Source organism: Schistocerca nitens, chromosome 11, assembly GCF_023898315.1.
Source record: "Schistocerca nitens isolate TAMUIC-IGC-003100 chromosome 11, iqSchNite1.1, whole genome shotgun sequence".
NCBI lineage: Eukaryota > Metazoa > Arthropoda > Insecta > Orthoptera > Acrididae > Schistocerca > Schistocerca nitens.
The window spans coordinates 10,568,277-10,788,701 of NC_064624.1; the positions used below are offsets into that span (position 1 = coordinate 10,568,277).

The window sequence follows — 220,425 nt, forward strand, 5'->3', positions numbered from 1 at the left end:
CAAAGTCTCATGCTAGCTCACAATATTTAAAGCCACCCCAACCAAAATCGTAAAATATATAATATTAAAAATAAAAATATACACTTATACCGTGATAAGTTGTCCCGGTTTTTACATGTGGAACGGTTATCTAGTGTGTCGACGCAGTTGCATGCGTCACATTTGTCACATTGTTTCACCTTTATCTGGGCGAGTTTTTGATTTGTCAGTACCGTCCCGTTGACTACTGGGTACCAGCTAGCTTTCACATTCTGTGGTAGGTTTTGGGCAGGTGAAATTTGTAAACTTTTTTTTTTCCGATCCGGTTCCCGGCAGGCGATGCTCTCAGCGCCCTGTAAGTGTTGTTTGCCGCGGTAGTGGCCCCACAGCTGTCGCCTGTGTAGCGCTGCTGTAGCTGCCGGCTCTGTTGGCGGGTCCTGCGGTACCGCCCGCCTGCCTTCTCCTCCTCTCCTGCTGGCCTCCTCCTTAGCAGCGGCGCCGCACATTTCGCTGTGACCTCCACCGGGCGCTGCCTTCCCCCTCCGACCGCTAGCGAGCACCTGTGCTGCGGCCCTCTCCACATTTCTCTGCGCCACGGGACGCAGTACGCGGCTCCCGCTATTGCTCTGGCTGCCTCCGTGCGTATGCTCGGGGTCTGCGCCGCATCGATGGCTTTCGATACGGTCGTTGTGTTGGTGAGGCCTTCTCTTTGGCGGAGGGTTCGTCTCCTTCTCGTGGGGCCTCGTATTGTACGCAGCACGGTTCTGCAACTGTCTGTAGCCATCCTCAGAGGGCGAGGCTGTATGGGGATGCCCAGCACTTCGTGGCCCTCCGCTACACAGCACTGGCTTGATGCTCGTATTTGCTTATTCCCAGTTGGTAGCACACCCGTTGGCAGAAGACTCGTTCCAAGGTGTTTAGTGTTTGCTCTACGGTTGTTACGTCTTCTCTCTGTGTGACGGAGATTCCCCGTGTCATCTGCGTAGACTGTTTGGTCTGACACCGAGCAGCCTGCGATGCTGTTGGCGATCTTCCTCGATACCGGCTCCAGTGTTACTCGTCAGTTCAGTGCTACATACTGTGTCTCCCAGTCTGGATTTGGAGTTATTTAGTAGTTTTTCGACAATTTTAGTCCGAAACCTAGTCTGGTTAATGTGTCCATCAACTGATTGTGCTCGATCCTATCGAAAGCCACATGACGGTCTACTGTGTCTCCGGTGGTCGGTGCACGTGCTGTCACGCCTCTACACGTGGTCGTGGCGTCAGACATGCCTCCACCTGGCACAGCACACGTCTGCCACGGGCTTGTCGCTTTCACCGCGTCAGTTTTTATGTTGTCTGCAGTGCACTTTGTTACTACCCTATAGTCCGCATTAACAAGGGTGACCGGACGGTCGCCTTCAGTGCGACGGGCGCCTTTGTGTTTTGGAACCGGTGTGAGCGTCCCGTCCACGAGCGCGGCTGGTGTTTCTGCACCGCTGAGGATCTCTTTGAGGACCTCCGTCACTTTGCCCCCCCCTTACGTCCCAGTACGCGCTGGGAGACTCCGTCGGGATGCCGTCGGCGCTGCCCTTCAGTACTTCTCCGACGTCATCTGCGTAGACGGTCTCCGTCAGTTTTGCTCTGCCTGCCTGCGTTGACACCGCGTTGAGCTGCAAAACGTTTGATACTGAGTGCGCTTTCATTTCCTCTTTTCGAAACAGTTCATTGAAATGTTTCTGAATGTGGGTTTAGAGCTCTGTCTTTGTTTTGAGAGATCGCCCCTCGCCATCGCACAGTTCCTCCACGGTCTGGCTCTCCCTGTTGAGGAGGTGCAGCGTGCCGGGCTCGCCCTCCACTTCGCCTCACCTTCTCCTTCTCCTTGATCTGTAGCAGTTTCGCTTTGATACTCCTCACTCTCGGCTAGAGTGATGGGTCGTCTGGCGGCGCATTCAGGGCCACCTTCGCCTGTCACAAATGTGTCAGAAATATATAATATAAATCCATGTTAGTGCCTTGGCCATCGAGCTAATCCCGATGCGCGTGCCCCTGACACTGGGCAGGCCAGGATGTTATTCGCTGCAGGTTCCTAATACTAATTTCCTAATCTAATTTCTACTAACTAATTCTAACCTTAGTCCATTCCGGTGCATCGTCTAGTCCATGATATTATTCCCCACTCCTCCTTGTCCCGCACGTGGCGGATTCCAGACTGCAAGAAAGTCGGCCTATCCAAGCGCAGGCGGTATAGGAGTAGGGCGCGTGTTTGGTATTAGAATTTCTCTAGTTTTATTGTAATTTGTGTTAATTAATTTATTTCCTTCATGTATTCCTTTAGCACTTTTCGTGATACCTCGTCTGCTAGTTTATTTAGAGTTTGAAAAGTGTCTCGTTGTCTTATGAGGTGGTATGTGCCACGGTCAGGGAGTTGGTCACGTAGTGTGGAAGCAACATCATTGAAGAGGGGGCACTCGTAAATCCCGTGATCGGGAGTGCCCTCCGGTTCACCACATCCACACGCGGCTGTGGCCCTTTTCCCGAACCGACATAAGTATGTCGGGTAAGACCCGTGTCCAGTGAGAAAATGGATTAGTCCTCTGGTGGGTTCAAAGTATTTCGTTTTTAATCGTTCTCTAATGTTTGGAATAAGTTCATATGTCCTACGCCCTGTTTCATCCGTCTCCCATAGTTCTTGCCATAGTTGTTCACCCCTTTGCCGAATTTCACCCTTTTCCCTAGCGCCAGTGCCTAAAATCTCTTCTATCTTCGTTACATTTCCTTTCTTAACCCAGAACCACGCGGCCTGCTCCCTAATTTTGATGTTCAAGGGGTAGAGCCCCATTATGACCAATAGGGCTCCCCCTGGTGATGTTCTATAAGCCCCCACAGATCTGAGTATCATGTTCCCTTGAACCCTTGTCACTGTCACGGCGGGCACAACCCTCGTGAGCCTCTGTGCCCAGTCTCCCGAGCCGTAACCCACCATTGATGTTAATATGCTATTATGGTATAGTTTTATGAGATGAGTAGGGAGATGAAATCTTTTATGTCTGATGGATGTAATATTGTTCAATGTTTGAAGGGCTTTCCGAGTTACGGTTTCAATGTGTTTCCCGAAGTTCCACTTCTCATCAGTGATGGTTCCCAGGTATCGTGTGTCACGTCGCCGAAGAACCGGCGAGCGCTCGATTCGTACAGTCGGGTTTCGGATTAGTTGCCCCTTTAACAGCAAGTAGGTAGACTTGGTTGGTCATATCGTCATTTTAGTGTTTTGGCAAAAAAAATGGTTCAAATGGCTCTGAGCACTATGGGACTCAACTGCTGAGGTCATTAGTCCCCTAGAACTTAGAACTAGTTAAACCTAACTAACCTAAGGACATCACAAACATCCATGCCCGAGGCAGGATTCGAACCTGCGACCGTAGCGGTCTTGCGGTTCCAGACTGCAGCGCCTTTAACCGCACGGCCACTTCGGCCGGCCCAGTGTTTTGGCACCATAGCTCTAGTTTGTTTAGGGCACTTTCTATCTTGGGTTCTATGTCTTCGCGGCCACGGCTGCCGACCAACAGGAGGAGTTCATCTGCATAGGCTATCACCTCTAGCACTTCTTCACTTTGTTGTCAGGTGTCTAATAATGGCTCCATGTGGATGTCGCAAAACAGGGGCCCTAACACGGAACCCTGGGGACAGCCCTCTGTTATAGTTTTTCTACTCTGCCGCTAGGGGAAGATAGCCAGACCTCCCGCTCCTCGCAATAGCTCCTCAGGCAACCATGTAGCGGCCCTGGACACTCCTTCTCCCACAAGCAGGAGAAGACCGAAGGCGACCACAGGCTGTCGAAGGAGCCACTGATGTCAACCGTGATGCCCACCACGTACTTGTGCGGGGTCGAGCCGCAGACCTCGGCCGCCAGGGCGATTGCATCAGATGCCGATCGCCCAGGCCTGAAGCCGAACTGCCTGCTGCTCATCCCATGCAGCACTCGGTGTGTGGCCAGTCTGTCAGCTAGTAGCTTTTCTAGTATTTTCCCGAGTATGTTAAGCAAGCAAAGTGGTCTGTAGGATTTTGAGTTTGTTGGGTATTTTTCTGGTCCTTTTCGAATAATAACTACGTTTGCCGTCTTCCACACGTTTGGAAATTTTCGTTGTCTAAGACGCTCATCGTAGAGGTGAGTGAGTGGCGCAGTTAGCTGGGCAGCTAGAAACTGCACCACCTCGGCTACAATGCCGTCTGGCCCGAGAGCTTTACCCCTTCTAAGTGACTTTATGTGGGCAACCACCTCTTCCTCTGACAAAGGGTAGACTGCCGTGTTGTTGTTGTATTCATTGAGGCTATCAAAATGGTTCAAATGGCTCTGAGCACTATGGGACTTAACATCTATGGTCATCAGTCCCCTAGAACTTAGAACTACTTAAACCTAACTAACCTAAGGACAGCACACAACACCCAGCCATCACGAGGCAGAGAAAATCCCTGACCCCGCCGGGAATCGAACCAGGGAACCCGGGCGTGGGAAGCGAGAACGCTACCGCACGACCACGAGCTGCGGGCTGAGGCTATCAGGTGTTAGTTGTCGTTGTTGTTGTTGTTCGGGTTCCCCCATCCGCGCTATCATCAGGCAGCAGGGACCGGAGGAGGACCTCGGCAGTCTCCTTCCAGGATTCCGTCATTCTGTCCGTGTGCCTGACTGTTGATAATTCCAGTGCAGAGCGGATCTTCTCTCTTACTAATTTGTACGGTGTGCCCCAGGGGTCCAATGCCAAGTGACTCTGGACGAAGTTTTCCCAGCTTTGTATTCTGACAGCTTGGGGTTCCTTCTCGAATCGGAGTTTAGCCTCCCGATATTGCAGCAGCCATCTTTGCCGTTCTGGCCAGTCGACAGTGGGCTGGTAGTGTCTTCTCACCCTTCTGACAGACCGGCGCATATCCTCGAGTTCAGGCGACCACGGTGATGGGGAGGCTGCCATGGCCTTCCTCCTGCTGGGTACGGCAGCTTTCACCGCGCTAGTTGTTGCACTGATGAGTTCCTCTGCTCTGTCATTTATGTCTATGTGCAGGTCTGCGTCACCTTCTGCCATGACGCACTCCCTCGCTAGGCGTTCCCAATCAGCCCTTTTATAATTGAATTGCGTTTCCCACCCCATGGCCCAGCGGGACACTCTGTCTCCTATGATGAATGTAATTAAATTGTGGTCGCTAGTGGTGGCGTTTTCTTCGACTTTCCACTGTTGCGCAACGGGGCGGGGGCGGGGGCTGGCCGGCCTCCTCCTCCGCCCCCAGCTGTGGCGGCAGCTACTGTCCTCCACTGGGAGATCTGCGTTAGAGTTCGTGATCGCGCCCGCGTACGTGTTTTGCGTCGATAGCTGTACCGGGAGCTTTCCTCGGCATTTCTTCCTTGTATCATCCGAGGCGTCGCAAGTAGGACACGTCTGGGGTTTTCCTGTGTGCGACGCGAATCCTGTGTACGCACAAACGTTGATAAACGACGGAATGTGTTTCCTTAGGTCCATTTTACGGTGCGAATACCGCACGCTCCCGACGACTCGCCTCTGGTCATCCCGAATACATGTCGGTATAGTCTGCAGCTTTTTACAGTTTCTTCGTCAGGGACCTCCAACGGAATATTGCATGTTTGTATATTCCTGATCCCGTTACCAGAATTCTCAATCGTGACGTCACTCCTTGTTCCGTCCGTACGCCTGAATTTCCAGATGCCACTCTTTAGGTTCACTAATCTTTCCATTTCCGGGCTATTTCCGATTTTTGCGAACGATGTGTTGAAAATAAAAACGCTGTTGTAGAGCGCGAAAGTCGTCTCCTGGTACTGCCACATCGACAATGAGCCAATTGTGCATTTCAAAGGAGTTCGGTCTTTCGAAATTCTTTCCGAAGTCACAGTGAATAGCGTCCCTTCCGTTTGTCGCCACGTTTTCCAAAATCGTCGGCTCGGTAAGCCAGAGGCAGCCGGCACTCGCCGAGGCAGCGCCGCGCGTGTCCAGGGCTCAGCCAGCCCGCTGCCGGCCGCTCCCCCCGCCGCGTGCCTGGCGCCCGGGCCCTCCCTCCGCCGCGGTGCGTCCCTCGAGGGCGGCGCGGCCCTCTGGTGGGGGGCTGGGCCACGGCCGGCCGCGCCGCCGCTCTGCACTGCCGGCTACAGTCGGGCCGATCCCTGAGTGAGTCGTCCATTTGAACGACTCTAAGTAAACAATCGTAAGAATCGAATCGTGATACGGACGAATCGTCGCTCAAAAGAATCGTAACAACGATTGCGTGTTTCCGAGTCGTGACCATTCCAAGTTCCAACGATTCGTCGATTCTTAGTACGCTATGCTTCGAAGGCAGCTTCCGAATCGTGCCGAATGATTACCACCGCCAGACGGCAGTCGAGTGGAGGATGCGTGTGAACAAAGGAAGCTCGGAACGAACAGACGAAGGTCGTGGTCCGTAAGATTACTCGCGAAAACCAAGCTGACACTCGGCGGTGGCTGACGGGAACGGGCGTAAAGGCGTTCCCCATTTACTGTCGCTACCATCAGCCACCGCGCCCACGTCAGCTTAGTTTGTGCGAGTGACACACGAACTAGTGGAGACAGAAACGATATACAGCGAGTTCACAGCTCCCAATACACACGATGAAAATCAAGAAATCCAAGTATGATGAATAAATATGTACCTCTTATTTGTTGCAGATGCAATGCAAAACACACACACACACCTTCTCTACACACGACCAATAGCACTTGGATTATGCATTATATTTCGCGTATCTCGAAAACGGCCCTAACGATTTGGATGAAATTTTGTATTTAGACTGGTATTTGCTTTTTGAGTTCACCTACATCGTTCCAATCTTTCGTAAAAAGTCAGTTTTACAATATATATATATATATATATATATATATATATATATATATATATATATATATATATATATATATATATATATATATCCTACATAGTTCCATTCGTAAAAACGCAATTTAATATTATAAAAACGCTATTTCACATGTTTTTATAACGCCATCTCGTAAAACTTTGTTAGTACATATTGAATGCAGTTACGGTTTTGGTTTTTATGGTTATCTGTATATAGGTGTCTTTCGTTAGAGCACCCCACTTTACACAAAAGAATTTTTTAAATAAAAACGCGACTTTCGTGTTTCTTGGGGACAGCTTTAACATTTTGGATAAAATTTTCTATGTAGATACGGATTTTGATTTTTAAGTTTATCTATATTGGTGTTTCCTGAAAAAACTCGATTTTACACAATAAGTATTTTATAACGCAATTTCGTAAATCTTTGTTACTGTTGGATGTTACACTTGAGGTGTATCAAAATTTTGTGAGATGGCGGTATAGCATTATCCGAATACGAACACGTTGGACTTACCGTACAACCAATAGTAACAATCATCCTAGATACGTTTTAGGTTAGACATGGTTTCTTCTCATCGCTGGTATCTCGGAAAAGAAAATTTATATTTAGTTAACTGTTTGCTTTCAACTTTATTTGAATAAGTAGCTTCTCCCAAAAAATACGATTTTGCACAAAGAAACAGAGCTAATCACGGTCTTCCACACATTATGGTAATAACAAGAGTAATATGCACATTACAGCATTAGATTACTGATTACTTGCATAACTTTATCGAAGTTTCTTGTCTAAACACAGTTCAAAGCAGGTATTGTCACAAACATTACACGTACAAATCGAGAATCAGACTTGTAACGTCATATGCATGTTTACTCACAAATAAACTATTTCTGGCATATCTTATCATGACACAGTTGGATTCTAACCCCACTGACAATTTCAGACACCTCCTGTCATCTCTCAGTAAGATGTAGAACTTTTTGCATTCCATAAGAATCGTGCCATCGTAGACTAGAATGAATCGTGAGCGAATCGATTCGCAATGTGAGATTGAATCGTAGGAGTCGGGTCGGGGGGGGGGGGGGGGCGGGGGGATGGGCGCCGGTGCTGCCGATGGGGGGGGAGGGGGCGGGCTCCGTGCACCTCCGCCCCACACCGCCCGACTGCCGCTCGGGTCGTGTTCCAGGAAATGGCGTCAGCGTCAAGGCGCGGCGGGCTCTGCGTCGCGGTTTGACCATGTCGAACCGCTTCCGCTGCCGCGTGACGCGCTCCAGGTGCGCGCAGCCAATCACAGAACGCGCTGAGCGTGACGTCAGGTACGGAACCCCGGGCCACACGAACTTTCGCCGCCAAGGAAACTATTCGGTAGAAAAATTTGATTCTTGGGCATGTTACAGCCTGATATCTTCTCTCGATAAAGGACCGAATTTCTTTGCGTTATTCGTCTTGGTTACTTGCTGTATCGCATTTACGTAAACCTTTACACGAAATTTGAATGAGTGTGCAGAGGTAAAAACGCATTGCGTGGACTTTGCGTACAGTTCATTTTAGGTAATACATTATTGCGTATGAAATTTAGTCAACATATCGAAATTGTTTTTAAAGGTGAGAGCAGATCGATAGCTATCACCGTTCCCGAGATATTGAATGATATGTCGGCGGACGGGCTGTGCCGTGACCGCGGACGGGCTGGGCCGTGACCGCGCGCGGGTTGCTCGCGGCGCGACCGATACTTCGTCCTGCTCGTCGTAAACCGTGTGGTTGTATCAACCGCAAATTTCGTAAACGGTTCAAGAAATCGAAACGTGTTTTTTTTTTTTTGCAAACGATAACTTGTGAAAAGTCATGTATATCGTCGCATGATAAATATCCTAAATCTGTTTATCTACCGAGATATGAAAGTAACTACAGTTTTTCAGAAGGGATAGATGAATTGTTTTAAACAGCATTTAATAGCATGTGGAATGAGAAGTTAAACCGAAACTAATTTGCTGGTATGTCATAAAATGTAATTTACTAAATATCTACAGCTATTGATTATTTCCTTTGGTAAGTAACAAACTTTTTTTTCTTTATCCAGTGAACTTTACTGATTCAACGCGCGTTTCGCCTTTTACTTTAAGGCATCTTCGGTGGAATCTAGAATGATTCAGTTTTGTTTTGATATGTGATACTTGCAGATTATAAAACAGTTCACATCTTTTTTTACGTGAATGACTGATTACTTACAGTGAATCGAGTTTTTGGCGGACATATACGTTTCGCCTCACCTGGTCACATGCTGGAGGTTGAACTAAAACTTGATTATGGAACATAAGCACATTTTCATGTTCGCTGTTTTTTCTTCTGTCACTAGCTGTAGACGTTTTACCGAAAACTCTGATTTGAAGTCGTAACTACAGTGTGTTCACCTCATGTCCCTTCCTGTCTGGTTTGTTTATGTACATGTTGCCAATCTGCAGAATTATATGCTGAAAACTAATGTTTGTTTATTTTTGTTCTCTTTATATCTGTATATATGTGTGGCTAGCCAGTGATAATTATAGAAAGTTGAAAGTAAATCCAGTAGTTGTCAGACAGTGGTTGAAAGATTTGGTGTTCAGCTTATTTCAGTTTTGGTTTAAATGTTTTGTGGAGGAGTGCATGGAAGAGTAAATTCACAGCTTACAGTAATAGATAAAATAGTAGAATAGCATTTCAACAGATGATTATTATCAGAATACTATCACCCAACCCCTTTGTCCTCACTCTTTGACGCCCCATAATACGTCCTGTCAACTAAGCCCTATTGTTGTCAAGGTTGTGCCATAATTTCCTCTTCCTCCTCTATTTAATTCCGTACTTCTTCTTTAGTCACACGATCCTCGTATCTAATCTTCAGCATTCTTATTGATCACCACGTTTTGAAAGCGTCCATTGTCTTCTTGACAGAACTGTTCATCGTCCACATTTCACTTTCATACAAGGCTGCACTCCACACAAATACCTTTGTAAAATAGTATCCAACAATTAGAATTTATATTCGATGTGAACAAATTATCTTTTTCAGAACGCTTTTCTTGCTATTGACAGTCTTCAGTCAGGTTTGCGTCTGCACCAGGAAATACCTTACAATTTAAAATCTGGTTTTGAAAACTCTGTTCCAAATTTATATTATTCTTTCGTGATTCTTAAGCAAGGTGCTGGCGATGATTACATTATGCTCTGTGGGAAATTCTATCAGGTGGCTTCCACTTTCATCCCTTCCACCTAGCCTTTGTGTTCTTACTGTTTTCGTGTACCTGCTACCGTATCACATTTTAAATTTTTGTCTCGCTTAACTATCTGAATAATCTCTTTTATCGTACATTGTTTCAATGTGTTAGGGGATAGTGAACAATTATGAACGGTAGTCATGAAATCTCTTTTTGTTGAAATGAGAAAACATGAATAATGAAATATGTGAAAGAGTACATTGTACAGAAAATGAAAAATTGGTATGTCTTCATGTAGGTGTAAGATATTGTTATTCAAACACACCGGTCGTTTCGGTGGGTCCCAGCCCGTACCTCAGTGGCTGTCCGCTATTGGCTACCGCTAGCGTCTGCCGCTTCCAGGTGGGAACGCCAATTCCGCGAGCCGCCGCGTCAACGCGGAAAACGCTTGCCGCTGCCGTTGGTGGGAACCGGCCTTTATGTCGGCGCCTGCCCGAGAAACAGCTGCGAGTGCGGCCTGGCCAAAGCGGCGTGCGCGACGCGCCGTCAGCTGGGAGGGCAGCACTGAGCCGCGGCCAGGGACGCCGGACACTCGAGGCTCGCCGGAAGCACACACCTTTAACTTAACTTTGTTTACAGGTCTGGAATTGACACTGCTACAAAACAGTATGCCCCGACGTATTTCAGAACACATCTGTCGATTCGTACTGTTTCGTTATTTTCAAAAACTTCCTGACAATCTTCCTTCGCACATTCTACTTCAATCTGAGTTTGTTACCGTAATTTCGTATCTTACAAGGAAATGGTCAGACTTGTCATGCCGAAACGTGTATTGCTTTTTTTAGCACTGTTATTTAACTGTGCAAAAGGTCCGTATGCAAAATTGTAGCTGCTGACATGAACTGGAAGTCACCTAAAAAAAATCAGGAACATGACTGTGTTTCCCGCTTGGCGCTTGCAGAGACGGCTGGCCACCCCTGGAAATGGCGAGTCGCGAGCGTTGTGCGCGTGGTCGGGGAGTGCGGCAGTCTTATGGCGGCGATCACTGAAGAGGAATATCGCTGCACGGTTCTGGTGGAAAGGGGAAACGAATATTCGTTTCTGTGGCATGCACGTCCTTTCAATTTCTGGTACGTATTTCGAAACATACCGTCCTGTACATGTTCATCTATACCCCTCAAGCCACATTCAATCTCCCCTCACAGCTGATGGCGAACCCTGTAAATGTTTTGCTGCTTGCCACGGAGATATACCACAGACGCCAAATGAAGAAATAAACAACAAAATGGCTCTGAGCACTATGGGACTTAACATCTGAGGTCATCAGTCCCCTAGAACTTAGAACTACTTAAACCTAACTAAGTTAAGGACATCACACACATCCATGCCCGAGGCGGGATTCGATCCTGCGACCGTAGCGGTCGCGCGGTTCCGGACTGTAGCGCCTAGAACCGCTCGGCCACAACGGCCGGCGAAGCAATCGACAGAAAACACGCGTGAGGACTATGTGTTGTGCGACGTGGTTGTTAAACTTCTAGACGACCATGTAAATGGCGCAGACATGTGGCTAGAAACAAGCGAAACACTCGATATCGCAGACTGTGAATCTACAGACGGCGGAGACACCGACGAAAGTTGCTCTCGTGAAGACTCTTCGAGTGATAGTGCCACGTACCATCATCAATTATCTCCGAAAGTAACACCAGCAACTGCAATTACCTTATCAGAAAAAGAAAAAGCGGTGACGTATTGGTTGAACGAAAGTGGTAAGAAACGCCTACTTGTCAGTACTGTTCAAAATAAGTATCGCTTTGTCCGTTCTGAACGTGAATTGTATAGATGGAAAAAGGAAGTCGCTGGACGACGTAAGAGTCGACTGGAAATTGCGACAGAGATAAACGCGCGACTTGTTGAGCTACTTACCGAAGTCAGGCAACAGTCATTTAGTGTCAGCGATACAACTTTGCGTGATTGGGCGTTAGAGATTGCCAACGCGATAGGCGCTAAAGCATTTACAGCTTCTCAGAGTTGGATTACTCGCTTCAAAATATCACGTAAATTTGTGGCAAGAAAAATGACAAAATCTGTAACGAGAAACAGGTCGGAAAGTGAAGTGACGCAAATCGAAGTGATAGAAGCTTTTCTTACGAATGCAAAAAATAAGATCGCTAGTTTTAATGAATCGTACGTGTACAGTGCAGATCAGTCAGGTTTTCAAAAAGAAATGCGTGCGAAAAGAACACTGTCATTCAAAGGGGAAAAACATATTGAGGCGACTGCGGAGTCCACGACTGCACTCACCCATTCATACACTATAATGCCCATAATTAGTCTGTATGTGTGTCTTCAAGAACCAACTGGACGTTTTGGGCCGCGTGTCAGAAGAACAATGTTCTACGCAAACAATCTTGTGGTAGAGGCATCCAAGTTTGGAAAAATGGGAAATGAAAACGTTACACTTTTCATGCGTCATGCTTTTCTTCTGTTCTGCGGGAACAAATCTCTTCTCCTTCTAGATTCGTGGTCAGGTCATAAAAGGTCTGATTCATTAAAAGCTGTATTTCGAGCCCATCCTGACAAAGAAGTAGAGATACTTCAGATTCCACCCGGCAAAACGAACGTAATTCAACCTTTGGACAGAGAATTTTTCCGTCAGTGGAAGGCATTTTACAGAAAACTAACAGAGAAAATTATTGTGTGCAGATCACTGCAATTTCCTGTCTATCACCGTGACAATATTCTCAAGCTGCAATCAGTAGTACATTATCAATTTTCCTCCCCACGGTTTCAGAATTTGATTAAATATGCGTGGCACTCCTCGAAATGTACTGATACTAGGCCTGATACATTTGTAACACCAGCCCAGTTTTGTCTACGGACATCTGACAACGTCTGTGATTCGCAGGGCTGTCATATGTCGTCTTTGCTTGTATGTTCTCCGTGCACAAAAAACCTATGTTTTGAACAATGTGTCAACATTTCGCATTTTTGCGGTAATTACAAGAAGTAAAATTTGGACGTGTTCTTAACCGTATATTTATTTGTGTCTATTTCATAGCTATTTGGAAAGAATGTTGTAGATAACATATGAGCCATATTTGTCAACGAATGTTTAATTATCATACGATCGCTTCACACCACGCTTGAACAAACACGTGAAGATTTAACTACTGAGTTACATAACATTGAATCGAAATGTCAAAAAGTCTGTAATGACGTAAAAACTCAAATTTGTGAGCATTTTCAACCTATTTTTTCGCGGCATGAAAATGCGTTACAGAATCACGAAGCAGCCATAAAAGAACTGCAAACCATTGTTCATGAAAATCATGAGACCTTGCAAGCTAAATTTGACTTAGTTGCATCTACCGATTCGGTTACGCAACTTGCAAATACTCAGGAAAACTTAAAGGACACAGTAGATACTCTGAAACTTGGTTCAGAAAAACACACTGAGGAAATAAGTACACTATCGGAGAAAGTAGCCGAACTTTCGTATCAGTTCACTAACTTATCTACGAAGGTAGATGATAATCTGAATGACACAAAACCGGTAGTCTTTAATGACACAGAAGAGAGCGAACAAATTAGGAAACTGAAACAAAATCTGAATCAAATTAACACGCAACACCAAAGAGAAATCCGCGAAGTACAAGATCAGCTGACACAGGTAATACAAGAATTACGTATTTCAGAGGACACTCGCGCCCCAATACGGGAAGAGGGACTTAGAAATACGGAACACCCACAAGATAATAACACAGGATACTTCGGAAATTATGAAAGAAATTGGCAAGGTGCACCGAATTTTGAAATGGAACCGCCGAAACGACGTAACAATGACCGATATGCGACTCGCCGACATGATGACTTTGACTATAAGCTGTTCATTACTACACGTAAATTCAAAACATTTAAGAATTCTGGCAACGACATTCATCCACAAGCATGGCTCCATCAATTCTCTCGTTGTTTTCCTCCCAACTGGTCGTTAGAACACAGATTAGAATTTATGTGTGGCTACTTAGAGAATGAACCAGCTGTAAGAATGCGATCGGTCATTCACGATTGTCACAGTGAAGGAGATTTTTATCATGCCTTCCTCTCAGCATATTGGTCTCAAGCCACACAAGACCGAGTAAAACATAGCATCATAATGATGAAACATTTCGAACAATCTCAATTCTCCAGTCTTGTGAAATATTTTGAAGACATGTTGCACAAGAATCAGTACCTGTCAAACCCATACAGCCCCTCAGAACTCATCCGCATTTGCTTAATCAAATTACCTGAACATTTACGACATATTATTTTGGCAGGACGTTGCAAAGACGACATTGAAGCTTTTCAGGGACTGTTACAAGAACTGGAAATTGACACTGACAATCGCGGAACGCAGGAGCACAACAATTACAGATCACATCCGTCGCAATTCCGCGATGAAAGAAATAATAAATGGACACGACAAGGCTATTCTTACAACGCAAAGCGTGAACAAAACAGACACCACCCATATGACAACCACTGGCAGAGTAACAATAGTTACAGAGAAAGAGCGCAGTTCCGTAGTAACGAATATGACAGAGATAACCATAGAAACAGACAATATGGTAGCCAGAACTATTATTATCAAGGGAGACAGAATAACTTCAGACGCAACAGTTCAGAGCGCAGGTACGATTCAGGAAGAAACTCTCCACCACATGACCGACAAGAAAGAAACTATGTAAACTACCGACATAACGACAGACCTGAATTGCATCAGAACTGGCGGGATTATAACAGAGCTGGGCCCTCTCGGCAAGGCGAATTTGTAGAAGTTAGGTCTCCGAATCCCATTAACGACGCGCGCCAACACAGAAACAGACAATGACCCGCACCGCAGGCAGACACCTGCGCCGGCTGGCTCCGAGAAAAATAACATAGACGCTAACCTTAAGAAAAATTCCAGTATTCTTTAACGACGTATACCGCATGATAATTGCATTGTTCAAACTCTGAGTACTATGAATAGTAAAGGTTTACACCATATTTCACACGTAAAACCGTTTATTGAGAGATAATGTGCTATTTTAACTTGAGATTTTAATACAACATTTTGGTTTACTTGAAAATACATTCTGGATTTAAAGTACTTTCTGTGAGATACCAGGTGACACAGTGGTTAGTTTATTTGACAGCTACACGATTTTATCACGATTCTACTAATGAGTGACAATTTACAATGTTGCTTTTGCGGTGTATCTGTTTTATATCTGCACAGCTTTCTGAATTCTTCTGGAAAGAAAAACATGTTTTAGTAGTAACTCTTGTGGTATAGCAACAATGAGACAGCCTTTTTCGTGGCACAACAATACGTTACAGTACAGTACTTTCTTCATCACAACAATAAGTGTAATAACTACGATATCTATAAGCAAAGCATTTCACTTTTGTTTATCATCAGGTAAGTACATTGACTTCTGCAGAACTGAGCTTTCGGAGGACGATAACTACGACACTTCCACAGAATTATCTTACAGATAAACCATTTATTTTTCAAGATTTTTGAATTACAAAGAAAGTTTTCCGTGATACATTTCATTCCATTGCTGTAATCTGTAACACCTGAGGGTATAATTACATTAATCCTCAGGGGGGTACACGCCTACTTCGTGTACCATGTGTTTGGCAAGCACAAGGAGCCCTAGCTAATATGGTATTTGCTTATACAACTTTACACATCGGTACCATATTTCTCCAACACAGAATTACACAGCTATCTGATTATTTACCTGAGAGAGACAAACATTTATTTTACTACATCAGTGACAGACGTTTACGTAATTTCACAGTTGAATAACTTCACACTTATGAAACTGTATTTTGTCTGTACTTTGTAAACTGTTCATATTTTTTCAGAACCATTGTGATACTACGTGAGCTTTGAATGATGTATTTGGTATGGGATCATGATTTTTGAAGTACGTTTGAGGTAGATAACACTTGTGAAATGAGCAGAGAATTTTTCTAGGTTTTGAAATTATTGGAGGAAGCTACGACGATTTTGAGATTTGACTGAGGTGTTATGATGTTATTTTTACGACGACGATGTGTATTATGCTGCTGAGGTATGTTTGTGGTCAAGAAGCTGATGCTATATGAGTTATTTGATTATGCTACGTATTTATTAACAGGAAATATTGAAGAAGCGTCGACGAATTTGTATATGTGTAATAAGGTAAGGAGTAATGAATAGTGATTAGGGCACTCTGATTTGTGGAAAAGGATGTTGGAAACCAAGAATCGTACTTTAAGAGTTATGAAATGTGTGTAAATGCGTGAATGTATCACAATGACGGCGAAAATTTCTTGGACACTGTTATATTCATAGGATTTTGTTTCTACAGATTTGCAACGCTAATTCTTGACCTGTGAAATATTTTTATGTGAGACTGTCGTAGCGGAAACTGCTGTCGTAAATATTTCGGTAAGAAAGTTCAGTGACCACCTGCACGTAATGCGTCGTGGGCACGCAGCTGGGCGACGGCCGCCCGAAAAAAAAAAAAAAAGCCATTAGCCTTCCAGCGGCACAGGTAGAAAAAAAAAGGGGGGGAGGCCATTATCCTCGCTATTGACGTTCCTTTAAAGAAAGCATCGCAACATTTCACGGCTATTGTCGTGCTAATTGAGAGAAATGCCATATGGCTTGCTTTATGTATTTATTAACTCATTTTGTTTAATATCTAGTTTCTAGCTACAATGCAGCATTGGTTAAAATAAAATTTTATAGATGTACTAATATAAATATTTTCTGTCTACAGATCGAGTAAATAATAATTTTTGTCAAAAAAAAAAAAAGGAGTGAATGGTAATATTTTTTTTTACAATAAGTTGTTGTGGTGCACCACTTTAATTACTTAGACATTAAGATGTGATTATACATTTCCCTTATCTGCATTGTTATCTTTAGTGTACTATTTTTTCTGCTTGAGCTATGTCATGTTTAGGTATAAGTTGCTGCTGTTTGCCAGGCATAGTGTTATTGAATTTGACTTTGTATTATTCTGTTAAGCCAGTTTTACTAATGATTTATTTTATTCTTTGCTGCACATTGCCTTAGATTAGTTGTAATATTACAATTGCTTTGCTAATTTCTTAATGCTGCTTGCTTCGCAAATCTGCGTTTTTTTTTCATTGCTGTTTATATTAATTGTTTTATGTGATGCTGCATTGCCTCGTCCCTTGGTATATATATCTGAGCTCAGTAGATTTAAGTTAGCTTAAGAGGGGGTAGACTATATAAGAAACTAACTATGATGAATTGGAAGAAATGCATTGAGAAGATATAAGAAACAGATAGGGCGAAAATGAGTATTGTACAATGAGCCATAATTATTTTGAAAGAAATATGGTTAGAATACAGAAAAGAGGTACAGATAGGACTTTTTGGGAATAATGATGAACGAAGGGAGATCTCAAAGAACAAAAAAGGTTTTGTTCGCAAAATACTGCAGTACCAAAAGTTACACTGAAAACGAACCCTGTCCTTTCCATTGTGTTATCCCCCTATGTGTTTGTGTACCCTTGTATATTTGTTTTCTTCCTGTCTCTGTGTAGTTTCATAGAATTTTTTCTTCTTCTAATACTAAGCTACATTCACTATGATGAGGAATACTGTCATCCTCAAATATAATTGGCATTAATAATATGCTATTTACTTTGTAAATATGTTTAGACATTATTTATTATATTTGGTGTTAATGCTTAGGTGTGAAGTTGATGTTTCGAAAGTTATTCTGATCTTTTATGTATGTACTCATGTCATAATTCCTGTAACACTGATGTATATGTTATTTTGATTCTTTTGTAAAGCCTGTGTTACAAATGTTATCTGTATTGGTATGTTCTTTAATGATGTATTTTGTATCTTTGTAATTGTATTCTTATGTTATAAAATTGTAATTGACAGCAGTTCATCAAATTAATTAACTTGTAAGTTACATTTCACTGCACACGTTTCTGTTGGTCATAGTATATGGACAATATGTGAGACGTAGGGACTGTTAGTGTTTGCTCGTGTGTTAATAATTCAGCAAGGGACTGGATAACAGCATTGCTGGTTCTGAGGACAATTCCAAAAACTTTGTGAGTGCACAAGTGGTGGTTATGGACTTGCTACATTGTCCACAAGACTCTTCAATGGTGATTGTGCACCTGCACAGTCGCAGCAGATGGCTGCTGGCAATTTCTGCAAGGACTGCAGTGGGTCTGCGCCTCTGGTGGCCCACCAATACCGTAATCTCTACCAGGACTACAGTGGGTCTGCTCTGTGATGACCTACCAAACGATACTCTTCAAAACTTCGACTGACTCCGCTGTGGGTTTGCTCTGTTGTGGCCCATTACCTGTCAGCATGTCAAGAGTCAGCACTGTCTTTCCGTTGGAAGGACAACGATACTTCTTCAAGACTCCATGAAAAAACACTTCTTCCGTGTGCATTTTCTTTTACTGCTCAGACTTTGAGAAAAACACTGCAATGTGATGAATGATCAGGACTGTCTTTATGGACTGTGAGAAAATTTTAGCTTTTGACCAACATTGTATCAATAAGTGTGTGCATTTGATTTCTTTGTTATTGTAATTGTGGAAAAATTTTTTTAGCAAATATGTATTGGCCAGTGCCCAACAAAATTTGTAAAATTTTTTGTGGGGAGCATGGGGGCTATGTAAGTAGGCTGTTTAGGTTTTTTTATTGGTAACGCCACCTCAGTATGAAAATCACCGGCTGTGCCGTGTGCAGTCTGTGGCTGCTTTGCATTGTTGTAATACTCGCCATTGTAGTGTTAGGCAGCTGGCTGTGAACAGCGCGTAGCGTTGGGCAGTTGGAGGTGAGCCGCCAGCAGTGGTGGATGTGGGGAGAGAGATGGCGGAGTTTTGAAATTTGTCATGAACTGCTACATTTATATATGATGATATCAAGGTAAATACATTGTTTGTTCTCTATTAATATCTTTCATTTGCTAACTATCCCTATCAGTAGTTAGTGCCTTCCATAGTTTGAATCTTTTATTTAGCTGGCAGTAGTGGCGCTTGCTGTATTGCAGTAGTGGGAGAAACGAAGATTATTGTGAGGTAAGTGATTTAGTGATTTGTGAAAGGTATAGTTTAATGTTAGTCAGGGCCATTCTTTTGTAGGGAATTCTGAAAGTCAGATTGCGTTGCGCTAAAAATATTGTGCGTCAGTTTAAGCACAGTCGTGAGTAAAATTGTTAAAAGGGGATGTTTCAACTGGGCATAAAGAGTCGTGAATTATCAAATTTTCCGTCAGTTAGCAAATCTGAATGTGAAAATTGTTGTGCTCTGCCTGGAATCCAGTCAAGACCGTTATCTGCCTGTTAACAAACCACGAATATAATTTCAGGTAACAGAGTCTGCACGTGATTCATACAAAGTGCCATGACAAAGTTTTGTGACAGAGACTCGAATCGAGCACGTAAGCAGATTGTTAGTTGAGTAAAATTAGATGTTCCATGTCGATTTTTTTCATCAGTAGCCAGGTGCCTGATTTTATTTTTTTTTTTTGCTTGACCGGGAATCGAACCCGGCACCTACCGCTCTGTTTTCCATCTACGAATTGTTTGCGCACCGGTAGTGAGATGTGTGCATGTTTGACTAGAAGTAACGGCACTCATCGTTACGGTTGACAACACATTAAATATTAAAATTATTTATAACTAATAGTTCGGTGTGCATTATGCTTGGGCTTGAAACAAAACCATGAATATTTTTGTGCTGGAATAGTATTCGAACAGACATTATGTGCCTGTCGTAGAGACCTAGAGGAATTCGCAGTCTTCAGGAAAACAATGAAATGATCGAACTATATCGTTCTGTGTAGGTCAGATACCACGAAAGAGGAGATCCGAAATCGAGTCCCAGTCCATCACCAAATTTTTCAGTGTCTGAAGTCCAAAAAAGAAATACGAGCCCTGTCACTTTCAATGGTCATTGGCTCATTAAATGAAATAATGATGCCGGTGTGAGGAAGCTCACTGGCGATAGTGTTTCTGCTTTCCGCGACTTCCGCCTCTGCTACGGCCCATCCTAAACTGGCTCCGGCCTTGTTGGTAGCGAACGTGTATGACGTTTACAATGCGGATTCTGGACTACGCTGCAACCTGACGTTCTTCACTTGGCACTGCTAGAGGTGAAGGAGATCTGTTCGTACGTTTAAAATACATGCTAGATTTCCTTTACTGTGGTCACAAATTTTTTGTCATCAGACTACCGGTTTCGGTCTATAATGACCATCTTCAGATTTGATTTATAAAAACATGAGTACGTTTTTATAAAGCATATCTGAAGATGGTCATTATAGACCGAAACTGGTAGTCTGGTGACAAAAATTGTGACCATAGACGTAAAATACAGAAAATTTATTCTGAATTTGGGTCACAGTTTCATTCGCGACCATGAGTTAGAAAGTAGGATCTAGCTAGCACATCACTGCCGCTTACGTTTGCTAGGGACATGGTTGTGACTTAACGTAGGATGCGCTTATCTTACAAATTAGTCACGGGCCAAGAAATTCAGTCTCTATTAAGGGGTTAATATCAGCAGGATTCTAAGACGGAAATTATGCTAATCTCATGTCAGCGGGATTCAAATACGCTTTTAGCCGCTATAGCCTGGATTCGAAGCCATTTTGAAATTTTCACTATTTCAAGAAATTCCTCAGCTCGAGAAATGACATTGGAGAGCATGAAGTTACCAAATACTTCCATTATTACTGCCATTGGCATTATTATCTTCATTCTGCTACAAGCGTGCTTGAAGAAAGCGTTTAACGCTTCTGGTCATTTTTAGAACCTGTTGCACCAAAACAGGAAAATTATTTACTTCGGTGCTAAAGTTTGCAGCGTTCTGTGGCAACTGGACCATGTAACCGCCCTTCTAAATTGTTAAAAACTTAGTCAGCCAGTGTCGTAATTTTGAAATGATAGTTAGTATCAACGTCGCGTAACAAATATTTCGTGTGAAGCGCCCTTGCGAGAGAGGCACAGGTCAATTGTGGAAACTAAGCCACTCAATACCAAAAGTAACGTTATTAAGGAATACACCCGACTGACCACAAAGTAAGAGGGCACGAATCTTCGGAAGTGAGTGGTTCAAAATAAGATTTAATACTGTAAAGGAAACGGGTTATAAGTATAGTTACTTCAATACACACTGAGTTGTATGCGAACGTACGATCGGGATAGAAGCACGTACGTTCTAAGTACTATCATTCCCCGTAGCCTGGGTAAAAAGAATTGTGGTTAAAATGGATTTATTCATCAGAGAAAGAAAATAATCGGACTTCGTAATAAAATGAAAAGAAATATTGCAGGTTCTAAATGCCGCGGTAAATATGACCTAGATACTGAAACTGACATTGGCGGCCACGAAGGTTAAGAGAGGAACACATTCACGTACCTCTATTGTTGAGCACCGCCGTCGTGAAGTTCGTTGTCTCCATCGAAATCCTCCATAAAAAATTAAAATAATAATCTTCCAGAGTTACAGCAGCTGGGATCCATGGTATGGCAAATGAGAAAATCGTATTGTTTCAGAAGTTGCTTTCATTATTGAGGACAATTTCACTTGAAATTATAGGGTACTTGGTTTATACGTCTTATCACCGGGGCATGAGAACAACGAACGGTAAATGTTACTAAAACTAATAAACGAAGAGCGTAAATCTTCTTTTGCCCGTCAGTGTTAAATACTTTTCAAATGAATCTTTGGTGTGAGAGTCGAATAATTATCTACACAGCTATCAATAAGAAAAAAATTATTAATACGTTTGTTTGATTGGCCATCTTCCGGAGCAGATGGATAACCTATAGTAACAAAAATAAAGTTCCTTTACAAGCATAACAAGTAGCTATTTCGTTCTTCCCATGTCTAGCAAATACTTTCCATGCTCATATGGGCCATTTCCATTTATTCGGAGATAACATTAAAACTATATTAACTGATGAAGACGCTACGTCGCTACAAAAATTGCGTTGCATTACTTCATTCACTTGCGCCTAGTAACGACGCTCGTAACATGCTAAAAGCGGTGACAAAGGCTACTTTCAAAGTCAGGGGATGTTGATATTTTTGCGGTATCACTCTAACTGTTGTATCCACATCTGAAATGTAGAAAAATATTTCACCGTTGCAAAACACACATCTGACTCAGAGGAAATTCTAACAGTGTGGAACTCCAGTTTCAGCAAAGTGATATTGTTGTTGTTGTTGTGGTCTTCAGTCCTGAGACTGGTTTGAGGCAGCTCTCCATGCTGCTCTATCCTGTGCAAGCTGCTTCATCTCGCAGTACTTTCTGCAACCTACATCCTTCTGAATCTGCTTAGTGTATTCATCTCTTGATCTCCCTCTACGATTTTTACCCTCCACGCTGCCCTCCAATGCTAAATTGGTGATCCCTTGATGCCTCGGAACATGTCCTACCAACCGATCCCTTCTTCTTGTCAAGTTGTGCCACAAACTCCTCTTCTCCCCAATTCTATTCAATACCTCCTCATTAGTTATGTGATCTACCCATTTAATCTTCAGCATTCTCCTGTAGCACCACATTTCGAAAACCTCAATTCTCTTCTTGTCTAAACTATTAATCGTCCACGTTTCACTTCCATACATGGCCACACTCCATACAAATACTTTCAGAAACAACTTCCTGACACTTAAATCTATACTCGATGTTAACAAATTTCTCTTCGTCGGGAACGCTTTCCTTGCCATTGCCAGTCTACATTTTATATCCTCTCTAGTTCGACCATCATCAGATTTTTGCTCCCCAAATAGCAAAACTCCTTTACTATTTTAAGCGTCACGTGATAGCTCTAACTATACTGCATCAGTAATTTCGTGTGCAAGCAATGTATACGAATCACAGAATTTAAAAGTGCCTTGACTTAAACTGGTTCTGCGTCATTTCAGGGCCCAGGTATTGCAACGTCATACTGACACCAACAATTTGCTCGCACTGCCAACTTCATTGTTCGTTTCACTTGATTTTGCGATCACTGAAATAAAACTCACATGATTTCCCAACATGAAAAGTTTCATTTCTTTCATCCTTTCCTTCTGGGAGAATAGTTTTATGGTCAATAAACTTCTTCCCTTCCGCCCAGGGAGATGAAGCAAAATGCGGCCAGTAATTGCTTCACAAACCACTATCTAGTGTGGTTTAGAATATTTCTTTTAACATTGTCGTAGGCGAAGGAATTTAATTTAATCTTAGAACCTCTCAAGCAGCAACGTCCACTAATTTACCAAATAAGAACAGCTGATTGTCTGGGTGGGAAAAGGTTTAAAAATAAAGCCTGCACAGTCTAGACCAGATCGATCTTCTCGTCTGATAGCTCTGCATTAAAGTTTCCTAGGAGGTATCACACGCTACTGTCCTGTAGGAGTGGAAATTGTTAGTTGAAACCGAATTTAAGATCTGAGTGTATTATCCTGCTAAAAATACAAAACGATTAATAAACGGAGGCTGAGTTCATTCTAAAACTGAGATTTATTTACAATAGGAAAGCCAGGGAAGAGACTTTGTCCTTGCCTTCGTCCAACGAGCATTGATAGCCATATACACGAATGTTTACACCACTGCGAGTACTTTGAACTTTACGATTGACTTTGTCCTCCTAAACTAACAATTATTTGCTTACAACGAATTAAAATTTGTAGAAGCGGCAGGATTCGCTCCCTATAACAAGAGATTACAAACCCACCGCTTTATCTACTCCACTATCCTAACACGCGTATTTTTTTTCCGGCAGCATATATCTGTTAATGTCAAATCATTCTCAAGGTAACATCCCTCACCAGAAAATCACACACCAGCAATTGAGCACTTCTGTCGATACACAATAACTTCCAACAATTAGTGTTGCCAACTTAGTGGATTTTCCACTAAAATTGGTGGTTTCTACCCACCTTTTAGTGGCGAAATATTGGTTCTAGTGGCTAGTGGATTTTATAGTGGTTTACTAAAATCCAGTTTCAGTTACTGAATATGGGCTCTCTCAACCACTAAGGTATTTAGAAGACGAAGAAATGTGTATGCATAACATTTATAGTAAGTCTGATTGAAGAAATAAATAACAGGTTACCAGAAAATTTGACTTTGATCAAAAAAAATTCCAGAATAAGTGTTGACCAAGCACTTAATCACAACAAACAAAATCTAATTGATATAATATATAATACTGATATAATATATAATATGATATAATGGCTCAGTCCAATGAAAGCGTAGAATTTATAGCAAGAGTGGATGATCAGTGGCGACAAGGTATTGCATTTCAAAGATGCTCAAGGGGAATCCAGATTTGAGGAATTAGCGACTTTTACAATTACTTTCGTAATACTCCCTCATTCAGATGCCGATGTCTCAAGGCTATTTAGCAGTATGAATGTAATAAAAATCAAGAAGAGGAATAGAATGAAGTTAAATCTTTCAACTGCTATTATTAAGAATACGCTGTGGTCTGAGGTTCGAAGGCAAATGCTGCACCGAATACGAAATTCCCATAAACGTTGCAAAACAAATCGCTACCAAAGAATCGTATATATCTGAAACCGACGACGATGATGATGGAGACAAAAATGATTCATCTGAAGAAACGAATTCATTTAAATAATTAGCTGTTGTTACAGAACTTTTTGTATGTTCCTGCCCTTTGACTTGATGATTTATTTATTGTATGTTCATATAATGATTGTGAATATTTTATTACTTAATAATAAAGGAAACTAACTGCTAATATACTTATTGTTTTCTTTCATAATAATTTTAAAAAAATTAATGTAAATTGTAGCGATTATGAGAGTAGAGGCATTTTTGTTAGTGGTTTTCCGGCGGTTTTTGCGCTTGAAACTCGTGGGGAGCTCACATTAACTGTTGGCAACAACTCGATTGGTGTGTGAAGCGCTGTTAACAGCCTTCTGCGGTGCAGTACGCGAGGTAACACGGTTCACTAACGAACGACAGCCGGAGCCACGTTACCTACATCACAACGTGAATCTAAATTTTTCCCTTAATCTCTGAAAACGGTGTCAGTATTGTTCAAGGGGATTTAGGGCTTGTAGCCAGTCGTCGTAAACTTCATTACACGATATTTCGGCTGACAACTGCCAGCCATCTTCAGGTGAGCCGAACAAGGGCTGACGAAGACTTTTTTTTTTTTGCCCTTTATTGTATTTCAATTCCCCATCGGGGTGGGCGGGCAGCAGCATATGCGCTGCTCTTCAGCCGAAAGACATAGAACAAACAATAGAAGACATTTAAAAATATACAAAGGAGAAAACATGGTGAACATAGATGTGGAAAAGGGGGAACATTATGGAAGACAATAGACGAAAATCGGGCGACTGTAAAATGGAGATAAAAACCGTAAAATAGTAGCACACACAAGAAACCACACACTGGGACAGTTAAAAGCGCACAAGGCACAGTATGAGCGGAGCATAAAAGTATCGATGGACGGCGTAAACCATAACACTAAGTACAAGGCCAGCACACAAAATCACACCTCTCGACGCACAGGAGAAACAGCACTAAACACAACACTGACGTGGCACACAGACGACGACCAAAACGGAGCCTGGCCCCATCGAAGCAGAAGAGAGTTTGATGTCCTGGGGGAGCACGATGGGGGCGGGCCTCGATTGTCCGCCACATTCTCAGGATCTGAACACATGGGCCTCCTTTTTGTGGAGCTGTATTAAAGACAAAGTGTGCAGCAGTAATCGCAAAACTGTTGCTGAGCTGAGAACAGCCATACAGGAAGTTATCGACAACGTCGATGTTCCGATACTTTAGCGGGCCATGGAGCATTTCGGTATTCGTCTGTGCCTCATCATCGCCAATGATTTATATTTTCTGTTTATATTTTGTAATTTCTCCTCGGCATTCCAAGAAAATGATGTCTCCTTTGTGCTTTCATCGACATTGTCGGCGTGCCTGACTATAAATACAGAGAATACAAACTAATTTGATGCTTTTTCTCGATGAAAAAAGTTAAATACTATCTGCTTGATGCCTTCGCCGGCACCGACGTCATGAACCACGTGACAAAAAAATAGTTCATGTTTGTCTCAGTCTTCTTGATCAATGCTCGTAAAATAATTTAAAATCAATTTTCCTCTTCTTCGGGGGAAAACAAAACTTCATTCGTCAAAAACAAAAATCTCCCCCTAACAACCTAAATCCGAATACCTGTAGTGATGTTTACATGTTGCATAAAGTGTGTGCACTCCGTTGTTTATAACTATTTTATGTCTTTTCTTCGTATAGTGCAATAATTGTCACCCAGTACATCGACCAAGTAGAACAAAATCCGACAACAAAAATGTCCACGACAGATAAAGGTGTGGCCGAGCTGCCGCCACAGTTTTCCGAACCGGTGTCAACAAGTGTTTGCGGCGTTCTGCGACAACTGGGCCGTCTGTCTTCCGGTCATTACTTCTGTGAAATACTAGAGAACGTAACGCTTCCTTCTGTTCGTCAGAGTTTCTGGGGGCAGAATAATCTACCAAGATGACCGTTCTCCTGTCGACACAGGGAACTTTGTGAAACACTGGTTTCAAATGAACGGAGACGTTGAGATGTTGGACTGTCCTCCCAACGGTGTCGACTTCAGCCCCATAGAGAACGTATCACCAGATATGGAGAAAATTATGAGGTGTGGATGAACAGCACCGACAACCAAGCCAGCACTGTCCGAAAGCAGTTCGTGACGCATTGGAAGTGTTGTCACAGAATAACACTTTCATCCGGAAACTTGTTGCCTTTCGAAAAAAAAAAAAAAAAAGGTTCAAATGGCTCTGAGCACTATGGGACTTATCTTCTGAGGTCATCAGGTAGCTATAAGTTAGAACTACTTAAACCTAACTAACCTAAGGACATCACACACAGCCATGCCCTAGGCAGGATTCGAATCTGCGACCGTAGCGGTCGCGCGGTTCCAGACTGAAGCGCCTACAATCGCTCGGCCACATCGGCCGGCTGCCTCTATTCCCTGGCGGCTGAATGTAGTTGTAGTGAAGGACGGATATTGGACAAGACACTGAATTATTGCGTTGTTTGTGACAAATGAAGTTCTGTTTTCCATCGAAGAAGAGGAAAATGGATTTTAAATTATTTTACGATCATTGATCAAGAAGACTGAGACAAACATGAACTATTTTTTTGTCACGTGGTTCACGAGGTCAGTGCCGACGAAGACATCAAATAGATATTATTTAATTTTTTTCATCGAGAAAAAGCATCAAATTAATTTGTATTCTCTGTATTTATAGTCAGGCACGACGCGAATGCCGATGAAAGCTCAAAGGAGACATCATTTTCTTGGAATGCCGAGGAGAAATTACAAAACGTAAACAGAAGTGGTGCAAGACCGAGATGTAAACGTAAAGTCGAGAGTTTAAGTCCACAGCATCCTCAGTTATTTACTTATGAATGCTTTAAAAATATGAATGCTTTATTAATTCTCGTTGCCCTCCTAAACTAATAATTCGTATTTCGAAATAAAATTCACGAAAGTAACATGAGTCGAACCCCCTGCCTGCAGATTAGAAACTGACCACCTTTACCACTACGCCATTGTACCAATCACATTGGCTGCACTTCCGGAATTGTATGATATGATTTGAGAGGTCACAGCTGTTCCATGAAAAAGGAGTGATACAGGGTTCAAATGGTTGAAATGGCTCTTAAGCACTATGGGACTTAACATCTGAGGTCATCAGTCCCCTAGAACTTAGAACTACTTAAACCTAACTAACCTAAGGACATTACACACATCCATGCCCGAGGCAGGATTCGGAACTGCGACCGACGCAGCAGCGCGGTTCCGGACAGAAGCGCCTAGAACCGCTCGGCCACAACGGCCCTCAGTGATACAGAGGAGAGACAAAATAATGTGAACACCTGTACGGATTGAACCTCCATTTGCCTCTAATACATCTGCGATTCGAATACTGACATATAGTGACTGTAAGGTGTCCAGTGGAATGTTATGGCGCTCTTCGATCAGAACCTCTTCTGACTCCCGTACTGCCGAGGGAGGCGCAAATCTGCTCCGGAGTCTGCGCTCCAATAGCGCCCACAGGAGTGCGGTAATGTTCAAATCCTGGGACTTTGTTGGCCAGGGAAGACGCTGCAGTTCAGTTGCATGTTCCTCACACCACGACTGTACTATCCTGGCTGTGTGAATGGGTGCGTTATCGTCCTGAAATGTGGCATCATTGTCGGGGAACAACATTTGAATCATGGGTGGGACCGGTTCATGTAAAATGTTGACATAATCGTTGGCTGAAACACGGCATTTGAGAGTAATGATGGGACCGGTAGAATACCATCGTATGGCTGCCCACGCACTTCTACCTCCATGCTTAACCGTTGGAATCAAGCAACCAGGACTGTAGGCCTATTTTGCCGTTCTCCAGACGTAAACACGGCCCGATGTTGGAAATAACGAAAATGTTGACTCGTCGGTCCATATTACGCGTTTCCACTGATCAACCGTCCAGGATTTATGCCTCTTTACGTTGGTTGTCGTCACTAATGGTTTCGGTATAGCAACTCGTCCACCAGCATTCCCTTTATGGAGTTCTCGGCGGACAGTGTCGATAGATACGTGGTCTGGAAGATGGCTATTGGGCTCTACAGTCACTTTTAGCCGGCTTAGCTTTGCGTTGTCTTGACAATTCTTGTTAGCGTATAACGATCTCCGTTATTTAGTTTTGATTTGCGCCCACTATTACGTTTACACTATGATGTCTTCCCATGTTTTGTGTTGGCTGCCATGACGGTTGAAACAATTGCTCTTGAAACATTCAATAAGTTGGCTGTCTTCTTTGCTGATGCTCCAGGTAATCGGGCCCCTCTCTGGAACTCTGCTAGCTCTTTCATCCCACGTCGACCACGGTCTCTGAACGCAAATACGAAGGGTGCTCGACCTGCACCGGTGCCCGGTCCGTGCTGAACACGCACAGTCCAGCGCTACGCGTGCCTTACCTGCGTTGTAGACCATGAAACACAACCATGCCATTAATACCACTCCGCACATTATTTTGCCTACACATGCATATCAAGAAAAAACAGCACAGTGCGTCTTCGACGCAAATGCAGACAGTCCATCTGACTTTGAATTCCACGGAGTCACGAAGAACACCAGCTAATTTAAAGTGACACTGTAGATATTCTGCTACGTTTCATTAGGTCTGCTTGTTTCGGAGATGCCGTGTGTGGGAGAGCGATAACTTAATAACTGCTAACGCAATTGTCATAAAATTTCGACACAGCAATGGCAAAGTTACTCGTGTGGCAACTGCTCTTGAGACAATAGCCTGCGAATCTTTGAAACATAAATTCTATCACCATGGTTGAAACGTATCAGGAAGTGCTGTTGAACTGTGTTGCTGTTATTGTGGTCTTCAGCCCAAAGACTGGTTCGATGCAGCTCTCCTGTGCAAGACTCTTCATCTCCGAGTAACTACTGCACCCTACATCCCTCTGAATCTGCTTACTGTATAGATCTCTTGTTCTCCCTCTACGATTTTTAACCAACACGCTTCCCTCCAGAACTAAGTTGTTGATCCCCTGATGTGTCAGAATGTGCCCTATCAACCGATCCCTTCTTTTAGTCAGCTTTTACCAGAAATTTCTCTTCTCCCCAATTCTATTCAGTACCTCCTCATTAGTTATGTGATCTACCAATCTAATCTTCAGCATTCTTCTGTAGCAGCACATTTCATAAGCTTCTATTCTCTTCTTGTCGAAACTGTTCATCGTCCGTGTTTCACTTCCATACATGGCTACACTCCATACAAATACTTTCAGGAAGGACTTCCTGACACTTGAATCTATACTCGATGTTAACAAACTTCTCCTCTTCAGAAACGCTTTCCTTGACATTGCCAGTCTACATTTTATATCCTCTCTACTTCGACCATCATCAGTTATTTTGCTCTCCAAATAGGAAAACTCCTTTACTATTTTAACTGTCTCATTTCCACACTGTAGCAGCTAGAACCGCTCGGCCACTTTGGCCAGCAGTAGCCGTCCAAAACTGTTTACAGATGATGCTGTCATTTACCGTGTTGTAAAGTCATCAGATGACCAAAATTGCAAAACGATTTAGATAAGATATCTGTATGGTATGAAAAGTGGCAATGACCCTGAATAAAGAAAAGTGTGAAGTTATTCACATGAGTACTAAGAGAAACCCGCTAAATTTCGATTACGCGGTAAGTCACACAAACCTGAAGGCTGTCAGTTCAGCTAAATACTTAGAGATTACAATTACAAATAACCTAAATTGGAACGATCACATAGATAATGTTGTGGGTAGAGCAAACGAAAGACTGCGATTCATTGGCAGAACACTTGGAAGGTGCAACAGGTCTACTAAAGAGACTGCTTACACCACGCTAGTCCGCCCTATTCTGGAGTATTGCTGTGCGGTGTGGGATCCGCATGAGGTGGGGCTGACGGATGACATCGAAATAGTTCAAAGAAGGGCAGCTCGTTTTGTGTTATCGCGAAATAGGGCAGATAGTGCCACAGACATGACACGTGAATTGGAGCGGCAATCATTAAAACGTTGCGACGGGATCTTCTCATGAAATTTCAATCACCAGTTTTCTCCTCCCATTGCGAAAACGTTCTGTTGGCACCCACTTACATAGGGAGAAATGATCATCACGATAAACTAAGAGAAATCAAGGCTCGCACAGAAAAATTTAAGTGCTTGTTTTCTCCCGCGCTCCGTTCCAGACTGAAACGGTAGAGAGACAGCTTGAAGGTGGTTCATTGAACCCTCTGCCAGGCACTTTATTCTGAATATCTGAGTAATGACGTACGCTGCTAAATCATAACGCCAAACCACCGCTGATTATACGCCATATTGAATTGACTATGAACTATTCAAGTTTCGTCGAAGAACGATAGGAAATAAACAATTACCGCTGTTCTTTATTGCGAAAAAGCGGTTCGTGAGAATGATAGAAGAACCTTTCCTTGCTATCGCCTGAATTAGCAGGCTTATTGCTTGTTTGGTTTAATTAATTAATAGAATATGAAGTAATTGGTATAAAGAATGCTTTTTCCAAACTTTCTATAAAAGAAAGTCTGCTATCACGACATTGCTTTTGTAGAGTTACTTTATTTATGACTGAACGTTTCTAAAACTGAAGACACTCGTCCGTGCTTTGCACTTATCAAAGATTTGCTCAACAGTATGTGAATAGCATCAAATCCACTAACACGTCACCGAATACACAATACAGTCCCACTATATGCCATTTAATCCCTGAAAAATTATCCACGCTCGTATCTTTAAGAAGCCAACGGCTTAATTTCTGTCGCACCCGTAATCGAGCCAATAAAGGAGTGTTTATGGCCTACCACCCCACCGTTGTTGCTTGTCTGTCATCAATGACAGCCCCACGCAAGCGCAGCTGCTCTCCTTCGTTACGTGCAGGCCATCGGCTACTTCGTTGTCCGTGTTGAAAGGGAATGCCTGAAATCATGTCTCCACAGCACACTCTTGACTCTATGGATCGCGGAATGTTGATTTCCCTAATGATTTCCGATGCGGAAATTCCATTCCACGTTCAATGTCAGTTAATTCCCATTCTGCGGCAATAATGACGTCGGAAATATTTGCGCATAAGTCACCTGACTACACACGAGAGCTCCGCCGATGCACTTCACTTTTATACATCGTGCATGCGATACGACCGCCATCTGTATTTGTGTATACTGCTTGTCACCTCAGTGTATTTTATTGTTGAATTCGTTCGCAGTACTGACAAGGGAACCTCCCCATCGCACCCCCCTCAGATTTACTTATAAGGTGGCACAGTGGATAGGCCTTGGAACACTGAACACAGGTCAGTCGAGAAAACAGGAAGAAGTTGTATGGAACTATGAAAAAAATAAGTACACTTGGCGAATGGGTAAAAAGATTCTTCTACCTTGCCCTATTTAGCTTTTCTTGTGGATGTGATAATCACTCCCAAAAAGTGATGAGAACATAAGAGTTTGTCACATAAACTACAAGAAATGAATGCAAGTTTCACAGTCGCTCAGTTTTCCCTGTGCTCTGTCAAAACATATGTTTTTAATGTTTTCAAATTTTTCCGTGTGTAGACCGTCAAATCCTGCATATGTCCAAGCAAATCTGAACATGTCCTGGAATTTTGGATTTTGGATTTTGTGTGAGTGCCTCAACTTTGATAATTGTCTGAAAATAAAAAATTAAAATTCTTAGTCTAGGGAAGACTTGAACCAAGGACCTTTCGTTCCGCAGCGGCTCACGCTAACCACGGGACCACGGCGCTCCTGGGCTCACATCGTCCTTGATACTGCATATCTTGCTCATGGACTACTCAGTTTGTATATTTTGCTTATTTTTTTCCTAGTTCAACACAACTTCTTCCTGTTTTCTCGAGTGATATGTGTTCAGTTTTTCAAGGCCTATCTACTGTGCCAACTTATAACAAAATCTGAGGGGGGTGCGATGGGGAGGTTCCCTTGTGAGCGCACAGCCGTTTCGCAGTTGTCTGCGAGTCCCGGTTGGGCCGCGTGGCGGCAGTACTGCAGCGCTGGCTGTTCTACGTCGCAGTTCGTTGCAGGCGGGTCTACTTGCAGCATATTGAAGTTGCGTGGTGAATCGGGGAAGTACTTCTGAGGACATACAGCGGTAAGTTAGCTCCGTATGTGTGTCATTTTTCTCACGCGTTTGTGTCTCGCTCAGTTCAGTAATTTGCGAATTAACGGACTAGACAACAAATGCTTTGATACAGATAACTTTCTGCGACAGCGTAGTTACTTACTAGCCTGATATTTAGTTCGATGATTCTTTGTAACGAAACTCACTGTGTGCTTTTGTTGGAAGTATTATTGTCAAACTTGCATTTGTTCCTTTTAATTCTAGGTTAAGTTTATGAGGAACTACGTGCTTGATGTTGCAGTATGCCATTGGAAAATACATTGACATTTTTAAAACGGTAGCGTAACCACACTGACAGTAATTTCATGTCATAAGAAACTGGGAAAAATGTTGGACTCTTGAAAGCTCTTTAACTATTATTTTTTACAGTGAGATGTGTTGTTCTTCAAAGATTATGCAGCGATGTACTACCTAGACTGGTTTAACCGCCTGTCAAAATGCGTAACGCATTTACGTTTGTAGCTTTTAACTCTGCTTATGGACTCTTCGTTGAGGTAAAAACGTAGTTGGTAAGTGATAAACATGTGCTGCTTCGCTCACCCAGTTTGCCGTCGACGGATAAAAAATCGTCAAGAGTAAGTTTTTGTCAAAACACTGTAGGGCGTCTGTTACTGTCGCCTGTTTTCGAAGGACGTTAGGTTCAGTGGACGTCATACGACTGTTCGGCCCAAGTCTGTATGTAGTAAGTAGCTTTTAGTTTGCCATGAGGCCTACACCGTTTAGTAGGGTAGAGCAGTGAATGCTTTATTAGTTTGTTGCACATGCGAGTTTGCACTAGAAATGTTGTGCTTTCCACTATAATCCATCATAAGACTAAACAAAACAAACGCGATGATTGGTCAGAAGCCGGCAGCACACGTACACTGGTCTCGTTACGCTCTTGGAAGTAGGTCCTCCCACTTACGTATTAACTGTATTATTACTAAGTTGCGTTAAGTGAAACTAAGACATTCAAATGTATTAACAGCTACAGACGTTTCTCTCAATCGCGCTTTAGCGACGTAGTTTTTATTTCAAAAACTGTGTACAGTCACTGCCCCTGCACTGTTGTGCTCTGATTGTCGCGCTGATAATGCGCAGTATGAAAATGGCCGAGGTTGCTTTCTGTTCCGTGGTGAATCACGCGTGAGCAATACGGTTAAAAAGTGCCGACACATAGGCTGTTCTCAATGTTTTCCATAAATTTACGGAGATGATCGGCCTTGAAGTTTTCCCGGCGACTGTGTGTAGTACAGTTGATTTATGAACCCATATCATACGTGTAGCGCACTCGGTAGCGTAACGGAATGAATTCACATGCTGATTAGAAAACTCATCATAATTTCTTATGAATAATGCACGTCGTCTTGTTTCTAATAACGTATTGGACGAGAAATTCCTGTGTTCGTTTCAAATAGAAATACAAATTCTTAATTATTGGTGTTTTATGAAAGACTTCATAAGTTGCTTAAATTAAGCAAACATAACTATTTTTTCAAGGCAAAACTGAAAAACCAAATCCTCTTTACTTGGACTATGTGCATAGTTTTATACCGCTTTAATTTTTTAAGGCAAAACTGAAAAACCAAATCCTCTTTACTTGGACTATCTGCGTTTTATACCGGAGAGGTAGAGAAGTATCGTAGAAACATGAAACAACAATAATTTTCATAGCATCGAGCACATCATACAAATGCATTTTTTTGATTTGCTACTGTACCATTACAATGTGAACCCAACAGAACTGATCTGGAGCCAAGTTAAGAGATTTGGCCCGAGAAGTAACATGACTGTTTTCTGCCAGACGATGTACTAGAACTAACGCACGCAGCTTTTTCACACGCCACTGCCGAACGCTGGCGGGAAATAGAACGGCTCGTCATAAAAGAAGAGAAAGTGCGGCGCCTGGTTGGCTTCGAGGATTGTGTTGATAGGCTCGTTATCAACGTAGCAGGTACACTTCCAGAACTGAAATGTATTTCTCGGTTTCGGATATGGAAAGAGCTGAGAGATTACCAGACGACTAATTAATACCTTCATTGGCTTCAGTATTCAACAGTACGGTGAAATCCTTGCAGTATGCTTTTGCATTACACACAGTTCGCTCAGAAAAATTACCTCATATTTTCATCACTTGTTGGTAATTTGAAGACTATGTCAGGTGCGAACGAGTGCATTTCATGCTTTCCGTCTGGTCACCTAAGAAGCGCGCGGTAGTGCTGGAGATCCTCCGAATATTATTTCGTCCTCATTAAAAATTAAATTACGTTCGAAGCCATATTGCTTCTTTGCTCGTCTCTTTTTACGTCTGAACTGCAACTGCTCTCAGCATTGCAGGTTAGTTGGACCGCTGGTTGGGCAGTGGTGTCCAAGTATAATGCGCCAGTAAAGCTGTTGTCCCGCATTATCACTCATTCTATGTGCGTGCAACACAGCGTAAAACGTGTCCTTAGATTAGATTAGTACTTGTTCCATACATCATGAGTACGACACTTCGTAATGATGTGGAACGTGTCAGGTTAATAAAAGGCGTCTATACAAGATATTACATTATACAAACTATTACATGACACTATTTTTAATTTTTTCTTTTTTTTGTGGCGGCTTGGGAAAGTATCCACTTACTATATCCAAAAATTCATCTAATGATTAGAAGGAGTTGCCGTTCAGAAATTCTTTTAATTTCCTTTTAACTACTATATGGCTATCTGTCAGACTTTTGATGCTATTAGGTAAGTGACCAAAGACTTTTGTGGCAGCATGATTTAGCCCCATCTGAGCCAAAGTTAGATTTAACCTTGAGTAGTGAAGATCATCCTTTCTCCTCGTGTTGCAGCCATTTACACTGCCATTACTTTTGAATTCGTTCGGATTGTTAATAACAAATTTCGTAAGTGAATACATTGTGAGGCTATAGTGAAGATCAGTAGCTCTTTAAATAAGTGTCTGCAGGATGATCTTGGATGATCTCCAGCAATTATTCTCATTACACACTTTTGTGCTGTGAACACTCTTTTACTCAATGATGAGTTACCCGAGAATATGATGCCATACGAAAGCAGAGAGTGAAAATAGGCGTGGTAAGCCAATTTACTGAGATGTATATCGCCAAAATTTGCAATGACCCTAATAGCATAAGTAGCTGAACTCAAACGTTTCAGCAGATCTTCAGTGTGTTTCTTCCAGTTCAACCCCTCATCAGTACATACACCTAGAAATTTTGAATATTCTACTGTAGCTACCGATTTCTGATCGAAGTCTATATTAATTGTGTCATTCCATTTACTGTGTGGAACTGTACATACTGTGTTCTGTCAAAGTTTAATGAGGGCCTATTTGCAGAGAACCACTTAATGATTTTCTGAAAAACATCGTTTACAATTTCATCAGTTAATTATTGTCTGTTGGGTTTGATAGCTATACTTGTATCATTGGCAAAAGGTACCAGCTTTGCATCTTCGTGAATATAGAACGGCAAGTCATTAATATATATTAAGAACAGCAGAGGACCCAAGACCGAACCTTGCGGCACCCCCTTCTCGATTGTTCCCCAGTTTGAGAAATCACCACTTTTTTGCATAATCGAACTCGACTGTACTGGTCACAGCTTGGCTTCCGCTCCACGTGAAACGAAATGCAATGAGATTGAAGCAAACGCGGAAGAATACATGGCGTAATGTTTACATCAGGTTTATTCTTATGGTGAGCAGATTATAGTGTATATTTTCTACTTACGATCTTCAGCTGTTAATTGTATAGGGTGGCGAAGACAGAAATAGTTCTTGTAAGTGTAAAGGAAAGGCAGTGAAATTACAGGAACAAAAAGCTGAAATGGAGTTACCAATTATTTACAACGAAAAATATAGTAAAAATTAATTTGTAGTAGGTGCTGTGAATCCTTGCAAGCGTCTAAGCGTCTTCAGATACACCTGGTGTAAAGTCCGGGTATGGTGACGGCAACTTCACAGCCGACGTTGTCTTTCAGTTCCTCTATTGTGTGTGGATTTGTTTCATAGACCTTGCTCTTCAGTTGTCCCCACAGAAAAAAATCGTACGTTGTTAGGTCCGGCGAACGTGGTGGCCATTAATGTTTGCTAACAGTTCGTTCCTCTGTGAAGACATCGCCGACTCGTTGCAGGGGTACTTTAGACGGTGGCACGTCGTCCCATCTTGCTGGAAGACGCAGTATTGCCGCCCGTATTCAGTGAGTCGAGCTCAAAATGTATCAAAAATTAACATGTATGCAAACGTGTTTGAGGGTATTGTCAAAAAATATCGGTCCGGTGATGCGCGTTCCTGTTAACAACGCACCAAACGGCGAGTTCTTCAACGTGGAGTCGCTGCCGACATAGAATGGACAGTAGGCTCGTCCGTCGCCCGGTGCCTCGTGTGCTGTAAATTCACGCTCATTACTCAAGATTAAATAGAAAGGGTCAAACAACCCACAGTTGGTGTTATTCACAAGCCACGTACAGTAATCTAAAGTGCCTTTCATAAGTTTGGGACAAGAAGAATAGATTTTATTTACTTCGAGAAGTAACAGATAAACAATTAAACGTATTATGTTTGTTATTCCAACAAAAAAATGGCTCAAATGGCTCTGAGCACTATGGGACTCAACTGCTGAGGTCATCAGTCCCCTAGAACTTAGAACTACTTAAACCTAACTAACCTAAGGACATCACACATCCATGCCGGAGGCAGGATTCGAACCTGCGACCGTAGGAGTCGCGCGGTTCCGGACTGAGCGCCTAGAACCGCATGACCACCGCGGCCGACGTTATTCCAACAGATAGAATGATATTCACAGAGCAATAAATTGGACATTTTACTTCATTTAATAACTTACAAAATACAAATAATTATGTGAAATAACTTAGATTTCAATTCGCAAATGTTTTGGGACAAAGTGCAGAAATAAACCAAAAACTAGGAAATAATGAGGAATTAGTACTTTGTACTTCTACAGCGATGTTGTACCACTTGTCAGCCGTTTTGACATACTTTGTACAAGCTTGTGTAAGTACGAAATACTTAGATTTTTCCCATTCTTCTTGTAGTCGTCTCCTGAGTTTTTGTTTACACTGTATGGGGACTTATCGAATATGTCTTTCTAACGCATCCCATAAATTCTCAATGCAGTTCATGTCCGGATTTTGTGGAAGGGATTGACAACTTTTGGACAGTTGTACAGGAGCCACAAAATGGCGGGGGGGGGGGGGGGGCTGACTTTGCGACTGTCTTGTTCTTGGGTGTTCGAATGCTGAGCAGTAAGCGACCAAATGACAACCACCTACAAGGTACTTCTGCGAGAGTAAAGAGTAAAATCTCCAAAATAATTATATTTTATTTTGTTCTTAATGTATTATTAACATTTTACAGTTCATTTCAAAATTGCTGTTCCCATACCTTTCTTTCTTTTTTTTAACTCCTGAAACTCTGCGACCACGTCAGTCGAGCTACACTTTGAACAGTAAATCCAGCAATGAAAATGGGAAACCATAATCACACATTGTCACTGCATGTGCAGGAAACACACCCTGCTCTTCTTCAATGGATACAGCCTGTCCACACACTGTTGCACGATGTTTCCCATGCAATTTGTTCATGAGGATATTTGTTAGTTGCTGCATGAATTGAGACTTTCTTGTCATGAATTTCGTTAATGGCATTCGCGAACAAATCCTAAGTGTAGCTGGCACAGGAACAACCACCTTCGACTTTTTATACGTCCGTGGGATCTTCTGCAACAGTCTCATCGGCAACAAATCAGTATTATGAATACCGATACAGAATATTATTGGGCAGTCACCCAGAGCCTTAATGAAAACCTGGCACAAAGTCAGCCTTGCAGCTTTCAGTTTTTAACAACTTTGGCCGATGTGCTAAAATCGCCACTGAGAGAACATTGATATTGACATCAGACTGATGGATAATGTAGCAAAAATTCTACGAGCTTTGTCCGGAAAATATGTATAAAAGTTGAATGATAACTTTATTTTACAATTATTCAGGTATTACAATATGGTCTCCTTCAAAGTACTCGCCCTGAGACGCGATACATTTCCGCGAACGCCGTTTCCACTGTTGATAACATTGCTGAAAGTCTTCAGTTGTGATGTTATTCAGTTGCCGTGTCGTTTCCGCCTTGTTGGCTTCCACATCTCCCAAGTTTTGCATTTAGGGAACATGAAGAAGTCACACGGGGCTAAATCGGGTGAATAAGGCGGGTGGTCTGTCACGGTCATTGAGCTTCGGGCCGAAAACTCGCGCACAACGAGCGACGTGTGAGCGGGCGCATTGTCGTGATGAAGGATCCACCTGCCCTCTTTTGCCAACTCCAGTCGAACTCGGGCCACACGAGACGTGTCAGAACTTCAACGTAAAAATTTCCGTTCACTCTCTGGCCGGGAGGGACAAATTCCTTGTGAACAATGCCCCTAGAATCAAAGAAAACAATCAACATTGTCTTCACATTGGACCTTGATTTTCGCGACTTTTTTGTTCTCGGTTCTCCTGCTAGTTTCCATTCCTTGCTTTGAGACTTGAGCTCCACATCGAATTCGTAAAACCAGGACTCGTCTCCAGTGATGACTCGCTTGAGAAAGTCCCCTCGTTCCTCTGCTTCCAACCAATCCTCACTCTCTTTGCTTTCTAATCTAGCGTCAAGAGCTTCGGTACGATTTTCGCACACAATTTCTTCATTTCAAGCTTTTGTGTCAGGATTTCGTGAACGATTGTTTTGGGGATTGACAGCAATCATTCTGACTGGCAATCTGCGGTCTTTAAGAACACAAGCGCGAATTCGTTCAACATTTGCATCGGAACTCGATGTCGACGGGCGTCCTGGGCGAGGGTCACCGTTCTTCTCGGCCATCCCGGAACCTTTTTAACCTCTTGTTCACGGTTGGTTCCTTCAGAGAGTTGTCTGCGTAAACCGAACACTCGAAAATCTCACGGCCATTCTTGCCTAGATTTGCAAGAAACTTGATGTCGACGCGCTGTTCCTCAATCAGAGAGAGAGCTCCATGCCGACGGCAGGTGAAAAAAGTTGACTGTCAACAAGCTGCCGCACACTCCCACCTTCACGCAGAGTGCTCTGACTCTGAGCGTCGATGGGATTGATTACAGCAGTAGTCAACTTGTAACATAAAGACATTATTCAACTTTTATACGTATTTTCCGGACAAACCTCGTATAATAAGCAGAGTTTGCTGATATTCTTCCTTCCGTGAGACACGACAGAAAGTTTCCGACAAACAGGCTTCCAGTGCGAAGCGCTCGGCCTGTTGCAGACGGTTTGATGGGACGACTGCAGATGGCAGCACTGACCAGCGAACTTTTAGGCATTACACTTGGCTTGGTGGGGACATTCCCGAATTGTAGGACGCATTTGCTCGAATGAAGCCCGGCCGGCACGGATTCGCCTGTATGGCGGATTACGCTATTCTGATTGCAAGTTCTGTTAACATTTTTGGGCGGGCTAAGCCCCAACCAAAAGCCTGTGAAGAGCTTCGCCACTGAGGGCTTTAAAGCTCTAGGCAGGCGGGCTGCGAAATCCCGGCTGCGACAGCCGAAATGTTACCTTTCGCCCCATAGGGAACGAAGATCGGTGTTATTCAGACTCATTTCACTAAAATTATTTTCCTGCAGTTTTATTTGCTCGTTACAACTTGACATGCATAGATGTTGGAGTATACGGACAATGCAGTGGAATCATGCGTTTTTAAGCAATCAGTTTTCCGTCCTATAGTGAGTAACATCGGCGCTCCGACATATCGTGTAGCCAAGCATTTGCTTCTCTGATGAGTCCACAAGTAGGTCGGTGTGTACATCGTATCACGAACTCAGCTGATTTTTTACGTCGTTTGGAGGGACTGCAGTTGAATGAGTGATATTTTAGTGAGTTTCGATGTGGTCTCTCTCTTCACTCGTGTTCCTCTGTCTGATTCGTTGCGGTTAATTGAGGCCAGGTTTGGTGCTGAATTAACTAATCTCTTTCGGCATGTGTTGACATCCACTTACTTTTTATCCAATGACCAGTATTACTAGCAGACACATGGAGTTGTGATGGGTAGTCCGTTGTCTCCAGCGATCGCAAATTTGTTTATGGAAGACTTCGAGGAAGGTGCATTGGAGTCGGCGCCTTTGAAACCCGCCTGTTCCTTTAGATATGTTAACGATACTTTTGTTGTTTGGCCTCATGGCAGGGAGAATTTGAATGCCTTTCTAGAACATCTGAACTCCATCCAGCCGAACATTCGTTTTACGATGGAGCTGGAAGAGGATGGTTGCCTTCCCTTTCTTGACGTGTTGGTTAGGAGGAAGGATGATGGATCATTGGGGCATGCAGTCTACAGGAAACGTACTCACACCGACTTGTACTTACAGGCTAATAGTTGTCACCATCCGGCTCAGTGTGAAGTGGTACTTCGTACCTTGGTACATAGGGCACATGTATTTTCTGACGCTGAGACTTTGCCTGCTGAGCTGTCCCATCTTGAAGTTACATTTCGTCAAAATGGCTATAGTGATAGACAGATTGAACGTGCGTTGCGCTATCGACCAACTGTACATCGAGTAATTGATGACAATTCTGACACCTAAGTCTACTGCCTTTTTGCCTTTTTGTAGGAAACACGTCCAACAAGATCGGTCGTATTTTACGGAAATACGATGTGAAATGTATGTTCCGACCTCCATCTAAAATTAGAGCACTTTTGAGTTCCGTTAAGGATGATCTTGGACTGCGTAAGGCGGGTGTATATCGTATTCCTTGTAGCTGCGGCTTGGCATATTTTGGTCAAACTATCAGGACCGTCGAGGACCGATGTACTGAGCATAAACGGCACACACGATTACAGCAGCCAAGTAGATCTGCGATTGCCGAACATTGCTTGGATACTGGTCACCCCATGTTATACAATAACACCGAGATATTGGCATGCACGTCCAGCTATTGGGACAGTGTCATTAGGGAGGCAGTTGAGATTAAATTAGCGAGCAACCTCGTTAACAGGGATGGAGGTTTCTGTTTAAACTCTGTTTGGAATCCTGCTCTCTCCCTTGTCAAAAAACAGAGGGACAGAGTCAATGCTACCTCACCTCCGAATTCATAGTCCCACTATCGATAGCTCTGATAGCATCTTTGGTGGCACTAGTGTTCAGTGTGTGTGTTATCTTCGCTGCATCAGTCCGAGAACCGAGGTTTTAAATTTGCATGTACGCCGCCTGTCCGTTGCAGTTGCCTTGAAAATGGCGGAGTGTTCTACCGCCGAAATATCGGCGATCGCTGAAGGTGTTACGTTTCTGATATCCCGGAAGTTATTTGGAAATTAAAAACCCATCAATAAAAGTATACGGAGAAAAGCCTCATATCAGACAGTGGAGTGCCATTGTTGTACATCATTGTTTGAGGCATTTATCGTAACGTAAGGAAAAGAAAGGAGCGGTTGAGCCCAAACAAAGCAGCAACTGCCCTCAGAAAGACCTGCGCGGATCCACAAATGATAGTTATGCATCTGGGGGGTGAGTGAAGTGGTGCTACAGTACTACACGATAGCGCGCGCGCCCGCATTCTGCTAGACTGACAAACGCTATACAGGAGTTATATTGGAAAGTCACTCCGCACCCACCTTGTTCAGCTGATCTTGCATCCTCAGATTTGCACCTTTCCCGCTCTCTATCGAACAACCTCCAAGGAACTTTCTTTCCGCATCAGAATGTTCTCCGGACATGCTTCGACGAGTTCGTCGCCTCAGAACCACGTCCTTTCTACACAGCTGCCAAACCGAAAAGTTACCCCAGCGTTGGCAGTTGCAAATAGTGAAAGAGAATATGTTATCGGTGACTAAAGTCTGTTATGTATACCTGTTCTGACGGAAAACGCTACGAACTTACGCATGAACCCAATAGAATGCACGCTTGCTACACTGGAAAATAAGCTGAAAATTTATTATGGCCCAATGGACATTCGAGAGGAAGTTCTGGAAAACTACTGCAGATAGACGTCTGGGACATGTTTTATTAGATTCACCACACCAGTAAAAAGAAAATAAATGGAAATCGTGCTTTACTTTAACGTCGTACAGTTCTGCGATGGCTTTGTTGCAACAAGCTGCGACGTAGTCGCGAAAAAAGTGATCCGTATATGTAATCAGTTTCCTTTCATTTACTTCAATGGTCACAGACTGTTTGACAACAGATCACCGGTTTCGGTCTTTAATGACCATCATCAGATCTGCAGCGAATGGGAAAAGCATAAATACACTCGCAAACTGTATACAGCTTAAGAACAAACACATAGACCATAATGAAAAGTAGTACTGACAAAATTTACATTTGTGCGCTTTAAATATGAAGAGGCACACCTGTTTCGTGAAAACAAAGTCCTAACGTACTGCAGCCATAGTAGCATCGTCAAATGTTAAATGCGGAATCAGCACCAGCATCGCCAAATACATACAGATAACATCACATGCACGAGTCGTGTTGTCGGTAGTACTACTGTTTAAAACAAGCTGCCGTACAGGAGCCACAAGATGTTTGTGTTGTAAGTTGACCAGATGTCGCTAATGTTGGCATACGTTAGTTTTCAATAATTAATTGAAACAGCGAAAATAAAGGGGATACAACAGTTGAAGTCTATACGCTTATAACGTATAAAAGGGATTACAGTAATAAAAAGCAATAAAAGGAAGAACACGACAAAAGTAATATTGTTAAAAAGACGAAGAGTTAAAAAAAACAGTGGTTGACATGTGCTCTAGTGCCAATATTCTAGATAATGACATAAATATTAAACACCGTTGATAGTCTACCCGGTAATATTAAACAACCATAAAACAAATCGCTAAAGGAGCCACAAATGAAAGGAAACATAGTGCTGCACGTAATCAGCCCTGCCTGTTAGCGCTAACGCCAGAATTCCGCACAGCCGGGAAACAGTTGAAGGAACGTGACCGGCAGAGGGCCCCTCCTACCGTTGCAGGAGAAGAATGATAAAATTCCGTATCAGTGGATGATCCACATTAAGTAATTAATGTAGTCTATGAAATGAACAGAGAAGGAACGAGAACATACTAGAGTCATGCGTTAAATGTATGGAAACGAAGAAAATATGTGATGCACGCAATACCAGGTGAACTTACGAACACACTATATATAACAGAGGCGTGCAGTGATTAGGGTCAAACATTGTCAGATGAACCAAAGTAGGCATGGGGCACAAAGTCATTTTGCCATTTAAGCAGTTTCGTTGGTTCTCTATTTTCTGTTTTATAAATTTCAAGCTCCTCTAACAAATTAAGAGCACTGCCTTTTTCCACTCGGTAAAGAATACGCATGCAACTCTCAATGTTTCAGATAAATGCTGTCCCAAAGCCGTTTTCTTTCGTGGCTGGCTGCTTAAAGGGCACAAATGTCAATTTTGTCAGTACTAATTTTCATTATGGTCTATGTGTTTGTTCTTAAGCTGTATACAGTTTGCTAGTGTATTCATGCTTTTCCCATTTGATGATGGTCATTAAAGACCCAAACCGGTAATCTGTTATCAAACAATCTGTGACCATTGACGTAAATTAAAGGGAACTTTGTAGCAACGTAGCTAAATTTCAGGCAAACTCTTTTATTAGCTGTAGCTCCGTAACTAAACATTTGCCGTCGTATGTTTATATGAACTAATTTATTTAGTTTTACTTTTAGAGTAACATATTAAAATATTTGCATATCTTCGCGAATTACCCTGTATATCAGGTGTGGGCCAAGTCTTGCATACTTCAAGTACACGAGTAGGTTCAGCCACGACACACAGAAGCAGGGACATTATTGTGTCAGCAGTATTGCACCAGTCCTGCAGTGTGTTCGTTGCTCGTTTCGTATGGAATTGTTATTTGTATAGCACTGATCGATTTTCCCATTTTCTATGTTGTTGTTGTTTGGGTCTTGAGTTCTGATACTGGGTTGATGCAGCTCTCCATGCTACCCTATCCTGTGCAAGCTTCCTCATCTTCCAGTACTTACTTCAACCTACATCCTTCTGAATCTGCTTAGTGTATCCATCTCTTAGTCTCCCTCTACGATTTTTACCCTCCACGCTGCCCTCCAATACTAAATTAGTGATCCCTCGATGTCTCAGAACATGTCCTACTAACCGATCCATTCTTCTGGTCAAGTTGTGCCACAAACTCCTCTTCTCCCCCATTCTGTTCAATACCTCCTCTTTAGTTATGTGATCTACCCATCTAATCTTCAGCATTCTTCTGTAGCACCACATTTCGAAAGCTTCTATTCTCTTCTTGTCCAAACTATTCATCGTCCACGTTTCACTTCCATACATGGCTACACTCCATACAAATACTTTCAGAAATGACTTCCTCACGTTGAAATCTATACTCGATGTTAACAAATTTTTCTTCTTCAGAAACGCTTTCCTTGCCATTGCCAGTCTACATTTTATATCGTCTCTACTTCGACCACCGTCAGTTATTTTGCTCCCCAAATAACAAAACTCCTTTACTACTTTGTGTCTCATTTCTTAATGTAATTCCCTCAGCATCACCAGACTTAATTCGACTACATTCCATTATCCTCGTTTTCCTTTTGTTGGTGTTCATCTTATATCCTCCTTTCAAGACACTGTCCATCCCGTTCATCTGCTCTTCCAAGTCCTTTGCTGTCTCTGACAGAATTACAATGACATCGGCGATCCTCAAAGTTTTAATTTCTTCTCCATGGATTTTAATGCCTAATCCGAACTTTTCTTTTGTTTCCTTTACAGCTTGCTCAATATACAGATTGAATAACATCAGCGAGAGGCTACAACCCTGTCTCACTCCCTTCCCAACCACTGCTTCCCTTTCATGCCCCTCGACTCTTATAACTGGCATCTGGTTTCTGTACAAATTGTAAATAGCCTTTCGCTCCCTGTATTTTACCCCTGCCACCTTCAGAATTTGAAAGAGAGTATTCCAGTCAACATTGTCAAAAGATTTCTCTAAATCTGCAAATGCTAGAAACGTAGGTTTGCCTTTCCTTAATCTTTCTTCTAAGGTAAGTCGTAGGGTCAGTATTGCCTCACGTGTTCCAACATTTCTACGGAATCCAAACTGATCTTCCCCGAGGTCGGCTTCGGCCTGTTTTTCCATTCGTCTGTAAAGAATTCGTGTGAGTATTTTGCAGCCGTGACTTATTAAACTGATAGTTCGGTAATTTTCACATCTGTCAACACCTGATTTCTTCGGGATTCGCAATATTTCCAACCAGTACAAATGTTCCAAATAAAAATTACTCCTTTGTCAAAAAGATTTACTGAAAAATGAAAACTTTTAAGACTGCTGCTATGGATAATTGATAGTTCGGTTTTTACTCAGTTATTAGTAAAATATTAGGAAGTAGCTGTTATATGCGAGACCAAACAAATGCGGTAGAATACCCGTTATTCGGAACCAAAATACCGATATCGGTTTCTACATGTCGGTTTTTCCCATTCCAACTGGCTCTCCGTGACAGCTCGTATTCTACAGTCACACGGATACTCAGCAAGCCACGGTACGGTGGAAGGCGGAGAGAGAATCCGCACGCAATTCTGCAATCACGTCATCAACACAGATTTTCTGTGAACGTTTGGGCAGGGATTGTTGGTGATGTCTTGATTGGGCCCCATGTTCTTCCACCTGCGCTCAATGGAGCACGTTATCACGATAGGTGGCAATAGGTTTGATGCTACGACGGGAGAGAGTATTCAACGGCTAGAAAAACAGTGTTTTCTTTGCGAAAAAATGGTTCAAATGGCTCTGAGCACTATGTGACTTAACTTCTGAGGTCGTCAGTCCCCTAGAACTTATAACTACTTAAACCTAACTAACCTAAGGACATCACGCACATCCATGCCCGAGGCAGGATTCGAACCTGCGACCGTAGCAGTCGCGCGGTTCCGGACTGCAGCGCCTAGAACCGCACGGCCACCAAGGTCGGCCTTTGTGAAAAAATTAAGCGGTCTGGCTCAGAGGCGTCTGTCCTCTGTCTTGTCCGTCCATTTGTTTTCTGATCCAGGAAGTGCAGTGGTGGACGAAAGTTTTTAATGGAATGCAACAGCAGCAGCAAGAACGAACTTTTGTGCAAAGTGCACGTATTGCGAGCTGAGGACAGTAGTTTTGTAGTAATCTTCGAAAAACTTGGGCCTCACAAAACCATTAGCACAAATATGTTTAGCTCGATCTCAACGGAAATGCCTACAGATACTTTTGTATGGCGTATATCGGCGATTTCAGTGATGGCTCCAGTGATGAATCGTCAGTTAGAGCTGCAAATTGAAAATTTTCGGGAGGCAGTGAGTATTCTCGCTCGTATCAAGGCCGGCCATCGGAGCTAATACGTCACTGGTGGCGTCCAAGTGCTGGCAGGGGCGGATCCAGGATCTCGTTCAGGTTGTGGGGGGGGGGGGGGGGTGGCAAATTCTAATCTCCTTTTACGCCCACGTTTTGAAAATCTTGTAATTACTTTTTCTACATCTACAGGAATCTGGTAATGAATATGCGTAAGTGCAAGACCAAGGAGGCGGATTTAATTCATCGATGTTGTTAAATAAGCAGATTTTTCCTCCTACTTAGGCAGTTTCCTTGGCTATTGGCAAACACCAGTTTGTTTCTTCAAGATTTGACTTCCGAAATAAGCAAACAGTTTAGAACAAAGCCACAGCTCTAAGTTCTAACACCGTTATGAAATTCATGCTTTTTTCAGGTTGCGATAGAAGCATACGCTTAGTACCTCAGAATAAATTATATTGATGAGGAAAACGCATCTCCGTCAGTCTTTGGCAGAGTTGCCTTCTGCACTTTGGAGAAAGAGAAATGAATCTGAGTTTTCTAGATTTCAGTGTCTGTTTGAATCTGCTGACCGTAACATTTATATTCTTACCGTATGAGAGAATGGATTGTGAATGAATCCACAGACGTTATTTTCGTGTACGTTATTACCTTTGGCTAATTATTGTTTGTTCACATTCCGCATCAAAAGTGAGAAGAAAGCCAAAACGTGGGAGAAGCGCATCCAGATCGAAAACGTGCATTTGCAGAATAAAAGGGACTGTGGTAAGGTTCTCACTATTTGCAACTAATGAGAATATTTTCAAGTATTCCTTCGGTGTTCATCGCTTAATTATCAACACCATCTCTTTGCAAACTGCCACTAGAAACAAAATCTTACATACGCACTGCGGGGAAAGTGTTAAAAAAGGGACACAGATCGCTCATGCGTCAGCGAATATTATCATTTTATTCGTAAGTATAGTTGTTTCTTCTGTAGTTTATTCGCTAAATGGAAGAGGTTTCAAGGTCGCTTTTTGAATTGTTACATCAAACTGCATGCCATTGTTTACATCTTCGACTTCAAGTAAAACATATTAGATAGGCCGACGTAATCAGCCCCTAAAGCAGTCGGAAAAAAAAGATCGGTCATGCACCAGAGTGTGGGGGGGCAATCGCCCCCATTGCCCCCCCCTCCCCCTACCCCCCTTGGATCCGCCCCTGAGTGCTCGTGCGCACGCCATCGCTCGCAAGCGAAATGCCTTTCAGAGGTGACGCGATACACCAATGATGTTCCACATGTTACACAAATTAATTTTATACGTTTCTTAATATTTTCTCGCGGAAGTTTGTGCAAGGTGCAACAGAACACAAGTTCATCAGCAACGAAACTTTTCTTTACATACACGCAATAGTTTCACATCTCTTTTTTTGTCTCGGAATACTTTTATGTTTTCGATAAAATATTTATCACATCCATCAGTGAACTGTCAGAATGCTCATACACTTTTTCAGTCCAAGTATATTTGTGGTTCTGTTTCTTCAACAAGCTAAAGCAAAAAATTATTTTTCTACAAAATTTGTTGCAACACTAGTTCCTATTTTTTCGTAGGAGCTGGCAAGAATTTTCTTTTGGAAAGTAATCCATCATATTCAAGACTAGATTAGAGATGTCTAATATTTTTTTTTTCTAAATTTTTACTGACTTTTGAAATTATCACTAATCGGCAATGCTCTGAGACGGTGCCTCTTTTCGTGTCAGCCGCTACAGTCATTTCCGTTCCTGTTCCGCTCGCAAACAGAGCGAAGGAGAAACGACTGCCTGTAACAGCACGTGCGAGCCGTAATTTCTTCCACCTCATGTTCGAGAGTCTTACGAAATCAACGTTGGCGGCGGTAGAATCATTTCGCAGTCGGCCACTAATGACATACGTGCTTACCCGTGCACAGTCGTGAATTTGTTCTCCAACCATTCCAGTTTATCCTGTTAGCTCTTTCTGTAAATCTTTTTTTTTTTTTTTTTTTTTTTTTGTTAGATGTCTACATTCCTTTTCGCGTGCTTCATTTGCTGCATCTTTTTATTTTCTCCCTTTGTCAGTGAAATTCAGTGTCTTCTGTGTTTGCCAAGGGTTTCTACCAGGCCTTGTCTTCTTACATATTTGATGTTGTTCTGCCATCACTATTTCATCTCCAACTCTACCCATTCACTTCCTATCGTATTCTCCTCTGTCAGTTATTGTCTGTTGTTTTCTTTGAAACCCTCAACAATCTGTGGTTCTTTTCATTTATTCAGGTCCCAACTCCATAAGTTCCTATCTTTCTGCAGTTCCTTCAGATTTAGTCTGCATTTCATGACCAATAAATTATGATCAGAGTTCGCATCTGGCCCTGGAAATGTTTTGCAGTTTAAAACGTGGTTAGAAATTTGTCTTAACGTTACGTAATATATCTGAAACCTTCCAGTGGATCCAGGTCTCTCCTTCCACGTTTTTTAAACAAAGTATCACCAATGATTAAATTATGGATCGCGGAAAATCCTACTAGACAGCTTCCTCTTTTATTCCTTTCCCCGCATCCGTATACATCTACTATTTTTCTTCTGTCCCTCGTCGCAATGAAATTTTTGTCTCGCTCACTGTCTCAGTTTCTTTTATCTCGTTTTACATTCTTTGAAACTTTCATCTCGTGTGGAGCTAGTTGGCGTACAAAGTTCGATAGGTGCTGTATTTGTATCTATAACGTGTCCACTATGCTGTACGCAATAGCTTAACCGTGTTCCTGTTTTCTTATACATTGTCATATCTACTCCTGTATTAACATCTATTTCATCTTATATTTTGTGTTCATTCGCTAGCCAGGTGTAATTAGACAGTACTGATCTACATCTACATCCATACTCTGCAATCCACCTGACGGCGTGTGGCGCAGGGTACTTTGAGTACCTCTATCGGTTCTGCCTTCTGTTTCAGTCTCGTATTGTTCGTGGAAAGAAAGATTGATTTTATTCTCATGGTCTCTTCGCGAGATATACATAGGAGGGAGCAATATATTGCTTGACTCCTCGGTGAAGGTATGTTCTCGAAACTTCAACAAAAGCCCTATCGAGCTACTGAGCGTCTCTCCTGCAGAGTCTTCCACTGGAGTTTATCTATCATCTCCGTAACGCTTTCGCGATTACTAAATGATTCTGTAACGAAGCGCGCTGCTCTCCGTTGGATCTTCTCTCTCTCTCTTCTATCAACCCTGTCTGGTACGGATCCCACCCTGGTGAGCAGTGTTCAAGCAGTGGGCGAACAAGTGTACTGTAACCTACTTCCTTTGTTTTCGGATTGCATTTCCTTAGGATTCCTCCAATGAATCTGTCTCGCATCTGCTTTACCGACGATCAACTTTATATGATCATTGCATTTTAAATCACTCCTAATGCCTACTCCCAGATAATTTATGGAATTAACTGCTTCCAGTTGCTGACCTGCTATATTGTAGCTAAATGATAAAGTATCTTTCTTTCTATGTATTCGGAGCACATTAACTTGTCTACATTGAGATTCAATTGCCATTCCCTGCACCATGCGTCAATTCTTTGCAGATCCTCCTGCATTTCAGTACAATTTTCCATTGTTACAACCTCTCGATGTACTACAGCATCATCCGCAAAAAGCCTCAGTGAACTTCCGATGTGATCCACAAGGTCATTTATGTATATTGTGAATGGCAACGGTCCTACGACACTACCCTGCGGCACACCCGAAATCACTTCGGAAGACTTCTCTCCATTGAGAATGACATGCTGCGTTCTGTTATCTAGGAACTCTTCAATCCAATCATACAATTGGTGTGATAGTCCATATGCTCTTACTTTGTTCATTAAACGACTGTGGGGAACTGTATCGACCGCCTTGCGGAAGTCAAGAAACACGGCATCTACCTGTGAACCCGTGTGTATGCCCCTCTGAGTCTCGTGGACGAATAGCGCGAGCTGGGTTTCACACGATCGTCTTTTTCGAAACCCATGCTGATTCCTACAGAGTAGATTTCTAGTCTCCAGAAAAGTCATTATACTGAATTTGTTCAAATCGTTCTAAGCACTATGGTACTTAACATTTGAGGTCATCAGTCCCCTAGACTAATTAAACCTAACACTAACCTAAGAACATCACACACATCCATGACCGAGGCAGGATTCGAACCTGCGACCGTAGCAGGAGCGCGATTCCGGACTGAAGCGCCTAGAACCGCTCGGCCACAGCGGCCGGCCCTGAATTTGTTACGAAAATGTTTGTGTCAGTGCTAGTCGTCGCTACTTGCCAAAATTGAGTGCTCTCTAAACAAAAACACTGTGGCACATGTCCGCCTTTTGTAGTAGCACTTCGAGCCACTGCTATAAAGCTCCGTCTAACACGGGAATAGTCCGCCTCCAGTAGCTGAGTGGAAGCCGGCACCGTAGCTCAGCGTGTTCGATCAGAGAGCTGGTTGGGCTCTGTAATAAAAAAAAACTGAGCGGAAGGATCAACAAACGAACTTAAACGGATGTTCTGTGACGTCTGCAACGACCAAACACAACGGTCAACAACGGACAAAATGAAAGAAAAAAAAAGTGGTCAGCGCGACAGAATGTCATTCCTAAGGGCCCGGGTTCGATTCGCGGCTGGGTCGGAGATTCCCTCCGCTCAGGGACTGGGTGTTGTGTTGTCCTAATCATCATCATTTCATCCCCGTAGACGCACAAGTCGCCGAAGTGGCGTCAAATCGGAAGACTTGCACCCGGCGAACGGTCTACCCGATGGGAGGCCCTAGTCACACGATATTTACATTTTTATTTACCACGGGAATAGCGAAACCTGTATTTCGTTTACGAGTGCTAGTTAGTATCCAGTACGACGACAACACTGTAGCTGCAGTTGGCAGACAAGAATTTATCGTAGCCTTTAATATTCGACATGCGCAGCAGGTTGCTATATCACGAAAATAAAATTTAGCCAAGAGTAGAGCCGATGAAATTCCGTCTTGCAGGTAAGATCACAAAACAGTGTACGAAAAATGCGTTTATTCAAGTTTCCTAGATTATCCCTTTCTTGTCTTAAATATTTCAAATGAGCAGGATAAGTAAGTAATTCAGACGAATATTTAGTAAGTTATCTATGAAACTTCCTGGCAGATTAAAACTGAGTGCCGGACCGAGACTCGAACTCGGGACCTTTGCCTTTCGCGGGCAAGAGCTCTACCAACTGAGCTACACGAGCACGACTTACGCCCCGTCCTTACAGCTTTACTTCTGCCAGTACCTCGTCTCCTACCTTCCAAACTTTACAGAAGCTCTCCTGCCAAGTCATCTATGGTTTTATTCGCATAGAATGCTTTCTCGCAAAGAAACTGTAAGCTCTGATACTGAAGTAAAGCGCAGCAAAATCTGTAGAAGTGGGATTCATGAAGCGGCGTTCGTGATAGTCCGGAATCTAACTCGACCAATAGTCAAAGTTACGGAGAACGTTTAAAATGATTCGAAATAAAACGATACATTTGCACTTTGCAGGACACAGTTGTTTCTGTGTTTGCCATGAAAATGTTAAACGTTTACTGGCCAGAGATTTGTTTGAAGAACGTAAAGATACGAACTTCGGCGTGAAACTGAACCGTACCGTTAACTATCATCTTTCCTCACCTTTCGTTTTTCACATGTAGTTGGCATTATCATTGGCCTTTATAATGTCTGTGGTTCGATGTAGTGATTACCCTTTCATTTTTTTAATACGACATACTGCCACCTGATACTGCACTTATGTGTTTAAGATCTTATGTCAAAATCATAGAGTAAATGTCTCTGGAGTGAGCATTGCGTTCTGCGCATGTTGTCAACATTAAACCAGGATTGTCACGTGTTTTCGGGACTTCGCTGTGCGTGTATGCTTACCTCAGAGTTTGAAGTTTATAATATCAAGAGTTTTTGTTGTGTTTTCACCGTCTGTTTATAGTGTAATAGCGATGGTGAATTACTGTTGTTGCTACGGATGCAAAGAATAATATGTGAAAGGGGGAATAGTAACTTTTCATGGGTACTATCTTTAAAGCCGGCCGGAGTGGCCGTGCGGTTGTAGGCGCTACAGTCTGGAGCCGAGCGACCGCTCCGGTCGCAGGTTCGAATCCTGCCTCGGGCGCGGATGTGTGTGATGTCCTTAGGTTAGTTAGGTTTAATTAGTTCTAAGTTCTAGGCGACTGATGATCTCAGAAGTTAAGTCGCATAGTGCTCAGAGCCATTTGAACCATTTTGAACTATCTTTAAAAATTTCGAGACGCATTATAATTAAGGCTTGATTCTGTAGACCTATTTTTCTACGATTTTATGACTATATAATAGATATTACGGTTCGTACAAAAGCTTACAAACAATCGCTTCCTCTCGTAAATTTACTAGTGGAACAGGAAAGGGAATGGTTAGTTGTTTCAGCAAATACTACCCTCCATGCATTTATCAGTGACTTGTCGATTATGTATATAGATTTGAAAGACGGGAGACGGATAAATTCAATAGAGTGAGAGTCTGTAATTGTCTTCGTATAATATGTGTGTCCAAACCTTTTTGTTTACTATAGTTACAGTAGGAGACCATGTTAAGTGTGTCTAGGACATGGAGAATGATTATGTGTGATTTATATTTTAGTTTCCCGAAGGATGAACAACGAGTAAAGATGCGGTTCCAGAAAATAGGAGGAGTAATTTTGTCCCCATAAAATATTCTAAAGTATGTTCAAAACACTTTGAAGAGGAATGTTTAGAAAGAGAAAAATTTGGACGTGTGTGGCAGAAGGTAGATGCTACACCATTTTTAATTTTCCACGGTACCTACTACCAATTTCAGCATTCAGCTTAAATACATTTTCTGCACAAATTAAAAAAAACACAATAGTGTAGCTAATCAAAGTACACATTCATGTTCTTTGGTGTATTTTGCCTTCAATTGATTTTCTTCACCATTTGATTAAGGAGCGTAAAATATTAGTAAACATGTCCCCAAACTCTTTCATTTGTGTCACTTCCCACTTCCCTTAATGGTGTTCTATGGGTTGACTGTTACATGACCAACTGTATTTGCTTTACAGTACATTTATTCTCGGATCGCCTTTTTCCCCCCTTCTTACTCAGCCTGCTACTTATTTAATAAACTGGGAGCAAGTACGTAAAATGCGTTAAATAAACACTTCAAAGTGGCACCAGTAAGAAAAATTGTGCTTTAGGACGCAAAAACGAGAAAATAAATAGCAGAAATAGAAGGAAAAAAAGGACGAATTAGCAAGGATATAATCGCTAATGTGAGGCAAATTCGGCGTTTTTCGGACACTTGCAAAAGTACTGGAGTACTGTCAAGTCGCTTTGCAAGACTATCACTGCAAAAAGTAGGTCAGGCTCTGTAATACTATAAAGTGCCGTATCATACCGGAAACTACCAGAAATCGAGTGCACCTGAACTGTGACACCTATCGCAAAGAAGCAGAATGTGCAATATCACTTGCCCTTAAAAGTTACGTAGCTGGTTTATTCCCGGTATCAAACGGATACTGTTAAAATGTCTGCGCAACATATATAAATAATCCACGACACGTACGAATAGAATCCGTCTGTACTAGGGATGTAGTGACATTCTAAATATACAGGGCGCTATACGGACAAACACACGACGTCCCGAGAACACGTGACCAGGCCGGCAATGCATCTTGACAACACGAAATCTGTTCTGAGCATCTGAATGCTCACTCTAGAGATATTTAGTCTATGGTCAAAATATGGCACTGTAATGCAGCGTCTGTAACTGAATTTTAATTTTGTGCTTAAAGAGAGAACTTGTGATAATGTCCATGAAGCTGAACTTTTGTATGTAATTAATATCTTGACCATACCAGAATACAAACAAGCAGTTTGTCTGTTGGTGGATATTACAGTGTGAAAAAAAAAAAAGAAAAGAAACTGTCGTCTCCAGTTGGCAACAGTGTAAGCTGTCTGAATGCTGAATGTGTGAAGTAGAATTCCATTCCATTCGCAGGTATCATAACACAGACATGGGCACAGACCAACACTCGCCGATAAACGGCCGTTGTTGATGAAACTACAGAGCTTCAGAGGTAATTCACAGCTCTTCAGGTAGATGACACTTTGGCTGCAAATCAAGATGCTGTAAGTTATTCCAGGTGGGCGCAATTATCAAGAATTCGTGAAACCGATGGACTTAGCTGATGGACTTCTGAGACATAGCCGCATTTTTAGAGTAATGCTCTGTGTTCTCACAGTACTCCACAGCAATGTGGAACGTGTGTGTGTGTGTTTTCACCGTTGTGAAGAAAAATAGAACAGAGTTCAGGTCATCGATGTCCAATGAATCTCTGGAAAACATTCAATTTATCAAAGACAGGAATATCCACACAAAGGAAAGTGTAAAAGGCGTTGTTCAAGTTTGAGGAGAGGAACATTAGCAATTTTTCCTCGCGTGTTGGAGCAGAAGTTTGTTTCAGGAAGGGCTGGTCACATTTGGAAGAATATGCTATTCTTTTAGGGGCATGTGTTTCTGTTTTAATGTCTAGGAGTTCTGGTCCCTGTTATGACAAAACTTTTCTCAAGACTTTTGCAGGAAGCTAAAAAGGCCACAACTATGACTGGGCTGTAATTGGCAGTGCTTATTACATAATTTCTTGTCTGTTGCGTTGAACAAGTTTTATTGTCTAAAGCCTTTTGGAATCATCACAAAACTGCGTACTTTATCGAGGAAGCCCTGTTATGTATGCTTCAAACCAATATTCATCGTGCCTGCTGCTGTATGCTAGGATTTCTTCGTAATTGTTAAGTTCATCTACAAATCGTCGGCCTATGACGTGAGTAGATGTGATACCATAGAGAAAAACGTGTGCTTGAGTTTTACTGATAGCCCTTTTCAAAAGTTGGAAGCTGTAGTGGGCATTACACCCCAAACGGGCTTGTGACTATGTTGTCACAGTCGCAACGATTGGCAGCCTCCAAATATTCCGCTTCACGCAATGTCGTGCGGAGCTTATCTAATACAAGCTGATCTCTGTGATTATGGTAACTACTCTGAAGAGCCGAAGAAACTGGTGCGCCTGCCTAATACCGTGTAGGCACCCCACGAGCGCGCAGAAGTGCCGCAACACGACGTGGCACGGACTCGACTAACTTGTGAAGCAATACTGGACGGAACTGACACCATGAATCCTGTAGGACTGTCCATAAATCCGTAAGATTACGAGGAGTAGCGATATCTTCTGAACAACACGTTGCAAGGCATCCCGGACATGCTCAATAATCTTCATGTCTGGGGAGTTTGGTAGCCAGCGGAAGTGTTTAAACTCGGAAGAGTGTACCTGGATCCACTCTGTAACAATTCTGGAATTGTGTGGTGTCGCATTGTCCTGCTGGAATTGGCCAAGTCCGTCGGAATGCACAATGGACACGAACAGATGCAGGTGATCAGACAGGACGCTTACACACGTGTCACTTGTCAGAATCTTATCTAGACGTATCAATGAGAGGATCCAATACCGCTCCAACTGGACACGCCCCACGCCATTGCAGAGCTTCCACCAGCTGTAACGGCCGGCCGGAGTCGCCGTGCCGTTCTAGGCGCTGCAGTCTGGAACCGCGAGACCGCTACGGTCGCAGGTTCGAATCCTGCCTCGGGCACGGATGTGTGTGATGTCCTTAGGTTAGTTAGGTTTCATTAGTTCTAAGTTCTAGGCGACTGATGACCTCAGAAGTTAAGTCGCATAGTGCTGAACCATTTGAGCCAGCCACTGCTAAGTTGCAGAGTTCATGGATTCATGAGATTGTCTGCATACCCGTACACGTTCATCCGCTCGATACAATTTGAAACGAGACTCTTCTGACCAGGCAACATGTTTCCAGTCATCAGTAGTCAAGTGTCGGTGCTGACGGGCCTAGGCGAGGGATACAGCTTTGTGTCGTGCAGGCATCGAGGGTACAAGAGTGGGCCTTCGGCTCCGAAAACCCGTATCGATGATGTTTCGTTGAATGGTAGGCACGCTGACACGTGTTGATGGCCCAGCATTGAAATCTGCAGCAGTTTGCGGAAGGGCAGCACTTCTGTCACGTTGAACGATTCTCTTCAATGGTCGATGGTCCCTTTCTTGCAGGATCTTTTTCCAGCCTCAGCAATGTCGGAGATTTCATGTTATACCGGATTCCCGATATTCAAGACATACTCGTGAAATGGTCATACTGGAAAATCTGTACCTCATCGCTACCTCGGAGATGCTGTGTCCCATCGCTCGTGCGCCGACTATAATACCAGGTTCAGAATCACTTAACTCTTGATAACCTCCACTGTAGCAGCAGTAACAGATCTAACAACTGCGCCAGACACTTGTTGTCTTGTATAGGGGTTGCCGACCGCAGCGCCGTGTTGTGCATTATTGTTGTTTGAATATGCGTGTCCATACAAGTTTCTTTGGCGCTTCAGTGTGCGCACGTGACACTGAATCGCGTCTTGTGGGGAAAAGTGTTTGGTTAGTGCTGTATATAAAACTTGTGTATTTCGTTAGCATCGTTAGTGTGTGTGTGTGTGTGTGTGTGTGTGTTGTTGTTGCTGTTTTGGTGTGGTGGTTATCATGTATGATGAAATAAGAAATAAAAGGGCCAGACACACGATTCTGGATCCAATCACATAAAGAAAGAAAGCCGGAGAAGGAAATGGAAGTGAACTGACCAATTGCTGTGGCAGTTTGGCAACGGCGAACGGTTCAGGCGTGACGCTGAGCGCTCTGATTGGAGGAAACCACCTCAAACGCGTGAATTGTCAACTATCAAGTAATCTTAATCGGACTTTAAACTTCTGCCACTTGAGCCGGCGTAGACGAAAACTGTTTACCGTATGGGCACTAAACCTCGGAGGTATGATTTTCAGACTGTGTGCTGCAGGATCAGCAGCCTTAGTATCTTGACTTGCCGTTAGGTGCCGGTACTTGTCCTGCGACGTTTAGTTTGACGTTATGCTAGCGGATTTCATGAACTTTTAGCGGGCAAAATTCTGGTTTTAGCGGGGAAAAAATTTTTAGCGACTTCTGGCCACTTATCATCTGTAGCTGAAAAAAGCACTGATTTTTAACAATAAAACAACGTACCTTGTTGCTATTCCACTTGTAGTAGTACAGTTAACCTAATTACTCCGAAATTCATAACATTGTCATGGTCATCGTTTTTACATGTGGCTAGGTGAAACGAACTGACAGTCTTGTTTACAAGCAACAGAATTACTATTCTCCAGTGGACACCTGTTTTTGTTGAACTGTGAGTTTTTAGTTCAGCGTTCGCATGGGAGTTAAAGACAAAACGACGATTCCTCAACAATACTTGTGAAATGTTTTGTTACCATTTTTTAAGAAATATAATCCTTTTACATTCATAATGTCGGTTTTTACGCGAAGTAAGTGTGGTGTCACCGCCAGACACCACACTTGCTAGGTGGTAGCCTTTAAATCGGCCGCGGTCCGTTAGTATACGTCGGACCCGCGTGTCGCCACTGTCAGTGATAGCAGACCGAGCGCCGCCACACGGCAGGTCTAGAGACTTCCTAGCACTCGCCCCAGTTGTTCAACCGACTTTGCTAGCGATGGTTCACTAACAAAATACGCTCTCATTTGCCGAGACGATAGTTAGCATAGCCTTCAGCTACGTCATTTGCTACGACCTAGCAAGGCGCCATTATCAGTTACCATTGATATTGATTCATTTACCGTCAAGAGCGACGTTCTTCATTAACGGATTAAAGTTAAGTATTCCACCAGATACGTCCGTTTTTCTAAATTCTAATTTCCTTGTCCTGTTCCAGACCTCACGCAAGCCTGCGTGAGCTAAAACGCGTGCCTTTCGGCCTTCTCTAGTAACACGGTGTTGGCTCTCCTGCCAACCAAAACAGTAAGCATCTATATTTTATGACTTTTGCGTAATCCAGACAGATACCGAATGATATCGTAGCATATTAGAAAACTTTGACTACAGAGAAAAATCCTGTAGGTAATTGGATATTAACGTTCTGTCGTCTTAAAATTTTTAGTCTTTCATCGAGTTTTACTTTTAAGGATCTACATACATCCTAACTTTCAACTCGTAGAAATAACTCCGCAAGGATTGTGAAATAGTACAGTTTTAAAACTGAGGTTTTCGTCGGTTTGCCTCAACTGTAGTCGCAAAGCAATACTTCTCAGGATATACGTGGACGTCATGACTTCTGTTTTCTGCACAAAGCACAAAAGCTGATCTGACACACAAACCCATCAAGAAGGAGGACCTTCATGGATCTAGAATCGGTCCAGATTTACATTAATAAAAGACAAGCAAATTGTAGAACTTAATCTGTACCAGTATTAACTTTAATCTACCTACAGTTGTATTGATCAGTATTATTTAGGCCTACACTAGCTATTTTTAACTGAGAAAATTAAAAGTAAAGTTGCTGCATTGAAGGAAGATGCTGCCTCCACGGTTATGGAAAATAGTTTCTGACTGTCGCCTACGGGCAACTTGATATTTACTTGATTACACGTGTTTTTATCAGACAAAATAGTTGCTACCACGTCTAACTTACTATTTGACATACAGCTTCACAACAAATTCTCGTATGTGCCACATAACTGACAGAATTTTTTATTCCTTTTATCTACATCTTCACATAATTTCTAGAGAGTGTGGCTAATTAAGCAATTTTTTTCGTTTGAATTGGTAGGAATTCCCTAATTGTTATTTCATATTAGATGAGAGCTTGTTTGATACAATAACTACGTAGCGGAATGCATAACTCCACCCTGACCACAGGGAAAAAAGCAAAAGTGTACATTGTATCTCTTGTATTGTGACTGGTACATCACAGTTCACCTGAAGCTTGTTTTTGTTGGCTGGAAGAAAAGCCATTAAGGAGTACATATATTGGGAGTGTGTGAAGAGTTCCAAGGGTCTTGAAAAGCATTCTGCACAGTTTATTGTTACCTGCTTCACACAATCTCACTGTTCACTTCTGAAAAAAAAAAAGCCACTTGATTCATTTGAAGTACCATGCCTCAGAGAATAGGTCATTACTAGGTAAACGTCTCTTTAACAGGAGCATTGTCAGTTTCATAGGAATGCATTAACTTCTTTAGGGTTTGCAATAGGCTGTGTGTTAGAGAATCAAGACTGCTTCCGTTTTTGGTAAGTTGTCAGGGACAAATGGTTTCTGGTTACTGAAACTTCACCTTTTGTAGCCTGGTGCCAAAAAGGTCAACAGATTCCTTAAGACAGCAATGAAACCAACAGAAAAATGAAAGAACTCATGGTGACAATACAAGCACTTAATTTATAAATATTGGTGTCACAGAAAGCCAGCATTTATGCAAAACGTATATCCTGGTACTCTGGAAATTTATTACTGTATCACTTAATACAGATCTTTATTTAATCCAATTTTTGCTGCTGTTGAAATACCGTATTAGGGGCTCTTAAGGAAAAATAGTTCAGTGCTCTTAAAAATTATAACACAGTGGTAACTGATATTCTCAATTTCACACTAAAACAAATGTAAAGTATTAATTTCTCGCTTGTCAGTAACAAAGCTTAAAAAAAAATAATGTTCGGAGAGTGGCACTCAGCATCATTAATTAATTTCACACACCTCGGTTTAGCTCGAATGACTTCTCGGCGCTTCAGTCTGGAACCGCGTGACTGCTACGGTCGAAGGTTCGAATCCTGCCTCGGGCGTGGATGTGTGTGATGTCCTAAGGTTAGCTAGGTTTAAGTAGTTCTAGGATACTGATGACCTCAGATGTTAAGTCCCATAGTCCTCAGAGCCATTTGAACCCTTTTTGAACTTGACTTCAGCAGCTGTAGGTGCCCTGACATATGTACATAACTCTGTTTCCAAAACAAATGTAAAATCACTGACTGTTGTTGTTGTGGTCTTCAGTCCTCATACTGGTTTGATGCAGCTCTCAATGCTACTCTATCCTGTGCAAGCTGCTTCATCTCCCAGTACCTACTGCAACCTACACACTTCTGAATCTGCTTAATGTATTCATCTCTTGGTCTCCCTATACGATCTTTACCCTCCGCGCTGCCCTCCAATGCTAAATTTGTGATCCCTTGATACCTCAGAACATGCCCTACGAACCGGTCCCTTCTTCTTGTCAAGTTGTGCCACAAACTCCTCTTCTCCCTTATTCTATTCAATACCTCCTCATTAGTTACGTGATCTACCCATCTAATCTTCAGCATTCTTCTGTAGCACCACATATCGAAAGCTTCTATTCTGTCCTTGTCAAAACTATTTATCGTCCATGTTTCACTTCCATACATGGCTACACTCGATACAAATACTTTCAGAAACGACTACCTGGCACTTAAATCTATACTCGATGTTAACGCTTTCCTTGCCATCGCCAGTCTATATATTATATCCTCTCTACTTCGACCATCATCAGTTATTTTGCTCCCCAAATAGCAAAACTCCTTTACTACTTTAAGCGTCTCATTTCCTAATCTCACTCCCTCAGCATCACCCGTCTGAATTCAACTACATTCCATTATACTCGTTTTGCTTTTCTTGATGATGTTCATCTTATACCCTTCTTTCAAGACACTGTCCATTCCGTTCAACTGCTCTTCCAAGTCCTTTGCTGTCTCTGACAGAATTACAATGTCATCGGTGAACCTCAAAGTTTTTATTTCTTCTCCATGGAATTTAATACCTACTCCGAATTTTTCTTTTGTGCCTTTACTGCTTGCTCAATATACAGACTGAATGACATCGGGGAGAGGCTACAACCCTGTCTCACTCCCTTCCCAACTACTTCCCTTTCATGCCCCTCGACTCTTACAACTGCCATCTGGTTTCTCTACAAATTGTAAATAGCCTTTCGCTGCCTGTTTTTTAACCCTGCCACCTTCAGAATTTGAAAGAGAGTATTCCAGTCAACATTGTCAAATCTTTCTCCAAGTCTACAAATGCTAGAAACATAGGTTTGCCTTTCCTTAATCTTTCTTCTAAGATAAGGCGTAAGGTCAGTATTGCCTCACGTGTTCCAACATTTCTAAGGAATCCAAACTGATCTTCCCCGAGGTCTGCTTCTACCAGTTTTTCCATTCGTCTATAAAGAATTCGCGTTAGTGTTTTGCAGCTGTGACTTATTAAACTGATAGTTCGGTAATTTTCACATCTGTCATCACCTGCTTTCTTTGGGATTGGAATTATTATATTCTTCTTGAAGTCTGAGGGTATTTCGCCTCTCTCATACATCTTGCTCACCAGATGGTAGAGTTTTGTCATGACTGGCTCTCCCAAAGCCGTCAGTAGTTCCAATGGAATGTTGTCTACTCCCGGGGCCTTGTTTGAACTCAGGTCTTTCAGTGCTCTGTCAAACTCTTCACGCAGTATCATATCTCCCATTTCATCTTCATCTACATCCTCTTTCATTTCCATAATATTGTCCTCAAGTACATCGCCCTTGTATAGACCCTCTATATACTCCTTCCACCTTTCTGCTTTCCCTTCTTTGCTTAGAACTGCTTCATTTACTGCATTTTGATATTTTCTCCTTTCATCAATTAAATTCAATATTTCTTCCGTTACCCAAGGATTTCTATTAGCCCTCGTCTTTTTACCTACTTGATCGTCTGCCGCCTTCACCACTTCATCCCTCAGAGCTACCCATTCTTCTTCTACTGTATTTCTTTCCCCCATTCCTGTCAATTGTTCCCGTATGCTCTCCCCGAAACTCTCTACAACCTGTGGTTCTTTCAGTTTATCCAGGTCCCATCTCCTTAAATTCCCAACTTTTTGCAGTTTATTCAGTGTTAATCTACAGATTGTGGTCAGAGTCCACACCTGGAAATGTCTTACAATTTAAAGCCTGGTTCCTAAATCTCTGTCTTACTAAGTAAAATTGTTTTTGTGTGAAAACTTCTAATGAGAGGATTTATTTTAAAATACTCAGTGAGTATGATTTTTTTAGTTGACGAATGTGATTATAAGGAGAGGACTTTGTTTGAAACATGTTTATTCAGCTGGAGGAAAAGAAAAACATGATTCGTTTTGTCCCACAAAACTGAGATAATTAATTTCTTCAGAGGGTTTTCCACGTTAAAAATTGACATTTGTCTAATACTTTCTCGCCCACTTTGCACATTTAAACGTGATCGTTGGGTATCATAGACGAACTATTTTGGTTTTCAAGTTACCAGAATTAGAAACTTTAGAACATGATGAAATTTGCCGAAACTGGCATCCAGTTTTTTGTTCAGTTTCCTAGCCAAATACAAAGTGTAAGAAGCTGGATGAGGTATGTAATCACAGTCCTTATTTGTTACGGTGGCAGAGCAGTTACCGTTAGTGCATGTACCAGTTTAAATATGTACCAAAAATCTCTTGGAAACAGGTTCAGACTGCTGGATTTATAACACTACCGTCTGCTACTACTGCACCATAACCTCAATGCCAGAAACAGGTTGCAACATAAAACTATTTTGTAAAAGCAATTATGGTACAAAGCAACAGAGCAGTGTTACCCTCTGAGAGGAATTTTGTTATGTTGACCGTGTTGTTCCTAACGGAGGTGGCTTATCGAAAATGAAAGTCAGAATTACGTAAATATTGGAATAGTAACAAACAAGATTTTGCCTAGCTATATTGTTTAATGAATAACGAAACCGGTCGCCAGCCTAATTAGGCATGAGAATGATTAACATTCTCGTTCAAGAAAATATTTATTAGTAATTATAACAGACAAACACAACCTAGACTTGGCCACACGCGAGTGCACTGAACTCTGACACACATATGTTTTAAGATTGAAGCTAACAACTGGAGCAGCACTAGCTATTTGCAAAATTATAACATGTACAGAAAAACAGTCACTTTCAGGACTTATACAAACTGAATGGTCTTTATACTGATAATATGCACACTAAAGAGACAAACACTTAGTACTCATGAACATATAATTTCCTACTATGCAGTTTTCCACTTTTTCTACTTCGAAACACAATGTTAATAAAATTTCAAGAACTGACTCACCTTTCAGAATTTACTGTAGGTATCAATTTGATCATTAGCTAAGCAAAACTTTAGAAGCCTCAGTTTCAAGAACTTTAACAGTTGGCTACAGTACTTTAAATAGCAGTTTTAATAGGAAAATTATATTCAGCAAGCATCATTAACTCGAACTCACTCTCTTACCACATTGACTTTAACTTTACTCTGTCCAATAGGCATTAATTAGCAAACTGAGTTTTAACGTACTTTCAGTAAGGACACTCGGTAATCACTTTAGTTCAAACGGAGAGGACCCTGAGAGGTGTTATGACGAGGAGAAAAATCAAGGTAGGTACATAAATTCAGATACACATTACCTTATATTTCAGCACAATAACACATCCATTAAGCTGATCCTTCACTGTACATCCTTATAGTATTACGTTGCAATGATTGCGCAATGTGGTGGCATCTGCATGTTGGTAGGTGGAATTATAGGCAGAATTGCTGGACTCTGTCATTTCTTGGTGGCGATGATAGATACAAATTCCAGCTATTTATTCATCCATCCGAGGCCTTGGAAAGAAGCAGGAAAAGCCTCTCTCTGAATCAGCACAATATGCACCTTTATAATGGCAGTGCACGGACTTGCAGCTCGTCTCCGACTGCTGGCTCGTCTCCGCCTGACTATCAGTTCCACCTTTTCCACCTAAGCCAACCACAATTCGCGCGCTACATATTTCCGTTCCCGAGGGGAACCACACTACCTCTTACACACAAAATTACTAAGATTCCTAAGTGAGGATCAGCAGTTTACATAACAGCAAACAAACGCATTGAATAACACACAACATTTGCACATATTAACATGTCTACAAAAAATTATTTACACAAAATTACAATTATATACAGTAAGTTTTGTTCCCTCCAAATGGGACAAAGCACTTAAACGAGAGATATGCTACACAGCATACAATCAAATCATGACATCAAAGTTTTAACAAAGAAAGGAGTATACAGTTTTATGTTACCTATTCAAACAAACACATTTACAGAAGCTCAATGATGTAACATTAAATAAAATGAAGGCAAAACAAAATCAGTACAGCATTAGAGCTGTGGTGTTACAGATTGATATTCTTCTCCTCCACGACTTAGCAGCACTGGAGAACGCTTCCAGCAGATACTGAGTTTGTGTGCAAATGCGAAAGTCCATCGAAGTGCAAATCTGCTTCTCATTGCGTCATACACAACATGTAAAACCAGTTCTTGTTGAGTGAACCAGTAAAGTTCCCTCGGGAGGTTCATTCAATGTAAACTGCCAATCTTTTGCTTGCTTCAAATACCGGCATCACTGTACGGAGGCAAAAATGACAAAATACAAACGCTTATTCTACGTAAACGCCGGACATAATGGATATACACGGATGTCATTTCTTATAAAATCCTAACAAAACATTGCACGCGTTTGGTTGAGGACGCGTCAGAAACGCAGTGCTGCCAGCCAAACTGATATTTTGTCTTCTACACCTGTGAAATCTGTGAACTAAAAGACTCACAGTGCAACTGAAACAGTTATTCATTGGAGAATGGAATTCTGTTGCATGTAAACAGAACTGTGGACACGTTTGACCTGACCAGATGTAAACACAAAACTATCGCTTTAATAGTGTGAATTTCAGAGCAATCGTGTTAACTGTACTACTACATGTGTCATAGCAATTATGCAAATTGTTTAATTGTTAAAATCAGGGCTTGCTTTCAGATATACATGAGAAAAACTTTAGCTGTCAATTCCACTCCACACAGCGCGTAATAAACTCGGCTTACTCCTTCGAATCACGTGACTTACAAGGGGAGGCAGTGCAGTAGGCTGTCAGCTGATGAGTCTGTAGTTTTGCGATGACGTACAAGGTACGTTCTTGTAAGAGAAGTATACTTTGTCATGGATGAACAAATTATTCTGGCAATATTTGCGTCGCTGACGCCAATGTAACTTTCTACGACTCGCAGAATCAGCAATGGCGCCTGCCAACAACGCTTTATAACACAAAAGGGGCTAGTCACCAGATAGGTACGTCCTCATAAGAGCTCTCAGAAAAAGAGAGTTCACATTGAATTAACGCAGGTAATGAAATGAAATGATCGAATGGCATTGTTGGCCGGGAGGCTCCATTCGGAGCAGTTTGGCCGCCATATTGGGAGTCCTCTTTAGTTGACGACACTTCGGCGACTTGGCGAGTAAATGATTATGAAAATGGTGGACACACAACACCCAGTCCCCTGCCGAGAATCGAATCCGGGCCCCCTGCGACGTAGGCGGTAACGCCACCGCTACGCTACGCAGGCGGAGGGTCGTAGGACCGTTGCTATTCACAATATACATAAATGACCTTGTGGATGACATCGGAAGTTCACTGAGGCTTTTTGCGGATGATGCTGTGGTGTATCGAGAGGTTGTAACAATGGAAAATTGTACTGAAATGCAGGAGGATCTGCAGCGAATTGACGCATGGTGCAGGGAATGGCAACTGAATCTTAATGTAGACAAGTGTAATGTGCTGCGAATACACAGAAAGATAGATCCCTTATCATTTAGCTACAAAATAGCAGGTCAGCAACTGCAAGCAGTTAATTCCATAAATTATCTGGGAGTACGCATTAGGAGTGATTTAAAATGGAATGATCATATAAAGTTGATCGTCGGTAAAGCAGATGCCAGACATATTCATTGGAAGAATCCTAAGGAAATGCAATCCGAAAACAAAGGAAATAGGTTACAGTACACTTGTTCGCCCACTGCTTGAATACTGCTCAGCAGTGTGGGATCCGTACCAGATAGGGTTGATACAAGACATAGAGAAGATCCAACGGAGAGCAGCGCGCTTCGTTACAGGATCATTTAGTAATCGCGAAAGCGTTATGGAGATGATAGATAAACTCCAGTGAAAGACTCTGCAGGAGAGACGCTCAGTAGCTCGGTACGGGCTTTTGTCAAAGTTTCGAGAACATACCTTCACTGAAGAGTCAAGCAGTATATTGCTCCCTCCTACGTATATCTCGCGAAGAGACCGTGAGGATAAAATCAGAGAGATTAGAGCCCACACAGAAGCATACCGACAATCCTTCTTTCCACGAACAATACGAGACTGGAATAGAAGGGAGAACCGATAGAGGTACTCAGGGTACCCTCCGCCACACACCGTCAGGTGGCTTGCGGAGTATGGATGTAGATGTAGATGTATGTCTTGAGTCATATTTCTCATGGGTATTAACTGTTACAGTCGCTATTTGCTCAGCGCAACTAAGTAAGTCCTTATTTACAAGATAAATAATTTATGATCACAATACTTGATTCGCAAGACAATAAAATTTACAATGACGATAACCGGTATACTACAGTATCCATTGCTTTATGCTATGCTATGGTGGTGGTGCTTAGCTCTTTTTGATAGTTATTTCTGATTAAAGGTCTTTTGCGGAGTCTGCATATCATATGTCTAATGGCTGCGAGTTCTCGAGAATGTAGGTAGTCACATTTCTTGTGTATTGCTGTTTCTTTTCAAAACATCATTGCAACTGTGATAGTTTTAGATTTTTGATTTTTTAAGTTCAAGATTGTGTATAGTTTCTTTAAAGAGAACTAAATGTTTTGAAGTATCTTTATCTGTTTGTTTAGTCTGTGCACTGTCACAGTATCAGGCATGCTACTGATGTTTCTGCACGAGCAATTTTCCTACACTTGCACATGGTGGGGAGCACATGATGTGCTCCATCTGTATTGTGCCAGTGATGAGACCAGCACGTCTTGGCTTACACTATGTGCACCCGAATTTAAAGTGAAGTGAGCATAACCGGCCAGTGTGGCCGATTGGTTGTAGGCGCTTCAGTCTGCAACCACGTGACCGCTGTGGTCCCAGGTTCGAATCCTGCCTCGGGCATGGATGTTTGTGATGTCCTTAGGTTGGTTAGGTTTAAGTAGTCCTAAGTTGTAGGGGACTGATGACCTCAGATGTTAAGTCCCGTATTTTTCAGAGCCATTTGAACCATTTGAAGCGAGCATACCTCTGATTATAATGCTTGTACTGACATTTCGCTGAAGCCGGCACACGTAAGGTACACTACGTGATCAAAAGTATCCGGACACACGACTGAAAATGACTTCCAAGTTTGTGAAGCCCTCCATCAGTAATGCTGGAATTCAGGTGTAGGTCCGTCCTTAGCCTGAGTGACAGCTTCCACCCCAGCAGGCATACGTTCGATCAGGTGCTGGAAGGTTTCTTTGGGAATGGCAGCCCATTCTTGATGGAGTGCTGCACTGAGGAGAGGTATCGATGTCGGTTGGTGAGGCCTGGCACGAAGTCGGCGTTCCAAAACATCCTAAAGGTCTTATATAGGATTCAGGTCAGGACTCTGTGCAGATCAGTCGATTACGGGGATCTTATTGTTGTGTAACCACTCCGCAACAGGCCGTGCATTATGAACAGGTGCTCGATCGTGTTGAAAGATGCAATCGCCATCCCCGAATTGCTCTTCGACAGTGGGAAGCAAGAAGGTGCTTAAAACATCATTGTAGGTCTGTGCTGTGGTAGTGCCACGCAAAACAACAAGAGGTGCAAGCCCCATCCATGAAAAACAAGACCACACTGTAACACCATTGTCTCCGAATTTTACTGTTGGCACTACACACGCTGGCAGATGACGTTCACCGGGCATTCGCCATACCCGCACCCTAGCAACGGATCGCCACATTGTGTACCGTGATTCGTGACTCCATACAACGTTTTTCCACTGTTCAATCGTCCAATGTTTGCGCTCCTTACACCAAGCGAGGCGTCGTTTGGCATTTACCGGCGTGAAGTGTGGCTTGTGAGCAGCCACTCGACCATAAAATCAAAGTTATTTCACCTCTGGCCAAACTTTCATAGTACATCTACATCTACATCTACATCCATACTCCGCAAGCCACCTGACGGTGTGTGGCGGAGGGTACCTTCAGTACCTCTATCGGTTCTCCCTTCTATTCCAGTCTCGTATTGTTCGTGGAAAGAAGGATTGTCGGTATGCCTCTGTGTGGGCTCTAATCTCTCTGATTTTATCCTCACGGTCTCTTCGCGAGATATACGTAGGAGGGAGCAATATACTGCTTGACTCTTCAGTGAAGGTATGTTCTCGAAACTTTGACAAAAGCCCGTACCGAGCTACTGAGCGTCTCTCCTGCAGAGTCTTCCACTGGAGTTTATCTATCATCTCCGTAACGCTTTCGCGATTACTAAATGATCCTGTAACGAAGCGCGCTGCTCTCCGTTGGATCTTCTCTCTGTCTTGTATCAACCCTATCTGGTACGGATCCCACACTGCTGAGCAGTATTCAAGCAGTGGGCGAACAAGCGTACTGTAACCTACTTCCTTTGTTTTCGGATTGCATTTCCTTAGGATTCTTCCAATGAATCTCAGTCTGGCATCTGCTTTACCGACGATCAACATTATATGATCATTCCATTTTAAATCACTCCTAATGCGTACTCCCAGATAATTTATGGTATTAACTGCTTCCAGTTGCTGACCTGCTATTTTGTAGCTAAATGATAAAGGATCTATCTTTCTGTGTATTCGCAGCACATTACACTTGTCTACATTGAGATTCAATTGTCATTCCCTGCACCATGCGTCAATTCGCTGCAGATCCTCCTGCATTTCAGTACAATTTTCCATTGTTACAACCTCTCGATACACCACAGCATCATCCGCAAAAAGCCTCAGTGAACTTCCGATGTCATCCACCAGGTCATTTATGTATATTGTGAACAGCAACGGGCCTATGACACTCCCCTGCGGCACACCTGAAATCACTCTTACTTCGGAAGACTTCTCTCCATTGAGAATAACATGCTGCGTCCTGTTATCTAGGAACTCCTCAATCCAATCACACAGGTCTGATAGTCCATATGCTCTTACTTTGTTCATTAAACGACTGTGGGGAACTATCGAACGCCTTGCGGAAGTCAAGAAACACAGCATCTACCTGTGAACCCGTGTCTCGTGGACGAATAGCGCGAGCTGGGTTTCACATGATCGTCTTTTTCGAAACCCATGCTGATTCCTACAGAGTAGATTTCTAGTCTCCAGAAAAGTCATTATACTCGAACATAATACGTGTTCCAAAATTCTACAACTGATCGACGTTAGAGATATAGGTCTATAGTTCTGCACATCTGTTCGACGTCCCTTCTTGAAAACGGGGATGACCTGTGCTCTTTTCCAATCCTTTGGAACGCTACGCTCTTCTAGAGACCTACGGTACACCGCTGCAAGAAGGGGGGCAAGTTCCTTCGCGTACTCTGTGTAAAATTGAACTGGTATCCCATCAGGTCCAGAGGCCTTTCCTCTTTTGAGCGATTTTAATTGTTTCTCTATCCCTCTGTCGTCTATTTCGATATCTACCATTTTGTCATCTGTGCGACAATCTAGAGAAGGAACTACAGTGCAATCTTCCTCTGTGAAACAACTTTGGAAAAAGACATTTAGTATTTCGGCCTTTAGTCTGTCATCCTCTGTTTCAGTACCATTTTGGTCACAGAGTGTCTGGACATTTTGTTTTGATCCACCTACCGCTTTGACATAAGACCAAAATTTCTTAGGATTTTCTGCCAAGTCAGTACATAGAACTGTACTTTCGAATTCATTGAACGCCTCTCGCATAACCCTCCTCACACTACATTTCGCTTCGCTTAATTTTTGTTTGTCTGCAAGGTTTTGGCTATGTTTATGTTTGCTGTGAAGTTCCCTTTGCTTCCGCAGCAGTTTTCTAACTCGGTTGTTGTACCACGGTGGCTCTTTTCCATCTCTTACGATCTTGCTTGGCACATACTCATCTAACGCATAATGTACGACGGTTTTGAACTTTGTCCACTGATCCTCAACACTATCTGTACTTGAGACAAAACTTTTGTGTTGAGCCAACAGGTACTCTGAAATCTGCTTTTTGTCACTTTTTCTAAACAGAAAAATCTTCCTACCCTTTTTAATGTTCCTATTTACGGCTGAAATCATCGATGCCGTAACCGCTTTATGATCGCTGATTCCCTGTTCTGCGTTAACTGTTTCAAATAGTTCGGGTCTGTTTGTCACCAGAAGGTCTAATATGTTATCGCCACGAGTCGGTTCTCTGTTTAACTGCTCAAGGTAGTTTTCAGACAAAGCACTTAAAAAAATTTCACTGGATTCTTTGTCCCTGCCACCCGTTATGAACGTTTGAGTCTCCCAGTCTATATCCGGCAAATTAAAATCTCCACCCAGAACTATAACGTGGTGGGGAAATCTACTCGAAATATTTTCCAAATTAGCCTTCAGGTGCTCAGCCACAACAGCTGCTGAGCCAGGGGGCCTATGGAGACATCCAATTACCATGTCTGAGCCTGCTTTAACCGTGACCTTCACCCAAATCATTTCACATTTCGGATCTCCGTCAATTTCCTTCGATACTATTGCACTTCTTATCGCTATAAACACGCCTCCCCCTTCACTGTTCAGCCTGTCTCTGCGGTATACATTCCAATCCGAGTTTAGGATTTCATTACTGTTTACGTCTGGTTTCAGCCAACTTTCTGTCCCTAGTACTATATGGGCGTTGTGACCGTTTATTAATGAGAGTAGTTCTGGGACCTTTCTATAGACGCTCCTGCAGTTTACTATTAGCAAATTAATATTGTTATTCCCTGTTGCATTTTGCCTACTCCTACCTTGTCGAGTCTCAGGAGGCGTCTTGTCGGGCCTAGGGAGGGGATTCTCTAACCTAAAAAACCCCCATGTGCACTCCACACGTACTCCGCTACCCTTGCAGCCGCTTCCGGCGTGTAGTGCACGCCTGACCTATTCAGGGGGACCCTACATTTCTCCACCCGATAGCGGAGGTCGAGAAATTTGCACCCCAGATCTCCGCAGAATCGTCTGAGCCTCTGGTTTAAGCCTTCCACTCGGCTCCAAACCAGAGGACCGCGATCGGTTCTGGGAACGATACTACAAATAGTTAGCTCTGATTCCACCCCGCTAGCGAGGCTTTCCGCCTTCACCAACTCCGCCAACCGCCTGTACGAACTGAGGATGACCTCTGAACCCAGACGGCAGGAGTCATTGGTGCCGACATGAGCAACAATTTGCAGTCGGGTGCACCCAGTGCTCTCTATCGCCGCCGGTAGGGCCTCCTCCACATCTCGGATGAGACCCCCCGGCAAGCAGACAAACACTGGCCTTCTTTCCCGACCTTCCCGCTATTTCCCTAAGGGGCTCCATCACCCGCCTAACGTTGGAGCTCCCAATAACTAATAAACCCCTCCCCCCGTGTGCCTGCTCGGACCTTGCTGAAGGAGCGGCCACATGTCCACTCATAGGCTGAGCGGGCGATGCCACACGGCCAGCCTCCACATTGACCCTCCGCCTCGTGCGCCGCGAACCTGCAGTGGACCCTGATGCAGTTTGGAATTCCTGTGTGATTATCCGGATAGACGTCTGCCTATTACACATTACGACATTCTACGACTGTCAGCGGTCTCTGTCAGTCAACAGACGAGGTCGGCCTGTACGCTTTTGTGCTGTACGTGTCCCTTCACGTTTCCACTTCACTATCACATTGGAAACAGTGAACCTAGGGATGTTTAGGAGTGTGGAAATCTCGCGCACAGACGTGTCACACAAGTGACACCTGAACACCTAGCCACATTCGAAGTCCGTGAGTCCGTAGAGCGCCCCATTCTGCTCTCTTACAATGCCTAGTGACTACTGAGGTCGCCGATATGGAGTACCCGGCAGTAGGTGGCAGCACAATGCACCTAATATGAAAAACGTACGTTTTTGGGGGTGACCTGTTACTTTTGATCACATCCTGTATATTCCGCTCGCTGATATCCTTAAGGGGCTACTGCACTTCAACTTACATTGCATGCACTAATATTTACCTGATGGTAGCGGAAATACATAATCCTATCATTGTTTGCACAATACAGGGCGAGTCAAAAGTACTTGGACACCTCCATAAGTTGGAAGATTGAAGGGAAGATTTAAATGTGATGATGTTAACATAGGTTTGACGTGGGGCCGCAATGTTTGGAGTGAATGTCATTCATGGCCGCCATCTTGAAATTCGCCATTTTGGATTCAAGTCTATATTTTTTTTTAAATGGGAAGGGGGGTGTGTGACACTTCAAATAACACTCGTTTCAGCTCTGGAATTTAGTGGTGTAATTTGTTTTTGTCTACCTTGAACAGTTTAGAGGTTATTAATGTTGAAAGTTGGGAAAGTACCTTCATACCGAATGCTACAACACATGGTCGACGTGTTGTCCATCCCGTGCAATGCACAACTGTAATCGCCGCAACCACATTAATAATTCCTAAACTGTACAAGATAGGCAAAAACAAATTACACCACTCAATTCCAGAGCTCAAGCGAGTGTTACTTGATGTGTCATACACCCCTCTTACTCACTTAAAAAAATGACTTGAATCCAAAATGGCGGATTTCAAGATGGCGGCCATGTATGACATTCACTCCAAAAGTTGCGGCCCCACGTCAAACCAATGTTCCCATCATCACATTTCAATTTTCCCTTTAATCTTCCAACTTATGAATGTGTCCAAGGGTTGGGTTGGGTTGTTTTGGGGGAAGGAGACCAGACAGCGAGGTCATTGGTCTCATCGGGTTAGGGAAGGACGGGGAAGGAAGTCGGCCGTGCCCTTTCAGAGAAACCATCCCGGCAATTGCCTGGAGCGATTTAGGGAAATCACGGAAAACCTAGATCAGGATGGCCGCACGCAGATCGAACCGTCGTCCTCCTGAATGCGAAAGGTGTCCAAAGACTTTTGACTCGCCCTGTATTATGAAAACGGAAGTTGGCACTCACCATATAGTGGAGATGCTGAGTTGCAGATAGGCATGCCAAAAAGTGTCACAAATAAAGCTGTCGTGAAAACTAGATGACACACGAGCATGCACACACACACTCGTGCAAACACAACTTTCACATCTGGCTGCAGTCTCGGGTAACTGAAGCCAAACTGTGAGCAGCAGTACCAGAACATGATTGAAGTGGCGACTGAGTGGGGGTGACGAGGTGGCTGGGTCTGGGAGGGGGGGACAGTAGGGTAGTGACGACTGAGTGGGGGTGAGGAGTTGGCTGGGTCAGGGAGGGGCCGGCCGGAGTGGCCGAGCGGTTAAAGGCGCTACAGTCTGGAACCGCACGACCGCTACAGTCGCAGGTTCGAATCCTGCCTCGGGCATGGATGTGTGTGATGTCCTTAGGTTAGTTAGGTTTAAGTAGTTCTAAGTTCTAGGGGACTTATGACCACAGCAGTTGAGTCCCATAGTGCTCAGAGCCATTTGGTCAGGGAGGGGGGGACAGTAGGGTAGTGACGATTGAGTGGGGGGTGATGAGGTGGCTGGATCATGGAGGGGGGGATAGTAGGGTAGTGATGACTGAGTGGGGGGTGTGGAGGTAGCTGGGAGGGGGGATAGCAGGGTAGTGACAACTGAGTGGGGGTGAGGTGGCTGGGCCAGGGAGGGGGGGGGTATAATAGGGTAGTGACGATGAGTTGGGGGCGAGGAGGTGGCTGGGTCAGGGAGGGGGGGGATAGTAGGATAGTGACGACTGAGTGCTGAGATTGTCACCCAGGTCATTGATATAGATCAGGAACAGCAGAGGTCCCAGGACGCTTCCCTGGGGAACACCTGATATCACTTCAGTTTTACTCGACGATTTGCCGTCTATTACTACGAACTGCGACCTTCCTGACAGGAAATCACGAACCCAGTCGCACAACTGTCCAGTCGCGGGCCGGATGCGAGGGATGTCCGGCCAGCTAACGTGAGCAGGTTTCGGCCCGCGGGCCGTAGTTTGGAGACCCCTGCTGTACAGCATCACTGAGAAAATTCCACCGCTGATATGCTGCGTATTTTTCAGGCTCGACCTGAATGGCGGATACGAAGCGTGAGGAAGGCAGCTTTGCAAGTGACATGCTGGCGCTGATGGAGTCCGGGGATGGCGCTGACGTGACGCTGGTGGTCGGCGACTCGGAGTTGGCGGCCCACAGTCTGATTCTGGCAGCGAGGAGCCCAGTCTTTGCCGCGATGTTGCGGAGTGACATGCGCGAAGCCCTCAGCCGGCGCGTGGAGATAACCGACATGCAGGAAGCTGTGGTGCGCCAGATGGTGCTGTTCATGTACACGGAGACAGTGCCACAGCAGGGGAGCATGGCGGCCGAGCTGTTGGAGGCCGCCGAGAAGTACAACCTGCCGCTGCTGAGGAAGAGGTGCGAGGAGCAGCTGGCGCGGGACATCACCGTGGACAACGCCGCCGCCACCGCCGCCCTCGCCGTTCTCCACCGCTGTCCGGGACTGAAGACCACCGCCGTGGAGTTTGTGGCCGGCCACCCTGCGGTCATGGCCACCACTGGCTGGACGCAGCTGCTGAGGGGGAACGCAGACGTCGCAGCGGAGATCTGCGGCCAGTTGGCGAAGCTTCTGCCGCCAGCTCCACTGGAAAACAGGTTGGGATAACGTGTGTGTGTGTGTGTGTGTGTGTGTGTGTGTGTGTGTGTGTGTGTGTGTGTGTGTGTGTGTTTGAAAGCTCCCCATACTACAATGAATTGGTCTCAGTACAACGCCAAACAGGTCTTCAGAAACTGTGATTGCATGCTTCATGTAGAAAGGTCCCAATCTACAGGGTGGTTGGGTTGGGTTGGGTTGTTTGGGGGAACAGGCCAAACAGCGAGGTCATCGGATTAGGGAAGGATGGGGAAGTAAGTCGGCCGTACCCGTTCAAAGGAACCATCCCGGCATTTGCCTGGAGAGATTTAAGGGAAATCACGGCAAACCTAAATCAGGATGTCCGGACGCGGGATTGAACCGTCGTCCTCCTACAGGGTGGCGCACGAAATGTGTTATCAATTGTTTCTTTCACAATTTACGACACACATTAGATATCCCGCTGGGATCTCTACAGCAGTACCAGCAGAGCTTGGAAAAAGAAATGAGTTCCTTGTTTATACAGGGTGTTGCAAAAAGGTACAGCCAAACTTTCAGGAAACATTCCTCACACACAAATAAAGAAAAGATGTTATGTGGACATGTGTCCGGAAACGCTTAAGTTCCATGTTAGAGCTCATTTTAGTTTGGTCAGTATGTACTGTACTTCCTCGATTCACCGCCAGTTGGCCCAATTGAAGGAAGGTAATGTTGACTTCGGTGCTTGTGTTGACACGCGACTCATTGCTCTACAGTACTAGCATCAAGCAGATCAGTACGTAGCATCAACAGGTTAGTGTTCATCACGAACGTGGTTTTGCAGTCAGTGCAATGTTTACAAATGCGGAGTTGGCAGATGCCCATTTGATGTATGGATTAGCACGGGGCAACAGCCGTGGCGTGGTACGCTTGTATCGAGACAGATTTCCAGAACGAAGGTGTCCCGACAGGAAGACGTTCGAAGCAATTGATCGGCGTCTTAGGGAGCACGGAACATACCAGCCTGTGACTCGCGACTGGGGAAGACCTAGAACGACGAGGACACCTGCAATGGACGAGGCAATTCTTCGTGCAGTTGACGATAACCCTAATGTCACCGTCAGAGAAGTTGCTGCTGTACAAGGTAACGTTGACCACGTCACTGTACGGAGAGTGCTACGGGAGAACCAGTTGTTTCCGTACCATGTACAGCGTGTGCAGTCACTATCAGCAGCTGATTGGCCTCTACGGGTACACTTCTGCGAATGGTTCGTCCAACAATGTGTGAATTCTCATTTCAGTGCAAATGTTCTCTTTACGGATGAGGCTTCATTCCAACGTGATCAAATTGTAAATTTTCACAATCGACATGTGTTGGCTGACGAGAATCCGCACGCAATTGTGCAATCACGTCATCAACACAGATTTTCTGTGAACGTTTGGGCAGGCATTGTTGGTCATGTCTCGATTGGGCCCCATGTTCTTCCACCTACGCTCAATGGAGCACGTTATCACGATTTCATACGGGATACTCTACCTGTGCTGCTAGAACATGTGCCTTTACAAGTACGACACAACATGTGGTTCATGCACGATGGAGCTCCTGCACATTTCAATCGAAGTGTTCGTACGCTTCTCAACAACAGATTCGGTGACCGATGGATTGGTAGAGGCGGACCAATTCCGTGGCCTCCACGCTCTCCTGACCTCAACCCTCTCGACTTTCATTTATGGGGGCATTTGAAAGCTCTTGTCTACGCAACCGCGGTACCAAATGTAGAGACTCTTCGTGCTCGTATTGTGGACGGCTGTGATACAATACGCCATTCTCCAGGGCTGCATCAGCGCATCAGGGATTCCGTGCGATGGAGGGTGGATGCACGTATCCTCACTAACGGAGGACATTTTGAACATTTCCTGTAACAAAGTGTTTGAAGTCACGCTGGTACGTTCTATTGCCGTGTGTTTCCATTCCATGATTAATGTGATTTGAAGAGAAGTATTAAAATGAGCTCGAACATGGAAAGTAAGTGTATCTGGACACATGTCCACATATTTTCTTTCTTTGTGTGTGAGGAATGTTTACTGAAAGTTTGGCCGTACCTTTTTGTAAAACCCTGTATAAATGATATGCCCTCTAGTATTATGGGTAACTCTAAAATATTTCTGTTTGCTGATGACACTAGCTTGGTAGTAATGGATGTTGTGTGCAACACTGACTCGGTTTCAAATAGTGCAGTACATGACCTCAGTTCATGGCTTGTAGAAAATAAACTAACGTTAGATCACAGTAAGACTCAGTTTTTAACAGTTTCTAACACACAACTCAACAAAACTTAACGTTTTAAACTCACAGAGCGGGCATATGATTAGTGAAACTGAACAGTTCAAATTTCTAGGTCTTCAGATAGATAGTAAGCTGTCGTGGAAAGTCCACGTTCAGGATCATGTTCAAAAACTTAATACTGCCATTTTTACTATTCGAACGGTATCAAAAGTGAGTGATAGTTCGACACGTAAATTAGTCTACTTTGCTTATTTTCATTCACTTATGTCGTATGGTATTATGTTTTGGGGTAACTGTTCCCATTCTAGAAGGATATTTTTGGCTCAGAAACGGGCGGTTCGGGCAATAAGTGGTGTGAGTTCACGAACCTCTTGTCGACCTCTGTTCACGAGTCTGGGTATTTTGACACTGGCCTCTCAATATGTATATTCCTCATTGTCATTTCTTGTTACCAATATTAGTTTATTCCCAAAAATAAGCAGCTTTCATTCGGTTAATACTCTGCAGAAATCAAACCTCCATCGGGATCGGACCTCCCTAACTCTTGTGCAAAAAGGTATGCAGTATACTGCTGCATCCGTTTTCAATAAGCTGCCACTCGAATTCAAAAATCTTAGCAGTAATCCACGCGCTTTCAAATCGAAACTGAAGAGTTTCCTCATGGGTCACTCCTTCTATTCTGTCGAGGAGTTCCTTGAAAAATTAAGCTGATTCTTTTGTATTGCTGATAGCGTTTACTTAAACGCATGGAAAGACTTTTTGTCAGGTTCATGAACATTTATTTTTATGTGTTATTACTTTTATGTTGTAAGTTCATGTACTGACACGTTCCATGACCTTGAAAATTTGGTCCTACGGAACGTGACGTGTAAATAATTAAAAAAAATGACGTGTAATTCACGATACTGCCGCTAGGAGACTAGTAAGCAGCAATGGCTGACAATGGAAGACTTACGACACAGCAACGATCGGCAATTGTGTTACTTTTTCGTAAAATGAAAAGCCCTGTTGTGACTCAGAGGCGTTTTCGACAACAGTTTAACACACGATGGGTCCCTTGCAAGAAGACGATCCACAGTTTGTACGATAAATTTGTACAGGATGGAACAGTATTGGAAGCGAAGAGACCTCGGCCTAAGCCGGTTTGTTCGCCGGACAATATTGAAGTGGTACGAGTTGCTGAACAGACAAGTCCCGGGAAATCGTGTAGAAAGGCAGCAGTGGGAATATCCAGACGCTCCGTTCAACGCATCCTTAAAAGTGACCTCCGTATGTACCCGTACAAGATGACCTGTGCACAGAAGCTCACTGAAGAACACGAGCAGCAGAGACTACTGTTTGCTCAGTGGGCGGAGGATAGGGAAGAAACTCTCAACAACGTTTGGTTTTCAGACGAGGCGCATTTTCATTTAGGCGGTGTGGTTAAAAAACAAAATGTACGATTTTGGGGCACTGAAAACCCACAAGTGCTTCATGAACGACAGCATTATGCTCCGAGGATTACAGTGTGGGCAGCAATTTCCAGTCACGGACCCTTTTTCTTTGAAGAAACTGTGAACAGCGAGCGTTATTTGAGCATGTTCCGCAATAGCTCCATTCCACAGCTTCTTGCTACTGCCTTGCCCTTCAACACGCTGTGGTTCGTGCAAGATGGAGCAAGGCCACATACTGCAAACTCTGTGTTGGAGTTTTTACACGAGCACTTCGACGTGCGGATCATCCACTCAGGTTTCCAGGTCGTTTCAGTGACGGAAAAAATTGGCCCCCCAATACCCCAGACCTCAATGAAATGCTTCAAATGGCTCTGAGCACTATGGGACTCAACTTCTGAGGTCATTAGTCCCCTAGAACTTAGAATTAGTTAAACTTAACTAACCTAACGACATCACACACATCCATGCCCGAGGCAGGATTCGAACCTGCGACCGTAACGGTCTCGCGGTTCCAGACTGTAGCGCCTAGAACCGCACGGCCACTTCCGCCGGCAGACCTCAATCGATGTGAGTTTTTTCTTTGGGGGTACCTAAAGGAAAAAAATTTCCCGAAACGTCCACATGATTTAATAGAGCTCAGAAGACTTATTCTTCAAGCTTGCAGTGAAATTACGGAAGACATGTGCCGTAGGGTAATCACTAACTTCAGTGTTCGTTTGAAGCAAGTTAGGAAACGAAATGGTGGACATATTCAGCATGTGCTGAGTTTGAACAAATCTCCATGGACGGCTCTTCACTGTAGTATATGTTCCTTTCAAATTGTATTGACAATAAAGTTTGTATTCAAAAACCAAATGGTAACACATTTCGTGCGCCACCCTGTATGTGGCAATGTGGAACTGACTAGTGTACAACCTCGTCAATTAATTTTGCTCACCTGACTAGCCATCAGGAACAGCTACTGTACACCCTTATGTGAGGGGTAGTCACTGAGCTCTAATAATCGCCTCTAAAGAGAAAAATTATGTAATTAATTTTTTGGTTGTTTGCACGTGTGCGCGCGCACTCCCCTGACTTAAGCCCTCGCGAGTTCAGATCGATTTCTAAACTGAAGGAAACACTTCACAGCATCCGCTTCAGAACTGCTACAAATTCGTCCGGAAATAGACCGCGCCGCTCGAACTGTCAACACAACTGGCACTGCTAAGAGTATCCTACGACTTCCACATAGCTGGCAACGGGTTATACACAATGCTGGTGACTACTTTGAAGGTCGATAAAACCTTGAAAACGTATCAGTTTTGTGCGAGGTGCAAATAAATAGTTGCCACTATTAAAGTTCCAACCCTCGTACATTAACTCGCATTCTGATTCTCCACGAACCTTTCCTTCCAGTACCAGTCAGCCATCGAGCTGTCAGTTGTCACCAAGCCCATCATTTTAGTTCATCATCTGGGGCTGTCCTTCATTGACAAAAATGGGAGTCATCTGTGCATGACCTCTGAACATCATAACCGCTTGAAGTGGTGATAGGTCAACCGAATGGTTTTAAAAAGGGATTGGCCAGTCAGTTGTTCTTCGTACAGAAGGTTTTCCATTTGAATGAAGCAACCAAATAAAACTTATCTCTGTGCCCACATCAGCTATAGGAATGCTTATCACCCATTTCTGGGTTTGAGTGGTTTCATTTAATGTCAAACAATCAATTGACACAAGCGTTTGAGTAGACACATTCACGTAACAGGTTTGAGTATTTTCACTTGTGTAGTTCTTTAGCCTTTTTGGTTGTTCATGAGCTATTACTGGCTGCCAACTTTCTTAGACACAAATAACGTATCTTCTTTGGTTGCCCTTTTCTTGGAATAACGTATCCTATTTCAAAGAGAAAATAAAAAATATATATTTCTAAAAACGAAGTATTATCCAAATTTATATATTTATTTAATTTTTCTTACTTCTGGTATTAAATATCAATACTTGGTAGGTTTTAAAAGTTTAATACCTGGGGCTACATTTTAAATTAATGTTTAAACAAATGAAACATTTTTTATCTATAGTAATTGAATTTCTGCCGCCCCCCTCCCTCCCTCCCTCCCACCCTCCCTCCCACCTCTCTCTCTCTCTCTCTCTCTCTCTCTCTCTCTCTCTCTCTCTCTCTCTCTCTCTCTCTCTCTCTCTCCTGATTTTCACCCGTCACAGATAATTCTCTTTCGGTAAATTCTGGGATGACATAATTTGTTTAATTGCGCTTTTCAAGCTTAGTCACTTGCTGGAAGCACTTTTTCGCAAGAAATATTTGTCGTTATTTGTTAATTTTCTTTGAAGTTCTTTAATTGATACAGTTTTAGGATATGAATCACGTTTGCAGTACTGTATACCATACTGAATTTATTTTGAGGATTCTTTATTATCCAATCATATGCTTTCTTCTGTTCACATGCTACTGAGCAATACAGCATTCTGATCCAGTCGCAAAGTTCACGATTAAGTAAACGCTTATTTCTAAACATCGACAAAAAACTGAACAAATTGCTACTTATTTCCCCCCATTAAAAAGTAAATATAAAAAAGACAATAGCAGTGACAGGAGTTAAAGCAGATTACAGCCGATTACAATAGTTTAACAGTGCCAAAACGAGCGAAACTTTCTGCTCAAAGTGAATGTGGCAAGGGTCAGGTGATTCCAGTTGTCTCTTCCAGTCAATAGTACCTCTTCATGGCTGTGAAATGTTATACCTGCTACTTTTCAGGGAGTGTAAAATGCAGGCATGTTGTGTGCCTGGGTATAATATAACTTTCAGCACATTATATTTGTCTTCCATATGTATATAGCTAAATAATTTCGTGCTAGATACAAATGAATTTTAATAAATGGACATTATCACACCTTTTCAACAAACAGAATGCCATCGGTCACGAAAATATGGCGATATTCTTTCCTTCTTCCTGTATCCCAAATGCCACTTTTATGCTCAAATTTCTACTGCCAGGAATACATCAGCTTAATTAGTTATGTGTTAACTGCAGCTGGAAGAACTTAGTCCGCAGCACTATATTAATCAGTTGTAAATCATGACAAGACCGGTTTCTCCCACAAGAATGAATAGATAGTTTAGTGAACTAAAATACTAAAGTGTGGTTGTTTGAGTTGAAACGAACGAATCAGTCTATATTTGGTAGCTCGCATAAACTGGTTTCACGTAAAATAATGAATGAATAAGTGAACCAATACGTAAAACAACTAAATGAGTCGATTGTCTTCCAGCAACCAACTGAATCGACAGTCTTCATTCGGTTGTTCCTATCACTAGTTTCTAGCTGCATCAAACGAGTCTACAGTCCGAAGACGACGACGATAACAAGTGTATGTCACAACTGTAAACATGATTTGAAATCACTGGACTGAAGAAATAGAATTTTTTCGCTAGTCATGCCATGCAAGTACTTACACTGGAATCTTGGGGGGGGGGGGGGGGGGGGAGACACGATTTTATAAAACATATTTCTGCCGAAGTTGATAGAAGACACAGCTGTAGTTCACAATGTTACGAAATACGTTACATACACTCGAAAACATTTGAAAATTCTGTAAAATATATTTTTTACCGGGTAAATATGAAATAAAATTAGGGAGTAATTGTTTCTGAATGAGGATACCCGTGCTACAAATTTGCAGGAAGCGTAAGTTAGAATTGGCGATATGGTACAAATTCTTCACCGATTAACAATTGTTCAAAAACTCGCGATATCACAGTATGCACAAAGCTGGACACAATCAGTGAAGGATTATGGGAAAACTAGAAGAACCATAAAATACTGTAAGGCAGAATTTCAAATTGAACTTATCTGACGCATGCAGTCTCACTAAAAGTGAAATTCGGTTATCTGCTAGTGTGTGTATATAAATGTGGGAAATACAGACTTTTTACTCACAAAGAGAGGCCACGATATTGCGATCACAGCTTTACTTCAAACATCGTACACCTTTAGTATGTCTGTAAAACATGTATCTGTGTGTAGGACTGACACTAACGTGCTAAAAATGATCGCTGTAGCGTCGGTATATCACGGACAAAAACGAGAATCATAGGAAAACAACAAGGCACGTTTTATGTGGGGTAAGGGGTTAGTGTTGGAGCCTCATATGACAAATGTGTATGAAGTGAGTGTTGACTTAATTTGTAGTCTAGATTTTTTGTCACTGGTCACATTATTTAATTTTTGACATTTGAGAGATAATAATTTTTAAAAAAACCACGTGTATTTGCATGAAGTTTTAGTGAATTTCATGTTATTTGACTACTTACTATTTTAATGAAATTAAGTTATTATTTATAACTATCCACAAGTAAACGAAGAAATGCATAGAATTCTGCTGAAAATATATGCCTATCGTGATTTTCAAAATCCCTTATACACGCAATGTGGTAAGGTACCCGGGACTACTCTGCACTTTTTTGATGCTTCGAGCTGCAGACACACAGCCAGACTCCATTTGGCAGTTAACCTGCGTAGTGGTGAGACGTTGCTTTTGCAGCGAGAACAATTAGTGTAGGTGCAAATCTTTTGAATATCGCAGAATTTACAGTCGTACTACAAAAGTGAAGCTCGAGTCGGACTCGAACCATCGAACCTAATACACGTTCGTGTTACCCCAGATCACGTAAGAAACAGATTGACCGTCCTTAGGGCGAAAGAGGCAACCGTCTGTCAACAGACGTCGCAGGCGACGCTCCAATGCTAACTGACCTGTCCATGTCACGGAATTGGCAACGCTGTATCTTCGGTGACGTGAATGACGCTGATCTGCGTTCGGCTAGAGCTCTGCGCGCGAAATGCATTCGTCACACTGCTGACTGTAGACCATGATCGGCTGTGGTTTTTCCCGAGTTTTCAATCTAAGAATGTAGACTAGCTCCTGTAATTCTACAAACCAAGTTTATTTCGCTCCCTGCCCACCCACAAACTCCTCTTCCTCCACACCCTCCGTCAGCACCGCGTGGATGCCTTCGTCCTAAATGAAACCTTCCTTCAACCCCGTATCTCCGTCTCCACGGCTCCTTACACCCTACACCGCACCGATAACCCGTACCCTTTGGCGCGTGGCGGAGTTGCTATAGGCCACCTCAAGCACCTCCCTGTCCAGCCCCAACCTCTCCTTATCAATCCTGCCGAGCATCTCACCCTCAGCCTCTTGTTCCCCACCCTTACCATCACCTGTGCCACCATTTATGTCAGCCCTCGCACCCCCATCCCGTACCGTTTCCTGGCCCACATTGACCGCACCTTCTCCACCTACGTGATTGCCGCCGACCTCAATATCCACAGCCGTGATCCTGCCAACCTCCAGAGGTGGCATCAGTTTCTCACCACTCTCCAGGGAGACCTGGTTCCCCTGCCTCAACACACCCGACCCGAATCCAACACCACTCCTGATGTGGTCCTTGCCTCTCCCAACCTCCTTGGGCGCATCACCGCAGATGTCCTTGACCTCATTGGCAGTGACCATGCTCCTGTTCTCCTCACTATCTCTAATGGTCGCCATCCCCGCAACGCTCCTCGCCCTGATGTCCCTCCTAAACTTGTCCATGATTACTCCCGTGCCAACTGGGATGCCTACCAGGACTCCATTCACACCCAGGTTGATGGCCACGACCTTACCCTCCATTCTCCTGATGACATCTCTCACACTGCTGCCTTCCTGCACCAGACCTTGTCTGACGCCGTCGCCACCCGTATCCCCACCAAAGCCATCCACCCTCACCGCCCCACCCTGCCTCCACAGGCCGTCCTTCTCCTTCGAGAGTCCCGCCACCTCTACCGCTCTTTTCTCCGCACTCGTGACCGGGATACGCTTACCCGCCACCGGCAAGTACAACGACACATCCGCAACCTGCTTGTTGTGAAGAAACGCCATGCCTGGCGCCGGACATGTACACAACTCAACACCACACTCCCCATAAACTCTTCCAAGTATTGGTCTGCTTTCCACCGCCTTACTGGGAACCGCCCCACCCCCCAGTACCCTCTCCTCCTTAATGACCGTCCCTTTCCTGACAACCTCAGTAAGGCCAACCACTTTGCCTCCTACCTCTGATGTTTTTTCCTTCCCAGATGATCCCCACTTTGACTATTCCCTCTTCCCTGATGTCATGGACCGTACGAATACCTCTGTTCCTCCCCTTGCTCCTAGCTTCCAGTACTTGGGCCACACCCCACCATCTGCACTTAACACTCCCATCGCTACACAGGACATCAGCCTCACACTCCGCACTAAACACAACACTGCTCCCGGCCACGACTGCATTACCTACCGCCACCTCAAACACTGCCCTCCCTCCTTCCTTTCCATCCTTGCCACCCTCTACAATGTCATCCTTGCCACTGGCTTCTATCCTCACCTGTGGAAAACCTCCCGTATCCTGATGTTCTCCAAACCCAACAAGCCTCCATCTGATGCCTCTTCCTATCGTCCTATCTGTCTCACATCGGTGTTCAGCAAGCTCTTGGAATCCATCCTTTCACGGGACATCCATCTCCACCTCCACCAAAACCACCTCCTCCCAAACACCCAATGTGGCTTTCGACCTTCCTTCTCTGCTGATGACCAACTCCTCCACCTCACTCACCTCCTCTCCCTCCAGCTTAACTCCCGTCGCTCCGCCATTTTTGTCTCACTTTGACCTCTAAAAGGCCTACGACCGTGTCTGGCATCCCGGTCTCCTGTTTAAACTCCAAACCTACGCCCTTCCTATCAACTACATCCGTCTGGTGGCCTCCTTCCTCTCCCACCGCCCCTCCTATGTTACCATCCATCATGCCAATTCCCACACCTTCTACCCCTCTGCAGGTGTGCCCCAGGGCTCTCCCCTCTCCCCTCTCCTCTACCTCCTGTACACGGCGGATATGCCCCAACCCCCCCCTCCAGTACACCTCTTGCAATATGCTGATGACACCGCATTCCTCGCCCTCGCTCCTACCCTCCAACGGTCCCAACGCCTTCTCCAGAATCACCTTGACCTTTTTGCTGCATGGTGTAACCAGTGGCTCCTGAAACGCAATCCTTCCAAGACCCAGGCTGTCGCTAGGTGTGAATTTTATGTCTTTTGCGAACAGAATCCAGACTGTCGCCGTGTTTTTTAATTGTCTGTCTATTGTTTTACTTGTCTGCTTCGTATGTATTTTATTAGCATCATCATCCGTCTGTTCTTTGTTTTAAGTTCCACGATTTCTTTTCGCCATGTTACTCTTCAAGTCTCCGATTTTATCGCCTGTTTTTATTATTTATTCTCTTCATCTTTCTCACAAAGTCTGTAGGCTGAAGAGCGGCATACTAAGCTGCTGCGAGCCCGCCCCCCTTCAGGGGGAATTGAAATTCAATAAAGAAAAAAAAATTCTCGCGAGTTACTGTTTAAATGCAGAGTGTTTTTCAGTCGCATAGGTTTTACACTCGCCTTCCATGCCGTCTATTTCCTCTTTGCTATACAGCTCTTCTGATACGAATTATGGAGGTAAAAAAGATCTCCACGTGCCGATTAACACTAGAAAGTTTTCAAAATCCGCACTCGGTTATGATGCGAATTAAGGCTGGACATATTTCAGTGACAGTCATTTCAAATTTAAATTCTTTTACTTTGCATGTAACTTATCGTAAATGATATACGAGTGGCACAAAACGATGAATTTTGGATTGTTGTTGAAAGGGGGGCTGCAAACGCGGTAATATACAAGTGAAAGCGTGTTTTTCGAGTATATTTTGGCGGTGTCAACTTTGAAGGGCCACAGATGGTAAACCACAATCACGTTAAAAATTTACTTTCCACAGTTTAAAGATAACCCGCAAATATTCCCAACAGACGTACGCTCTTACCCGCAGCACAGTTACTACTGGGGATATCCGCACTCGCGCAGACCTGTTACTATAAGTAGTGTTGGTTTCGAGTGAAAGCTGTGTGAGGATTATTAGCGCACAGATAAAAAAAATTAAAATAGGCAGCGTCTATAGTTTCCACTCGTTCACTTTGTTCGCTCTAGTATATACTAGTATTTAGAGGGACCGATGACCTAGCAGTTAGATGATGGCTATCATTCATTTATTTCACTGTTGCGATTTCAGCTCTACAGCCATTTTCAAGTACAAAGGGAAAGGTTTTGTAGGGTAATGCTTCTTAAATTGTTTACCAAATGTTACCACACTATGCTTTGCATTTCGTTATCCGTATCTTATATTGGTTTCAGTTTTCACATTGCACACAAAAATGCCTCTACAGCCAAAATTACGATAGTGAAGTGAATAAACAGTTTAAAAAAGTCCAAACCGCAGCAAAGATTTCATTTAAAAATTGTATGATACGATTCTTGTACAGGAAGGGCTGCCACATTATATCAGAATATAAGATCGACAAATTGAGATAGGATAGAATGCTTAGGGCTCTTTATTAATTCTTACTCGTAACTAATTTATTGATTTACCTGAATTAAAAATCCACTTCCGTAACTTTTCTTTATCTTTGACGGGAAATCTGACCATTTTTAGTTCAGGATTTGTCCGTCCACTCCTTCCACAGTTGATACACTCGCAGGCCCTGCATCACGACTCGATCCACTACCACCGGTATGTCAGAAACAGCTGTACTTCACAGACGCCAAATGGTGGAAAGCTGCACGCGTTCGGCCGATGTTGCCACATATTTCACAGAACTGAGTGAGTGCCATCTAGTGGTTGGTGCCACAAGTAAGGGTGCGACGCTGTTGCCGCCTGGTGGCCATTCCCTGACAAGGGTTGCCTGCTAGACCAAGCGACCGGGCAATCTGTTTCTTACGTCATCTGGGGTGTTACGATGCTCGAACTCTAAACGTCTGGCAACTACACACAGATGTATCAGATAATTAGGTGCGGAAAACTTCTCTTGCGACTTTCGTGGAATTGCCAGAGCAGTGACTCTTCCTACTTCCACGTTATGTTGTTTTAATAGCCTACTAAAGATGTACAAAACTTGAAGTAAATCCGTGCTTCCACTGTTGTGGCCTCCCTTGTTAGCCACATTTCTAACACTGCTAAAAACGATCGCTATAGCGCCGGTTCATCACAGACAAAAACGAGAATCACAGGAAAACAAGAAGGCACGTTTTATGTGGGGGCAAGTAATGTACGAGGTCTGTCTGAAAAGTATTCGACCCTCGATTTTTCCCCCCCCGCAAAATAGGGACAATAGCGCGGCGCCACTGTACACAGTAAAGGAAGAGAGACCTTTATGCGCATGCGTGAATTTTGTCCCCGCTTTCCAGCACGTCAGTCACTGACAGTCGCTGAGTTGAGGTTCTACACAATGTGTTCGTCGGATTACCGATTCTCTCAAGATGACTGAACGTGTTGAGCAAACATACTGCATCAAATTTTGTTGAAAGCTTGCTGATTCTCAAAGCGAAACAATTCACAAGATTTAGAAGGTGTTTCGAGAAGGTGCGATGGGTTCGACACAAATTAAGGAGTGGTTCAAACCGATTCAAAAATGGCCGCCCGACACTGGAGAGTGACCAGCGTTCTGTCAGTCCCCACGCTGCTCGGAGTGCAGCTGTTGTTGAGAGGGTGCAACATTTGGTGGTGGCAGATCGTCGGTTGAGCGTGCACGAGAGGTTGGAGTGGGTAAAGATTCTGCACATGCAATTTTGCGTCATTATTTGAACTTTCACTGAGTGGCTGCGAAAGTCGTGCCCAAGTTGTTGTCTCTGGAAGAAAAAGTTCTCCGTTTTGACGTTGCACAGGACCTTCTGCACACCACCAGCACTTATCCTGGGTTCCTGAACACCGTGATAACTGGAGGTGAGTCACGGGTGTCGGGGTACGACCCAGAAACAAGAAGATAGTCGTCGCGATGGAAGCATCCCGAGTCTCCGAGGCCGAAGAAAGTGCGGCAGGTGCGAGGATAATGCTGACTGTCTTCTTTGATGTCCGTGGAATTGTGCATCACGAATACACACCGGAAGGACAAACAGTGACACAGGAGTACTATCGAGATGTTCTCTGGCGACTCCGTGACGCAGTTCGGCGCAAGAGGCCAGCCGTGTGGACTGTGAAAAACTAGCGACTGCATCTCGACGACGCCCCCAGACATTCATCCCACTTGATCCAAAATTTCTTGACGAATCATGGAATTACAGCCGTTCGCCAACCTCCATACTTTCCACACATGGCTCCTTGCGACTTCTGGTTGTTTCCAAAATTGAAGGCGCCACTGAAAGGACCCTGTTCTGAGAGTAGAGAAGAGAGAATGTGGAACACGACGACTGAGCTGAACACCATTCCAAAAGAAGACTTCCAGAGGTGTTTCTGGCAGTGGAAGGATCGGTGGGCTAAGTGTGTGCAAGCACAAGGGGCCTAGAATGAGATTTTCACTCTGCAACGGAGTGTGCGCTGATATGAAACTTCCTGGCAGATTAAAACTGTGTGCCCGACCGAGACTCGAACTCGGGACCTTTGCCTTTCGCGGGCAAGTGCTCTACCAACTGAGCTACCGAAGCACGACTCACGCCCGGTACTCACAGCTTTACTTCTGCCAGTACCTCGTCTCCTACCTTCCAAACTTTACAGAAGCTCTCCTGCGAACCTTGCAGAACTAGCACTCCTGAAAGAAAGGATATTGCGGAGACATGGCTTAGCCACAGCCTGGGGGATGTTTCCAGAATCAGATTTTCACTCTGCAGCGGAGTGTGCAGTGTGCTCAGTTGGTAGAGCACTTGCCCGCAAAAGGCAAAGGTCCTGAGTTCGAGTCTCGGTCGGCCACACAGTTTTAATCTTCCAGGAAGTTTCACAAAGGGCCTAGTTTGAAGGGGATTAGGGTCCCAACCCCGTCAGGTATTCGAAACTTTTTTTATGGCCATAGGTCAGATACTTTCTAGACAGGCCTTGTGTATTAAGAAGGAAAGGGGGGGCATGTGAAAACAGTGTTAGATGGGTAAAAACAGTCTTAGATGGGTGTGGAGAAGGGAAGAGGAGACGGGGGAAGATGAGATATCAAATCCCAGAATGTTTTCAGACAGTCTGCAGAAGAAATGGAGACACAAAGGACCTGCTAACATAACAGAAAACTGGTGATATGTGGAGTGCTAACTCAGGTTCTTACAGGTTGCTCTTATTTTGTATACAAATATCATAGTTAAGTTGACCTGCTCTGCATACTGTATTTATGCCATGTGATTATTGTTGCAGCAAATGATGGAGCAATTATTCTGTGCATTGCAGGATCTTATCCACAGATGAGAAACAGAAGCTGGGAGTGCGTCTGGCAGAGGCAGCAAAACGTGGAAGTGTGTTGGAGACACGGAAGCTGCTGGCCGTGGGTGCACCACCTGATGGGAGGGACGCTCTCGGGAACACTGCACTGCACTGTGCAGTACTAAACAAGCAAGTGCAAGTTGTCAAGTGCCTTCTCGATGCTGGAGCTGACGTCAGAGCCACCGACTCGTGTCTGCAGACACCTCTGCACACTGCCGCATCGATATTTGACCAGAAGGTTATGTGTATTCTCATAGCGGCATCAGCACCTCTAGACGCTAAGGATCGTTGGGGCAAGACACCGCTCCACTGGGCTGCAGAATCGAATGTACAAGCTGTGAAGACACTGCTGATGGCTGGTGCTAGCACGGACATAAAGAATTACAATGGGAAGGTACCTGCAAAGGTAGCAACCGCAGAAACAAAACCAATGTTTAAGTAATAGCAAATCTCATATATTGATCAACTTTCATTCCTTTAGTTGTATGGCTCTAAATTTTACAAAAAACCATTTTTGAAGATGTTCTGCTTCAGGTACTACATTCCAACTGATATGACCCACATAGTTAGGGTATTCACAAAACATGTGCACTATCAAGTAAATATAAATTCCGACATTAACATTTTTCAAATGGGAAAACTCTCAAAATTGTGCGGCACTACAAGGACAATTTAACATTAAATATTTTATTTCAGTGACGTCAGCACATTCACACAGAATTTCGTGCCCCATGACACATGAGTGCATTAAATATACATGCAATGTTAGATATAGTTGAGATGAAAATTAGGCAAGTTGGTGCAGGGGGTACTAACAATCTGCAATTGCTTGCTGATGATGCTGTGGTGTATCGTAAGGTGTCAAAGCTGAGTGACTGTAGGAAGATACGAGACAACTTGGACAATATTTCCAGTTAGTGTGATGAAAGGTAGCTAGCCCTAAATGTGGAAAACTGTAAGTTAATGAGGTTGAATATGGGGAGTAAACCTGTAATGTTTGGATACGGTATTACTACTGTCCTGCTTGACACAGTCAACTCGTTTAAGTACCTGGGCATAACGTTGCAAAGCGATATGAGATGGAACGACCATGTGGGAACTGTGGTAGGGAAGGCAAATGGTCGACTTAAGTTTATTGGGAGAATTTCAGGAAAGAGTGGTTCAGCTGTGTCGGAGACGGCGTATAGGACACTGGTGTGACCTGTCCTTGGGTGCTGCTCCAGCGTTTGGGGTCTGTGTCGGGTTGGACTGAAGGAAGGCATCAAAGCAATTCAGAGGCAGACTGCTAGATTTGTTACTGGCAGGGTTGAACAAAACACAAGTGTTATGGAGACGCTTAGGGAACTCAGATGGGAATCCATGGAGGAGAGGTGATGTTCTTTTCAAGAAACAAAGCTGACAACCCAGCGATTCTACTGCTGCCAACATACATTGTGCTTAAGGACCACAAAGAGAAATTAGGGCTCATACAGAGGCATATAGTAAGTCAAAATTTTTCCCTCGCTCTGACGTTACGACTAATGATGGAAGCAAGGCTAAAGAAAAATGAAGAAACTTTCATAGGATTTGTCAACCTGGAAAGAGCGTTCGACAATATAAAATGGTGCAAGCTGTTCGAGATTCTGAAAAAAGTAGGGGTAAACTATAGGGAGAGACGGGTCATATACAATATGTACAACAACTGAGAGGGAATAATAAGAGTGGATGATCAAGAACGAAGTGCTCGTATTAAGAAGGGTGTAAGACAAGGCTGTAGACTTTCGCCCCTACTCTTCAATCTGTACATCGAGGAAGCAATGATGGAAATAAAAGAAAGGTTCAGGAGTGGAATTAAAATACAAGGTGAAAGGATGTCAATGATACGATTCGCTGATGACATTGCTATCCTGAGTGAAAGTGAAGAAGAATTAAATGATCTGCTGAACGGAATGAACAGTCTAATGAGTACACAGTATGGTTTGAGAGTAAATTGGAGAAAGACGAAGGTAATGAGAAGTAGTAGAAATGAGAACAGCAAGAAACTTAACATCAGGATTGATGGTCACGAAGTCAATGAAGTTAAGGAATTCTGCTACCTAGGCAATGATGGACGGAGCAAGGAGGACTTCAAAAGCAGACTCGCTATGGCAAAAAAGGCATTTCTGGCCAAGAGAAGTCTACTAATATCAAATACCGGCCTTAATTTGAGGAAGAAATTTCTGAGGATGTACGTCTGGAGTACAGCATTGTATGGTAGTGAAACATGGACTGTGGGAAAACCGGAACAGAAGAGAATCGAAGCATTTCAGATGTGGTGCTACAGACGAATGTTGAAAATTACGTGGACTGATAAGGTAAGGAATGAAGAGGTTCTACGCAGAATCGGAGAGGAAAGGAATATGTGGAAAACACTGATAAGGAGAAGGGACAGGATGATAGGACATCTGCTAAGACATGAGGCAATGACTTCCATGGTACTAGAGGGAGCGGTAGAGGGCAAAAACTGTAGAGGAAGACAGAGATTGGAATACGTCAAGCAAATAATTGAGGACGTAGGTTGCAAGTAGCACAGGAAAGGAATTCGTGGCGGGCCGTCAGTAGTAGACTGATGACAAAAAAAAATCTCTTTTCCAGAGTTATGGCATATTACCTCCACTATTTGCTGGATTCCTGAGATACACTGGAAACTGGTGGATGGCAGCAGTGCATCTTCCATTCCGAAACAGCTTAAAACTGTGCTGGGAACGTATGCTGGCCTCAGTAGGGACGTTACACCACGGTGTTGTCGGTCACGGTGGCAGCAACTGGTTCCTGCAGGTTGCCACATAAACAGGAACACTTGGTGATACCCAGTTTGAGCGCCCTGGCTAGTGTAAACTATTGTGCCCCACATGAGGTGTTACAAATTCAGCTTTTTTAAACCTACAGCTATAAAGCAACAGTGCATAGGTACCAATACATGTATAACCAAATAGGGAAACAGAAAACATTAAATACTAGACATATCAGTACATAAACCGCATTTATTTTAAATTTTCTGTTTTATTCGTTCGAATAGTTCAATTACATGGCTAAAATTTAAATTAATTTTTTTCAGTTGATGACATTACAAGGTTGCTTGACATTTCCTGGCTCATAGTCGATCTCTGATACGTCTTTATTAGTTTTAATTTGGGAAAACGTCTTTCACAAGTACCATTTCACATAGAGATTGTTAAAAAAATAGTGTCACAACAACGCTAATTAAACACAGATCTTACAATTTATCATCCAGCTTCAAAGTTCTAAAGTTGTCCATGCAATAATTTTCTCTCCTGTATACAGTTCTCCAAACAAAAAAGTGGCGGCTAATAAGATCTACTTCAGTAATCGTAGCTGAAGCATTCATCTCCAAATGTTTTTAAGATAATTGCTGAACACTTCCAACTATGAATTCAGCTTTTTCCTGCATCCAATAGTAGAGGGTGCTTATAAATAAACTATTGCTGCTTAAGGCAGTGTATATGGGAAACTATTAACCATATGAGTTCTCAATTTTATAGGAATAACGTTCAGACAGGACAGCAGGAACTGTGTTCCTTGTGTGGTAGTGTCCTGACTTACTGTTAAGCGCTGGTACTGGTACACGAAGGGAAATGGATAGGTTAAAGTTAGATATAGTGGGAATTAGTGAAGTTCGGTGGCAGGAGGAACAAGACGTTTGATCAGGTGAATACAGGGTTATAAATACAAAATCAAATAGGGGTAATGCAGGAGTAGGTTTAATAATGAATAAAAAAAATAGGAGTGCAGGTAAGCTACTACAAACACATAGTGAACGTATTATTGTGGCCAAGATATACATGAAGCCCACGCCTACAACTGTAGTACAAGTTTTTATGCCAACTAGCTCTGCAGATGATGAAGAAATAGAGGAACTGTATGATGAGATAAAAGAAATTATTCAGGTATTGAAGGAAGACGAAAATTTAACAGTCATGGGTGACTGGAATTCGTGAGTAGGAAATGGGAGAGAAGGAAACATAGTAGGTGAATATGGATTGGGGGACAGAAATGAAAGAGGAAGCCATCTGGTACAATTTTGCACAGAGCATAAATTAATCACAGCTAACACTTGGGTCAAGAATCATGAAAGAAGGTTGCATATATGGAAGAACCCTGGAGATACTAAAAGGTATCAGATAGATTACATAATGGTAAGACAGAGATTTAGGAACCAGATTTTAAATTGTAAGACATTTCCAGGTGCAGATGTGGACTCTGACCACAATCTATTGGTTATGAACTGTAGATTAAAACCGAAGAAACTGCAAAAAGGTAGAAATTTAATGAGACCTTGATAAACTGACTAAACTAGAGTTTGTAGAGAGTTTCAGGGAGAGCATAAGAGAACAAATGACAGGAATGGGGGAAAGAAATACAGTAGAAGAAGAATGGGTAGCTCTGAGGGATGAAGTAGTGAAGGCAGCAGACGATCACGTAGGTAAAAAGACGAGGGCTGGTAGAAATCCTTGGGTAACAGAAGAAATATTGAATTCAATTGATGAAAGGAGATAATATAAAAATGCAGTAAATGAAGCAGGCAAAAAGGAAAACAAACCTCTCAAAAATTAGATCGACAGGAAGTGCAGGGATGGCTAAGCAGGGATGGCTAGAGGACAAATGTAGGGATGTAGAGGCTTATCTCACTAGGAGTAAGATAGATACTGCCTACAGGAAAATTAAAGAGAACCACTTGTATGAATATCAAGACCGTAGATGGAAACCCAGTTCTAAGCAAAGAAGGGATAGCAGAAAGGTGGAAGGAGTATATAGAGGGTCTATACAAGGGTGATGTACTTGAGGACAATATTATGGAAATGGAAGAGGATGTAGATGAAGATGAAATGGGAGATACGATACAGCGTGAAGAGTTTGACAGAACGCTGAAAGACCTGAGTCGAAACAAGGCTCCGAGAGTAGACAACATTCCATTAGAACTACTGACGGCCTTGGGAGAGCCAGTCCTAACAAAACTCTACCATCTGGTGAGCAAGATGTATGAGACAGGTGAAATACCCTCAGACTTCAAGAAGAATGTAATAATTCCAATCCCAAAGAAAGCAGGTGTTGACAGATGTGAAAATTACCGAACTACAGTTTAATAAGTCACAGCTGCAAAAATACTAACGCGAATTCTTTATAGACGAATGGAAAAACTGGTAGAATTCGACCTCGGGGAAGATCAGTTTGGATTCCGTAGAAATGTTGGAACACGTGAGGCAATACTAACCTTACTAGTTATCTTAGAAGAAAGATTAAGAAAAGGAAAACCTACATTTCTAGCAATTGTAGACCTAGAGAAAGTTTTGACAATGTTGACTGGAATACTCTATTTCAAATTCTGAAGGTGGCAGGGGTAAAATACAGGGAGCGAAAGGCTATTTACAATTTGTACAGAAACCAGTTGTCAGTTGAGGGGCATGAAAGGGAAGCAGTGGTTGGGAAGGGAGTGAGACGGGGTTGTAGCCTCTCCCCGATGTTATTCTATCTGTATATTGAGCAAGTAGTAAAGGAAACAAAAGAAAAATTCGGGGGTAGGTATTAAAATCCATGGAGAAGAAATAAAAGCTTTGAGGGGCGCCGATGACATTGTAATTCTGTCAGAGACAGCAAAGGACTTGGAAGAGCAGTTGAACGGAACGGACAGTGTCTTGAAAGGAGGATATAAGATGAACATCAACAAAAGCAAAACGAGGATAATGGAATGTAGTCGAATTAATTATGTTGATGCTGAGGGAATTACATTAAGAAATGAGACACTTAAAGTAGTAAAGTAGTTTTGCTATTTGGGGAGCAAAATAACTGATGATGGTCGAAGTAGAGAGGATATAAAATGTAGACTGGCAGTGGCAAGGAAAGCGTTTCTGAAGAAGAGGAATTTGTTAACATCGAGTATTGATTTAAGTGTCAGGAAGTCGTTTCTGAAAGTATTTGTATGGAGTGTGGCCATGTATGGAAGTGAGACGTGGACGATAAATAGTTTGGACAGGAAGAGAATAGAAGCTTTCGAAATGTGGTGCTACAGAAGAATGCTGAAGATTAGATGGGTAGATTACGTAACTTATGAGGAGGTATTGAATTGAATAGTGGAAAAGAGGAGTTTGTGGCACAACTTGACTAGAAGAAGGGACCAGTTGGTAGGACATGTTCTGAGGCATCAAGGGATCACAAGTTTAGCATTGGAGGGTAAAAATCGTATAGGGAGACAAAGAGATGAATACATTAAGCAGATTCAGCAGGATGTAGGTTGTTGTAAGTACTGGGAGATGAAGAAGCTTGCAGAGGATAGAGTAGCATGGAGAGCTGCATCAAACCAGTCTCAGGACTGAAGACGACAACAACAACAGTTACTGGTACAGTGACATAGGGTTCAGCCACAAGCATAGTGTGCCTTATAGCTGCAGACAGCTACTTCATTGTGGCTCAGCTGCCGGAGACTGTGGTCATGTGTGTGCGAGTTGCGATTGCGTGAGTGAGTGTATCTATTTTTGACAAAGGCCTTGTTGGCCATAAGCTTATTTTGTGACAGTCGTTTTATTGTGCCTATCTGCGTCTCAGCATATCTGCTGTATGTTGAGTAGCAACTATCCGTTTCACAATATTGTTACTTTCCAGTCTGGATTTTCCATTGTTCAAGTCAGCTCCAGTACGATGTAACTTTACACTGTTATAAATAAGCCAACACGTCTGAAACATGTCTGAGCAGGACCTTTGAGATCATCCAGCTGTGGACCAGTATGACACAATTCCACAGGGTTGCAAATAGCCTGATAGGTCTTACCTGCATTGTGACGTGAAGGAGCCAGTATGCCGAGGCAGTCGGCATATTGATGCATCATCTCAAGTCTGGGTCAGTGCGGCAGAAATCCATACTTTTACCAATAGCGCAACAGGTCTGAACTGGATCTTGATGCCATAGAACTGCTTTATTGTGCCCTAGTCGCCATCGTGTATTCAAAGTCGGGCATCTTGAATTCTGATGTCATAGTTAGGCTGCTGCCCATGTACCAAGTCAGCCAGCTTGACGATGCACAATTTTTCATTTCCTTCCAATTTATTCTTACAAGGGAACCTCCCCATCGCACCCGTTTCAGATTTAGTTATAAGTTGGCACAGTGGATAGGCCTCGAAAAACTGGACACAGATCAGTCGAGAAAACAGGAAAAAGTTGTGTGGAACTATGAAAAAATAAGCAAAATATACAAACTGAGTAGTCCATGTGCAAGATTGGCAACGTCAAGGATAGTGTGAGCTCAGGAGCGCCGTGGTCCCGTGGTTAGCGTGAGCAGCTGCGGAACGAGAGGTCCTTGGTTCGAGTCTTCCCTCGAGTGAAAAGTTTACTTTCTTTATTTTCGCAAACTTATGATCTGTCCGTTCGTTCATTGACGTCAATGCTCATTGTGTTAAGTTTAGTGTCTGTGTTTTGTGACCGCACCGCAAAACCGTGCGATTAGTAGACGAAAGGACGTGCCTCTCCTATGGGCACCGAAAACATTTGACCGCAAGGTCATAGGTCAAACGATTCCTCTACAGGAAAACACGTCTGATATATTCTATACGACACTGGTGACGGCATGTGCGTCACATGACATGAATATGTTGTCGACCCACCTAACTTCTACACTTGGCGAATGGGTAAAAAGATTCTTCTACCTTCCGATGTTTGTTTAGGTGTAGCGTCCCCATACTAGGGTGCAGTTACCTCGCATCGGACGGTCGGATGGACAGATAATAATTGTCCGAAAATAAAAAATTAAACTTTCCACTAGAGGGAAGACTCGAAGCAAGGACCTCTGGTTCCGCAGCTGCTCACGCTAACCACGGGACCACGGCGCTCCTGAGCTCACACGTTGCCTATCTTCCACATGGACTACTCAGTTTGTATATTTTGATTTTTTTTTTTTTTCATATTTCCACACAACTTCTTCCTGTTTCCTCGATTAATCTGTGTTCAGTTTTTCAAGGCCTATCCACTGTGCCAACGTATAATTAAATCTGAGGGGGGTGCGATGGGGAGGTTCCCTTGTTAGGATAATAGCACTAAATCCATAAGAAACACACTAGTTGAATTTCCCACCAAAATTTTGAATTTCCCTCCTAAACTTGAACTCCTGCAGTTTTATACGTAATGCAGTTGGTCTTTGTCAGAAGGAAGCAGTGGAGGGGAGGCAATGGGCGTAGGTGTGACAATGGGAGTGGGGTGGGCGTGGGCGTGGGCATGGGTGTGGTGCTGTGGATGAGGGTGGTTTTGCTGGTGGAGGTGGGGGTTGGGGTATGGGTAGGGGGTGGGGAAGACCCATGACTCATAGATGATGTCATCAGTGATGTCAATACACTAGAAAAGCATGCCAGAACGCTCTTCATGTCTACTGTGACCTACTGGGAGTGAAATTTGTCAGTCCTTGATACTCCTGCCTGTGTTGGGTGGCAATCCATGACACTTACGTGAATGAAATCAATGGGATGAGACGGGCCATACTCATTGCCATGCCACATCTGAACTGTCCCATGTGACTAGCGCCCTAGAGGACGGACGAACTGATTTCTGGGTAATGTAGGATTCCAAACCACGTTGCTGTTGTTGTGGTCTTCAGTCAAGAGACTGGTCTGATGCAGCTCTCTATGCTACTCTATCCTGTGCAAGCTTCTTCATCTCCCAGTACCTACTGCAGCCTACATCGTCCTGAATGTGTTTAGTGTATTCATCTCTTGGCCTCCCTCTACGATTTTTACCCTCCACGCAGCACTCCAATACGAAATTGGTGATCCCTTGATGCCTCAGAACATGTCCTACCAACCGGTCCCTTCTTCTAGTCAAGTTGTGCCACAAACTTCTCTTCTCCCCAATCCTATTCAATACTTCCTCATTAGTTATGTGATCTACCCATCTAATCTTCAGCATTCTTCTGTAGCACCACATTTCGAAAGCTTCTACTCTCTTCTTGTCCAAACTATTTATCGTCCATGTTTCACTTCCATACATGGCTACGCTCCATACAAATACTTTCAGAAACGACTTCCTGACACTTAAATCTATACTAGATGTTAACAAATTTCTCTTCTTCAGAAACGCTTTCCTTGCCATTGCCAGTCTACATTTTATATCCTCTCTACTTCGAGCATCATCAGTTATTTTGCTCCCCAAATAGCAAAACTCCTTTACTACTTTAAGTGTCTCATTTCCTAATGTAATGCCCTCAGCATCACCCGACTTAATTCGACTACCTTCCATTATCCTCGTTTTGCTTTTGTTGATGTTCATCTTATATCCTCCTTTCAAGACACTGTCCATTCCGTTCAACTGCTCTTTCAAGTCCTTTGCTGTCTCTGACAGAATTACAATCTCATCGGCAAACCTCAGAGTTTTTATTTCTTCTCCATGGATTTTAATACCTACTCCAAATTTGTCTTTGGTTTCCTTTACTGCTTGCTCAATATAAAGATTGAATAACATCGGGGACAGGTTACAACCCTGTCTCACTCCCTTCCCAACCACTGCTTCCCTTTCATGCCTGTCCACTCTTATAACTGCCATCTGGTTTCTGTACAAACGTAGGTTTGCCTTTCCTTAATCTAGCTTCTAAGATAAGTGATAAGGTCAGTATTGCCTCACGTGTTCCAACATTTCTATGGGATCCAAACTGATCTTTCCTGAGGTCGGCTTCTACCCGTTTTTCCATTCGTCTGCAAAGAATTCGCGTTAGTATTTTGCATCCATGACTTATTAAACTGATTGTTCGGTAATTTTCACATCTGTCAACACTTGCTTTCTTTGGGATTTGAATTATTATATTGTTCTTGGAGGGTATTTCGCCTGTCTCATACATGTTGCTCACCAGAGGGTAGAGTTTTGTCAGGACTGGCTCTCCCAAGGGCGTCAGAAGTTCTAATGGAATGTTGTCTACTCGCGGGTCCTTGTTTCGACTCAGGTCTTTCAGTTACATACCTCTAATCATGAAACAGTCTGGTTTGCACCAAGAAAAGTACCCACATACATTGCAATGATGATGATGCCTGGCTAACTGCTGACTTGTCTGCATGGCGACCATTGTTGCCATTTCCCTTGACATGACAGCAGAGAAAATCGCGCCAGCAGCGCGCGATAGTCAAAAAATTTCGGTAATGTCACATTTATAAACATAGCGAGCAGAAGGACACTCATACATTGACATCGTGTGATGTATGGTTTGCAACTGGAATTTTTTCACTTTGTTGACATGAATGTATGGAGCCAACGGTAAACTGTTGGTGACACCGACTGTTTGCATAAGTAGAAGCTTAAATTAGATCGTGGCGCCAGTTAGAGAGTACAAAACTTGCGCCTGGCCACTAGCTGCAGTAGTTAATATATTGTGCAATAGCAATGTGAGTATTGCTAAGGCACAATGAAAGCGCTGTCGATTTTGCATGGAACTGGTTTCAGTAGTCGATGGGCAGGACTAATGCTGAGTGTTTTGAGAGTTTGTCTGCAGTTTTCGGACGTAGTATTGAGAATTTCCATATGCCGCTGAGCAGCTGGTTAGGTTATCCGACGACTCTCTGAATTCCTTGCAGAGTTTCATTAGAATTCCTAACTACGGAAGTTTTGGTAGTTTATTATGGACTGTAGTGAATTATTTGATAGTGGTCGCCGGACTGTGTGGCCGAGCGGTTCTAGTCGCTTCAGTCTGGAACTGCGTGACCGCTACGGTCGCAGGTTCGAATCCTGCCTCGGTCATGGATGTGTGTGATGTCCTCAGGTTAGTTAGGTTTAAGTAGTTCTAAGTTCTGGGGGACTGATGACCTCAGATGTTAAATCCCATAGTCCTCAGCGCCATTTGAACCATTTGATAGTGGTCATTAAGAAAGGGGGTATCAAGAATAGTTAACTGTTGAGGCGGTAATGTATGACGAAAGAGGTGTGAAAATAACTGATCGTTAGTGATGAACGATTTTAAGCAAGTGTAGTATCAGAACATGAACAACACTTCCACGGCTTAATTGGCTGCCTTACGGAACCATCTAAGTGTCGTCTAAAGTAGGGTGGGAGGCGGTTTAGATTGGAAGATAACAGATCAAGTGGTGAAATATTATCTTTGCTGTAGTGAGTGATTGGCGATAACGGGTAGTGATCTTTGTTTTATTTTATTCTCTTGTTTCATCCAGGCCAAGTAGATAGTAATGGTCGTGTTATAGATACTTCGCAAGTCCAGGTGCTGTAAGTGAAACGTAAAATAAAACGATTTATTTTATTTATACCTGAAATCTTGCGTTTTCACTTCGTTATTGTACAATGCCTGAAATGCCCATATTTAGTGAAAGGAAACAGAACGATGTGATCTATTCGTCTTCTAAAGAAAATGAAGGATAAAATTAAAGATTGCTGCGAGATACGTTTTCAGTAATTTTATTTTAAAGAAAATATTTGGAAAGAGACTTTGTAATAAATACGAAAGAAACTAACAGCCCTAGATATGATTCGGTTTGCAGACACATAATTTACTGCCAGGCTAACTGCGACGATAATCAGATGACATTTCACGATATAATCACCGCTGCTACGGCACTCTCATAGTGGTATGAAAATTTTCTTTGTTGTTATGTTTGAAATCTCTGCAGGAGGAAATAGTTTTTAATATCCACTTACATAGTAGATGTATGGTAAACGGTAATTTTAGCTGTAAGGCTAACTAAACGAATATTCGCTGTATTGTTGTTGTGGTCTTCAGTCCTGAGACTGGTTAGATGCAGCTCTCCATGCTTATCTATCCTGTGCAAGCTCCTTCATCTCCCAGTACCTACTGCAACCTACATCCTTCTGAACCTGCTGAGTGTATTCATCTCTTGGTCTCCCTCTACGATTTTTACCTTGCACATTGCCCTCCAATGCAAAATTTGTGATCCCTTGATGCCTCAGGACATGTCCTACCAACCGATCCCTTCTTCTAGTCAAGTTGTGCCACAGACTTCTCTTCTCCCCAATTCTATTCAGTACCTCCTCATTAGTTACGTGATCTACCCACCTAATCTTCAACATTCTTCTGTAGCACCACATTTCGAAAGCTTCTTGTCCAAACTATTTATTGTCCATGTTTCACTTCCATACATGGCTACACTCCATACAAATAAGGCAGAATTAATCTGTAACATTTTCACAGGGCTGGGAAATTCGTGGCCATCGTTTGTCGCCAAGAGTCTCGCCACAGTGGTAAAACCAGTTCCTATCAGATCACTGAAGAAATGCTGCCACTTGAATGGGTGACTGTCCAAGTCTTTCGAGTGCTGTTGGAAAGTGTGATGCACTCAGCCCTTGTAAGGCCAAGTGAGGGTCTACCTGACTGAAAAGTAGCGGTTGCAACCACGAAAACTGACAATGGTCGATCGATCGGTGTGCTGACCACATTCCCCTCCATATCTGCATCCAGTGATGCCTATTTTCTGAGGACGACATGGCGGTCGGTTGGTACCACCGGGCCTTGCGAGGCGTCTTCAGATGGACTTTAGTTTTAGTTTATTACTCGAACTCGGATAGGATGGGCACTTAATGCGAGCTCTGAATATAAAAATTAATGGGAGCCCTTGTTTGGTATTTATGTCAACAACGATGCAGATGATACTATCAAGTTCCATCCCCAACATAATATGGACGTTCGTGTAGTGCAGAATATCACCGCTTGTTTCCCATCTCTGACAACAGCTTTGGTATGGAAACACTCGGTGCTGTGGACACTATGAACACAGTGACAAGTCAACGTGAGCGTCATGCAGATTTCGGTGTATGCCATTTTTAGCTTCAGAATATATATCTCACCATTATCCACAATGACACTGTTAACCTTTTTCTTGAATAGAGAGATTTCCTCATAGGGTATCCAGGAGAACCCACCAAATAGTAGACTTTGTTGAATGGCATACCCATAGAGGTTGTGCATGCAGATAAAAGATGTAACTTAGGTTATAAGATGGCTTCTACTCTTAACTCATCTGCAGGTTATTCGCCCCAGTATACCTGTGCGTACACTGGCAAAGTTCCACATACAGATGATGCTTCAGATGACTCTGAGCACTATGGGACTTAACTACTGAGGTCATCAGTCCCCTAGGACTTAGAACTCTTAAACCTAACTGAGCCATGCCCGAGGCAGGATTCGAACCAGCGACCGTAGCAGTCGCGCGGTTCCAGACTGTAGCGCCTAGAACCGCTCGGCCACTCCGGCCGGCAGTTCCACATACATCACGCATTTGAAGAGAGCAGCACGTCAACATCGATCAATAGTCCAGTGCTGCCATGTGTTCTTAAAAATGCATCACATGAAAGCCCTGGCAAGGCGAAATAGAAGGCGCGGTACAAATGGCGTGTGTCAGGGCATACTCTCCGCAATTTCTCGGAAATGTCTGTCAGCAGGCGTGCATCGGTGTTTATGTACCATCTAGCATACTTTCCTAAATATTGTAATCTCAAGTTAAACGGTTTTAGGCAGAATTGCAGCTACTCGTGGCTGTGCAAAGGCGGTACTATTGGCACTATGTTACACAGCTTCCACCAGTGTTCTTACGTCAGGACTACATTTCAGTGCAGTTGCACGTGCTGTTCATAATGTTCGAAGAGAAGAGGAGTTTACCAACACTTTAAGACTTACTGTGTACCATGACCAGTACCTGCGGAGTAATACCCACGTGTTAGGTTCCACTGTCAGCTGTGTTCAAAGAATACCATACATATTGTAGTAACATGTCTTTTGCAGGTGCTCATGCAGAGTCTGGTAATTATCATGCTGTGCACCATAACAAAAGGCGATGAGAAAAGTTTTTATTCCACCTGCGCAGGGCTCATGAGAGCCTTCCAGAACATGCAGAAGCACCAGGCAGCCCTGCCTACAGTTGTGCATGCGGTAAGTGAAGATAGAGGTGTGTAGTTGTATCAAGACGTTACTAGTCTCTGGCGTGCATCTTAAAAATATGATAAAATACACATTACCGGTAAATAATCGAAACTATAGACACACTGACGATGTTTTGCATTAGTCTCCCGTGTGAAACATAGCTTACTCGATTATCCACATCTGTAGCAAAAACCCTATGAGTAAAGTCTCCATATAGCAGCACTTTCGGACATAACCTCTAAAAAAAGTGTTCATAATATTACACTGTGTGTGTGTGTGTGTGTGTGTGTGTGTGTGTGTGTGTGTGTGTGTGCAAGGTATATGGTATAAAAACTTCGGTAAACGCCGATAAATAGTACTAGGAGTTAATGTAAGTCATTTACTTAAAATATATGCTACCTGTGCAAGCTTCTCATTATTTCATATGTATAATTAGTGTCAATATGCGGTCCATGTGTATCGCTATTGAAATCGTACTGCTTTACATTGCACCCAATTTTTTTTTACGATTCCATGTGTATATCATTCGTAATTCACATTTATCAGAGGAGAATACCACACCATTCAGAATCCAAATAAGTATCATTAACGTTTCCGCACACACGCACAGAACTAATGGGAGTATGGGAATTTCGCTTCTTCACCTCTCTCTCTCTCTCTCTCTCTCTCTCTCTCTCTCTCTTTTTCTATCAACATATCTTGAGCACAGATCTGTGTGTCATTTTGGGAGCAGATGGTACTTTGAGTCGAATAGTTTTCTTCCTTGGGACAAACTTGCAGCTTTCTAAGAGAGTATGCAAGAGATTGTAGTTTTCGATGACAGTAACAAAAAGATCTCAAGATATTTTGTTCTAGTAATGTCACAAAAATTTCAGCCATTTCCTATGTACAAATACAGCTATCCTGTATGACCATGGTGTGTCCGGATTTTACAATGTGTTTTAACATTTTTTTAACACATGTCAGCAGTTTTTTCGATTTTTATTTTATCCATTCTATATGTAAATGAACAAGTGTAGATATGCTCTCATTGCTCCCATTACAAGGTCTGGGTCGATATTTTTACCATACAACTGCCATAATGATTATTTAGAAACTATACCTCTTCCAAATGGCAACATGCATAACACTAATTGACAAAACCAATGCACATAAATGGACAGCTGTGAGGTTAGCATGTTGCCTCTATTCTGACGTAAACACATAACTCAGCTACACCGTTTTGTGTGTCTCAAAGGAGGATCTGACCACGTTATGTATGGAATATTGTTCATGGTGGATATTCAACGTGAATATTGCTCAGGGTGGACTCTCCATGCGCTACATTCAGGAACACTGTTCAGGGTGGACACACCTGCGCGAAGTCTAGGATAATGGCCGGGATGGATGTATCTGCGCAAATTTCAGGACAATATTCCTCTCGTGCATAAATTTGGGGATAAAATTTGGATCCAGGAGATAAGGCATAGGCATGGGAAATAATGTAACTGAGCTATGTGTGTTCACAAAAGCATAACTTCAACACTCAACCCTTACACCATCCATGTATGTGCATGTGTTTTAGTATTGGCTTTGGCACGTAAAAGGGATAACCCCAAGTGTAAATCAATTATTGTGATAAGTTAGGTTGCTTTACGCAAATTAGGTTGCTAGGACATGTTCTGAGGCATCAGGGGATCACAAATTTAGCATTGGAGGGCAGTGTGGAGGGTAAAAATCGTAGGGGGAGACCAAGAAATGAATACACTAAGCAGATTTAGAATGATGTAGGCTGCAGTAAGTACCGGGAGATGATGAAGCTTGCACAGGATACAGTAGCATGGAGAGCTGCATCAAACCAGTCTCAGGACTGAAGACCACAACAACAACGCCCAATTTCACTTTCAAGGGCTAAAAACTTTCCAAAAGGTAATTTGGCATTTAGGTTTAGAGGGAATATCTTCGAAACGATGAAATACGAAAATAGCTTTAATATTAAAGTTTACATGTAATTAATATTATCGAAAATTGTATAATTACAGCGAAGCGCCAAAGAAACTGGTATAGGCATGCGTATCCAAATACAGAGATGGCTATGTAAACAGGCAGGATAGGCCGCTGCTGACGGCAACGCCTATATAAGACAACAAGTGTCTGGCGCAGTTGTTAGATCGGCTACTGCTGCTACAGTGTCAAGATTTAAGTGAGTCTGAACGTGGTGTTGTAGTCGGCGCACGAGCGGTGGGACACAGCATCTCCGAGATAGCATCAAGTCGGGATTTTCGGTACGACCGTTTCACTAGTGAACCGTGAAAATCAGGAATCCGGTAATACATCAAATCTCCGACATCGCTGCGACCGGAAAAAGATCCTGCAAGAATGGGGACGACGACGCCTGAATAGAAACGTTCAACATGACAAAAGTGCCACATTCTGCAACCCTTGTGCGTATTTGGGAACATTGAAACGTGCTGTTCAGTAGAAATCTCCAACCCCTCCTACTCTCACGGATTTATGGACAGCCCTGCAGGATTCGTGGTGTCGGTTCCCTTTAGCATTACTTCAGACATTCCTCGTCGTGTTGCAGCACTTCTGCATTCTCGCCGGGACCCTACATGATATTATAGAGCGCGCCATTTACGACGGCGGCCGAGTTTAGGTTCGTTCTGCGCATCTGACGTCACAAAACACAGTAAGCCAATGAACAGAGAACGACGTTGCCAGAGCTCGACTGCAGTGCAGAGCACGGACGAGTGTCTTCAGTTTTAGAAACGTTCAGACATAAATAAAGTAGTTGAACAAAAGCAATATCTTGATAGCAGACTTTCTATAAAAGAAAGTTTGGAAAATGCATTCTTTATACCAATTGCTTCATATTCTATTAATTAATTAAACCAAACAAGCAATAAGCTTCCTAATTCAGGCGATAGCAAGGAAATTCATTCTCACTAACTGCTTTTTCGCAATAAAGAACAGTGGTAATTGTTTATTTCCTATTGTACTTCGACGAAACATGAGTAATTCATTGTCATACCGACAGTGTGTGTGGGTATTTTGCGTGATATTTCAGAGACCTCCGGGAGTTCTATGGAACGACGAGCTGCGTTAGCGTAATGGTTAAGGTGTTTAGCTGCTAAAGGAAAGGTTCTGAGTTCAAATCTCCTTCGGCACCCAGTATTTCCTTTATTTAAAAACAATATCGAACTGTCTTACTTCATGAATTTTATTCATTTGAACGCGATTTTTTGAAATTTCTAGTGTTTTGTCTTTTCATTATAATCATAATAAGTTTTCGGTTTTTCTAATTTTGTCCTCCAATATTTCTTTTCATAGCAATTAAAAACAATGAAAAGGCACACCTACAATATTCATGTTATCTGCTTTGTTTGTATATTATCTCTTCCGCAGTCGCTGTCTTAATATTCATATTAAGATATATTCTTTTGCGACAGTATTAAAAGTATTATTTAGAGCAGAATTTCGGCTTGTTCGTTGGCGAGCTACTTGATTGTCTGACGCAACTATTTGCTTCCCTGCTTTGGCAACATCATATTCAATGTTTTCGTCGACTGATCTATGTTTTGGCAAGTATTTGCTGTCCGTTGTGACAAACACGAATTGTGTGCGGACTGCACCTCACTGACAATATATTTTAGTTTCTATGTTTTATTACGTCCACAATTCAGTTTTGTGTATTTTGCCAACTTTGTTTTTTAGAAAAAAGCGGAATGACTCTGGTATAAATAAAAGTTTTAATACAGTCGCTGTTTATGTTATAAAGGGTGTTCATTTTAACTGCGGACATTCTAATCTCTTGAAAACGACACACACAGCCAAAAGAAATCCTAATGAAAATTAGTTCCTCTCGGGAGGGGACATCAAATTATAACAAATTTGACCTCAAATTCGTCGGATTTGGTATCATTGGATGTCCAACAGTTTTGTTTAATGTATTTTGTCTACTTCCTTTTGATTGATTGATGTGTTTTAAAATAAAGCCAACGCGCCCGACGTAAATAAAACTTTTATTACATTCCCGAAAGATGGAACATTTCTCAATATTACATGCGACACCTATCTGGCCCTTAAATTAAATGAGATATTGTTATACAGTAAATTTTATATGAAATTTAGGTATCTTGTCCACATTTCATTCTCAACATTGTGGCAACTAAAATCGACCATATGGAAAGTATACGCTATGGACTTTTACCTCTGCAAACTCTTCAAAATGTCATGCACTGGTTTACTAAATTTAATGCTGCACAATAACTGCGTTGAACATGGAAACAAAATTAAGTCATTTATGGGGGGGGGGGGAAGGTATCAGTCAAGAAGATGTGTAAAAATCAAATGTAAGTCTGCGAACTGTACTGTACTATGGCGCTGCTTCTCTTGGCGCGTGCGTCGTTGACAACTGGCAACGCAGCAATCTCCCGCGTCTGGGCGGGCATGCGCGAGCCGCCGAGATGGAAGAATTGAACTATAGGCAGGTATTCCAGTTTCTTTGGCTTTTCAGCGTATATACCTGTATAATCATAAATATGAAGTACACTTTCTGAAAATAAGTAGTCAGAGTTCTTTCAAAATATCTAATGAAAATATATGATTATTTATTATTATTCTAATTATTCATTTTACTTATATTTTTTTATGTTTTAAATTGTCATATGTTTCACATTCGTGGTCTTTTTATTTTGCTGTTTCCATACATATAATTTATTAATTGAAAACAATAACTAATTATTATAAAATAATTACAATAATGATAGTCTGTAAAGAAACCCATAAAAATATTTTTTTACACCATATGCACAGAATGAACGAAATTTCTTCGATAAAACACGATAGACATGACAATAAAAACCAAAATTAAGCAGGATTCTCACATTGTGGTGGGCGATCTTCTAAATGTCCTGTTTGTACCAGGCATATTTGAATACATTGGAAAACCTCGGCAAAGGGAATTGATTATATACTAATGACTTCAGCTTGGTTATACTGTTTCTCAAGTGGATATTGACATCATGATCATCTAATAGAACTAGATCTGAAAACCTTCTCATAAAATTCTACCAACAGCTGTACCTGTACCATTGAGCTTTTTGAGACCACAAGGTGAACAAGTTCCTTGTCCTCAAGAATGATGCCCAAATTAGTTCTTTCACACTGATAACCCAAGAATATAACCACAATACAGTTTTCCTCCTCCTCTGGGAAGGAAAACGTCTCTCAAATATCGTGTGATGTCGTCAGATGTTAGTTTACCAGTCCAATGTTACCCCAAGATCATTTGGGGCTTAAAAAATAGATTCTCGAATTCTCGGTCCAAACTGCTCTAGTTCCCTTGAAAACTATGAGAAATGGGTTAAGCAATCCGCCAGCTGCGGAGACTGCAGGTTGAATACTATAACTCTGAATAACTGATGACAATGACTGCAGTGCAGATTCAGTTTTCTTTGCACCCATTTGGAACAAACACGTCCAGAGTGCTACTCCAGGTCCAATTCGCTCTAACCAGAGTTGCACACATTTTCAGGCCCCAAAACTGATGTCCTCCTTAGCTTGCTCTAGAAATCGTAAAATGACCTATTTGAGATCTTTGTATCATTTATATAGTGTCTTGTTATAAACTTTGTTCTTTGCGGTGATATAATTCCGTGCGCCTTTACAAAATTCGATAGCCATTTGGGGCTTGCCTTAAAATTGACTTCAGATCCCAGTTCATTCACAAGGCCCACTTTTGAAGGTAAGTGTCGTGGACAACCAGTTGATGATCCATAGTACTTTTTGCAAAGTCCAGCAGTGTATTACTTTCAACAGATCACATACTGAGCTGTTGTCAAGAACAGTGATACAGCTGAACCACTGAACCAACTGCAATATTTATGCTTCATAGGTGAAAGCACCCCCCCCCCCCATGAACCATGGAGCTTGCCGTTGGTGGGGAGGCTTGCGTGCCTCAGCGATACAGATAGCCATACGATAGGTACAACCACAACGGAGGGGTATCTGTTGAGTGGCCAGACACGTGTGGTTCCTGAAGAGGGGCAGCAGCCTTTTCAGTAGTTGCAAGGGCAACAGTCTGGATGATTTACTGATCTGGCCTTGTAACACTAACCAAAACGGCCTTGCTGTGCTGGTACTGCGAACGGCTGAAAGCAAGGGGATACTACAGCCGTAATTTTTCCCGAGGGCATGCAGCTTTACTGTATGGTTAAATGATGATAGCGTCCTCTTGGGTAAAATATTCCGGAGGTAAAATAGTCCCCCATTCGGATCTCCGGATGGGGACTACTCAAGAGGACGTCGTTATCAGGAGAAAGAAACCTGGCATTCTACGGATCAGAGCGTGGAATGTCAGATCCCTTAATCGGGCAGGTAGGATAGAAAATTTAAAAAGGGAAATGGATGGGTTCAAGTTAGATGTAGTGGGAATTAGTGAAGTTCGGTGGCAGGAGGAACAAGTCTTTCGGTCAGGTGAATACAGGGTTATAAATACAAAATCAAATAGGGGTAATGCAGGAGTACGTTTAATAATGAATAATAAAATAGGAGTGTGGGTAAGCTACTAAAAACAGCATAGTCAACACATTATTGTGGCCAAGATAGACACGAAGCCCATGGCTACTACAGTAATACAAGTTAACATGCCAACTAGCTCTGCAAATGATGAAGAAATAGATGAAATGTATGATGAGGTAAAAGAAATTATTCAGATAGTGAACGGAGATGAAAAGTTAATAGTCATGGGTGACTGGAATTCGACAGTAGGAAAAGGAAGAGAAGGAAATATAGTAGGTGAATATGGATTGGGGCAACGAAATGAAAGAGGAAGCCGCCTGGTAGAATTTTGCACAGACCATAACTTAATCATAGCTAATACTTGGTTCAAGAATCATGAAAGAAGGTTGTATATATGGAAGAACCCTGGAGATACTAAAAGGTTTCAGATAGATTATGTAATGGTAAGACAGAGATTTAGTAACCAGATTTTAAATTGTAAGACATTTCCAGGGGCAGATGTGGACTCTGACCACAATCTGTTGGTTATGAACTGTAGATTAAAACTGAAGAAACTGCAAAAAGGTGGGAATTTAAGGAGATGGGACCTGGATAAACTGAAAGAACCAGAGGTTGTAGAGAGTTTCAGGGAGATCGTAAGGGAACAAATGGCAGGAATGAGGGAAAGAAATACAGTAGAAGAAGAATGGGTAGCTTTGAGGAATGAAATAGTGAAGGTAGCAGAGGATCAAGTAAGTAAAAAGACGAGGGCAAGTAAAAATGCTCGGGTAACAGAAGAGATACTGAATTTAATTGATGAAGGGAGAAAATATAAAAATGCAGTAAATGAAGCAGGCAAAAAGGAATACAAACGTCTCAAAAATGAGATCGACAGGAAGTGCAAAATGGCTAAGCAGGGATGGCTAGAGGACAAATGTAGGGATGTAGAGGCTTATCTCACTAGGGGTAAGATAGATATTGCCTACAGGAAAATTAGAGAGACCTTTGGAGAAAGGAGAACCACTTGCATGAATATCAAGAGCTTTGATGGCAACCCAGTTCTAAGCAAAGGAGGGAAAGCAGAAAGGTGGAAGGAATATATAGAGGGTCTATACAGGGGCGTTGTACTTGAGGACAATATAACGGAAATTGAAGAGTATGTAGATGAAGATGAAATGGGAGATACGATACTGCGTGAAGAGTTTGACAGAACGCTGAGAGACCTGAGTCGAAACAAGGCCCCGGGAGTAGACATTAGAACTACTGACAGCCTTGGGAGAGCCAGTCATGACAAAACTCTACCATCTGGTGAGCAAGATGTATGAGACAGGCGAAATTCCCTCAGACTTCAAGAAGAATATAATAATACCAATCCCAAAGAAAGCAGGTGTTGACAGATGTGAAAATTACCGAACTATCAGTTTAATAAGTCACAGCTGCAAAATACTAACGCGAATTCCTTACTGACGAATGGAAAAAACTGGTAGAAGCCGACCTCGGTGAAGATCAGTTTGGATTCCGTAGAAATGTTGGAACACATGTGGCAATACTGACCTTATGACTTATCTTAGAAGCTAGATTAAGGAAAGGCAAACCTACGTTTCAAGCATTTGCAGACTTAGAGAAAGCTTTTGACAATGTTGACTGGAATACTCTCTTACAAATTCTGAGGGAGGCAGGGATAAAATACAGGGAGTGAAAGGCTATTTACAATTTGTACAGAATTTAGATGGCAGTTATAAGAGTCGAGATACATGAAAGGGAAGCAGTGGCTGGGAAGGGGGTGAGTCAGGGTTGTAGCCTCTCCCCGATGCTATTCAATCTGTATATTGAGCAAGCAGTAAAGGAAACAAAAGAAAAGTTCGGAGTAGGTATGAAAATCAATGGAGAAGAAATAAAAACTTTGTGGTTCACCGACGACATTGTAGTTCTGTCAGAGACAGCAAAGGACTTGGAAGAGCAGTTGAACGGAATGGACAGTGTCTTGAAAGGGGGGTATATGATGAACATCAACAAAAGCAAAACGAGGATAATGGAATGTAGTCGAATTAAGTCAGGTGATGTTGAGGCAATTAGATTAGGAAATGAGACACTTAAAGTAGTAAAGGAGTTTAGCCATTTCGGGGAGCAAAATAACTGATGATGGTCGAAGCAGAGAGGATATAAAACGTAGTCTGGCAATGGCAAGGAAAGCGTTTCTGAAGAAGAGAAATTTGTTAACATCGAGTATTGATTTAAGTGTCAGGAAGTCGTTTCTGAAAGTATTTGTATGGAGTGTAGCCATGTATGGAAGTGAAACATGGGCGATAAATAAGAAAAAGAAAGTAGAAGCTTTCGAAATGTGGTGCTAGAGAAGAATGCTGAAGATTAGATGGGTAGATCACGTAACTAATGAGGAGGTATTGAATAGAATTGGGGAAAAGAGGAGTTTGTGGCACACCTTGACTAGAAGAAGGGATCGGTTAGTAGGACATGTTCTGAGGCATCAAGGGATCATCAGTTTAGTACTGGAGGGCAGCCTGGAGGGTAAAAATCGTAGAGGGAGACCAAGAGATGAATACACTAAGCAGATTCAGAAGGATGTAGGCTGCAGTAGGTACTGGGAGATGAAGAGGCTTGCACAGGATAGAGTAGCATGGAGAGCTGCATCAAACCAGTCTGAGGATTGAAGACCACAACAACAAGAACAGGTGAAAGCGACCTTTTCCTTATCTTTCCGCTTTTCCAAAATTCAGTTGCAGATTTCTCTTATTCAAGGTTTAATTCGGTTTCTCGAGAAACGACCTAGCTTGGGCTAGACTTCTCATCAGTTTCTGCTATCCAGTCACCTTCAATTGTTGCTACATCATGCAGCTCTGGTCCATCAGACCATAGTCAATTGTCTTCGTCCATAATAGTCGAACATCGATGCATGCTGCCACAAATCGGTGCTACGATGGTGTCTTTTTGTTCCTTTCCCTGCGAATTAATAAGACCCTGGGGGAATTTCGAACTGCTGAAATGATCATTTAGCATTCGGCAAATGACAACTGTGTTAACGGTTGGCATCTGCCCTATTCGTAAACTGAAGTATTTGACACAGAATAAAATGTCTCAAGTTGGGAACACATTTATTCGTCAACACAAGTATCGCCAGTTCGAAGAATAATTCGAAAAAAAGTGTGTGTTGTTGTATTAGTAGTACATTAATTATAAAACCTACAAATGAATAAAATGTATTAAAATACAGCAATTTAAAAAAAAATTTAAGATTGAAGCTATCTTTGTTTAAGTAAGAAAGTTTATCAAGAGGGTTAAACTGCGTAATTAACTTACGACAATAGTATACTACCGTCACACAGTAGAAAACATAAATTTAATTAAAATGGTCAGTGCTTCTCATAAGACACACAGCAACCACTCGCAAGAAAGAGACATATCCAGCTCGAAATGTCCGTTCAATAGTGGTTATCATGTTGACGTTTGGTCCTATCACCATTATGTTATTGGCAAAGTCTTCTACTCGCCAATAAATTAATAATTTTAACTAATAGACTTACAATTTCAATTATGTCTATTCTTAGTCCGTCAGTATCGTTGTTGTCGCTTGTTAAAGTTGTTATTTTTGTTTTCTTAAGGGGAGTTGCCTCTTCTTGTTCTTCTGTATCAGAAGTTTTTCTCTTACGTCCTGTGTCTATATCTTTTGCTGGTGTCGTTGGTCTTGTACCGTCTTCGTCTGAATAGTCAGAAGATTCTGATGAAATGTCCTTTTTAGACATATTAACAAATAAATTTATGTCTTTTTGAGTTGGAGTGAAGTATTTAAATTGAACTTCTCCAGTAGTAATAATAGATACGTAAAAAAAAAATACATTACTGTTTGAAACCTGGGAGCTGAAAGTCTGTTGAAGGACCGATGGCTGGTGTTAAGTGCTTATTTTGTGGTGTATTCAACACAAGATTCAATGTAACGGTCCTGTGTTCATTGTAGCAAGCATAGCTTCATACTGCAAGAGTGAGTTTCCTCTTATATGAATTTAAATTTCATTGATTTTAGTACTATGTCCCCTGTTTACAATGTTGCCGTCACAGTACTCATTTTAAAAGCGTAAGACTGCACCCTTAACAAGATAAGAGTTGTGGTCTGTCGGTACGGTGTTCATTGTAGCAAGCGTAAGAATCTCACCTGGAGAATACACGATGGTAATACTTCATGCAGCAAGTGAATGAATGTTCGTGTTTATTCAATAACATGTTTTACATAAATGAAATGACATTAAGGCTGAGCTGAGCTCTTAAGAATGGCAACAGTTTAGGCAGACACGCAGTGTGTGTTACTCCAAGAGGAGCAAGTGCGCTGAGTAAAGTTGCTCCACCGTGTATTCCTCCACCGTCTATGTAGTAGGTATGTCTGTCTTTGAGCACCATTGTCCCTTTATATTTGTGTGTTTGTATTTTCTTTCTGGAGCAAGTTTCAACCACACACGGATTTACTTAGAGTATTGTCAACAAAGCATTTTACTCAGCTGGATCTACCTAAATAACAAAGATGAAGATGACATTCTGCGAAGCGAGCAGAATATTCCATCCTTTCACAGTACGTGAGCACTCACACTCACACGAAGCTTTCATTTGGTACAGTTGAGCTTCTGGAGGATCTACGAGTAGCCTCCGGACAGTTTACAGAAGTAGAATAAACATGGGCACTGACGGGTTTTAACTGCATGCAGCAGCGGAGGCCATCATGTGCGGACTCTGCCCTCCACCTGTTGGGGAAAGTGCGAGTGGATCGGCACACACTGAGATCCGTGTGTACCTCATTTACGTGGGACGTATTACACTACTGGCCATTAAAAATATACACCAAGAAGAAATGCAGATGATAAACGGGTATTAATTGGACTAATATGTTATACTAGAACTGACATGTGATTACATTTTCACGCAACTTGGGTGCATAGATCCTGAGAAATCAGTACCCAGAACAACCACCTCTGGCCGTAATAACGGCCTTCATACACCTGGGCATTGAGTCAAACAGAGCTTGGATGGCGTGTACAGGTACAGCTGCCCATGCAGCTTCAACACGATACCACACTTCACCAAGAGTAGTGACTGGCGTATTGTGACGAGCCAGTTGCTCGGCCACCATCGATCAAACGTTTTCAATTGGTGAGAGATCTGGATAATGTGCTGGCCAGGGCAGCAGTCGAACATTTTCTGTATCCAGAAAGGTCCGAACAGGACCTGCAACATGCGGTCGTGCATTATCCTGCTGAAATGCAGGGTTTCGCAGGGATCGATTGAAGGGTAGAGCCACGGGTCGTAACACATCTGAAATGTAACGTCCACTGTTCAAAGTGCCGTCAATGAGAACAAGAGGTGACCGACACGCGTAACCAATGGCACCCCATACCATCAAGCCAGGTGATACGCCAGTATGGCGATTACGAATACACGCTTCCAATGTGCGTTCACCGCGATGTCGCCAAACACGGATGCGACCATCATGATGCTGTAAACAGAACCTGGATTCATCCGAAAAAATGACGTTTTGCCATCCGTGCACCCACGTTCGTCGTCGAGTACACCATCGCAGGCGCTCCTGTCTGTGATGTAGCATCAAGGGTAACCGCAGCCACGGTCTCCGAGCTGATGGTCCGTGCTTCTGCGAACGTCGTCGAACTGTTCGTGCACATGGTTGTTGTCTTGCAAACGTCCCCATCTGTTGACTCAGGGATCGAGACGTGGTTGCACGATCCGTTACAGCCGTGCGGGTAAGATGCCTACCATCTCGACTGCTAGTGATACGAGGCTGTTGGGATCCAGCACGGCGTTGCGTATTACCCTCCTGAACCCACCGACTCCATATTTTGCTAACAGTCATTGGATATCGACCAACGCGAGCAGCAATGTCGCGATACGATAAACCTCAATCGCGATAGGCTACAATCCGACCTTTATCAAAGTCAGAAACGTGATGGTACGCATTTCTCCTCATTAAACGAGGCATCACAACAACGTTTCACCGGGCAACGCCGGTCAACTGCTGTTTGTGTATGAGAAATCGGTTGGAAACGTTCCTCAAGTCAGCACGTTGTAGGTGTCGCCACCGGTGACAACCTTGTGTGAATGCTCTGAAAAGCTAATCATTTGCGTATCACAGCATCTTCTTCCTGTCGGTTAAATTTCGCGTCTGTAGCACGTCATCTTCGTGGCGTAGCAATTTTAATGGCCAGTAGTGTAAAAAAGCAGTTCCTGTCTCTTCTTGCTGCAGGTCAAGAATACTACACAGAGAAACACCGTCGACGGTAAAGGCTTGAATTAGCTTGGTCTAGCTATTGAACCCTGCGAGAGTGCGAGGAGAGAAACCACGGAGAATTTTTGTTATCGGCATCTTGAATAGCGTCCAGTCTATGGTGTGCCAAACGATAACTGAGAACGCCGCTAAATGTAGGTACTGACAGAACTTATCATCATCTTGCGAGTAGAACGACAACGGCGGAAAATGGAGTACTAAACTTGATCACCGTTTCCAAGATGGCGGTTGGCTCGGAACCGAGGCCGTCGCAACTATTCACATCCGGCCGACTCGCTCCACTGGTAATGACTGCCTTTCCTTGCAGTCTCTCGTGAGGAGTTCTCAGCACAGAATGCTTCAAGGGTGAGCAAGAAATCGCCTATCTGTTACAAATCACAGTGAATGAGAGGTCGCAGATATCACAATAACAACTTCACAGAATCTGACTGTGACTCCAGTCACTACTAGGAATCGCAAGTACCATTTAACATTCAACTTGGTATGAGTATTGGAACAACCTGCGTACCAGTCCAAAGTACCGTTATCCAAGATGGCGGCGATGACATCTCGCAAGATGGCGGGTGTCACGTCAATCAAAATGGCGAATTTTGGTGGGAAGTTTGTTGGAAAAGTGACACACCTCCCCACCGCCCCCAGAAAAATTTTCGAATTCCAACACCACCCTTATCTCTACTAAGCAAACAAAATGGCGGTGAAAAAGCACTTGTCTTCATTATTTAACCAATTTCAAGCAGATGTGTTCGCCACTAGGTCTGGACTCTAACTGGATTAGTTGATATCGTCGCCACCAGAGAGTGCCACCAAGACATCAGATCATGACGCAAGTGCCATTGTTCAAGATAGTTGCACCCAGTGTATCCACGACGAGCTCCAGAGCCCAACTGGCTTATTTCATATCGTCGCCACCAGAGGACGCTACCGTGATGACACAAGATTGTCTGCTCTCTCTCTCGTGGGCGCTATAACCGGACACGCACCACGTCAGTGGGCGAGTGGCCCCTGACGTCACAGCTCCAGCCTAGGCATTTATACTTGCGCCAGACTTAGTCCTCTGTAAATATGCTAACGAATTTAACTGAACACATCTGACACCAACATCGCTCATCTATTATCACCTAAGTACGTAATTCCATTTCTATTTTAATCATATTCAATAACTCAATTTACAATTTCACTACTCAATGACGAAACGAAAAGTTCCACATTTTCCCACTATGAGCGCAGTGTTCATTCATGACCTAGCATCCTCCACCCCTAGAATGCTGCACTCCTATCGGCTACTGCATTAGTCATGTGAGTAAACTTCGTAGAACCTAGGACATGGAATCAATTTTCGCGAATGCCACACCCACCTGGACTTGGAATCAAATAGTTAAAATCTCCACCACAATCCTCAACCGACCGCCACACCCCCCTAACGTCCACTAACGTGTGCTAAGGTGCGTAGTGCACGACGCAATCCAAGATGGTGGGGCGAAATGGCGGGAAAACAGATCTGAACACAAGTTATTATTTTGGAATCAATGTCTCCACCACAAAATCTAGAGTCCAACTGACCTAGAACACACTACTGCTGCCAGAAGATACTGCCATCCCTCCTATGAACTAATCCCAGATGGAGGTCTGTAGGGGTGGAAATGGGGCGAAAATGACTCAGGCTGCACTTGGCTGCTGGGGAGAGTAAGGAAGGAGTGCACTGTATTTATTTTGGAACATTTTATTTAGGGATGGAGTATATTTATCCCAGTGAGGCAAAACACACTTGGGGTCACAATACACAGTACTCAGACATGCAAACAAGTCCTAATTTCAGTACAGACCTGCAAACTGCTATTAAATAATGCTTCACAGTGATGTGTAGACATGCTCGGTACTCGTAAACTGTCCAGATAGCGCATAGCACAGCCTACAGACTTGCTTGTGAAATAATGTAACCAATGCACACAGGCAGCCCAACCAAGTGACACATCTGTCAGCTGTCAAACCACACACAGCTGCCCACAGGCATGGGGCGGATACGTCCCCTCTCAAACTTGACGCTAGAGAAATTCCTATCACAATACGTGTTCACCTAGACGCTGATGACGACGCGATCGGACGGGAGCGAAGACATATTTACAGAGCGCGAATGCTAGAAGCTGGTCAACGCGCGCGTGCGGTTGATGCAGCCGTCAGCTGTCAAAGCACACACAGATGTCTGTTCAGAACCCCGCTCCGTCACAGCCCCGAGCCACCGCCGCCGAACGCAGGTGAAAGTTGGATCTACAGGGTGTTGCAAAAAGGTACGGCCAAACTTTCAGGAAACACTCCTCACACACAAAGAAAGAAAATATGTTATGTGGACATGTGTCCGGAAACGCTTACTTTCCATCTTAGAGCTCATTTTATTACTTCTCTTCAAATCACATTAATCATGGAATGGAAACACACAGCAACAGAACGTACCAGCGTGACTTCAAACACTTTGTTACAGGAAATGTTCTAAATGTCCTCCGTAAGCGAGGATACATGCATCCACCCTCCGTCGCACGGAATCCCTGATGCGCTGATGTAGCCCTGGAGAATGGCGTATTGTATCACAGCCGTCCACAATACGAGCACGAAGAGTCTCTACATTTGGTACCAGCTTTCAAATGCCCCTATAAATGAAAGTCAAGAGGGTTGAGGTCAGGAGAGCGTGGAGGCCACGGAATTGCTCCGCCTCTACCAATCCATCGGTCACCGAATCTGTCGTTGAGAAGCGTACGAATACTTCGACTGAAATGTGCAGGAACTCCACCGTGCATGAACCACATGTTGTCGTACTTGTAAAGGCACATGTTCTAGCAGCACAGGTAGAGTATCCCGTATGAAATCATGATAACGTGCTCCTGAGCGTAGGTGGATAACGTGGGGCCCAATCGAGACATCATCAACAATGCCTGCCCAAACGTTCACAGAAAATCTGTGTTGATGGCGTGACTGCACAATTGCGTGCGGATTCTCGTCAGCCCACACATGTCGCTTGTGAAAATTTACAATTTGATCACGTTGGAATGAAGCCTCATCCGTAAAGAGAACATATGCACTGAAATGAGGATTGACACATTGTCGGACGGACCATTCGTAGAAGTGTACCCGTGGAGGCCAATCAGCTGCTGATAGTGCCTGCACACGCTATACATGGTACGGAAACAACTGGTTCTCCCGTAGCACTCTCCGTACAGTGACGTGGTCAACGTTGCCTTGTACAGCAGCAACTTCTCTGACTCTGACATTAGGGTTATCGTCAACTGCACGAAAAGTTGCCTCGTCCATTGCAGGTGTCCTCGTCGTTCTAGGTCTTCCCCAGTCGCGAGTCATAGGCTGGTATGTTCCGTGCTCCCTAAGACGCCGATCAATTGCTTCGAACGTCTTCCTGTCGGGACACCTTCGTTCTGGAAATCTGTCTCGATACAAACGTACCGCGCCACGGCTATTGCCCCGTGCTAATCCGTACATCACATGGGCATCTGCCAACTCCGCATTTGTAAACATTGCACTGACTGCAAAACCACGTTCGTGATGAACACTAACCTGTTGATGCTACGTACTGATGTGCTTGATGCTAGTACTGTAGAGCAATGAGTCGCATGTCAACACAAGCACCGAAGTCAACATTACCTTCCTTCAATTGGGTCAACTGGCGGTGAATCGAGGAAGTACAGTACATACTGGCGAAACTAATATGAGCTCTAACACGGAAATTAAGCGTTTCCGGACACATGTCCACATAACATCTTTTCTTTATTTGTGGGTGAGGAATGTTTCCTGAAACTTTGTCCGTACATTTTTGTAACACCCTGTACACAGTCACCGTTATACCGACGTCGCCGAATCCCAAGGCGCACTCACGCCAGTCTCATATGCGAGACATCTCCAGGCACCACTCGTCTTTACCATTGGTGTCAGAATAGCACAGGGCGCATTGCTCCTAGCGAGACATGACTCACCCATTTAACCATACTTAACTATCCAGCGTGACTGACGCAGCACCGCCAAGTGCGCTCACATAGTTACAGACGCATCTAACAATGTTCCCAATGTTATTCTTAGACCACATGTTTTTGTAGAAAATAACAACCAAGTCAACCTCTCGGGAATTGTGTACTGTTCCAGAAACAGGTAACGCTCGCTTTCTAGATGCCTCAGCTTGTGTGCACAGAAATTCTTACCCTAACAGAACCTGTTTACGAAAATAACATCGAATGCACCGTCCCCAGCGGTCCTAACGTGTTACCCTTCTTGCTCTCAACATACGCAAATGCTCCCTGCGCTATGTAGAGGCTCCTATATCTCAGCGCAAACGATGTGGCATTCTGATTGGCTCTTATAGCGTTTACCTGACGAATTACTGATGCCGCCGGTATCGAAGCACCATCCACCTATTCTTTATGGACTTTTCAGAAGTAAAATTATTTTGAAGACATCGCTATATTGCATTGACAGTTAAACCCAGAAAGTTGTCTACAGATACAGTGGAGTACAGTGCTACGTTATTACTCCCGCTCAGTGCATTTGGGCTAGGTGTTGGCGGCTGTGCTACATGTACAGGCAAATTTATAGAGCACAGAACGAGGTTGTTATGTCGTGATCGCATGGATAGATCTGACCTAAAATATGTGTAATTGCGAAAAATGACGACGGAATAGATATAAATTGACAGAATATACTCCGAAGTGCTGTGAAATTGAGGAAGTGCTTGGGTAACCTTCTGTTCGCGCAGTACAATTTGTACGTGGGAGCAAGTAATCGGCAACAGGAGGAATCCGGGAAAACGTCGACATCGAAAAGAATGGAATCAGGGAGGTAGTCAATGTTTTTACGTCGAGGCAGTATTATAATGTATGCCTATTGAGGCACCAGTGATAGACTAGAGTTGACTACTGTATCTGATGCTTTTCAGGAGGACAGAGAACGATTCGCGTCTAAAATTACTTGCATCTGCGTTAGAGGGCAATCGACTGGGATAGAGCTGTAACAAGGTACGATTTAATGGTTGACTGATTCATTGTAGAGAAGGAGAAGTTGCTGCAGGTCAATTTTTTCCAGTGTTCTGTCCAGATGCATCAGTCATGTTACATAGCCTTCGTTCTACTCATATACAGCGACGTGTTCTGTATGTGGTTTAAAGAACTGTGTACTTGCGTTCGTTAACGGTAAACCTGTCGGTCAAAAGAGGACTTCCATCTCATGTGTGATTAAACTTGTCACATTGCTCTAAAAGAACTTTGATTTATGCGATCCTCTCTGTGGCGTCCTGGGTGAAAAATTGAGACTTCAACGTCATAACTAAGTCATAGGACCTTGTGAGGCGCTAAATCCCCACGTACACAATTACGTACTTAGTGACGGAATGACTTGTAATTTTCACATGTTGGACGCTGCTGCTATGCGTTTATCTGTTTCCTTGTAGGATGTAAGCCCCGCTAATAAGCATCATTTTATATAGGCCTGATGCAGGCATAGTATAATTTCTGAAACATGATGGACACTATACGTATCAGGGAAGCTTTATTGTGCTCGTATCACACAGAGCAAGTGTTTTACGGAATTAGGTGGCCGGGGTAAAATACAGGGAGCGAGAGGCTATTTACAATTTGTACAGTAACCAGATGGCAGTTATAAGAGTCGAGGGACATGAAAGGGAAGCAGTGGTTGGGAAGGGAGTAAGACAGGGTTGTAGCCTCTCCCCGATGTTGTTCAATCTGTATATTGAGCAAGCAGTAAAAGAAACAAAAGAAAAATTCGGAGTAGGTATTAAAATTCATGGAGAAGAAATAAAAACTTTGAGGTTCGCCGATGACATTGTAATTCTGTCAGAGACAGCAAAGGACTTGGAAGAGCAGTTGAATATAATGGACAGTGTCTTGAAAGGAGGATATAAGATGAACATCAACAAAAGCAAAACGAGGATAATGGAATGTAGTCTAATTAAGTCGGGTGATGCTGAGGGAATTAGGTTAGGAAATGAGGCACTTAAAGTAGTAAAGGAGTTTTGCTATTTGGGGAGCAAAATAACTGATGATGGTCGAAGTAGAGAGGATATAAAATGTAGACTGGCAATGGCGAGGAAAGCGTTTTTGAAGAAGAGAAATTTGTTAACATCCAGTATTGATTTAAGTGTCAGGAAGTCATTTCTGAAAGTATTCGTATGGAGTGTAGCCATGTATGGAAGTGACACATGGACGATAAATAGTTTGGACAAGAAGAGAATAGAAGCTTTCGAAATGTGGTGCTACAGAAGAATGCTGAAGATTGGATGGGTAGATCACTTAACTAATGAGGAAGTATTGAATAGGATTGGGGAGAAGAGAAGTTTGTGGCACAACTTGACCAGAAGAAGGGATCGGTTGGTAGGACATGTTCTGAGGCATCAAGGGATCACCAATTTAGTATTGGAGGGCAGCGTGGAGGGTAAAAATCGTAGAGGGAGACCAAGAGATGAATACACTAAGCAGATTCAGAAGGATGTAGGTTGCAGTAGGTACTGGGAGATGAAAAAGCTTGCACAGGATAGAGTAGCATGGAGAGCTTCATCAAACCAGTCTCAGGACTGAAGACCACAACAACAACAACAGTTTGTTTTTCGTTTTACGGTTCGATGAGATAATTTATGGTAGAAAAATCGAAAAGAAGGATGTATGTCATGAGCTTGCAATCTATTTCTCACATTGGAATATTAACAACGCTCCAATTGCATACCTCTGATAGGTCGCAAACGCATGCGATCTAACATTATAGGCCTGTTTTAAGTGCAGAACGTTGTATTCTTAGGAGTGCGTGTGTTTGTGTTCTCTCTCTTACGAATACCTTCCAGGTGCCGATCCTAGATTCTAGAACAATACTTTAGAGTTGATAGCTTGATTGATTTACGTAAAAATGCGTAGAACACCATCCGTCCGGGGCTTCATCGCGTGGAAAAAGCAGTCGTTTGTTGTTCTTCTTAACTGTCAGCTATTTTATGACGGCACTATGAAATCTGTTACTATACATCGATAAGGAGTGCTAAGCTTCTCGACATGGTCGCATCTCGAGAAATCTCGTGCACTTGGACGGATTAGGACCCAGAAAGCTCAACTGAGTGTAGCGGTCTTCTTCTGGTTGGTTGCTGATTAATTCGCTAACTGTGCTGTAGGACTGGTCTTTCACTCTCTAATTTTACCCAAAGACAGCGAGAATGCTCTGTGACTCCCATACACCAATCTTGAGGTGATAGAAATATGTGGAACACTGTCTGGTATACTTTGATGATTTATGTGTTCGAGAATTAAGACTGAATGGACGTACTGTTCAGTCATCTATCCATGGCCGCAATGATACTAGCAACGTGGAGAGGGCCTGGTTTAGCTATGATACTGAAACTGGGGAAACATGCTGTCACATCACTGGCTGGTGTTGAACTTACAAGGGAACCTCCCCATCGCACCCCCCTCAGATGTACTTATAAGTTGGCACAGTGGATAGGCCTTGAAAAACTGAACACAGACCAATAGAGAAAACAGCAAGAAGTTTGGTGGAACTATGATAAAAATAAGCAAAATATACAAACTGGGTAGTCCATGCGGAATATAGGCAACATCAAGGATAACGTGTGCCCAGGACCCCTGTGGTCCTGTGGTTAGTGTGAGCAGCTGCGGTACGGGAGGTCCTTGGTTCAAGTCTTCCCTCGAGCAAATATTTTAATTTTTTATTTTCAGACAATTATCAAAGTTCAGGCACTCACATAGAATCAACTTCGCTCTCCAAAATTCCAGGACATGTTCAGATTTGCTTGGACATATGCAGGATTTGACGCTCTACACACGGAAAAATTTGAAAAAGGTTAACGACATATGTTTTGACAGAGCACAGAGAAAACTGTGCGACTGTGAAACTGTTTCATTAATTTGTTGCAGTTTATGTGACAAACTCTTACGTTTTCATTACTTTTTGGGAGTGATTATCACATCCACAAGAAAACCTAAACCTGGCAAGGTAGAAGAATCTTTTTACCCATTCGCCAAGTGTACAAGTTAGGTGGGTCGACAACATATTCCTGTCATGTGACGCACATGCCTTCACCAGTATCGTATAGAATATATCAGACGTGTTTTCCTGTGGAGGAATCGGTTGACCTATGACCTTGCGATCAAATGTTTTCGGTTCCCATTGCAGAGGCACGTCCTTTCCTCTACTAATCGCACGGTTTTGCTGTGCGGTCGCAAAGCACAGACACTTAACTTATTACAGTGAACAGAGACGTCAATCAACGAACGGACAGATCATAACTTTGCGAAAATAAAAACGTAAATTTTTCGCTCGAGGGAAGATTTGAACCTAGGACCTTTCGTCCCGGAGCTGTTCACGCTAACCACGGGACCACAGCACGCCTGTGCTCAAACAATCCTTATGTTGCATATGTTGAACATAGACTACTCAGTTTTTATATTTTCCTTATTTTTTTCATAGTTTCACACAACTTCTTCCTGTTTTCTCGACTGACCTGTGTTCAGTATTTCAAGGCCTATCCACTGTGCCAACTTGTAAGTAAATCTGAGGAGGGTGCGATGGGGTGGTTCCCTTGTTAGTGCAAAATTCTTCGCGCTATCAAGTGTGATGTTTATTATTATAGTACATGGATGGTGTCTCTTCCATCCCATCCCTGCATTGGTTAGCAGATAATGATTGACTGATGTGGCTTGTTTGTGTTGGGGAAAAAGTTTTGGTGGATGGACAGCAACTTCTGCGGGTTGCTAGCAGCGAAACAGTGATCGCGTACATGAGTGCAATATGAGAAATGAGTCGAAAAGGAATGCATAGTCGCCAGCTGTTGCGTCAGTGTGAGAGACGAGTCTGAGTGCAGAGCTCGTGAATCACCTTTGGACTATAGTTTGGAGACCTACGCCGACACCGTAAAGGTCTTCCAGTCTGCTTATGTTGTAAGTGTCTTTTATTCCAAATCAGCAGATATGTGGCGTGTTGTGGTTTCTGCAGTAAGACACAGGAGGTAGTAGCAGCAGCAGTTTGAGGTGAAAATTCGCAGATTGAATGTAATTTGGGGACGTACAACATTGTGCGAATTTCCGCCGAATGCTCAAAACACAGTCCTGTTGCACTAAGGTAGTTCTGTTTCTACATAGGTTGCAGAAGGTGGTGGATATGTCTTTCTCCGCCGGCCTTTGGTGGCCGAGCGGTTCTAGGCGCTTCAGTCTGGAACAGCGCTACCGCTACGGTCGCAGGTTCGAATCCTGCCTCGGGCATAGATGTGTGTGATGTCCTTAGGTTAGTTAGGTTTAAGTAGTTCTAAGTTCTAGGGGACTGATGATCTGAGATGTTAAGTCCCATAGTGCTCAGAGCCATTTGAACCATTTGTCTTTCTCCAACTTTTGCTCAGTTCCGGCTTACATTGGAACGATCACATGCGGAAAGCTGTAGAAATGTGGGCAGTAGGCGGTGACTAAAACGATGTTGGAATTCTACTGTAGCAGCTAGGTTCAGGAAAGGTGACCCGTTTCGAGATATGACAGTGCCATAAATATCATTCAGTGGTGGTTGTAATAATGAAAGGAATTGTCAGTAGGATCGAAAGCGGGTATGTGCTTGAATGGAAAGACCGGATTACAAATGACTGACATTTCTAGCAGATAGCGTGACACTAGAGATCAGGGAAACTAGTGTACATTTTCTTACGATCTGAATCAGCACATCATCTTCTACTACTACGAGGTGCATTCAAGTTCTAAGGCCTCCCATTTTTTTTCTAATTAACTACTCACCCGAAATCGATGAAACTGGCGTTACTTCTCGACGTAATCGCCCTGCAGACGTACACATTTTTCACAACGCTGACGCCACGATTCCATGGCAGCGACGAAGGCTTCTTTAGGAGTCTGTTTTGACGACTGGAAAATCGCTGAGTCAATAGCAGCACGGCTGGTGAATGTGCGGCCACGGAGAGTGTCTTTCGTTGTTGGAAAAAGCCAAAAGTCACTAGGAGCCAGGTCAGGTGAGTAGGGAGCACGAGGAATCACTTCAAAGTTGTTATCACGAAGAAACTGTTGCGTAACGTTAGCTCGATGTGCGGGTGCGTTGTCTTGGTGAAACAGCACACGCGCAGCCCTTCCTGGACGTTTTTGTTGCAGTGCAGGAAGGAATTTGTTCTTCAAAACATTTTCGTAGGATGCACCTGTTACCGTAGTGCCCTTTGGAACACAATGGGTAAGGATTACGCCCTCGCTGTTCCAAAACATGGGCACCATCATTTTTTCAGCACTGGCGGTTACCCGAAATTTTTTTGGTGGCGGTGAATCTGTGTGCTTCCACTGAGCTGACTGGCGCTTTGTTTCTGGATTGAAAAATGGCATCCACGTCTCATCCATTGTCACAACCGACGAAAAGAAAGTCCCATTCGTGCTGTCGTTGCGCGCCAACATTGCTTGGCAACGTGCCACACGGGCAGCCGTGTGGTCGTCTGTCAGCATTCGTGGCACCCACCTGGATGACACTTTTCGCATTTTCAGGTTGTCATGCAGGATTGCGTGCACAGAACCCACAGAAATGCCAACTCTGGAGGCGATCTGTTCAATAGTCATTCGGCGATCCCCCAAAACAATTCTCTCCACTTTCTCGATCGTGTCGTCAGACCGGCACGTGCGAGCCCAAGGTTGTTTCGGTTTGTTGTCACATGATGTTCTGCCTTCATTAAACTGTCGCACCCACGAACGCACTTTGGACACGTCCGTAACTCCATCACCACATGTCTCCTTCAACTGTCGATGAATTTCAATTGGTTTCACACCACGCAAATTCAGAAAACGAATGATTGCACGCTGTTCAAGTAGGGAAAACGTCGCCATTTTAAGTATTTAAAACAGTTCTCATTCTCGCCGCTGGCGGTAAAATTCCATCTGCCGTATGGTGCTGCCATCTCTGGGACGTATTGACAATGAACGCGGCCTCATTTTAAAACAATGCGCATGTTTCTATCTCTTTCCAGTCCGGAGAAAAAAAATCGGAGGCCTTAGAACTTTAATGCACCTCGTACTACTACTACTACTACTACTACTACTGTTTGTGTTCCTTCTCCATCAGTCATCGCCTATAGCTCAGTGGATATATCGCTGAACGTCTGATATGGTCTCGAGACAGAATGCACTAGAAATACTACAGAGTTATTTACCTTGGGCTGAGGGAGTCGCAAATACCGCTTACATACCACTTTCCTTAGCCGATTGACTTTAAAATGTGGTAATTTTATCACTAGGTTGCATCGTGGGCTTACACATTCCTACGACCGTGGTCACGGTATTTGTCCGGAAAAAAGAAAACTACCTAATTCAGTGGTAATGTACCACAATTTGTAGGGGGCAAGACGGGGTGGGGCAAGATGGGGAGCTTCCCTGTGTTGGCCCTACTATTTGTCCAACCATTACGTTCTTATCGTCTCGCTGCGGGTTTTGAACACGTACATTATACGTTGAATACAATTGTAAATAGAATGGTATTCGTTATTCCAACGTTTCCTAATTAATTACAAAGTATGCCTTAGACTATATGGTGAATAAAAATACACAAAACGTGCAACGTCAGTATTCTTGCTATGCTTTAACGACTGACTGTTGGAAATGTGGTATTTACTATATAATATAGATTACCAGAAATGATCTGACTCAATAGTACTTTCCACGTGTTTTATTTCAGATGGTTCGCAAGTATCGGCGACAAACGTCTAGGCAAGATTGGTCATTGGAGTCAATGGAAGGCACTGTAAATGCTGTTATAGAAGGTCATACGGGTTCTTTCAGGGCTGCTCGACAGTTCAACGTGCCACAGAAATCTGTGTTTCAGTGTCAGGGTGCCCACGACACTTGTGCAGGGACAGAAAGTGATGATGACGAGGCTGTCTACACTCGTGTACTGTGTGACAGTAAGAGGTCTAAATAAAACGTAATACCTGAGTCTACAATTCGTAGAACTATGTTTCGAAACCTTATCGTCACGTGATTTCGTTATTCCAGTCCTTATTTAAGCTTACCCCGCATATGGGGAGAGACGGGGAATTGGTAGTTTATGTTTCAAATCGAGACATTTCTAACTAAATGTAACAGGTTTGCAGGTTTCTTTGCATGCTATTGTAATTCAATGGTTAAGTAAACAAATTATAATCAAACCTACTTGAATTTGTTTATTTTTGTCCCTTTTGTAAGGGTTTAAAGTTAGCTTCCCCATCTTGCCCCGCCTTCCCCTACATGAATGTTGGAAACAGAAGATACACAGAAGAAATGTAAAAGGAGGCGTTCGCCAGAAGGCGCTGGTTTCATGGACGAGGTCAACAGTGTACACGACTAAAGACAAACAGTTGTACATGCGAACGAAGGAGCGCACCGAAGAGAACACTAACGCACAGAAACGGAGAAAACAGTGTTGCACTATACACTGGTGACGATCTTCGGCATGGAAAACACTGAACACACTAATTAGATGAGGGAGGGGGGCGCCTGCCACTGAGTGGCAGGGGGAGAAGGAGGGGGGAAGGAGGGGGAGGGGGTGGGGATGTTATCAATTATGCCTCTTTTAAGCTGCGAGTTCTTCAAGAGTCATCTTTAATCTTCCCAATTACATTTTCCAGATATGGACAGGTACATTGAGCAGTGGCTATCGAGATGGGAAGTGTGTCTGGAAAATCACGACCATTGTTAAACTCGTATACTGCTACTAACTACTACCAATATTGATATGTTGCTAGAGAAAGCCGAAATGCACGCGTTAAACTCACGCAGGCTGGCGTGAGGTCTGAAACAGGATACGTAATGAATGCTATAAAGAAAAGTACGTAGCTGCTGGAATACTTTAATCCATCATTTGTATACATCGTTCTTGATGAGACATGCTTCATACGATAACTATCAATTGCTATGGCGCCTTGCTAGGTCGTAGCCATTAGCTGAAGGCTATTCTAACTATCTTCTCTGCAAATAAACGAGTCTTCGTCAGTGTCTGTTGCTAGCTACGTCGGCTGTACAACTGGGGCGAGTGCTAGTACGTCTCTCGAGACCTGCCGTGTGGCGGCGCTCGGTCTGCGATCACTGACAGTGGCGACACGCGGGTCCGACGTGTACTAATGAACCACGGCCGATTTAAAGCTACCACCTAGCAAGTGTGGCGTCTGGCGGTGACACCACAGATATAATTCACTTTATGCAGATGCTAATATTTCTCGTAATGAAAGCAGTTGAGTAGCGGGAGGTTTCAGACTTTGCATAAACGATGTCGCTACGTTCACTCACAAACTTAGAAACTGACCTTACTCCTGACGAAGGCGGTGTAAAGACGCTGTGGCGACTTCTCCACTTCTTCTCTGAATGATATTCTGAATTATCGCTGTACCGAATGACTAGAATACAGCTTCTGGAACACGTATTATGTTCGAGTATAATGACTTTTCTGGAGACTAGAAATCTACTCTGTAGGAATCAGCATGGGTTTCTAAAAAGACCTTCGTGTGAAACCCAGCTCGCGCTATTCGTCCACGAGACTCACAGGGCCATAGACACGGGTTCACAGGTAGATGCTGTGTTTCTTGACTTCCGCAAGGCGTTCGATACAGTTCCCCACAGTTGTTTAATGAACAAAGTAAGAGCATATGGACTATCAGACCAATTGTGTGATTGGATTGAAGAGTTCCTAGATAACAGAACGCAGCATGTCATTCTCAATGGAGAGAAGTCTTCCGAAGTAAGAGTGATTTCACGTGTGCCGCAGGGGAGTGTCGTAGGACCGTTGCTATTCACAATATACATAAATGACCTTGTGGATGACATCAGAAGCCCACTGAGGCTTTTTGCAGATGATGCTGTGGTGTATCGAGAGGTTGTAACAGTGGAAAATTGTACTGAAATGCAGGAGGATTTGCAGCGAATTGACGCATGGTGCAGGGAATGACAATTGAATCTCAATGTATACAAGTGTAATGTGCTGCGAATACATAGAAAGAACGATCCCTTGCCCGCATCTCGTGGTCGTGCGGTAGCGTTCTCGCTTCCCACGCCCGGGTTCCCGGGTTCGATTCCCGGCGGGGTCAGGGATTTTCTCTGCCTCGTGATGGCTGGGTGTTGTGTGCTGTCCTTAGGTTAGTTAGGTTTAAGTAGTTCTAAGTTCTAGGGGACTGATGACCATAGATGTTAAGTCCCATAGTGCTCAGAGCCATTTGAACCATTTGAACGATCCCTTATCATTTAGCTACAAAATAGCAGGTCAGCAACTGGAAGCAGTTAATTCCATAAATTATCTGGGAGTAGGCATTAGGAGTGATTTAAAATGGAATGATCATATAAAGTTCATCGTCGGTAAAGCAGATGCCAGACTGAGATTCGTTGGAAGAATCCTAAGGAAATGCAATCTGAAAACAAAGGAAGTAGGTTACAGTACGCTTGTTCGCCCACTGCTCGAATACTGCTCAGCAGTGTGGGATCCGTACCAGATAGGGTTGGTAGAAGAGATAGAGAAGATCGAACGGAGAGCAGCGCGCTTCGTTACAGGATCATTTAGTAATCGCGAAAGCGTTACGGAGATGACAGATAAACTCCAGTGGAAGACTCTGCAGGAGAGACGGTCAGTAGCTCGGTACGGGTTTTTGTTAAAGTTTCGAGAACATACTTTCACCGAGGAGTCAAGCAGTATATTGCTCCCTCCTACGTATATCTCGCGAACAGACCATGAGGATAAAATCAGAGAGATTAGAGCCCACACAGAGGCATTCCGACAATCCTTCTTTCCACGAACAATACGAGACTGGAGTAGAAGGGAGAACCGATAGAGGTACTCAGGGTACCCTCCGCCACACACCGTCAGGTGGCTTGCGGAGTGTGGATGTAGATGTAGATGTTCTAACCACGTCGTTATATTCGGAGGTATCTGAACCACATTTTCAGACATAAACTCTTGTGGTACTGTGTGGTAATTTGTGTTACGAATCTCAACATCACGTTATCAATATTTTCACTTTGTTCTGTTAATACAAAAAGAAGAACAAAAGTAAAACATACCTACTACTGACTCTTTTCTTGTATTTTATCTGCACCTCAGTATATTTTCATATACCATGTAACAACTGAGAAAGAATCGTTGGAAATATTATTAATACCATTTCACGTAACTTTTTATCAGCTGGTTTATTGAAACGTTAACCTTAGGACCTGACAAGTAATCGACTATACAGGCGAGAACATATATTTTGATTGTATTGACACAGTTTCTTACTTGAGACTGACAGTGTAACATCTGTGGTGATAAACCACAGAAATCGCAGAAGTAGCAGAAATAGCATTAGTGGACTGCATAGAGTAAATATGTCTGGAGTGAGCATTCACATGCGCAGAACAGATTTTGTGTTGTTAACATACATTCCCGGCCTGGTCACGTGTTCTCGGGACGTCGTGTGTTTGTCCGTATAGCGCCCTGTATATTTAGAATGTCACTACATCCCTAGTACAGACGGATTCTTTTCGTACGTGTCGTGGATTATTTATATATGTTGCGCAGACATTTTAACAGTATCCATTTGGTACCGGGAATAAACCAGCTGCGTAAATTTTAAGGGCAAGTCATATTGCATTCTGCTTCTTTGCGATAGGTGTCACAGTTCAGATGCACTCGATTTTTGGTAGTTTTACGTATGATACGGCTTTTAATAGTATTACAGAGCCTGACGTACATTTTTACAGTGATAGTCTTGCAAAACGACTTGACAGTACTCCAGTACTTTTGCAAGTGTCCGAAAAACACCGAATTTGCCTCACATTAGTGATTTTATCCCTGCTAATTCGTCCTTTTTTCTGCTATTTCTGCGTATTTATTTTCTCGTTTTTGCGACATAAAGCACAATTTTTCTTACTGGTGACACTTTGAAGTGTTTATTTAACGCATTTACGTACTTGCTCCCAATTGCTCCCAATTTGAGTAAGAAATGGGGAAGAACGCGATCGGAGAATAAATGTACTATAAAGCAAATACAGTTGGTCATGCAACAGTCAACCCATATAACAACATTAAGGGAAGTGGAAAGTGACACAAATGAAAGAGTTTGGGGACATGTTTACTAATATTTTACACTTCTTAATCAAATGGTGAAGAAAATAAATTGAAGGCAAAATACACCAAAGATGAATGTGTGATTAGCTACACTACTGTGTTTTTTATTGGATTTGTGCAGAAAATGTATTTAAGCTGAATGCAGAAATTGGTAGTAGGTGCTGTGGAAAATTACAAATAGTTGGGATAGCATCTACCTTCAGCCACACACGTCGAAATTTTTCTCTTTCTAAACATTCCTCTTCAAAGTGTTTTGAACATACTTTGGAATATTTTGTGGGGACAAAATTACTCCTCCTTATTTTCTGGAGCCACGTCTTTACTCATTGTTCATCCTTCGGGAAACTAAAATATAAAACGCACATGATCATTCTCCATGTCCTAGAAACACTTAACATCGTCTCCTACTGTAACTTTCCAGCCGGCCGAAGTGGCCGTGCGGTGCTAGGCGCTGCAGCCGGGAACCGCGAGACCGCTACAGTCGCAGGTTCGAATCCTGCCTCGGGCATGGATGTGTGTGATGTCCTTATCTTAGTTAGGTTTAACTAGTTCTAAGTTCTAGGGGACTAATGACCTGAGAAGTTGAGTCCCATAGTGCTCAGAGCCATTTTGTAACTTTACAGTAAACAAAAGGTTTGGACACACATATTATACGAAGACAATTACAGACTCCCATTCTATAGAATTTATCTGTCTCCCGTCTTTCAAATCTATATACATAATCGGCAAGTCGCTGATAAATGCATGGAGGATAGTATTTGCTGAAACAACTAACCATTCCATTTCCTGTTCCACTAGCAAATTTACGAGAGGAAGCGATTGTTTGTAAGCTTTTGTACGAGCCGTAATATCTATTATATAGTCAAAAAATCGTAGAAAAATAGGTCTACAAAATCAAGCCTTAATTATCATGCGTCTCGAAATTTTTAAACATAATACCCATGAAAAGTTACTATCCGTCCTTTCGCATATTTTTCTTTGCATCCGTAGCGACAACAGTAACTATCAACAAACGGTGAAAACACAACAAAAACTCTTGATATTATAAACTTCAAACTCTGAGGAAAGCACACACGCACAGCGAAGTGCCGAGAACACGTGACAGTCCTGGTTTAATGTTGACAACATGCACAGAACGCAATGCTCACTCCAGAGATATTTACTCTATGGTGGACTGCACAGGGATAGAAGTTGATAATTCGTTAACTGCAGTTCTTAACTCCGACAAATCGCATTTCAGAATCACAGTTACCGAACAGTAGCATTCACAGAAATCACATGTCGGAAAATCACAGTTTAGCCCATCCCGACAAGAAGGGGGCGTATAGCCGACCCATCCAGCGTGGCTCATACCGTCAGCGTACCCGTGTAGTGGTGGGGGCCCCCGGCTCAGAGGTTGGTGCTCTTACTGTGACGGGTATGTCGTGGATACGGCAGCCTCTCGTGCATTATGCGATCAAAAGTATCCGGACAGCACCAACAATATAGACGTTTTTCATATTGGGTGCATTGTGCTGCCACCTACTGCCAAGTACTCCACATCAACGACCTCAATAGTCATTAGACATCGTACGAGAGTACAATGGGTCGCTCCGCGGAACTCACGGACTTCGAACGTGGCCAGGTGACTGGGTGTCACTTGTGTTGAACGTCTGTACGCGAGATTTCCACAGTACTGTACATCTCTAGGTCCGCTGTTTCCGATGTGATAGTGAAGTGGAAACGTGAAGGGATACGTACAGCACAAAAGTGTACAGGCCGACCTGGTCTGTTGACTGACAGAGATTGCCGACAGTTGTAGAGCATCGTAACGTGTGATAGGCAGACATCTATCCAGACCATGACAAAGGAATTCCAAACTGCATCAGGATCCACTGCAAGTACTACGACAGTTAGGCGGGAGGTGAGAAAACTTGAGATTTCATGGCCGAGCCATAAGGCACGCAGCACGCCGGTAAATGCCAAACGACGCCTCGCTTAGTGTAAGGAGCGTAAACATTGGACGACTGAACAGTGGAAAAACGTTGTGTGGAGTGACGAATCACGGTACACAATGTGGCGATCCGATGGCAGGGTTTGGGTATGGCGAATGTCCGGTGAACGTCATCTGCCAACGTGTGTAGTGCCAACAGTAAAATTCGGAGGCGGTGGTGTTATGGTGTGGTCGTGTTTTTCATGGAATGGGCTTGCACCCCTTGTTATTTGTGTGTCACTATCTCTACGCAGGCCTACATTGATGTTTTAAGCACCTTCTTGCTTCCCACTGTAGAAGAGCAATTCAGGAATGGCGATTGCATCTTTCAACACTATCGAACGTCGTGTGGCGGAGTGGTTACGCGACAATAAAATCCCTGTAATGGACTGGCCTGCACAGAGTCCTGACCTGAATCCTATAGAAGACCTTTGGGATGTTTTGAAACGCCAACTTCGCGCCAGGCTTCACCGATCGACATCGATACCCCAACTCGGTGCAGCGCCCCGTGAAGAATGAGCCGGCATTCGCTACGAAACCTTTAGGCGCCTTATTGAACGTATGCCTTTGAGAGTGGAAGCTGTCATCAAGGCTAAGGGTGGGCCAACACCATACTGAATTCCAGCATTACCGATGGAGGGCGCCACGAACTTGTAAGTCATTTTCATCCATGTGTCCGGATACTTTTGATCACATAGTGTATGTCCTCCGGAGACTAGCCGCTACCTGAATTTGAAGATAATGGCTGGGTAACCTGTGCCGAATTTCGCCACCTTGCCGTAATTTTGATCCTGAAAATTCGTCCGCCCCCACGCGAGCCCCTTGTCCGCTGGTTGAGGAAGCGGTCGTTGGTCTCAGATCGTCGTGGGAAATTAGTTTGAGGTCGTATAATTAAAGATGAGTTACAGTGATACTTTAGATAATTAATTTATCAGCTGGAGTGGCGCATGAAATGGAAGGCAATTCAACGAACAACCGGAGTCTGACGTCAAAATTATTGACTTTATTTAATTTGTGCAACTGAGCCACTGACTTCTGGGCAGTCCACGAAAAGTCTGCACCCCACTTACCGTACTGTATGAATCAATATAGACTCTGAACTTGCTTTCATGTGCGCCGACAACGCAAGAAAGGGAATACCGCGTTTATCGAGAATTCTCAGTTTTTGAATATCAGTGTCGTAATTTGTGGTTTAACTGTTAGAATTTTACTGGTTCAAGCACTTCATAATATGCACGACACAGGAAAGGATCGGATTACCTGTACCCCTTTGTCCTTAAAAGTACTAAATATAAGAAAAAGTTTTATCGAAAGTGTTATTTGCTCGTTCTCGCTTCCCACGCCCGGGTTCCCGGGTTCGATTCCCGGCGGGGTCAGGGATTTTCTCGGCCTCGTGATGGCTGGGTGTTGTGTGCTGTCCTTAGGTTAGTTAGGTTTAAGTAGTTCTAAGTTCTAGGGGACTGATGACCATAGATGTTAAGTCCCATAGTGCTCAGAGCCATTTGAACCATTTTTTTGAATGTGTTATTTTCATGAGATTCGTGTGCAATATTCTCAGTAACAAAGATTAATTATATACGACACTCAAAATGAAGATACTGAAAATTAGGAACACTCGAAATCCCGTGCTGACTGCGGTAAACGAACACAGAGTTAGTTCCGTTTACTGTAGACCAAAATAAGTGAAACAACGACACTAGGAAACAACGTTTGTTGTTCCACAATGGCTTCGTTACTACTTTTCGTTTTCCACTGTTGACAACAACAGTGTAGCTGTCCGGTATGGGTGTGTTGCTACGACCGAACTGTCTGCAACATTTAAACATGAACATCCCTAGATTGCAACTTCACGAAACGTTGTTACTTTCGTTTGTCCTTTGTGTCGTAGCACCTGATCGTTACGGGTAGTAGAAGTTGACAGCAATGTCAGAGACAAAGGAAAACTTTTCACATGTGTGTGCGCGTGTGTGTGAGTAGTCGTAATTATTGAAAATGAAGATATTAAAAATTAGGAACTTGCTTCAAACTTTTCTGGTAATGGCAGCAAATAACCACAGAGTTCCTCTTATAGAAAAGTAGGCGAAATACCGACTGCAATATACAACGTTATGTACAGACTGCTTCGTTACTACAGTATGTTGATTTTCACTGCTGGCATCGTCGGCCCAGCAGATTGTTGCACTGTAGCTGCCCGGTATGCATGTTTTATTGAAAATGAACCATGTAAACATGGTAGAAACACATGTAGATTGCGATTTCATGAAACGGTATTACTTCCGTGTGTTATTTCTACCATAGCACTAGGTCAGTGCTCAGGGCAGATGTTCAATTTGCTATGTTCAGGTATTGGAGATTTTACTGCCTGATGCAGAACGAAACATCAATGTTCTGAATGTGAAAGCTTCTACTCCTTTGACCAGCCTTAACGGCTACATACACACATTTTTTTCTTTGTGCACATCTATGGAACAGTACTTTTCGAATAATATAAGGATCATTGGCCTCCTTGTACAGTTCATATCAAGAAATCGTTACTTCAATTTTCGTGTTCACCTATTAATACTATGATACATGTTTATATTCTTTAATCATGTTGATTGCCCGCATCTCGTGGTCGTGCGGTATCGTTCTCGCTTCCCACGCCCGGGTTCCCGGGTTCGATTCCCGGCGGGGTCAGGGATTTTCTCTGCCTCGTGATGGCTGGGTGTTGTGTGCTGTCCTTAGGTTAGTTAGGTTTAAGTAGTTCTAAGTTCTAGGGGACTGATGACCATAGATGTTAAGTCCCATAGTGCTCAGAGCCATTTGAACCAACCATTTGATTAATATACTGATGAATTAATTTCAAGTCATTCGTCATTCAACCTCTATATTTCATTTGCCTATTCAGAAGTTTGAAAAGTAGAAATTGTCGGTACATGCATTGCAGTTCGCGCGATCCAGTTATTAATTTATGATCAGCTGCCGCTCGGCATACTTGCATTGCACTCAGCAGAGTTTATTCATGACATACCAAAAGCAGCACGATTTCGTTCAGATCCTCTTGTCGCAAATAATTGGATTGCACAATGGAGATACGTTTTCGTTGATGCTCATGTAAATCATGTGATTACACTGTTCGACATGGGTTCTATTTCTGATATTAAAGTATGTGCTTCTAGACCATTTTACCGTGGGAAATTCAAACATGTAAACAAAATATCGTTGTCAGGGATACTTTTTATGTAATATGTATATATATGTATATTCACAATTCATGGCATACACAGAGACGTTGTAGAGAAATACGGGTATGTTGCCGCATCCAGTAGTCACAGCACGTGATAATTTCTTGTGCAACAGCAGCTGGGAAGAATCAGACATCATTAGGTTATCCCCCGCCACACCTATGTCACTAAGACCACCTGAAACATCTCATTAACTCGAACGGCGACAGCCGGTCGCTGCCTCGGCAGTAAAGCTTCACGCCTCCTAGGGGCAGGTGCATCGAGTTTACAACAGTGGTGTTAGCCGCAATTTGTGTCAGTCTTAACGAGTGGGTGTTTTGGCTGACAAGTAACTGTCTGTCACATTTCCGAGCACGGTTGAATGCCAGTGCAGCATTCCGACAACCTTCCAGAGCTCGAGGTCAAATTCCGAGTGACAGTGAAATAAGTAGTACTGAAGAAATCACAGATGATGATTCTTTATATCACTGCACAAGTGAGTCATCGCCACATTTGTTAACGCAGGCAGATTTAAATGATTTAGTACGTGATCTAGGACTAAGTTAACAAACGGCGCAGCTTCTTGGTTCAAGATTACATGAGTATAATCTACTGCACCAAAGTACTAAAATCAGTGTGTTCAGGCACAGAGAACATGCCTTTATTTCTTATTTTTCAACTGACGAAGCACTGACATTTTGCAATGACGTTGCTGGCCTGATGAAAGTGCTGAACACTTATATTTCACAGGAGTGGATACTTTTCATAGATGCGTCGAGAACAAGTGTGAAGGGTGTTTTGCTGCATAACGGAAATAAAATACCCTCTGTTCCAGTAGCTTACGCTAGTTTGACAAAAGCGAATTACGAATTCGTACAAAGGATGCTAAATTCATTAAAATATAATGAACACAAATGGAAAATATGTGCAGATTTCAAGGTAATCGCTGTGGTACTGGGAATGCAACAAGGCTACACAAAGTATGCCTGTTTTCTTTGCGAGTGGGATAGTAGAGACCGAAATTCTCACTACCTGAAAATAAATGGCCTAGGCGAAGATGCAAAGTTGGCGAAAAGAATGTACAACATGAAAGTCTGGTAGCTTCTGAATATATACTACTTCCACCACTTCACATCAAACTTGGCCTGATGAAACAATTCGTGACGTCCATGGATCCAACATGCTGTGGGTTTGCATATCTAGCTACCAAATTCCCCCGTCTTTCAGCTGCAAAAATAAAGGAAGGTGTATTTGTGGGCCCACAAATCAGGGAGCTGCAGAAAGATGCAAATTTTGAAGCATGTTTAACTGATAAAGAAAAAACCGCATAGGACTGTTTCAAGATGGTGTCGGAAAACTTCCTCGGAAGAAGAAGAGGTACTAACTACAAAGCAATGGTAAAGGATATGGTCAAAGCATATCAGGATTTGGGATGCAATATGTCTTTGAAGGTACATATGATGGACTCTCATCTGGACTACTTCACAGAGAGTTGTAGTGACGTATCGAATGAACATGGGGAAAGATTCCATAAAGACATTTCTACCATAGAAAGGCGCTATGAAGGGAAGTGGGTACCTTCTATGTTAGTAGATTATTGCTGGAATATCATTCGAGAGAAGAAAGATTCACAATACAAGAGAAAAAAGTGATGTGCATTACAAAGCAGTGGCTCATTGTTTGACGATTTTCTGTAATTTCTCATGTCAAATAAATGCTTCAAAGTGTATGCACAAATGTTACTGTGTTATATGTTAGATCGCACCCTCCATTAATGTGATGAACTTATAACATCATAAAGATGTGCATTTGTTTGTCGAATTTCACCTCACGTTTGCTGCACTATATCAGAAACTGAAAAGAGAAATAAAATTGCGATTACTCATAAACTATCCCTGACAGAAAAAAAAACCAATAACAGTTTTCAATTCAGCACTCAAAATACAACTAGGATCACAATATTTTTTATCAGAAATATAAAAAAAATTTTTTTTTTTGTAGAACAGTGTTATTAGAGCCACGTTGAGGCAAAGTTTAGTGCATTTAGGGAATAGTGAGGTTACGTTCAGTGGAATTATGTACTAGTTTACATTCCGATATTGTACAATTAAAAGTATTGTGTAAATGTTTTGTATTAGAAATTCGAAGACAAGGATTACGTAAAAAGTTTATACTGTTAATGAGCAACCATATCTAGCATTCAGAACCGCAGGCTTCATAGGAATTGCGCATGACATTCGAGTGACATTTACGACTGTATGGACCCTGAACACGGATGTTTCGTATAGCTCCAACGAGTAGAAACTTCCACCAAGTAGACAGTCACGCAGATAGGAAAGTTAACGCACAGAAACCCCTTCACCAGCAAACTACCGACCTTTCTATGCCTGAGGATGTGTCGCATCAACCTACCGCTTCTTATTTTGCGGCATTACTTTCTCTTCTCCCCTGTTAAGATGCGCCACCTAAGCTTCACCATCCTTCTGTAGCATCAAATTTTAAAGGTTTCTATTTTCATCTTGTCTGAACTGCTTATTGTGCAGGTTACACTTCTTTACGAGGCCATTCACAGAAATACCTTCACAACCGATTCACCAACAATTAAATTCGTATTTGGTATTCGCCTGTTTAAGAAGTGCGTCTGTTTCTGTTGCCAGTTTCCCGTTTATATCCTTTTTAATTCGGCCTTCGCGACTTATCTAACTGCCCCAATGACAAAACTCACTTAATACTCTAAGTGTTTGATTCCTAACCTAACACCCTAACACCCTGAGCATCGCCCAGTTAAATTCGACTACCTTCCAGTACCCTTTCTTTACCGATGTTGACCTTTTCAAGATACTATTAGTTTTCTTCAGTCCCCCTTCCGTGTCCTTTGCTGCCTCTGACAGAATTACAATTTCATCAACAGACCTGAAAAACTTTGAAACATATTCCTTTGCAAGCCGAAGAACCACTTTGCAAAGTTCCACTTGGTAAACTTTTACTGCTTGCTCTATGTACAGGTTTAATAGAATCTGCGATAGGGCCTGCTTCCCTTTCATGTCCCACTACTCTTAGAACTGCCGTCTGGTTTCTCTACAAGTTATCAGATAATTTTTCTCTCTCTGTATTTTAAATCTGCTGCCTTCAATGTTTTAAAAGACTGAATTGCAGTCGACTTGCAAGGTTCGCAGGAGATCTTCTGTAAAGTTTGGAAGGTGGGAGACGAGATACTGGCAGAAGTAAAGCTGTGAGTACCGGGCGTGCGTCGTGCTTCGGTAGCTCAGATGGTAGAGCACTTGCCCGCGAAAGGCAAAGGTCCCGAGTTCGCGTCTCGGTCGGGCACACAGTTTTAATCTGCCAGGAAGTTTCATATCAGCGCACACTCCGCTGCAGAGCGAAAATCTCATTACGATGAATCATATTGTAGAATTGTCCCACACGTTCCTACGTTTCACCGGATCAGTTGACCATCTGCAAAGCCGCTTCTACAATTTTTTCTCCTTTTTTTCTGTAAATAAGTCGAATTACACTGATGGTTCGATAAGTCACACCCGTCGGCAGCTGCCTTCTTTGGGAAAGTGTTGCGAAACTTACGCCCTGATTCGGCGTAGCTGTGGAAGGTGTGCTGTCAGTCTCTGTTTTGTTCTGATCCAGGTACAGTCATGAGCACGTCCAAATATGATGGCTCCCTTGTGTCATTCTGTCACGTCTCAATACCGACCCACGTCGAGTCGACTCTCTCTCTCTCTCTCTCTCTCTCTCTCTCTCTCTCTCTCTCTCTCACACACACACACACACACACACACACACACACACACACCACTTCATTGCAGTGACCGCCTAGAGCGCTCCAGCGTTGTTTTCTCCAGTGAGCCTACAAAGCTTTAGATCAACTGGAACAATGTTTCGCTCTTACATTCAAAGGATGCTAGTACACAGCGTAGACAGCCGTCACTGTAGTAAAAATAAATAAAACAGCGTAATCTGAGAGGAAAAATATTTAAAACTAACAAACAGAAGAAACGAACACTTTAAAAGTCTTACAAAAGAAAATTAATTTTGTCTGTGAATGTAAATTTTCGCTTTTTTTTTTAATAAATTTCCTCAAATGAACCAAAGTCGCATTAATAGATACGGAATATCACACGTTTACTGAAAAAAGATCCCGCAGCCAACGTTATCTCTAGCCGAGAAATGATAACCGGATCGTTTCGTGTTACTAACGCAAGTGGAATTTCAATCGAAGCTGGCAATAAACACTTCAAACGTTCGATATGCCGATAAGCGTCGTTCACTTATCTTGAAAGTGACAACGCCTGTACAGTCATGTCCTTAACTTTATCTCGATGCGTATTTGGACAAAAAGCCAAAGAGAATTAGTACGAGTTAAGGAAGTCTGCAGCACCACCAACTCGACCTCATACTATAAGGGCAAAAAATGGAGATTAGCAAAATATCAGCCCGAGCAATCGATCCCACGCGAAAATTTGGACCATTGTCCTGATAGCACACAGTTACGACCTTCTGTATACAGGGTGTTACAAAAAGGTACGGCCAAACTTTCAGGAAACATTCCTCACACACAAAGATGTTATGTGGACATGTGTCCGGAAACGCTTAATTTCCATGTTAGAGCTCGTTTTAGTTCTTCCACCTACGCTCAATGGAGCACGTTATCATGATTTCATACGGGATACTCTACCTGTGCTGCTAGAACATGTGCCTTTACAAGTACAACATGTAGTTCATGCACGATGGAGCTCCTGCACATTTCCGTCGAAGTGTTCGTACGCTTCTCGACAACAGATTCGGTGACCGACGGATTGGTAGAGGCGGACCAATTCCGTGGCCTCCACGCTCTCCTGACCTCAACCCTCTTGACTTTCATTTATGGGGGCATTTGAAAGCTCTCGTCTACGCAACCCCGGTACCAAATGTAGAGACTCTTCGTGCTCGTATTGTGGACGGCTGTGATACAATACGCCATTCTCCAGGGCTGCATCAGCGCATCAGGGATTCCATGCGACGGAGGCTGGATGCATGTATCCTCGCTAACGGAGGACATTTTGAACATTTACTGTAACAAAGTGTTTGAAGTGACGCTGGTACGTTCTGTTGCTGTGTGTTTCCATTCCATGATTAATTGCCGGGAACTATAATGTTACAACCAGCCTGCATCACAACAGGGCGTATAACGGTATTTTATTCGTAATGTAGACTGGTATGATCGTAAAACATATAAACATATGACGTAATGCTTACTTTCGAGAATGTGAGACAGCCTCCCTCACGACTGTGTAACACGTGCTTATTCCATCTTCAATCATAGACAGCACCCTCTCGAAAGCGGCCTTGTCCATCCTCATGAAGTTCCGATATTCTTGTGCATCTTCGGGCCTCGGTTCTTTCATAAACACTGAATATAATCCTCTGCCTTCGTCCCTTCTTTTCAGCCAGGGTTGAACTCAACAACTTCTGGATTTTTGTTTTCGTCGTCGTTATGCCCCAATCAGAAGATTTCCTGTCACTGTCAAAGAAGTGGGTCCTCCACGTGCAAAATGCTGTGTAAGTTAAAATTTATATATATATATATATATATATATATATATATATATATATATATATATATATATATATACCTGTGTAACCAAGTGTTGAAATATGAAACTGTTGAGTCTGTAATTCGGTACAATAGTAACCTACGTAAGAGAATAAAATTGATGATGGCAAAACAATTTCACATTAAATGGGAAATTTCATATTAAATTCGGTAAGCGCTAGAGTAGATAACCAGGGACAGCTTCAGGTATGTAAGTGACCCCTTCAGAAAGAGGTGAATTCATTATTTGATTCACACAGGGTAAATCCAAATCAAGTGGTCCAATAAAAATTAAGTTGGTTGCTTGACCATTTTTAAATAGTTTAATTTTTTACATGTTATTACCCTATAACTGAGAAGTTCGAAACGGTTTTTAACAATATTTTACTTTTCACGTTTACTGAATGGCGGCCATTTTCGGTTGTAAGGTCGTGACAATGTTTCAATTTAGAGACGTTAGCAAAAATATGAATATCTCTGCACTGTGTTAAGTTACAACATTGCAATTGACACAATTGCTTTTAGAAAAGTGTCCTCTACAACGTTGTCTGTTACACAAAATACCCTAAATTCAAAAATAACAGATCGAAGTGACCTCCAAAGTTTGGTATCCAAATTTTCAAAAATCCAGTTTTTAGGCCCAAAAATAACAAACAAGGAGTGATTTATGAGAGTGTATTTTTCCTATAATTAAATATCATGCACTACTAGCCTCATATTGAGCAAGAACACTTACAAATGTTTCCTTAATTTTTTACGACTTTTTGAAACGTGAAAATTTTCATTTTTTGTAAAGTTTGGGGTTAGTTATGTCAGGTGTGACTGAATATAAAAATATGATTTTTTCACAGTTTGTACACCTATATGATAGCAACGTACTGTAAAAATTTCAACTTTGATATCTGACTGTGAACAAAGATATGAATTTTTTTAATGGGAAGATAATTCACATCACTCTACAACTGATCTTATGGCTATTGCCTATCCATGTGTGATATTGGCGGTATATAATCCATTATTATCGAAGTAAGGTACTGAATTATATACAAAAAGTGGAAACTCACTGAAATTACCCTTTTATATTATTTTGACATATTTAAACTAAATATTTTCAATTAACATATTTCGAGATGCGACTGCTCCTAGACCTGGTGGTGAATGTTAAGAACACTTATTTCTTCAGACAGCTTCTGTGATATAGAATAAGACCTCCCAGTTGCTGTGGTGAGTTCAAGCACTGAAAGTTTCCTTAAAACATTTTTCATTGGTATCAAAACTTTGTCACTAGTAGATTTCTTAAATTATGTTCTTGGGCCAGCTGGGTGGTAAAAATACACAAAAACATCTTTGTTTTCACAAACGTATTCTTTCAACCTCTGCAAGCTACCACTGTCCATCATACACACATTCCACTATGTCATTCAACGTTAAAGACAGAGAAGTAATTTTACTGACACAATGATCATCATAAATTTCGGTTTCTGATGTTACATAGCATGGAACAAAATTTTCTGCAATGCCAAGGAATTTGTGGAAATGCCTTGTTCCTTTTATTGCTATACACATTTCAAATCTGGTTTGAAGTGTTCCATATGCAGAGCCACTTCTTCTTTCTTGACCAGAAAATAGGTAATGCCTTTAATATTATCCTTGCAAAAGACATACATGTCCTGTACTGTGAGAATTTATTCTGTTCTTGGTCTTTGTAGGCTGGCTTTACTTACTTCACGTTTTGTTGAACCTCCTACTCCATCACATGCCTTTTTACCAAGGCAAGATGCAAGAAAGTGCCATTCAGCCTCCAACACAAAGTCTACTTTGTGGTTCCACATATTTGAAAAATTCTTTTTGTTCTTATACTCACTACCACTTCCATCTGAAAAGTATATCAGCTTCTCAACCTTGGGAAAATTTTCTTTTATGTAATTTATTACGTGCTTTTGAAACACATGTACAGCAAAAGTGTTGTGCTCCAAGTAGTCGCTTAGAATGCAAACTGAAGAAGTGCAAACTTCATCCTTCTCATTTTTAAAGTAGAGAATAGATGGATGCACTGTTGCCTGGTCATTGACCCAGTTCTACCCTTGTATTACATCCTGAATCACAATGTAGAATTTTCTGCAAAATCAGCTAGCACTATGCATTCAGTTTCATGAAGTTGTGCTTTTTGTCCTTCAAAAACTTGCTTTGGATTTTAGAAACATAGTGGTGACTGTTGAGTTAAAGATTCCAAGTAGTCTTCCTGATATTTAACCACTGTTATCATTTATGCCCTGTCAGTTGTGAGCCACTGTTTGAAGGTAACACTGTCTAGCATTTCCTCGTCATATTCGCGAAACAATTCAATAACGGTTTCCTTACCAGGGCATTTATTACACAAACTCATCATGCAGTCATAACTGTTAGTGTCACAGACCATTAAATTTGGTAACTCTTTGTAATTAGGTCACTGAGTTTTTCACCCGCAATCATCAGTTTGACATTTTGATTATATAAACAAACACATACGGCGTGTGTCCCTGAGGATCCAGCCAAAATACAGCACTTAGAGCGGAGATCACAGAATTTTGTCCTTTCAGTTTTGCATTCAGGATGAGAATTTTTGAAAGCTACGTAAAGTTCATTTAAATATGACAGCACTAGTCGTTTCTGCTTTGTTACTTACACTCCATTTATAACAACTCTTTTGCTATCTTTGCAACCTGGGCACATTCTGCTGTTTTCATCATCTTCAAAAAACTGCTGGATCTTTTTAATTGTTTCTTCACTTATACCTACTCATTTCTTCTTTCCTAAAACTGGGAGCATGCCTTGCTCTATTTTCGAATTAGTTTAACCAAACAATGAGAAACGTTGAATTCGTGAACTATTTTTTCTCCTGACCATGAGTCAGGGAGCAAATTTAAAATTTCAACTTTTTCCTCTTTAGAGATCACTGAACATTTAATTTTTAATTTCTCTATTAAGCTCGAATATTCAGTGTCAGATGATGCTGGAGGTAGGTTTTGTTCTTCTTTAGAAATAATGTTGGTATCTGTATTATTAAAGCATGATTCCAAATCTTTTCTAATTTTGTCTGAAATGTTTTTGTACCTTATTTTCAGTAGCTGCTTTTCATTTTCTACTACTTAATTTTATTATTTTCGAAGCAGGAGATACGTCTAACTTAGAAGAAGCAAAATCCAATATGCTAACAGCTCCTTCATTAGGAATATAAATGTCGTTAGCAAGGTTGTATGACTCTGGTTCTGGATTCACAACAAACATTTTTGAGTAACAGGGAATTTCCAGGTATCACATTACATTTCACTTGGGAAGCTGTTTCACTCTCACATAACAGGGACAGATGTTCAAGTTTTATTTCCCTCAAACCTTTAGAAATAGGCTTTTTATGAACTTTAAGTGGATCACAGCACTTTCTTACAAAAATTTGGTTGTACTTCAGAATATATTTCTTCTCTTGATACTCAGACACTGATGTTACAGGAGAACTTACGCGAAATTTAAACAAAATTATACTTCATCAAAGGCATTGACATTTTTCAAATTTTTTGAAACTGAACCAAAAACTGCTTTGTGACACACTTCACTTGCTATATGTCCAACAGAGCACTGTTCATTCATGTTATTGCATTCCAGTTAATCTCTCAAAATTAATTACGAATTACACACAGAACAAAGCACGTAACACAGTCTACACTTTCGATGAAGTATGTACATCCACTCTAACAGAGGTTTCAGAACAGGCTGACTACAACAATGCCATACCCAGCAATAATGTACTTCTTTATTGACAATTAATCTAAATGTAAATGTGCATTTTTATTACCATAGAAGAAAAGCGAAAGCTCCTATTGTTTAATATTGCATTATTAAAAATATATAAACTAAATGAATATTGGGTGATAGTGTTAACTTAATAAATGTTACAATTAAATTGTATTACAATGAAACAGTTAACCATTTAAATAAGCAACAACCATAAGATCAGTGATAAAATCTTCTCAGGTTGACAGTTGAGTCAATGTTTTGTTTTCCAGCAACGTTTCAGGAAGTTTCTTACTTGTCATCTTCAGGCGACGTGTCGGGTTCATGTCTCGTCCGGATCTTTACAGCCGCTGGACCACAGGCTTCTCTCCATCCTCGGCGCCGGTCGGGCCAATCAGGAGGGAGCGGTACCGGCGCGGCGATGTGCATGGTGAGAAGGGGGGGGGGGGGGGGGGGGGGAAGCCGCGGGCGCCGGGTCCTGGCGTCTCGTCTCGGTGCGGCCTCTTTCCTGTTTATTCCATCCGCCGCCACCGACTTGCCTCAATTGGTGCGCTCTTGTCTCATTCGTGATGATGTTGTGTTCCACGCGCTGCTGAGTTGGAAGCCACTATCCCGATTGACCAGGTTATCACTGACCCTGTAGGGAAGCAGCCTACTCACGCCCTATAAAATTCACACCAGTCTTTCCATTGTGTGCCAGCCAGTCCGCTGTAACTAGCTCTGACGTCATAAATAATGCGCAATGCTTTAAAATGAAGTAAATAACCTGAAACGTTTCTATCATGTCAGGAGTAAGTTCAATAACTTTAACCATTTTCGAAATTTGGACGTTTTCCTGTGAAAATCATTGGCGCAACAGAAAAGAGTTAGAAACTTAAAAATTTATATTTAGATTCCTTTTGCATAATAATTTAGCAGAAGCAGTATTCTGGAGCTCACAAATTAAAATTTTAGTTGAAATTCATGATTTTCTGGTTTTTGTCTTAGAAATTAAGGAAGGAAGGCAGATTAAGTAGGCGAATAAATAAAGCTAGGATGTTTAAATTTAAGTAGAAAGGAGATCCGCTATAATCACAAAAATGTGAGAAGTTTCAACAGAATGACTATAAAACTATAGCTTTAGCGTATCTCCAAAGAGTGAGTTCAGAGCTCGTCTAGTGCGTGTAGTGTAATTAAATTAATTCTCTCGCCAAAAATATTTGACTTAGCCACGTCAGACTTTTATTATGATTACTTACTTGTGTGCTGATTGCACAATTAAATTGAAAGCTTCATCGGCCATCAGCAAAGGAAGCAATGATTTATTCAATATCTTAAAGTGGTGCCCAGCGGCTAGTCGGGAGAGCAGACTTGATCAGGCGTTCCCTTAGCCGCCCGCACCGCGGCTTTATATACAAGAACGCTGCGCGAAAAAAAAAGGCCCCAGTTGTCTCCAGACGCTGATTAGCGCACCGCCTGTGCCGGGAGTCGCGTCGCGTCGGTGTCGTTGATATAAACAGCCTCGGATGCAGTAAAAAGTTTACTCGGGATTCGCATAACCATGAAATCGTTTTCGAGTCAAGTGTTAATTCTGGGATGACTTTATTGATCTATCTTCATTTTGCGTATGTCGTATTTTCACGTGCCGCCGCAGGACAGACATTCCACCATTATTAGCGTAGCGTTTGATGAACATTACCATCAAATTATGGCGAGCATTCACTTAAACATTTAATTTGAACATGTATAGTAGCATCAGCGCATTAGACTCTGAACTGCTCTGGTAGTTGGATTGTGTGGATTCTTTTTGGTCTGTGACTTTCAGAATATAGTGAACATTTTAGAGAGAATGGTTTTTGATTATGAATCCCAGACAATCTCCTAATTCATCAGAGCTATAAGCTGTAGCTATAAGTGTATTTCTCAGATGAAGTGGGCACTAGGAATTCTAATTACAGGCTTCACATTTTGCTAATCACTTTCTGGTTGCCAATATTGTAGTCAGTGTTGAGAACGGGAAACAGCATAAATACAAAACATATATTCTATTTTCCATCCGCCGCCCCACAACCCATATCTCTACCGCCTCTTTAATAATCGAGTCCCAGAACCTTTCGCTCTACACAGTCTCTTGGTTTCTTCGAATTGAAACGTGTGTCCTTCACTGAGGCTGTGCTCCGCTACCGCGGATTTTTCTTTTTGTCCGAGGCCGACGCTTCTCAGATGTTCAGAGATGCGTTGTGTTATGCAGCGCTGTGTGTGTCCAATATATCGGAGGGTTGGGAGGTAAGGAAGTGACGTTGGGAGGGAGGGAGGTGAGGTTGGGAGACAGGGAGGGAGGATGGGAGGGTCGGAGGGTGGAATGAGTTCAGGAGGGAAGGAGGGAGAGAAAGGAGCATGCAAGAGTGAGACAATGGGAAGGAGCCAGGGAGTGTGGGAGGCAGACCCCACCAGCACTGAGGCGGGAAGGCCGCAACTCTGGATGTGTTGGGTGCCCTGCAAACCACTGTGAAGAGCTGCGGTCTTCACATGCCAACTGGCATTCTGGTAGCAGCTGGCGTGTGCTAACATTGTGATTGTAGACTTGAAGATCCGTCATTTCGTGTCATTGTTTAACACGTTACCTAGATACCTTTTAGAAACTGAATCGTGCTTTGAACACGTGTACTTGTGTGTTATTTGTTTGATTTATTGGTGTAGTTTCCAACAGTACTATATGGAGTGTGTCCCTAAGGACACACCGAAATCACAATCGAAATCAGTACAAACACAGTCCATTAAGAATAACCATAATTACAACAAAGCTTGTCTTATAGAACACAAAATCTTTCAAGATTTATGTCGTATATCGTTTCCTTCCAACAACTTACATCAATGTAAACAATGTCCATGGACCCATGATTAATACAATATTACTGACAAATAAACCACACCTACTTCATCACTTACATAGAAACCCTTTTACCTATCTTAACATCACATCCACCTTCGGAGTACAACAGACAGTAATGTTTTAAGACTTCCATGGTCAACCTTTCGTAATTAAAAATACCGTATTCATGAAAGCACTCTTCATAAAATATGATTGACATAACTAGCTCCGATAGAAGTTCTGAGATCAACAAACAATAATATTTTAAGCTTTACTCGACCAATTCTTCATTAAATGAAATGCTGAGGGAATTAGATTAGGAAATGAGACACTTAAAGTAGTAAAGGAGTTTTGCTATTTGGGGAGCAAAATAACTGATCATGGTCGAAGTAGAGAAGATATAAAATGTAGACTGGCAATGGCAAGGAAAGCGTTTCTGAAGAAGAGAAATTTGTTAACATCGAGTATAGATTTAAGTGTCATGAAGTCGTTTCTGAAAGTATTTATATGGAGTGTAGCCATGTATGGAAGTGAAACATGGACGATAAATAGTTTGGACAGGAAGAGAATAGAAGCTTTCGAAATGTGGTGCTACAGAAGAATGCTGAAGATTAGATAGGTAGATCACGTAACTAATGAGGAGGTATTGAATAGAATTGGGGAGAAGAGGAGTTTGTGGCACAAGTTGACTAGAAGAAGGGACCGGTTGGTAGGACATGTTCTGAGGCATCAAGGGATCACAAATTTAGCTTTGGAGGGCAGCGTGGAGGGTAAAAATCGTAGAGGGAGACCAAGAGATGAATACACTAAGCAGATTCAGAAGGATGTAGGTTGCAGTATTTACTGGGAGATGAAGAAGCTTGCAGAGGATAGAGTAGCATGGAGAGCTGCATCAAACCAGTCTCAGGACTGAAGACAACAACAACAACATTCATAAAACCGATATTAATACAAATATGGCTGACATAACCAACCCACATCGAAGTTCCGTTTTCAGCAGACAATAATGTTTTAAGGTTTCCTTGGCTAACTTTTCCTAATTTAAACACAATATTCATAAAAGCGTGACTGACATAACTATCTCAGATGAAAGTCCTGAATTCAACAAACATCAAAGTTTTTAAGGTTTACTTAACCAACTTTTCATTAATTAATACAATGTTCATAAAATCCTGATTCGTAAAAGATGACTAACTTGACAACCAAAATTTTTAAAGTTTACTCGGCCAACTTTTCATTAATTAGAACAATACTAATTGCATGTACCAGGTTCGTATGATTTCATTACCAGACTATAATGAGAAGATATTTCCAAAAGACCTTAAGATGGGCTCCTTTCACTCTACATGAGAATTAGTGATGGACGTGAGCACACCCAAAGATTTTAACCAATACAAGACATCCACAGGACAGAAAATGAAATAAAAAGGTACTCAACTTTGCACTGCAATGGAGGTTCAGAAACAATAACTCTCCACCAAAAGGATGAAATTACAAGGCAGTAACAACGTAACCCAAGGCGTAGGGCGGCAGGGCCTTAAATATCACTCTGCCGCCATGGTAATCCGATCCCAGTTTGTTCGCGTCAACCACTGCCAATTATCTGCAACATAAGACACGTCAGAGGCAGACAATATTCTGAGGCATGAGATACACAATCCTATCTACACAACCAATTATCAATAACTTTCAATGATATACTACAAAATTAAATCCAACAGAATTAAGCTCCATGAATACGTGGCCAGTCACTGCTCTTAAAATTTGATTAGCCAATCCCTTAAAACCCTCCCTACAACCCTCACTACAATCATTGCATAAAAATTAGAATAGCAGACACAGACTTACGCACTACTTAGTTACACTTCTAGCTATGTGTTCAGACACGCTTTGTGTCTATTTGGTGGGCGTAGCTACACTTCCCTAACCGCCATCAAGGTATCAAGTGACGACACCAAATTCAGTGATAAGCAACTGGAACAACTCCAAGCGGTTTTTAGTACACTGGAATATTTAGTTAACGTGAACTGCACCCACCGAAGCAACTCGACAACTTGTCCTTCCATGATCGAGGAAATCCCTATCACCATGGGCAGAGGATTTGCATTGTAACGGTTGAACATGCAGTAGCGGCTACCCACGCTCCTTTGTCGTGCCGACACGGCGTCTCGCCGTGGTGCATACAGACACAGTCCGAACGTCACTCTAGCCACCACCCCGGATCGTCCGACAGCACTCCCTTGCAGAGCGCGCGCACTCTAGTTAAAATCCCCTGCCGCCAAAGGTGTGAAGAAGACAAATAAGCTTCGAAGTCGACTCAACGATCAAAAGACAGTCGATGCAAACTGGCGCCAGCAATGCACCAGCTCACTATGTAGACAGCAGAATACAATTGTGTAGAGGATTAGAGTAATGGGGACTTACTCTCTGTTCTCGAGGTTATAATTGCTAAAAATGACTCTTCCACTATTCCTGTTGTTCTGTGTTAGTTTTTTATTTGATAATGACACATACTCCACCCAGAAGCAATCGGATCCTAGGATAGCTCCTGATTATTTTGGCAGCTCTTTACAGCGTTATTACATTTCGTTTTGTCCCTTGCTCCAGATAGCTTTGTATCTGCACTGAATTAGAAAATAACCGAACAACAGTCGAAGTGTCGGCAGTATACACTATGTGTCTTTTTTGTAAACAAATGGAAGAACCACTTGTATGAATATCAAGAGCTCAGATGGAAACCCAGTTCTAAGCAAAGAAGGGAATGCAGAAAGGTGGAAGGAGTATATAGAGAGACTATACAAGGGCGATGTACTTGAGGACAATATTATGGAAATGGAAAAGGATGTAGATGAAGATGAAATGGGAGATACGATACTGCGTGAAGAATTTGACAGAGCACTGAAAGACCTGAGTCGAAACAAGGCCCCCGGAGTAGACAACATTCGATTAGAACTACTGATGGCCTCGGGAGAGCCAGTCATGACAAAACTCTACCATCTGGTGAGCAAGATGTATGAGACAGGCGAAATACCCACAGACTTCAAGAAGAATATAATAATTCCAATCCCAAAGAAAGCAGGTGTTGACAGATGTGAAAATTACCTAACTATCAGTTTAATAAGCCACAGCTGCAAAATACTAACGCGAATTATTTACAGATGAATGGAAAAACTGGTAGAAGCAGACCTCGGGGAAGATCAGTTTGGATTCCGTAGAAATATTGGAACACGTGAGGCAATACTGACGCAACGACTTATCTTAGGAGAAAGCATTTGTAGACTTAGAGAAAGCGTTTGACAATGTTGACTGGAATACTCTCTGTCAAATTATGAAGGTGGCAGGGGTAAAATACTGGGAGCGAAAGGCTATTTACAATTTGTACAGAAAGCAAATGGCAGTTATAAGAGCCGAGGGACATGAAAGGGAAGCAGTGGTTGGAAACGGTGTGAGACAGGGTTGTAGCCTATCCCCGATGTTATTCAATCTCTATATTGAGCAAGCAGTGAATTCGGAGTAGGTATTAAAATCCATGGAGAAGTAATAAAAACTTTGAGGTTTCCCGATGACATTGTAATTCTGTCAGAGACAGCAAAGGACTTGGAAGAGCAGTTGAACGGAATGGATAGTGTCTTGAAAGAAGGATATAAGATGAACATCAACAAAAGCAAAACAAGGATAATGGAATGTAGTCGAATTAAGTCGGGTGATGCTGAAGGAATTAGATTAGGAAATGAGACACATCAAGTAGTAAAGGAGTTTTGCTATTTAGGGAGTGAAATAACTGATGATGGTCAAAGTAGAGGGGATATAAAATGTAGACTGGCAATGGCGAGGAAAGCGTTTCTTGAAGAAGAGAAATTTGTTAACATCGAGTATAGATTTAAGTGTCAGGAAGTCGTTTCTGAAAGTATTTGTATGGAGTGTAGCCATGTATGGAAGTGAAACATGGACGATAAATAGTTTGGACAAGAAGAGAATAGAAGCTTTCGAAATGTGGTGCTACAGAAGAATGCTGAAGATTAGATGGGTAGATCACATAACTAATGAGGACGTATTGAATAGCATTGGGGAGAAGAGGAGTTTGAGGCACAACGTGACAAAAAGAAGGGACCGGTTAGTAGGACATGTTCTGAGGCATCAAGGGATCACCAATTTAGTATTGGAGGGCAGCGTGGAGGGTAAAAATCGTAGAGGGAGAGCAAGAGATGAATACACTAAGCAGGTTCAGAAGGATGTAGGTTGCAGTAGGTACTGGGAGATGAAGCCGCTTGCACAGGATAGAGTAGCATGCAGAGCTGCATCAAACCAGTCTCAGGACTGAAGACCACAACAACAACAGCATCGTTCTTCAAACTAAAATGGCGAAATAGAAATAGAATTACCTTAGGGAGAGTTGTAAAGAAGAACATAAAAATCTGTACAAAATGCTGTCAGTTGATGCACAGGAAAGTCCTCCGAAATGTGGCTCCGTTAGGCCTTGGTTTCATTACACGGATTTCATGAGTTATTCCGACTCCATGAGCTGTCCACAGCTCCTTGTCAGTGGGAGCTGAACCAGCTCATTGTTTAGCATTATTTCGCCTACCCCTCTGTTTTGCAAGATGACCATTTTGAGAGGTCGTTATTCAATACCAGACGATAAACCAAAGAACTGGTGGGACAAATATTGAAGTAATTTAGGAATTGGAAAAAGACAAAGACCCAGTGGTGTGCAGCCAGCACGCAACGAGTTCGCACTGTGCACTGGGATGAGACAGATGAAAGGGTGCAAATGCACTTGTTCGATTTTCACATTCTGAATCCACTCGATGGTGTATGTGACTACACCATATCGTTCTACGAAATTAATTTATTTCGTAAATGCTTTACCTTCTTTGTTGTAAAAACAAGACACCTATTTTTCATTTCTCGATGTATTTTAGTTCTGAAAAGTTTAGCAATCGATTTCGGAGTAAGTATGTTGCTAAAAAAACTCTTACTATCCACACTGGTGTAGCATCTCAGCTTCTAATTAAATCACTCATTTTTTCATAATTCGTAATAGTCGTTGTGAAATGGCTCTACTTGTCAATCGCTGGCACTTGATTTATAAATCTCGTAGTGAACAAGTCTGATACTGTGTAGCCTACCGATCGATACATTTTACACTATAAATTACTGCAACCGAAATACCGCTAAAAATACAAAGGTTTTTTAAATGGTAGTGCCACTGCTGTGTCTCCTTTCACAAGTGAATCCGAGTTATTGCCTGGCTGTCAACGCCGAAACCGCGGGCCCTCAGAGTTTGCGCGGATAGCAGAATAGAAGAATCGAATTACTACCGATCAGTGAAGGGCTAGTATCCCTCCTGTGATAGCACAAAATCACGGTCAGAAAAGTCCAAATATTTATAATTTATTTCCACTCGGGGAGAAGAAATTGTACTGGACAATCATCTGTTATGGTTTTACCGTGAGCCACACTGTACATTATTGAAGATTAGCAATTATTTCTTACGCATTTCTTATTTAGAACTAGGAGGCAAGAATAGATTAACGTAAGGCAAGAACTTGCTGTGGATGCACTATAATAAAAGCTTGCACCATCCATTTAACTGGTTTCCAGTTGTAATTCTACTCGTCATCTGCCGTTTTTCATCTACATTTATAAATGTTCCTACCCCTAACTCAGGTCAAGGTCTTGTGTTTTAAGATTTACAAATATTTGCGTCTAAAGAGGAGTTTTTGGACTCCTAATAAATATCAGGACGTGCTTAGTGTCAGCTTTGGTAACGTTTTTCTGTACCTACATCACAAGTATGTTGTTCTTTAAATTTCTTCAATATTGTCTCACCAGTTTTTTGGTTCAGCGACTGAAGTCAATGACGACCTCTTAGAGTGGTCTTCATCTTGTCACACACACACACACACACACACACACACACACACACACACACACACATACACATACACACACAAACAAACAAACAGAGGTATGCGAAATAGCTTTGAACCAGTGGCCGAAACTGCGTTATTTAGTCTCCACTGACAAGGAGCTGTTGACAGCTCTTGGAAGTAAAATGTATTTTAAGAAATTCATGCAATGAAACCATGGCCTAGTGAAACAACATTTTGATTGACTTTTCTGTGGATGAGCTAATAACATTTCGCCCAGATATTTAAGTTCTTCTCTGTTACTGTGACTCAGTAGTTTGAATTTCGATTTCACTACTTTGAAGAATATTGAGAGCGTGTAAGAAAATGTGGCTCTTTTGTTCCCTATAGTTGTTGTTGTTGTTGTGGTCTTCAGTCCTGAGACTGGTTTGATGCAGCTCTCCATGCTACTCTATCCTGTGCAAGCTGCTTCATCTCCCAGTACCTACTGCAACCTACATCCTTCTGAACCTGCTTAGTGTATTCATCTCTTGCTCTCCCTCTACGATTTTTACCCTCCACGCTGCCCTCCAATACTAAATTGGTGATCCCTTGATGCCTCAGAACATGTCCTACTAACCGGTCCCTTCTTTTTGTCACGTTGTGCCTCAAACTCCTCTTCTCCCCAATTCTATTCAATACCTCCTCATTAGTTATGTGATCTACCCATCTAATCTTCAGCATTCTTCTGTAGCACCACATTTCGAAAGCTTCTATTCTCTTCTTGTCCAAACTATTTATCGTCCATGTTTCACTTCCATACATGGCTACACTCCATACAAATACTTTCAGGAACGACTTCCTGACACTTAAATCTATACTCGATGTTAACAAATTTCTCTTCTCCAAGAAACGCTTTCCTCGCCATTGCCAGTCTACATTTTATATCCCCTCTACTTTGACCATCATCAGTTATTTTACTCCCTAAATAGCAAAACTCCTTTACTACTTGAAGTGTCTCATTTCCTAATCTAATTCCTTCAGCATCACCCGACTGAATTCGACTACATTCCATTATCCTCGTTTTGCTTTTGCTGATGTTCATCTTATACCCACGTTTCAAGACACTGTCCATTCCGTTCAGCTGCTCTTCCAAGTCCTTTGCTGTCTCTGACAGAATTACAATGTCATCGGCGAACCTCAAAGTTTTTATTTCTTCTCCATGGATTTCAATACCTACTCCGAATTTTTCTTTTGATTCCTTCACTGCTTGCTTAATATTCAGATTGAATAACAATGGAGAAAGGCTACAACTCTGTCTCACTCCCTTCCCAACCACTGCTTCCCTTTCGTGCCTCTCGACTCTTATAACTGCCATCTGGTTTCTGTACAAATTGTAAATAGCTTTTCGCTCCCTGTATTTTACCCCTGCCACATTCAGAATTTGAAAGAGAGTATTCCAGTCAACATTGTCAAAATCTTTCTCTAAGTCTACAAATGCTAGAAACGTAGATTTGCCCTTCGTTAATCTAGTTTCTAAGATAAGTCGTAGGGTCAGTATTGCCTCACGTATTCCGATATTTCTACGGAATCCAAACTGATCTTTCCCGAGATCGGCTTCTACTAGTTTTTCCATTCGTCTGTAAAGAAATCGCGTTAGTATTTTGAAGCCGTGAGTTATTAAACTGATAGTTCGGTAATTTTCACATCTGTCAACACCTGCTTTCTTTGGGATTGGAATTATTATATTCTTCTTGAAGTCTGAGAACGATAAAAGCGTATAAAAAGAATATGGCACTTTAGTTCCCCGTTGCTGCAGATATAATTAATTTAGTTCATTTATGTAATGTTTATTGACAAAATAAGTCTGAAGATAAATTGCAAACTGTAATGACTGTGAAATATGAAGCAATTTTTTCCTTAATGGGAAAAAACTTGTACGGTGACATTTTGATGAAAAGAGGTGGGAAACATCAGATACGTATGCTGCAGAAGCTGAAGCTTGTGCCGGAAATACACGCACAGAAAAAAAAGGAGTTGTATAACACAAACGAAAGGTGATATGCGTTTTTCTGCATCCGAAAGAACGTGCCTATGCACACTTCGCGCCTGTCGCATAAGAGTGGCACTATTAGCCGCGCATGCAACTCAGGTTTCGCTTTCAATACACGCCGTAACGGTCGTGAGCGCTAGTTACCACTGAGATCGCACGTGGTGAGTTGATGTTAGTCAAGAACACCTTTAAGGCTACAAACGCGTCAATATCAACACCTGACTGAGTTTGAACGAAAACGGGGGTGTATCTCCTGTGATACTGCAGAAAGACTTGGCAGGAATGCAGCCACTGTGCACGACTGAAGGCAGCGGTGGTCACGGGAACGTACCGTCGCAAGAAGAGCGGGCTGCGGACGGCCACGTGGCTCTACCGAGGGGGCTCTATGGCTCTAGCTCATTGCACTAGGTCTGCAGCAGCAATCTGAGCGTCAGTTGACACCACAGTGACACAACGAACCCGTAGATGTCTCTTACGTCGAGCACAGCTCCGAGCCAGACGGCCTGTAGTGGGCACTCCACTGACCCCAAGCCACCCGCCATTTGCGACTTCAATTGTGTCCAGGGAGAGCTCATTGCAGGTGAGCGTGGAGGTCTGTTGCGAATTCTGATGAGAGCTGGCTTTCCATCAGTAACAGTGGTGACCGTGTGTCGGTCAGGAGGAGTCCAGCTCAGGGCCTGCAACCAACCTGTCTGTCAGCTAGACACACTCCACCCGTTGCTGGTCCTGTGGTCTGCTGTGAGATTTCGTATGACTCCAGGAGCACTCTCGCGGTTGTCGCACGCACCCTGACTTCTAATCTGTACGCCAAACTGATAATCCGACCTCTTGTGCTACGATTCACAAACAGCACCCCAAAGGGGTGTTTTCGAGCTGGCTAACTCTCGCCCACATATTGCTGTTGTAATCCAGCATGCTCTACAGAGTGTTCACCTGTTGCTTTGGCCTGCTCAGTCACCAGGCCGGTCTCCGATCGAGCACATACAGGACATCATCGGTCGACAACTCCAGCATCATCGAAACTTCCTGGCAGATTAAAACTGTGTGCCCGACCGAGACTCGAACTCGGGACCTTTGCCTTTCGCGGGCAAGTGCTCTATCATCTGAGCTAGCGAAGCATGACTCACGCCCGGTACTCACAGCTTCATCGTCTACAAACAGCGTTAACCGTCCCTGTACTGACTGACTAATTGCAACAGGCATACAACTCCATCCGACAAACTGACATATGACAACTCTACAACACTATGCACGCACGTTTGCATTCTTGCATTCAGCATTCTGCTGGTTATTAATGCACGAGCATATCTCATTTACAATGATTTATCCCGCACTTACATTAACCAGTTATCTTGCAGTGTTAATCACTTAAGGGGAGGTGGAACGCCCTATCCCGACAATGTTAAATTTAGTGACTTGGCTTCCCTGTATTTCAGGACCCACTGTAGCCATTGAAATGAAACTTTTACAGGACATTAAACTGTACGTTCTGGGCCTACTGAACTACAATAATTACATTTCACTCACTGGTTTCGGAAATGCAATTTTTTAACTACATTCTTAAAATTTTGTGTTCTTTTTATACCTTATCCTAAGTAACTTTAATTGTACATAACATTAAGCTCTTCTTTGAGTTCAGTAGACTCAGAACATGTATGGTATTACTCCCAGAACATTTGAATACTCTACTCGAAGTGCTTTCTGCGATTAAGGGAAAATCCGACACAAAGTGTGAATTTTCAGAAACTGCTTCTAAAGTGTCAAAATACTAACTCAATATATGCTTATTTTTTTTATTTTTAATCACTAAGAAGTAGCCTGCACTGTACATCATCCTCTTGTTCGTTTTCCAAGTTTTTTCTTCTTTTCTTCTTTCTGGACTCCTAAGTGTCCAACTGTGCTGCATACTACATCAATACGAACCTTGTCCGTTCGTTCAAGTTCTCTGATGCAGTTCGCTCCACGATTAATTTACACATGCTGTAGCATTTTCACCCTACAAATGTCGTCACCATTAAAAGCAATAACAGCATCACTGACCCCCCCACTTTAGTGTCTTAATTCCAACGAAAACATTTTTTGGCGAGCCAGTCCATATAAGATTATTGAACGACTCATTGGAATGTTGAGTCTGACCATGCAAACACTTCTTCAGTAATACATGTTTTGCCAGGTCTCTGTAAATACGTTTTATGATATCCATGACTGCTGCTGGGGTGGAATTGTTATGGCTGTATGAACTGCTTGAGTAATTGCACCATGAATCAGGTCCAGAAGGGCAAAGGTGGTCTACTGGTTTTTCATCAGTTGCTAGTCTGTGGATGAAGGTAGCCCATTCTGCCTGCTTCATTTTCAAAAATCCTCAGTATTATTTCTAATGGCCTTCCATAACACTGCTGTAGTTTATCAATCATTTTGTCTGTAAGCCTGCATCTTATGGTTTTACCATCAGAAAGTTTCTTGTCTCTCAAACTTTGTTTCAACTTCCTCAACCTGGTGCCAATCTTTTTCTGCACATGACCTTCATAGCACAGCAATCCACAGCCATCTATATAAAAAAAAAATTGCCGATTTTATAGGTTTTGAAGTAAAAACTTTAACTTTTTCAACCACTGTTGCTTATACTTAAAAAAATAAAATAGTTTCCGTGTGAGTATATATATATATATCTATATATATATATATATATATATATATATATAAAATAAAATCGGCAATATTATATATATTGCAAATTTTATAATGAGATAAAAATCCGAAAATATGAAAAAATTCCCTTTAAGTATGTGCCTTGACAAATGTATTTCCGAAATTTCAGTAGTCTACATTCATTATTTATTGGTAGTACAATATTTTTTGGCAGTGTAAAAAAGACACTGATGTCGCCAGCACAGCCAAGTCATCGTTGTGAATCCCACGATTCAAAATAATGATTTCGACATCCTGGCACATCTCGGCCTGGCACGAAGTGTGAAAACTTCCATACTGCGTCATTGTCACAATAGTTTTCCGCCACTGTCTTACTGGCACCAGCTTCGCCGTTTTCTGCTGCCTGGATGTGCGTTAAAGTAAACAATTTCATGATTTTTCCTATGAATGCAAGCAAATGATACAAACAGATTGTAGCCACATGGCTACTCAGCAGTCTGAGGTGCCTTGCCATGTTGTGCATGAATGTGAGTGCACGAGTGCGAGTGAGTGTTAAGTTTCAGTTAGGTTAACTAGTGTGTAAGTCTAGGGACAGATGTCCTCAGCAGTTTGACCCCATAGGAAATTACCAAAAATTTCCTAAAATGATTATAGAATATTGCATTAACACAACACCATAGTTTCTATTAAAGTTCAACACTTGTGGTAACATTCCACTTCTGCTGCTGATTTTCCAGCTCACAATAAAATTCAAATATAGCATCAGAACTGAGCCCCGCTTGCAACTTAGACGTTCCAGCACAGTGCAGGTCAGTGCATTACATGCTATTACACACAGCTAAAACCTTCAGAGATGTATTCGTACATAGACATAATCACACAAACTGTTATCCAAATTATGTTAAAGGTGAACATGAACATCTCCCTGTATGTTCAGATATGACTGATTCACATGAAAACAACTCATAGGAGTAGTAGTAAGGGTACTAGGAGAAGGAGAAGGAAGAGTAGTAGGAGTAGTAGGACTAGGAAGAGTAGTAGGAGTAGTAAGAGGAGGACGAGTAGTTGGAGTAGGAATAGTAGAAGTAGTAGGAGGAAGAAGAGTAGGATTAGTAGGAAGATGAAGTGTAGTAGGAGAAGGAAGTGTAGTAGGAGTAATAGGAAGAGTAGTAGGAAGGAGGAAGAGCAATAGGAAAAAGGTAGTAGTAGGAAGAGTAGTAGGAGTAGTAGGAGGGGGAAGAACAGTAGGAGAAAGAAGAGCAGTACAAGTAGTAGGAGCAGGAAGTGCAGTATGAGTGGTAGGTGGAATAGTAGTAGTAGGAGGAGGAAGAGCAGTAGGAGTAGTAGGAGGAGGAAGATCTAGCGTTAAAAGGTTGTTTGCTTTTCGTATTTAACCAAATATAACATTGATGATGATAATTTATGGCAATGTTTGCCGACAAGATAAAGCATGCAACCTTTTAACACTAGATTGCGTACTCACGGCAGTTCTCCTTGGCCGTTTTTTTTTTTTTTTTTTTTTTTTTTGGTACGACTTGGAAAGAGAGAAAAATTAATGAATGATCGACGATGCGTCGGTTCTCGATTGTGTTCAGGAGACGTACAGATTGATTGCGTGAAAATAGTTTCTCAAATGACCTTTTAACCCGGATTGCTTTCACGCAATCAGACTCTTCAATGAAATTACCTAAGGGACCTATTTGAATAATAAAAAAAAAATGCAAAACAGTGAAATTTTGTAAAAAAGGTTGTCAGATCGGAAATTGAACACATTAATGGTCTCCCAAATACAATTGAGACACCGCGATAAAGAGCGAACCTGTAACAAAGTTCATTTAAACATAAACAGTATTTGTAGTTAATTTAAAGAAAAGAATAAGCATAGATTTTCTGTACAGTGAAGCATCAATATATTCTCAAAGAAGAAAGGCGCTAAACTATAAACATTAACAAATTTACAATGAATACAAAACTCACATTTTTATGTTTTTCTCATACATGGAGCAGTCCAACAATCGCTGCTTTTGTATGTGTGATATTTTGTAAAAATTAAATGTCCTGGCGTGCGCGTAAGTATTTTTTTTATCGTCACAAGGTTTACAAAACCGTTTTGTTTCTTGGTGATAACGTGGTTTTTCACACTAAATGAAATATAACTTGTAGCGGTGCTACACAACACGTCTTAACAAGTCGGCGACCAAACATCAAAGGTAATGAAGTACATGTTAACATGTCGGCTTCCAGAAGTACAACTAACTATAAAGACTCTAGAATTTTCCTAACAAATGATAAATTGTTCTTTCTTCTGTTTCGCAGCTTCTTGCTATCAAGCGCTGCGGCAATGATTATAAATATCTGCGCCCAGCGAGTCATAGTATTTAAAAGTACCTTTTAAACGCTGGCCGCGCGTCTTGGTGTAGGCGCACGTTATAAACAGATTTCGTTTCTTTACTCTCGTGTTGTCATGCTTAGTATCACTACAAACTACAGCTCGGTGGCTGTCCTTTTCTCATAGCAAAATGTCGGAAATCCAATAATATCACATTGCTTCCCGCGTGAGGAGCGATGACTCCGTCAGGATCATCGCGACTCACGCGTAGTCGTGATATTATTGCTTTCGTGAAACAAGTTACTATTACTTGCAACAGTTCTTTACAATAGATTTTACACACTACATCAGGCAAAGTGGTTAATATACAGAGTATCAGGTAAGTATATTCGTACGACTGAAATTGATAGTAATTTGTCCATAGGGTAACTACATGACAATTGAACTGTTCTCTTTCTAATGTATTGTACAAGGATAACAAATGTTTATTTCTCGGTAAAAGATAATGAAATTAAGACAAAGATACACATACATAGATACATTATACATGGCATAATAAACATTAAAAAATAACAAAGAAATAAATTACTTGACTTCGCAGGAAGTCTGGGTGCTGTGTGCACTCGTGGAAAAAATATGTTACAAAAAATTGACGTTCTTGTTTTACAATGACATATTACAGGAATATTCTTGTCGTGGTTTCGTCGAAGATTTCTTGCAGTAAATACGTAGCACTTTACTTATTTGTGGCTTTCATGACCTGCAAAAAAAAATGTTTCACTGCACTTGGGTAGGTATGAGTTGCACTGGGAGTGGTAGAACTTCGGGTATAAATGATAGCACTGCACTTGAGTGGGGAAATTGATTACACTTTCACAGTGGAGGAAAAGTAGGGCATCACTTTCACTGTGGAAGTTGTAGTAGTGTCGGGGTGTGATGTTGCGTTGGAAATACGTCGTGGGTCAGGAACTGGAAGATTGCTTCTGCAACATGTTGAGCCGTATGGTGGCGGTCTCTATTTCACTTGACACAAGTCCGTGCTTCCATTTATGTTTTCGTACATGAAAAATACAGAAAAAAAATCTGTATTAGAATGTGCTTACTTACTAATAACTTAGTCTAAAAGAAAATTGGATTAGGTAAGGATAACAATTATTTATGTACATAATGTGTCATTCTCTTAGGAATGCTTAGTTCTCATATTTATCTATTTTTCTGGTTTTATTTGGTTCGACACGTTTTCGTCATTACTCGGCCTGGTCAGTAAATTCGGTACCAATTGTCAAAATCGAGCTTAAGACTCTTCCGATTAGTGTCTTTATAATTTCACACGGCACATGAGTGCTTAATTCATTGCTTTATCATATTTTATTTTGAATGCATTTTAAACACATTTGGCATCCGCGCTCGTTGTGCAAAGAAAAATTGATTGTTGAATGCCCAGCGTACACAGTGTTACGTCCGTTGGTCACAATCACGTGATAGTAACTTGACAGTTCCACAACGCTAGCAGCAGTATTCTGCGAGAAGCAGAGCGTTTGGTGTCTACTAGCTGTGGTGTGAGTTTTTACACAGTTTTTCATCGACTCTGGATTACGGAAGCTGCCAGATGCGGCGACTCCCGCAGCTGTTTCGAAGAATGTGTCCATGGAAATGCGTACAGTACGGTTTGTGGTAAGTACAACATTTATTCACTTTCACTCTTCGGCTTTCTACATCGTGGTTTCGTGGTACAAGTACTTATAACAACGCGGTATTTCACACGTGTCCTTGGAGTTATCACCTTTTCAGTTCACACGTTATTATTAATTCGTGTTCACATTTATTTGGTCGTCATGTTAAGGTTCACACGCACCACTTGTTGTGGTCTTCAGTCCTGAGACTGGTTTGATGCAGCTCTCCATGCTACTCTATCCTGTGCAAGCTTCTTCATCTCCCAGTACCTACTGCAATCTACATCCTTCTGAATCTGCTTAGTGTATTCATCTCTTGGTCTCCCTCTACGATTTTTACCCTCCACGTTGCCCTCCAATGCTAAATTTGTGATCCCTTGATGCCTCAAAACATGTCCTACCAACCGATCCCTTCTTCTAGTCAAGTTGTGTCACAAACTTCTCTTCTCTCCAATCCTATTCAATACCTCCTCATCAGTTACGTGATCTACCCACCTTATCTTCAGCATTCTTCTGCACCACATTTCGAAAGCTTCTATTCTCTTCTTATCCAAACTAGTTATCGTCCATGTCTCACTTCCATACATGGCTACACTCCATACAAATACTTTCAGAAACGACTTCCTGACACTTAAATCTATACTCGATGTTAACAAATTTCCCTTCTTGAGAAACGCTTTCCTTGCCATTGCCAGTCTACATTTTATATCCTCTCTACTTCGACCATCATCAGTTATTTTACTTCCTAAATAGCAAAACTCCTTTACTACTTTGTCTCATTTCCTAATCTAATTCCCTCAGCGTCACCCAACTTAATTTGAATATATTCCATTATCCTCGTTTTGCTTTTGTTGATGTTCATCTTATATCCTCCTTTCAAGACACTGTCCATTGCGTTCAACGGCTCTTCCAAGTCCTTTGCTGTCTCTGACAGAAATACAATGTCATCGGCGAACCTCAAAGTTTTTATTTCTTCTCCATGAATTTTAATACCTACTCCGAATTTTTCTTTTGTTTCCTTTACTGCTTGCTCAATATACAGATTGAATAACATCGGGGAGAGGCCACAACCCTGTCTCACTCCTTTCCCAACCACTTCTTCCCTTTCATGCCCCTCGACTCTTATAACTGCCATCTGCTTTCTGTACAAATTGTAAATAGCCTTTCGCTACCTGTATTTTACCCCTGCCACCTTCAGAATTTGAAAGAGAGTATTCCAGTTAACATTGTCAAAAGCTTTCTCTAAGTCTACAAATGCCAGAAACGTAGGTTTGCCTTTTCTTAATCTTTCTTCTAAGATAAGTCGTAAGGTCAGTATTGCCTCACGTGTTCCAACATTTCTACGGAATCCAAACTGATCTTCCCCGAGGTCGGCTTCTACCAGTTTTTCCATTCGTCTGTAAAGAATTCGCGTTAGTATTTTGCAGCTGTGACTTATTAAACTGATAGTTCGGTAATTTTCACATCTGTCAACACCTGCTTTCGTTGGGATTTGAATTATTATATTCTTCTTGAAGTCTGAGGGTATTTCGCCTGTCTCATACATCGTGCTCACCAGATGGTAGAGTTTTGTCATGACTGGCTCTCCCGAGGCCATCAGTAGTTCTAATGGAATGTTGTCTACTCCCGGGGCCTTGTTTCGACTCAGGTCTTTCAGTGCTACCACTTTTATACGTGTCCATTAATTACTTGCCTTTTGTCGGTTCACACGCAGCAGCATATACGTGTCCATTTATTACTGACTGCATTATTACTACAAAGTACAGTTAACATTTAGTATACATATCATGTCTAAAAATTATTTACAATGAAATATTTAGTCTGTGTGCCTACAAGGCCTGACGAAAAGCGGGTCTCTTGTTCGTAGTTTGTGCTTCCAAGGCACTTTAGGTTTACACTTTGTTCGAAATCTTGTTATTCTTTTCTTTTTACAATGGTTACTCTTTTATCAAGTTCAGCTCTTTTATTTTCCCTCTATTACGTCGTTAGTTTGAAGACATAGTCAATGTGGCTTCGTTTACGTGATGAACAGTTCGTGTTCAAACTACCATTAGGGAAATAGGGAAGATTGGTGTTCCCTGCCGTGCAATTGCACATAACAAATCTTAATTGAACTCGCAATTTGCGGAGAATAAGCATAGCCCATCGACAACCAATGTGTCACGACTATCCATTCGTACAGCCTGTATGTATCAATCATGCAACCAGCCCGTAAAATTCACTTCTCTACTGGATAAGGTAGGATGGTAAGGATACTGGTAAGAGGAAAACACAAAAGACTTTTATGGAGTGAAGACATTTGAAGACACAGTGTTAATGACGTATGATATGATGAGCTTAACATAAATTATTATCACCTTAGTTTTTCATGACAAATAGTATAATTAAATCGATACAGTAGTTTGTGTCGTCTGCTCCAGCTCTCTAAACAATTTTCTATGCATATCTAAAATTACTTAAACCATGCATTAGCAGTGAACTGTGTCTGTTAACTATCTTCTGTTCCATGTATCGTAAAATTGGTTTTCTAAAAAAAAAAATCGTCGTATCTCGAGGACCTGAAATAGATATTTCTAGTACTAAATTAGTTTATTTATAAATGATCTTTGTAAGTATTTCAGCCGCACTGTGCCGTAAAATTGTTATGAGCGTACACGGTTTTCTCCGTATTATAATAAAATAATTGAGTTGCGCACTTCTTTCCTGCTACCTGGATTGTTATTGACTTAATTCTTATATGCTAAGCTGCTGCTTTTTGCCTGCTGCGCTTCATAGGTGGTCTCATAAAATTTGTTGTCACACACTCCTTATGCATAACATAACATTTACCTCATTAGAGTAAGCGACCTTAATCAATTTTTTTTTAACCTACGAGCAATCATTCTGGTCTGAATGATCATTTTAATTTATTTCTTTCAAGAGGAGAGAGCTTTGCTATACTTAAAACTAGTGATAGCAGGTGGCACTTAGCACGGCCCTACTATAATATTTATTTGTCAGCTCTTTCGGCTGTGGCCGTTCATGGCTCAATTAACTTAAAACTAACTTACATCTGAGGCAAATCTTGCTCTCCTACAATAAATGTGTTTTACTTAAGGTGCTCATATAAATTACTTATCTTGTGGCAGGTCAACAGGGTGATAGTCCTGTGCGTAACTCTTACATACGTTGGTACTTCACACATAGTATGACAACTTACAGTGTGTGTATATTTTATTTTAGCAGCTTAACTTAACAGATATTTTCAGTGGTTGACTCGGTATTTCTTCAAGTCTGCGTGATGAAACAATCGTTTTATTCGTCCAGATACAGGGTCAGCTAATAGACAGCAACCAATGTGCGGCTTTCTTAATATAATACATGGTCCTTCATACAAGTGCTGCCACTTGCGGTTCTTACGATGAATCAAAGATGGTTTAAAGTGGGTCTATAATAGCACTCGTTCATTTATACGATACGATAAGACTTTGCTAATGTGTTTGTCATGCGCCTCTTTTCTTAGGTTGGCATGAGTGGTTAAAGATATGAGAGTTTGTCTCAACTTGTCGTCTAATGTTATTTCAGGGTGTTGTAATTTCGGTCCGCAGCTTCTCCGTGGAGGCATAAAGAAGCTACTAATGGTTTTCCGACTGGGGTGGAGCTGAAATGTCAGTTATTTTTACTTGACTAGTATTTTGTGACATATCAGGTCGAAAATTTGCGTTCGTATCCCATACGACTTGTGCATCTCTTGATTGCGTGTTATTTGACATCGCGTTTGGTGCTTGGTTCGCCTGTGTGTAGAAAATGGTCGGATTTCCTTGGCTATTATGACCGGCGGTGTCAGCAAAAGCATGCGACGAATTGTCCTGACTATTGTTCCTGAACTGTCGGTTGGGTTGGTGAGAAAATGTCGCATTTTTCGGCTGTGCAAAATTCATTTGGTGAGAGGGAGTGAAGTGACTCGGCTGACTGTACTGTTGTGGTCTGTTATAATTGTTCCATTTCTTTCCCTTGTGACGATTTCAATTATTCGTCTTGTTGTTCTGGTACTGGTAATTACCGTTGTGATTTATCGGTGAATTACCGTATTGTTGCTGTGTGTTTTGATAAATCGGATTGTATCTATTCTGGTGTGGATATTTCTTATATTGTTTTCCATTACGGCAGTTGAAACTGTTATGATTTCCGTAAGGCTGAGCGTTTGGTTGTCCCTTGTTATGTTGGTACGACATTCCATTGACGCAATTTGTTATGTGCTGCTGCCGAGCGGGCGGTCCATTATTATAATTATTCCGCGCGCTCGCACGCACATCCTCATAGATCATATCCAAATTGTCAAGAACAGAAAGAAATGCTTCTAGGTCTTCTTCACTCATATTAACTAGTTTTTCTCTTATTGACACAGGAAGTTTTGACTTTAAGATCATGATTACATCTTTGGTTGAAATGGGCGTGTCCCAATACTGAATTTTACGTAGATATTTTTCAAAATAACGTCTCAAACCTCCTCCTTTGGTGTTGAAAGGTTCGGCGTTGGAAACCTCCTTTCGGAGTCTTTGTTGTATACCTGAACTCCAGAATTTATTCAAAAAATGCTTTTCAAAATCTGCATAGGTGTGACATTTGTCTATAATTTCTGTACCCCAAATTGATCCTTCACCGTGTACATAGCCTAAGATGAACTGTATCCGCTGCCTGTCGTTCCATGATTCTGGAAAAGCACCTGTGAATGATTTTAGAAATACCATGGGATGTATATCTCGTTTTTCAGGTATAAAAGGCTGAAAAACTGTGTTTTAGCACACTCTCGTCTCGCATTAGTTCGAGTGTTAGTTGATCGGCATGACTACGTGACGTAGAAGTTTCGTCACGCATATTATTTACTGTTGGTGAGAATTGTACCTGACACTCGGGATATTGACGATTATCGTGTTCTGGCGGTAGCGAATACTCACTTTGATTGTCACCTTGCAATTCCGTAACTTGTCGTTTCAGTTGATCTATATCATTGCTTAGCTGACGTTTCCATTCCGGAAGATCGTGGCTAAATGCTCGTCTGATTTCACCGAATTCACTGGTTAAAGTGTCACCAGAAGTACCGGGAGCGGTTAAGATTTCTGCTGTCGCAGATTTAACCGTACCCTTTAGTTCAGCGTGTACCTTGCTGACAATGTACTGTTCTTTGGATTGCATCCACTCTTCAAATTCCCTATTAAGTATATTGCTTATACCGGTCTTGACATCTGCGATCTTTTTGTCAATATTGACATCGGATATTTGCTGAGCAAGGTCTTCAACTCGCTCGCCAACGTGGTTGACACCTTCTGTCAATTGGCTTACTCTCGTTGAAACATCACTGTAATGTTTCAAAGAGTCACTCGCAGTTGATTTACACACATCTACTTGGGCCTGCATATCTGTGAACTTGCTACCAATATTGGTCTCGGCGGATTCCACCATCGAAAGAACACTATCAATTTTTGCGTGTACACTTGCGTTTAGCTCGCTTGCGTAAGCTGGCTTTAATATTTTCCTCCATGGTGTCATTCGAATTTTGATTTGTGCTTGGATGTCGGTAATAACAGAATTAATATTGTTCATTCGCACTTGAGTGTCCTCTATCCTTGATTATAAACAGTTGAACCTGCTGTCACTTTGATTTGCTAACTGACTGATTTGCGTTCCAAGATTACCCATGTGAGCTTCAATGTTATCACTCTTGTTTGTAAGCTGTGCCATTCGAGTGTCAAGATTACCCATGTGAGCTTCAATGTTATCACTCTTGTTTGTAAGCTGTGCCATTCGAGTGTCAAGATTACCCATGTGAGCTTCAATGTTATCACTCTTGTTTGTAAGCTGTGCCATGTTTGCTTCAAAGCTGGTTTTCATATCAGCAAACAATTTTAGTATATCTGACAGCGAGCATTCACGTGACTGCGACGCGGGCTGTGGCGCCGACAGCTCACGTGTCGCTTCGTCGTCTGTTGTTCCCCCACTACGAGATTCAGGTTTGTTTACACCCGCGCGCGGTCTAAGTTGCCTTGGTTGCTCATCAGCCATTGTAAATTTAAAGTAGTTACACTGCACGAGCTAGAAAAGATATTTTTTTTTAAATTATGATTTTCACTTGTCAGGTGCGCCAAGGATTTCGCGTCCTGATATCTCAGATATTGCTTGCGCGTTATAAACAATTGAAACTCTGACACACGAAAATGCCAATATGGCAACGGGAGTGATAAAATAAATGAAAAACACTTACAGAGCACTGAAACTGGCACAGATAGTGGCCATTGAGATTCACTAAAATGCACAACAATAGAAATTCTTACTATTTCTAACTATTGTAAGCGAAATGATGTGATAGAGGCGGATCTAATAGCAAAAGGAAACAGAAATTTGGACATTAAATTGCTTGAGGAAAAGGAAAAAAGCGTAGACAGTGAATGTCACGAGCCGACTGAATGCTCGGTACGCAAAGCTTCAAACGTAATGAAAAATCGTACTCATATTAGTTGTCTTGCGCGCTGCTATTTATCGCTGTTGTGGATTCTTACTGCGATTTTCTGCATATGCGTCCTTTTTTTTTAATCACTGGTTTTGGCTTCCAATTTTCTCCAGATGGTAGCATGAAAATAAAAAGAACAAATTAGTTTTTTAGTCGAGTCCCTGTTCGGGCGCCACATCTAGCGTTAAAAGGTTTTTTGCTTTTCGTATTTAACCAAATATAACATTGATGATGATAATTTATGGCAATGTTTGCCGACAAGATAAAGAATGCAACCTTTTAACACTAGATTGCGTACTCACGGCAGTTCTCCTTGGCCGTTTTTTTTTTGTACGACTTGGAAAGAGAGAAAAATTAATGAATGATCGACGATGCGTCGGTTCTCGATTGTGTTCAGGAGACGTACAGATTGATTGCGTGAAAATAGTTTCTCAAATGACCTCTTAACCCGGATTGCTTTCACGCAATCAGACTCTTCAATGAAATTACCTAAGGGACCTATTTGAATAATAAAAAAAAAATGTAAAACAGTGAAATTTTGTAAAAAAGGTTGTCAGATCGGAAACTGAACACATTAATGGTTTCCCAAATACAATTGAGACACAGCGATAAAGAGCAAACCTGTAACAAAGTTCATTTAAACATAAACATTATTTGTGGTTAATTTAAAGAAAAGAATAAGCATAGATTTTCTGTACAGTGAAGCATCAATATATTCTCAAAGAAGAAAGGCGTTAAACTATAAACATTAACAAATTTACAATGAATACAAAACTCACATTTTTATGTTTTTCTCATACATGGAGCAGTCCAACAATCGCTGCTTTTGTATGTGTGATATTTTGTAAAAATTAAATGTCCTGGCGTGCGCGTAAGTATTTTTTTTATCGTCACAAGGTTTACAAAACCGTTTTGTTTCTTGGTGATAACGTGGTTTTTCACACTAAATGAAATATAACTTGTAGCGGTGCTACACAACACGTCTTAACAAGTCGGCGACCAAACATCAAAGGTAATGAAGTACATGTTAACATGTCGGCGACCAGAAGTACAACTAACTATAAAGACTCTAGAATTTTCCTAACAAATGATAAATTGTTCTTTCTTCTGTTTCGCAGCTTCTTGCTATCAAGCGCTGCGGCAATGATTATAAATATCTGCGCCCAGCGAGTCATAGTATTTAAAAGTACCTTTTAAACGCTGGCCGCGCGTCTTGGTGTAGGCGCACGTTATAAACAGATTTCGTTTCTTTACTCTCGTGTTATCATGCTTAGTATCACTACAAACTACAGCTCGGTGGCTGTCCTTTTCTCATAGCAAAATGTCTGAAATCCAGTAATATTACAAAGAGCAGTAGGAGTAGTATGAGGAGGAAGAATTGTAGGAGGAGGAAGAATAGTAGGAGTAGTAGTAGGAGGAAGAGTAGTTGGAGTAGGAGGAAGAGTAGTTGGAGTAGGAGGAGGAGGAAGAGCAGTAGGAGTAGCAGGAGGAGGAAGAGTAGTAGGAGGAGGAAGAGCAGTTGAAGTAAGAGAAGGAAGAACAGTAGGAGTAGTAGGAGGAGGAAGAGCGGTAGGAGTAGGAGGGAGAGTAGTAGGAGTAGTAGGAAGAGCCAGTAGGAGTAGTAGGAGGAGGAAGAGTAGTACGAGGAGGAGGAGCCGTTGAAGTAGGAGGAGGAAGAGCAGAAGGAGTAGGAGGAAGAGTAGTAGGAGTAGTAGGAGGAGGACAAGCAGTAGGAGTAGTAGGAGGAGGAAAAGTAGTACGAGGAGGAAGAGCTGTTGAAGTAGGAGGAGGAAGACCAGAAGGAGTAGGAGGAAGAGTAGTAGGAGTAGTAGGAGGAGGAAAAGCAGTAGGAGTAGTAGGAGGAGGAAGAGCAGTAGGAGTAGTAGGGGAGGAAGAGTAGTAGGAGTAGTAGGAGGAGGAAGAGCAGTAGGAGTAGTAGGAGGAGGAAGAGCAGTAGGAGTAGTAGGAGGAGGAAAAGTAGTACGAGGAGGAAGAGCTGTTGAAGTAGGAGGAGGAAGACCAGAAGGAGTAGGAGGAAGAGTAGTAGGAGTAGTAGGAGGAGGAAAAGCAGTAGGAGTAGTAGGAGGAGGAAGAGCAGTAGGGGGAGGAGGAAGAGCAGTAGGAGTAGTAGGGGAGGAAGAGTAGTAGGAGTAGTAGGGGAGGAAGAGTAGTAGGAGTAGTAGGAGGAGGAAGAGCAGTAGGAGTAGTAGGAGGAGGAAAAGTAGTACGAGGAGGAAGAGCTGTTGAAGTAGGAGGAGGAAGACCAGAAGGAGTAGGAGGAAGAGTAGTAGGAGTAGTAGGAGGAGGAAAAGCAGTAGGAGTAGTAGGAGGAGGAAGAGCAGTAGGGGGAGGAGGAAGAGCAGTAGGAGTAGTAGGGGAGGAAGAGTAGTAGGAGTAGTAGGAGGAGGAAGAGCAGTAGGAGTAGTAGGAGGAGGAAGAGCAGTAGGAGGAGGAGGAGCAGTAGTAGTAGGAGGTCGAGCAGCAGTAGGACTAGTAGTAGTAGTTGTAGGAGGAGGAGGAGGAGGTGGAGTAAAAGAGGAATAGTAGTAGAAGGAGGAGGAGTAGCAGTAGTAGGAGGCATAGTAGCGGTGGGAGGAGGAAGAGGAGGTGTAGTAGGAGGAGGAAATGTAGTAGGAGTAAGAGTACAGGAGTAGTAGTTTTTTCTTCAAAAGCTGGTTTGATGCAGCTCTCCATTCTACTCTAACCTGTCCGAGCCTCTTCATCTCCAAGTAACTTCTGTACCCTACATCCTTCTCAATTTGCTTAGTGTATTCATCTCTTGGTCTCCCTCCGCGATTTTTACCCTCCACACTTCCCTCCAAAACTAAATTGGTGACCCCTTGATGCTTCAGAACGTGTCCTACCAACGGACCCCTTCTTTTGGTCATGTTGTGCCACAAATTTCTGGTCTCCCCACCTCTGTTCAGTACCACCTCATTAGTTACATGATCAACCCATGTAATCTTCAACATTCATCTGTAGTACCACATTTCGGATGCTTGTATTCTGTTTTTGTCTAAACTGTTTATTATTCATGTTTCATTTCCATACATGTATGCACTCCAGGCAAATACTTTCAGAAAAGACTTCCTAACACTTAAATCTATACTTGATGTTAACAAATATCTCTTCTTTAGAAAAATTTGCTGTGTTTCGCAATCTACATTTTTTTGCAGTCTACTTTAGGCATCTTGTGTTATTTTGCTGCCCAAATAGCAAAACTCATCTACTACTTTGTCATTTGCTAATCTAATTCCCAGGTTTAATTCGAATACATTCCAGTATTTTTGTTTTCCATTTGTTGATGTTCATGTCTTATCTTCCTTTCAAGACACTATCCACTTCGTTCAACTGCTCTTGCAATTATTTTTGCTATCTTCAATAAAAACTTTAAGGTTTGCAATGACACTGCAATTCAATTTCTTCTCCCTAAGCTTTAATTTGGTTTCCCTTTACTACCTGTCGAATGCACAGATTGATGAACATTGGGGCTACAACCCTGTCTCGCTCTCTTGTCGACTGCTGCTTGCCTTTCATGTCCCTTGACTCACGGTACTGGTTTCTGTCCAAATTGCAAATAGCTTTTTGCTCCCTGTATTTTACCCCTGCTACCTTGAGAATTTCAAAGAGAGTATTCCAGTAACATTGTCAACATCTTTCTCTAACTCTACAAATGTTATAAACGTAAGTTTGTGTTTCCTTAACCTATCTTCTAAGATAAGCTGTAGGGTCAGTACAGGCACATGTGTGCATACATTTCTTCAGAATGTAAACTGACCTTCACCAATACTTTCATTAATGGTGATTTATTTATTTACCACATGGCGAGCATCACACCACATGAGGAAACATTTTTCTTTAACCATGCATATACAGATATTTAACACAAAAATGTCATGATTATAAGTTGATTAAATTTACATATTTACAAAGCATAGACGGTTACATGCTTATGTCCAACTGCTGAATGTATACAATCGATGCCTTAGTTGTTAACATGAACTCCTCTAGATCGTGAGGAATAGATGTATTTGGGCACATTATATGATGTACTGAACAGTTTGTCATTCTGCACCACAGTCACAGCTGGGCGATGTTGTTTATCCACATTTGCACACTAAATCAGCATATCTTCCACTATTTGTCCGTATCCTGTTGAGTGTAGTCCAGATCTTCAAGCGCTGCAGGCCTGGTCGAGATGCAGAGCACATTCAACTGTTCTGGGGGTAGCATTGCTCTGCAACACTTCTGTCAATCGGTCTGCTGCTGTTCCATTGTCCACCAGTGATTCTGTACCCTGTAAAGGTGGATGATTGGAGCGAAGTCTATTTGAGTACGGAAATGTACTCACCTATAGAAGGAGTGGGGGGGGGGGGCGGGGGGGGTTAAGGGTCACCAGCTACTTTTATAAACTCGCCCTTTACAGCAGCTTCGAAGGGCAAAAATGGGGGAGGTATACAGTTGATGATAGACAGCCAGAAAGTTGTTGATAAGCAGCTCAACCAGGCTATACACATCATCACAGGAACAATCATGCCACGACTGGTGTATGGGCTGCCAATCCAGACAGCAGCGCAGTATTCTGTCTGACGGTCCAAGAGCAGATGACCTTATTGTTGGAACTGATGGTCCTCGTGTCGTGCTACAAATTTTGCTGCTATATACAGGGGAAAGACGGGGGAGTGGGACTGATCCTTGTGGAAGGCCATTATTAAGCTTCATTAGATGGCTCATCTTATCGATTAGAACTTGGAAGCTTTCATTGCTTTTGTTGAGTGGTACTTAAGTAAATAAATTACTGAAATCAAAGTGAACTAGAAATGAGAATATAAACGAAAAACTTGGTTTAGTTTAGAGAGTTACATACTGGCACACAGCGGGCAGAGCAGCAGAACAGAAGAGACAATGACCGTGAAGTCAGCAACTTCCACTTAAGCGGGCACTGTCGATTCAGCCGTCAGGGCATCGCCCGACCGGCTCACGTGTTCCTCAGTTGTCGTATGTGAGCAAAGGCCCTCGCCTACATCCCAAGACCCAATGACCGACGTTAAGAAGATTCTTCGAGAAGCTTTTCAACGTGACAGAAGAGGCAATGACCGGCTCAAGTGTTTCTCAGCTGTCACGTGTGATCAAAGGCCCTCGCCTACATTCCAAGAGCCAATGACCGACGTTAAGAAGATTCTTCGAGAAGCTTTTCAACGTGACAGACGAGGCAATGACCGTGAAGTCGTTCACCTCCAGTAAACTGAAGTGAATAAATACGCGAGACGCAGTGGGCCAGGCAGATGAAGATGAAGACGGAGACAGAGACGGAGAGGAAGACGGAGATGGAGACGGAGACAGAGTGGAGAGACGAAGAAGACGAAGAAGTTTCAGTCAGTTTCGGTGCTGAAGACCGTCATGCAAGAAGAGTCTGCATCATGCACAGACGAACCAAGTCCGCCGCTGTAATGGAATAGCAAGCAGCAGCCGCGGCACCAGAAGACAGAAGTTAAAAGGTATTTGAAGTCTGGTTTTTACGTACCCGGGTGACTCGTGAGGACGGGAAGGAGACGGCCTCACATCAGCAGTCACCTGTGAGCTGGGATGAAGACCTGACAGCCGAAGACTGGCAAGCGGGAGTCCGTGGTTCGAGTCCGGGACACTGGCCTTGCCCCGCCGCGCCGCCCCGCTGGCCGACGCACAACACACGCGGCCGCATAGAGAAGAGAAACACTGGGACGCCACACCCAAGGTATCATCCGACGCACGACTTCGCTCGCAATAATTAAACCGGCCACCTCGCGCTGCGCGTCTCCCGTCAGCTGGGCGAGATGGCGACACGAGATACACACCGCTACGCGTAATCAGACGCCGCCGCCGCTGCCGCTGCCGCAGCAGAAGACTTCACAAACGACACAGCTGCCGCTCTCCGAACGAGAATATTCCGTAAGATACAGCTGCACAAATCTTCAATAAAAGTTATTCTTATGTAAAAATGATGTTTCATTCGACCTCATACCCGAGCCAAGGAAGAACCCACCCTGCCCACATGTTGTTAAGACAGAAAAGTTAATTTATTTAATATTTTCACCTTGACAGAATGCTTTAGAATGCTCATCCTGACAATTGACAGCATCAAAAGAGAAAACCCAGTTACATTTAGTGACAGAAGTGTCACAATTAATGTAACACAACTGTTACATTTGGTATCAGAAGCCGTTTTAGTTGTTACACTTTACATATCACTAATGAGTTTCCTATTTTAAGACATAACCCTTACCTTCACACAGCATCATAGTTCGCTGTTAGGTCTACAAACACAATTACAGTCTTTTGTTACTTTTGGAATTCTGTTTCAGTAGAAGTTGCCAGTGGCAGAATCTGCTCGATGCACCTGCTGTTCGTGGGAAATTCTGCCTCTTCAGCAGGCGCGTTTTCCAAACTTTTGTGGATGATTCTGTTATACAGCGTTCTTTAGAGAAGTTTATATCCTGTGCCAAGTAAGCAACAGGTCGGCAGCTTTGCGGTTTCTCATTTGGTTTACCTGGTTGTGCGAGAGCTGTGATTTTTTGCTCTTTATCTAATGTTAATGGTGATGCATAAATGATTTCATATACTGTGGTGCAGGCAATAAGTAACAAGTGTTTCTTTTACATCTGTGTGTATATAGCAGCATTAGTTAATAAGTAGCAACGAGTATTGGCAGTTCGATAAATCTCAGTAGCCATTCCACACTGTAGCGTACTCCTGCTCCAACTTTAGCTGGCCACCTGTCCTGAAACGAGCCACATGCTCTCTGGTACAGACAATGGAGCCACGTTTCTGAAAATTCGTTCTACTTGTGTTCTTTAACAGCACTTTATCTCCTTCTGTATCTCCTTATGGGCTCTCTTAAAAGGGAGTGAATAAATTAAGGTAACGAACATATGCTAGTACGATAATGAAGAGGTCACACTCTGCACTCAACATACGTCATGACTTCCTATCGGAACTAGCAATCGGACCAGCCATTGTTGCTTAGTGGGGCACCTAATTTTACTCCACTGAAAGAAGTCATGTGTTGTGCAATTCAATTGCAATCTCTTTTCCTTTTCACTTTCTCCGCATTTAACAAGTTTCGTTTCATCTCTCTCTTCCTTTTTCAATTCACTGAGGTCAGCTGTTCACCGCACGTCCTACATCTGTCTCTACTATTGCTTCATAATGGGGCACTTGCTTAACTAATCTCTCTCACTCATTCTCTTCTGTCTTGTTTCCAGTAATCCAAAGAGTTAAAGAAGTGATTTCCTTATCGAAGGGACAACGCATCCATTAAGTAAGTTAACTTCAAGTTTTGAAAATACCAAAGTTAAAAACTATATGTGTTTTATACAAGTCGATGAATAATATTAAGTTGTTGATAACAATTTGAAGTTTCAGTCAGTGCTTGAACACATAGTTAAGAGAAGGAAGCTATAAACGTGGAGATGACAGGATAAATACAGCGAGTGATAGTAACCTGAATAGTGATACAAATCATATGATGGGTTCTGAATTTTTTTTTTTATTGATGTATACAGTAATAACTGCTAATTTGTGCTGAGGCTGAAACCAGGAGGAGACAGTGCTCGAGTCTGGTCGAATGAAATTAAAGCACTCACGATCTGACTGCCATTTAAAAGAACTGAAGACAGGAGTCTACTGTTCCACTGGCAACTACAAAATCTGCAGTCAATGTGATATGATTTAAAGTAAACGAATTATTCACATTCTAAGTAGTCTGTAGATACACTATGTGATCAAAAGTATTCGGACACCTGCCTGAAAATAACTTACAAGCCCGTTGCGCCCTCTATCGGTAATGCTAACATTCAATACCGTGTTGGCCCATCCTTAGTCTTGATGACAAAAAAATGGTTAAAATGGCTCTGAACACTATAGGACGTAACTTCTGAGGCCATCAGTCCCCTAGAACTTAGAACTACTTAAACCTAACTCACCTAAGGACATCATACACATCCATACCCGAGGCAGGATTCGAACCTGCGACCGTAGCGGTCGCGCGGTTCCAGAGTATAGCGCCTAGAACCGCTCGGCCACCCAGACCGGCTCTTGATGACAGCTTCCAACCTCGCAGGCATATGTTCAATCAGGCGCACGAAGGTTTCTTGGGGAATGGCAGACCATTCTTCACGGAGTGCTGCACTGAGGAGAGGTATCGATGACCCTTGGTAAGGCCTGGCGCGAAGTCAGTTTTCCAAAACATCCCAAAGGCGTTCTATGGGATTCACGTTAGGACTCTGTAGATGTCAGAGGTGTTATTGTCGTGTAACCACTCCGACACAGGCCGTGCATTATGAACAGGTGTTCGGCCATGTTGAAAGATGCAGTCGCCATCCCTGAATTGCTCTTCAACAGTGGAAAGCAATAAAGTGCTTAATACGTCAATGTAGGCCTGTGCAGTGATAGTGGCACGCAAAACAACGAGGGGTGCAAGCCCCCTTCATGAAGAACACGACCACACCATAGCACCACCATCTCCGAATTTTACTGTCGGCGCTACACATACTGGCAGATGACGTTCACCGGACATTCGCCTTACCCAAACCCTGGCATCGGATCGCCACATTGTGTACTGCGTTTCGTCACTCCACACAGCGTTTTTCCACTGTTCAATCGGCCAATGTTTACGCTCCTTACACCAAGCGAGAAGTCGTAGGCATTTATCGGCGTGGTGTGGCTTATAAGCAGCGGCTCGGCTATGAAATGCTAGTTTTCTCACCTCCCGCCTATCATAGTACTTGCAGTGGATCCTGATGCAATTTGAAATTCCTGTGTGATGGTCTGCATTAATGTCTGCCTATTACACATTACGACCCTCTTCAACTGTCGGCGGTCGCTGTCAGTCAACAGACGAGGTCGGCCTGTACGCTTTTGTGCTGTACGTGTCCCTTCACGTTTCCACTTCACTCTCACATCGGAAACAATGAACCTAAGGATGTTTAGGAGTGTGGAAATCTCGCGTACAGGCGTACGACACAAGTGACACCCAAAAACCTGACCATGTTCGAAGTCCGTGAGTTTCACATTCTGCTCTCTCACGATGTCTAATGACTACTGAATTAGCTGATATGGAATACCTGGCGGTAGGTGGCAGCACAAAGCACCTAATATGAAAAAGTATGTGTTTTTGGTGGTGTCCGGATACTTTCGATCACACAGCGTATTAGGAGTAAAAAGAGGATCTTATATTGCAGTTATACGTATTGGTTGGATTTCAAAACCTTAGAACTTGTCTTATTCTCAGTTGCTCTGTAACAGACTGAAATTAAAAGGAGACTGAAATGGCCAAATGAAGGATCAAATGGTAGTGATCGCTTTTTGTGCAGTTATGATATTTTTATCATTTCAACCTTTTCCAGTCAGAGCTGAAAAAGGGTTTAGGTGCAGGAACAGCAAGCTTACTATTCAAATATGTTGTAACTAATATCAAGGTGTGCATTTATGTTGTAGGACACAAGTACAGCTGAGATTCAGACCAGTTTTGCCACCGGTGGTTGGCAGCAGCAACTGAGCGCGTCAGAGGTGGCCACCCTGGGCGAGCTGGCCGCAGTCAGAAGAACTGACATCTGTCAAATATCGAAATTTAATTGTCAGAAGCAATGGTAGCGGCCACATTTGCCAGAAAAAATGGTTCGTCTATAGTTGTATGTAGGATTGATAGTTACTGTTGAAGGGATATATTGAGAACCAAAGTCAGTAAGCTGGCAGAATAGTTACTGCTGGAGAGCTTTAACACGATTGTAACTGACTAAGTCTGTACATTAGGTAAATCGGAGAGAGATGGCACATAGTACAGAATCATGTATGTGAAGTGCCATGTTGCAATTTTAGTAGAACTTTTTTTTGTGCAAGTAAACACACCAGTTGTCTATGACAGTTATTTTGATTCTGTTCAATGTAACATTCAAAATAATATTTGACCACAAAAACACCTTTACATTGAGGTGTCTCCCTTATGCTATGAGTGACGTGCCACATGCTAAAAACAGCAAAACTACCCTGTTCTTAAGTCAAAATGTGTGTGTGTGTGTGCGCGTGCGTGCGTGTGTGTGTGTGTGCGTGTGTGTGCGTGCGCGCGCGGTGTGATAAATGTGGTGTGTAATAAATGTGTTGTGGGGCGGCGAAAAAAACTATGGAGTTTAACAATATGTTTTTAAATATCCTTATTAAGTATCTAAGTAATTCACTCATTTAGATAACTAATCAACTGATGATAGTTGGAAACATTAAAATTAAGATATATAATCTATTTATCTTTATCCATTTATATTTGTTAATACATTCAATAAACCCTGGTGAAATATTGAATCTGAAACAAAAATAAAATTTATAAACTTACTTCATTTGATTTTCTTCCTATTTTCTCGGCCACAATAGACAAAACACATCAAAAATGGTGCAATCTTTATGTAAGAAAAGTTGCACAACTTTTTTTTTGTTGCTGTTTTCAGGTATAATTCTCCACACTGTTTCACACACAACTAGGGATATTTTTTTTTGTCTTCATCCAGGTCGTAGGGATCGGAAACGTATATGGAAAGTCATTTGAAAGAAGCTACTCACAAAACAGAAATGTTTTCACTTACTGAAAATTGTCGTTTGCTTTATGTGGGAAGTATCGGTAACGAAAAAATGTGCCGCATGTGTATCTGATTTTACTGGGGCATGTATCCCGATGGTTCATGGTGTGGGTTCCTGTAGTCATGTCCTAGTTCATGAACCACGGGCAACGTATGAGTGGCCAAGTAAGTGGTCCCGACAGTCGGGATACCAGTTACTTTGGAATAAGGCTGGGCATCTCGGACATATTCTGAGTCGTGGTCACCTTTGTGCTCATACGGCAAAGACTACCAAATCCACCGGTTAGTCCCTCAGCCGTTAGGGGTAAAACCCAATGGGACTCGGGGCAAGTAACGCTAGCAACCTGCTTCCTCGGTACTTTAAATATGATGCTGGCAACAATCAGAGCAAAATGCCTCGGACCTTCGGAGGTGACGGAGTCCCACCTCTAACTGACAAACCAGGGACTCCTAAGATACGACTTGGCAAACAAATGGTAATGAGATGGGGAGCTATTAATATCAATGGGGACTACTCTGGGAAGAAGGTAGAGCTGGCAGAGGCTGCAAGTAAGATGGGGCTGGACGTTTTAGCTGTTAGTGACATTCGGGTAAGGGGTGAGAAAGAAGAGGAAGTGGGAGAATACAAGGTCTACCTGTCAGGAGTCAAAGCAGGAACAGCACAATGGGGTGTAGGGCTTTACATCAGGAAAGAAATGGAACCCAGCGTAGTTGCAATAAGGTATGTAAACGAACGACTGATGTGGATAGATTTGACAGTGTCTAGCAAGAAAATTAGGATTGTGTCAGTATATTCGCATTGTGAAGGGGCAGATCAAGATAAGATGGATAGTTTTTATGAGGCACTCAGTGATGTAGTTGTTAGAGTAAAGGACAAGGACAGTGTTCTGCTCATGGGTGATTTTAACGCCAGGATTGGAAATCGAACAGAAGGGTATGAAAAGGTTATGGGTAAATTTGGAGAGGATATGGAGGCCAACAGGAACGGGAAACAACTCTTGGATTTCTGTGCCAGTATGGGCTTAGTAATCACAAACTCCTTTTTTAAACATAAGAACATTCACCGGTATACTTGGGAAGGCAGGGGAACCAGATCTGTCATTGACTATATAATAACAGATCAGGAATTCAGGAAGGCTGTGAGGGACACACGTGTATTCAGGGGATTCTTTGATGACACTGATCATTATTTAATCTGCAGTGAAATTGGGATTGTGAGGCCGAAAGTGCAGGAGGTCAGGTCCATATGTAGGAGGATAAGAGTGGAGAAACTTCAGGATAAGGAAATCAGGCACAAGTACATAACAGCGATCTCAGAAAGGTACCAGTTAGTTGAATGTAGTCAATTACAGTCATTGGAAAAGGAATGGACAAGGTACAGGGACACAGTACTAGAAGTGGCTAAAGAATGTCTTGGAACAGTAGTGTGTAAAAGTAGGATGAAGCAAACAGCTTGGTGGAATGATACAGTCAAGGCAGCCTGTAAATGGAAAAGAAGGCGTATCAAAAATGGCTACATACTAGAACGCAGGTAGACAGAGAAAGTTATGTTGAAGAAAGAAACAAAGCCAAACAGATAATTGCAGCATCCAAGAAGAAATCGTGGGAAGACTTTGGAAACAGGTTGGAGACTAGGGGTCAAGCTGCTGGAAAACCATTCTGGAGTGTAATTAGCAGGGAGGTAAGAAGGAAATGACAAGTATTTTGGACAGGTCAGGAAAACTGCTGGTGAATCCTGTGGATGCCTTGGGCAGATGGAGGGAATATTTTGAAGAGTTGCTCAATGTAGGTGAAAATGCGATCAGTAATGTTTCAGATTTCGAGGGAGAATGGGATAGGAATGATGATGGAAATAGGATCACATTTGAGGAAGTGGAAAAAATGGTCAATAGATTGCAGTGCAATAAAGCGGCTGGGGTGGATGAAATGAAGTCGGAATTCATCAAATACAGTGGAATGTCAGGTCTTAAATGGCTACACAGGATAATTGAAATGGCCTGGGAGTCGGGACAGGTTCCATCAGACTGGACAAAAGCAGTAATCACACCAATCATTAAACATGGAAACAGAAAAGATTGTAACAACTACAGAGGTATCTCTTGAATCAGCGTTGTGGGTAAAATCTTCTCAGGTATTGTTGAAAGGAAAGTGCGAGTATTAGTTGAGGACCAATTGGATGAAAATCAGTGTGGGTTTAGGCCTCTTAGAGGTTGTCAGGACCAGATCTTTAGCTTACGGCAAATAATGGAGAAGTGTTATGAGTGGAACAGGGAATTGTATCTATGCTTTATAGATCTAGAAAAGGCATATGACCGGGTTCCTAGGAGGAAGTTATTGTCTGTTCTACAAGATTATGGAATAGGAGGCAAACTTTTGCAAGCAATTAAAGGTCTTTACATGGCTAGTCAGGCAGCAGTTGGAGTTGACGGTAAATTGAGTTCATGGTTCAGAGTAGTTTCAGGGGTAAGCCAAGGCTGCAACCTGTCTCCACTGTTGTTCATATTATTTATGGATAATATGTTGAAATCAATAGACTGGCTGGGTGAGATTAAGATATGTGAACACAAAATAAGCAGTCTTGCATATGCGGATGACTTAGTTGTGATGGCAGATTCGATTGAAAGTTTGCAAAGTAATATTTCAGAGCTAGATCAGAAATGTAAGGACTATGGTATGAAGATTAGCATCTCCAAAACGAAAGTAATGTCAGTGGGAAAGAAATATAAACGGATTGAGTGCCAAATAGGAGCAAAAAAGATAGAACAGGTGGACGGTTTCAAGTACTTAGGATGTATATTCTCACAGGATGGCAACATAGTGAAAGAACTGGAAGCGAGGTGTAGCAAAGCTAATGCAGTGAGCGCTCAGCTACGATCTACTCTCTTCTGCAAGAAGGAAGTCAGTACCAAGACTAAGTTATCTGTGCACCGTTCAATCTTTCGACCAACTTTGTTGTGCGGGAGCGAAAGCTGGGTGAATTCAGGTTACCTTATCAACAAGGTTGAGGTTACGGATATGAAAGTAGGTAGGATGATTGCAGGTACTGGTAGATGGGAACAATGGCAGGAGGGTGTCCACAATGAGGAAATCAAAGAAAAACTGGGAATGAAGTCTATAGATGTAGCAGTCAGGGCGAACAGGCTAGGATGGTGGGGTCATGTTACACGCATGGGAGAAGCAAGGTTACCCAAGAGACTCATGGATTCAGCAGTAGAGGGTAGGAGGAGTCGGGGCAGACCGAGGAGAAGGTACCTGGATTCGGTTAAGAATGATTTTGAAGTAATAGGTTTAACATCAGAAGAGGCACCAATGTTAGCACTGAATAGGGGATCATGGAGGAACTGTATAAGGGGGGCTATGCTCCAGACTGAACACTGAAAGGCATAATCAGTATTAAATGATGATGATGTATCCCGATCTGTAGGAAGAGATGCTGCACCTTATAAATTGATGACCTTGATAACCAAGATGGCCGTACTAGAGTCAAAACACACCCAATAGAACTTACTGTTAGTACATTTACTCAAACATTTGGAAATATTTGACTGTTTATGATAGACTGAGAACTGCTCGTGACGCTGAAAAAGATTTTTAAGGGATAGTTATAGACCTTATAACGATATGTTTACGTAATGTGTATACATAAACATACAGTTATAAATGTCCCCGTTCGTAGCCGCTAATTATAACAATATGTTTACTTTTGTGCTGTAACATATAGCTATAATCAGCGGTGGAAACATATTTGCGAACGCCGACCGTGTGCGGCTGTTTCTTGTTGGATCGTCTGATCAGTCGGAAGTTGCATTGCGGAAGAGAGTAAATGCCTATTCAAAATATAATTATTTTTGGATAGCTCAACATGAATTTCCTAAGGGACCGTAGTTTATCATGCATTTACCAATAGAATATGGCGCGGAGAAAATATTTCGCCGCATACAACTTCCGTCCGATTTCGACGAAAGAATTCGTGACTGTGAACTCTCTATTTGGCAGAAACATAAAGAAAATTAAATAACTTCATGAAGGAGTGAGACATAGATTCTATATTAAATAAATAGTCCATACACCAGTTCCATTTAAATCTGAATTTATGGCAATTAATAGACGAACTTACACTGCAATGAAGGATTTAACATGGATGCCGTTTTGACTGGCACTTCTCGTAATGAAAACAATTCCTTTGACGTTTTCACATACACGTCGCACAATAAATCTACTGCTAGGCACTTTTAGTATTACACATTTACTTTACACTAGAACAATATTATTTTTAACGATAATAATACGGCGGCAAGACATGCGCGTCCGACACAAGTTACAAGAGACAAGAGAAGAATGAGTAACTGTTCATCGAGAATATCTCGTACATCAAAAAAAAATGTGTAAAAAAATGTTCTTCTTCTGTCCGTTTTTCGCGCCGCGGTTTTCAAAGTCAATAACTCACAGCATCTCTGACGGCGCTTCGACAATAAACAAGTTACGTCACAGGTCGTTCACCTTTTACATTCTCGCAACATTATTTGCTAACTGTAGCTGTTGCCGAGCGACTGCTCGATTGGTGAATGATTTAAAATGATAAGGCAATCACATAATGTTACATTGCCTTCCATGGGAATCTTGGAAATCAAAGAGATTACCAAGATTCACATGTCGCCGTTAACGTTATGGGATTGAGTACTTTACAGATTTACATTGATCAAACAGAGTATTCCTGTCATTTGATTATTAGGATTACACAAATATGGTGATCTCTCATTCATAGACAAAGTCAGTTCTTAAGGTAGAGATACACAAAAAAATTTAAAAACTAAGACAGTAAATCTACAAAGTTTACAATGGACATTATACTCATTACAGTCTTTTTTTTTACAGAGTTCATAACGACCATCTTTGTGGCCTCAAGTTATTGTCCAGAGCTCATAGGCTCTTTGCTCCTGAAAGAAAACACATAGGATTCATCTTTTTATACACACATAATTCTCACACGTGGAATTTCTCACACGTGTCCATTTTCCATTGCTCACTAGTTGTTATAATTTTTACGCTTTCATTGTTTGTGTATTGACAGGAAAGTTAAAATTTGATTCTTCTCCAGGTGAAGCTTATGCCTTGAGAAGTTGGATCGCTACTTTGCGGTCTCCGAGTAGAAAACTTTTCATCAGCTCTGGCGGGCGAGTCTCACTCGCACGTTACGTACACACGGTACATGTAACAAAAAATATAAATACCCATTAGTCTAAGAACTGAGCTTAAATCTAATTTTAGGACTTGGGATTCATAGGAATTTGACTTTTGTCACTATTCGCGTGTGGTTTGGCTGTTCGCATTTCATCCACGGGATATAACATTAGCATAGTATGTGATATGTTGTGAACTCATATAAGAGTCTTTTATTTTGGGAGCGGCTTTCATGGAAAGTCCGTTTCGTCGAACTGCAGCGGGAGTGCTGTGCTGGTACATCACTTTAAATTTAACGCGTTTGTTGCGTCGATGGACGTTGACACAGGCTGATTGTTAGAGCTGAATCGCAACTCGAGGCGCTCACTAGCCTCCACGCGGTACTTCAGCTTTTCCGCGCACGGTTCAGCGAACACGTTGCGTCGATGGTGTTGTGGTTTGCTGAGCTGGTGCGGAGGGACGAGGATTACCAGGGACAGAGACTCCATTGAAACCATCCCTGTCTCCACATTTTCCATCCGATTTTGAAGATTTTAAGGTAGGCTAGCGCTCGCACTTTGCAAAGCAGCTAACACACTTAGTTTCCGATGCACTGCACGTAATCACATCACCGCCTTCGGTTACACAACCGGACTATCATTGTCCGTCGGCCTATCTGCACGTTTAACACTTTTTATCTTCATCGTGTCTGTGGCAGACTTCCACACCATTTTAAGCCTTCACTTATACACTACTATGTACACCATTTTTTTACAGTTTATAATCAAATAGTTTGTCTCACTTTGAAGCTTGCTAATTGAGAGCTTCGATTATCACGTCCATTTCAATTTCTGTTACTTTGTTGGTAGCTATCTTTAACATTTCGCTTTACATTGTTCATCATCTTTCTCTAAGACTAATTATGCTTTTAGTTCACAGTCACAATACATTAGTTTCTCCGATCTGTTAGCAATTATTATTATTTTAATTCATTTCAACCGTTCTTTCTATTTATTAGATTCATTAAAGATATCACTGTCATTTCAACAAAAATTCTATTTTTACTAGATGTGAGGATCAATCAGTCACATTTGATCGCCCTCTCACATGAGAACAGAACACCATTCAAGAAAATTTTCAAATTCCTTATCGCGATCTCGGTTTCCGTCTCGTATTGACTTTAAAAGGAAAAATAAAGACATTTCAAAACTAGCTTTTCCCGATTTCGTTCACGCGTTTCCTTTTGAAAATCGTATGCCAAACCAGCCTTCCACGTCAACCGCATTTCTCAATCTGTGACGTCAAGTCTACGGGACGGGTTTAGGCGGGTTAGGGTATTTACACAAATTCAGAAGAAAGACATAGATATAATAGTACATAGAAGAAGAAATCTAGCAAACAACTCCTTGTTCCTTATGACTTAGAAATTAATTTCCCTTTGCGCCGTTCGTCTGCGTATGCGCTCCAATTAAGAACTAGTTGGGTTGTTTTGCCGGCTGTTTCATTGTCATTTTATTCTCGCCTTGACGGCTGCTTGCGCTACACTGCATTGGCCTCTATATATGACCTTAAGTCATAATTGCTTTGTCCTTGCCACTTACGCTCTTATACTTGGTATTTATTTCACTTATGGCTTTGAATGTATCTGTCCTGCGTATTTCAATTACAATTAATGCTACTTTGTTTATCTAGCTGAAGGATAGCGCTTTCGTGGTCATGTTGGTACTTACAAGTAACTCACATGCTTCGTAAACATTACGTTATTTTAATGCAGAGATGAACCTGTTCCAGATTTCTATGTACATTGGAACTTAATCTAGACATAGCTGACTTAGAAATTAGTTACTTGTTTTCCTTTTTAGTGGGATCAGGAACCAATAATTGTCAAGCGACCCTTGTCCTTGACGAAAATAAATTTCGTTTGTGGATCATTGCTCCTTGAACTTAAAAAAAAAAAAAAATTCTTACATACTATGTTTTATTTTCACTTCTTTAGCATTTCATATCGCAGAAGCCGGCTTGTTAGGCACATCCTTCGCTTTATATTTCATTTTTCTCTCTTAAATATTATCTCCTTAAAACTAAATCTTAAAACTAGAGTTCTTGGAGTTGATCACTTTCTTTGTTAAACAAGAATTTTTTTTCATTTATCAGCTTGTCTGTACTTAAATTATGGCTCAAGATAACATATTTTAAATTGTCTGCTGTATAGCAAGATAGACTCACTGTCGTGTAATTTATTCTAAGCATTTTTAACGAAGTCAAATCAGTTGTCACTTAGTCACTAGCGGCTAACCTTCTCTTGTCATTATAAAGCTTTCCTTTTGACTTATTCTGTAGCATGATACTTTTTAAGATCAGAGTGATGGTATAACCCTTTTATTTTTCCATTTGCGGCATCAGAAATCAGATAACAACCTGTATGCGGTATACGAAGGATCTCGTAAGGTCCCTCAAAAAGACTTTGCCATTTTCGATTTTTGTGTAAGAGCAACGATGGTTTAAAGTGTGTTTTTAGCAAGTCCTTTTCGCCTACTTTATAAGTTAACACCTTATTAATATGTTTCTCATACGCCTTCTTGCGTAAATTGGCTTGGGTGGTCAACGTTGTTAGAGCTTGTCTTATTCTGGCGTCTAAACTAGCACTTGTGTTGTTACACTTAGGAATTGAATTGACCCATTCATTTTTCTCTTGGTCAGAAGACATCAACTCACTCGGAGTGAAACCAGTAGACAGGTGTGGTAGATTATTCACAATTTCCTCGAAAGGTGACACAAAGTCAACCCAGCGAGTCTGCTGATTTGGTATATAAGTACGAATAAAACGACTAACTCCTTAACACGCGCTCAGTCAGGTTCGACTGCGGTCTAAACTTGGAGATAAGGATTTGCCTAATTTGATGACTAGCAAGGAAAAGTCTCCATCTTTTGCAGACAAAGTTAGACCCATTGTCTGAGAGAATTGATTCAGGTTTTCCGAATCTAGGAAAGTAGTCACGTTCTAAACGATTGATGATTAGTTGAGTATTTGCAGATCTCATAGCGTACAATCTCAAATGTTTGGTAAATAGATCAATGACAGCTACAAGGTACCTTAGTCCTCCACGACCTCGTGGGAGGGGTCCTGCCAAATCTATGCCTAGGGTTTGTCTAGGTTTCTCTGTGATAATAGGATTCAAAGGCAGTATATTCGAAAGATTAAAAGGTTTTGCCTTTTGACAAATGATACAGTGTTTCAAGAGCTTGTGAATTCTGCTATGAAGGTTAGGGATGTAGCAGTACTTTGCTATTTTACGCTTACACTTTTCTGGACCAAAGTGTCCCCACGAAATATGTGTATACCAGAGTAAGTGTTGTACATATTCCTGCGGAATGCATACTAGCCAATTTTCTGATGACAGTGATGTTCGATCGAAAAGAACTTGATTATGCAATTTGTAATATTTGCACATGCGATGGGTAGGATTAGTTTCGAGGATCTGTTTCACACCTCTCCATTTTGGATCAGTTTCCTGCAATTGGACAATCTGGTCACAAAGATCAAGAAAATATTTCCGATGTATTGGATCCTTCATCAATAGAATTCCGTAATTTGACATTTGTTCCAAAAGTTCAGTACTGTCCGAAGAGCCTTCAGGCATGCGAGATAGAGCATCCGCAATAATGTTATCTTTGCCTTTTATGTAGATTATTTCGAAGTCATATTCCTGTAAGAAAAGACACCACCTCGTTAAGCGAGGATGTAGGAGTTTACACGTCAGAAGAAAACTAAGAGCCTGATGATCAGAATAGACTTTGATTTTCTTGCCATTGATGTAGTAGTTGAATCTCTTGAAGGCCCAAACTACTGCAAGAGCTTCCAACTCAGTAACAGAATAGGATCGTTCAGTTTCTGTAAGAACCCTACTAGCAAAACTAATTACTCTGATGTCTGGTTTTCCATTGGTTTCATGGATCTGGAAGAGACATGCGCCTAATCCCTGAAAACTTGCGTCAGATGACACACAAAATTCCTTATCCATATCTGGATGATAAAGAATGTTGCTATTTAACAAAGCTTCTTTGATATCGAGGAATGCCTTTTGACAGTCGTCAGTCCAATTCCACTGAGTATTTTTCTTTAACAATTTCAATAAATCACGGTTGTTCATTACTTGCTTTGGTAAAAATCTTCTGAAGAATGAAGCGAGTCCAAGATAACCTTTAAGTTGTCGTTTTGAAGATGGGATAGGAAAATTTTTAATTGCACTTAGCTTAGCCGGATCAGGACGGATTCCGTCAGATGAAATGACGTGTCCTAAGAATTTGATTTCGGCTCGGCCAAAGTGTGACTTTTGCAAGTTGGCAGTGACTCCGTATTCCAGGAATCGCTGAAACACTTTCTGTATTAGTTCAACGTGGCCTTCCCAGGTTTTAGTGGCAATTAAAAGATCATCAACGTAGAGAGTGACTTCATCAATAAGATCTGGACCAAGAACATGATCTAAGGCAGAGATGAATACTCCAGATCTAACATTCAATCCAAAAGGCATGACCTGAAATTGATAGGATCTGCCGGCGAAGATAAATGCCGTATATTTTCGTGAGTTAGGATTTAGTCTCACTTGCCAAAATGACATTTTCAAATCTATGCTACTCAAATATTTAATTCCATAAAATCTCTGGAGGTGTTCTTCAATCGCTTCAGGTCTCGTTCGTACTGGCACAACAATGTTATTTATGTTTCGTGCGTCAAGTACGAGTCGTACGGTGTTATCCTGTTTCAAAATCGTCAACAACGGGCTACTATATGGTGAATTAGAATACTCTGACTTTCCAGTTCAACATTTTCTTAATTTCATTACGAACTGCTTCCCTCCTTGCATAGGGTACGGGATATGTCGTGCGACAGAAAGTTTGGTGCGGCACCACTTCCATAGTATATTCATAGTCTTTTATAATACCGGGTCGTTTTGAAAACACGTTGATATAGTGTGACAACAAATTGAATAATTCCTGTCGCTGAGGTTCGGATAACTCTGTTGATTCTGTAGTCTTATTGGTTATTTCCTGCAGAGAGGGTAAGTCACTGACTGTTATTGTATCATTAAATGTATCACAGTTACCATAAAACAAATTGAAATGATTACGACAAGGAGGTTTTCTGCCTATCCTTTGTAATCTAATGCTATTACAAGTGCCAAAGTTTTTTACTCTTTCTTTCACTAACTCCAGTGCAACTTCCGTTTGCTGTACTAACAGTGTGCAAATGCCTATATAAAGATCTATTCGGGCTCTATATCATCGTAGAAAATCCATTCCAAAGAGACATGGAACTGCCAAATTCTTGACAACGAGGAAAATACATTTTATGGGTATTGATTGAATCTCCAGTGGTACCCAAGCTTGTATACTGACCTTTTGTGTCTGGGAGCCGATGGCTCCTGTTATTGAACATCCTTGGACGGGTAATATTGGAATTTTAATTAATGTACTAATTTGCTTATAGAAACATAAGGACATAGCATTAATATTTGCACCTGTATCTAGGATTACAGTCGTCAAAATTCCGGCTATAGGAAGTTTTGTCATAGCTTGCACTTGGTCATCTATCGGTTCATCACCGTCAGTCGTCTCTTTCTCTTGTAATAATTCTTGTCTCATGTCAATCCCGTCATTGTATCTCAGTACAAGTACGTCATGGTCTCTCCGTCGAAGTGGTCGCCCCCATTCTGTCTCACAGCATCACTTAGGGAGCTTTCATATGCTGAACTTAGTTTTCCTGTTTGTGTGGTTTTGATTGGCCTTCTTCTTCTTCTTCTGCTGCTGCTTTTACGGCCTCATTGGACCACTTCAGTCAATCATTTCTGGTCCTCTTCTTTGGTATTTTCCCCTTCCGAGTGGCCCAGTATCTCTTCATTCGTTCCGATGCTTTTCGTCGTTCCTTATCTGTAAATACCCTTTTCATTGTATGTCGTTTGTCAATTTTTGGTTTAAATCTTATTTCTGTGTCCCTCAACTTCTTTAAATTTGGCGTTTTGTTCTGCAAATCATCCAGAGTTATTTCCAGTTCTTCCATATCCTCTCTTATTTCGTTAAGCCATCCTCCTTGTTGTTTCAACTTCCAGAGTTTCTCAATAATTTTCCTTGATAATCTGGTTTCTGGTGTCCTCAGAATGTGACCACAAAAAGAGATCCTTTTCTTTCGTATAGTATCAGTGATGGGCTCCAGTTCTCTGTATACCACTTCATTTGGAACTATCCGCCATTGCCCAGCTTTTTGATATTTCTTATTTATGCATGTTCTAGCAATTCTTCTCTCTACTTTTAAAATTTTGTCAATTCTGTTTTTCTGGGTGACTTTAAAAAGAGTTTCACTTCCGTATGTAACCTCTGGTTGAACCACCGTCTTGTAATGTTTTAATTTTGTTTTAATTGATAGACATTTTTTATTGTACGTAGACCATGTTAGTTTTTGAGCTTTTATCATTTTATTAGTTCTCGCTCGCCATGCAGGTTTCTCGTCCAATTTATGTGATATAATTTCACCCAGGTATTTAAATTGTTTCACTATTTTAATTTCCCTATTATTCACTGTGATGTGATCTATTACAAGCGGATCCGTTACCATTATTTCAGTCTTTTCAAATGATATCTGGAGTCCTAATTTTTGTGCTATATTTTGTAAGCTTGTTATTTGTTTCGTGGCTTCCTGAATATTATTAGCTAGTAATGCTAGGTCATCAGCAAATCCCAAGCAATTTAGGTTTATTTTATCTTTCTTAGTTCCAATTTTAATATTCATAGGATTTTCCTTGTACCATTCTCTCATTACATATTCAAGAGCACAATTGAATAGCAATGGTGATAAACAATCTCCCTGTCTCAACCCTGTTTTAATCGTAAATGGTTCAGATATTTCTCCTCTAAACTTTACTTTGGATTTGGTGTTTGGTGTTTGTTAAGGTTAACTGTATCATTTTTATTAATTTAGGATGAAGTCCAAAATTCCTTAATATTTTCATCATTGAAGATCTATGGATGCAATCATAGGCCTTTTTGAAATCTACAAAGGTTATGACTAGTTGTTTTTGCCTTCTTTTGTAGACATTCATAACTAACTTCAAGGTGATTATCTGTTCTGGGCAGCTTCTCCAGGATCTAAATCCTCCTTGATATTCTCCCAGTTCCAGTTCTAGTTGATTTTTACAGCGGTTGTATAGTATTCTTGACATGATCTTATACGTGCAGTCCAAAAGGGAAATTCCTCTGTACTTGTCTGGATTTGATTTTTCTCAATGGATGTATTATAGCAGTAGTCCAATTTTCTGGTAATTTCTCTTCATTCCAGATTTCTACTATGCATTGGTGTACTGCTATCTTTACTGGTTCTGCTGCATATTTCCAAAGTTCAGCAAACGTTTGATCTTCTCCACTTGCTTTGTAGTTTTTGAGTTCTTTCAAAGCTCTGTAGACCTCATTAATTGTAGGTGGATTTATACTTTCTGCTGGTGTTTTAATTGGGGTTTCTGTGTTTATCTGAAGAAGTTCTGGGGGATCTTCACAATTTAGTAACCTGTTAAATGTTTCTGCTAGAATTTCTGTATTTTTACTATTGCTATGGGCTAGGTTATTATCTTTATCTTTTAACATTAATGTTGGAGGATCATATCTTTGTAATTGTCTGCCAAATATTTTGTAATAGTCTCTTGAGTTTGTTTTTTCACTATTTGTTTCTATCATTAGAAGTATATCTTTTTGGTACTGACGTTTAACTCTCCTTATTATTTTTTATGTTGTCTTCCTTTGTTTTGTGAGTTCCAAATATGATTTTTCAGTTTTTTTATTTTGATGCCTTAACCAGGCTTGGTGTCGATCCAACACTGCTTCATCACATTCATCGTTCCACCACTGGTGTTTTTTCCTTGGATTTATAGGGGCAACTTGTTCAGCTATTTGTTTCAATTTGGCCTTCATCATTAGAAAGTTCGACCAATCTGACATTATGAGAACACTGAGGAACAAAATTACTGTTATGCACAAACCTCGTGTCAAAATGTTGCTGCGTTTGTTCTGGTGTCCAATACGTGTTACTGTCTTCCGCGTTTGCGAAAAATACAGGGAGATTGTAATGCCTTCGCAGGGTCTGATGATTTTTATTACTATTATGATTTCCGGAATTGTTACTGTGAAATCCACCTTCACACTGTGGTTTGCCGTTAAACTGTGTGTTTCTGTACATTCCCTGCGCTTGATTTTTACTAGGCGCGGAGTTGTATTGGTATGAGTGGGCGTTATCAGCTGTTTGTTGCTGCCCGTAATCTGAGTGTTGGCTGCGCGAGTACGGTACATTCCATTACGATCCGCTCTGCTGTTGCCAACCTTTTTGACTGAAACCGTTTCCAAACTTCTGCTTGTACGATTGATTGCCGTACTGGTTACCAGTCGTGTTATACACGGGATTGAGTCGGTTGTGTTGATTATGTCTATTCCTTTTGTGCGGATACCCACTGCCTTTATTTCCGTTTTGCCAATCGTTACTATTTTTTGAATCGTTCCCTGGCTTTTCATAGCCGTTACTGTCGTAATGTTGTGGCCAAGAATTGTGCGGAGTATTCCGCGGTTTGTTAGCTCTCATGTCCTCATAGATCAGGTCTAGGGAATCTAATATCGACAGAAACGTATCTGGATCATCATCTGGTATGGCTATCAGCTTTTCACGAATCGAAATGGGTAATTTAGACTTGAGAATCATAATTACATCTTTACTATTGATAGGGTTATCCCAATACCTAATTTTGCCAAGATATTTTTCGAAGTACTTTCTCAGGCTACTATTCCTGGGGTCAAATTGTTCTGCATTATAGACTTCTTTTCGAAGGCGCTTCTGAACACCTTCGCTCCAAAATTTGCTGAGGGCTCAAACTCCTCATATGTTCGACACTTATCAACCATTTCTGTTCCCCATGTTGCCGATTCGCCACCTATATATCCGGTAACAAATTGGATACGCTGTCTATCAGTCCACGAATTTGGAAAAATGCCGGAAAATCCAAGAAGAAAAACAATTGGGTGGATATTTCGTTTTTCCGGGTTAAAGGTTTGAAAAACTCGATGCTTTATCATGCTTTCTTCCTTCATCATTTTTACTACTGAGTCAGATTCTTGGTTTCGGTGACTAACTGGAATATGTGGTGGTGAAGTGTGTTCATTAGATACAACAGGTATTCGGAATTGACGAAATAATTCATCTTCTTCCTCTGAGGCTAAAGAGTTAGGAAAATTCGGTCTCTGTATTCGGGAACTACTACTCACTTGTGCCTTCAAGTTATTTAGCTGTTCCGTTACCTCTTGCTTCCAATTTGATAATTCTTGCTGAAGGGTACGCCTAATGCTACCGAGTTCAGACATTACGGTATCTCCGGAGCTTCCAGGAGCTGACAAGATACCAAGAGTGGTTGCTTTCACAGTCTCTACTAGGTCTTTGTTAATTTTATCTTCGACAAATTTGTCCTTTCCAGCAATCCAGTTCTCATACTTTTCTCTAAATTCTCTCTCATGACTATCTAGCCTCTCCTTTACTTTCGTTTCCGTTTCCAGAGTCAAGTTTGACATTCCCTCGGTTATTTTTTCTACCTGCGTAGTTACTCTGTCTAATCTGTGATTAACCGTGGTTACGGTGGAATCAAGATTCTTGGTTGCGTTTCGGATGTCAGCTGTCTCGCTTTGCATGGTAGCTAAAGTGTCATTCAGTTCGATAATTATTCCACTTCGCATTTGAGAAACAGCATCCTTAACTTGCTTTGCTACTTCTTTGGCTACGTTTTCTCTAACAGTTTTTATTTCTTCGCTTACTGTAGACAGTTTACCTTCAAGCGAGGCTAACATTTGGCTATTTCCGTCCTGCATCATTTGACTTATTTGACTCAGTAGCTGTTTGAATACATCGTCTGTCACTACCCCTGAATTGCTTTCACCTGCCTCCCTTGTAACCGGTATATGGCTACGACTACAAGTGGCAGAAACTATGCTGGCATTGTCTAGTTCAGTACCGGTAACATTATGGTGTGAGGCACCAAAGTCCGTAAGATTTCCCACTTCACTTTCTACAATTGTTTCAATTGGTGTCTCAGCCCTACTAATTATCGTGCGGGACCGTAAGCGACGCGACACTTCACTCGTTTCATTCTGTTCATTTGAATCTAGTGATGACATTTTATCGTCTGCCATAGCTCACTTATTTACAAACAGTAAGTCAATGAAGTTCGTTTGAGCTACGGCCGTCAGCTGTCGACAGAGATGTAATTTATCGGTTGCGAGTCGGTTGTCACTGCTCAACGCCACCTAGGAACAAGGCCTCACAGCGCGACTCGTGACGTCATGACTAGGGGTCTGAAATACCGAGCGGCTTGTTAGGCTCTGCGCCACGTATATGAACACATTAAACACTTTCCTGGCAGACTACTCATAGTGTTTTATGCATAAATCTGTAAACAAACGCTAATCCTTCTCACTGGAGAATTAAATTGTTCAAATTTCGTAAACTATAGCTCCAAAGGTGAAAATACTTTTTCGTAATTTCCGTCACTCGCGTTTTGAAAATGCGAATTTCTAATTCCATAACTCTGAAAGCACTATTTTCACCGTGTAAGTCGCCTTGCATAATTTAATTGGAAATGAGGTACCGTAATTGGAAAGACTGACAATGAAGCGAAGCAGGTACTCATACTTGTATCTATGTCAAATTTTAGTTTCGTATGACAGATACCTCATTTGGCAGTCATCTACAGTTTTATACTTAAGAAAACATTACCGTACAGAAACTTGTGCAAAACTTTGCCGAACCTTCTACATACTACTTAGTTTAAGAGATTTGCCAGTAGAAGACTAGGTAGTGTTAAGTTATTAGGTATTATAAATTGACATGGGAACCACACACTAGAATTATTACAAACTTGCCCACTGTAAGCCATTGTTTATCAGCTTGAAAATATTAACTGTTATAAACTTGCACATTTACACTGTTCTACTGTATACAAAGAACAGAATACCAGCTTAAGCAGGATTTACACTCTCATGGAACTGGGGTTTAACTGAAGAATGGGACACCACCCATCAACTTCATGTAATGACATATTTTAAGAACCTGTTATTACTTTTCATTGTACAAACTGATTCATTTATATTCACCCATCCACATACTGATCCCCATCTTTTAATTAAAATACTAGTCATTTGATACACTGATCATTGGCAATGGGTATTACAGCGTTGTAAAAATTTAAAATGTCATCTATAGGGCCATTTGTGAAAGCAGATGAGTGGTATTCCAATCTTCAGTAATGCCAGAACTAGAAATAGTAGGCATCTTCACATACCTTACTGCAGATGATCTACATCATAGAACAGTAATGTAGTGAGTATGAAGATGTTTAACAAACTGCCTATAGAATGGCTAGAAGCTTTATTTGATTTATTCAAGCACAAGAAGTACAGTGGGTCATCGGTAAATCCTCCCTACTCACTTTAATGTATGAGTCTAAATATCACAGTGATAACTGCTTGGTGAGTGTACCATAATTTCCTTAATGATTTCTATTTAAGATGTACTACACAAATAGTTTTAGCTTGAATATTTTACTTTATGGAAAATCTGTTGTAACGTTGTTTTTTAATTTGCGTATAGTAATTTTTGTATACATGCTGTATACTTTTTAAACTTTTGTAATTTGACTGTCTATTGCTGCAATAGCTAAATGAGAATAAAATTCTTTTATTGTTCACTATTTAATGTTGTCCCAGAGGAAAAAAAGCACTGCTATTCCAAACTCCAAAAACATTATCAAATAAAATTGCATAGAATTTCTCTCAAATGAAGAATGGCTAAAGTTATGTATTGTCCTCCCCCCCCCCCTTCCCCGAAATATTGGTTGTATTGACAGACTGGACCTGTTCTGCAGATTAATTTTTACTTATGATGATGGTAGACTAACATGCTAATACTAGCAATGAACTGTTCTCCTTGTGAGAATAATTAATTTACTGACTGGACAAAAATATATACAAAAGCTTGTCAACCACAGAGCAGGAGCAGCATTAATTATATATTTACTGATGAACAGAAAAGACTATTCCCCTAATTCTATGAGATTGGGGTTTCAAAGAGAATTTGTGGTAACAAATTAATCTGTAGCAAAGCCTCATGTTTACGGCTGCACAATATCGAACAGAGCAGAAGGGGTCTAATACATAACATTTACCAACAAGATGTATGGGATACTGTGCATGAAATAAATACAGAAAATAGAAATAAACATTTATTTCACATCATCTTCCCAAGCCTCAAACAGTGAAAATATACAACCACAGTATAATTTAACATTTCCTCAATCTTTTGTACACAGTTACTTTTTTAACAGTAGTTTCATCATTTCTCCTCTTGGTGTAATTGTCTAGCAAAATATTTGCACAGCAAAACAGTATGCAATTCATGACTGAATCAACTAAGTGTGTATTTTTACAGTGAAACCTATAAAAAAGATTGCTGGGAATGTTGTGGGATGCTACCTTCACAAGTGCATTTCTCTGATTTGCCTGTTCTAAAAACAAAATTCAGAATTTTCTGTAGAGTTAAAAAGACATATGTCATACACACTTCTACATCATCTGCAGGATATGTCAACCCTCCTCTGTCTTTTACCATAATCAAATCATCACCACCCTGCTTAATTTCATCTGTAGTAAGGAATACCTTACAATATTCACAATGGTTTTTTTTAATAGCTTGGTGTGAGCAGTAACCTGCTATGTAATGCAACAATGGCCAAGTATTCTCATATATTCCATCAACATCATTTTCATCTATTGCTACATTTAAAAATTCTGGTATTGATGTTTCTTTTAATCCCTGAATTTCAATATGAGTTGAAAAAATATCAGTGGTTTTAATAACAACATCCCCAACTACTTTCGACCGAAGCACAAGGGAAAACAAAGACTGTGCCCTTAGTTTTTGTTCAGTTTCAAAAACTTGTCTTAGAGAAACATGATAATTTCCCCCACATAGCTGGCTGTGTTTGCCAAACCTTTCTTCTAAACTGTCTGTCTGTACTTTTCCTAACAGCAAATATGATCTGTTTTTCTCAGAAAGCCAGTAGTCATATAAGTCGATCAAAGCAGCAGTTGTGTGTTTCAAAGCGCTATGTGTGTAACGAGTAAGTTTTGTTTCATCACCACACTCTTCCCAAGAACATAACCATGAGATGAAGCACTGTAAGAATTCTTGTATGTGATGGGATTTACTAGTCACAGGTTCTTGGAAAATATTTCTTAACCTCTGTCCCTTGAGTAATGTTTTTACATTTACAATATCCCACCAACGATTTATTATTTCTATCAATGTTGCAGTACTTTCCCAGTTGCTAATTGCTTTCTTTGAACCAAATGTGTCCAAAGCAACAACTGTCGTATCATTGAAAATACGCAACACTAACTTGACATTTTGGGGCTCAATTGAGTTGGGAAATAGAGACTTCAAAGTTAAGGAACTGCCATATTGCAGTAGTTCATCTTTTTCTATCAAGTGCAATTCTTTCAGTGCTCCAACAGAAGACAAACCTCCCCTCAAACTGTCACTGAAGTCAGGAAAGCACAAGATCTGCTCCTTTTGGTTAAACCAGTTATGGCAGATACACTTCAAAATATGGACAGTGTCCACAAAATAATACAATGGGCGATTTGGAGAAGACTGTACAGGGTGATCATACTTTATTTTCACATCTGGAGGAGCAGGAAACTTAGACACTGCTTTCTTATTAATTGCGTTATTGTCTGCTACTATATCAACCACCTCAAATCCAACTGCGTCTTAAGAATGGCTGCTTTAATGTAAGAGAACGGAACATCAACCTGAATAGTATGAACTGGCGGAATAGATACATCCTTGTAAGGTGATTCCATGCTCTGAACCATAAAAACATAGGCGCTGGTTGCACACAAAAAATTGTCAGTGTTAAAGGCACATCCTACAACATTTCCAGCTTTGTAATCAAGCTGAGACTTCAGATGAATTTCATCCATCAACAGGAGCACAGTTTTATCATCTGAGGATAAAGTACCTACTTTATTTGTGATGTAGCTCATAAACTGATGACCCTGTTGTTCAATGACACGATTTGTTGAGAGTTTACTACAAAGCCTTGAAAGGGTGTTAGGACTAGGCACAGAAAAACTGTCAGTGTTCCTCAAAAATTTGTAAGCATGTGGGCTTATAGAATGTACTAATGACCACATTATCATATAGTATAATACCTAAATTGATAGGAACTTCTGCACTTCAAAAATGTAGTTTTAGTTTCGTTTCCTGGCAACTTTTCTAATAAATTTTGCAATAACTGGTCAGTTAAAGACAAAATGTTATCTACAGGAGCCTCAGAACTATTATACAGAAGATAAATGTTCTTAAGAACATCTCTTACCACCTGTATGTTGTTTACTTTCATGGGAAATTTCATGTTTCCAATACATTTCACTTCAATATCATTACTAAAGACACTGAGTAATAAACCACTGCTTATAACTACGTGGCAAAAAATTCTTGGGTAAGGATTATGCTTTAGTAACACTAGGCACACACTGTCAGATTTGTTTATCACTACCCGGTCACTGTGCTTTTCACATTCACTCAACTTTGTTTTCATTTGTTCTAAACTATCGAACGATATCGCATCAATCATTTTCGCATGTGTGTCCACACTTTCTTGGATAGCAATTTGAAGAGCACGATTTTCTAAACGCCCCCTGCGAATTTCTGGGTCCTCTCGTACTGCAGTTTGATGACTCGACAAGTAAGATGGGCATCCAGGCAACTTCGATGGGATAGTATCTGAAAAATTAATAACGAAGTATGAAACCCATCTCACAGCATACAAGTGAAATAAAGATAGTTGTTATGCCGCTGTACTTTACTAAGAGCGTGTTTCGTAACTCACCTTTTCTCAAGCGTCGACGATCCAACGGTGCTGACAAGAGTGTACCAGTTTTCGGGTCATACATGCTGGTACTGCTTAAAATATCGTCCTTGTTGAAATGCAGTTCACATATCTAAAAACAAGCATACAGTTCTCTTTAAAACATATAACGAAAATTAATGAGGTATGAGATTATAAATACATTCTTCTGTTTACTGTATTTTGTTCAGCTCGACTACATTTCAAGTAACTACGACACACTAACCAAACAAATACACTGATACTTACAACAGAGTGCTTACTAGGTGTCCAGTCTTGTCTGTGAACAGCCGATAACCATTTTCGTCTTAAATTCTCGTCAGATGGAAAATAAAATACACTGACTTTAGGTCCATTATCGTAATTGGCCCTGCAGTTCGGCATACAACACCTTCGGGGCATCGTAACTGAGTATAGATCAAATAACCACTCACGAACAGCACAAAGTACAATATGGAAACGCTACGAATCACGTGTGTCGGACTGTCGGTACCTAGCTTCTCAGACCCCTACCCGTGACGTCACAGGCTCATTAGACTCACGATGTGAGGCCTTGTTCCTAGGTGGCGTTGCACTGCTACGTCCAAGTTCGGAATGTCGGGAGTTGCACGTCACGAGAACAAGAGACTATTCTGGACCGTAAAGAAAGTATGGCTGCACACTGGTCAAAATAAATGAAAACTAAGGCTGGTCAGCTCCGTGAACAGGCAGCGGACATTTAAAAACAATTGATATGCAATACACAACAATGTAATTTAAACAATACTTGAAGAAATTTCTACTCTACTAAATGCAATCTACTGAATTCAAAGCAAATTTTTACTGCAACTACTAAAGATCGTCACAAATTGATTAATGTCGGATGAAATTAAGGAAGCTTGGCTATGGCTAACGAAATTTTAACTTACGTTGTTGATGACTGCCTTCGGCGTTGCAACTAGATTTTCGCACAAATTCGGTTCAAAAAAAAAAAATCTCTCTTCCGTAATTTTCTCTGAATATCTCGTTTCTTTCGCTCAATGGAAATTTTATTGGATGGCGTTTGATGTCATGTAACAAATAAAAAGCACAAGATTAGCTACAATTATTTATGAATATTTCCACAATGCCTATGTTACATAAATTTTTATTCCTTTAAGTTTTTTTTTTAATTCGGGTCCCTGTTCGGGCGCCAATTATAACGATATGTTTACGTAATGTGTATACATAAACATACAGTTATAAATGTCCCCGTTCGTAGCCGCTAGTTATAACAATATGTTACTTTTGTGCTGTAACATATAGCTATAATCAGCGGTGGAAACATATTTGCGAACGCCGACCGTGTGCGGCTGTTTCTTGTTGGATCGTCTGATCAGTCGGAAGTTGCATTGCGGAAGAGAGTAAATGCCTATTCAAAATATAATTATTTTTGGATAGCTCAACATGAATTTCCTAAGGGACCGTAGTTTATCATGCATTTACCAATAGAATATGGCGCGGAGAAAATATTTCGCCGCATACAACTTCCGTCCGATTTCGACGAAAGAATTCGTGACTGTGAACTCTCTATTTGGCAGAAACATAAAGAAAATTAAATAACTTCATGAAGGAGTGAGACATAGATTCTATATTAAATAAATAGTCCATACACCAGTTCCATTTAAATCTGAATTTATAGCAATTAATAGACGAACTTACACTGCAATGAAGGATTTAACATGGATGCCGTTTTGACTGGCACTTCTCGTAATGAAAACAATTCCTTTGACGTTTTCACATACACGTCGCACAATAAATCTACTGCTAGACACTTTTAGTATTACACATTTACTTTACACTAGAACAATATTATTTTTAACGATAATAATACGGCGGCAAGACATGCGCGTCCGACACAAGTTACAAGAGACAAGAGAAGAATGAGTAACTGTTCATCGAGAATATCTCGTACATCAAAAAAAAATGTGTAAAAAAATGTTCTTCTTCTGTCCGTTTTTCGCGCCGCGGTTTTCAAAGTCAATAACTCACAGCATCTCTGACGGCGCTTCGACAATAAACAAGTTACGTCACAGGTCGTTCACCTTTTACATTCTCGCAACATTATTTGCTAACTGTAGCTGTTGCCGAGCGACTGCTCGATTAGTGAATGATTTAAAATGATAAGGCAATCACATAATGTTACAACCTACCTCAGTTATTTCGCCAGAGCTTATGTAAAACGTCCTCTACCGAAACGCAAACACTTTTCCTATAGCCTGGCATCCACTGAGCAACTGCAGTGGCGATACGAGTACACTCTGCCGGTGTTTGCCGAAATTACGAGGGGGTGCGCGGTGTACACCGCAAGCAGTGCGTCTCCCGGATTTACCCTATGTTCTGAGGATGATTTAGTGGTTCACGTGATTTCGCCGAAACTTACGGAGCAACTGATGTCACTGCGCCAAAATCCAGTCACCTTACGCGAGTACGTCTTAAAGTGTTAACTGATTGTACTTCAGTTTTGGTTCCTCGAAGGTTTAATTGTGGTTGATGACATGGAGTCACAAAATTCTTGGATGGAATGGGTTTAACAATTCTACACAATGTCACTACTGAATCGGTGCCTTAGTGAGTCTCAAGTACTGGATCCAGCCGTTGACCTGGAAAAGGTCCATAGTGTTCCCATGTGTTCCTTTTCTGCACACGCCAGCACACTGGTAAAGGCCCCACACCAAGCTGATTGGGTGAAGCTGTGAACTGTATGTTATGGAGATGGGTACTACGAATATAGTGACGTTTTCAAGGTTTTTTTTTTTAGCATAAATCCCAAGTAGTAATTCATCAGTTGGCACCTGGCACTGAGGCATACGGAGACGAACTAGTCATGTTTACATAGCGTACTCCGCCAGATGAGAGTTGTGATTTTTCTGTGGTTTTTAATTAGTAGTACCCTAGGTGAACAGTTCATATGCAGAAACCACCAATACTTTTTTGTGGTGAGTGACAATTACCTTGGCTATCACGTTACGTCTATCAGATCCTAACACCTGGTGATGCATATGTTTGCTGTAAAATTATCCTAATTTGGGAGACAAGTAAAGGTTGCAATCAGGCTTTTTGTTTGATTTAATTTTTGTGTGTTACATCTCGAATCGCTAGGGGAATAGTTCTTGTCACTTTTATTCGATCCGAGACGTATTGTAATTGAATTATGAAAAGAACAACAAATAAAGTGCTAGTAAGATAGAATTAATCTTGAGTTCCACAAGTTTTAATTTTCCCATTGAATCTTTATTCCATCATTGAAAAGGAAAAAATCTACAATATATAAAGAGGATCTTAATATTGGGTTTAATGCTTGTATCCAAACAGTGGCAGAAACGCAACTGACTCACAGATATAATTTATGAAAGAATAGTCAAATGCGACAGAAGCAATTTAAATCAGGTTATTAATAATGTCATTAAAATATTAAAAGAGGTTTGTAAAGTATTTTCCAATAGCAACTAACCATATGTCTGATAAGAAACGGAGAAAAAGTAGGGAAAAGTTATCATCGAGATAAAAGGATTCTATAGTTCCAAGCTTGACTGAGTCGTTAACGCTGACACAGGCTCACATTACGTCTTTGATGCAGACGAGACATCATTTATTAAATATGTCGATATTTCAACTAATACTGAATGCACACTGAGCGTAAGTTGCCTACAGTGTATGGCAAGGGTATTATTAATGAGTGCTATTTCATTTAAAATCACATTTTGAAAGAAGGGACGCGAATTTTATTACCTGTCATTGTGTACTAGCACTCTAACAGACTCATATATACACTCAGCAAAATATTTTAAGGAGTATTATGTTCATACATGTAACAAATTAAAGCGTTAGTCTGATTCTGTATGAAGATTGAATCACAAATATGTGGACCTTCAACACCTACAGTGTCAAGTGATAGCGAGTTAATTATTTACAGAATGTCACTATAGCAAAGTGACTGTATACAAACTAATGAAAAGGAGGGCGAGTTTGCAAAACAAAGTGTTGTTCATTGAAGGTAGAACCATTCGAATTAGCGTAAAGTTTTCGCATCGTGACTAGATGATTTTTGATCACTTCCAATCGCATTAATCGTTATGACAGTAACCACTAACGCTCATTTTCTTTGACAATAATTGGAGTTTTTGTAACCCCACCTATGAGCTTTCGAGGAGTACAGATAAACTATTGTTCCGTTTAGTAGCAGGTATGTAGTGGATCTTTTTCTAAGATTCTGTCTCTCTCTCTCTCTCTCTCTCTCTCTCTCTCTCTCTCTCTCTCTCTCTCCCTCGTCCTGGGACAAGGAACGACCAAACATTGAGACAGAACTAGTTTCACCTCAACACGCATTGACTACAATTATAGCACAGTACAAACTCTTCATTACTTCTCATTTTCAACCACATATATTTTGTATTACACCTACTATTTTTCTAATAACTCGTTTCTATGGTATATCTCTTTTGTTGAGGTTATAATTCACCAGCAAACATACACATGCATACGAATATTGTCATTGCGGCCCCTTGTCAGTTAGAGGGCCCGCACAAGAGCCAAGCAAGGTCGGTTGCCGACCTCCATTCCAGAGCTCAGATCTAAACATCGCCAGTGGATGTAAACACCAACAGGCTTTCTGCATAATGATCCATCAATTGTAAGTAATGTTACTATGTGTAGCACTCCACCCAATCGGCGTTGTAAGCACGCCAGCAGAGTCAGACTGGCAGCGGGTACCTACAGCTAGGAATAGCCCCAGCCAGTACCTACGCCGGCTCTGGCCCAGCAGACACTCGCTGTAGCATCTATTAGAACGTTGTATCTTTGTAATTGCGTAGAGTAGTATTTTGGTTATTATTTTCTTTCCACTGTCTTGTACCCTTATCTGATTTCTGCCACCACAAGAATTGTTCTACTTTGTGTTGTTCTTGCGTTTGGAAAGTATTATGACTAAAATGCCTTCTTGGCCTGCGCTAAAGGGTGTTCAAACTTGATTGTTAGTTCTTTCCTGCCGACCGCAGAACACTATCACAGCGGTGAGACCAGAATATTTGTACAGTGTTTGAGTTGGAGGACACCGAAACACAGGTTTGCGATACTGTCGTTCAGTTCTGCGCACGCCACCTTTTAGTCATTCTGTAAACATGAGTAGCCTGTGGTCTTTTCCGAGCCACAACGGATTTTTCGCTCCACAAGCGACTCCCGATATATTTGAGCTAGGAAAGCACTTAACTGCGCTGCATATTTAGTGTAAAATCCAACTGGAGTTAAGTCACAGCCTGTGCTGACACCTTCTTGCCTTTAAGTGATCTTAAGTGGTTTCGAATATCCGGGGTGCTAATAAGGATACAAATCGTTTGAGACACTGTGCAGCGGTCAAACATAGCTACGATCATATTCTCTCACATGAACACGTTTTTTAAATGCAGAATTTAAACTTCAGCTTTCTGTAAATAAGGATCAAGTATCAGAGCTTTCTTCCACACTAGCCACACTGTTCGCATTAGGACAAGAAACTGTCGTAATTGTGTTACACATGTGCCTCACTAACGTTTCCACAGTGTGAGAAGTCTACTGCGAAACCGTACCATGTTTTCATGGAACCAACAATATCATTGCCTACGAAGATAATACGTTATTCTTGAGACGCAGTTTGAAACAGGAACAATTGCCTGTTGAACCACGTTGACTATCTGTGGAAACATCTTCCACAGATATAATATCTGTCAAATTATTGAAAACTTTGAATATTTTTTTCAGAAAATATAATAGGACAAATCTGTGTGAGTACATTTCTAGATAGTAAATTAAAAATTACTTACGTGATGTATACAATTTCTATTTAATTCTGGAAAAAAAACTGGTGTAATATCGTTTTACTCTAACAGTTTGAGGGGTTTATAATTTGCAAAGTTGGAAAATGTTAAAGACACATCTGTTCCTCTGGCCAGAATTAGTTAACTGTTTGTCATCAACCACTGTGTACCTCAGGTGCTTTCCACAAAAATAGGAAGAGTGTGTGAAGAATTTTACGAATTAGATGCATGAGTGTAATACGGGACTGTTTACAGTCCGACTTAGGAAATACATGCGTATAAGAGTTTTTTTCAGGTAATAAATGACAAAGAAAATGAGTAACATTTTGATACATCCATAATTTCCTCTTTTATTTCACTTCAGCATGATCCAATACTTTAAAAACAAAATAGCAGCCTGAAAGTCCAAGCGCAAGTCAAATGCTCTGCAGTGTTTGGGACGGCAGAACATCGATTGAAACTTCCTGGCAGATTAAAACAGTGTGACGCACCGAGACTCGAACTCGGGGACTTTGCGTCTGGTGGACAAATGCTCTACCATCTGAGCTGCAGAGTGAAAATCTCATTCTGAGAACATCGATTGTTGGAGCTGAACCATCGACCGCTACACCTGGTATCCTCACACTAGACAGACACTCACGCCTCCTGCTCATTGCACATCCACTAAGGTGGCAGAAGTGGTGGAACAGCGGTATGCACGTATACAGATGGCGATGGTACTGCGTGCTCAAGGTACAGAAGGGCGATGCATTGGCAGAACTATCATTTGTACTCAGGTCATTCGTGTGGAATGGTTTCCCACATGTCTGCACGCCGAGAATTGACAGACCCTGAACATGTACATCTGCATCTACATGACTACTCTGCAATTCACATTTCAGTGCTTGGCAGAGGGTTCATCGAACCACAATCATACTATCTCCCTACCATTCCACTCCCGAACAGCGCGCGGGATGTTTTGATGATCATTCCTACCTATGTAGGTTGGGCTCGACAAAGTATTTTTGCATTCAGAAGAGAGAGTTGGTGACTGAAATTTCGTAAATAGATCTCGCCGCGACGAAAAACCTCTTTGCTTTAATGACTTCCATCCGAATTCGCGTATCATATCTGCCTCACTCTCTCCCCTATTACGTGATGATACAAAACGAGCTGCCCTTTTTTGCACCCTTTCGATGTCCTCCGTCAATCCCACCTGGTAAGGATCCCACACCGCGCAGCAATATTCTAACAGAGGACGAACGAGTGTAGTGTAAGCCGTCTCTTTAGTGGACATGTTGCATCTTCCAAGTGTGCTGCTAATGAAACGCAACCTGTGGCTCGCCTTCCCCGCAGTATTATCTATGTGGTCTTTCCAACTGAAGTTGTTCGTAATTTTAACACCCAGGTACTTAGTGGAATTGACAGCCTCGAGAAATGTATTATTTATCGAGTAATCGAATTTCTAACGGATTTCTTTTGGAACTCGTGTGGATCACCTCACACTTTTCGTTATTTAGCGTCAACTGCCACCTGCCACACCATACAGCAATCTTTTCTAAATCGCTTTGCAACTGATACTGGTCTTCGGATGACCTTACTAGACGGTAAATTACAGCATCATCTGCGAACAACCTAAGAGAACTGCTCAGATTGTCACCCAGGTCATTTATATAGATCACGAACAGCAGAGGTCCCAGGACGCTTCCCTGGGGAACACCTGATATCACTTCAGTTTTACTCGACGATCTGCCGTCTATTAGTACGAACTGCGACCTTCCTGACAGGAAATCACGAATCCAGTCGCACAACTGAGACGATACCCCGTAGGCCCGCAGCTTGATTAGAAGTCGGTTGTGAGGAACGGTGTCAAAAGCTTTCCGGAAATCTAGAAATACGAAATCAACTTGAGATCCCCTGTCGATAGTGGCCAACGCGGATTGGTAGTTGCAATGTCCTGAGTGTCAAGCTCCATTTCGGAAATTTTTGGTCAGTTCAAGATACTGGCATCCATAGTGTCCACAGTGAGCCTAGAACACCCAATTTCAGGCCTCACCGCTCACCACGGACAACGCAGTGGGCGACAGCCTTCACTTAACGACCGAGAGCAGCGCCGTTTGCTGAGATTGAATGTGCTAACAGACAAGGAACAGTGTTTGAAATAACCGCAGAGATCAATGTGGGACATATGACGAAAGTATCCGATAGGACAGTGCAGCGAAATGTGGCGTTATTGGGCTATGGCAGCAGACGACCGACACGAATGCCTTTGTTAAGAACACGATGGCGTCTGCATGGCCTCTCTTGGCCTTGTGACCATATTGGTTGGACCTCAGACGTCTGGAAAACCGTGGCCTGGTCCGATGTCTCCCGATTTCTGTTCTTAAGAGTCGACAGTAGGGTTAGAGTGTGGTGCAGATCCAACGGGGCGGTGGACCCAAGTTGCAAGCGGTGGTGACTCCGTAATGGTGTGTTGGTTTGGTTGGTTTGTTTGGGGAAGGAGACCAGACAGCATCGGTCTCATCGGATTAGCGAAGGAAGTCGGCCGTGCCCTTTGAAAGGAACCATCCCGGAATTTGCCTGGAGCGATTTAGGGAAATCACGGAAAACCTAAATCGGGATGGCCGGACGCGGGATTGAACCGTCGTCCTCCCGAATGCGAGCCCAGTGTCTAACCACTGCGCCACCTCGCTCGGTGTCATGGTGTGTGTTGTATGGGATGGACCGAGTCTTCTGGTAGAACTGAACAGATCATTAACTGGAAATGGTAATTTTTGGCTACATGGAGACTATTTGCAGCCATTCCTGGACTTCATGTTCCCAAACAACTACGTAATTTTTATGGCTGACAACGAGCCACATAACCGGTTCGAAGAACTTTCTGGAGAATTCGAGCGAATAATTTGGCGAGTTATATCGCCGACGTGACTCCTAACGAATGTTTATGGGACATACTTGAGAGATCAGTCCGTTCACAAAATTCTGCACTGGCAACAAGTTCGCAGTTACGGACGGCTGTGGAGGCAGCATGGCTCAAATGGCTCTGAGCACTATAGGACTCAACTTCTGAGGTCATCAGTCCCCTAGAAGTTATAACTACTTAAACGTAACTAACCTAAGGACATCACAGACATCCATGCCCGAGGCAGGATTCGAACCTGCGACTGTAGTGCTCTCGTGGTTCCAGACTGTAGCGCCTAGAACCGCACGGCCACTCCGACCGGCGAGGCAGCATGCCTCAATATTTCTGTGGGGAACTTACAACCGTTTGTTGACCCCTTCCCACGTTGAGTGCTGCGCTAAGCCGGGCAAAAGGAGATCGCACACGATGTTAGGAGGTATCCCGTGGCTTTGGTCACCTCAGTGTATTAAAATCTTCTGAGGTGGCAAAATCGTTCACCCAAAATTGTCCAACTGGTCGTATGGCTCAGGTCAACTCGGATTTTCTTCGGACTGGCAATCTCTCGTCTATCGTAGTCCTGCAGACCACTTTCTTAGCCGGCCATTGTGGCCGTGCGGTTCTTGGCGCTTAGGTCTGGAACCGCGTGACCGCTACGGACGCAGGTTCGAATCCTGCCTCGGGCATGGATGTGCGTGTTAAGTCTCATAGTGCTCAGAGCCATTTTTGAACCACTTTCTTATTAATCTCATCCACGTCAGAGCAGTCACTTATCACATACGCCACATAAGGGATGGAAATGGGAAACACCCGTAGCCTCCGAACAATTTATGAAAGCATCTGTACGTTGCACTATTCGCGCCGAGACTGAGTACTTCTGTTCTCTGTTTCTGTACTTGGACAAAGTCCAAGTTCCCGTAGCTGCTTTAGCAGGACCAAGTCTTCCAAAAACTATTATGCAGAGTAAGGTGGCAAATTTTTCACCTCAAACAACTTTTTGCTCGTTAAAGATATTTCTAATCTCCATGTATACCACTTTTTTCGATAGTGTAAAGACGATATCGATTTTGATCTGGTGATCACACATGTCACCTGGGAGATGTAAATGTACTGATAATTTCAATATCGTCCGCCGTAAGCCACATGGCGCTCTGGTAGCTATGCCACTACGCTGTGTCTACCCTCTGAAATTTCTGGTTCTCTATTAGAGTGGTGCAAACGTGTGAAGCAAGCAGGCGGCCAGCCAGCCATGCCACAAGGCACTCGTGCTTCCTACAGCCAACTGAGCGAGGCTGAAAGGGTTGAAACTGTGGCCTTCCGAGTGGCAGTGGGTTCCTTTCGGAGAATTACGACGAGGGTTGGCTGTGCCGCATCAGATATCCAACGATGCTGGGATCAGTGGTCCCATGAACATTCTCATCTGTAAATGAGGTTCTGGACTCCACTGCAGCGTAGACACCCTCCAGGTTCGTCGTAAAGGCAGCAGTGGCCGGACGTACAGCTACTGCAGCACAGATAAGATGGCTTGTGAGCCCAAACGTGTCGACACAAATTGTTGCGAACTGTTTGTTAGAAGTACGGCTACAGGCATGCACACATCTAGCCCGTCATCTGCTCAAGCCAAAGCATCGAGGTGCAGGCCTAGACTGGTGCCGTCAGAGGAACATTTGGCTGATGGAAAGGCACACTATGGTATTCAGCGATGAAGACAGACTGTGTCTGCATGCAAGTGGTGGTCGTTCAAATGTTCAAATGTGTGTGAAATCTTAAGGGACTCAACTGCTAAGGTCATCAGTCCCTAAGCTTACACACAACTTAACCTAAATTATCCTAAGGACAAACACACACGCCCATTCCCGATGGAGGACTCGACAGACCTGGTGAGCACTGTCTCATGGAGTGCATTCGTCCAAGACACTGGCCCCGCCAGAGGCCTTATGGTGTGGGCTGCGATAAGCTATGTGAGCTCTCTATAAAACATTCTCTGTATGTGAGAAAACTGAATATATAGATATCAAAAACTTTCTTCTTATGTAACTTTAGATATCTTACAAAATTGTTAAGGCTTTCGTGGCCACTTGTTGACAAACTGCCTATTGGCTTCTGTCTCGGGTTCTCCGGCCGACGTTCATCTAATGATTTTTCCGACGTTTCGCCAGCACGAGTGGCAGGCATTGTCAAAGCCTCAAACCTTCACCCTCCATTGCCCAATCCTCTAGCAAAACTGACGGTTGGCCCTGTATTGCCCATGTGAGCAGTGTAATGGAATAAAACTAAGTGGAACGCAAAATTTGAAATAAAGGAAAATGAACCTACTTAAATGCCAAAAGAAACTAATTGTGTGCTCAGTGAAAACTATACAACTAACTCAGTACTGAAGTACATAACGAATGTTGCATCTACATCTACATGACTACTCTGCAATTCACATTTAAGTGCTTGGCAGAGGGTTCATCGAACCACAATCAAACTATCTCTGTACCATTCCACTCCGGAACAGCGCGCGGGAAAAACGAACACCTAAACCTTTCTGTTCGAGCTGTGATTTCTCTTATTTTATTTTGATGATCATTCCTACCTATGTAAGTTGGGCTCAACAAAATATTTTCGCATTCGGAAGAGAAAGTTGGTGACTGAAATTTCGTACATAGATCTCGCCGCGACGAAAAACGTCTTTGCTTTAATGACTTCCATCCCAACTCGCGTATCATATCTGCCACACTCTCTCCCCTATTACGTGAGAATACAAAACGAGCTGCCCTTTTTTGCACCCTTTCGATGTCCTCCGTCAGTCCCACCCGATAAGGATCCCACACCGCGCAGCAATATTCTAACAGAGGACGAACGAGTGTAGTGTAAGCTGTCTCTTTAGTGGACTTGCTGCATCTTCCAAGTGTCCTGTCAATGAAACGCAACCTTTGGCTCGCCTTCCCCACAATATTATCTATGTGGTCTTTCCAACTGAAGTTGTTCGTAATTTTAACACCCAGGTACTTAGTTGAATTGACAGCCTCGAGAATTGTACTATTTATCGAGTAATCGAATTCCAACGGAATTCTTTTCGAACTCGTGTGGATCACCTCACACTTTTCGTTATTTAGCGTCAACTGCCACCTGCCACACCATACAGCAATCTTTTCTAAATCGCTTTGCAACTGATACTGGTCTTCGGATGACCTTACTAGACGGTAAATTACAGCATCATCTGCGAACAACCTAAGAGAACTGCTCAGATTGTCACCCAGGTCATTTATATAGACCCGGAATAGCAGAGGTCCCAGGACGGTTCCCTGGGGAACTCCTGATGTCACTTCAGTTTTACTCGACGATTTGCCGTCTATTACTACGAACTGAGACCTTCCTGACAGGAAATCACGAATCCAGTCGCACAACTGAGACGATACGCCATAGGCCCGCAGCTTGATTAGAAGTCGCTTGTGAGGAACGGTGTCAAACCGGAAATCTAGAAATACGGAATCAACTTGAGATCCCCTGTCGATAGCAGCCATTACTTCGTGCGAATAAAGAGCTAGCTGCGTTGCACAAGAACGATGTTTTCTGAAACCATGCTGATTATGTATCAATAGATCGTTCCCTTCGAGGTGATTCATAATGTTTGAATACAGTATATGCTCCAAAACCCTACTGCAAACCCACGTCAGTGATAACATGAAGTGCAATGTTTGACTTGGGAACGTTTAGACGTAGTAGCTCTACTTGTACCTGTTCATCCCACAGTCATATTGTGTTTTTACCAGTAGGAGAACAAAGTTTTGTTGTGGCAAGAATTTTCATAATCAAGAAGTGGCGATAAAACTTTATTAAACCAAGGAAGCTAGAACTTGTATTTTGGTGGTAGGAACAGTAATTTCTCTGACTGTCTCTCAAGTCTTTTGGGATCAAGCTCTTTGCCTCAAGACAAGATGACGTATCCTAGAAACTAAACTCTGGTGTTGCCAGATTCTCATTTTTCCAGATGGACTGTGATATAGATTTTTGAACTATCAGGAATTACACTATTGAGTATACAGGTATGTTGTGACCAAGACTTTTCAGCTATGAGGATGTCATCAACATATGAGAGAGTGTTGCTGCAAGTATTCAGGTAAGACAGGTAAGACTGCAAGTGAAGGTGGAAGAAGAATGTTAAGACTAAACGATAAATTGGGAAATATAGCATACTCCAAAACAGGGAAACGCAGCATATTTTCTACACTCTGGGTGTAACTCTACTTGCCAGAAACTTTTCCTGAAGTCCACCACAGAGAGATGTGTACACCGCAAAAATTCTGAAGTAATTCACCTAAAGTTTGCGGTCTGTTTGTCTGAGGTAAGTTAACGGTGTTCGTCTGCAGCCCATCTTCCTTCGCTATTATGTGCAGCAGGCTATTATATGAACTAAGTGCCGGTTCGATGACACCTTGCTGCAGCACAGACTGAATTTCAGCTTTTACTTTCTCTCCGCAGCAAGCAGGATTAATATACAGATTAATGAAAAATTTGTCGTGATCTTTGACTTGAAACCTGTGCTGGAACTATAAAGTCATTGAGCGTGAATGCAAAATGTCAAAAAGATTCCTTCTGTCTGTATCAATATACTTCTCAACTTATATACAGTCTTATCGTAGAGAAAATAGACAAACTATTTTCTGAGCAGTGTCATCACAACAAGTACGTAAACAACTTCAGTCATCAAAAAAGAATTTAGGTGGAAAATGAGTTGATTGGTCTGACATAAAGCACAGGCTATTCATCTCTTCATCCTGTCTTTATTCCAATCTACAAATTTCAGAGTAATTGACTTACTTCAAGCTTCTATGGTTATTTCAGCATTATTAAAGTTTTTAAATGATCACAAAGCAATTTTAAAGTACACTACTAATATCATTTCTGGTGACAAAAGCGCTACAATTAAAAGCTAAGCGCTACCATTAAAAGATAAGCGCTACAATTAATATTACGTATTGCAGATGCGATGACAGTTTTGTTAAGGTTCTCCAGAAAGATCCAAAATCACGAAATGTTCTATTTTTACTTTTTCACATTTTAAAACTTTACAGACTTTCCCCTTTCAATTGATACACAATTTATTCAGTTCAGAAGACTACAGCAGTTATTAAAATATTTTTGAAATACGTTCTGCAAGGGCGTGATGTGCTGTTAAGGGGCTCCGGAACGCCCTATACTTGCAATGTTAAAATAACGCTTATAAATTACATCTTTTCTCACAAAGTATTTGAGGTAGGATGTTGAACTTTTTACAGATTATTTATTGGAATATGGTCTACAACTTAACACAGGGATTTTACAAAATTTTAGTTCAGTTATTAAAGATGACTTTTTTTCAATTGTAATGAAAATTCACAACATTTTTTTGCAATTTTTTATTTATACATTCAAAAATATACAGTTTTTTGGAAAAAGGCTGTGTTAAATTATGCAGAAGGTACTGTGTAACATTAACTGAAAGTTTGAAACAAATATGTTTGGAAGATCCTTAGAAAACATGTAATTAGTATGAGAAAATAAAAGTTTTGGGAATCGAGCGACAAAGATTGGATTAACTTTTTAGTGCATTCCAGGTCCATAGGATGGATTATCTTCATCCTCTGCAAACTCCTCCTCCAGCTTCCTCTTGTTCCTCCTCCTGTTTACTCTTGCTTGTATTTCTAGACTCTTTACAGCCCTGTCTGCAGCCCGAAGGCGTTCCTTGTCTAAAGCAAGCATCGCTCGTTGTTGTGTTCGTAGATTTTGCTACCATTTTCTTCAGTTGCAGTTACTGCAACACTGTTCCAAAAGGTGGTCATGTATGAACACTTATCACATTTCAGTTGTATTTCACTACCAAGTCCTACGTGCTTTATTATGGAGAGTTCCAGACCAACTTCACTACAATGAATACATCTTACACAGTTTGAAAAAATTCCTTTGAGAACCGACATATCAAATATTTCATTCACATCCGATTCGCCCATAAAACATTCATAGTTTTCACTCATTGAACCAAGCTTCTTCTGTGAAGTATTTTCTTTCCCACTTTGGCTGCTATGGGCAGGTGTACTCGAGAGGTTAGGTTCACTCACTTGGTTATCATCTTTATTGTTTACAGTAATAACACATACCTTTGGCTTTCCAACATTTCTCCTTTTCTTAAAAGCCTTCAGAGGATTTCTAATAACTTTACTTTTACTCATTATTATACTTCAACAAAACAGAGACTCAAGAAACATAATTAATTACGAATATTTTCGAGATAACGACAGAGTAAATAAAAATGAAACAATCGACAATCACACCAGCGATATATATTGAACCATCACAGGTTAGCCACAACACATACTTTATCTCACATCACTAAAATGTATCTGATGAACACGGACGTTAATAATAACACCATTTGACAGCAGTTTAACAGCGCCACAGTGGGTCACGCCCATGTAGAACACATTTCAAAAAAAATTTAAAAATAGTTGTAGTCTTCGGAATTGAATAAATTATATATCTATTAAAAGGTAATAGTCTGCAGATTCAGAAAACGCAAAAAAGTAAAAATTGAACTTTTCATGATTTTGAGCCTTTCCGGAGCCCCTTAAGCCGTTAGTGCAATTTTTTTTAATTTAGCCCCTAATATTTTAGCATTAACGGTGCCTCTAGGAGATCACATTAGTCATATGAGAATTATCGAATTCTACTGTGGCGGCACAAACGAGCAGATGGTTGCAGAATTACAGGCCCATATCACTAACGTCGATTTGAAGTAGGGTTTTGGAACATATACTGTGTTTGAACGTTATGAATTACCTCGAAGAAAACGATTTGTTGACACATATTTAGAAAATATCGTTCTTGTGAATTAATAAGTGCTATCGGCAGGGGGTGTCAAATTGATTCAATTTTTTTTAGATTTCCAGAAGGCTTTCGTCGCCGTTCCTCGCAAGCGTCTTCTTATCAGACTGCAAGCCTACTGAATTGCGTCTCAGTTGTGCGACTGGATTCGTGTTTTCCTGTCAGAAAGGTCACAGTTCGTGATAATAGACGGAAAGTCATCGAGTAAAACAAAAATAATATCTGGCTTTCCCCAAGGGTGTGTTATAGGCCCTCAGTTGTTCCTGAGTAGCCATCTTAGATTGTTTGCAGATGACGCTGTCATTTACCGTGTTGTAAAGTCATCAGATGACCAAAACGAATTGCAAAACTATTTAGATAAGATATCTGTATGGTGTGAAAAGTGGCAATTGACCGTGAATAAAGAAAAATGTGCAGTTATTCGCATGAGTACTAAAAGAAATCCGCTAAATTTCGATTACGCGATAAGTCACACAAATCTGAAGGCTGTCTATTCAACTAAATACAGATCACAGTTACAAATAACCTAAATTGGAACGATCACATAGGTGATGTTGTGGGTAGAGCAAGGCAAAGACTGCGATTCATTGGCAGAACAATTAAAGCTGGAACAGGTCTACTAAAGAGACTGCTTACACCACGCTTGTCCGCCCTATTCTGGAGTATTGCTGTGCAGTGTGGGATCCGCATCAGGTGGGATTGACAGATGATACCGAAAAAGTTCAAAGAAGGGCGGCTCGTTTTGTATTATCGAGAAATAGGGGAGATAGTGCCACAGACATGATACGTGAATTGGATTGGCAATAATTAAAACAAAGGCGTTTTTCGTTGCGACGGGATCTTCTCATGAAATTTTGATCACCAGTTTTCTCCTCCAATTGCGTAAACATTCTGCTGTCACCCACCTACATAGGGAGAAATGATCATCACGTTCAAGGTGATTCATTGAACCCTCTGCCAGACACTTTATTGTGAATAGCAGAGTAATCACGAAGATGTAGATATGCTGCTAAATCATAACGCTGAACTACCGCTGATTATAGGCCATATTCAATTTCCAATTATCAAAGATTTCCTCAACAGTATGTGAATAGCATCGACACCACTAACACGTCACCCAGTACACCATGCAGTCTATAATGGTCACCTAGTCGTAGATATTGCTATAATCGCACTATTTCACTCCCATTTACGGAGCTTGTTAGCACTTGATGTTAGGTTGACACCATTAAAATGCATTGTGGTAACCGCTGCTGCTTGCTGGATCACTGCTGTGTCTCGATGCTAATGCTGGCTCTAAATCTGGTGGTCTAGGGGTAAAAAGATGAGGTCCCGTGTTTCTGATGTGCTTTTGATGATAAATAATGAGCGAAACCAACAAATATTTAAACTTCAAATCTTTATTACTCTGGTGGCCATCTTAATTCCACTGTCCACCAAAGACAATGAATGACACAGCACAAAGTAGCACTTCTTTTACATGTTCTTTGCAATGTTTATCCACCTCGAACAATAACACACATACACTATACCAAAGTGACATTCAGACTCCGCTCCCGACCCTTCTTGCTGCTTGTGTTAATAACCTTGTCAAAGAACTACTAAAAAGAGATGTAGTTTATAAGTCACATGTACATCTGTTATCGTAATTTGTGCAGTAAAGTTATTAATTTATATCGAGTGACCTAATTTAACAGGTTATTAAAATGACAGACAGATTTTTTGACTTGACAGAATAATTCTTTGTTACAAAAAGGCCGTTTATTTAGAAGTTTGTCAATTGACTTCTCTAATTTGCATAAATAAGTAAATAACTTGAATTATTAAGAATTACATTGGTTTTCGTCTAAAATAGGAGTGTTTACGTGAATACTGAGTGAAAACGGTCCTAGTGAACAAATAGGTTTCACTGGGTGATTTTTATTTAAGTTGGCCACTATTTTTCGTACTTCATATTAATTATTTAAGATGAACTTATTGTTTTTACAGGAAGACATTTTCTGTATCAGTGATCAAGTGATATTAACTTTTGTGTGGGTCAGTTATTCAGTATAATTTAATGGGTTGACTGTTTATGGAGACATGTTATGCAATCATTGTTAACATACACAATAACTTTTCTATAATCATAAATACTGGTTAAACTGGTTGAATTTGGAGGGTATCGCATACTTCGGTAAAGTAAAGCCTTTAATAGGTTCTGTTACAAGTCCCAGTATAGGCCATCTAATCACTGAAAAATGCTCCACGCTCGCATCTTTAAAAAGCCAGCGACTTAATTTCTACCGCAGTCGTAACCGAGCCAATAAACGAGTGTTATGTCCTACCACACCATCGTTGTTGCTTGTCTGTCATCAATGACAACCCCACGCGGGC

At 42.0% G+C, this 220,425-nt stretch overlaps 1 protein-coding gene across 4 annotated transcripts; it reads left to right on the plus strand.

The window, feature by feature from the left end:
• The first annotated feature begins 32,670 nt into the window (after nucleotides 1–32,670).
• LOC126213045 (poly [ADP-ribose] polymerase tankyrase-1-like) lies at nucleotides 32,671–182,057 on the plus strand. Of its 4 annotated transcripts, none has more exons than XM_049940618.1 (5): nucleotides 32,671–32,769; nucleotides 75,051–75,636; nucleotides 90,555–90,993; nucleotides 104,333–104,479; nucleotides 181,239–182,057. In XM_049940618.1, exons 2-5 carry the CDS (start codon nucleotides 75,062–75,064, stop codon nucleotides 181,392–181,394), a joined length of 1,317 nt encoding a protein of 438 aa, XP_049796575.1. In that variant the 5' UTR covers nucleotides 32,671–32,769; nucleotides 75,051–75,061; the 3' UTR covers nucleotides 181,395–182,057. The 4 variants fall into 4 exon arrangements, with proteins under 4 accessions (XP_049796575.1, XP_049796574.1, XP_049796577.1 ...); XM_049940617.1 differs by lacking the exon at nucleotides 181,239–182,057 and adding an exon at nucleotides 128,955–129,352; XM_049940620.1 differs by lacking the exon at nucleotides 104,333–104,479 and having other exon boundaries at nucleotides 181,239–182,053.
• The last annotated feature ends 38,368 nt before the right edge of the window (nucleotides 182,058–220,425 follow it).

Bases quoted from the DNA above. Each gene is read 5' to 3' on its own strand.
- LOC126213045 (XM_049940617.1), top strand. From the start codon at position 75,062: ATGGCGGATACGAAGCGTGAGGAAGGCAGCTTTGCAAGTGACATGCTG. The intron at 75,637-90,554 runs GTTGGGATAACG...TGTGCATTGCAG, and splicing joins CCAGCTCCACTGGAAAACAG to GATCTTATCCACAGATGAGA. The intron at 104,480-128,954 runs GTAAGTGAAGAT...GTTTTATTTCAG, and splicing joins TGCCTACAGTTGTGCATGCG to ATGGTTCGCAAGTATCGGCG.